General features: G+C 38.3%; 27 protein-coding genes and 2 long non-coding RNA genes across 48 annotated transcripts; 15 read left to right on the top strand and 14 right to left on the bottom strand.

The window, feature by feature from the left end:
- Window positions 1-392: 392 nt before the first annotated feature.
- On the top strand, window positions 393-7,592 carry LOC135605777 (uncharacterized). Of its 3 annotated transcripts, none has more exons than XM_065096237.1 (9): window positions 403-860; window positions 1,435-1,515; window positions 1,696-2,091; window positions 2,704-2,839; window positions 2,963-3,125; window positions 4,741-4,869; window positions 6,098-6,292; window positions 6,836-6,958; window positions 7,083-7,592. In XM_065096237.1, the coding sequence occupies exons 1-9, from the start codon at window positions 671-673 to the stop codon at window positions 7,176-7,178; spliced, it is 1,509 nt and encodes a 502-aa protein (XP_064952309.1). In that variant the 5' UTR covers window positions 403-670; the 3' UTR covers window positions 7,179-7,592. The 3 variants fall into 3 exon arrangements, with proteins under 3 accessions (XP_064952310.1, XP_064952309.1, XP_064952308.1); XM_065096236.1 differs by having other exon boundaries at window positions 1,423-1,515; XM_065096238.1 differs by lacking the exon at window positions 7,083-7,592 and having other exon boundaries at window positions 393-860; window positions 1,423-1,515; window positions 6,764-6,902.
- An 832-nt stretch (window positions 7,593-8,424) lies between these two features.
- LOC135605778 (succinate--CoA ligase [ADP-forming] subunit alpha, mitochondrial) lies at window positions 8,425-16,990 on the bottom strand. The gene is made up of 7 exons (XM_065096240.1): window positions 16,670-16,990; window positions 16,089-16,298; window positions 14,484-14,654; window positions 14,282-14,405; window positions 12,052-12,113; window positions 10,501-10,582; window positions 8,425-8,803 (listed from the first exon to the last, which is right to left on the bottom strand). The coding sequence occupies exons 1-7, from the start codon at window positions 16,904-16,906 to the stop codon at window positions 8,664-8,666; spliced, it is 1,026 nt and encodes a 341-aa protein (XP_064952312.1). The 5' UTR covers window positions 16,907-16,990; the 3' UTR covers window positions 8,425-8,663.
- A 1,575-nt stretch (window positions 16,991-18,565) lies between these two features.
- Window positions 18,566-29,698, top strand: LOC135605776 (serine/threonine-protein phosphatase PP2A catalytic subunit-like). Its single transcript, XM_065096235.1, has 11 exons — window positions 18,566-18,910; window positions 20,269-20,325; window positions 20,630-20,713; window positions 20,859-20,930; window positions 23,448-23,519; window positions 23,706-23,746; window positions 26,550-26,616; window positions 27,352-27,543; window positions 27,616-27,705; window positions 27,801-27,908; window positions 29,366-29,698. The coding sequence occupies exons 1-11, from the start codon at window positions 18,815-18,817 to the stop codon at window positions 29,429-29,431; spliced, it is 945 nt and encodes a 314-aa protein (XP_064952307.1). The 5' UTR covers window positions 18,566-18,814; the 3' UTR covers window positions 29,432-29,698.
- Window positions 29,699-31,566: 1,868 nt separating this feature from the next.
- LOC135605774 (lipid phosphate phosphatase delta-like) lies at window positions 31,567-35,083 on the bottom strand. 4 transcript variants are annotated; one of them, XM_065096231.1, is made up of 9 exons: window positions 34,829-35,065; window positions 34,442-34,748; window positions 34,158-34,253; window positions 33,978-34,052; window positions 33,719-33,849; window positions 33,426-33,529; window positions 33,112-33,240; window positions 32,897-33,012; window positions 31,567-32,280 (listed from the first exon to the last, which is right to left on the bottom strand). In XM_065096231.1, exons 1-9 carry the CDS (start codon window positions 35,050-35,052, stop codon window positions 31,873-31,875), a joined length of 1,590 nt encoding a protein of 529 aa, XP_064952303.1. In that variant the 5' UTR covers window positions 35,053-35,065; the 3' UTR covers window positions 31,567-31,872. The 4 variants fall into 4 exon arrangements, with proteins under 4 accessions (XP_064952303.1, XP_064952304.1, XP_064952305.1 ...); XM_065096232.1 differs by having other exon boundaries at window positions 34,442-34,739; XM_065096233.1 differs by having other exon boundaries at window positions 34,442-34,731.
- Window positions 35,084-36,644: 1,561 nt separating this feature from the next.
- On the bottom strand, window positions 36,645-39,818 carry LOC135605773 (uncharacterized). The gene is made up of 3 exons (XM_065096230.1): window positions 39,480-39,818; window positions 38,537-38,859; window positions 36,645-38,458 (listed from the first exon to the last, which is right to left on the bottom strand). Exons 1-3 carry the CDS (start codon window positions 39,676-39,678, stop codon window positions 37,787-37,789), a joined length of 1,194 nt encoding a protein of 397 aa, XP_064952302.1. The 5' UTR covers window positions 39,679-39,818; the 3' UTR covers window positions 36,645-37,786.
- A 4,691-nt stretch (window positions 39,819-44,509) lies between these two features.
- On the top strand, window positions 44,510-51,033 carry LOC103975721 (protein TIME FOR COFFEE). Of its 3 annotated transcripts, none has more exons than XM_018822418.2 (13): window positions 44,510-44,887; window positions 44,982-45,359; window positions 45,427-45,566; window positions 45,671-45,977; window positions 46,058-46,430; window positions 46,506-46,551; window positions 46,634-46,723; window positions 46,805-47,039; window positions 47,135-47,198; window positions 47,276-47,351; window positions 47,422-47,823; window positions 47,961-50,352; window positions 50,458-51,033. In XM_018822418.2, exons 1-13 carry the CDS (start codon window positions 44,758-44,760, stop codon window positions 50,499-50,501), a joined length of 4,677 nt encoding a protein of 1,558 aa, XP_018677963.2. In that variant the 5' UTR covers window positions 44,510-44,757; the 3' UTR covers window positions 50,502-51,033. The 3 variants fall into 3 exon arrangements, with proteins under 3 accessions (XP_018677963.2, XP_009389054.2, XP_009389053.2); XM_009390779.3 differs by having other exon boundaries at window positions 47,958-50,352; XM_009390778.3 differs by having other exon boundaries at window positions 47,925-50,352.
- A 118-nt stretch (window positions 51,034-51,151) lies between these two features.
- On the top strand, window positions 51,152-54,791 carry LOC135605771 (uncharacterized). Of its 2 annotated transcripts, XM_065096229.1 has the most exons (5): window positions 51,152-52,633; window positions 52,741-52,891; window positions 52,965-53,031; window positions 53,143-53,207; window positions 54,660-54,791. In XM_065096229.1, the coding sequence occupies exons 2-5, from the start codon at window positions 52,845-52,847 to the stop codon at window positions 54,751-54,753; spliced, it is 273 nt and encodes a 90-aa protein (XP_064952301.1). In that variant the 5' UTR covers window positions 51,152-52,633; window positions 52,741-52,844; the 3' UTR covers window positions 54,754-54,791. The 2 variants fall into 2 exon arrangements, with proteins under 2 accessions (XP_064952301.1, XP_064952300.1); XM_065096228.1 differs by having other exon boundaries at window positions 51,152-52,891.
- A 383-nt stretch (window positions 54,792-55,174) lies between these two features.
- Window positions 55,175-58,308, top strand: LOC135605772 (uncharacterized). The gene is made up of 2 exons (XR_010484544.1): window positions 55,175-56,279; window positions 56,910-58,308. It is a non-coding gene; the product is annotated as an uncharacterized LOC135605772 (long non-coding RNA).
- A 5,671-nt stretch (window positions 58,309-63,979) lies between these two features.
- Window positions 63,980-67,004, top strand: LOC135605770 (protein neprosin-like). Its single transcript, XM_065096226.1, has 7 exons — window positions 63,980-64,182; window positions 64,708-64,794; window positions 64,875-65,126; window positions 65,280-65,444; window positions 65,525-65,578; window positions 65,806-65,952; window positions 66,119-67,004. Exons 1-7 carry the CDS (start codon window positions 64,018-64,020, stop codon window positions 66,494-66,496), a joined length of 1,248 nt encoding a protein of 415 aa, XP_064952298.1. The 5' UTR covers window positions 63,980-64,017; the 3' UTR covers window positions 66,497-67,004.
- A 7,144-nt stretch (window positions 67,005-74,148) lies between these two features.
- LOC135605768 (tubulin alpha-3 chain-like) lies at window positions 74,149-77,408 on the top strand. Its single transcript, XM_065096225.1, has 5 exons — window positions 74,149-74,388; window positions 74,882-75,096; window positions 75,198-75,397; window positions 76,255-76,763; window positions 76,862-77,408. The coding sequence occupies exons 1-5, from the start codon at window positions 74,276-74,278 to the stop codon at window positions 77,175-77,177; spliced, it is 1,353 nt and encodes a 450-aa protein (XP_064952297.1). The 5' UTR covers window positions 74,149-74,275; the 3' UTR covers window positions 77,178-77,408.
- A 2,585-nt stretch (window positions 77,409-79,993) lies between these two features.
- LOC135605767 (protochlorophyllide-dependent translocon component 52, chloroplastic-like) lies at window positions 79,994-86,677 on the bottom strand. The gene is made up of 7 exons (XM_065096224.1): window positions 86,090-86,677; window positions 84,651-84,838; window positions 83,511-83,603; window positions 83,165-83,348; window positions 82,879-83,082; window positions 80,962-81,149; window positions 79,994-80,540 (listed from the first exon to the last, which is right to left on the bottom strand). Exons 1-7 carry the CDS (start codon window positions 86,585-86,587, stop codon window positions 80,285-80,287), a joined length of 1,611 nt encoding a protein of 536 aa, XP_064952296.1. The 5' UTR covers window positions 86,588-86,677; the 3' UTR covers window positions 79,994-80,284.
- A 580-nt stretch (window positions 86,678-87,257) lies between these two features.
- Window positions 87,258-101,120, top strand: LOC135605766 (uncharacterized). Of its 2 annotated transcripts, none has more exons than XM_065096223.1 (17): window positions 87,258-87,294; window positions 89,842-89,998; window positions 90,097-90,285; window positions 91,478-91,654; window positions 91,857-92,265; window positions 92,524-92,642; window positions 93,815-93,892; window positions 94,004-94,144; window positions 94,253-94,297; window positions 94,825-94,991; window positions 96,464-96,542; window positions 96,623-96,708; window positions 99,064-99,193; window positions 99,275-99,407; window positions 99,573-99,715; window positions 100,108-100,300; window positions 100,501-101,120. In XM_065096223.1, the coding sequence occupies exons 2-17, from the start codon at window positions 89,879-89,881 to the stop codon at window positions 100,704-100,706; spliced, it is 2,415 nt and encodes an 804-aa protein (XP_064952295.1). In that variant the 5' UTR covers window positions 87,258-87,294; window positions 89,842-89,878; the 3' UTR covers window positions 100,707-101,120. The 2 variants fall into 2 exon arrangements, with proteins under 2 accessions (XP_064952295.1, XP_064952294.1); XM_065096222.1 differs by lacking the exon at window positions 87,258-87,294 and adding an exon at window positions 89,098-89,399.
- Window positions 101,121-102,566: 1,446 nt separating this feature from the next.
- Window positions 102,567-110,695, top strand: LOC135605765 (phosphoglycerate mutase-like protein 1). The gene is made up of 10 exons (XM_065096221.1): window positions 102,567-102,831; window positions 103,645-103,706; window positions 103,805-103,912; window positions 106,779-106,858; window positions 107,992-108,154; window positions 108,449-108,523; window positions 108,627-108,715; window positions 110,157-110,276; window positions 110,406-110,450; window positions 110,527-110,695. The coding sequence occupies exons 1-10, from the start codon at window positions 102,621-102,623 to the stop codon at window positions 110,543-110,545; spliced, it is 972 nt and encodes a 323-aa protein (XP_064952293.1). The 5' UTR covers window positions 102,567-102,620; the 3' UTR covers window positions 110,546-110,695.
- A 2,986-nt stretch (window positions 110,696-113,681) lies between these two features.
- On the top strand, window positions 113,682-118,265 carry LOC135605764 (probable E3 ubiquitin-protein ligase LUL2). The gene is made up of 3 exons (XM_065096220.1): window positions 113,682-114,435; window positions 116,231-116,732; window positions 117,870-118,265. The coding sequence occupies exons 1-3, from the start codon at window positions 113,873-113,875 to the stop codon at window positions 118,002-118,004; spliced, it is 1,200 nt and encodes a 399-aa protein (XP_064952292.1). The 5' UTR covers window positions 113,682-113,872; the 3' UTR covers window positions 118,005-118,265.
- A 2,803-nt stretch (window positions 118,266-121,068) lies between these two features.
- On the bottom strand, window positions 121,069-124,025 carry LOC135605763 (patatin-like protein 6). 2 transcript variants are annotated; one of them, XM_065096218.1, is made up of 3 exons: window positions 123,717-124,025; window positions 122,319-123,616; window positions 121,069-121,555 (listed from the first exon to the last, which is right to left on the bottom strand). In XM_065096218.1, the coding sequence occupies exons 2-3, from the start codon at window positions 123,552-123,554 to the stop codon at window positions 121,286-121,288; spliced, it is 1,506 nt and encodes a 501-aa protein (XP_064952290.1). In that variant the 5' UTR covers window positions 123,555-123,616; window positions 123,717-124,025; the 3' UTR covers window positions 121,069-121,285. The 2 variants fall into 2 exon arrangements, with proteins under 2 accessions (XP_064952290.1, XP_064952291.1); XM_065096219.1 differs by having other exon boundaries at window positions 122,319-124,025.
- Window positions 124,026-126,977: 2,952 nt separating this feature from the next.
- On the bottom strand, window positions 126,978-128,582 carry LOC135605762 (phosphoenolpyruvate carboxylase kinase 2-like). Its single transcript, XM_065096217.1, has 2 exons — window positions 127,759-128,582; window positions 126,978-127,409 (listed from the first exon to the last, which is right to left on the bottom strand). The coding sequence occupies exons 1-2, from the start codon at window positions 128,561-128,563 to the stop codon at window positions 127,339-127,341; spliced, it is 876 nt and encodes a 291-aa protein (XP_064952289.1). The 5' UTR covers window positions 128,564-128,582; the 3' UTR covers window positions 126,978-127,338.
- Window positions 128,583-139,043: 10,461 nt separating this feature from the next.
- Window positions 139,044-141,581, top strand: LOC103975733 (protein SHI RELATED SEQUENCE 1). The gene is made up of 3 exons (XM_009390792.3): window positions 139,044-139,372; window positions 139,455-140,143; window positions 140,379-141,581. The coding sequence occupies exons 2-3, from the start codon at window positions 139,513-139,515 to the stop codon at window positions 140,765-140,767; spliced, it is 1,020 nt and encodes a 339-aa protein (XP_009389067.1). The 5' UTR covers window positions 139,044-139,372; window positions 139,455-139,512; the 3' UTR covers window positions 140,768-141,581.
- A 4,254-nt stretch (window positions 141,582-145,835) lies between these two features.
- LOC135605761 (uncharacterized) lies at window positions 145,836-149,239 on the bottom strand. 2 transcript variants are annotated; one of them, XM_065096216.1, is made up of 2 exons: window positions 146,810-149,237; window positions 146,577-146,724 (listed from the first exon to the last, which is right to left on the bottom strand). In XM_065096216.1, the coding sequence occupies exons 1-2, from the start codon at window positions 148,783-148,785 to the stop codon at window positions 146,712-146,714; spliced, it is 1,989 nt and encodes a 662-aa protein (XP_064952288.1). In that variant the 5' UTR covers window positions 148,786-149,237; the 3' UTR covers window positions 146,577-146,711. The 2 variants fall into 2 exon arrangements, with proteins under 2 accessions (XP_064952287.1, XP_064952288.1); XM_065096215.1 differs by having other exon boundaries at window positions 145,836-149,239.
- Window positions 149,240-151,252: 2,013 nt separating this feature from the next.
- LOC135605760 (protein gar2-like) lies at window positions 151,253-161,034 on the bottom strand. 3 transcript variants are annotated; one of them, XM_065096213.1, is made up of 12 exons: window positions 160,305-161,034; window positions 158,148-158,533; window positions 157,961-158,050; window positions 157,566-157,805; window positions 156,712-156,930; window positions 156,437-156,632; window positions 156,296-156,355; window positions 156,021-156,205; window positions 155,866-155,930; window positions 155,734-155,783; window positions 153,095-153,150; window positions 151,253-151,671 (listed from the first exon to the last, which is right to left on the bottom strand). In XM_065096213.1, the coding sequence occupies exons 1-12, from the start codon at window positions 160,909-160,911 to the stop codon at window positions 151,600-151,602; spliced, it is 2,226 nt and encodes a 741-aa protein (XP_064952285.1). In that variant the 5' UTR covers window positions 160,912-161,034; the 3' UTR covers window positions 151,253-151,599. The 3 variants fall into 3 exon arrangements, with proteins under 3 accessions (XP_064952285.1, XP_064952286.1, XP_064952284.1); XM_065096214.1 differs by having other exon boundaries at window positions 156,296-156,632; window positions 156,712-156,761; window positions 156,888-156,930; XM_065096212.1 differs by having other exon boundaries at window positions 156,296-156,632.
- A 369-nt stretch (window positions 161,035-161,403) lies between these two features.
- On the top strand, window positions 161,404-167,059 carry LOC135605757 (probable protein S-acyltransferase 14). Its single transcript, XM_065096209.1, has 7 exons — window positions 161,404-161,695; window positions 162,266-162,512; window positions 162,623-162,714; window positions 164,181-164,304; window positions 164,404-164,489; window positions 164,569-164,634; window positions 166,637-167,059. The coding sequence occupies exons 1-7, from the start codon at window positions 161,483-161,485 to the stop codon at window positions 166,754-166,756; spliced, it is 948 nt and encodes a 315-aa protein (XP_064952281.1). The 5' UTR covers window positions 161,404-161,482; the 3' UTR covers window positions 166,757-167,059.
- A 535-nt stretch (window positions 167,060-167,594) lies between these two features.
- Window positions 167,595-180,016, bottom strand: LOC135605755 (uncharacterized). Its single transcript, XM_065096207.1, has 13 exons — window positions 179,781-180,016; window positions 179,546-179,704; window positions 177,344-177,595; window positions 177,103-177,222; window positions 175,481-175,561; window positions 174,221-174,313; window positions 173,766-173,861; window positions 173,242-173,295; window positions 172,959-173,162; window positions 172,365-172,490; window positions 170,106-170,171; window positions 168,463-168,762; window positions 167,595-168,264 (listed from the first exon to the last, which is right to left on the bottom strand). The coding sequence occupies exons 1-13, from the start codon at window positions 179,841-179,843 to the stop codon at window positions 167,788-167,790; spliced, it is 2,091 nt and encodes a 696-aa protein (XP_064952279.1). The 5' UTR covers window positions 179,844-180,016; the 3' UTR covers window positions 167,595-167,787.
- A 2,473-nt stretch (window positions 180,017-182,489) lies between these two features.
- Window positions 182,490-184,969, bottom strand: LOC135605759 (uncharacterized). The gene is made up of 3 exons (XR_010484543.1): window positions 184,814-184,969; window positions 184,660-184,725; window positions 182,490-182,932 (listed from the first exon to the last, which is right to left on the bottom strand). It is a non-coding gene; the product is annotated as an uncharacterized LOC135605759 (long non-coding RNA).
- A 2,218-nt stretch (window positions 184,970-187,187) lies between these two features.
- LOC135605758 (protein SPA, chloroplastic-like) lies at window positions 187,188-190,769 on the bottom strand. Of its 2 annotated transcripts, XM_065096211.1 has the most exons (6): window positions 190,502-190,769; window positions 190,338-190,421; window positions 190,212-190,263; window positions 188,676-188,832; window positions 187,418-187,465; window positions 187,188-187,310 (listed from the first exon to the last, which is right to left on the bottom strand). In XM_065096211.1, exons 1-5 carry the CDS (start codon window positions 190,652-190,654, stop codon window positions 187,444-187,446), a joined length of 468 nt encoding a protein of 155 aa, XP_064952283.1. In that variant the 5' UTR covers window positions 190,655-190,769; the 3' UTR covers window positions 187,188-187,310; window positions 187,418-187,443. The 2 variants fall into 2 exon arrangements, with proteins under 2 accessions (XP_064952283.1, XP_064952282.1); XM_065096210.1 differs by having other exon boundaries at window positions 187,188-187,465.
- A 906-nt stretch (window positions 190,770-191,675) lies between these two features.
- Window positions 191,676-197,939, bottom strand: LOC135605756 (PGR5-like protein 1B, chloroplastic). Its single transcript, XM_065096208.1, has 11 exons — window positions 197,683-197,939; window positions 197,457-197,572; window positions 197,254-197,350; window positions 197,040-197,140; window positions 196,291-196,347; window positions 194,996-195,072; window positions 194,227-194,278; window positions 193,321-193,431; window positions 193,130-193,227; window positions 192,960-193,031; window positions 191,676-191,946 (listed from the first exon to the last, which is right to left on the bottom strand). Exons 1-10 carry the CDS (start codon window positions 197,864-197,866, stop codon window positions 192,962-192,964), a joined length of 963 nt encoding a protein of 320 aa, XP_064952280.1. The 5' UTR covers window positions 197,867-197,939; the 3' UTR covers window positions 191,676-191,946; window positions 192,960-192,961.
- A 1,134-nt stretch (window positions 197,940-199,073) lies between these two features.
- Window positions 199,074-210,123, top strand: LOC135605753 (calcium-dependent lipid-binding protein-like). The gene is made up of 11 exons (XM_065096203.1): window positions 199,074-199,457; window positions 200,712-200,813; window positions 201,679-201,729; window positions 202,449-202,569; window positions 203,458-203,576; window positions 203,749-203,847; window positions 205,125-205,205; window positions 205,295-205,380; window positions 206,314-206,539; window positions 208,160-208,327; window positions 209,337-210,123. The coding sequence occupies exons 1-11, from the start codon at window positions 199,353-199,355 to the stop codon at window positions 209,739-209,741; spliced, it is 1,563 nt and encodes a 520-aa protein (XP_064952275.1). The 5' UTR covers window positions 199,074-199,352; the 3' UTR covers window positions 209,742-210,123.
- A 1,590-nt stretch (window positions 210,124-211,713) lies between these two features.
- LOC135605752 (UPF0481 protein At3g47200-like) lies at window positions 211,714-213,877 on the top strand. The gene has a single exon (XM_065096202.1). The coding sequence runs from the start codon at window positions 211,963-211,965 to the stop codon at window positions 213,535-213,537; it is 1,575 nt and encodes a 524-aa protein (XP_064952274.1). The 5' UTR covers window positions 211,714-211,962; the 3' UTR covers window positions 213,538-213,877.
- Window positions 213,878-214,164: 287 nt separating this feature from the next.
- On the bottom strand, window positions 214,165-217,971 carry LOC135605754 (low-specificity L-threonine aldolase 1-like). Of its 2 annotated transcripts, none has more exons than XM_065096205.1 (10): window positions 217,831-217,971; window positions 217,109-217,590; window positions 216,194-216,305; window positions 215,804-215,854; window positions 215,563-215,634; window positions 215,363-215,495; window positions 215,122-215,180; window positions 214,908-215,008; window positions 214,533-214,599; window positions 214,165-214,437 (listed from the first exon to the last, which is right to left on the bottom strand). In XM_065096205.1, the coding sequence occupies exons 2-10, from the start codon at window positions 217,549-217,551 to the stop codon at window positions 214,396-214,398; spliced, it is 1,080 nt and encodes a 359-aa protein (XP_064952277.1). In that variant the 5' UTR covers window positions 217,552-217,590; window positions 217,831-217,971; the 3' UTR covers window positions 214,165-214,395. The 2 variants fall into 2 exon arrangements, with proteins under 2 accessions (XP_064952277.1, XP_064952278.1); XM_065096206.1 differs by having other exon boundaries at window positions 217,109-217,584; window positions 217,831-217,966.
- Window positions 217,972-222,238: 4,267 nt separating this feature from the next.
- Window positions 222,239-229,428, top strand: LOC135605751 (histone-lysine N-methyltransferase ASHH3-like). Of its 4 annotated transcripts, none has more exons than XM_065096200.1 (14): window positions 222,239-222,429; window positions 222,573-222,715; window positions 222,943-223,035; window positions 223,244-223,343; window positions 224,705-224,783; window positions 224,876-225,047; window positions 225,124-225,204; window positions 225,319-225,496; window positions 226,707-226,734; window positions 226,892-226,985; window positions 228,185-228,236; window positions 228,314-228,404; window positions 229,046-229,084; window positions 229,154-229,428. In XM_065096200.1, exons 1-12 carry the CDS (start codon window positions 222,418-222,420, stop codon window positions 228,377-228,379), a joined length of 1,098 nt encoding a protein of 365 aa, XP_064952272.1. In that variant the 5' UTR covers window positions 222,239-222,417; the 3' UTR covers window positions 228,380-228,404; window positions 229,046-229,084; window positions 229,154-229,428. The 4 variants fall into 4 exon arrangements, with proteins under 4 accessions (XP_064952272.1, XP_064952273.1, XP_064952270.1 ...); XM_065096198.1 differs by having other exon boundaries at window positions 222,242-222,429; window positions 222,573-222,720; window positions 222,924-223,035; XM_065096199.1 differs by having other exon boundaries at window positions 222,242-222,429; window positions 222,573-222,720; window positions 222,924-223,035; window positions 229,046-229,089.
- A 1,957-nt stretch (window positions 229,429-231,385) lies between these two features.
- Window positions 231,386-239,775, bottom strand: LOC135605749 (probable inactive shikimate kinase like 2, chloroplastic). 2 transcript variants are annotated; one of them, XR_010484542.1, is made up of 9 exons: window positions 239,483-239,775; window positions 237,775-237,965; window positions 237,480-237,674; window positions 235,907-235,968; window positions 234,473-234,539; window positions 234,270-234,388; window positions 233,026-233,202; window positions 232,337-232,517; window positions 231,386-231,670 (listed from the first exon to the last, which is right to left on the bottom strand). XR_010484542.1 is itself a non-coding variant. In XM_065096196.1 (8 exons), exons 1-8 carry the CDS (start codon window positions 239,732-239,734, stop codon window positions 232,414-232,416), a joined length of 1,167 nt encoding a protein of 388 aa, XP_064952268.1. In that variant the 5' UTR covers window positions 239,735-239,775; the 3' UTR covers window positions 232,211-232,413. The 2 variants fall into 2 exon arrangements, 1 of the variants encoding a protein (XP_064952268.1); XM_065096196.1 differs by lacking the exon at window positions 231,386-231,670 and having other exon boundaries at window positions 232,211-232,517.
- Between the last annotated feature and the right edge of the window lie 410 nt (window positions 239,776-240,185).

The raw sequence follows: 240,185 nt of genomic DNA, 5'->3' as shown, positions 1-240,185 counted from the left end.
CTTCCACGCGATCCAAGCGTGGGAGGCAACACCCATCACACAGAGAGAGAGAGAGAGAGAGAGGACAAGAGAGCGTGCGGATCACAGCGGCCGACACGCGGCGTCACCTGAGCGAAGCCTTCCGAGAAGTGCAAAGAATTTCCACTCGTTGGCTTCTCAGCCACGATTGCACCCGGTTGTTTTACGTGGGCCCCACCTATACGCCAATGACAAGAGAGGTGAAGGGAAGGGTATTCATCGGCCAAATCTCTGCACTATTCGGCCCAATCCCCGCCTCTCTCTCTCTCTCTCTCTCTCTCCTGGTGTTGCCGAGCGGATCATGTTTTCCCGCACTTGTTCGTTTGTTACCCGCTACCTCAGAAGGTCATTCGATGCGGACCCCAGTGATCAACCAACAACAAGAGAGGTGCACAAGGGATGCGCCAATCCTCTCTCTCGCTCTCTCTCGCTGTTGTTGAGCCGATCGATCATGTTGTTGGTTTTATAATGGAGATGTGGATACGATGGTATTGACGATGTGAGTTACGATCCCCCCAAGTCCTCCTCGGTCGGGCCGCTATTCTTCTTCCTGGATCTCGGAATCAGATTGCAGACCCCAACATTTCGATCCTAAGAGAGGAGCAGGAGAGGAGAGAGAGAGAGAGAGAGAGAGAGAGAGAGAGAGAGAGGGATGGGGTTGTGCGTCTCGAGGCCGGACAGGTGCGTGGGAGGGCGGCGGAGCTCGCCGGGAGGGACGCGGCGGCGGCGGAGGAGGGCGACCAAGTGGCGAGCGGTGACGCGGAAGGTGATGGAGAGGATCGAAGAGGCCCAGGGGTTGGACGGGGCCGATCCCATGTCTTACAGCAACCCCGCGTTCCAAGGTTATGGCTTGATTCTGTTTCTGTTTTTTATTTTTTGGGGCTTGATGCGGTTGCTTTTGGCGAAAAAGATCGGTTTTCTTGATCTGTGCATCGTTTCCTGATGTGCATTGTGCCCGGCCGGTTTTGCTTTCCAAGTTCCGATTTTGGCCCCCTGGTTCGAGGTTTCGACTGATAATTTTAAGGCCCTTAGAAGATCATGGTAAAGGGAAAGCAAACGTTTACCTCCAGTTCTTAATGGTATCAATCTATCTTAACAGAACTAATATCTTGATCAAATCGAGATGTTAGCCAGAAGAAGCTTATAGTTTATACTGCTGCAATCGTACGCAATTTGACGGAATATTGCTGACTCAGATTCTGCATTTGAAATACACAGTTTATAGCAAAAAATTTCTTTTTTGAGTGAATTCTCAAGGCTTGAAATATTTATCATCGTCCTCCTTCTTGGACGTGTCTCATACTGATTTTATCTATTTTGCAAATTGTTTGCAATGATTGGAATTATTCCTTTGAGCAATCTTTTTCTATTACTCCTAACTGTTTGGCATTGCTTAAATTGAAGTTATGGTGTCAGCCACGACCGTCGAAGAAGCATGGTTTGACACTTTCTCTGCTATAGAATCAGATGAGGAGGATTTCCATAGTGTTCAAGATGGTATGTTGCACGTATCATATTGGTACTCGATCATGGACTCTTGGTGATGATTTTTCATTTTAATTGATTTGATGAAATTAGGATGGTCATCGTTGATGCTGTCTGCGATTTTCTTTGAGCTAATTCCAGCTTCCTTGGTACTGATATGCATTGTAAATTTCTCTGTAAATGGTTGTGAAGGTGAATTCACAATGAGCCCTACATCCTATAGAGATGACAACCTTGGAGCGAACGACCCAAATGCTTTCACCAGCAATTCTATTGATGGAAAGCAGAAGGGACTAAAATTAGGGGAGCAGTTGTCAATGAACTTGGAGAATACTGCGAAAGCCTTTGTAAGTCATGAGGATGTGTCAGTCATTTCTGTGGATGAGAATGCTGGTCACAGTGATAGGGGAATTTTGAACAATTGTGGTATCCTTCCAAACAACTGTTTGCCTTGCCTTGTTGTTGCAACGTCCACAATTGAAAAGAGAAAAGCCCTAAGCACCAGTCCACCAAACTCGGCCAAAAAGGCTTCTTTGAAGCTTTCCTTCAAGCGGAAGTCAGGGGAAGCACATGCTACATCAACACTATGTTAGTAACTACCCTTTTTTATCTGGATACGGGTTTTTCCATATAATGATACCAAACTCCTCCGACTTTCGGCTTCATATGATGCTGGTTTTTGTGTGGGACAAGCTTGTTATGTTTTTTTTTTCTGAAACTAATAAGCAATTGTCATCAATCAATTGTTGATCCCCACTCTTTGCCTTCATATATCTTCTCAAGTGTCATTATTTAATTTTCTGATGTAGGTCTCCCAAGTTATAACATTGCCTCTTCGGATTTCTGTTTAATATTACTTATTCTAACTCTTGTCTAATAGATTAGTATTGTATTTATACCTTAGTGTTGAGGGGTACCTCTGGCTATCTGAGAATATTTCTTAGTCATAACTTGACCACCAGTAGATTGTTCTTTGGCTTTTCTACATTGTTTTGTTTCTGATTTATTGCAAGAGAATCTTGGACACAATTTTGGTTGAACTATGTTATTCTGAAGATTCTTCACCGATGCCATTTCGCTTTTTTCAGTTTCTTTACAATTTGAAGAGCATATCCAGCATAAGAGATCATGAAAATCTTTTGAGGATTTCTATCTGTGATCATGTAACTTACTGATTTTTTGTCTTTGCTTCGCATTAAGTTTCTACAAAGGCCTTTCTCGAAAAGCCACTAGCAGGATCTCAAGTCCAATTCTGCTTGCTGGAAAAGAAAATGCTTGATAGCTGGTCGTTCATTGAACCCAATACATTCAGAGTGCGGGGAGAACATTACCTTAGGCAGGTGTTGTCCAATTATTTTAATTTTTAGCTTCTATACAATTTAGCATGCATACTTTAACTTGGAGTTGGAGATGATCTACATGTGACTGAAATTTTACATTAGTTTGTGTCTGATTCCAGGGATAAGAAGAAAGAGTTTGCTCCAAATTATGCAGCATACTGTCCTTTTGGTGTTGATGTCTACCTGTCTCAGCAGAAAATTAATCACATTGCTCGATTTGTGGAACTTCCCATCTTCAATCCATCTGGCAAGTTCCCACCTATTCTTGTGGTTAACATTCAGGTATAATCCCGAGTGACTCTGACTGAAGTTATATATATTTCATGAATTCTATTTCCAGGATGTTTGTTCTTTATGATGTTCTAAAATAAAACTTTACTAAGTTCAGTTTTCTATTCATGCTAGTTAGTAGTTCAAATGAAACACTGCCTCGAGTTGTGGTTTTCTTTGTCTTTAAAAATAAATTCAAATTTATCGAAGGCATCCTAAGATATCTGGACAGACTTTATCTGCTTATTAAGATGGATTAGGTTTACTTTCGTTGTGGGAATAATAGAGTTTCTGAATTCCTTTCTTTCGTGCATGACATGCTGTGGCTGGCATATCAAGGGGCTATGTGACCGAACAATTTGTTAATTGTTTTGCACTTTTTGTTTCTATATGAGACATTATTGTCATGATTTACATGCTTATTTCTTATTACTTCTTTGGGATGTTTTTCCTACCCAGATGAAGTTGATTATTATTCGTCTTATATAAATCTTGAAGACAATCATATGGATAGTGATAATAGCTATTCTTTTCTTGGCATCCAAATCTACATCATCAATATTCAATAATTACAAGGATAAAAAATCTTGACTGAATCAGTCAAGGGCAACACTATTCTCCTTATTATTGAAAAGAGCCATAAAATTTAGTATTAACACATTTGCCAACAAGCAGAAATACCAAGAACATACCTTGAGTACTTTGAAAATATTAAATATATGGAGATCTGTATGATAGAAGAAATTTCACAAATATAATTTTCAGAAAGAGCAAATAGTAAATAGCAATCAGTGCTTAGTTGTCTAGCACCCATCTATGTTATTATGGGCTTCAAAACGACGACAACAACAAGACCGTAAATCCCAACTATTTAGGGAATCGACTATATAGATTCTTTGCCGCCATTGAGATCTATAAGAAGCCATATATTTAGTTAAGTCTAGAGGATTTAAATCTTTATTTATAGTTTGCATTGAAGTTTTTTAGGTCTTCCTCTACCTCTCCCACTAATATTAATCGTTTCATCTCTTCTAAATATCATATCCGGAGGTCTCCTAAGCATATGTCACATCATCTTATATAATTCTCTCTCATGTTATCCATTCTCATCTTATGCATATATATGGGCTTCAAAAGGATATAGCAAGAAAAAAAGGATATATTGACGTGTTGTTGCAACATGTAAGGAAAACAAAAAGAAGAAAAAGGATATAGTGACATGTTAATGCAACAGCTAGGAGATCAGCATTGTCAGCTGGCAGCTGGTCATTCATCCTGATATGCTGACTAACACAAAGGATACATAAGGTCTCCTTGAGTTGAAACTTGTATGTCATTTTATAAATTTGTGAAGCCAGGTTTAGATATTGAGCCAAATGGTCCACAATGGTTTCTAGAAATATAATCTTTCTCAAGTTAGCTTGAACATATAAGCATTGTACATGTTCTTGCTACCAGAATGATATTCAAAAAAGAAAAAGCATTTCACACAATGAATCCAGGATCCAGTAAAATATCGATCTAAATTGATGTTTTGAAGAATTTTCCTTATTATTTATATTATTTCAGTAGCTTTTTAAGTTTTAGGCTGTCTCCTGATCTGCCAGATTTGTCATGTCTATTACAGATTCCACTCTATCCTGCTACCATATTTCAGAGTGAAACCGATGGTGAAGGAATAAGTTTTGTGTTATATTTTAGGCTCTCTGAAGGCTATTCTAAGGAACTTCCATCGCATTTCTTGGAGAATATTCGAGTGAGATAAATTCTGCTCATCATGTTGCATTTTTGTCCATCTAATAAACCGTATGCTTTTCCAACTTCAAAGGCTTTATACATCTTAACAATGATGTAATGTGCCCTGTTGTTTTACATCAGCCAATTATTTCATCTTTAATGCTCGACCCTGTAGCTTAAACTCAGTATGTTCAATAAATTTTATCGATACAGCAATGTAATTGATTTTCTTTGTGCTTTTTTAAGTACCAAAATTGAAAGGTTTTCAAAGTTGAGGTGCTTCAAATGCACAAATTATAGTTTTTGGTACATGTGATGTCGTATGAGTGGTCAAATTGGATTTGGACTAATTTCCTTGCCCTTGTTGTGCCTTGTCATAACATTGTGGATAACCTGAGTAGTCCACTAGTCTCATACAGATCACATCACTAGTATATTTTGATCATGTTTTCGTAGAGAAGACCTAAGTGACTATTTTTTTAATACGAAAATTGAAAGGGTTGTTCAAATTTGTTATGCGACATCCACCTCAATCTATCACAAAGATTGCATTACTAAGCCTTGATTCAATAAATTTTTTTTTGGAATCTGCTTCGCAAATCACTATTCTGTATGGTTAACTGACAGTACACCATGTACCAACTTTCAGCCCTTTTCAATTCTTGGAGGACCTGTGAAGTTGCAAAATAATCATCAAAATTTAATCTCATTCCTGCCCGCTAGGAAGTGGTTTTTCGATTAGCATTTTGATGATTATTCTGAGGACTTTTTGTTGAGCTCCCAGCCCTTGTGTCTTGTTGACCTTCTATAGATTTAGAACCACCCATCTACTGTAGAAAATGACAAGATTGCAAACCTGTTCCCACATAAGACCATTGACTTCTTCTAAAACCTGTGTAAGTGAAGAGGTATTGTTGGATTTATATTTCTCTACTTCTAATCTCTCTTATATTGTTTAATATTTCATGTTCTTCTCTACTGCTATACATAAATCTGATCTTATTATTCATTTCTATGGCCCGCTATGCCATCCATCTTATGTCAATTTGGTATACCAAGACAGACAGGCAGGCCGGCTGCTGCACAATAGTATGCAGGCATCAGCAGTCTATCTTGCATTGTTGATTACCTTGCGCTTCTAATTTGTATTTCTTCAAAAATGTGCTGCTTTTGTCAGTAGGAAATATAGATATGCTGGTTTTCTTTATGCTCAATTGTTCATATATTTCTATCTTGATACTTGGTAGAGGTTAATCGATGATGAGGTAGAAAGGGTCAAAGGTTTTGCTATGGATACATCAGTTCCCTTCAGAGAAAGGTTAAAAATACTTGGTCGTGTAGCAAATTTGGAGGATCTTCCTCTAAACGCTGCTGAGAGGAAGCTTATGCATGCCTACAATGAGAAGCCAGTTCTGTCCCGTCCTCAGCATGATTTCTACTTGGTAAGTTCATCCCTCTTTGTACATTAAAGCAAAATCATATCATTTTCAGATCCACAAAATACTTAGTGATTATGCAATTATTCTTACTATATACTTTTTAATATAAAATTGATCCTTTTCATCTTTAGCTTCATAGGTCTGTGTTGTGAGATCAACCTCTCTGCCTGCATGTAAATTCATGCCTCCATTGTTTCAATTTCCTCCTACATATTAAAGCTACATTCAATTTCTGATCAGATATTGAAGACACAAATATTAGTGAAATATTATATGCTTCCAAGTAACTACTTATGTGCTATCAAAATCACAATAGTTAAAGAGTGCGCATGAGGTATGGATTACCAGAAATTTAAAAAGCAATGCTTGCTCCATGCCCGCTAAACTGTGTTCAAGTTTGCTTGCTTTGAAAGTTCACTTACATACTGTCAATAAATATTCTTCCTAAAAGTCAGGATCAATTGCTTGCTGCAGTGATGCTTATTTCAGCACTCAAATGCATCATATGGTGAGCCTAATGTTGCCGCTATGATGCAACATTTGCAGGGTAAAAATTATTTCGAGATAGATTTGGACATGCACAGATTTAGTTACATCTCAAGGAAAGGATTTGAAGCATTCCTTGACAGGCTGAAGCTGTGTGTCTTGGATTTTGGCCTAACGATACAGGTAGCTCTTTTATGTTTAGTACAACTTGAATAAGAAACATACGATGGACTACTTCCTTTAAAATTTAGCATTTACGTGATTAAAAATTGGGAACACTGAAGTAAGTAATTTCTTTCTTGTACAGGGAAACAAGGCAGAAGAATTGCCAGAGAATATACTATGTTGTGTACGGTTAAATGGGATTGATTATACCAAATACCTTCAACTTGCAGCGCATTGACATCAAGTACAAAGGTTTCCAAACATCTCAAGTGATTGTTAATAGATCAACATTTTCAAATCAACATGCACCAGTGCAACTTAAGCAGCTGTTAATAAACATGGAAGAATGACTTGCTGAAGCAGCCGTGGATGGAATGAAGAAGACTTGTGCAAATTATCTGAAGAAGCCCTATTTTGACATGGGATTCATGTCAATAATTTTGATTGTTTGGTAGATTGTCAGGAATTTTGTTGTAAAAAATATCAATCGAAGCAATTGGCAGAACAGCAACTATTTATAGGCTGCATGTAAGAGAGTCATAAGGTGAGTCATATGAATGATTAGCCTTCTTAAGATGTCACCCAAGACATCATTGCTGTAGTATATTTGATGTGTCAATCCATGAAAGAAAAAGTGATTCTTTTTTATTTATTGGGCTGCTTCAGTTACTAAGTCTGTATTTAGATCACTCTTAGAAGTGTAGTCTAAATGCACTAACACAAAAACAGAAGAGCCCATCTGACGTTGTCATCCAAATTCTTAAGTCCTTATGGAGATGAGAGATGAGGGTGTAAATCTTGAGAATGAGAATTACAGAGATAAGGGTTATATTGTTATAACAGAGATTGCAGTGCTGAAATCAACTGAAGCTAAAAAACACCCAACTTTCAAAACAACAAAAAACATTTGATAATACACAAAACATTCGACTGGCACTCGAGCACCAAACAATAACATTCGACTGGCACTCGAGCACCAAACAATAATACACGATCTTGATCTCGTGGCATTTGGCACAAGGGAAGACACTGATCATACGATGCCACTAGTAGACGAAAGCGACGAATACCAAAGGTAAAAAAATAAAGATCAAAATGGAACATTTTGTGGGAATAAAACAAAAAAAAACCACTATAAAAAATAATGAAAACTGAGACTTTCGGGAAGAATTTGCCCTGGTAACATAACTAGAGAAGTTAAAGCAGCAAATGCAAAGAAGAAAAGATGCAAGTACAAATTGTGCTTTTGCATGTGAACTTTTAAAGGCGAATTATTTAATTATAAAAAAAAGATAAGCTATAATATTGCTCCTTTACCTAAGTGCTAAGGATTTGAATTAAAAATGATATCATCGCAAACAGAAAGGTAAAACTCTCTTGAAATTGCATTTCATGCTACAAGACAAAAAGATTCACCACACAACCATCAACAAGAACATTGCGCCCCTCCAATTCAAACACAACCAAAAGATCCCCTGGACAAATGATCAAGCAAAAAGAATAGTGAGAGATTGCATTAATACACTAATCTCACACAATATATTCCTTCAGGATTTTTCTTATTGATGAGCAGGGAAGGGTGGGGGGGGGGGGAGTTAATATTTCAGAACTCTGAAAAAATCAGATGGATTGCTACAACCGTGCATGGAAAGCCCCCAGGCATCATAAGTCAAAAAAGATTTATGGTTTTGCAACATCAAAAGATCAATAGCAGGAGTGCCGTCTACTCTGCAAGCCCACGCTGCTTGAAAACCTCGAGCATAGCCACACCAATCTTGGCTGGGGACTCGACCACCGTCACGCCAGCTTCTCTGAGGGTTTTGATCTTGTCTTGTGCAGTTCCCTTCCCACCTGACACAATTGCTGCAACATACCAAACGAAAATAGTGAACACACCAAGAAGTGCTTTCATGGTATATGTCACCTAAACAAAAGTTTTAGTTGTCTAATTAATAAATCCAAAAGTGAAATACATATATGTGACTAAACAAGTAATCAACAACAGTGAACATTAACATTAATGCTCAAGTGGAGTACTAACAGTGTGATATATCATGGAAGGTAAAAAAAAATCAGTGAGTCTTGGTATAACAGAATGAAGTACCTTTATGATGATCTATCCAATTGTAAATTGACTAGAACTAGCAGTTGCATCTCTGCAGCAGGCCATGGTGAACTAGACATGATCATCATTGGAACTCACAGACAAGCACAGGAACATGTTTAAAGCAAACCTCAAAATCAACTAGGCTCCAAAAGATTTGATAAACCAAATTCCAAATTGTGCATTAATGCGACTTACCTTGTAATAAAGTGATTACATTAGTTAATACCTCTAAAACAAAGACCAAATTCTAGCCAGATTTACATTAGTTAATCAAGTGACTTACCTTGTAATAACAAGGTCAGTGAGCAAGCATAAATTTTCTTTGTTGGTAACAGTTATGCTCAGAAAACAAAAAATCCCTCAAAGATGCTTGACCTTGGAAGAGTCCAGGACAAGGGATCTTCACCACAAGGAGAAACACTCATTTCAGAGGTTGAAAGAAACCAGAAAGACTATACTTGACTTTAGATGAGACCAAGAAAAGGGGAAAGAGAAGTATACCAAAGGGAGAAATAATGCTTATCTCAGATATCAAAATAAGCCAAAAAGACTACACTCGACTTTGGAAGAGTCCAGGACAAGAGGAAACAGACCTAAGGCCACAAATGAACATCACGTAGAGGCATTAACAACAACAACAACAAGCCATAATGTCCCAACTATCTGGGATCTGCTACATGATCCTCTTGCTACCATTGAGCAGATGATAGAATACAAACCCAAAAAGATATCCAAATGCTAGTGATTCAAATAAAGCAGACTAAAGTTAAACATGCATTCTCCAATTTATAGCTGATGAGACATTCCTGTACCATGTCTAAATCAATGAATTCAAAATTGTCCACTATTTCAATCATAAGTTGACTACTAAAAGCAAGTGGGCTTTTCAACTACTACACATATTTCTCAACTTGCTTAAGTATCCTGATTTTGCTACAGCCATCTGAGCTCTAGACAAAGGGTTGCCACAAACAATTCCAGCATAAATAACAACAAATAATAGGCATAAATGCAATTACAACAATAGGATGCATTTTTTTATACATGCAAGCTGTTAAAATTTAAGATTAGTGCTATTTGTTTGAATAATCCAGGAAAACTTAATGTAATTTAGATGCACATGTAAACCCCTAATCTCTATGATTCTCTAGAGAAATTTGTTTCTCTAAAGCAAAATATAGGTAGCTCATTTATATAAAAATTTAAAAAATTCTCAATGTCGCTGCTCTATAAAATGAGTCATTCCTGAATTTGCACAATATATCGTGCTTTTATGTTGGTATATAGGTTTCAAATCTCATTGTCATGAAAAAGTTGAAGTATCGTGCCCATGCTGATCATATTTCTAAATACAACAAGTGGTCATGCATCGGCAAATGTGTTGGCATTTTTCACATGATCAGCATGTAAACTCATGGAGTATATAACTTGACCTAGAATATATTTTACATACCTCCAGCATGACCCATGCGGCGACCTGGTGGTGCAGTAAGTCCAGCTATAAATGCAACAATTGGCTTCTCAGTTCCACTTTCCTGTTTAATATAGGAAATTTGAGAAAATTAAATACATATATTCCAAAATGGAGAAAATATACAACTAAAATAATCAAAGAAACCACAGGCATTGTTATATGTCGACGATTATATTAATCTATGTGCATGGTTTAGGGAGCGTCAATGTAAGAATCATTATGCCAATCAAGAAAATCGGCTGATTTGAATCTTGATCACCTAATGTGACATAAGATGCACCCCCTTTTTTTTTTGCAACTAAACATGGATATTTATGAATTAGGTTCAGTATAAAGTGTACATTCACGCTCGACCTGCGAACATTTGTCCTACTACATCTGTGTGCCTGTGGTTCTTAAAACATTTCATCAAGAGAACTAACCTCATATCACATTATCTTGTTTGAGATATTTTCATTTTGTGAAAATCAAATTTCCCATGGAAGGCTATTCATCTTTTAAAAATGGCTATCCAAATATCAAAGTCATTTAACATCAAACTTCACTATAACACTAGGATACAGACAGGCAACCAAGAGCCTGTTCAATTACATCATCCCTGGAGCTAGTGGTAGATCCTGTATCTATCAGATCTAAGAATTTCATCAAATTAAGTTGCTCGACAGCAGCCTACCATCAGAGATACACCTAATAATGTTTGAAAAGCTGTAATGAGAGTTCTAACCAGCACAATTACATGCAAAAAACCATTCATTTTCACCATCTCAAATAAGACTGCACATCAGCATAAATTAGCGGCTACATGTCCAGTTTCACTGGTAATGGAAATTGTTTTCCCGTGTACCCCTGATAAATGATTATTAGTCATCTTTTAGCTTTTGCTTGCAGTTTTACTTTAATTAAAGGCATGATGATGTAGAAACTTCCCAGCCTTTGTACTATTGCAGGAGTACAAAATTGTCAAGTATTTATTTCCAAATTGCCAGTGACTTATCATTTTGGTTTCTCAATTTAATACATGAGCACACTTGTCCATCAAGCAGATTTTGGATATTTTCATTTATCATTCTCTAGAAGCATTTTGATACTGTTGCAAAGTGTTTCATGAAACACTTCCACTTATAGATAATCATGAGAACTGCAGGACCTTAGAGATAAATGAGTCACAATTCTATGTATAAGGATCTTTTTATAGGAAGTATTAATGTATCAAAAAGCAATATCTCAATTTCGACATGAGAAAAAAAAGATCCTTATAGAAAAGATAAAGAAAAATTTGCATGAGACTTTAAATAAGAAGCCATCCTAATGGATACTATAAGTTATGATATAAAGAAAATGTACTAATCATATTACGATAAGTTTATGAAAGATATTATATAGGACTTTGGTCAAATAACAAGTTTATATAGCACTTTATACATAAAAATGTGGTAAAATTTTCACACATTAGTCAATGAAGAAAAATAATATGTAAATACTCAAAGATGTGTCATGCAAATTATTGAATGAGATAAAAATTTCACATACAAGTATCAAAGCAGCAGCATCCTCTTCTGCAGTTCCTCCAATCTCTCCTATAAGGATAATACCTGGAATGCAATAGCAGGTAAACATCAATGGAAAAAATAGCCAACTATATCATACAGACACAAGTTCATCAACATTGAAGCCAAGTACTGGATGCATCATTTAAAAGAAGCTTAGTAACAAAGTTATCTGAATACACTAACTTGCTAAAAAATTTTATGGTTTTTTTTTTTTAAATTTATCAACAGACATACCATACATACTAGAGGTAGTGCTAATGTCAAAAACTATAAGTCTCTATCACTTGTAACAGATTTAGATAATTATAAGATTCATTGGCAATGAACTGGTCTGTCTAAATTTTATCAACAATATAGTGAACTGACAAAATAGTAGGAACAATAATCCATCTCAAGTCTTACTAAACAAAAAGGGATAGTTTTGGTCATTATTTATACATATATCTGTAAACCGACCACTAGTTTTCAGCCAATTTCTGTTAATAGAATCAACAAGGTTATGGTATAGTTACTTATTGAATGTGCCATCCAGTTTCATCAGTTGGAACCGGGTGTATCTGTAAACAAAAATAATTATCCATCTCAAGTCTTACTAAACAAAAGGGGACAGGGACAGTTTTGGCCATGGTTTAGACATATATCTGCAAAGAGAGGGCTAATTACAGAGGATCCCCTGTAATTAGACCTCCTTAGCATCCTGATCCCTAGACATAAAAAAATTACATTAAAATTCTTGTTACTATGAATGTGAAACATCTAACCCCATTTACTCTAACGCCATCGATTTTACTGACAGAAAATACAACACGTGCATGAATGACACAAAAACGATGGACAAAAAAATAATTTCAATGATAGTGGCGGACAATAGCGCTGTGGGTGGCTATTGTGATGGTGGTCGACGACAACGACGTGATGGTCAACCTTGCCAATGTCGATCCGAACATCAACGATGAGGAGGAAGAGGAGGCAGAGCGGTGAGGCATCTGCGTCGATGCCAAAGGAGGAAGAGGAGAGAGGTGAGGCATTTGCATTGGCGCCGCATCACTCGACCTTCTCTTCCTCCTCTGACGTTGCTATGCATCTGCGTCAGCGTTGGAGGAGGAAGGTGAGGTAGATGAGGCATCTATGTGGCTGCGACAAGGAGGGCGGAGGAAGAGGAGGCAGGTGAGGCAGAGCAGTGTGGCACTAATGCAGATGCCTCACCTGCTCCTCTTCCTTCTCCAGCGCCAACACAAATGTAAAGCGGTGTGATGCTGACATAGATGCCTCACCTGCCTCCTCTTTCTCCTTCGGCGTCGATATAGATGCAGAGCAACGCCGACGCAAATGCCTTATTGCTCCTCTTCCTCGTCATCGATGTTCGAATCGACATCGCCAAGGTTGATCACCATGTCATTGTTGACAACCACCACCACAATAACCACCCACGATGCCATCATCCGCCACCACCATTGAAATTACCTTTTTGTCCATCGTTTTCGTGTCATTTAGGCACGTGCTGTCTCTTTTGTTAGTAAAGCCGACGACCTTAGGATAAATAGGGTTAAATATTTTGCTTTTATAACTATATAGATTTCAATGTAAATTTTTTAAGTCTACAGGTCGGGATGTAATTAGCCCTTAAAAAAACCACTAGTTTTCACCCAATTTCTGTTAATAGAATCAATAAGCTTATGGTATATTTACTTTATTGAATGTGCCATCCAGTTTCATCGGTTGGAACTGGGTGTACAGGGCAGCAAATTTACTGCTCTTTTTAGTATCACTTTCTTTTTCATAGTTGTCTTCTTTTCTTTCTCTCCTGTTACACATTCTCTCTCTCTCTCTCATGTGTTATTTCTCTTCTTTTCCAACTCTTTTGCCTCCTCCCCACTATGTCACTTCTTCCTCATTATCACCATAAAGGTTCTCGCTAGCCCCCTCGTCTCTCTCTCCCCCACCTTCTCTCCCTCGTTCTCTCTGGTTTGAATGGTACCAACTACCGACAATACTAGTACCTTACTGGTCCAGTAGTCAGCGGGTATCAACAACAGACAGATTTTAAACCTAGGTTTTGGGAGTCCAAGAAAAAAGATGGTCTGATTAACAACTTACCTACAGTTAGAAGATCAAAAATACTGTAACATTCTTAAAGATGAAAAGTCAACACCCAAATTTTCCAGCATCACATCATTTATGCTATACACAATTATACCTAAGCAGCTTACCTTCAGTCTGAGGATCATCAAGGAACTTTGTTATGCAGTCAACAAAGTTTGTCCCATTAAAGGGGTCTCCACCAATACCGACACAGGTGGACTGTCCAAGACCAACGTTAGTTGTCTGGAAGACCTGAAATCAGAAAACAAAATTACTGATGCATAGAAGTTCCCTCAATGGTAAACATATCCTGACAAAATAAAACCATACCGCCTCATAGGTTAAGGTACCAGATCGAGATACAATCCCTACACGTCCTGGCTTGTGAATATATCCAGGCATTATTCCAATCTTACACTCTCCAGGTTTAATAATGCCTGGACAATTTGGTCCAATTAACCGAGTTTTAGATTGCTTGTTTAAAGCAGCTTTGACTCGTACCTGACATTCAAATATCACATTATAGGCCACTTATAATACACGGAAATAAGTATTTACTTTTGTGATAAAATAACTAGAGACTGGGTCATTGAAGTTACAAATATGACCAAAACACATAAAATTTTTGCAGTAAACCCCTTTAAGCAAATTTGCAGTTCACTATAGTAAGGAAACTAAGTCGAGAGCATCTAACAATATAATCAGAGTACAAGAAATTATCTACATATATAAACATCAAAAGCGAAAAAATAATTATCCTTAAGCAGAAAAGCCAGCTCCAAGTGCATACATCCTTACACATCATGTGAACAAGCAATGATATTGGTATCAGCATTAGTAGCAGAGTAATACATCAGGCTTAGCAAAACACTAAGACTCTGTGACTTGAAAAACTGAAAAGAAAAATACTGAGTTTGAAAACATAAAGAGCTGATATGTGCATCAGCATTTGTAGCAGTGTAACACATCAAGCTTAGCAAAATACTAAGATTCCATGACTTGAAAAACTGAAAGGAAAAAAATCCTAAGTTTGAAAAAAAAAAGAGCCATGTAAGCCATAATCAATGAGGTCAAGAGGCTTGTAGCTTGAAAGATTGACATCAGAATTGACTAGGGACAATATGATCAAGATCATTAATGCTAGTCAGATAAGACCAATGAGATCAAGATCATATGCAGAAAAAAGTTAATAAAGATTACATAGGCAACAAAATATTTTAAAAATGTAACATAATTTATAACAGAATGATATATATATATATATATATATATATATATAAAACCTTTATGTATCATAAAATATTTAATATTTAAAAACCAAATTATGGGTCAATTTTCCAATTCTGATTCAGCTTGTGCACAAAATTCAATCTTATTTTTTTCCTAGCAAATTCTCTTTGGTGAAGTAAACAAATGATGAGAAAACTCTAATGAAACATTTTGCCATTTTATCGAGAAATTGAAATGGAAAGAAGCATCTAGATATGCACTATTCCATGACTATCAACAAATATTAAAACAATGAAAGATAGGTGTGTTTATTATCTCTTATCAAACCGGTTGAAATAAAAAGCTGCCAGAAGGCTCCATTATCTTCACAATCTCTGAATCTCAAAGACACATTGCACGAACCTTAAATCAGAACAATCAACTTATAGTCTTAAACTTTATCCGTCTGTGTACACAAAATCAGTGGCTAAATTTCTAGATTTGGCTTACTGTGCTTGTTTATTCTTCCATCTTCTAACTTCTAGATGTTTTGTATTTTCTGCTTCAACAGTATAGATAACCAAAAAAACGGTTGAATGAAAGAGACTGTCCCCAACTTGCAGTAGCTATTACTAATCTTTGCTTCACCTAACATAAGACTAATTAAACATGAAAAAACATGAATATGAAACCAATTTAAATAAGAAAGCTAGAATTTTTTTTTACCATGTCATGTTGCGGAATTCCTTCAGTAATGCAGACAACAAGATCCAACTCCGCCTCCATAGCCTCCATAATTGCAGCAGCAGCAAAAGGCGGGGGAACATAAATAACTGATGCATTTGCTTTTGTCTCAGCCTTGGCTTCCGCTACGGTATTGAAAACTGGAAGACCAAGGTGTTCAGTTCCACCTTTCTTAGGTGTCACTCCACCTACCTACAAAGATCAAACAATAACATTTGATAGGGTGTTTAGTAAGTTCGATATCCTTAGTCGTACAGAAACAAGCAAACGAATACTTTAACCGCAGCAATATGCCCTGAACCTCACGAAGGCAGTCGGAAAATCCAAAATACAAGCAGAAAGATCAATAGAAATACCATCTAATTCAGTGCCCGTAACATATACCTGGAAGATAAAACTTCGGCCAAAAACAGATCTATAGAAAGAGAACAATATATAGATCAATAAATCGTATCCGATCAGCCGAACCATCAAGGGAAGAAGATCCAGAAAAATAACGATCTGTACCGAGACCCTCACGAGAGATTCCCTGAACGGGAAAGAGATTGATGGAGAGTGCTCACCATCTTGGTGCCGTACTCGATGGCCTGCTCGGTGTGGAAGGTGCCGTTCTTTCCGGTGATCCCTTGGCATATGACGCGGGTGTTCTTGTCCACGAAGACGGCCGGGGGCGGCGGCGGCGCAGCGGCGAAGTGGCGACTAGGGGATGAGAGAGTGGAAGATGAGGCGGCGGATGGATTCGGCCTGGAGAAGATCTTGGACGCTAGGGTTCCGATCAGCCTCGAGGCTTGGCGATTCATGGCTGATCTCTTCCTGTTCTCCTACCTTTTCCCTTTCTCTCTTGCAGTCGAGGTTTTCCTCCGTTGCTTCTTTCCTGGTATTCGGGAACAAAGAAAAGGAAACAAACAGGAAAGCGGAGCGGACCGGACCGGACGGCATGCGGCGAAATCGGCCGAACCGGATACAATTTGAAATCCAACCGGACCAGATAGGAACGGAACGAACCGCTGGCACCAACCGACCTGTTTCGATTTGATTCGATAGTCTCGTCAAAACATGACTTCGATAGTCTCATCAAAAAATGATAATAAATAATATGCAAAATTAATATAAAGATAAATGTTACAACGGATATAAATCAGTTTAATATTGGTAGAAGAATTTAGAAATAATTATATTAATTTTTTAAAAAATATACTATCTAATATTTAAGTCATGATGACTAAGTTGGGTGAATTATTTACTTTTAAAACATTATAATGGATCATTTAAATTTGGATATTTAATTTCTTATCAAAAAAAATTAGATGCAATTGCCAACACAAGACTCGAGCTTTCCTAATGGGCTCTAATGATTATATTTAAAGAAATTGATTTTACAAGAAAATGATAATTAAAACGTTCGACATGAGTTTTTGGTATTATTTTTAGGACCGACATAATATTCTCTTGGTTTTCTTCTCTTAGCGTTGAAAATTGTAATATCTTGATATGATTGATTTTGGATTTATTTATTTTAATTTTGATAGAAGTATATGCCAAAATAATAATTTAAATAAAATCCCTAAAGAGTTAGAAAAAGAATTGTTTTCTTAGAAAATATTCATATTTTAAGTATTTTATAAACTATTAACCCTTTTAGCTTTTTTTCAGACAATACATTTAATTTTAAAAGTATTCAAAATGTTGCTCTTTTTTTTCCGTTAAGATTTTTTTTTGACCTATTATAGTATCTTAGTGATCATAATCAAAATATTATAAAACCTATTTGAAAAACATGATAAATTATAAAAATAAAAATATACTTAAAATTATTTCATATATCATATTATTTTTAAAATAAAGTTTTTATAATAGTTTAGAAATAATATCACCCAAATCAAAAATAAAAATTATATACACAATAAAACCTACTCAAAAACATAATACATAATTTAAATAGACTTTTAACCTTAAATAAACTAATTATAAGCCTAAAAAATCGACATTATAATGAACTACGAGTAATGATAATAAAAAAATATGATATCACTTATAATAATTTTTAATAGTATTTATAGTACTTTTAATATCTCAATAAAAATATTTTAAATATTATTAAAAACACTATACAAGTTTAAAACTGATGAAAATTAAAAAAAGAGTATTTTAGGTATTTTAAAATTAAAAAAATATTGTTTAAAAAAAACAAAAGGCCAGATATTGGCCGAATTATATAATATTAATTTTTTTAATTACGATTAATTTCATATTTGTGGAGAAGTAGAACAAGACACATGGGTGATGCATTGACCACTTTCTTTAACACTTTCCTTCCGGACAGCGTTCTCTATAAATTAACGATTCATTGCTAAGATCATCTTTCGCGTCCCCACAGACACAGAACGTTGACGACTATCATTTTGACACGTCATCAAAAATATAAACCCTATCTCAATCAGACAGCCAGTCCCTCCCAATTCGAACGGCAAATTCTTAATTCCAGAAATTTCTCTCTCCGACGATTAAACCGGCGACAGAGGTCGAAAGGTTTCTTCTGCCCTTGCCACCCTTCTCCCCTCTAATTTTTTTTGCCCCTTCCGCCATCTCTCGCCTTCGAGGGAAAGATCTGTACGATTGAAAGAGAGGGATTTGGATCCGGCACGCTACGAAGAAACCTAGGGTTAGGGCTTTCGTTCCTCGTGGCGTTCGTGGCTTGAGAGGAGAAGATGAGCGTGAACGCGGTGCTGGCGCCCAACTCCCATGGGAACCTGGACGAGCAGATCGCGCAGCTCATGCAGTGCAAGCCGCTCTCCGAACAAGAGGTTTGCACCTCCCTGGCCTTTTTCGATTCTTGGTGCCCTTTTATGTTCGAATCCGTGTGGATCTCAGCGGATCGTGGTTGGTATGTTTGTCTTAGATCAGGAAGGATATTTGGGGCAGATCAGGAACGATTCCTGATCTGATTCGGAGTCGAGATTTCCGAAGAGCTGAAGCTTCTTTTTCTTCGGACATTTAGTTATCTAATCTGGATCAGTTTAAAGATTTTTTATAATTAGGTTGGTATAATTTTCTCTATTTACGGGCTTGACTTCATCCACAAGGTCCAGTATAGTCCAGAATCAAATCCTGTCGTACCGTGCCCTTTGGCCTTATCCATAGATAGTCTCGAGTCTGTCATCATTCTTCAATATTAGGTCGGCTCTATATCATTTATTAAGACTCGATTTGATTGGATAACTGACCTATTATTTTCGTTCATCCGGAATGCTTAAGCCTAAGTTAATAGTAGAACACCCATCAGACCAGCTAGTCTTTGTCCACTTCTGATGTGGGATTAAATTGGGGTGTTATAATTCTCTTCGATAATTTTTTTTGGCCCATATTCTTTGTGTATCATAATTTGCATCGACTGACTTTAGTTTGTCTAGATTATTCTCTGCACAGATAGTTTCTTGTAGCATTTATGTTCTAATGCAATTATATCAGTTATCTTGTCATTATATCTACCAACACAAGATTGTGGTTCAATAATTTTCTTGCATTTAAATTTTGTTAGGCTAAGCACAGTCTCTTGAACTTACTTTTTAGTCCATGCTAGTTCCAAACAACACCGACTCCTTTAGTAGGTAATTCTGCTCCAATTGCGCCATAATCCATCTCCACTGAATGGGTGTCAATTGAATATCCTTTGTGACAATCTCTTGTATTCTAGAGTCAACTCAAACAACACCTACTTCTTCTCTTTGTAATCCATCTCTCAATGGCACTTCTCTACCCTTCTTTGTGGTAACTCTTTCAGAAGTCGAGTAATGTCAATTTGGCATTGCAAAAAGCCTTGAGATTGCAGGATGGACAACCTTACCTTATACACCAAACTTTTGCTGCCTCATTTTTAAGTCTTAAAATGCTGAAATTTATTATGTTTCTTGGTTTTCGGTAGCTGTAAAATTATTGATCTGTCTGTAAAATTTTACATGTCTGCCTTTCTTGTCCTTTCCATTGCTGGTAAAAGCTTTAAGAATAATTGTATTATAATGTTGGACATATTAGATCTGTTTCATCATCGTATATTATGTATCTGTCTTTGACTTCTTGAAATTTTTTATATCTAGTTATTGGTTCGGTTGCCATTTAATTGTTAAATTATTGCTCGGCTTTTAATGTTGATATTGTGATATAGGTTAGGGTTTTGTGTGAAAAAGCCAAGGAGGTATTGATGGAAGAAAGCAATGTTCAGGTAAGGCATTATCTTATTGGTACATTATGCTAATTCCAAACTTCCTTATTCGTATATACTTTTTTTGTAACAAAGGAACCATAATACTTTGCTTTTAGTATTTTTCAACTTCTATGATTTCTTTTCACTTTAAAATAGGGTTCAAGAATGTTTAGTTGTTATGGCAGCTTAAATTTTTTTTCTTTTCTTTCAATTCTTTCTCTCTCTCAAAGTATCTTGTGATTTATGATTGGGTGCATATTCCCTGACAAATTTGATGAACTATTTTGGCAATTGTCTTTTATGCTACTTGACTTCATTTCAGCCTGTGAAGAGCCCTGTGACAATATGTGGTGACATTCATGGGCAATTTCATGATCTAGCGGAACTGTTTCGAATTGGAGGGAAGGTACTTCTTGTTTGCTACTCTGCATAAATGTCACTGGTCTTTTTTTAACATGGATCAAATTGATTTAGATTTCTGACAGTAGATTATATGTAAGCTGCCCTCCTAAGTCTAGCTATGTAGTTGATGATTTTTTTTTTGTTGCTAGTGTCCAGATACAAATTACTTATTTATGGGTGATTATGTGGACCGTGGATACTATTCTGTTGAAACTGTTACGGTAAGATAGCACCTCTCTTCTATTATGCTGTCAACAAGAATTGTAATTTTTTATTGCTATGTTGTTATGCAAGTTCATATATATTCCCTACATTTCATTGTCATTTAGAGAAAATCTGCCACTTTCTTTAAGAACGCAAGACTTGCAGTGTTTTTGGTTTCAAACTTGTAGTAGACATTGTTATTTTATCCAGATATTTCAACTAATATGATTCTACACTAGAAAAATTGCTTCATCTAAAACAATGTTTGGTTTGTAAATTATTCAATAGGTTGCAAGTCCCAAGAGACATCATGCATATGCTTTCAGTGAGTACTGGTTGCTTTGTGTTGGTTCTTTGGGATTATGTGTTTCATATGTTTTGCTTCCTATAAGCCCTCCTGATGGATTCCTTTTTAGTTTTTAACTTATTACACGGTTGCATCTCTATGCATAATATGTGAACCTTCATATGTTGAGGATTAAGCTGCTTATGTGGATGCTGATGCTAATCCTAACCATTACATTTTGGAAAGATACATTCTATAAATTCAAATCAAGAATATAAGTTATCAGTGTGTATTAGCTGCAATTTTATTATAGATATTCCCAAGTATTTCCTTCTCACATAAATGCCAATGGCTGTTAGCGCATGTGCAATTTGCACATGATATAGCATCCTTACCATGTCAACATTGGTACGTTGGTGGATAAGAAAGCAGAGAGCAAGTAAAGATAAAAAAGCAGAAAGAGGAACAATAAAGTAAGAAAAAACCTTGTTACTCCAACTAGTCTCAAGCCTAAACTCCTTTGGCAGAAAGGTTCAAAGTGCTGAGGCAAGTGCCTTGCCGTAGACCTTTCGACATAGATACCCGTCTCCTTGATTGAAACCTTGAGCCCAATGTGAATAAGTTTCTTGGGCCTGTAAAGTTCTTTACATTTGATTAGCCATTTCACGTATCTGCCCTGAGTTGGTAGTGATGTGAGTCAATTAGGAATTAGTAATACAATAAAAAGATATAGGAGAACACAAGAAAGGTTGACTAGTGATGTTTTCAACAGAGCTCAATGGAGGAAAGATTGCGTTGTCATGTGCGTGAACAGGTATGCTGTCATTATGTATATTGTATGCAGAGACAATTTTGAAAATGCAAATGAAAGATTATAACAATTTCACAAAGTACATAGTTAATTGGCATTAGACACTGAGGTCTGTTTTTAATAAAGTTTGCAGAGGGAAGGTGGTGTATTGGCCCTACTTAGATTCTGCATTGGCAGAAATCTCATGCAGTAGACTGTCTTTTTATCTTCTTTTTTTAATAAATTCTTGGTAATTTATGGAAAAACTATAAGTTCTTTTCATTATTATAATGATCATCTGATAACGAGCTAATATATTTTTAACTAATTTGTTTGATATATATTTCAAATATATCAAATTTTGACAATGTTTTTATTGATCCTACTTAGATTATGCATTGACAATGTTTTTATGCATATCTTGAGGGGTATAGATTGGCATTATATATTTGTGGATAATGAGGCATGCTATTGTTGGCAAGCTTAAAAATTGGGTTTGTATAGATTGTTTGCAATATCAGAAACTGCAGCAAGTATTTGCTTGTCTTCATGCATGCATGCCATGTTATGCTAAAATATATGTTTATTACCAACTACTGCAAAAACACTTCAATGAGAGAGCCAATATGTTATTGCTGTTTTCCATTTATTGGAACGGTATTGTCATTGGTTGTCATAAATCACTAAATGTGAACATGGTTCTTTTGGAACTAAATGGTTGGAAAATTGTTATTGTTGTTGACTTAATAGTTAATGTATGTGCTTCTCTTTTCTTGATGTAGAGTTTTTTTTTGACATGGAGGTAGATATCCTTACTGTTGGTTTTTTTTGGGTACTTGTACATGTCTGACAGACTCATGTTCACGTTTAGATGGTACCATTGTTTAACCATACTAATCCCTAGTTATGCACTTCTATATTCCAATGTGTTAGTGTACTGTGATGATAATCTTCAATTTGTGTGCAATTTCATAACCAATGTTGCTACATCTTGCATCACTTTCTTTGCATCTGTGCCTGCATATCTCAGCTTGAACAATCTGAACATTTTTCGCTTTATTTTCGAACTTGGATGTTATGACTGTTATGAATGTTATTATCACATGGTAGCATCATGTCTGAACGAGTTGGTTTTATGTTTGAGACACTTTATTAACCTCAGGCCGTGCTTATGTGCATGTGGTTTTCCGTGTTTTGCTGGAATTATTGTGGTTGATCTAGCTGAAACACAATCAAAACTCTTGTTATAGGTTATATGCATGTTGTGCCATATTTATCACATATTGTATTTTCTGACATGACTGAAAATATTATATTTGAATGAATGAATTTTTTTTTGTTTGGGTTACTATAGTGCATCTTTAGTTCTGTTAGGATATTCTGCTTGTTGAACATTTTGTAACTTTACATCTTTATTTGAATATTTGAGATAACACATTGGTGGATTCACATGAACAGCTTTTGGTGGCCCTCAAGGTTCGTTATCCTCAGCGAATTACCATTCTTAGAGGAAACCATGAGAGCCGTCAGGTACCACAGTTTATCTCTTTCTTTATCATTGCTGACAGTGTTTATGTCTAATTTTTTTGTTGCAGAATGTATGATGGATAGAAATTGACTATAATATTGGTCAATTAGACTTGTAGATTTTTGTTCAATCATTCTTAAATATATTGCAGATAGATTTTAACTGAAGATTGTTGTATCATATTGCAGATTACCCAAGTTTATGGATTTTATGATGAATGTTTAAGAAAGTAAGCTCTTGCTGCCTTTGGATTCAATTTTTCATATTTGTTATATCCCATTTGTTCTCATTCACATCAAGATTTGGCTTTGCATATTTTTTTCTCTTCTGCCAGTCCATGGAATTTCTTACTTGAAATACGTGCTACTGGTGAATCTGTGTGTTTAATATTTAGTCACGTGTGCTTGTTCTGTACTTGTGATTAAGCAGTCTTGGGTATGATTTCCATGGCATGTTGGGTGCCAAACCCTATATGCCTAGCAAAGGCTAATAGTTTGTGTGGCCGTATATGGACACCTCTAGCATGGGTTGGTGTGTGATGGTTGCTGGTAATTTTCTGGCATACTGCATCTCAGCACATACTGAACCATGGTGATAGGCATGACAAATTTGGTTGTCCTTGTACAGCTCCACGAACTATCTACTACATATTTCTACAGTTTGTCTCATACAACAGTTGTTCTTTGAAGATCCATATACATGCAGATGAAACTATAGTTGTACAAAATGACTTGTATTTTTATTATTGTAAGCCCATCATGCAAAGCTATGTTAAATTTGACATTATCACTTCAAGCATATATTAGCTCATTCTTGTTAAATCAAGACATTTCTGGGGAATTCTTCAGGGCATGTGTGCCTAAATCAGTGTTTGTCAAGAAATATAAAGGTCATATCATGGTATTGCAGAAATATAACATCCAAAAGACAATTTCATTGGTATTCTCTACCTATGTTTGTTTTCTTGGGCATCATGCAAAGCTACATTAAATTTGACATTATCACTTCACGCATATATTAGCTCAGTCTTGTTAAATCAAGACATTTCTGGGGAATTCTTCAGGGCATGTGTGCCTAAATCAGTGTTTGTTAAGAAATATAAAGGCCATATCATGGTATTGCAGAAATATAACATCCAAAAGACAATTTCATTGGTATTCTCTACCTATGTTTGTTTTCTTGGGCTTCTGCCTAGAAATTACTAGATAATCAATTTCAAGTCTCATAATAGCATGGAGCATTTCAAAATTCTCCATGTGAATTCAATGATCTGACATTACAGAAGACTAATTTCAATCTAGTGGTTTTACCCTCAGAAAGTAGGAAGCAATAGATATATATATATATATATATATATATATATATATATATATATATATATATATATATATATACCCTTGCTAAATTTTGAAACAGATAGATGTCCCTTAAGTTGGCTATTGTCTCCATTCTACTAGAAATTTGTGTAAGTCCAGTATACAAGGCTCCTATCAATGCCTATGTAGGAGTAATGTGTATGGTCTAATCGTTTCGAGGAAAGCGGTTGTTTTCATGACTTGAATCTTGGCCATCCAAATTGCAAAGGAGCAATCTTTCTATCACAATATGGCCCACCCTCTTGACTATTAGATTGTTGTTAGTATTTAGAGTAATATAGATGCCCCCTTTCATGTGCCTTCTGTTGCAATTATATAGAGTATAGACCATATGTAACTAGGGACAATTCCGTAGATTATGTTGAGTTGGGTCTTTGGTATAGTTAGGGGTTAGGGTGAACTTACATAATTCATATGTTGAGTGAACTCATGATAAAAAACAAATAAAGGAGAAAAGATTATGTTATTGTATATTTGTGGAAATATGCAACTTTTATGGATTGGTGTAATGTCTTCATGGTTGAAATAATTTGCATATTTTGTACAAAGTTGGTTTTTTACAACATTGTAGATTGGTGTTATTGTGTGGTTGCACTATATGTGGTACTATAACATACAAGGTTCGTAATTTCAATCTGTACCGATGTACCAAGCCTTGCTCGGTATGGTACATATCGAGGTGTACCACTCCCTAAGATAGCTAAAAACACTAATACATATTGTATTAGTGTTTTCAGCTATTTTAGCTAAAATAGCTAGAAGGTCGGTACCAGTCGATTTCGCCTGGTACAGGTCAGTAATGGTCAATTTTTTTATTGTTATTACTCGATATGGCGCCAAAAATTTGGTACTGCCTGGTAGCGGGGTGGTCTGCATGCCAAGAGGCTCTCGGACCGGTATATACCGCCCATACCGGGTGATACACATTGAAATTAAAAACCATGATAACACCTGGAATTTGTCTTTGGAAAACAAATTTATATGCATTTAAGTGGACCAATGATAGTCAAGCTTACTGCATATTGCAAACATGTTATTATATCCTCGTTTAATAAGTGCAGGACATACCAAGGTGGTAGTATCATTGCCTTTGCTGTGAGGTAATTATAGTTAAGAAATATATTTGTAATGGTCAGAAGTGTCAGGTGTCCCAGTTCTGAGGTGTTGTGCTGTCCTATGATTGGATGTGTTCCCCCTGCAAGGGGCAAATGGGGAAGATTGATGATTGCAGAATCATTGTCCAAGTAATTCCAGTTTATATCGCATTTCATCAACTACAATGGGAATATACATGCCTTCCCTGGACGGGCAGAATTAATTGTGGAAATGGACAAACATGTGTTACTGAGGCATGATAATAAGAGAAAAAATATTGGTTTAGGTGATACAAGTGCGGTCAAGGACTTATTCTTCGATTATAGTAAATCCAGTGCACTGGTAGTACACAAGACATCAATTCCGTGGTTGTAATCCTGCTTTCTCTTTATGTTGAGTTTTGTTGTACAAGAAAGCAAAACCAGTTACTTGTTGATTTTACAACAAAGAATATACTATGAAATCCATGGGACTTGTCAATTTCCCCTTGTTCGTGTTCCTATATTGATTTGTCCAAGTTAAGTTAACTTTTTAACATTTGCTTTCATTATGTTATGGCAGATATGGTAATGCAAATGTATGGAAGACCTTCACAGATTTATTTGATTATTTCCCATTGACAGCACTGGTTGGTACTCTGAAAATTTCTTACTGTTCTTGGTCAATGAATTTTTGTCTTGGATACTATTATCTTTCAGTTATTTTGCTAATATCAGGGTGGCATTTTTGGTTTTAATTTGCATGTGCAACTTCTGTAAGCTGATTCTGGAAGTGTTCTTGTTGAACACTAGTTGATTATGATTATTTTTGTTATTCTCATGGACTAGTGCAAGTGCAACTATGAGAGATGAAATATATAAAAGAATATCTTCTTAAGGAATGGTTTGTATAGATATAAATGATTTTGTACCAGTAAAGAGTTAATTATGTTGGAAGCTTCAGTTAGTGTATCGTAATAATAATGTTTCTTTATGATAAGAATTTATATTATTTTTTGTGACATGGGTACCTAATTGTTGGGTGAAAGACATGCATTTTATTCTGTGGCTCATATTTTCTTCTTTTGCGATTGTTTTTATAGTGCAAATTACTAAAATAGAAAGTCTTCTTTATATGACAACTAATTTCTTTATGTTCTTTTGCTAGTGTCATCGTTTCTCCCTTGTTGAAGATCAATTTGCATGCAGCTTGATTTTTTTTTTTTTTTTTGCTGTAAATGTGTTCCTCATGATTTTTCAACTTGGGTACCTGAGTGTTTATGCCTATTAATAGCCATTGCTGATGGCTGTTTCTTGATTCTCCAGACCTTGCTCTCTTGAACTTGGCTATCTGACTTGGAAAAGTTTTCATTATGTCTGTGCAGGTTGAATCTGAAATATTTTGCCTGCATGGTGGATTATCTCCATCTATTGAAACCCTTGATAGTATACGTAGCTTTGATCGTGTTCAAGAAGTTCCGCATGAGGGCCCTATGTGTGATCTTTTATGGTCTGACCCTGATGATCGATGTGGTTGGGGTATTTCTCCTCGTGGTGCTGGATATACTTTTGGCCAAGTATAATGACACACTTTCCTCTTCCTTATTGGTTTGATGGTCATCTTTTTACTAAACTTCTGGTGATTTCAGGATATATCAGAGCAGTTTAACCACACCAATAACCTTAAGCTGATAGCAAGAGCTCATCAATTAGTCATGGAAGGATACAACTGGGGACATGTAACTACCCTTTGTTGTTTGTCTTTTTAAGTGTGATTCTTCTGCATTGTCTTCTGGTAATCCAGAATTTGAATTACTTTAATTGCCTAAAACAGGACCAAAAGGTAGTGACTATATTTAGTGCACCAAATTATTGCTATCGGTGTGGTAACATGGCCTCCATCTGTGAAGTCGATGACTGTAAGGACCATACATTTATCCAGGTGGATCTCTCTCTCTCTCTCTCTCTCTCTCTCTCTCTCTCTCACACACACACACACACACACACACACACATTTACATGTGTGCAATATGCTCGAATGCATGTATTTAGCCTTCATTTATTTTTTATACCAACAGGTTCACATTTTTTCAATATTCACATTGGTGATTACATCCAATATTGACATAAAATGAAGATCATTATGAGAATCGGAACACTTCTATGAAGGGATTTGAACACTTCTTTGTGAAGGAATTAAAGAATCTGATTGAAAATGTTATCTCAAATCTGTTGTAGTCTACAACCAGACAAACACTTGTGTTTTGCTACATGACAAGAGTGGATTGACATGCCGAATAATAGTACAGTTTACTTCAAAGCACTTGAATTCATAAGCCAATTTGTTGTTTTTGATATTGATAATTCTTTCTAGAATGTCTGATCGGTTATTGGTTATCAGACATAATGGTAAAATCATATTTCACATGTATATATTGCAAGACTGGATCGGCTACTACTTTCAAGCAAATGACTCATGAATTTGTTTAGAGTGGTTGTAGCTGGTTTTTAACTTACAGTTGGTCAATTTCAATGGGATATAGTTTTGTCACTTTGTTAATATTCATATCTGCACAATCATTTGCCTGTGACAATGTTCTCAATGCTTTGGTAATTTGGATGATTCTTTTATTCTTCCGAATATATTTTTTGGATGTTTGTTGTGATGCTAACCTCCAGTAGTTTGCTAAATTGGTTTTAAGCTGTGACAAATCTTCCTCACAGGGTCTAGTTTTTTTGCCATGTTAAACTGTTAATACATCTAACTTGTGAAGTTTCTTTGTATCCTTGTTTGTGTCAACATGGTCAGACCAAGGCAAATTAAGAATCTAGTAACATAGAACCAATCACCAAACCAAATGGGTTTAAGCTGCCTTTACACCTGGCTAGACCTTGAATAATGTGTTTTCATTTGAAGTCCAATGGCTATACGTATGCCCAGGTATGAGAGGGTTCAATGTTGATTGTCCAGACATTGGCACCTATACTAACAGAAATGTTGCTTATATTACTTTTGTTATGTAAAAATGCTGAACATTAATGTCCATCAAGGTGAAGCTTTCCTACACAAAATGTGCACAACTGAAAAACTGCTCCCTCTCAAATCGGTTGAATAGCATCAAGGTGTCCTAGTAGCACAAGCTGGGTGTAGATGACATGTACACCCAGCGTGGCTCTTTTTTTTTTTGGTGAACTTAAAGATTTAGCTCAGGATGGCTCGAGGTGGATGCTACGTGATCAATTGCTTCTCACTTAAGCTACCATGTAATTTTTCGACTAACTTAGGCTGGTATTATGGGCTGAAGCACATCAGCTATCATTATTTAGCTAGATTGAATAATGATTTTTTTCCTCCCTAGAAGATAAACCTGTTGTTGATCTAGCTTTTTTGTGTTGCAGTTTGAGCCAGCCCCCAGGAGAGGAGAGCCGGATGTGTCTCGCAGAACTCCTGACTACTTCCTGTAAATCAGCTAGTGGAGGAGTTGAATTCTTGATTCCTCACAGCAAGCACTGCTTGCTAAATGGCATTGTGATTGGAGACAGTTCCCTCCCAGGATCCTACGATCAGTTTGACATTTTTATTCCAAGCTGCTTGGCTTTGGTGGTTTGGATGGAATAGATGTATATTGATGTTGAAAGCTGTACCTCTAATGGGGTTCCATTGTTGTTGGAGGTAGCAAGGCTGACAATGTAGCAGCGTGTATCATTTCCAAGGGAATTCTTTGGTATCCACCCCTTTTCCCATTTTCTGGTTATCTTTTCGTTTTTGCTGGAATCATTTTCATCCTGCAGAGGGAACTTTTAACGTATGGAGTTGCTTCGACAATATCATAGATTTAGCCCACGATTCTAGATCTGTTTCTTCCTTCCGTCTGTGTGTAAGTGACTGCTTCTCTATGTTGGAACCGTGCCTGAACCATTTCTCGCCAAGGGTTTCTTTTCTACAAGAATGCACAGAAGTTGTTTACCAAATAAGTATTTTTTCGGAGAGTAGTAGTACCGGAGCAATGTACGGAGGCAAACTCTCTAAAAATATTTAGTAGATTATTTCAGTGTCATTTAATTGAAAAATAGTTGGAATCGTAATTTGGCATGTACAACATTTGGGCTTTATAATACAAGTGTTATATAATAATAATAATAATAATAATAATAATAATAATAATAGTTACTTTATTTGTGGATGTATTGTTACTTAAATTGTACCTTCGTATTATAATGCTTCCTGCCTTTGTTATAATGTTTCCTAAGCAAAATGATATTATGCCCTTTGAAAGAGGACCAGTGTTGGTGTCACAATGTTGATTGCTCGTTTACGTGGGCTAATTATATATTATCTTTTATAGTTAGTTATTTTTATTATTTATGTTTTTATATTTAATATTGATTATATCAATAAAAATATAAAAATAAAAGATAAAAAAAATAATTTTAATGATTATTATGGATAAAGAGAAGGAGGTAAGAGTCATTATGCATCGATGTCGATGCAATTGTCTAGCAACAAAGGAATCGTATGACTTTCATCTTTTGTTACCGTTTTCTTCATCTACAATAGTCACTTGTGGCTTCTAGCAACAATATCATTCATTATCATCAATTGAAATATTAAATTTATTTATTTTTTTAATTTTATTTTCATGTTTCGATTGATAAAAATTGACGATGCAAAGATAAATAGATTTATATATTTTATTTTTATAATAATATAAATATCAATATAACTTATAAAATATAGGAATTGAAATATTAAATATAGCATATGTAAGTATTGGAACTGAAATATTAATGATAGTTAATATATAGTTAGTCTCATTTATGAGGTAAGTGATTAATGTCGGAGTCAGAATAGCTATTCTCTTTGTTTTTTATAAAAGCTGTCGCTTTATAAGACTATTTGTTTTATCGAGCTTCTTCGGACTCCCCGTCAGGTCGCCTTGCGGGCCCCACCATATTCCGACGGCCGAACAAGGCAGCCCGTGGTTTCCCTTTAATTGCTCGGCTGCGATGGACTCGGTCAAAATACGGCAGCTCGTAGTTTCCTGTAATTTCTTGGTCAATCTCAAACGCTTTCGTTGTCGCCGCATGCTACGCCAGCGTTCGCAGGAATCCCTCGCATGTGCAGAACGGGACACACCATACCTGTCCGAATGGGACGCGTCCTCGTTGTCTTTCTCAAGGGGTGCTGAGATGTACGTCGGCCGCAAACAGGTTGGCAGCGCCCCATGTAACGCTGCAAGTGCACAACTTGCCAGTTTCTTCTTCCTCACCTAAGATGGCAATCCTGTGATATATATATATACATATATTCATTCATGTAAAGCCTATTTTAATGTTTATATTCCTGTTAAGACTTGATAGATGAATTCCAGTAGAGTTGCTCATCCGAAAAGGTAAGACATTTAGTTTAGAAAGTGTAATGCTTTGTAAATTGAGTTGGATTTTAGATGATGCTTTGTACATCGAACATCAAAATCATATACAGGAGACTACTTTCTACAGTGAGTTGAATCTAATCTGTACTTGTCTTTGCAAATTCTACATGAAGCACATACAAAAGGCTACTCGGAGAACCTCAAAGTCACTGAGACCAGTCTGAATTGAGCTGATACAATAATGCCAATATATTCTCCAAAGTAGTCATTGAAACATGATGATTATATACATACATTAGCTGGGCCATGCCAGCTCATCAAGATTGTTTATACAAACCATTTGTGGCACCATACTAACACCCGATATCGAGTAAGTGATCATAACGCAAGTATTCTCATATTAGACACAAATTTATACAGCCAAATGACAAAAAAAAAAAAAAATTAATCTACAGACTCTTCGAGGCAAAATGTGAAGTTCTGAATTCCATGAAACGGAGAGAAGACTTGTGTTCATGCGAGGTAAACCTGCTACAAATTGAGATGAGAGAAGAGGGAGGGAACCAAATCGACCACCGACCACGCAAGGCCTGCATACTGGAGAAATCTAATTCCGGTGTCCACATCGTATGCCTTCTGAGGGAAGAGAGTCACCAATTTCTGAAGATAACCTGATTGCTTACCGTCAGACTTGTCCTTGCTATCAGACCCCTTCAGTGTTGGCACATAGCATGATGATACTATTGGAATACCCAAAGTGTTGCAAACAATAGGGAGCAACCATTTAGCAATAGCCTTGCTGCAGAACTTCACAATAAGTATGGTAGGAATGCCGACTAATACTCGTCCTAGGAATACTGCAACCGGTAATTGGGGGCTGAAGATCCGTGGAACATTATCATGGTGATAATGAAGATATGTTTGTTGAATTCCAGTAACCTGTATGACAAAAAGTTTTAGATATAGCATTTGTACTTGGACGTTACTGAATACATAATCAAAGAACAATAAAAGAGAAACCATTTTGTTGCCAGGCTGATAGAAAGATAATACATGATTTTTCTCTCCAAAGATATGATCATTTCGGTAGCTTATTAGGATAGCAAAGTTTGTGTTTTCCTTCATCTGACCGAGCCTTCTCAGGAGCCAAATTTGTGCAATATCATTATCCCATTATCTTTCAAAGATTCACTTACAGGATCTTCAAACAAGTAATGATCTTTCTGATTTTGCCCACTAGGAGGATAAGCTTGCAGAGATTTCTACATCCTCAGGTCATCAAGTCAATTTTTATCATTGCTAACGCAATGAGTCAACTCTGGAAGCAGTGCACAGTGGAATAAATCCTGAATCGAATGCGACATCCCAATTGACCACACATGCATATTTGTATCTAACTATGCCAGTTATATACAAATATATATTTCAGCAACAACATTTCCATTGCTATGCCACTGAATTTAGCCATTATACATATCAAATGTATGATACATGATAAAAAGCAGTAAATATTATAAAGAAGCAAGGCCAAAAAAAGAGAGATGTTTATGCTTACTATTCCAAATGCAACACCATTAAAGGCTGTGTGGTACTCAAAGCTTGGGGTTGGAAGTTCCGGATTAGGGTATGCAAAGGACAATAGAAGAGACAGGCTTGCCCAGAAATATGTAACTGAAAAACAAATGAAAAGAAGAAACAACATAAAATCAACATGGACAATTAACTCTAGAACGTTGGAAAATAAATGCTCGTTAGAGTTTTGATGCTCACCATTCTGCCCAGAGATGATGAACTCATCAACATATCCATGAACCATCAACCAAAAGGCAAAGATAACAAGCCCAAAGCTTATTCCAGCCACAACATCGATCAAGCTATGCATGCCCAAATATACCCTCCCTGAATGGATAAACAAAGAAGAACAGAAGTCATACACCTCGAAGAATGCAAAGAATCCAACTTGGAAACCAAAGATAAGATCTCTTTTTTCTTTCACAGACAAATAATATGGTTCATATCACCTACTCCAATTAGCTGTTAGTGGTATACCCAAAATAACTTTTGCGAATTGGAAGTCACCTCACCTACTCCAATTAGCATGACAAACAAGAAAACTAGCCCAAACCAAATGGCAATATCAATTCCATCTCTTTGCGGATAATGTGCCAGTACATAGTGCAACATATATCTGCAAGAACAAAAAATAGTTAATCAAAGTTATGAGATACTCCATTACATTTTACTGCAGTGTGAAAAATACCAGGCAAGCTGTTGTTGTCAACTTATGAGATCGTATAATCTTTGAACTTAGTTTTAGAAAAGAAAAGTAAATGACAAAGTGACAAATCATTGCACTAAATGAAAAAGAAGAAATTACCCTAACAGACAAACAGTGTTCAGACAGTGTGAAGACGGCAATCCATATTCCATGGCATTCTCCTTCTCATCCTCTGTGGCAGTCACTCTTCTCACAGGTGGACAACTTGGTCTAGGAGCTGATACCACATCCTAAGTGTTCATACCACAAAAGGTTCAATAAAGCAAAAAACCAGAAGTAGCATGAAAAAGAAATATATAAAGATCACTTGCCAGATTATTCCATCAGAGCAACAGCTTATAACTAATATCAAATATACCTTTATGGAATTCCCCATGTAGTCACAGAAAGCCATCAACAGGGTCATTTGTCTGGCCAATTTGCTATGCCCGCTCTAGAGGATTACCAACAATCAAGAAAATTCAGTATCTATTCTCTCATCCGAGAGGGGGGAAAGGAAAAAAAAGGAGAACAAGGATAAGACAATAACAAGACCTACCCAGAAAAGAATAGGAAGGAATCCTGTATAAAATGGCACCGATACACCGCATGACAGCACCGAGAACATGTTGTCCAAGAACCCGTGGTGGAATCTCTGTTGGGAATCAACCAAGAAACCCTCAGAATTTGGATCAAAATCCTACCTTGAGCACAATTGTATGTAAAACTTGAAAACGTCAGCTGCCCGTGTCATAAATCAAACAACAAAATTCCCCAGGAAACAAAGATCCCAAAATTTTCCCGATACAAAAACAGAAAATCCAACACATCTTTAGGATTCACCTGCACCCGAAGTATCGACGGGGTATCCGCGAGCACGCGGCGGGTGACCCAAGGCTGCGTCAAGGCTCTCACCCTCCTGGTGAGATCGAACAACGACGAGGCCACCGCCCAACCCAAGATCGAAGACAGCATCAACGCCGGCCAAAACGATACACCCCCTTCCATTTCTCTCCGATCCCTGCTTCCGACAAGAAATCTCTTCCAATCCCGCAAAAAGGTCCCAACTTTTCCCACGGGAACGCTCCCTCCGAGCTGTGCGCTATCTGGCCTTCGAAGCCTCCGAGACCGTCCTACCCAACTTGCAGCGCTATAAATGGGCGGGTTGGAATAGCGCTTCTGGAAATCAGCAGAAGGAAAAAAAAAAAAAAGCTTCTTTTGACGTCCTACCGATGCAAAGAAGTCGTTTTTGGCGGTCTCTTGGTGGATTTTGGACGTCGAAGAGATCTGAATCCAACAGACGAGAAGATTATGCAGTGGAGAAGCGGTCGTGGGGTTGAACGGAGACTTCGAACTTCGTTCTTGGGGGGCTTCTGGTGACAGAGTCTGGACGTCGACGGCCTCCTCGGGCGACCGAGATTAATGAATGGATGGGTCTTTCGTGTCACTTTCATTCACACAAAACCGGTCACCCATGTAAACGATTGGAGGGAGGCCCTACATGGGGTCCCCTCATCTGCATCCACTAGCATAACAGGTAAGCGTTTGCGGAAACGGAATCAGGGAGGACTACTAATGTCGACCGAGACTAATCGGTGGACAGAGATTAACCATCCCCACTCACCTTCATGATTGGAGCAGAGTTGGGCCCCATCGCGGGCTCCACGCGGGCGCCAAGTTTCATCTGCAATCACAAGACAGGTGTAACGACAGGGTAACGACGGAGGGCAGCACGGACAAGTCTTGCTCTTCTTCTTCTTCTTCTCTAAAAGAAATATTGTTCTTCTTGGATAATGACATTTGAGTCTTTTAAATCAAATTCTTTCTGTATGATTAAATTAAAGAAGAAAAAAAAGGAATCCTGTGTGCCAGATGTGTATCGGCCGGTTGTTTCTTGTTCGAAGGTTAATAGGCAATTGAGAGGGAAGCATCCTCAATTTCTTGCCCTACTTTATTTGGATTTACTTGGTCCAACTAAGAGGAGCTATGTGATTAGCAGATAAGTTTAATGTCTCTGGTTTTACTTGGTCCAACTAAGATCATAATCGAATAGGGATCACAATAATCCGTGTAACTCTTAAATTCTGGCAATGACAGTTGGAAATGAAGGTGGAAAGTACAGTGATGACTACTCATATTTCAAATATGAATAGTATATTTTAAATATAAATCGATATTTAATAATATTATTATTATAAATGCTTAAATGTTAATATGATAATATTAGTATTTCATTATTTATGAAATATTAATATTTTTTTAAAATTCTCAAGAGACTGTATGACATTATTTAAAATTACAAGATTATTAAGATGATCTAGTGAGAAACCAATATGATTTATATTTTTTAAGATAAAATTTTATTTATTTATTTATTTTAAAAATTATTTTACATTCATTTATATAATTATATTTTATATTTATTATGTATTTGTACCAGACCAATTTTTTTTTTGTGAAATTACAAACATTCATTCATTGATTTTATCTATTTACTTATTTATAAAATAAATATTAAAAATATTTTTAAAAATAAATTTATCATTGAATTTTTTTAAAAAAATAATTTTACCAAACAATACTTACATCAATACATATTAAAATATATTTTTTTTATCAATTACCTATCAAATATTTAAAGTATTCCATGCTACATATTCACTTAAGTCTTTTTTTTCAAATATATATTAAAATATAAATATATTTTCAAACACAGCTTTAAATCACATGAACTGTGTTCACATCTGAAATTATGTGAAGATGTCATACTTCAAATCTGTTTCAAGAAAAGAAGACTTGTGAATGGGTTGATAGACTTGAATCAGAAGTTACCTGCCAAATAAACCTGTGAAGCATATGCTTGATGCTTCTGGATTCCACAAAAAAAAAGTAAGTTGTGCAAGTTCAGAAGGCTTTGAGAAAACATGATAAAAAAAACATGAAACCATTTTTAGGAGTGTAAATTGTGACATGGTTAAAAGTAGTTCACTATCAAACAGAACATATTGAGCAGTTTCTAATGTTTTTAGCAAAATAACCCAATGCATTCTACAAAAATGGAATATCTAGTACTACAGATGTGGTAACCATATGGCAAATGATAAGATGACAAATCTGTAGCCGAGTAGAAATAGGCCAATTATGTAGGAGTTTCATCAAACTCCCTTTGAGACTAGACAAGTGTTAGGATATCACCTTCCCTCACCGGACCTTCCACAAAGGGGACGTAGTACTCGATTTTGTCACACTTGCAGTCCAAGCTAGTTTTATCTTGCAAGGCATTGATGTCAGAATCAACCAGAGTTTGTGTATCAGTTTCATGGTTTCCAGGACACAGCCCATCAGTTCCTTCGCATGGAACTTCAACTATGAATGAAGATGGTTCACTCATGTTAAGGTTGCAAGGGTCAGATGAGATGGTTGCCACATCTGAGCTACTCTTGGAAGTTTTGAACTTCCTCAAGGAAAGAACAGCTGCATGCATTGATCCTTGCAGGAACCATCATTGTTTGGCTCTGCAGTATCACCACAACTAATAAAATCATCATTTAATAACTCAGGTGCCTTACCTGAATCCATTTGAGGGGGAAGGCAAAGAAGAGACCAAGGTATCAGCAGATAGTGAAGAGTCATCTAAAGCTGCAGATCCCTTCAAAATGCACGATATATCACAACCACTATCCCAGTCAGAATTTCTGGCAATCTCAGATGCTTCAGACACTGATGAGTCACCAACAGTTATTTCCCCATTCACTTCACTTCACTCAATGTGCTGGTGGATCTGTTAGCTCCACTAGAAAGAAGTCTGACAGGAGAGGGATTCAAACCACTTTCAACACCAGCAGAAAGCTTCTAAGGCTCCATCATAATAGGGCCGGAATTTGAGCTCGGAAGTGCTCCCAATGCTGAAGCTAATGCACAATATATGGATGAGATATTTGTACCTTCACTAAAGTTCAAAACTTCAAATCAGAGGCTAAACTAGAACCATCTTTATTATACTCATTTGTCTTCATTGGCTACGGATGACAGCTTCTTATCTTCACTACAGTTTGAATCAGTAGCTAAACTAGCATCATAATTTAAATACTCATCATCTTCGACAGAGGCCATGACACCAGCAGCCAGTAACAACAGGTGCTCTGTGACATCAGCTGGTGATGATGGGTCATGAAGAACAGTATCAGCCTATGATGCAGATCTAAAGTTGAAACTGTCTTTATTTTCTGAATCAGAATCATCTGATATAAATTCTGGGGCTGATATCCTTGAACAAGCACCTTGCCGACGAGATTGGGCTCTTTCAGCATATGTATGACATAGCTCCTCCAATTGCTGAAGTCTCATCTCAATGCTATTGAATGGCTTTAGCAAGCTTTCTTCCAATCTTAAACAGAATGCTTCTATTCTTGTCACCCTTAAAACCAGTTCATCTAGAACCCTTTCGATATGATTAGCAGCTACAAATTTGTCTCGAGCATAAGATTTTGACACCTGATCAAGGTCACTTTGTCCATTATATGTCGATTGTCCACTTTTAAGCCTTGCATGGGCTTCCCGAACAGTTGCACTTGGAGATGCTTCTTTCTCTGTTATATTCTGACTGGATCCCAACTGCATGATTTCTGCTGACTTGAACAATGGCAAAGGATTGGGCATAAACATGGCCGAGTGAGAACTTCCTCCAAACTTTTTCCCCGTATGGACAGGAGTACCTGCTTCAGTGGTTACAACAGGGTCGGCATGTATGTAAATCTCTGATACATGAACATAGGTCTTAGCTTGAAGTGAGAGAAATCGAAGTGTAACAGACATAGTCGGACTAGCATCCGAAATATCAGCTGTTGCCTCATAATATATCTGCAAATTACAAGCTAAAAACTAAGAATTACCACGACAAAGTAAAGTGATGCAAGGATGATGTGCAACAACAATTACCTGAAAATCTTTCTTGGAATTTCCAGCAGCTTGCCTTGATGGAACATTTGTTTTCTGATCATGCAAGGGAGAATCAGGTACCTTTCCTTCTACCCAATCATCTTCACTTTTACAATTACTATCAGCGAGAGACATCTTGTCTTTCTTCTCTGAAGTTGCATGATTTCCACTCTCACAATCAGCAGAAGCCACATTAGTAGCAATTACTGGTGCCACTTCCTTTGCAGCAACGCGACAGTGCACGTTGCACAGGTATATCTCATATGCTTGAGCTGTACTACGCACATAGATCTTTCGTATTTTACACTTTTCATTGAAACAAACTGCGAAGCACATAATAGCTAAATTAACTTAGAAGAGGGGAAATGCTGCAATTTAGTAATGAATGAATCAAAACTCTACACAAAGTATACTAACTATAATAAGTGCATCTACCTACAATCAATAGTGATGTAGAACCAAGAAAAGCCCACAGAAGATGTAGTATTATTCTATCAATCAACAGGGCCTGAGAATAGGTTTAGGGCTCGACCGCTCACGGAGGCTGAGACGAAGTATTTGTTAAAGCTATTCTCCAAAGCAAGAGTTCACCCCTGTGTTATTCTTCATGCAAAGGAGGATGCTTTTCGACATTAAATGAAGTCTTCAGGACAGCTATTGCTTTGTCGATTCGAAAGGTAAGCAAAAGAAGCATTTATCTAAGAACCAACCTCGATGAGTTCACTAGTACAGAGATCTTCCTTATATCGGTTGTAGAAACCCATTTCTATCTAACGACTCGTTAGGGTTTAAAGGGTCCAAAGGAAGGGGACGCAAAAAGCATAAGCATCTACTAAAGCCACGACGACATCAAAGGCCCAGTCGAGGCATTCTCATTCTCGATGGGTTGCGTCATATAACCCAAGATGAAGATGAGTTCCAACATTAAGATCGGTGAACTCACTGGTGATCTCGCAGGGCAGGAGGCCGGACCGGAGGAGGAGAATAGGCGTCGAGATCGCCCGGATGGCAGGGGCGTCCTTCGCGTAGGTGTCTAAGGAGATTACGTCCCGGAGACACCCACCGGCGACGATCCAGTTCGCCACCGCCGTCCACTGACTCCCGCCGCCGCACCCTTCTTCGCCGCGCGCTTCCGTCGCCATCCAGAACCCGCTCGGCGCTCGTCCTTCTTTCCTTCCCGCTGGCGCCGTTTTAACTCCCGGCCTCGGGCGGCGTACCGCAGCTGGTTCATGTACTCGTAGCAGGTCACCGCGTGCGCTACCTGCTTGGTGATTCGTAAAATGTGGCCTCCGATCTCTGACCCATATGAAGGGACCCACACGAGTGATGGGAAAACTAAAATATAAATTCATGCGAATACCCCCGCGATTTTTTATTATATTGTTTATATTATTGAATTGTTTTAGTTTATGAAACAATGCATTTCTAATAAACAAAATATTTAATCTGTGTTTTCTTATCTTGAAAAGAGTTTAATTTTGAGAATAAATAATTAAAAATTTTATTTATTTTATATATAAATATATTTATATTTTATTACATCAAATGTCATACATATTGATTTAAATTTAAGAGATATCAATAATACAATGACATATTAATCAACTTAGATATTTCAACAAAGATCTATCATTTTTATGTAATAATATATTAATTAATATAAATATTTTATTAAAAAATATATTTCATACATTTTTAAAACTAAAAAATAATATTATATATGTATATATATATATATATATAATTAGAAATTAGAGAGGCTTGTAAGTGAAGGATGTTTGGAGCATATTCCCCAATCAACCAAAACCAAAAGCAAGAAAAGAGGCCACTTTTTCCCCTTTTTTTTATTGGGATCAAACTAAGATGGACTTTATTTTTCTAAAGATGTGGCGTGGAAAGTGACAATTGATGGCAAAAGTGCACCCAATTTGGAGATTCCAAGTGGGACACTTTTCTCGGTGGATGGTGGGGTCACCCGTGAATTTTGTTTTAGATTCCTTAAGAAAAATGTGATATTTTGGTTAAGAATTTGAATTTTAATATGATGTCGGTCTCGGTGATGAGTCATATGATATATCCATCCAAATCATTCAATATCATAATCGAAGAAAAGGACACCAAAACAAATCACACATTTCTTTAATTCTTTAAAGAATTATATATATATATAATAAGATTTCGACAATGATAGATTTTTTTATTTTTATAATTTGAATACACATATACCTATAATAAGATGACTCATCTTTTTTTTTTTGTAATTGATAGGGTAAACATCGTTAGTCATTCGTCTTATGATACATAGTTTTCGTATTATAAAAACTGTCATTCAACTGTTTGCTCACGTGGACAGGAATCCAAGATATGTAATTATAAATTATACCACTTATCATGAATAAAAAGTCAATCAGACATTGTTAAAGACATTCACGAGTTACTTCCTATTTCAATATTTTATAAAATATTTTGTCACATTACCACTAGATATCAAATCTCATATTAAACATAATGAAAAGATGATTTTTTTTTAACTACTAGCGTTCATACTTATCAACACGAGATTACTAATCGAAAAATCTATTTCGATCTCAATCTTTATACATGTGACATCCTAATAGCTTGACATTTTTACCTCAAAAGTGCCTCGAAGACTCGTGAGCTTCTTTCATGTATTAGTTGTCTTATCCGTAATATTTTTCTCGAGCCAAAATTTACCAAGAATGAATAAAATCATTAATAAAATCAAATTGTTATTTCTTTTTACCAACACAATAATAATGAACGATTATAATCAATGGAGTTTGTTCTAAACATAAATATGTAATAAATTTGAGAAAATCGAAATTAATTATATCCAACAAGTTGGGTGAGTTTAATGTAGGTTTTGAAGCCAGCATTTCGAGTTTACTTGCAGACATAAAGCACGAACTGTCAAGATAAATAAAATACTCTATTTTGACATAAATTTGTCATTAAAATTATAACATAGCATATAAAATGATTTGATTGCAATAAAGTTTATCGAGTTGACATCTTCCATGACTCCTTATTTCCCATACGTACAATAAAATATGTCTTTATCTAGTTTTTACTTGTACATCCCGTATAGGTTTGTTTAACTGTGTATCAACATAAAGGTAATGGAAACTAAGAATTACCTATGGTTATAATAAAACCATTGTGGAAGGCTTCATCTCGATCTTTACGCAAGTGATATATTATCGAAGATGTCAGCTAATTTAGTCGATAAAAATTTTAATAAATTATTATAAAATTTTGAACTTCCTCACTTATACTTTAAAAACTATAGCAACTCAAAGAATAATAACCTATACAAAGTGGTCTTGGCAACTGCCATCTTTACATATAATATTACAGTATTGGCTTAGTTTGTCACTACACTATGACTCGGTCATGCTAACATAAGATAGTAGCTGATGGATTACAATATAGTAAAAGCTTATCTTGCAAGAATATAATTCGGCAGTAGACACAGTTTTTGTATTGAACTGTTAACAGTACGTGTTTAAAGAAGCGTTCATGCTTTCTCATTAAGAAATGAGAGAGAGAAAGAGAGAGAGAGAGAGAGAGAGTTAAAATATCGTGAATGATGGATGACCTAACAATAAAGAAAGAGACCATTCATTATGGATTATAATATATTAAAAGCTTGAGCCTCTGTCATATGGCTTTCCTGCCAAGGATTTAACAGTTAAAAAACATTCTTTAAATGATAGGAAAAATATTCAATTGTATTATAATAATAATAATAAAAGAAGATAAAAAATTATTAATTGTGGATCCATCATGTTATCTATCATCGGTTAAAAAAAAATACATAAAATATTTCTCTCGATCGATAGTATGTTATCATCCGTTAAAACCTAATTAAGCTTGTTGTGCATTTTATATTAGTCATAGACTTATTTTCTATCACTAATTGATTATTATAACGAGGGTTAGAAGGAATAATTATGCTTTCTTACTAGGAAACGAGAGAGATAAGATATTGTGAATGTGGTTGATGCTTATTTGTACTTGTTAAGTGTGATGTGGCCATGAATGCTACTTGTATCTTGTTGGCCACTTAATTTTATATTAAAGGATAAGAAACAATAATTAAGCACCACTAGTCAATGTTAGAGTGCTCCATTATTAAATGTGATATTCAAATAGTTGATTATTTATTTGGAATATTAAAATCCAAAGATCAAGATATCACTAGTAAAATATTGCAATCATCTGCTCTAATATATTGTCCTACCTACCTATTGCCCTCTTGGTCCCATTCAAGGTCATGATCAATAGATATCAACCACATTATTCAAATTAAGAATACTTGGAATATCAACATGATCTTCCATCACTTCCATGCACAGCGAATAGTTGTTCTTATTCACTTCTTGTATTCTTTCTCTCTTTTCACTTTTAATAATAATATAATAATTGATATATAGGATGAATTCCTCACAAAAGTTCCATTGTTTCGTTATATTTCCACATCTCTATAAGGCCTTCATTTTTCTCCCTTTACAAAAACATATATTTCCCATTATTTTTGTATAGTTTGAGGGTATTTTTATGCTATTAAACAAGTCCCATGCTCCATAGCAAATTAAAAAGGTGCTTACTATTTAAAATTATTTTCTAATTGACAGTTCTTTTACTATTCATAATCTTTTTAAAAATTAACAAAATAATATTTAATATTTAATTTTTTTTTCTCTTTCATATCCTTTAGATCTATCTATGCATCTTACCGTTGTCGATTATCATCCTCGGTGTACACTCATTATCAATCATAGTCTCTCGTATCATGATCGCGTAGTCTATCCGATCATTCCCATAATTATTTCATATTGCATTCAAAACAGAGGAAAAAAAAAATAAAAAGAAATAATAAAAAAAGGAGGAGAGGATTATGAAGATAAGAAGGATGGATTATTTTAAAATATTAAAAAATTAAAAATAATATTATAAAATAATAATTTTATTAAAAGAAAAAGAAGTTTTTCTAAGAATATATATATATATATAATTATAATATGAAAGGGAGAGTTGATGGGGTGGTCATGTGGGAGGAACGTGAGGTGGACTTATCCAAGCGTGTGGGTCCAGATTTGTGATGCATGTGATGATGGCATGGGAGCCATCAATCGTTGTCACTTTAGTTTGGTTGGGGCTTTGAAATGTGTAAACAATGATAGCAACAATAATAATAAAGTGGACATGGATCACATCGGTTTTGGCACATGACGCCAAATCCTACTTCGCCATGGTCTATTTATCAGGCATTCTGAGCCGGATTAGGGAGTCAATTAGCACGATTTGGTCCACGTGGGCCCCTTAGATCCTTTGACACGCAACTCGACTCACCTTATTCTATCCCATCTGTTTCCTTCCCATAAAACTATTGACTTCTTTATACGAACATGCCGTTTATTTTAGTGTTCTTTTTTATTGTCATCATGTGTGTTTATTTATTTATTTTATTTATTTGCTTATTTTTATAATCCCCGAGGCGGGCAGTGCGGACGTCGTGGCCTGGTGGGTGGTGGGCCCCGACGACGACGCCAACCTCGTGCCACGTCGACGACTGCAACCAGAAAAAGGCGTCGGTAGGGGGCGGAGCGAGCCCGGCCCCACTCGAAGCATTTTTCGACCGTCCGATCGATCCGCACCGGCCGCCCGGGCCTTCCCTCTCGGTTCGGAGATCTCGGGCCGCCCTGCCAGCTTGGCCTGGGACAGCGTCACCGAGCTCGCGACGTGATCCGACGGGTGTGGTTCGTCTAGCTCGGTTGACTCCCGAAATCACGACCGTCGGATTTCTGGCACGATGTTTTACCACGCCGATCTAGGCCGTCGGATGGTATGGAGGATCCGAGGGACCGAGCGGTCTGCTTCGTTCGCTGGCGCCTCATGTGGCCCTCGAGAAGTGACAAAAACCGGGGAGAGACCGGATGGGGCTGCAGAAGGAGGCGACTGGCGACGGAAGCTGACCACAAGAGGGAGGAGATAGGGAGAGAGAGAGAGAGAGAGGAGGAGGAGGAGGAGGAGCTCTGACCGGCAAAATCCCTCGCTTTTGGCGCCCTCTCGAAGGAATCTGACGAGGTTAGGCGATCGTACCCGTGGGAAGGGACCCAAGTCTGTGTAGTTTTCGGGGGAAGGATCTGAGCAGGAGCGACGAGGGGATGAGAGGAATCTGGTGATGAAAGGGAGAGATGGAGAGGAACCGTGAAGCGAGGAGAGGGACCATGGCAGCGTCGACAGAGGCCACCAACGACGGAGGTGGTGGTAACGTGTTGTCTAGGAGGAGGCATAGGAACAGCAGCAGCGTCAGGGACTCTCCTGGTCAGGAGTCTCCGGAATCTGCGTCCTTCCTTCTCCCTTATCCTTTCTTGTTCGACGCTGATTATCATCTTTTTGGGGTAACTTCTTATTTCAGATGAGGATGGAAGAGTGGAGATGCAGGAGACGTGGAGACCACGAGATCGGGGGGCCAAGAAAACTTGGGATCGGGACAGATCCAGCCGGAGCAAGAAGAGGAGAGGGGAGAGATTGAGCAACAGAGACGAAGAGGATGAGAGCTCCGAGGAGAGCCTCGACGAGGATGAGGGGGCCGAGGACGATGACCTGTTGGTCCCCGCTCGGCTACCTCCGCCCTCGCCCCCTCCGTCAAATCCGGGTGCTGCGGCTTCCTCGTCGCCCAAGCAGAACCACCATCACTGCCACCAGCTGTTGCGAAAGAGCTTCCCACCCAAAGCGGTGAAGTGGCGAACAGATGAAACCATCGGAGTCACGGTGCCTAGAAAAGCTCGTTCAGGTAGGGACGAGGAGGAAGGGAGGACCGTTGGCAAGAGCTGTTTATTTATCTTCTCGTGGTTTTGCAGCATCCGCCAGGAGATCACATGAAGCTCCAGCCTTAGGTGGAGGAGGTGGTGGTGGTCGAGGCCGAGAGCTAATGACCCGACAAGCTTCCACAACCAGAATACCGTCGTGTTCCTCGAATGGCTCTCTGCCAAAGAAGATGGTTGGATTCACTTTGACATTACATCATATTTCTCCTTCCTGGTCTCAATTTCCAAGTGATTGATTGGCAATTTGTTGTTGTGTTTTCCCTCTTGCTGACATCAGAAGCTGATCGATGGAGAAAAGCCATCAGAAATCTCCAAATCGGCATCTTTGGTCGAAGATGAAATCGAGATTGAGGTTGCAGAGGTACTGTTTGGGATGACAAGGCAATTCGAGTGCCTTTCGAAGCACGATAGCAATAATAAGCTGGATTCAAGGGACATCGATGCCGATTCAGGCAATGAAGCGAAATCTAGAGCTTCGTCGCCAAGTTTGATGTCGCCATCTCCGGCGAGCTATCCATCAGACTGCCCATCTGCACTTACATCGTCCAATTCGTGCTCCAATCCTGCCTCGTTGCCTACTGTAGGTGCGCCAATATTTGATTCATTTCCTCATCCTTTTTACGAGTATTGTTCCGTTTCACTGATTGTTTAGTGATATCAACAGCTTCAAAGAGGAAAATGCAGATGCACGTAGAAAGCTTTGCAAATCCAGTGGGATTACATAACCTTTCGAGCTTCATTTTACCTTCTGGGGATAAAATGGATGCAAGGAACCAGATTAAGGCAGAGGCTTCATCGCCTGGATCAGAAAGGCACAATGCATCTCCTGCAACCAAGAATGGCAGTGGATTGATTGATGTTTTTGTCTCTCGGTCTGAGATCTCTGATGTACAACAGCAGAAATGGGCCAAGACTGTTCAGGAGTTGCGTCCATTGACAGGAGGGTCAGATGATAAGGAAGAAATCATTTCACCCGCAAAGGGATCTGCTTGTACTGATTTGGACACCAATATCTGTGAATTGATCGCTCAAAAGATGTATGTTGTGATGTGCTATCATTCTTTACTCACAAATTTGTGATTTATTTATCAAAACTACTTTCAATTTTACAGAGTGCCCGATATCCCTAAGGAGCAAAAGTTCAATATTGATCTGATGGTGAGCAGCATGGATTGGCCATCAGTTGAAGTTTCTTCTTTCAACAACAATTTAATTAAAGGAAGTTTTGTCCTTATTGCAGGCACCTCCTCCAGGAGAGCTGTCACCAGAGAGGGATGATTTAAATGTCTTTGACTCAGATCGCAAGCCAAAGGGCCCAGATGTTGAAATGGTATGTTCTGCTTAATGATTTGGCTGTAAGTTGGCAAGAACTATTCTGACTGGACCCTGGGCTCACTTCTATCAATTTTAGGCACTGAAAGAGGTAGAAAACCCCACAGATGGTGTACTGGTGGGAGATAAGCAACAGATCGAGAAGCCCATTCAGACAAATATTGACTTGAGAAAGCAGCTGGTGGTCAAGCAGAATCGAGACCTTTGTCTTGATTTGGAAAAGCCAAAGAGTGATGACATTGGCACTGGCAGAGTGCAAGTCCATAAGAAGCAAGTCAAAGAACCTAAAGTAGAGCCTAAACAAGAGAAGTCTGGTAATAATGATTTCCAATAGAGTTTCTTCTATGTCGTCTGATCTCTGCTATGAGGATATCTGATTTAAAGTCTGTTTCTCTTTTTCAACTTTTAGCATCAGCATCCTCACTCCATATGCCATTCAATCAAACTTGGCCTGGAAGTTTTCCTCCATACGGGTGAGTAATTGATCTTCTTTCTCTAGGAATTTAAAGTTTGTGATGACTACGGAGGATTTCATCTTCTTCATCCTCAGGTACATGGGTCAGGGTCCAACTTTGCAAGCTGTTGTTCCTATGGATGGAACTGCAGGTCCTTCCAATTCCTTGCAGGTTTCTCCTCCGCTCCCCCATTCCATATCTCACTCTCACTCTCTGGTTCTCACAATTTCTCCTGTTGCAGCCACCACCCTTTCAACAAATGCATCCTCGTCCAAAGCGTTGTGCCACACAATTCTATATCACACAGATGATATCCAATCACCAGAAATTTATGAGGATGAGTTCTTTCTGGACTGCTGCAGCTGGAGCTGCACCTTTGTATGGGGCCAACCCATATAACCTTAATGTAGTTCCGCCTTCAGATGTTCCTCTCTCTGGAAAAACAAAGGAAGGAAGTTCCCTAGGTAAGAATATGAGTACATTGCAAGACACTAAAGGGACACCAGCATATGCTATGCCATATTCAGGGCATACCTCACAGGAGAAGATGCCATCAGCCAATAATACAAACATGGAATCTGCCCAGGGAAAACAACTAATTCTGCAGCAGATGGCTCAGTCTGGATCCACAAACAAGATGCCGGTAAGGTTTCTCTGCATGTGTTGGTATTGAATCTTTTTACAATGCTGTTCTGAGATAATTTATACTCTTTTTTTGTGGATCCAATTCTATTTTCTATTTAGCACGTTCCTGCATTCATTTTCCCTATAAACCAGCAGCAAGCAACACCCACAGCCTCTGCAGCAGCTGCTAATAGAGTTGGGGTAGCAAAATCTACTACGGTTTCAGGTGCTGAGGTGCGGGTATCTGGTGCCTTGGGTTCTGCTGGGGGAAGCAGTGGAGGTGGTGGATCAGCAACTCCAGTGAATTTGAGCTTTTCTAGTTTGCCTCCTAATGAAGCTCAGTACCTGGCATTTGTTCAGAACAATGCATATCCTTTTCCTATTCCTCCCCAAATTGCTGCAGCTCCTCCATTTCCTGGAACAAGTAATGCTCAAGCAATGCCCTTCTTCTACCCTTCTCACATGCTTCATGCATCACAACAACGATCACAACAGCAGCAGTTGGCAGGGCCTCCACGACAGCATGGTAAACAAAGCCACCCCAATTTGAGCACCTTAAGTGGATCATCCTCACAGAAATATCCACAGAAATCACAATGTATGGGGGGAAATGGTGCTGGTGCTGCTAGTGATGGCGGTGCAATCTCTTATGTATTTTCAGAAACTCATCAACAGCAGGACCTACTGTCTCAGCAAGCTTGCCATAGTGAGTGCAATAAGAACATGAAAAATGACCTTCCCGCTGCTGATGGTACAAATTTTCAATCTCAGAAGGCAATCTGTTTCCAAAAAGGTTCTACTCCAATTCATCCTCAGAACTTCGTCTTGATGTCTACTGCTGCAGCTGCTATTGCAATGGGCAATAGTAAGGGTCACGGTGATAAGCAGCCAGTTTATCAGCAGCCACAAGAGAAGCACAACATGAAGGCAGAGCTTGCATTGCCTCAAGCTTTCACAATTCCCTTTGCATCCTTTGGCGGAGCTGGAACTGTACCATCAGATTTTGATTTTTCTTCCATGACACAGAATCATTCCATTTTATGGAGCCTTCCAGAACCTTCCCGGGATGGCTACCACCAGATGGCAAAAGCTGCAGTTACTACCACTACTCAAGCTGCAGAACAGAAGAAGGTCCACCAAGTAACAGAGGGAAAATCTGCAGCCTGGGAGTCAGACACAAGTATCACAGTTGAAGAGGGCAGAAATATTATAGCAGCTAGCAAAGGCCTACAGCATTTGTTTTCATTTGCAAAATCAGATAATGAACCTCCCATCCAGTCAGGTGTCAGTAACAGTGTCTTAGACCTCTCTTCCAGATCAGTGAACCTCATCCAAGCTCCGGGAAATTGTGGTATATCTGTTGACCACGCTGCTGGCACTTCTACAGCTGCAACTTCTGTTCTCACATCTACCAACAATGTTGCCAATTCCCAACAACAGAAACAGCAACTGATTCATTCTCAGAAGCATCAACTGCAACAGCTGCAGATGCAGCACCATCTTGCATCCTCTCATGCAAAGTCCTCAGGCTCAAGGAACAACACCAATATCCACCCTGAGAGTCTAACTGAGGGTTTTACCGCTAGGTTCCCTCAGTCTCTAAGTGGGCCCCCTCAGGCTCTTGTGCATGGTGGCAGCCCCATCCAGTGGCCTCAGGGCAAAACATCCAGAGTAGGAGATATTACTGCAGTTTCATCTACTCCATTACCAAAGAAAAACCTCAGAGAAGGTCACCAAATACAGATATCTTTTGGCATGAACTCAAATGAAGTGGTGGCAGTAGGGGGTCAACACCTCTCTGGAACATGTGATAGTCCATCAGTATCTTCTGTCACCATTGCTGTTGGTTCATCTTCGAAATCTGTCTCTAAGATTGCTGGTGGCAGCCCTAGGGAATGTGCCAGTATGAAGCCTGGTCCATCGACCTCTGCAATTGCGCTCACTCAACAGTCAGCTGTAAAGCAATCAGTGACAAGCTCTAGTTCAAAGCCGATATCTATGAGTAGCTTTAACATGCCATCCATTCTTGGGCGCCCTCAGAAAGTTCCTGCCCCAAGTTCTAACACTAAGCAGCAGCAACAGCCTCAGCAATTACCAGATCATCAAACCTTTTCTCAGGCTCAACTCTTCTTCTCTAATCCTCACATGCAACAGGTCCCATATTCTAAATCCAGTGCTGCTGCTCCCACTGTTGTGCAGTACTATGAGAAGCCTCGATCTGAACAACATACACGGCAGTCTCAACTGCAGCAACAACTCAGCTCAGCTCCGTCTTCTACTGGGATGCCATGTTTTTTTGCTCCCACTGCATTTACCCTAGCCGGTGTTCCCACATCTGACCCTGCAAAGGCCATGGCTGCTGCCTCTGTGGTTGCGGCCAACAGTATAAAAGGCTCTCCGCCATCTAATTTTCTGAATGCTACTCAACTAGCTTTGACTACCCAGTCTGCCTCTGGCTCTCCTCACCCTCCAATTTCTGCTACATTCCCTTTCATGTCTTCGCTGCCATTTTCCATGAAGCCCTCAGCTGAGCAGAAGCCTGTAGCTGGTAAATGCTTTCTTCTCATCATTTCTCCCTTATTCTTAAATAAAGATAAAAAATAGCTTTATCAGATTAGTCTCCTCATTGCTCTATCACAAATCATTCTATTAGGAAATGGCGGTATACAAGCTTTCTGGCAGTCTGACAAGAGGTAACGCTGGACTGAACAACAATTGCTCGCTGGTGCTATATGAGCGGATGACGCTTGGGCTCACCGACTGCATCTGATGCTTCTTTGCATAAGATTCTGAAATCTAACAAGAGGCTCTCTGCTCCCTTCCCTCTTCCCCCTGTCTCTCTGCTCAAATGTGTGCAAATTGAAGTATTGAGAAAGAGTAGAAAGAAGGGAAAAATGAGAAACAGGGAGAACAATCGCAGAGGGAAGATGGGTGGTAGGCCATAGCTTCCAGAACGGGTCGGCATTTTGGTTTCGCTCTCAGTTTCCAGTTAGCTTGATTCAGATGAGCAGAAAGCAGTCCAGGAAGATGATTATTACAAAAGGTTTCCTCTTCTCTCAACTGTCTTCGGATGCTAATGGCCATCATGAATGTTTCTTTGATTTAATTCTAACTTCATTAAGATTGGTGAGAGAATTAAATTAATGTCATCATTACATGCTTCTCCTTATCTCTACATATGTGTATCTGTTCTTTTATGGAGTAAAAAACCAAATTTATGTTGTTTTCATGCTACCATTTTTCCTTTACAATCTGGATGATTAGGATGAGTCACAGAAATAGTATTTCTTTACAAGATTAAGATGGTGTATCATAATGAGTTTATAAAGGAGTTTTAACTATCTTTTATTCCTTGGACTTATGATATATAGTGAACTCAAATTTAGATAGATAAATACTAAATCTTATATAAAAATGAATATTTTAGTGTATGTTCAATTCTCGTCTTAAATATATTTCTCTTATAAACATGGTGTATCTTTACTGGGCAAATTAAAAAAAAAAACTCAAGTTTTCACTTTTTCTCGTAAAACATGTTTTTTATTTTATTTCTACAATATTTTTTATTTTTTAGAAGATAAGATTATCTTTATCCTTCGCGCCCGATCGATTGATATTTTGATTTCGTTGTGACTATTTTTGTCTCATGGTTGCATTGTGAGGCATAGTTAATTTTGCACGATTGTCTTCGTCTTATTATGCTCTATATTACACTCCTCTTTAATTTTCAATCTTTTTTGTCTTCATGTTGTCTACTTATATTGGGAAGCCACTCTACTCGACCTCTCGAGTAGGTGGTATTCTCTTTTTCACCTCACTCTCATCACTCTTTATCTTCGGAACTCTGTTGTGGTCATCTTCGCCCAAGAAAATCCTTTGAAGAAATGGTAGGACAAAACTTTCATAGGCAAAAAAAAAAGTACTATACCAAAAAAAAAGTGAACCTTAGGCTTTCTTCCAAAATTTATCTATTTTTTATTTCTAATAAATTTATTTAAATAATTTATCTTATTATCTTAAATAGATAAATAAATAAACCTTTGTTGTCATCCCGGAAATAGACCTATATATAAATACATCGACACATGAAGCTGATGGATGAAGTCAGGCGGCATCACAGCGGACGGACGGCTTTAGCGGGACTGCCTATTGCTTGTAGTGGAGCGCTTCTCTCTCTCTCTCTGCGTTCCTCAATCTCTGCTACCGCGAGGGCGATCGGCCGTCCTGGGTTCTCGACGGAATGCAGTAAGTCAATCTCCTCACTGGTGGCGTATCTCGTGACTACGGCGCGCAGGGGCGGTGTTTGTGATAAGTCCTCCCTTGTTCTGGCCTGTATCAAGCGGGCGGGTGAAGCTCCTTCTTTCGTTGCTTTGAGGCCGCTCGATGTGTGTGATTAGTCCTTTGGAGTTCTTGGCTGGATTGGGTGGTCGAGGCTCCTCATTTCGTCGTTTCGAGGCCTCTCTGAGTGTTTGCGATAAGTCCTTCCGTGTCCTTGGCTGGGCCGGGTGCGCGAGGCTACTCATTTCTTTGTCTCGAGGCGCGCAGGAGGCTCGGGACGAGGGTCTTCCCTTCTATTTTCGGAGACAGCGGAGTTCAGGTTCGGATTCGTCATCGGCGGCGGGGATGGCGTTGGCAACTCCGTGCAGAATCTGTTGGCTTGCCTCTACCGGACTCAGCTCGGTAGCCGTTCTTGCTTCATCGGCACTACGTGGAGCAAAGTGATCGAGGGGCCAAGGGTTGAGCACGGGGATTGAGGGTTGTGACGGCCAGTGCCTCTGCAAAGTGGACATCAAACCGTGGGCTTTATCCACGAAGAAATGATCTAAGAGGTGAGAGCAGCAAAGTGGACATCTTCTGAGATTTGTCTGTTGCCAAGTTTGGGATGGGAACTCAGCCATTGGAAGGTTACTATGTCACTGTCTTCTTTGATCTCCAGATGGTCCTCCTGCTCGTCGATCTGGCCAAGGAGGCCCACAATAAAACTACAGCGTGACCCTCTGTATTCAAATGTGGTTTTGGTGGCCATGAGGGAACCCATATATGGGAAGACGGTCCGACAATGGACAAATTCATCATGTTGCAATTGGGTACGACATGATTGGGAATTGGGATAGGTATCCATTCCTTTAAATCCTTATTGATATGAAGCGGGTAATGCAGGTCAAGCTATTTGTGTGGGAATTCCATGGAAACCAGGCAATCCTGGTTGACATCCTTCCCCATAGAGGTATTTTGGAATGTTCACAACTGGCTTCTTAGAACTCCTGGTGGAAATGCAGTCTTCATGTTTCAACATTGCCTCTAAGTGGAAAAATTGTTGTTGGCATTGATATTGCAGGGTTTCAGACAATTCCAATTTCAAGGCGTTGGCTTTTCATTGATGTTACATGCTTCAATAAACAAGTAAGACGATGCAGGATAATATTTTTGCTTGCATTTTTATTTGAGTTCGAACACTAGCTAGCAAGTAATTGTTTTGACAATGTAAGTGGGGCTCCCATTTCCTTCATATCTTTTACTACTTAAAACTCTTTCCTGTTTGACTAGGTGGCAAGCTTCTAATACTTCTTTAGATTCCTCAGCATGTTTCTTCTCTCTTTGTTCAATCATGGCTTATTGTAGGAAAAATTAATGCTTGCTATTTAACCATAAATAAAATATGTTCCCTTCTCTATTCATTCAAGAATAATGGGGATACAGAATTTATTTTGTTGCTAAAGCTGAGCTGACGAGGACAAGCATGGGTCTGGTACATACTTTTTACGAATGATATCCTTTTTGATGCATGTTACTCTTATTGTGAATGCTTGTTTTCTGAGTAAGGTTTGATGATTTTATTTTCTTAGTAATTACTGTGGGGTGAAATAATTTTAACCATTATAACATGAGCTGTGAAGCCACACATAAAGCCTTTGCGATCCTGTCGTTTACTTATGTTACCATAATTCATGAAAGATTTAACTATCAGTTTTAATAATTATAAAGGTGGTCAAAATATAGAGAATGATTGGCAAAAATCATAAAAATCTTATCATGTCTAAAGATTTGGTAAAGTCTAAGCTAAGCTTGATTATTGTTACAATAGATATAGGTTACATAAAACCATGTAAATGTTTGTCTTATTTTTCTACCTAAATTCTTCTTGTTTATTTTTTATTAACATCAGCTGTCATCAGTTCCACTCTTTAAAGAATAAATGATACTGTCACTGGCCAATTTCCACAAAATTTAGGAAAAGTTTAACCATGTTTTCAGTAGTTTCCCTATATGTGAGCTTTTGTACAGTACTTTAAGCATAATCCATTAGCCAGCAAATGTCATATAAAATAATATTCACAATCTTATTGTCTTGCACTTTGGCCAACTCCTGCATCATAAGTGGATTTGAAATATTCTATAAATCTTATCCTAACCATGTCTCCATACTAAATTTGGTCACTGTTTGCAATGGAGCTAAAATGAATTAACATGACAACTAGTTATATTCTTTAAGATATTAGACAATAATTTTGGAGCTATTAATTCCCATTTGTTCATTGCTGACTTCGTCTATATGTGAGCATGGCAATTGCAAGTTAAACATCAACTTCTTGAATTAAAAGGGTCTCCTTGCAAGAGACCCTCTGCTTGTTTTGTTGAGAGTTTAAGAAATGGTAGGCCACCATTAGTTGAGAAGCAGGAAAGAGAGGAAAAAAAAGTTTAGCTGACATCATGCAGATTGTTTGAAGAGAGAGCATTGTGCCTTCTGATATCTGAGAAACTTATTGGGCAATGTTCAAGAGGTGATTTCTGAGAAGAGAGGTGGACAGTGATTGGGTACCAAGACAACATTGTGATTCATGATTTATACTGCAGGAGGATGGAAATGGACTTCCACCTGAGCCTAAAGCAGACTGAGGGTTGTTTACTCTCCTTTTCTGCTCAACCTGCATTCAACCACCACCAATGAGCCAATAATATACCCACCTTCACTTCTCCTGCAGATGGGGTGGCTCCAATCCCTCTTCTCCCCACTGAAGAAGCTGTGGATTCGCCTGCATTCTGCACATAAAAAGAGTATGTTTCACTGCTGCTGATAATGCTTCATCTTCCTTTTGCAATTCCAACATACGTTAATTTGTCAGCAAAGACTTGTCTCAACATGTGTTTTCCTTCATACTCTTTATGTCCAAAGCTGTTCTCAGTTTTTTCCATATTACATGCATGTACATGGCATATAGTGATTAAATGGCTATTCTTGTTATGTTGACAGAGAGAGGGATCTACATCCTCTATGAGGATGTCAAGTCATGCCCATATGAAGACGTGCATGTCCTCTGGTCGATCCTCATGGAATCGCATGTGCCACAGTTGCAATTGAAGCAATGAGGGTTTGTTTCCTTAGGGCCTCAGAGAAGAAGGGACTCGAAGAGATGAGCACCATGGTTTTGATGTACAGTAGAACATACAAGTATGTGTTTAACGCCTCTCCTTTGTAGTCATATAATACCTGTTTGTAAGTGTGATGAACTCTGTAGGCAATGTTTTGTACCCTTTTTGCTTGTATACTTTCTTTGCTTGTGTACACATGTATTCAAGTAGATCAACAAAGAAGAAAAAGACTGAACGAATGCCACTGGATTTGGTAGGATATGCTTATTTGTTTTCTCTCTCTCTCTCTCTCTCCCTCCAATTGTTGATTTGTCTATTGTGTAGTTGTGGAGCAGCAGGCATTTCGTTCTCAGTGGTTTCATGTCGCTATTTGAAGGTTTAGAGTTTTGTTAAGTGGTGACTCTATGATGTTATTCTCAAGTTAGCTATTTGATTTGTGCTTATGTAAATGTAAGTCGAGATTCAAGGAACTAGTGGCGATGGTTTAAGATTCGTGCAAGGATCTGGGAACCGGTACCAACGGACGAAAACTAACCGAAACGCATCACCGTAGAAATGCGTTGAGATGAAAACTAGGATCTAAACACAAATCACGATGCATCCTCGATGTCTAGTGACGATTTCTTCTTCCCCACGGTACCCTCGCTTCTTTTCCTGGCGGCGGACGGAATACCCAATTAGAAGAGAGGAAGAAGAAGGGGAGAAAGAAGGACGATGTGAGGAGGCAAAGGAGAAGAGACGGAAGAACAAAGAAGGGGAAGGGAATGGTGTTCAACGCAGGGTGGGTGGCGGCGGTGGCGAGGGAGTCGGCCGAGGCGTGCCAGTACGTGGCTTGCAACCCGGAACGGCTTAGCAGTGAGGAAGTGCTCGACCTCCTCTTCTGCCTCCCCCTCCGCCATCTCCGCGGCTTCGCCCTCTGCCTCTTCTCCTTCCTCTGCTTCCCACCCTTCCTGTCCGACGACCTCCGCCGCAACCGTCTCTATTACCTCGGATCCTCCTCCTCTTCGTCGTCCTCCTCAGACGAATATGACTCCACCGGCGGCGGCTACGACTCGCATTCCGACTGATGGATAGAATCCGGCGGATCTCTGTTCACTATGCACAGTAATTTTTCGTCCTTTCACTTCCCTTCCCTTCCGATGATTAATCGGTCGTCTTGGTTGGGATTGGCACATTTTGTTTCTCTTATGATCACGATGACTTGGAAGTCTTGTATTGACAGATAATTCATCTCTTGTATGTTGGATCTTGTAGTTTGTCGATCCCTAGCTAGTCATGTCCTCCCGTGGTAGTCATATTTGAATGCTGAAGCTTGTTCATGTTTATAGTTACATTTGGATAAATATTTTATAGGGTAATTGAACACTTTTGTTTTGCCATCGGAACAATCTGAATTCTCATTTCCATCTTGGTATATAATGGAGCTTGACTTTTGATATCATGACCAAACCAATCTTTACAGGACAACCCACTTACTAGTATAACTGGTATTGTACATGAAAGACACCATTGAACAGGTTTTGACTGTTTAATCATATTATTTGGAGCAAAAAGAAAATAAATTAAAATATTAATATTGTAATTCTAAGTTTCGTGACATGCTTAGAGCTCTTCGATAACATCTTCTGTGGGACTTCAGCGAACAATTGTCAAATTGACTTTTAAGTTTACATGTTAAGTACATTGACTTCCTAATAACTCCAAAACTTACATCCTCAATTTTTTATGTTTCAGGTTAAATTTGGCACTAAAACTGTTCCATTATCAGGATCGTTAAATTTGAGTTACAAACATTTCAGGTCTTATAGCTTCTTACATAATTGTCAGTGTTTCTTGATCTATTATCATCAGCTCTTCTTACTTGCATTCTTTAACTTGATATGAATATTCTCCTATTTAAGATCAAGTTCCATTTATTAGCTTACATTGCTTTATTTGCTAACTTCTAGGTCATTCTTTTAGTTCCTCTAGTATATATGCTTTGTTTTAGGTGCTGCATTTTTTATGGATCCTAATCTGGTTTGATTCTGTAATCATTATCGTAGGATTTTAGATAAGCAAATCACTCTCCAGATGATAAATATGCATGTGATGCCGATTGTTTGCACATCTTACGTATGATCCATCGCAGCTTGTCGTCTTTCTTTTATAAGTCCTCTGTCTGGTTTACAGCTTAAGATCTTACATGTTAGCCTTTGATGCAAGTGTTTCTTTATTGTTTGCTACTTTTTATATTTCTGAATAATAATCTGTCTTTTTTTATTGGCACTCTTTTATATGAGCATGAAACTATCAATCTGTGGAATTGCATATTGATTACAAAAAAACTTCACTTAACAGTTTGTTTGGAGGAACAATGATGCTTATTTCCACATAGTGCTTTCAGTGTTTATTATTTTGCATTGATCTGTATTGAATATCAAATTTTTAAAAGCTATTGTTCAGAACATAGTCATAATAAACCTACTGCTTCGGATCCTATTCTTTGGTTTCAGAACAATGTCCAGACATTATATATATTCAATTTAAATAAGAAACAAGAAGTTTTTAAATTTAATTTTTTTTGTTCATTTCTTTCTCATCTATATACTGTTAGAAGGCATTATTTTATTATAATCAGGAGTTTGTTTCATTTGTGAAGTTTTCTTTTTCAATACCAATTAGGAGTTTGTTCCCTGTGGAAGTATCTAGGGAAAGATGGAACTCTGTAACTATGTATACATAGAAAAAAGGATCAAACAGTCTGAAATGAACAACATATTTGAGACTTAAATGAAGTACCATAATCTTTCTAATGCCTCAAGGCTCTTATATAAATTATGTTTGTGGCATGTGTAAGAAATAATGAAATATAGGTATACCTATTGATGCAAACTTTGTTTATTTGAGGCGAGGATGGGATGTTTGACCTGCTGATGCAAGCTTTTTGAAAAGGAATCAGTGTCAAAAGTACAAAAAAAATATTTGTGTTCATTCACTTAAGCTACAATATGCATATATGTTTTAGTTATTTTCATTACCAACCATGCAGGTTGTGTAGCTTTCAGGTATAGTTATCTCACTTGAATGTACTATGTTAAGACAAATTTGTTCTTATTTGAAGTTGCTGTGGCTTTGTTTGGACAGTATTGTACTGCTCTATTTGTTAGTAGTGCTTGGTTTATGTTTAACATTTTAGATCCATTACACTGATTGTGGATCAGTGTACATGAGCATTAGATATTCCTACACACTCATTTTCAATCTATACTTCAAATTCTATTTGTTATAGATCCTCGTGGTTCTTTATTTAAGTAGTTCCAGTAATTCTCAATCCAGACATTCTAAATGCTAGCTGGTCTTATCTCTCTCTAGACCAGCATTCAACATGTCAATGGACCAGTAAAGCAGGCCTGAGCACAGTGGAACTCCTTTTTTTTTTATTCTGACATAACAGTCTTCTACTAGTAAGTCCTATCTCTCTATTTCTTGTACATTGGTATTGTGATATGACAAAGATTTCTACTAGTTAGAAGTTCTCTCTCCTGCCTATCTGTAAGAAAGAAGATAAACTAAAAAATTGCAGATGATAAAATGGGTGATAAACTACAAAATTCATGTAATTAAATGGTCTGTCTTTATGATGAAGCTGTCATACAACTGTGAGATTCTGGTGATGATGCATGCCATTGCACATGATAGACAATCAATCTAGGTGGGTGCCTACCTGATAAGACTTAGGATATCTGACTCGTAACCAGTCTTATTTTTCTTCAAATAGATTTGATTAGTTTAGAGGTTATTTTGCATATCATAAGTTGCCATGTGGCAACATACGGAATAATTCTGATATAGTTTCCTAATTTATTTGAGGAAGAATACAATTTGGAAAGAATTTAAGAAAAATCAAATTATGATTGTTATTGGAGATTCCAAATCCTGAGATGAGATTTTGTGAAGATCAATCTCTACAAGGATGGAAGCATAACAATTAAGAATATTATCCTGTTTGAAGGGAAGATCAAATCATATATTTGATTTGATTCAATTATAAATTTTCACTTATATATATATATATATATATATATATATATATATATATATATATATATATATATATATATATATATATATCTTGTACTTAGCTTATAAAAAGGGGCAAGAAAATTGGAATGCAAATCAATTAGAAATGGATTAATAAAATGAGTTCTTTTTGCACCTTTGTGTGAGTGGTGTAAGGCCACATTTGCTTTATGACATGATTCCATTGTCCACATGCAAAATGTGCCAAGACCTTCATCCAGGGAGTGTTCTTCTTGAGTTGTAGCTATCCAACTGTTTTCCTATTATCTTTTGATTACTATATTCTATTCCTCTCTTTCATGTTCCTTTATTATAAAAAAAAAAAAAAAGACTGCTCATGTCCTACATCAATACCATTCAATTCTATGGAAAACTTCATTCCTATTCCAATTCGTTTGGATTTCCTCATTAATAATCAATTCATTGTTTGCTTCATCTCGGTCATCATTGATTGATTGTCAACACCAACAGTGTCGAGTGACAACATCAACACCAGTGGGGAGAATTAGAGATTCCAATTCTTCCTATCAATAGGGGAGGATTCTTCCCCTATTGACACACTATTCACCTGTATGTGGAAGTGTATGTGGAAGCAGTGACTAATTTTTAACACTTTATCAATAATAATTTAAAGTTTGATATATGAAATCTAGCTTAAGATTTGTTATATTGATATGTACCACCTAGTACGGATAGTATGTACTGATCCGATAGAATACCGATGCACAGACCATCCTCTATCGAGCGATACCAGTTACGCCACATTGATGCACCAATGACATATACTGTATCAGCACTATGTTGTGAGATCAATTTCAGGATTGGGTTCGACAAGCATATCATATTGATATATAATTACATAGGATTGAGGACATCGATCCATCGTCCGTGGAGTCCTGTCATTCTTTTTTGTGGTAGAACTAGGTATATCCATCGATTGATTATTTAATTCATTTGAATCTTAAGACTTAAGTTGTATAAAATATAATCTAATAATTCATATAATTGTTTTGTAGATAATTCAATATTTACGGAAGGATGATTCGGAACGTACTACAAAGCTACTCCTCAAAGCCCGAAAAAGATATGTGGTACTATTCTATCCTAATTTACATTATTTTTACTAAAATTATACTAAATTTATATTTATTTATAACTTAAAAACTTAAATCTAACTTCTTCTTTTTTCTATTTTTAGGTATTTTTTAAATTTTTTTATGATTTTGGACGTATCGTCAATATGCCTCGGTACATATCGTATCGAGTAGGGCTTTGGTATATCAGTACGGATCAAAATTGCAATTCTAGATCTAGCCTCATTTTACATTTCCTATTTGGTACGATACGATACGTACCAAATAGCTAATCCTGGTATAGCTATTTATTGACCAGCTTTGGTTTAATAAACATTACTGAGATCAATTAAGTATCGCCTTCCTACTAATTGACTCCTGATTAAATCTAATTCCTGTGCTGGTTTCATTACTTTCATTGTAAACAGAGATTGCTATTTACTTGTCGACCAGCCTGTGGAGAACAATAACAAATTCATGTGTTTATACATAATTAGAAGTTGTAACGTTTTAAATATTTGTGATCGATTATATGAATTTTTTTTTCTGTCATTGAACTCTATATAAGATAGTAACTTGATAAATTCGTACTTCCAGATTATTGTCACTGATATAGCTTGATATGTGGTTATATCTATGATGTTGAATTCTTTACCCGTAGTGTGCAGGGTGAACTGTTTATGGGTACATAATTATTTTCTAGCTCAATAATTAGCCACTTGGAGCTCTTCACTTACTTTATGAAGTGAACATGAAAAAAAAAGTCAATATCTAATTTTCAGATTTAGCTGTTTCTATTGTTGAATAATGTGCAATATTAGGTAATTACTAGCTAAAATTGCTAACGTATTTTAGAAAGAAGGGTATTTAGATCTTCTGGTTTGTCAATAATCTTTACCTTTTGTTTGGTGAGAAGCTTGACTAGTAGACGACCTAACTTGAGCTTGATTCTGATAGTTGAACCCTGAGCTAGGCATAATAATCTCGTTTGAGCTCTCTTTTACACTGTGGATTCACCAGACGCATTTTTTTTTTTGTAGGCAGGAAGGAATCTGTCATCGTACCTTTACACAGTCATAGTCTTTACGCCAAACCTTTGTGTCCATGTTGATGAATCCTCTCCATCTTTCAAACTTTCTTGAGTACAGGGAGATCTGAACTTGACACTAGAATTGTTAGGTAGTCAATGTTGATGGGTCTTTCCTGCAAGCAGCCACATTTTTGCAAATTCAATGTTGCATATTTTCCAAGTTTATGTTATCGTTGGCCATGGATTTCAAACTTCGGCAGAGTCGATGGACCCAGACATCTCTTCCCACTCATAAGGTTAGTGTGACCTGACCAAAAACAAAGAAGCAGGAGTCCCAACACCTATATATCATATATAGGTTAAATAAACAATCCAGGATAATAATATAGGCTTACACTAGTGGTGATTGAGATGTAAGGATTTGAAGTTTCCAGTGCTCTGTACATTTTGGAGAGGATCCTAACATGAGTTCAGCAAATATATATATAATTTGAGTTCAGCAGGTGACTTCATCTGCCAGTGTAATAGCTTTGGGAGATTTCATAGTGGAAGAAGGCAGATAGGTTTAGATCAGCATTGGAAGGTTTCCTATGTGCATTCTTCCATGAACATTATAGTTAGTTCTTTTTTTCCTTTTTATATTGTGTTGAACATGAAATACTCATTTTCTTCTTGTTGCTTCTCAAAAGCAAGGCGAAATTTCTGAGTTTAAGGAACCCCAACCAACCACTCTCTCTCTCTCTCTCTCTCTCTCTCTCTCTCTCTCTCTCTCACTCATGTATTGGTGGTATCAAAAGAGGTGGAGCATTGCCAACTAACCATTTCTCCCTACTCATGGCAGTACCACACATGAATCCTGTTTCTGTTGTGGAGGCTAGCATTGGTCCTACCCTCTCTCCAGTCTCATGAAATATTGCCAAACTTGCATGCCTTCTTTTGTGAGCCTAAAGGACAACAGTGGTGTCTTTCTCCCACCTTTCTTCTCTTTTTTTCTTATCCTGGGGCTTATCCATGGCAACCACCCATACTTCTGGTGGATATAGATCTGCAGATGGTTCCAGGTGTTCATGGCTTGATAATATAATAGCTTTCTCCAATTTGCAGTGAACTGGCCACACACAACTGCATTTGAACATGATCAAACAGATTGTCAAAGGAATAAATAGGTAATGATTGAGCTTCCCCTGTATTTACTTGATTAATGTAGTGTCCCAGTGCCTATGCAGAATAAGAAAAGTCTTTGTCTTATGAGCAATCATTCAGGAAAACTCTAAGAAATGTTATTGATTGGCTTCATCAGTGCCCACTGTGACAATTGATAGGGCAAGGGGAATGACAGAGAGGCAGGGTACATGGTTGGTCAGCATGAGCAATCATGTGCAGTTGGCTTGGTCATGTGAACAGTAAATGCATCACACTCTCCAAGCACACAAGAGAACTACAAAATGGGGTGGGGACTGCTACTCTTTAGATCTCAATCAAGTGTTGATTGAAGAATCTTCTTAGATGCATGGTACCAATTTGGCACCATGCTGAGAAAGCAGTTGAACAAAGTGAAGATAAGGCTATCTATTGCAGCTCTCAATAAATTGAGGTACATACACTAAACACTCTGGTTTTTTTTATTCTTTGTAATCTACAGTGATCTTAAGGAAAAGAAGGTCCTTTCAAACATTTCTATATTTTGGTCAATTTTGAAAGTACATCTTGCTCATAAAAATGACCATATTCTGACTCTTGCACTGATAAATTATAAAATGTCCTTTCTAGATTTGATCTAAAGTTATTTATTTATTAAGTTGATATTTTAAGAGCATTGATTATTAGTGTGAATTTATAATACTCATGGTTTTGACAAACATTAGCAGGACAAGGGAAGTTAAGATCCCACCTAGCCCGAATCTCCACGCTATTGTCGATTCGATAGCCATCCACATCGAGATTCGTGCGAGAGACTCTCTGCATCGTGATTCGTGTCAGGGTTCGTTCCTAGCAAGATTCTTCTCCGGTAAATGGAGTCGCTCGTTCTGCACACTCCGTTCCTCAAGCCACGTTCACGCTGTTTTATAACGTAGAATAGCATAAAGCCCATATCCTCATCCAGACCGTCCGTTTGATCATCGGACGGATGGAACGGCAGCAAGACATCACGTGATACGAGATCCCGTCACCGCTCCTCCTTTTTGGTTATCTTCGCGCGTGGAAAACGGTAACGTTTCGTGCGATGAGGAAATAGAAGGCGATGAGGGTGGACTTCGAACCGGCCAGCCAACGCACGTGCCTTATCGCACATTCTCGACCAAACGCCGTTACGTGACGCATAAAATCGAAAGATATATCGGCTGTATATAACGGATATGGTTGCGCTGTCGATTGGAGTTTGGCGTAGCTTTGTGCCAAAGGGACTCGTATATCTCGCAGGATGTTCGTTACATACACTGTAACGTCCCCACCTCCTCCCCAGCCGTTATGTTTGACTCTATTTTGACCGATAAATCATCTTCTTCCTATTCTACCCTCCTAGGGATACATACACATGGGCACGGAGATCCGGGAGACAGTGGACGGGCACGAGAGAGAGAGAGAGAGAGAGAGAGAGAGAGCGCTTTTCGGTGACCAAAAAACTAGTACTGTTCGAGGTGGGGGAGATAGACGAGGAGGGCGGGGGGAAGGAGCCATGGCGGCGCATGGTAGCGTGGGCCGCAGCCTGGTGGCACTGCTGGCGCTGATGGCCTGTCTATCGTGCGCTGCGGGGGGGCGGGCCGGTGGGGTGGCGAGGCAGCGGCTGGAGCTGCGGCGGCACCTGAAGCGGCTCAACAAGACGCCTGTCAAGAGCATCAAGGTCTCTCTCTCTCTCTCTCTCTCTCTTTCTCTCGCTTTTCTTTCTGGATTTATCGGTTTTCATTTTTGGGTTGGCTTCTTATCGATTATGGGTGTGTATCAGATAATCCTACATATTTTGTCCCTGTTTTGGAGATTTTAATTTCTGTTCGTGGAAAAAAAATGGTCAATAGAAGCGTTCCATTTGTTTTTTATAATGCATGCGGTTAATAGGCCAATTATCTTCGTTTTTGTTTACGATTTTCCATCTTTTTTGTTGTATTTTGGCAAACTCGGCGTGTTCTCCGATAGATGAAAAAAAAAAAAAGTGGATTCCTTTCTTCCATTCGTTTAAAATTTTAGCATGTTGATCTCTCTATAAATAAGAGTGTCGCTTATAAAGACAATTTCTATCATCCGGTTGAGAGTTCTCCTGTCATCAAAATACTGGAGTTGTGGTCTGCACTTTTTTCCCTTCTTGTTTTCCGTACCTAAAAATCTAGCTTTTAGCATTCTAAATGCTTTCCTTCTTGATGTAAATGAGCAGAGTCCAGATGGAGATATTATAGACTGTGTGCATGTCTCTCACCAACCAGCCTTTGATCATCCTTTCCTCAAGAACCACACGATCCAGGTTTCTCTCTCTTTTCTTGCTCCAAACCTTCTGCGGTTTGTCTACTTGACAATTCACTTTTATGCCGATAATATTTTCAGATGAGGCCAGCTTATCACCCAGAAGGCTTGTTCGGCGGGAACAAGGTTGTGTCTCAGACGAAAACCCCCTCCATGGCTCAACTGTGGCATCAGAATGGTAGGTGCCCTGAGGACACCATCCCCATCCGGAGAACCACCAGGGAGGACGTGTCAAGGGCCAGCTCTGTTAAAAGATATGGGAGGAAGAAGCACAGGAGCCTTCCCAACCCCATGTCTGTTGACCCTGACCTTCTCAATGAGAGTGGCCATCAGGTTAATGCAAACATCAATATTACGCTTCGGAATCAAGTTCACTTTTTGTTAAATATTTTAGCTTGCTTTTGAATCTTGGCTTTCATCTTTTCCTTTCTCATTGGTTTTGTTTTGTTCTTTTTCCTTTGTTTGTGTGCGGATCCTTTTGAGTAGCATGCAATTGCTTATGTGGAGGGAGATAAATATTATGGAGCAAAGGCAACCATAAATGTGTGGCAGCCAAAGATTCAGCAATCCAATGAGTTCAGTCTATCTCAGATCTGGATTTTAGGGGGCTCTTTTGGGGCGGATCTTAATAGCATTGAAGCTGGTTGGCAGGTACATTTCTTATTTCTGTCCTTTGATATAATGAAAGGGACTATGCATGCATTGAATCCTCTTTGTGTGGTGAGAATCAGGTCAGCCCGGATTTGTATGGAGACAATTACACAAGGCTTTTTACTTACTGGACTGTAAGTTTTCTTGTCCTTCCAAGCTTCATCTATCCTTTTTTTCCCCCTCTAATTATACCATCCTACACTGTGTTCTATGGGTTGTTATTTATATTATAATTTTATTAGCAGAATTGTTTTGCTTGACTCTTCTTCGATTCGTTTGATGAGACGGTGGAATGGTTTCGGTAATCGTTCTTATATAATATCGGTCGGGTTTAAAATAGGTTCTTTACATGATTTTTCAGAGTGATGCATATCAAGCAACTGGCTGCTACAACCTACTTTGCTCTGGGTTCATTCAAATTAACAATGAGATTGCAATGGGTGCCAGCATCTCTCCGATCTCCAACTATGATGGCTCACAATATGATATAAGCATACTCGTTTGGAAGGTATGTAAAATAAAAAACAAAACAACAGAGAATGAATCTGATCCACCTACTCTTGTTCTTTTTCATGCACTTGCACATTGTATAATTCTGCTGCTTGGATTGTTTATTACTTTCTGCCTTATCTCTTTCAATAATGATGATAACATGGTTCTGATTAACTGTGCAGGATCCTAAGGAGGGGAACTGGTGGATGCAATTTGGGAGCGACTACGTTTTGGGCTACTGGCCTTCTTTCCTCTTCTCTTATTTGGCAGACAGTGCCACCATGATAGAATGGGGAGGGGAGGTTGTGAACTCGGAGCCGGATGGTGAGCACACCTCCACCGAGATGGGCAGTGGCCGTTTCCCTGAAGAAGGGTTTAGCAAGGCAAGTTACTTCAGGAACATTCAGATAGTTGATGGGTCTAACAATCTAAGGGCACCTGAAGGTGTTGGAGCCTTCACTGAGCAGTCAAACTGCTACGATGTGCAGAATGGGAACAGTAATGCATGGGGGCAGTACTTTTACTATGGGGGGCCTGGTAGAAACTCTAATTGTCCATAGAAATCCTAATCAAATTCCCTCCTTTTCTCTTGTACCATTCAGTGTAATACCACCCCTTTTCAACACCTTGGCAGCTGTGAAAATTGGTCTCTTCTTCAGAGGTTTTTGTCTGCCTTCTTAACTTTGTACTCTTCTTCTCTCCATATAGAGCTGGAGAGAGATAGAGGCTAGGTTTCTCAAGAGAAACAGGGCCTGTTATAGTCTCTCACATGTATTTGTTTCTTTGTCATTTGCCCCTTCTTGGGACTATTGATTCAGGTTATGCTAATGGGTGAATGGGATTCTGCGACATGTGAGCTTTAGCAATCTTGGTAGTGTGGATCTGGGGCCTTCAAAGAAACAAGCAGAGTGAGAGGGAAGTTTCTTTGTCTTTTATGATATAGGCTGTTGATGACAAGCTGGGGAGAGTCAAAGTGCTGTTGTGCATGTGAATGACCTCCATGGCTTTTTGTGCTGCATGTTTTGGACAGTTTTGGCTTCTGAGAACACTGTTTGGCTTGTTCCACTACTCCTGGTCCTTGTAGATTTCTGGCTTTTACCCTCTGCATGTTTTGGACACCTCAAATAATTCCACAGCTGGTTTTCCATAGCTCAGGAGAACAATACAAACAAGGCATGTCACATGGCACACAGAAGATTTGGTTGCATTCAAATTCCCAGTCCCTTCTGATTTTGTTGTCAGACATTTTACTGAGTTACCAGCTTTTGTGTTCTCCTGCATGTGGAACTACATGCAGCCTGCAAGTGCAAGTAAATCTTTTGCTTACCTTCTGTGCTCAATGAATCATTCCACTGTACTCTATGCATAGCATTATGTGGCATGCAGTGCACATTTTGTAATGTCTTCTGAACATGACCTTCCTGGTGGTGCTGGAAACTCCACTTTGTGTGGCTGAGAGACACATTTGACTTCAAAATATTCTTACCATGTCTGCTTCTTTGAACTACACCAGTGGATTACAGATGTGGAACTCTTTCTTGAGATTGTCAAAGATGGAACTCCATATAGCAGAAGTCAAAAATGCTACTTTACCTAACTATATGACTGCAGACGAAGCAAAGAGTTGGAACTCAGCTGGATTCAGGTTGGAACATTGCTTCTAATACCATCATCATGCTTGAATCATTAATGCATGTACATTTCTCATTGCCCAGCTATTTTCATTGGTTGCGGCAGACCTAAATTAATTATAATTAATTCTACCATTTTGGAATGATTAATGTAGAAAATGTTTTTTGTTTTTTTGCATTAACACCACAATTTTGCAAAGGTCTTAAAATCAGAAGGTCCATTTCTGGCCCTTTATCATGAATCTAAGCATGTCAATTATTTGGGATTGACTATTTGGGATTGACTATATGAAATATTTCATCTAAATCCAAGGGTTCGATTTTAAGTTCGGTTAATCGTCGTTCCATGTTGGGTCGATAATCTCGATTCGAGTTCCATGTTGGGTCGATAATCGTCGTTCCATGGTTAATCGTCGGCTTATTTATGGTTAATCGTCGTTCCATGTTGGGTCGATAATCTCGATTCGAGTTCAAAACAAGTCTTTACTAATCTTGTTTATGTCAAACTCAATCCTAACCCAAATACATCTGAACAATCCTTTTTTTTTGTTTTATGATAAACATGATATGCTATGACTAATTTACAATCTTAATGCTGGACCTATTCACATAACATTTTCTATTTGACTCTTATCATGTTTTATTATTGTCATTTGATGAATAACTAATTCATTAACATGATAAATTTGAAGTATTGATTCAAAATACTTAAGTTTAAATTAATGATAATAACGCATTTATTCCAATCTTACATGTCTGGTCTCACCTCCTTTCATTCATATTCATTGATTTCAATTCGTTCACAGCCTCTCCTCCACCTTTGACAGCTTCTTCCTTCCTAATTCTCAGGCCTTCTGCCCAACCACACAATAGACAACACATCTCCTACTTCTGTCCACCATATAAACCCCCCCACGCCACCACATGAAGGCACTCCCACCTCTCTTTTCTTCTCATTCCTCGAACACATTACCAGCCTTTCCTCCTCTCTCCCAACTATACCTTCATCATCATCATCATCATCAACAACAACAATGGAAGCTGGTCTCAAGCTCCGCTTCTTCGCCATGGCCGTCATGGCCCTCCTCATGGCCTCTTCCCTGGTGCAAAAGGCCGCTGCGGCCTCCAGCCACGCCGCTGATGCCGCAGCCAGCCCTGCCTCTGATGCGGCCGCAGCCGACCCTGCCTCTGGCGCCGCCGCCTCCGCCCCTGGCTCTGCCGCAGCCGGCCCTACCTCCGGCGCCACCACCATCGCCGCGCCTGCCGCCGCCCTCGCCTCGTTGGCCGCCGTCGTCTTCGGATGCTTCCTCGCCTAAGAAGACAACTGCAAGAGACTAAACCTTCTTTTACCGTCTCGTTTTGTTTTCTGTGATCTCTTCTTCATCATGTCGCGTTTGGTCTGACGCGTGCAGAGATAGGAATAAACGTTTACGTGTTTGATGCATGCATGCATGCATGCATGCGCTGGTGATCGACGTACGTGACGGTCTCTCGGTTAGAAAGCAGAGAACTGTCTTGTTGGAATAAAACTCAATAATATATGTTGCTTATTCATTTACTTTCTCTGTTGGAGTCATGCATACAGCAGATCTCCGATCTCCGATCATGACAATTCTAAGCTTACAGAGATCTCCGATCTCTGTTGGTCTCAACGTGGTTCTTTCTTAGGCTTAGTTTACAGGGTTCGAATCATGACAATTCTAAGCAAAAGAAACATACAAAGCATTAACATCCATTTATTAGAGTCTATGAGGGGCAAAATTGCTACCTTCAACATATATGGATTGGCATTTCAAATAATTTTTTTCAACCTTTAACAAAATTTCACACTCATAATATAAAAAAAACTTGATCTAACGTTCTTAGGATCGACCGTTTTATTAGGCTTACGATAATCTTACCGTCGTACCAAGACTCGTTCTCACAAAATTAATATTATCAAACAAATTTGTCAGCTCAAAATTCTGATACTAAAAGCCTATCTAGCAGAATTGGGTTTATGTCATTCATAACTAGGCTTTTCTCATCTTACCAAAATATGTCTAGGCTTGTCAAACTGATCCTCATAATAATAATAATTAATGGCAGAAGAAGTCATAGGAATTCTAATATGCAATGTAATAATCAATATTCCAACTATGGTTAGTGTCATGTCACAAATTACTTTGAATAAAACAACTAAGTTGGAGGAAACAACATGCAATGCACAAAGAGGAAAAAAGAAGATGATATTAGTATCAGAATAGAGGGCTTTTTTTTGGTTTTATAGCATGATTTTTCTTAGTGGACCTTTGACTCTGGTATCATATTGAGATGTTAAAATTGATAATGAGTTTGAATCAAACTAAATTAGAAATAAATTGATTGGAAAGGAGACCTCTGTTTGGTCAGCCCATTTGACACCAGTACAAGTTAAGTTCCTGGTGAGAAACAAGGCATGAAGAAGAATCATCACTCCATCTTTTTACCTTTATCCTTGGACAAGATTTCATGGAGGATAACTGCATCAACAAGGAAAGAAGCTATCATGTTTTTAAAGATTGAATTGCAAGCAAAACCTGGAACCCTTTTGACTTTTAGAAATGCTGAAGGATTCTGAGGCAGATGATCCAAGAGATGTCAATATCCACACCATGCCTTACCCAAACTTGTGGGTGCAAATCCCCATATGGATAGTGCAGCTGAACAGCACAATCACTCCTCATGAATGTTAGGTGGAAAAGGAAGCTTCATGTGAGTAGATTCCCTGCAAGGCTGCAACTGGAGCTAGAAAAACTTGCAAGCACCAATCAGTTCGCTTTCTGGTTCGAAATCAACAAGACTTCTACTCCAAGCTGGAACAGATCCCATACATGCATTAGCCTCAGAGCATGTTGTCACACATGACTCACTCCTTTGGCATAGAAGCAACCAAGAGATAGCATCTTGGAAGGGAGACAAGAATAAAAAAGAAAAAAAAAAGGAGAGAGAGATTAGTTCTCCTAAAAAGATTACTATTTTGATTGAGAAGTAGAAAAATCAAATAATGACGTATCTAATTTTATATGATTGAGTAGAAAAAATCTCTACTTGCAGCTTGGAATCCAATTTGAAGTGACAAAACTGAGTGGGGACTTACTGCAGAATGAATGATTTCTTAATGATTCAAGAACTCATAATTACAAATGATGATTTATTAATGCATAATTAAGTTATACTAAATAATTAATAGACAATATTATGTACTGGTATTGGCCATGAATTGTGATCATAAGTAAACCCCTATCAGCTGTCCATGACCTTTTGCTTAAAAGCCTAAATATAGGAACTCCCTGTAGTTTGTTTATGCAGTTGGTTCCTCATTTAAAGTTGGCTGCTAAATTGACTTCAAAAGAAAGGAGGACATAAGCTGCAAAGGTAGTAATTGCTACTCACTATCAAACTTCCCTCTATCCTGTATGTTCTATATAGATCTGCTTCTTCTTTTCTTCTTTTTTTGTTTCTATTTCAAAGTGAAGGAAAAAAACAGAACTTGCATCACTTTAGTAGTTTAATACTTCCAATGGTATATGTTCATCAACTCAAAACATCAAGTAGCTTAGGAGGTCAAACATATCTGAGATGAAAAATCAATCAGTGAACACAACAATAAGCTCCTGAAATAAAACCATGTCCAAAAAAAAAAAATGTTGATAACTAAGATATGCTTTTTTATTATCATAGAAGACAAGCTTTTGCACTTGGTTATCAAACTCAAAAATGTTGTCTGGTTTGAGTCTCTAGTTGACTAAAACCTTTCTGATTTCTCCAGAAATAACTCCACTTGAGCTATGATTGGAGTTGTTTTCTTCAACTTAATTGCAATGTTTCTTCTATGGAAGTCTTGTCAAAGTTCAGTGAAGGATGGAGATGCTGTAGTTGAATCAGCTGGTGACACCCAAACTTGCTCCATGATTGAGTTGGGTGTGCAGCATCAGTAGTTTATTTATCATTGTCTCTTGCCCAATTAAAATCATGTCGGAGGTGGGTTGCAATGAACTGGTGGACCCATGAAGCTTCAACAAATGGCAGGCAACAGCTAAGCAGTCTGTCCTCACTCACATGCTCTCCACTGCAGACTGTTTCCATCTACCCATTTTAACCTCTCTCTCTCTCTCCCTCTCTCTCTCTTCTTTCACATGCCAATACTTTTCTCTCACTATAATAATATACAAACCATCCTTGAATAAAATACAAGAGGTGATGTCAGGAAAACAAAGATAATGTTACTCAAAATACATTTCCTGTGTTGGAGTTGAATATTCTCCAACATCATTCAACATATAGCCCGACAACAAGTTTTATTTTGTGGTTGTCTAAAAACATTGCACATCAAGAAAATAATCCAATTCATGAAGGTTTTTATAAGGCAAATTCTAGTTGGAAAAGGTTCATGTTTGAGCATAACATGATAATTCCTTGGCCTTCTTATAATAATAACATGCTCTTCTAGAATTAAGTTAGCAACAAGAATACATAATTAGATGTTTGAGAGGAAAAATCCAAGAGACAATTATATTGAAATGGACAGGTACTTTGATGATCCTCACGTTATATAGAAGGTACGGAAAAAAAACATAACATAAGAGAAAAGTTGACAAGGCAAATAGCATGGTCAAAATCATTAGTTTCTTTAGGTTGAGAAAGCATGGTGGCTAATTTGTCATTTAAATTAAGGTCTTTATGACAATTACAATGAGTATTTCAACAAAGAGAGAAAAAATTATAATGGTTGTCCTAAATAAATTGAAAGTTATAATATAGTGATTTTACTTTTATTTCATCGTGTTTATGTGTTTAATTCTATTTATTTCAGAGTTCTAAGAAATTAAAATTGGGGTTATAATGCTAAGATTTATTATTAATCTTTTAAGGATATTTTTGAAGTTTCATGAAACTCATATGCATTTTCTAAAATATCCCATATATATATATATATATATATATATATATATATATATATATATATATATATATATATATATATAACACCTTATTCTTAGTTACATGTATATCAATAGGAGTGTAACGAAAAAATAAATAATCTTAAAAGTAAAATATGCTAATTTACTAAACAAATGATAGAATTTCATGTGTGCATGATAATTTTGGCACTTCTACATAATTATAATATCTAATTAAAAGAAATATATATATAAATAATATGTCTTACTTCACTATTATAGTTAACCAAATGATTTTAAATTTTCATAAACTTTTATAAAAAACTAAAAAATATATAAATTTAAATATTTATAAAATTTTAGTTTAAAATAAAATCATTTGAAGATTAAACTATTATCCTAATTCAACTATCAATACATATTATATTTTCTAAAATTGAGTTAAGGCTATCTAAATTTATAAACCTCATATATTGGGGAATAGAGGTGGTATTCAATCATTCTAAATCCCACAAAACCTTTATATATATATATATATATATATATATATATATATATATATATATATATATATATATATATATATATATAATAGAGCATAATTATATCCTTAGGAGATTAATTTAGCTCGAATTGAATCTCTTAAAAAAAAAAAAAAAGATTCTGAGCATCTAAACACACATAACTCTATGCATCATCTCAAATCAAAATCATATCAGAGGTTTTGAAACTATAAGAGATTTATACAAAATATATCAAAAAATTAAATATTAATTCGAAGTCTAGATTACTCAAAATTATATGAAAATATTATTTTATAATTTATAAAACTAAAATTCTAAGTATTGAGTATTTTTTATTTTAATTTTTCTTATAACCAAAATCATTAGGCTTCAACGTTGAATTGGTTGAATTTGAAAAAAAAAAAGAAAGTAAGGAATTTTCATGCTGGTAAAAAAGATAAGATTGAAGATAAGATTATGAGTTCAATCACGTTAGACCTCCTCTCAAGTTTATTTTTCTTAACATAATTCTGATATTACAATAATTAAATTTAAACTTAATTTGGCATGATAAGAATGACATATTTTGATCTAAATTAATTATTGAATCTCACATATGAATCTCAATATTTTTAATACAATATTTTTTTCATCTCTATTTAATTTTTTATTATTTCATTTATACCTAAGTAATTATTATTCTCTACTTTTTAATATGAATAGTACTAGATATTTCTCTTCTATCCATTCTTCTCTTTCTCAAATTGCTTCCTCTATTATATAATTTTTTTATAATATTTGACTAAGATAATCTTTTTATTATGAAGTTTCTTTTTTTTATCAAGAATTTATACCGTCCTTCTTATATGTTAATTTTTTTATCTAATTTTATTAGAATAATATGAAAAATAATCTGTAATATATCTTTTCAATATTGATATATAAAAATATATTATACTTGTAAGATTAGTCTAATAATCATATTATCAGTTAATTAAAATTTTATATGATTCGGTGCAAAGGTCCACCTCATGGTGGCATTATGGTCTTTCGGGAGGGCATCAATGAGCCCACGCCCGCGCTGTGGAGGCCCACTTACTGGTCTTCCTCCGCACTCTTCCTCCTTCGCCGACTAAATAAATATACGCCCCCGCCTGCTGTCCGCTGTCCGCCGTCCCCTGCGCCCATACAGGAGCCGTCAAAAACCCTACTCTTCCTCTTCGTCTTCCATTTCTCCGATACACATCTTCCACGGTTTCTGCTCGAGAAGAGGAAGAGGAAAGATGAGGGAGATCATCAGCATCCACATCGGCCAGGCCGGGATCCAAGTGGGGAACGCCTGCTGGGAGCTCTACTGCCTCGAGCACGGCATCCAGCCCGATGGCATCATGCCCAGGTCTCCCTAACCAAACGCTTTTCTTCTACAAATCGTCGATTCCCTACTCTTTCTTTTGTTAGATCCGGTGGTGTTTTAGTCCCATTAGTTCGTTTCCTTGTTAGATCTAGGGTTTTTTACCTTGATTTTTGAAAGGGGCTTGACGCCGAAGCGAGGACACGATGATCAAAGGTCGCTTTTTTCCCGCTTTAAAACCTACCCTAACCCAATCATTTCTGTAACTTGGCAACGTCTTAAGAAAAAGTTGGATTTCCGAACTGTTTTTGTCAAAGATCACACCTTTATTTTTTTGTTGTTATGTTTTACCCTGCATGAGTTTGCAAAATCTCACCTTGCACGTTATTTAATGGAGTCTAGCGACTTCTTGTTCCTTTCTCGTTCCGTTTAAGGAATCGGAGCAAAGGAAATGACGTTTACCTGTGAAAGTTGGAACATTTTGTACCAAGGAATAGTTTGTGTGGTTTTTGGCTTATAGATCTCTTGTCTTCAACAGTGATACTTCTGTAGGAGTGGCGTGTGATGCCTTCAATACCTTCTTCAGCGAGACTGGTTCTGGTAAGCATGTGCCGAGGGCCATCTTTGTGGACCTCGAGCCGACTGTCATCGACGAGGTCAGAACCGGGACTTATCGCCAACTCTTCCATCCGGAGCAACTCATCTCCGGTAAGGAGGATGCTGCTAACAACTTTGCGCGGGGCCACTACACAGGTAGTGACACCTTTCTTTGTACCCCATGAAAACCTATTGTTTCTGGTGGAAGAGATTCTTTTTATTCTGTTTGTAACCTTGGATTGTCTTGTGAGCTGCAGTGGGGAAGGAAATTGTGGATCTATGCCTTGATCGTGTCAGGAAACTGGCTGACAATTGCACTGGCTTGCAAGGGTTTTTGGTTTTCAATGCTGTTGGTGGTGGAACTGGATCTGGTTTGGGCTCCTTGCTTTTGGAACGATTGTCTGTGGATTATGGGAAGAAGTCGAAGCTTGGTTTTACCATATATCCTTCTCCTCAGGTATGAACAAGTTGTGCAAGCTTCCTTACTTTCAGTCAATAGTCAATGTCTGATAGATTGATTTCTGTGAATTAGGTCTCTGTTGTTGAACTCTAATGCTTTCATACATTATTCTGATTTTATTGGTCATTGATGTGAAAACTATGTTCTAGGACTCTGTAAGGCATAAGATGCTAATATATGATCTGATTGAACCCAGAAAACCTAATTATCATGTTAATATTCTTAGCAATTGGATAGTTTTGTCATTTAACAGTGGCGTTTTAAGTTGAAAAGCTTTTTTCTCCAGAGCAAGTGAAACTCTGTTGAAAATATGTTCATTTTTATGCAAATGCCTATGGTGGCAAATTGTGAGCTTATTTATACATGATGTAAGTTGGATGACTTGTTAGAAAAATGATAATGGATAACAAAGTTGCATAACAAAGTCTCATTTGGTTCTTTGTTTCATTGCAATGCTGATGAGAATTAAAATTTATCATACAATTTCTGCAAACCATAGTACATTAAGTTAACTGGAGATGAATATATAGTGATCAATTTTTGAAAGCATATCAATATTGTATCCTTGTATTGATGTATGATTTAGCATGGGCACATCTGCAAGATCCTCTATAGCACTGTTCTCTAATAGAGGAAAGCCTTTCAACACCCACCTGTCATGTGGCTGCACAAATCTCGACGGGTGTTGGATGGTCGTCCTCCTGCATTGGACCATCCTGTACAGTAGAGGATATGATTCTAGTGATAAGTATTGATTGGTGTCTGGTCTCTTTATAGCTGGGTACTTGTGGCTTAGTTGGTGTGTCATCTTTTTCTTTTGCACAAATTATTGGTCATCTGTATTTTTCTTGTAGGTTTCTACAGCAGTTGTAGAACCATATAACAGTGTCCTATCCACCCATTCCTTGCTCGAGCACACTGATGTTGCAGTTCTTTTAGACAATGAAGCCATCTATGATATCTGCAGAAGGTCTCTGGATATTGAGCGTCCAACTTATACCAACTTGAACCGGTTGATATCTCAGATCATATCTTCCTTGACTACTTCCCTAAGGTTTGATGGAGCCATCAATGTGGATATCACAGAGTTCCAGACCAATCTTGTTCCATATCCTAGAATCCATTTCATGCTCTCCTCGTACGCCCCTGTTATCTCTGCCGAGAAAGCATATCATGAGCAGCTCTCAGTCCCCGAAATCACAAACGCTGTATTTGAGCCATCCAGCATGATGGCCAAATGTGATCCAAGGCATGGAAAATACATGGCTTGTTGTCTGATGTACCGAGGAGATGTCGTGCCCAAGGATGTTAATGCTGCTGTTGCAACAATCAAGACCAAGAGAACCGTCCAATTTGTTGACTGGTGAGCTTATTGTACCAAGATCCCTCCTCTTTCTTCTCTTAATTGCAAGGTTGAGTTGCCATGCTTTGGAATTGATTGCTTTACCATCTGCCATGAAGGTGTCCTACTGGTTTTAAGTGCGGAATCAACTATCAGCCACCATCAGTGGTGCCCGGAGGAGATTTGGCCAAGGTTCAGCGTGCTGTGTGCATGATCAGTAACAATACTGCTGTCGCCGAGGTGTTTTCACGAATCGACCACAAGTTTGACCTCATGTATGCAAAGCGAGCATTTGTTCACTGGTATGTTGGTGAAGGGATGGAAGAAGGTGAGTTCTCAGAAGCACGAGAGGACTTGGCTGCCCTTGAAAAGGACTACGAGGAGGTCGGAGCAGAGGGCGGAGATGATGATGATGAAGAGGCAGAGGATTTCTAGGCTATTCATGTTTGCATTGTGGGAATTGGTCTTTATGTGGTTGTGCATTGTAGTCACGTTCTCTACCTACGACATGTCAGTGATGAACTTGCCATTGTTCTGTATGTTGTGAACATTGGGTTGTTGTGGAACTTGAGCTAGGATTGTTATCGTTTTCGGTTATTTCAGATTAAATTAGGTCCTTGTGACAATTGTCATCATCTCCAAGAAGAAATCGTCATTTGGATGGTATTTTTTTTGTCTCACCTACAAATTTTGTGAGAAAAGTCAACCATGCATGTGTTTTCTTATTCAAGTGTAGTATCTAATGGAATTATGTGTTATGAGGTATGGTAAATGCAGGTTAAAAGTGATAACTAATGTCCCTGGTATAATATCTAATATTAGCTGCATCAGGAAATCATCTGAAAAGTGATAATAGGATGTTCAAAAGAAATCTAATGCGATGTTTCATTGATCATGTGAATTGAGCCATGAATTATACATGTTTTCTTCCAAAGATACTAGACCAGCATACTGGAACAATTGCTTAACAATCTGTCACTGGCAAGTTGCTGAAAGTATTGGCTCTACGACACTTTCGGATCTTACACAGCTTTAGCAAACAAAGTGGCTATCCAGATGTCCAGATTCTACACGCTTGACACTTTTTTTTTTTTCTTGTTCTTGTGATGGATGAAGGATCAACTTCTTGACAAACATTACATGTTAAAAATCTAAAAAATAAAAAGTAGCAGTAAAATAAAAAACACCTGAAACTGGAAGACCAGAAGAGATTGGAAGAGTTTGATGCTTCCATGTCAATTAATCCATAATGGGAAGGAAGACATTGTAGCCAAGGTTAGATTGGCCAAATAATAGCATGAGGAACTCCAAATCCATCTACATATACATAACTCTTTTAAGGCCACAAACATGTTCAGCACAAACTCAAACAATCTCAACATCAACTTGAACACCTCAAAGTCTAAATAAAAGTGACCGAGAAAACCATGACAAGCAATCTACCACCTTGGTCATCCCTGTGCTATATATCTCCTTCCTTGTCTGCAGCCCGCCATCTCACATCCATGGAGCTCCAGTTCAAACCCCAAAGGAATCCAATGCCAAATCCCAACTCGAAACCTGGCCTCAAATACAAGGTTAGGAGCAAGAACAGCACCCGCAAGTTTGTGGGTGTCAGGTAAACGCCTTCAGTACAGTGGGTGGTGGAGATCAAGGACACCACGCAAAAGATCATGATGTGGCTGGGTACCTTCCAGACTGCAGAGGCTACCGCCCGGGGCTACAACAAGGCCGCTTTTGCCTCCTCTGAGGCTCCAACACCAGCACAAACTTCATCGCCCACGTCAAACGTTACCGCCAGCTCCTCCTCTCTTGCGACCACCAGCTTGACATGCCATCCTTCTCTGACCACAATGGAACCTGAGAGCTGCAGTAGTAAGAACAGAGTTAGCCACATGGATATTGATGATGTTGAAGTGTACAGGCCATGTAGTGGTGACAGCTGCAAGTAGCTCGATGCTCTACACCATGAATGGAGTCCAGAAGTGCTTCAGCATCGTGCACGAGCCTATGGATACTCCGAGGGATCTCCCTCCGTGATGCCATTTGTCTTGCAGGACTTACAATCTTTACTACCGTGTGTTGTCTTCGATCTCTTTCTGTATCTTATCCTAGAACAGTGATTGAAAAAGGTGCTCGGGCGAGGCGAGGCGAGGCCCGAGCGCCTCGCTAATCTCCCAGGCGGCGCGCTTCAAACAGGCGCCGCCTGGGCACTCGCCCGAGCCCAGGCGCTTCGGGTGAGCGCCTGGGTAAACCAAGGCGACCGAACCAGGATTTTAGGTCTGGTTCGGTCTTGGTTCGGTTGGTTAGTTGGTTCAATCGAACCAACTAAACCGATATAACCCTTACCTAACCCTAACCCTAACCCGCTGCCGCTGCCACTCCCGATCCCGATCCCGATCCCGATCCCGATCTCGCTGCTCGCCGCTGTCACTGCTCGCAAACGCTGCCTCTGTCGCCGCTCGCGCCTCCCGCTGCTCGCCGCTCCTGCTCCCGCTGCCGCTACTCGCAAACGCTGCCTCTGTCGCCGCTCGCGCCTCTCACTGCTCGCCGCTCCTGCTCCCGCTACCGCTGCTCGCAAACGCTGTCGCTGTCGCCGCTCGCGCCTCCCGCTGCTTGTCGCTCCCGCTCCCTTTCTCGCTGCCGCTGTCGCTGTCGCCGCTGCCGCCGCTCGTCGCTGCTTCCTCGTTTCTCAGTCAGCAGGCTCAGTATACAGTATACTGTTAATATTAAGTTTATTTGAAATGATTAATTTTCAATACTGTTAATAGATTTTCTTAATTTAATAGCATATTTTTATTTAAAATTTTAAATAATTATATTTATTAATTATATTATATATTTTTACATTTTAGCGCCTCGGGCGAGCGCCTCGGGCGAGCGCCTCGGGCGTTTTTGGACCTTGGCACCTAGCGCTTTTTAAATCACTGTCCTAGAATCAACTGGATCTGGTTTGAAATTTTCAATCATACTGAGCTTGAGAACATCACAGAAATCTTGGCCTCCAAGAGATCTCAAATTAATGTTGGTCAAGCAGAACTGACCAAGCTCAAAGGTAAGTAGTGACAAGAGCTGCATCTTTAATCACTCCCGTCTCAGTGCAGTCTCATGCAAATTTTCATATACTGATCCAACAAACATAAAAGCAATTTATTACTTTGTCATTTAACTATGCACACATACATGTTAATAATCTCATGATGCCTGGATAAGAGCTCAAGAATATGGCAAGCACAGTGAGGAGCACTGAGTGAATGGAAACATTGTTTTACAATTATAATGAAAATTGTATGTATCCAGAAACTGCAAATAATCCTGATCAATACTGTAAAATTTCTCTAGTTGACCCAAATAGTTTGGACTTACTGCTATTTTGCATCTGCGGAATGGAAGAACTGCATAGCGAATCATATGATATGTGATCTTGTATGTCTGTTCATAGCCATTGACCTTTTTTACATAAATCTCAGAAGAAAGGATATTGACAAACAAACCAGACGCAAGTTGATTTATTCACACTGAGAAAAGCAGATCCCTATTCCTCATCTGAAAGCATGATCATAATCATGATAATAGAAGTTCTTGTAGATGAAAACAGAGAGCCACTTGGAAGCAAGGAAGCATATAACTGCCGTCGAGACAATCACAGTCCTTGTAATGGTCGATATCATGCTCTGATTAAGGGCTGCGACAATTCCTACAGAAGCTATTGAGATAATCTGCAGAGATAACTTAAGGGCCTTCAGAACTTTTAAAGCATCACGACAGCTACTGCATTGGACGACATGAGACCAATATCTGAAAGTAGTGAAACAGACAATGTTTTAGTTTTAGTACTTCATTTTTAAGCAAGCTACACTTACAGTACAGAAGGGGAAGCATATAAAAAAATAAATGCATGTTGCTGAAGTTCAAAGTTATCAATCTCAGTACGAGAGAAACAAACACATGAAATGTCCAATTGCATCATAAGATTAAATATCTTGCTTATCACTTGAGGACAGTCTGACAGAATTAGATTCCCACGTGAGTGAGACTGCCTCTGCAGAGCTGAAGTCCTTCTGACATATACTATGCATTTTCTTATTAGAATCTCGTATATTTTTATAGATCAGTGGACATCATTATTGTACTATGTTTCCTACAATAGAATACACAATTGCACATATGCATTTAATAATAATTTACATAGGAATGAATAGACCACCATAGTTTTTACCTGTCCATAAGTTGCTCTCTTGGAGGAGTAGGCGGAAGTTGTTCACTAGATGTGGTTCCCCAATTGATCTGATTGTTTGAATATTTCCTTAACCAATTTCTGAAGGCAACAACCATAGCATCTGACTTTGTTGGTACAAAACAGACCTTTGGCCAATTAGAATAACCAGCTTTGGCAAACTTCCGCTCCTGTGAAGAAAGATATATTAACGAAGAGCCAAACAGACAAGCCTTAAACTTTGGTAATACTACAATAGTTGCTTCGAGCCTTCCGCATATTAACATTGCTGGTCTTGTCTTTAACGAGCAAATCATCATTCAAAAATTAAAATAAGGAACATCATAGCAGTGTGACATAAATTAACAAAATAATTAAGAGACTTAGCATATCGGCAAGGAATATCTTCCACATTACCTTAACTTCTGTGATAGCCTAATATAGCAATTAGAACCATGCTTTTGGAAGATTTGGCAACATTAACAAAATAAGTGGATATGCTGCTGCTTTGCAACAATTAAAAATAAAAGATTATTAGGCCGGAGCACTTCCTGTTTTCCTTTTGTTGCTTATCAGAGTTGATCTCCAACATGACAAGAGTTCTTATCTAGTTGCAAGAAGACACATATTTATGAGATAATGCCATGAAAGACAAATATGTACCTAAATTTCCAAAATCTTATGTCATAGAAATGTCAAACACTCAGCTTTAAATTTCAAAAGATGATGTGGAGAAAGAACAGAAAAGATAAATGGCTCAATTTTTGTTTGTGGATATGGATGCAAACATCTGGGTGCAGGTGCATGTCCAAGCATATGATCTTTTGAATCCTAAATCATAATGCAAGCTTCAATCCTGCAATTATGCCATTTTGGTCAACACAGGTCCAAGCCCAGATGTTATCAATAAATAATAGCAAGAATAGAATACAAATTGCCATAACACAACGTTGAAAGTGAAGTTTCCATCTTGCCATCAAGAACCAACAAAGTGAGCAGACTGATCAATTAATGTAACGCAGTGCTACTTAACTTATTTCCTGCATTTCAGATGTTCCTTGGAGGGTGCCGAAAAGGAGAAGTGCAAATTTGATAAAATAGTACGTGGTCCCCAAGAGGAAAAGACTGGGGAAATAAGCATGATTAATGCTTCATTGATGAGGAGGTTATTATGGAGATTGGATATTAGGAAGCAGTAAGTTCATTTGATTTTTAGAAGATGTGCTAGAAAACCAAAGGGATTTTTAAGTCCCAGAGCTTCCAAATTGAGTTTCTCTGCAGAACCTATATAGTTACCGACAGGTCAAGACTCAATCACTAGAAAAAGAGGAATTAGCTTATTTCAGACATAGTTGAGATGATTAGCTCTCTGACTGCTTAGCTTGCAAGGTGTTTTAAACATTGCTCAGAGTAGAAATTAGCAATCTAGTGTGCAGAAGCAGCTGGTTGTGAAGATCAATCCCAGTCAATTCATGTGCCTGATAATTCTTTGATCACGCCCATGATCCCCGGGTAAAACATGCAATTGGGGTGCATAATGGATACATACACAACCACAAACGCAAACAAGCTCCACTAGTAGAAGGGTGAAAGAAGGTATAAGCAGGATATTTATTGACTATCTATTATCTGTTTAATTTTAGCCTGCTAATGTTTGGTTTATTGCATAATGATATGAATATTACCTCATATGAAATATAAAGATTTTTTTTCCCATAAAGATATCCCCAGGACATAGGGAGGAAAAAGATGAGGGTGAAATTAAGTAGCTTAAAGAAAGACAGAGGAACTAAATATGTCTTGCAGAATTACGGTGAAGACATCTTTGTCCTTTAAGATTTAGTAACTCATTTTAGTTTAAGTTCATAAATTAGTCAAAATAAATATATCAGGAAGAAACAAAGAAGAAAGTAATCGTACCTCTACATGAAGAAGATAGAGGTCGGAATCAAGAATAAGATTCTGGCCTACGTGAAATATCCATCGTGGAACAACTTGATCAACCCAAACTGCAAAGTTTCTTGGGAAGACATAAATCAATCTGCTTCTTCCTGGACTAACTGGAATACACATAAAAATTAGAAGAAATCTACGTTGCTTCTGGAGTGTCTTCAGTGCAGAACCCTGAACCCACAGTAGGTTATATATCTTAGAACAGAGTGGACACTCTCCAATTGTCATAGGAAATGAATTAACAAAACATTACCCCTTGGACATCCGATGATGAAGCAGATCCATTCCCTGACATTAGACGATGAGGTGCAGAATAAAATACACATGGTGCTATAAATTTGTTATAGCCAATATCCCGCTGTGAAAGTAAACCATTTATGTTTGATGTCTCGATTCTTATATCAATAGGGCTGCCTCCTTCCCTGTCACCATTAACTGTGAAAGAGTCTCTCTAGTTAGTGAAATAAAAAAAGGATAACTTGCACAATACAAGTGCTTAGTTTTCTGTTGACTTGCAATTCAAGGATTAAATGTTAGTAGAACACAAGCTCAAGTGCTTCAGTCAGCTAATTTGAGACAAGTTTTCAAGAAGTACATATCTGCTAGTCAGACTTTTTGGGATTCTCATTATTCCATGGTGTGCATATGGAACGTGAGCCGGGTCCATGAGGTTCTCTATCAGAACTTCATACCTGAAATGTCGGGCAGGTACTTAGTGATGACTTCATATTCCAAGAAAAGCTGAACAATAAATCAGGATAATCTAGGCCTAGAAGAAGAAAATGCAGATAACATGGAAATTTAAAATAGTGTATTAATTGTCATCACCTAGAAACATCTGTCTAAACATAAATATGAGTGGCAAATGGTTAACTGGTGGCAGAAGAATCACATCCACGGGCAAGCATTGCCTTTTGCAGCATGAATGACAAATCAGAAAGTTAAATGCCAAAAACCTAAACAATCTTTTCTATAAAGCAAACACATTGATCAAGGTTGCCTAGAAGACAGATCGAGTATAAAATGCAAGAAATTTAGCAAAATCCAATAGACTTGCCATCACATAATGCCATACTGGTGTTATGCATTTCCTTCACCTTTTTTCCTTATTTACATGTTCTTGCAGTGATTTTATATCATTTCATTATTTTTTGAAGAAATCAAGACATCTGAGAGAGTAAGCACTGGCTGCTACTTGTAATTTCTATGCGATGATGCCTACACTAATGAACAAGAATATAAAAGGGCAAGTTATGACATTAGTCAAGAGGCACCAACACGAACAAGCCCAAAGTTCTGTACACAATTTTAGAAACTGATGAATCCCTCTATGTTCAAGCTCATGTTCTTCTTTTTAAAAAGGTTCTCAAACTGAACTCCATAATTATTACTAAATGACATACTGAAAACTTAAATTTAAACTCCACTATTGGAGTCACCGGTTTTTTCCACTTGCCTTGGAAGAGGAATGTTTTTGCACACAATTTAGCTAACTACAGTAGACTTAGCTAACTTGTACGTGGGGAGTTGAAGCTTCCACCCTATTCAGAGTTTTATGATAGCCTTCCTATGGAAGCATAATGAAAGTTCTTCATTTTCTTGAAAAAAAACTCAAATTTAAGATCATAACAGGTAATTTGACCAAGAATGGTCAGTTTATAAATGTTGGGATTGAAAATTTCATAGTTGGGATTGTAAATGTTTGATGATAGGAAATTAATCCAGAGAAAAGAACCTACCCATATGGAAGATCTCTCATTCCCATTGTAGAAGTGTATGATGGATCATCTAACTCTTCAATGTATGGAGGCTTTGCTTTCACTGCGATGTCTTTGCACTGAGGATCTGTGCTTGGCCAGAACCACAAAATCTTATTCTGTTCAAAACTTGGATAAACAGAAGCACAAGCCTTCCTGAATGTATGAACCTGTAGGGTTGGATGATCAATCAATAGTTTATGTTTAACTTTATTTAAACAAAAGGTTAACATATCACACAATCACATAATGCCACACATACACATTATATGATAGCTATTGCTTATTCATAGAAGTTTCCATTTATATCATTACTTCCTAGTGGAAAGGCCCTTGACTTCCAACCCAAAACTTACTTCCTCCCCAGTTTGAATAAATTAAAAACAAAGAGTATCTACCTGCATACTCTCATACTTGTTTTCCTCTAGGTGGTTTGTTTAATTTGGGCTAGGTCAATGTGGAATAAAATTGATCCACTAATTGGACAAAAGTAAATTTAGTTTAGTGCACTAGCTATACAGTCAACATATGATGACTTGTGTCTCAAACAACATGTTAGTTATTTAATACTTGTAATGAATAAAACATTTGATAGGCTACCACCCAATACAAGTCAATCAGGTGGAATCATTACGATCGACATGAAAAATAGAATCCAACAGCCAGTCTTATTGAAATTGATATCAGATGGTCACTATATGGCCTATTTTGCACATTGTTATGAATAGCTTAGATCTCTGTCGAATTGACTTGAATTAAATCCAACAAAATCAAGTCCCACTCTGGCCAAAACAGATTGATTTGGTTCCTGTTTAGCCCTATTCTAGTTTAAACCATTCAATTACATCTAACCAAATCAAGAATTATACCATTTCACCTGTTGTTCTATTATAGTTCCAACAATTTTGGTATTTGGAAAGCAAATTCACATGATTTCCTATATTCCAATGCTCAATTTTAGCTCGACTGTCACGATGTGATTCTCAGTCATGTGTGTTTGTTTCTCATTGACCAGCACTAGAGTCGTGAGTTGTTTCCTTGAGTTGCAATCACTATTCTGATCTACTAATATGTGTCTAACCATGGTCATGATCAAGGAACATGTATCGTTTTAACCACATTTAGAGCGAGGAAGAAATTATCTATTCGTCATGTAAACAAAAAAGAACTTATCTACTCAATTGTAACACACCTAAATCAAAAGCCACCATACAAAGTAGATTATGCAAAAGCAAGAGCTTCGATAATTGTTCAGCGGGTTACAGTTGGCCACCTCAGGCGGCAAATTCGTCGGACTCAGCTCCACAAGGTGAATCCATGTATACAATCCACACTATATATACTCTAAGAAAAGCATCAACCAACAAACTTATTTCAACAGCAGAACACAATAAGATGGTCGGACAAGCAAAGTTACTCACCGGAGGCCCATCGTCCGGCGCCTGGGGGATGTACTTGCAGCTGCCGCTGCCGTCGAAGCACCAGCCATGGTACACGCACTGCAGGCGGCCCGACGGGTCGATGCGGCCCTCTGAAAGCGGGGCCAATCGGTGGGGGCAGCGGTCGTCGAACACCTGCCATCGCCCCTTCGTCCGGTCCCACCACACGACGAGGTCCAGTCCCATCACAGTCTTCGCGTGCGGCCGCCGCTTGTCGAGGTCGCAGATGGGGGCGACGGGGTACCAGTGGGCGAACCAGTCGAACTTCTCCCCCTCACCGGTGGCATCTGGTTCCGCTTCGGTCACCACCGCCGCGGCCGAGGAGGAGGCGGAGGCATGGCAGTGGAGTCTAGCGTTCTTGATCGAGGAGGAGAGACGGAGTACCGAATATTGGAATGACGGGGAAAGAGGAGATGGGAAAGAGCGAGGGGTTTTGGATGGGAGGGAGTGTGGAGCGAGGAGAGAATTGAGAGCGGCCATGAGGCGATGGGTTCGGAAAGGGCATCGAGGCAAACGAGAGGTGCTAAAGGAGGAACACGACGGCGCGTGGAGCGAACATGTGGTGCTATGAGATGGCTGCACAAAGCAATCGATTTAAACCACACTATTTGACCATTTCCGACCGTTAAACTATTTGGATAATGGGCAACATCAAATGTGAAATACATAAGCATATATATATATATATATATATATGTATATATATATATGTATATATATATATGTATGTATATATATATGTATATATATATATGTATGTATATATATATGTATATATATATATGTATGTATATATATATGTATATATATATATGTATGTATATATATATGTATATATATATATGTATGTATATATATATGTATATATATATATGTATGTATATATATATGTATATATATATATGTATGTATATATATATATGTATGTATATATATATATGTATATATATATATATATACGTACATGGGTGATTGACTGACTCGTATGGGTCCATTGCGGTCCGGTTTGGTCTATTTCGGGCCGGCCCATTAACTGACTCGTTTCGTCGAGCCGTTGCCGCTCCACTACGGTCCGGTTAATGCCCTGGGTGGTTCCCTATAAATACCAACCACCATGAGGGTTCCGTTGTTTTCTCTTGCTGTCGCTTTCGCTGCTTCCGGCTCCTTGTGGAATTGATCTCGGCAAGGTTCGAAATCGAAGAACGCCTCTTCCTCTTTCTTGTTTTTCCTTCGTTCTCTTTGCAATGGATTTTTTTGGTGTCGTTGTATGCTGGGTTATATAATGTTACGCTATTGTTCTTGACGTTTGTTCTTGTTCTTTTAAACAGTAGTGTATGACATATGTCGTTTATGCTAGTTGAGACGATCCACTACAGAAGATGAAATTTTTTTGCGTTGTGGGAACGATTAGGATGTTTAATTGCTTATAGTGATTTTGGTCGAAGATAAGTTCTAAAAAAGGTTTTCTTGAGATCGATTTATGATGTTTCTTGATAGGGATCGGTAATTCTGGTCATGCATCTTCTAGATGGATGCGATCTCCTTAGCTCCAGTAAGTTGGCAAACTGAAAATTGGTTCTGTTTGCCATAGTGAGCATTCCGTTACAGAAACTTTCTCTATCTTCCGCGAGTAGAAAGCATCACAGTTTCCTAGAGGCACCTATTTGTCCAACCTATACAATATGTATAGGAAATTGGCCGTCATAGCCGGAAGTTCGTCTTTTGATTGTTGTTATTTGAACTTGAAATTGGCAGTTCTGTGAAGGAAATTGACAGGCATCTTATGAAAGGTCTAATTACTGGTTACTGCATGTATGCTGTCCGATTCTCTCTAGTGGTGTGTGCGATTACTATAATGTAGCAATTTTTTTAGATGCATAAAGTATTATCATTTGCATTGTTTGAAGAGCCCTAGATGCTATCAGGATTCTTGTTGTTAACCCTGGCAGCTTTAGTAAAGACTGAGGGTTCAAGTTTAAGTCTAATTAGAATCAATATGTTCTAGTTTGTACTCAAGATAACAGATGTATTATCTGTAGTTATGATGGAAATTGAAGCACTTTTGGGTCTACTAGGCATGTAAGGAGGAAGGGCAAACCCGAATCCCTTCAGACTGTTGATGAATTTGGATTTGGGTTCAATTGACATGTTCCAAATCGAGTCTAGTTTTTTTTTGGGAATAGTTTTAGTGCCATGGAAGGATTCTTTTATAAGAATTATAAGTTGTTACATGGCAATGTTTCCTACATCCTATCTTTATTTCCTGGATTGCTCAAGGCCGTGGATAGGAAGTTAATGAAAAAAAGGAGGGAAGAAATTAAAGATTTAATCTTGAAAAATAAGTGTAATCTAACTGCAAAGATGGAAGTGTTTCTACTTTCCATAATAATTCTCAGTGACATTGTTTATAAGAGCTGCTATAAAAACATCATTTATGCTAGATATGCCTGCCCTTAGACAGATGATGCCTTACCTTTTCATTAGGTGGATCATACCACAAATTTGCTGGGATGTTCATACCACAAGGGAAAACAATGCCAACAACGAAATGAACTCTTGTTGAACCTATAAATTGACAAGGGGGGAAGAGAGAGACGCTCGGTATTAGAGAGTTGCTGCAGCTGCATGATCCTTGTAATCAGGCAGACCAGTGTTTAAGAAGTTGCCAAGGTGGGAAGAGGTTGGGCTTTGTTTACATTTTTTGCTGTTCTTTCAGCTGCTGTTTGATTGTGGAAATACATGCTCTCTGCCATAATGCATCCACCATCGAGCGGCCGCTGTTGTCAGAGCAACTGCTAGAGACACAGGTTTCTATTTTGTCTACAGTCTATATGCACTGTTCATGATGTCTAGATCCACCATTGAGCGTCCGGTTTAAATAGTTGAACCGAATCAGACTTTTAAGTCTGGTTCGATTGGCTAGTTGATTCGATTGAATCAACTAACCACTTTCTTACCTACAAAAGCCACCATTGAGCGATCAACCCTAGCGAGCGTTCCTCCCCTCGCGGCCGACGCTTTCTGCCGCTGCCTCCACCGCAGACGCAGCGGACCGAGGCCTCCTCTGTCACCGACGGACGGGTCCGACGGCTTAGCCTTCGTCCGTAGCTTCCTTCCGCCGCCGTTGGCAGTTCCTTATACCGTCGAGGGAGAGGACCGCAGCTTCCTCCACGACTGACGTACACTTCGGAAGCTTCGTCCGTCCACGACGTCGCCGTCCGCCGCTGTCGCAACTGCCGTCCGCAGCTTCCTCCGTCACCGCTGCCTTCTCCTTCCCTACTGTCAACCATCGGTGACACTTTTCTCTTTTTTTTTTCTCCCCCTCTGCTACTGTTAACGGTTTTTTTCCCCCTCTAACTACTGTTTAACAGTAGATTGTTAAATCTCTAATATTTATTGTTTTGAAATTATATGTTAGATTTTAGAATTAATGACAAGTGTACAAAGCAGTTTAATTCTAATATAGGTCTTCGTAAACATGTTTAGCATATTTCTATTTAGTTGTATATTCTTTTAATTATAATATTCGAGAGCATCTCGTTTCGCTCGGGCGAGAGCCTCGGCGTTGTGGGACTTTGGCGTCATTTGGCTGTCAATATCATCACTAACCACACTGTCGATATATCTGCTTTATGGATGCAACAATGCACATCATGCATACCATGTATTTCTCTATAATCTGGTTTAATGATCGAACTGATCTTCATGTTCTTCATTTGCTTTTACCTCTGCAGCCATCGAAACCCTAGGGTTGGAACGACATCGGGCACCATGATCCCGGGAGGTCAGAGCTTAGTTTCGTCACCTCCTGTCTTCTCTCATGATGGCAAGAAGCTCCTGGTGTGCACTGGTTGCACTGTCTCCATCTTCAGCACCTCTACCGGCATGAAGGTTATTCGTCTGCCTCGAACTTTGATTTCGAGATAGGGAGATAGAGAGTGTCGGAAGAGTTTAAGTTTGATGATCAAAATCCAATATTGATGTGTCAGATTACGGAATTGGAGGGTGGTCACACTGACCGTGTCACGTCAGTTGTCGTTGTTCCAGTAGCCGCGCCCTCGAGTAAGTTCATCAGCTACTGCTGGACATCATCGATAGATGGGACCATCTGTTACTGGGATTTCTCTGTGCCTGAGTTGATAAAGAAGGTGAAGGTCCAGCTTCCAATCCATTCGATGGTAAGTATTGTCATTCCACCTCTTTGTGATTTTTGTTATTCTGCAAGCTTGCTGCATTTGACTAACTAACTAGTTAATGATTACCTCTCTGCTTCTTTCTTTTCATTTTTTTGTTAAGTTTTCCTTCTTTATACGGAGAGTTAGAGTTTAAGTGATATTGAGGTAGACATGTACGAACAATAGTGGTTTAAGTCATGATTTTAGCTTGTTGCAAGAACTACTTGGTCGTTCCATATCAGAAAAGTGTTATCTTGGACTTGTCGGTCATAAAAAAATGGCCTCTAAATTTAAACCAAAATGTAGCATGGATTGCATTTGGGTTTCCTATTGTCTGAAGAACATTGACCAAGACATGAAATCGGTAGCCTATTTTATAACTACTTCAATCATCTCAAATCACCTTCCATGGTTCCTGATTCACCCAGTTGGTTGACTATTATCCAAGGTGAGTAACAATTTTAGTTTCACGTTTGCTACTTTGCTAAGAAGACAAGCTTTGGGACTTTGTTATCACATAAAGATTGCTCTCATATGGCCTGACTGACTGGGTTTGAAGTTATAGAAGTAGTTTCTTTGTTTTCAAGTATAAGACTGTATGTATATATTGACTATCCCTAGACCTTGCATTAGTGTTTCCGTTTTTCACTTGAAAATTAAAATTTGTCCAAAATCAATGTTATATGTGGATCAGAAAAATATTATATGTTATTTGTTAGATCTAGATTTCCTAGATCTTTCACTCTATGAAACTTCAGTTTGGTGGAACTACAGTTCTACACTCAAAATGGAACTTGTGAAACATTGAAAATGCTTCTAATTTTTGTAATTAAATATTTTAGATGTATTTTCGGTTGGTTTCCTAGTTAGGATAGGCATAGATTGGGATCTTTTTTTCTTGTGGTTTTTGGATAAAAGGTTCATCATTAGTTTTCCAAGTTATCTCATTACTATAAGTCGCTTTAATTCTTATGATCATGCTTGTATCTTTTGTAGTTTTTCTGTTATCTGTTTGAAGTTTTATATTGTGTGATATACAGATTATAATCCATTTTTGTTATTGTGAAATCTTTTTTGCTTGGCTATCTATTTTTTTCAACATGTCTTTATGTTTGAGGTCTATTTCTTTGTATCGTTTTGTTATCTTCATGGGTTTTTTTTGTTAAATTTTTAATATGGTATCATTTTCTTGTAGGTCATTCCGAATATTTCATGCACACCCATTGGAAGCAGTGAGAAGACATCTAATCATTATGCATTTATATCAGTTGAAGATCCAACCATATCAGCTGATGAAAATAAGGCATTTCGTGGGCAGATCCAGATTTACAATTTAACAAAGTCACGTCGTGTTAGAGGATTGTTGGCTGAGGTATGACCATGAAAGTATTCACTCTGCAGTCATTCTTAGGATTGATTGTTTAAACAGTTCCTGTTAAATTGATGTGACATATAATCCTATTAGAACATTAAGCAAAGATTTATTTTTATTTATTTGCTGAACTCACAACTTGTAATTCTAGTTAATGACTCAAGAGCAGACTGTGACATGATATTGAATCTGATTTCTGCAGACCAGAAAACCAGAGTTATTATCTGTGAGTAAAAATGGGGAATTCTTAGGTATAACGAACAAAAGAAAACTTGACATTTGGAAGATTCCTTCAAATGATTTTAGGATTGAAGAAATAAAAAAGATCAAGCTGCATCACACAAAGAAGTTGACTGCTTTAGCATTTCATCCAAAACTGAGAATGGTGGCTGGAGGTGATGTAACAGGAAGGATCTTGATGTGGATTGGTTTTGGGAGAAGAAAATTCTCAGGAGATTCACAAGCAACCAATAAGAAAAAGAATTTAACTGATGAAGAAAAGCCTGGGGTGAGGAACAATGATGATGCTGATTCCTGCTCGACATGGCATTGGCACCCTAGTGAGATTAAGTTTCTTTCCTTCTCTTCTGATGGAGCTTATTTGTACTCAGGTAGTGCATGTTTGACTATGACATAATTGATTAGAGCTTATTATGATCTTTTAGATGTTACAATGTAATGCCTTATCATGTTGGCATTAGTTCATTGGCAGTTGATTGACTATAGTCAAAATACATCTGATCATAGAAAGGATAAAAAAGACCTTCATTACTTCTTTGAAGCTTCCTGATTTTCAAATTTTTCTATAACATATAGTTTAAGTGTTGCATCCTTGTTCTTATCAGTAAGCTTTCATTGGATTGTATCAGGTGGAAAGGAAGGAGTCATTGTGGTTTGGCAGATCGACACTGGAAAGAAAAAATTCAAGCCACGTTTAGGATCACCACTTTTATACTTTACTGAATCTCCAGATCCTTCTCTTTCTTGTGTAAGACTTCTGATAGAAAATTGCTTTATCTCCCCTTGTATGATCTAATTGAATATTGATGATTCATCTGATGCGATGCACTTACTGGATGGAAAATTTTTTTAGTTTCTTGCTGTTCTCTTTAGTTTATTGTTCAGATTAAGTCACTTGGAAGATGCAGTAACTATGTAGTGGCTTCTAGAAATCTGGTATGGGTTGCTTGCTTGGTCCTGACTGCAAAACATGTAATCTTGTTATGAACCTGTACGAGGGATGCTAGGTGACGGCTATATTTTTCAGTCAAATAAATTTGTGCATGAAGGACATGGATCTCAAATCAGCATTTTGGTTTGGCCATTTCAAGACTGTCCTGCTTACATCTCAATGTTATATCAGATGACAGCTAAAAGTTCACCTGGAATCTAGACATTTCCTTTCTAAAACTCTGATGGTCTCTTGATGTTATTGTTTATAGCTTAGTATATATTTTAGGCATCATAGTTTTTGGGTGACATTATATTAAAATACAAATCAAAGTCTAGCTATGTTGCATTGATATGACAGAATTACTTGGCTCTCTTTCATGAGAAAGCAAAACCAGCTAGAGTTGTAATTCAACTAAGTCATGCAGTCATCACCAAAATTCCTTAAATATTCTTTTTGAAATAGTATGTTCCTAGTTATAAAATAGCTAATATCCGGGTTTAAGTAGAAATTTTAACAAAATTTTATTTGCTTATATTTTTGGGGCAGTTCAATGCCTAATCCTCTCTATATCAATCTGGATTGAATTGTTTTAGGACATTGGTGTCAGAAAGCAATCATTATCCTGCATTCTTATGAGGCTAAAAGATATCTGAAGCAACAACATTATCTGCACTTATCACCTTCAAAATAATGATATTTTTTTATTGGCATGTATCTGGCAGTGGAACTCAACCGGACATTTGTAAAAATATTGCACTAGTTTTTTGTTAAGTGTGTGCATATATATATGTATGTATGTAAGCAGCATTTTTCATTCTTACATGGATTCTTGTGTACACCTTATCCAAGAATTAAACATACAATGTATGAGTTTGTTGTCCTTCTTTTTTCCTTCTCTTTTACTGTACTTCGTCGTTCCTTCATGGGTATGATACATATGTGAGTTTTCTAGAGTAGTTGATGTTAATTCATATTTGTCATTTCAGGTAACTTGTGCAGATAATCACATCCATCTGTTAAAAATGCCTACAATGGAGATCACAAAGTCTATTGCTGGAATCAAGGTTTGTCAGATGGTTAATACACTAATCCCCTGTGGGCTTATTTCAGACTTAAACAGTGATACATCCTTGCATAAGCTACCTTCAATTAATATATACTTATATGATCATTAGCTTCCTTTCTCATATCCTGTTGGACATAAAGGCTTGTGCACACAAGTTGCATATGATGAGACAGCTGGGTTAATTGCTGTGCTGACTGAAGATTATTGTGTACAGTTCTTTAGTTTGTTTGATAACCATGAGGTTTCACAGGTGAGCAATCTTCCTCTGCCTCCTTTTTATGATCTGAAGTTGTCTGTTTATTGTTCTATTGTTTTTTTAGAGAAATATATTTATTGTGAACATTCTGATATTTTCTAGGTGCAAGTGTGCAAAAGAAATTTCCAACCCGTGGATGATGTCACGGTAAGGAACAAACTTATTCTAGATACACGTATCTTGCTGTAAGGTTCATCGTATGATGACATATTGTTTGGTACGGGCGATATTTACCAATCTAACAAGGGATCGATATGGGTGATAGATACCAGTCCGTTGGTACACTCTACCATATCTTGTGTCGGTATGTTAGTACATATCATACCGACGGTCAGTACATTGGTACGGACCGGTAAGGTGAACCATGTCTTGCTATATTATCTTGTTTGTAATAATTAAGTCCTCTTCGACTCCAATTCTTGGTGTATGCCCCTTTTTTTGTACTCTAACTTGTTTGCTGGCTGTTCATTCATGCAGAAAGTTGTAGGCATGTTAATTTTGACACAGTTCTTTATATCATGGAATGTTGCTAATTTAGAAGAATAATTAATTTTGTCACCATCCTGTAGATATGAAAAAAAAAAATATATATATATATATATATATAATATTATATATTAAATTTTTACTGATGCTTTGTGGAATGGTATTGTTTGTACTTTTGATGGTTGCAGCTATATGTGGCTCTAGTCTCTGTTTCCCTTGATGGCTCCCTAATGGGCACAGTTGATGTTAAGATTCCTGAAGATGGATTAGGTGGACTTGTAAGTCTGAAATTTTGGATGCGTGGCTCTCGGATTGCAGAGTACTCATTGTCAACTGTCATTTATGAGCCTCACAGGTAAAAATACTTACATAGCTTCATCCAGAGTTCAATATCTTTACCTCTGTTAATTTTACAATGGTTACTTGATCTCGTATTTCCAAGTTGGTCTAAATGAGCTCATATCTCTGTTCCAAGCTGCTGCTTCTTGTCCAAGTTGCAAGTTATATCCAAAATATTTTTTGGGATTTATTGTGTGATGTAATGAGCAATATACTTGTCATCAATAAGAAGGAAAAACCTTCTAGGTTTTTCTGTAAATCCTTCATAACTTTGCAACAAAGTCGAATGTTAAATCTTCGATTTTCCATGCTACTAAATTTTATATATCTCGAACTACTAGTCAGGGTGCAAAGTGGAAATACATCATTGCACAACCTAAAATTGTGCATGTTGTAGCACTCGCCTGATCACTAAAAATAGTGAAAAGATTATTGCCTTCTTAAACTTATTGCAATATTGAGACTGTATTCACATGAAAAACCTTCTAGGTTTTTCTGTAAATCCTTCATAACTTTGCAACAAAGTCGAATGTTAAATCTTCAATTTTCCATGCTACTAAATTTTATATATCTCAAACTACTAGTCAGGGTGCAAAGTGGAAATACATCATTGCACAACCTAAAATTGTGCATGTGGTAGCACTCGCCTGATCACTAAAAGTAGTGAAAAGATTATTGCCTTCTTAAACTTATTGCAATATTGAGACTGTATTCACATGATATCTTCCTGTGAGGTGGATATGCTTAAGTATCACAAATACTTGAAGCAAAAGTAATGTGATTTGAGATGACCCAGTGGCAGGAATTAATACATATGATAAGAAAGACCAGAAAACATGTTCTTTTCCATACTTTTATTATTTTCTTTTGCTTCTTACACGATGCTTCTTTCCATAATTTTAAATTCCAGATGCTCTATATTGATCTTTTGTCATTTAGATCTAAAGATACGGCCTTCTGAATTCTATACTTTTATTTGTTTTGATGCCTTACATGTGGATCTCATATTTTTATGCAAGGTTACAAATGTTTGGTTGAAGGGGGTGTTATAATTACTCAGAAATATTTAATACATTGAATCACTGATGTTCGGAAGGTGCATTGACTGAGATACCGTGATGTGTGGGTGGAAAAATGGTCAATTAAAGTTGAAGTAGTTTCAATTTGTCAGAAAACAGAGTCTGAATTTTACTATGGAATCTACTATTGTGAACAACAGTCAAACACTTCAAGTATAGAAGGAGGAAACATATATTTTATATGAACAAGGTTATGAAGCTATTAGTTTTTAGGATATCTAAACATTTGACAATTGTCCGATTCACTTTTCTTTTTCCTATTCAACTTGGTTCCAGCTTGACGGTTGTGATCCCTCTTTTTAAAATGGATATTTGGAATTTGTTTCTAAAGTTGTTTTGTGGTTGTTGAAGATCCTTGGTTCTGAAAATATGGATATCTTTTTTGTAATTGCTATTCTTTCTTATGCAGTGATGCTGAAATTTCTTCTCTTGCATTCCGTCCTGGACATTGCATGGCCGTCACATCTTCTTTTGGTGGTGATTTTAAGGTAATACATATTATTTACTCTTCCTTGTGTTACTCTTTCTGTGTTATGTTTGTTGAATATCAATTTTTTTGACTTTGTAGATTTGGATTCATAATTTGGGCATCAAGTTAAATGATCAGTTGCACCAGAAAACTGGTTGGCGATGCCAATCTGTTGGTTCATACAAGTAATAAATCTTTATTGTTCATGTTTTTTTTAATATTCTGATCAGATTTTTTTTTCATGTACTAAATGCCTTGTCTTTGCAACTCTCCTTTTCACATGGCAAAACTTTAGTGTTGAATGAAATTGAAATTATTTCTAGAGGCTGCAATCTGTTGAATCAAACTATTGGAAGCATTCTATTGGTTGATGCTGTTTGTAATCTCAAATAAGTAAAAAAAATATTGAATGCTTGATTTGCTGATTTAATCCTCATAGACAAATTGAGGATACTCGCAATGATCACATTACGTCTACCTGAAACCAAAAAACTACATTCAAGGAAAAACTGCGGAGTCTCGTCAGTCATTATGATATGAACATCCAGAGATACTTGGTAAAAAATAACCATGTGGATTTTCAAGTTTGCATATGAATAACCAAGACAAGTTTGCTAATGTTAATTTTGATAGGAAACTAGTGGCCATGGTCTATGTAAAATATGATGGATTAAGCAAGTTCAACACCTAGAGTTAGTTAAGGATGTTGCTTGGTATCACAAATGAGTGGTCATGATTCTAAACATTGACTTGGCTGAAAAGTCATGTTGAGTTGTGATGCATATTGACAGGGTTTGGTCATGAGTTGCTGCTGCAGATTCACGAGATTTGGGCATCAGTTGACTAGGGATGGAAATCATGGTAACTTATCAGTGTAGATTCTAAGATGTACAGACTACCAATTTTGTGTATAAAACGATGGCAGAAGGGTAACCTAGCAGGAATTGAAGAGTGCTGCTTCCTTCGCTTGGCAATGTTATTTTATAAAGGATCTGCACCTTTTGCTAGGAACTAGTGGATGCTATTACTATGAATATTGGAAAATGTGCAATTTTATATGCAAACTTATTATGTTACTAGCAAGGTGCAGCACCGATGGCCATGCTGTTTTGTTTTTGATGAAAAATATGTTGTCATGCTATCTTGGTACAATAGCTGCTATTCTTAAGTAGTACTTGTCTTAGGTTTTTAATTCTTTGATGGCATGGCTAGTTGAGGGATTATCAGTGATTTAAAAAGTGCTAAGCGTCAAAAGGCGTCAAGGTTCAAAAATGCCCGAGGCGCTAGGCGCTCGCCCGAGCGAAGCGAGGCGCTAAAATATAAAAATATATAATATAATTAATAAATATAATTATTTTAAATTTTAAATAAAAATATGCTATTAAATTAAGAAAATCTAAGATACAAAATCACAATGTTACATTAACAAAAAGTTTCAAAATTCAAAACAATAAAATTTTACATCAAAGTCATTTATGTTAAAACCTAGCAATAATTTCAAATAAATAAAAATTAACAACATTAAAATCAAAATAATATATTATTAATCTATTAACAGTATTGAAAATTAATCATTTCAAAATTCAAATAAACTTAATATTAAGATTATACTGTATACTGAGCCTAACGGAGAAACGAGGAAGCAGCGGCTAGTGGCGGCAGCGGTAGCGGGAAAGGGAAAGGGAGCGGGAGGTGCGAGCAGCGGGACAGCTCGCGGGAGTCGCGAGCAGCGGGAAGGCTCGCGGGAGGCGCGAGCAGCGACAGCGGCGAGCAGCGGCAACGAGAGCAGGAGCGACGAGCAGCGAGATCGGGATCGGGAGCGGCAGCTGGTTAGGGATGGGTAAGGGTTATATCGGTTTAGTTGGTTCGATTGAACCAACTAACAACCGAACCAGGACCGAACCAGACCTAAAATCCTGGTTCGGTCACTTGGTTTACCCAGGCGCTCGCCCGAAGCGCCCAGGTGGCGCCTGTTTGAAGCGCGCTGCCTGGGACATTAGCGAGGCGCTCGGGCCTCGCCTCGCCTCGCCCGAGCGCCTAGGCGAGCGCCTTTTTCAATCACTGGGGATTATATGCAACTTCTAAACCTGGTCTCAGTTAACAATGGTTTTTGGACCTGTGATGATATCTGTGATTTTATCAAATTCAAGGCTTCTCTCAGATGAAATGGAGCCACATTACTGGCATGATGTTTCTAGTTGATATTTCACATATATTGGCGTTGTGTGCTCTTTAGTAGGGGGTTATCCAGCATATGTATTCCATACTGCTGTTTGCCTTGTTGAATCATTTGCTTTACGTTACTAGAAAACCAGTGTTGAAAACATATGATTGATATGCACATATCATTGTAGAAAAACAGTATAATTCAGTTTCTTTTGCAATAATACCCGGACATTTAGATTGATTTAATGGTGATATACTTGAACTATATGTATGTGTTCATCTTTTTTTCAATCTTATTGAAATCATTTATCTATCTATCCCTTTGAATGATCAATGAATTATACTTGGTGACTAATTTTACAAATTGATGACAGGGGTAGACCTATGACAGCTGCAGCTTTTTCTGCTGATGGATCTGTTCTAGCTATTGCAGCAGAGTCTGTAGTTACATTATGGGACCCTGATAGCAATGTACTTGTGGCTGTAATTGGAGATACACATTCGGTGATTATCATCTTACCTGTATTGCTTTTATTCGCAAGCCCAAATCGGGTGACAATGTTCTGATCTTGATGTGCTTTGCAGCCAATCACGTCGTTGTCATTTATCGGGAATTCAGAGTATCTGGTGTCACTTACAGGTGGTTCAACACCACAGTTAGCTGTTTTGACTACTTCAAAATTAAGATTGTCTTGGTCATACAAGCTTGTTGCAGAGGGTATGTATTTTGTTTACTGTTAAATGCTCATGTTTTGACTACTGCCTTAGGACTCACACATTGTGTGAAAATTAAAACATCATATGCATTTTTCTCTTTGAACACTCAGTAGGTTACTTGATGGTCTTAGATCTTTGAACTAATTGGTTTTTCATTTTTCTACAGCCTTAAGCAGTTCTCGTGATACATCTCAATTTTCTGTACTAGTGCTTCTCAATTCACAATGTGGAATTGAGAAAGAAAATGGAGTAATATTATTGTTCGATGTGGAAGATCCAGTTCCTGTGGCAACTTGGATGGTGAAGAAGGTAGATTCTCTACATATCTAGTTGTACTTTAGTGACTATTTTAGATGCAGGTTTGCCTATTGTACTTGTCTCCTTATTTTCCATTTGGCAGACTTTGCGCTTTGAAACTTGTCTGAGCATTTACAGACCACACTTCAGGATTAATTTAACCTTTATTGAAGATCTATCTGTATATCATTGTGCCTCACTTGGCTTCTGTGTTACCTTGATGATCTTTCATGACGAAGAGTCATTTTTTCTAATGTCTTTGGTTCAGTGTTTTGTCTAGTTTCATGATAGCTTTGCCTTCTAGATTTATTAATTACTGGAATTAAATTCAGTCACAAAGGATCAAATATATAGTAGTTTTCTAGTTCAGTATGCCAATCTGATTGCTCATTTGCTGATTCCAGGCAAAGGGTGGTAGCCTTGCTTTTGTACCTGCTAATCCATCTTTTGATGAAATCAAAGCTATGGATGGAGAAAAACCTTCTTTGCTGGTATATGTGAATGGCGATCATGAGTACATCATCTTTGATCCACACAACATGGACAATAGAATTGGCAAGAGTTCTCGAACAAGTCAAATTGCTTTGGAAGAAGCTGGTAAGAGTCATGATGGCATATCTCGACAGCATCATGTTCTATAGATTCTGTGGGACGTTCCACATGACTGGTCCACCCACATGACATAAAGCTCTCCTTGCAAGCAGTTTGCTTATTTTGTTTACTTGCACAATGCTTGAATGTAGCAATTACTAATTTTGGTTGCTTTTATTTTGTATCTTCCTTTGTGGGGTTTGCAGGCATGTTCGGGTATGCGTCAATTTATGGGGATCTCTCTAACCTAAATCCAAAGCAAGACCAAGTTCCAGAAATCACATTTGCCCCCTCAGAAAGACCTTGGGAAACCATATTCAATGGATCTTCCCATGCTCTTCCACCACTAACCAAACTTTGCTCCACATTTTTGGCATCCTTGATCGAGAAGAAGCCAAGTATGAATGAATGATACCTTTAAGATCTTTGGACTCTAATATGCAGTCACCACTATGCAGTCTCCATGTCTGACACATGAAGAGTTTACAGAAAGCGATAAAGGCCTTCAATCATCAAAATGGTGGTATTCAGTCTTTTTTTGACCGCTAAAAAAGATTCTATGTTTGTGGCAGCCAGAGGAGCAAAAATCAATCTGCTTGCAGAAAGTGGCCATTGATTTATAACGTGTAGAAATCTCAGGAGGGTGCTCATGAGCTCAGCTGGGTTCTGAAAATTTTGTAATTTAGCTAATGTGCGTTGTAAATTGGGATTCCGAATTTCCTACTTCTAACTGGCAATTGTTTTCTTTAATTTTTGAAACTCTTGATTCCCAAATGCATTGAGTTGAGATTGATTTCGATAATATATTTATACATTTATTTTTGAAGGTTTCCCAGGGACGTATTTTCATGTTTTGAACAAGTGGTTCTTCCACTGGTGTTGTGCTCCCTGCTTCCTGTGACCTTGCATCCGCCGAGTCCCTATGAGCTTTGAGTTTCCGAGGTGGATCAAGATGAACAGGACTGATCAACGGTCGCACGTGACCTTTACCAGACAATGTGAATGGCTGCAGCGATGGGGCCCATATGGAGCCATGGTGTGGCGGCTTTTCCCACCGGCTCTTCTAGTTGGGTCCGCGATTTGTTTTTGCCTATTTTGATTCTTGGCCGAATTCTAAAAATATATATTTATCCTTTGAAAATTATCAAATAGTATTTTTCTTATCAAAATAATCATTTTATCTTTGTCGACCATCCCGTTTTGCCCGATTGATCATCCTCCCTTGATTGTTTGTGTCTTTACAAAATAGTGTTTTTTCATATAGTATTTTATTTTCTTATCAAAATAGTATTTTTTCACGCGTGGGCTGGCCTCTCTTGCTTGGTTGCCCATGCTTTTGTGTGTAGGTTGGCCCCGTTGGTCAAACTCCATTTGTGCAAGGGTTGATTTCATCGGTCACACTTGTGCTTGTAAGTGCAAGTTGGTCTTATCGATTGCCCCCCTTTATGTATGCGACACTCTTGGGGTTGAGGAGGGTGGCTAGGGCTGACATGAGATACTCACACTCGTGCCCACAACGCTCCTGGGTTTGATGAGAATGCGAAGGTGCCCACAACGCTCCTGGGTTTGATGAGAATGCAAAGATGGTGACAAACATAGTGTAGGGAGAAAGAAAAGACGATGGGTTTAACAAAGATAGAGGCATATTGGTTTGTATCAGTATACTATGATCAGCTATCTGTACGGTACATATTGAAATGTATCGAATGTACCGACACATAATATACGAAACTGTATCAATGTATCATATATATCGATCCTCTATCAAATCGATACGTATCGATTATACCGAATGATACGTTTCGGTACGTCAAACCTTGATACGGATAAAATAATCTTTTCATTAGTTTAAGGATGTTTTATGAAAAAAATTAAAATTAAAATGTCATGCTGAAAATTTTCAAGCGTAAGACTTTTTCTGGAAATTCGCTCATGATTTTTTATTTTTATTTTTTTTTCAGTTTACGTGCCCGATGTCTACCAGCCACATGAATGGCGTCATTGGTGGGGCCCGAAGCAGAGCCGCGGTGTTACTTACTCTTCACGCCATTTGTTTTCACGTAGGAAAGGGGTTTTCTGTTTGTTTTTCTTTTGCTGTTTTCTTTTTACGTGTCCACTGTCTACTAGCCACGTGAATAACCTAGTGATGGGCCCACGTTAAGCAGTGTGTGCGGTCTGCACGCATTTGCACGTGGTGTTTCTGTTGGGCAGGCGCTTTTGTTTGTTTTTGTCCTACGTGGATGCATCGATGCGAGTTCCCTGAAAAGTGGGGCACGATTCCCCCCGTCTCGCCCCAAACCGCACGAATTGAAGCCCGCACTTGGATATGACCCATTCCGTCTTCGCCTCGCCCTCATCGTCCTCCTCTGTCTTCATCGCCACAACCAACCATCGCTGCTATCACCGCCGCAAAACCCATCTTCCGATTACCTCCCTCCCACCATTTCTTCGTCGCCCGCCGCCTCCTTCCCCTTCCTTGTCTTGGCCACGCCGGCTTGCCGCTTCGGCTCCCGTCCGCTGCACATCCGGCTTGTCAGGTAAACTAAGACGCCCTCCTTCCTGGTCTCGTGTTCTTTATGCCTCTTTGCTTGCTTGCCTGTTTACTTCTTTGCGATTGCGCTTCTTGAATTTGCGTTTCTTTAACTGGCCCGAATTGGGAATCTTGTAGTTGTGCGTTAGGGCAATCCGCTAATTGCGTGCTGTTAGATCGGTCTGTTGGACGATTTTGTGTACATCACTTTTAGATCTTGATCTGTTTCTTTTTCAAGATTTGCACATATCTACGTGAAATCTTGAATGACGACTAAGGCAGACCTGAATCTTGAAAAAGGTCATTAGGGATGTCAGGCTTGGCTTCGATCACTGGTAACGCATGCGTGCTTGTAGATGAGAGCAAGGTACAGGGTCTACAATGGGAAGTGAGTAGACGTTGTGCCTATTTAAGGTAGCAAGGGTCAAACTACATGCTACTTGCCATATTAAATTTAAATTGTCCGACATCCCATGCCAACTACACGGAAAAATGCTAATCTTTCACCACCCTATTTCACTTGCACATTTTCTTACATGTCGGTGGGAAGGAATCTATTTGATATGCCTGGTTGTTGGAACCGAACTTCTACTTCTATTTATGTTAGTATCTTCAGAGCATTTTTTCAAAATATGTCGGTAAAAGGAATAAACCAATTATGATCGGAATGGCCAATATGAACCTATGGTGATAGGAACTTTGTCTTACATGACTTTCATGAAATTCGTAATTCGTGAAGATTCCATATGATATAACATGAGACATGTTGCTCATGTTTTTTTTCCCTGAATTTGTTTCAAGTTTCTCAATTTGGCTGCAGAGATGGATGATGTCACTGGTTCAAGCTTGTTTCCTTTGCAGCGTTGCAAAACTGTGCACGTGGTTTGTTATAACTAAATATTTTATCCATAAATCTCTTGTTTCAAAGCAAACTCTCAGGCCTGAAAGTTTAATCTATAATATCCAAAATTTGTGTGTAGGTTAGGCATGCACAGGGCATTCATAATGTGGAAGGCGAGAAGGACTACAAAGCATACTTATCTCCAGAACTTTTTGATGCACATCTTACTCCATTGGGATGGGATCAGGTGCAGTCGATGTTTTTTTGGTTTTATTATATCACAATTAGAGCAAATACACTGTTTCTCTTTATTTCCTGCACATCACTTGTTTGAGTAGTCTATCTCTTATTGATTCCAATACGAAGTCAAAGAATTTTTGGTGCACTGGTGCACAGCTTTTTTTGTCATAATTTTTGTGTGTGCATTTGATGTGGGCTTCTGCAATTAATATACCCTATTTGATTTAACAAATAATTTATGAGATACAAAATGGTATCTTGACATTACTGCTTGCGGAAAATTGTGTGAAAAATATATTACTGATAAAAGCTGTTAATCACTTGCAGTTTTCTTGATGTTAATGCAGCATTTATGTGTAAGTTCCAGCAGTTTCACAAATGTAGATTCTTGCAACTAAATATGAATTGAGACGAAAGCTTTATTTTATGCTCTCATGATAATATCTGCAGCTCTCTATGGTATATTCTATTGATAAATTTCTGTAACTTCTTTTGGTGGGTACCCTTTAGTCTAGTTTGGGATGGGTGAAAGTAGGAAAGTAGGCACTTGATTCAGAGATGGGTCCAGGCTCTCTCTGTGGCTCAAGTGCCTAGATAGTCAGATTTGGGTTTATGTTTGGGCACCCTACATTGTCTTTCTTAATATGAGGTGGGGATGACAATGGTTGAGCTTTTTGGGTACTTAGGTGACTGGGTCCATCTGATCAAGCTCAAATTGGATTCAATTACCTTTTAAATGAGTTTGGGTAGAAAGTACGTAACCAAATCGGGTTTGGATTTGACTTCAGGGGCCTAGGTTACTAGATAGTCAGTTTCTGGTGAAATTCATTAGTACCTAACACAATGCCATCTCTAACAGCCACTCATGTTGCAGATTAGTAGAGACGAACTGCTATAACACCTGGCTAGGTTTGGCGGTGTTAAAAGGTTTGACACAGTTTAACACAAGGAATAACATAGGACTAGTTTGCAAAATGTTCAGGATACTTGTGGTCCTGACACTGAAATTACACATTGAAGTTATTCTGTTGCCAATGTTAGTGTGCCTTGCATTTGATGATGCCATTGGACCAAGAAAAAGATGACTAGAACTCTATAATCAATTTCCACACATTAAGAGTGATTTCCTAAGAAAAAAATGACAAATCTATCTTTTGTCAATATTTGGTGAGATTATGAATGGATTCTTAACTTAAACCCTTTGGGTAAGTGCAAATTGACCTAGACCATACCCATTTAAGATGACCCATTGGGTTCATGTCTTTGGTCTGGGTCAACAGTTATTAACCACTGGTGGGATGGGATGGGTTAAATTTTGGTCAGGCATATGTTACCTTGATAGTATGGTTTAACCCTATATGCTAGTTATATGTTTTAAATCTGGATCAAGAATATTTGGCTTATTGGCAGGTCAGGTTAGGCTCGGATTAGCATCAAGTGAACTCAACCTAATCTGGCCATTTCCTACCTCTAGTTGAGATCTCATTTTTTCAATTCTTCATATTTGTATATATATTTTCAACAAGATTTGGAATGCTTATATGATCCAAACTCAACACATACTTTACAAATTTGATAATGACACAACTTGACCTATTTATAAGAGCCATACATTTATTTGACACACTAAGCTGTAAAGACTGTTTAACAATTTTGACATAATTATTAATTAAATCTGTTTGGGTCAATCATGTCAATTCTTTAAATTCAAATCCAATTCATTTAATAATTGGGTTGTCAACCATTTTATGACCCCAAACATATAAACCAAACACAAACCTACTAATGCCATGTCGGCTTTTGTTGCATTGACTTGTCGGGTCATGAATTACCACCCTACATGTAATGCTGTAAAATAACCAAACTGGTGAGAGATGAACTACTTGGGTTGTGATACGTATTGAAAAGAGATAAAAGTACAGACTTGTACCTTTGAAATTGAAAGGCTATGAGAGGATCGAAACTAGTGGAATATGCAAGGTCACTTCTGATGCTTTAAAAACATTAATGATTCAGTGCGAGTGATACCTTATCAAGCAATAGGGTACCATGGATTGCAACAGTAGCAGTCTTCTTGTCATGCCCTACAAATTCTTCAATAGCTAGTGGAATATTCAGTTGCACATGGCTAACATTAATGATTCAAATCGTGGAGATTGTGATATCCCAAAATGGCCCCACGTGGAGAAGAAATAAAATTGTGTGGTGTATATGAACTTGAGTGGATGCTAATAGGGAGGTACATTTAGGCCACAGATTCCAAGACACAAAGCAGTATTGGACTTGGTACATGTCATGGCAAAGTTTGAACTTTGGAAGAATGTTTAAGATGTGGCAAGAAATGAATAATTCCACCAAAGAAAGATAATGCAACATTTACTTAATAATGTGAGGAATGGGTGTGAAATGCAATTTGGAGGGTCTTGAACCATATGGGGAAATTAGAATTGCGGCTATAGGGTGTTAGATCACTGCATGATTTCATTCATGGATGTAAATGTGGTAGAGATTGATATATGACTGGAATGTGGCTTGAATACGTTGTGAGAGGCCAGGAAAAAGTTGTAAATACAAAATCTATCCAAACCAACATAAAAGATGGTTGAGCATTATTTGGAAAAGTAATCCCATTGTTTGGTTTATGTTTAGCAATTTTGTGTATGGTAACTTAGATGCCTGTTCAACTTATTCAGACATCTTTGTTCTGATTCTAACCTATGCATATTCTGCATGTTATTGTAAAACTGATTCCACAATAAAAAAAAGGGGCGTACCAAGGCTCCACCAATGCAGGGTCTGGGTACAGTCAATATATGCAGTCTTATCTCCAAGTATTGAAACTGATTCACAATGATTTACACTATTTTTTCCAGGTTGATAGTCTCCGTAAACACATTAAAGCTTGTGGCCTATCTAAGAAAATTGAATTGGTTATTACATCTCCTTTGTTAAGGTACATGTCTTGACATAAGTATTTTATTGATATGAAATATGAAATATTGTCCCTTTTTTCATTTGTAAATTCCTACTGCACTTTAAGAACCAAGATGTACAAGGAGGACATGTTTAGTCCTCATATTTCACTTCTTTATGTGCTGAAAATATTGGTAGAATTATTGGGCTTAGTACAATTTATATCTACAAGTATTATGAAGGGGACACCCTATCATGTTGAAGCATTCGGATTCTTTAGAACATCAATGAAGAAACTGTTATACAATATCATGAAATTTTGCCATGGGTTCGGTGTATATGATGCATAGTTGCATACAATGTGTTGGCATAGATCGATTTATAAATGTACATATAGCTAACGAGGACTTTTCTACTGTTTATTGGCATGAACCAATGTAGTGTATGAGAATTTCTTTCAGTCGTCAAACCTCTTGAACTCATAGATTGGTGTTTCTAAAGTACTTCTGTCATGGAAAGTCAATTCCACATTTCATGCTTTACAAAGGTTATGCCAATACAATTTGAAATTGAGAAGATATAGAGGTTTGACGGAAATTGTTTGGTTTGTCTTTTGGTTTATAATTTTATGTGATTCTCCTTGTTTATTACCACTGTTATTGCTTTATAAGAATATCAACTCATTCTAAGAATATCATCCACATTCTTTCTAGTTACATTGGATTGTTATGTGATGTTGAATTGATCCACATAGGCAGGGAAACCTATCAATGCCAAAGGAACTAAATTTTTTCATGAGGGGACAAGTGTAAGGCACACATTTTGAAATGAGATGTTGAGATGAGCCCAAATTTCTTACTAGAAATGAGATTGCAAATTATCTTTACTAATTATGAATTATCGTACTAAAAATTTCATAAGGATTATCGATACTCATTATGAATGTTATTCACAACAGTATTACAAATTCCAATAGCAAAATGCTCTGTTAGGAATATGAATGAATTAAAATCTTTGAATCATCTTTTTGTTTCTGCAAGGATGAGTTGATTATGGTGTAGTTAGTTTCATTTTCTTCGGTATCATAGTTTATATTTTGTCAGTGCATCTGGAAAATGTAGTTAAATTGTGGCTCCATTGTAGTCTCTTATAATGACAAAAAATATATTGCAGGACAATGCAAACTGCGGTTGGGGTGTTTGGAGGTGACAGCCAAAGCGATGTAAATAACACACCAGCCTTAATGGTTGAAAATGCTGGGAAGAGTCGACGGCCCGCAATTTCCAGTTTGAACTGCCCACCATTTATAGCAGTTGAATATTGCCGAGAGCACTTGGTATGCCTTGCCTTTCTATGAGTTGATGATTTATTCAGTCTTTTATTCGTTACATTTGAAAGCTCAATTTACAAGAGTACTTCTATTGTCTAATTCATCATAGTTCCCTTTGTTGAGTCTACTTGTTGATTATGAAGTTAAGATCCAGTTTGGAGTCTGTCCTCATTCAGTGAATATTAATATATAACATGAATAATTTATTTATATGAAACATATATCGAGTTCTATTAACTGTCATTCTTTAATAAAGTTGATAGTTGACTTTCTTATGTAGAAGATGTACACTGATTGCAGGGAGTTCACCCTTGTGATAAGAGGAGCAGTATAAGCGAGTATCGGCAGCTTTTTCCAGCTATTGATTTTTCTTTGGCAAGTACTTAATCCTGTTGATGGTTCATTTGATGATTGGATAAAGTTTTGTGGAAATTCATCTTTGTTGGCACATTATATTAAATTGGGGCTCTCTTTTCAGATAGAAAATGATGAAGACATCTTGTGGAAAGCAGACATCAGAGAGGCCAATGAGGAGGTTGCAGCTAGAGGAGTGAAATTTATTAACTGGTATTATTTAGGGCTCAAAAGTTTTCATGAACAACAATTGACTGTCATTTTTTGGTTCTGTCCACACAGAAGATTAATTTTAAGTTTCAATTGCCTCTTTTCTTCTGAATATCATTACCAATTTTAATGAACTAATCTACTGATCGCCTTTGCCTCTGTTCTTCCTGCCCTTGTAATTACATACTTATTGTTGCCCAATTATTTTTATGTTTTTTAATTATGGTTCATTCATATATAAATTATAAATTTGTTTTTATGGAAGTTCTCTACCATTCTTGTATCTTGAACATTTTCTTTTACTATTGATGTGAAAGATTAATAACAACAACAACAAAGACGAAAGTCTCAATAATTTAGGATCGGCTATTTGGATCTTTTGTCGTCATTAGGATATATAAAAAATCATATGTTTAGTTAAGTTTAGAATATTGAAATTTTTATTTATAGTTTTTATAATTTTATTAAGGTCCTTTTAGGTCTTTCTTTGCCTTTCTTCTTGCCACTAACATTAATCATTTCACTTCTTCTAATGACCGTATACATAGGTTTCACTTCTTCTATACCATCTTAAACTATTATTTATCATCTTCTCAAGATTAATATTCTTTACATTTCCATGTTAATAGTTGTTCCTTTGCTTTGTACATGTGAATTTGTGTTGTTATATTACATTTCTTGAGAGCTATTCATTAGGAGAGTGATATACTGACTCTTTGTTTATCTTGTGACATATGATCACCTTTTATTCACTTTGATTTTTAAGGTCTCTTTTTCTTATGAAGATGCTAATTTTAAATTATCCAGATCATTTTAGTTTATAATCACACATCAAACTGTAGTATTTTAAGATTTTACCGAAGAATAAATTAACTTTGGGGGAACAAAGGAACTTCCAATAAAATGTTCATTGTATTTTGTTTAATTTCCAACATGGCATAAACCAAAAAGCTTACAAGCTGAACCATATTGAAGTTTTGATGAGACAATACTTTATTGATAAATTATTATTATTTTCTTGTTACTGGTCAATCTTCACTTCTTAAGAACAGCTTAATTAAGAAAAAGAAAAACTAAAAAGGATATTGTGTTTTGTAGAAGTTAATATAGTGAAAAAAATGGAGTCGTTCTGTAATATCCATAAAAAATGGCATTCTTTAGCATTTTGAGTTTACAGTGACCTTGTAGTTATAACATAAATTGGTTTATTAGAAACCTGTCTTAGCAAAACTTTATTCTCTTCAAGATGTCAAACTGTCAGAGGTGTATATTATTCTGTGCTCTCTCAAGGTCTCAGATCTTCATCCGTTATATTCCCTGACAAAATTGAACTTTATCTGAACGAAGTTCTTGGTTGCGGTAGAAATGGACTTGTAGCATAAAATGTCTCTTAACAGAGGAAAGAATGAAACTAGATGCAACTTACTTTCCTCGTTGACTTCAGGTTGTGGACACGTAAAGAGAAGGAGATTGCTATTGTTAGCCATAGTGGATTCTTGTTTCATACCTTACAAATGTTTGGTGGCGACTGTCATCCTATTGTTAAGGAGGAAATTGGCAAACAGTAAGTGTTAATGGAATCATTTTGTTGGTATCTTCTAATCAAGGGCTAAGATTTTTATTGGGACAAGCTACGGTGTTTAGTTGTGATGGAAAATCTGACTTCTTCTATTGTTCACTTATTGTTTCACAGCTTTGCGAACTGTGAGCTGCGATCCATGGTATTGGTTGACAGAAGGTGAGAAATTCTCCTGTTGTTCATTGTTTTCTGAGTCAGTTATCGGCTAATCATGCATCAGGATTTTATTTTACAGTATGCTTGGTTCAGATTGATCCTTGAATATTTTCATATCACAAATGATGTGATCTATTAGTTGGGTTGTCTCGCAGTCTGGATCTTTGGGCTTGTATGGAAGCATTATGTTGTGGATTCTCATACGAAAGAAATTTTTAATCTCAAAGTTTTGCAAGAACTTTAGTCAACTCGTACAATTCTGTCTCTTATAGAGAGATGAGATATAAATACTTTTTGCCCTCCTAGTAAAATAGGGTATTAGGTATGAGCGGTTTTGTTTTGGTCACCTAAAGTAGTTAGATTTGGATATTAGGTATGACCCAACTAACCTATCCAAATCTGCTGTCGCTCTTCAATAGTTGCACTGTACCCACGTATTCCTTTGCGACAACATATGCCTCAAACGTTAACTTCATCCATTGCGCCGAAGACCGATGTTTCCTCCTCTAGAGCGCATGACGTGTCCAAAGTATTCCATTCCCTCCACGGTAGTATATATATATATATATATATATATATATATATATATATATATATATATATATATATATATATATATATATATATATATATATATATATATATATATATATAAGGTATTCAACACGACTAGTAGCCTCTTTCCACATAAAAAAAAGAAAATTAACGTATTCAATTGGATCAAGGTGACCCATTTATGTGTATTTGTTTAGAACATAAAAATAAATAAACCGAAGTGTTTATTTATATGCTTAACATAAAAAAAAAATATGTTACTAGATCATATATGTTTAACATGCATGATGCCACAAAAGTCTCTCCCAGCATGTTATACGTTTGTCTAGCTAAAAATTCTTGAAGCACTCGATGTAACTAAGGTGTTTTATGATGCATCCGTCCATAATAAAAAAATATAAATAGTATCGAAAAAGAATCAAAGTATTTCGTTGTATAAGGCTAATTATATATTATCTTGTATATTTGATCCTATTAGTATTATGATTCTTATAATTTAAAAAATTATATTAAAATCTTTATAATTCTAAAAGTGAAATAAATAATTTTATTTGTTCTAACATTATCAGTTGTATTGATGAAAAATAGATACCATATACTACATCTACACGAAAGTGATAAGCAAAAAGTTAATAAATTTTAGCATTCCTTCCATTTTCGATTTCACGAAATTATCTTTTTGTTGATCAAATAATTAGAAACAAAAGGAATATTAAAATTATTCTTTTGTCTATTACTTTTGTGTCAATCCAGCACATAGTGTCATATGTTATATTTTCCTTCAATATAATTAACGATATTAAGATAAATAAGATAATTTATTTTATTTTTAAAATTATAAAAATATATAATTAACCCATTTACATGTGATGTGTCCACCCGATATAAGACACCAGATATTTGACGTGTCCACCAGAAGTTTTGGATGCAACCAATATATTCCTTTGCATATAGTGGATTCACTTAGAATAAGAAAGCATCGAGACACCATTTAAGATATACAAATAATTATTGAGGTCTCAAGATGGACATTATGCATAAGAACAGGTTAACCTTTAACCCCAAACACAATGGAAGGTTAATGATGTAATAATTGTATTTGATCCATTAGGACTCGTCATGCTGAATTAAGTTAACATCGACTTAGACATGTCACATTAACAAGACGTTCAAAGAAAAAGTTCTATTAAATCCACGATTACAACACCAATAATATAAAAGCAACCTCTCCAACACGTTTCTATTGGAAGCATTCTAAACTCTTAAGCTATTTAAGATCTTTTATTTTTTCATCAACAACTATCGGCCCAACTAATTTGAAAGTTGAGGGGTTTTACCGTATAAACTTACGATACAATCTTTTACGAGAATAGAGAAAGCAAGATATTAGATGATACACGGCTAGGTTCGACTTCAGATGCGCAAGGTTGTTCGGTCTAACGTTCGGGTAGCAAAGATGGACGTCGGTCTTCCCGTGTCTGGCATCTCATCGTGTGATAGTCGGATCCCTGCACGCAGGTCGAGATCGAGAGGTTTCTCGACCTAACCCCTTCGAATATTAAGTTAGCCTTCTGTCTTCGAGTTTTTCCCCCCTTTACACTTACTAGGGGGTGAGTTTTTATACATGCGTACAGAGTCGATCGTACTCGATCGATTAATGACCGTCGACCGTTGGGGCGGTTGACTCGTACTTACCATGTAGGCGTCGGATGCCCACACAAATCGGTGCCAAATGGCATCGCCCCAGGCTTTCAAGGGGGCCATGTACCTTGCGACATCGTCCTGAGCTTTCCGAAATAATATCCTATGAGTCAACGGCGAGCGACACCACCTCAGACTTTTCGAGATAACATCATACCGCTCAGTGTACCACGCATGACATCGATCTGAATCCGACATGTTCTATCACCTTGGCTCTATAGGACCCCCGATGATGATGTGGCTGTGGATCACTACCTGACGGCGTGTGTCGCTAGTGTATGCCCTATCACTGGATATAGATGTTTTTCTTTCTCGAATTAAATGAAACAAGATACCAACATTATTTTTTAAGCTCGAATCGGAGATATAAAATAGGATCATTTTCTATCATTTAAGTGACAATCTATACTAAAACTTCTTTCTCTCTTAAATCAATTTGATTAAATCAGATTGATGATCAAAATCTGACGACATCATTGCTCATCTCATGTTAGTATTGGCGAGTTAGATTTTATGATTCTGATTTTGACTTGAAGTCAGACAGAGCTCTTATTGTTGACGAACAAGTGGATCAAATTATAATTATTTAGGAATAATAATAGATAGAATATTCTTAACTTTCATCGAATCTATCAATCCAAGCAGATGTTTTTTGCATCAAAACCATAGACACCATCATTTTGTTGCAAAATACATGGGCTCCATCTCCTCGACATCCGCTCCACCGGACGACGCGTCCCTCAGCTACTCATTTCGGGAATCTTGCATGGAGGCCCCTCTCTCTCTCTCTCTCTCTCTCGGTAACGCCCGCCCCCGCCCAGAGAGGGACCTCTTTGGAAATTATAATCTTCTAGGGGACTCACACATAGAACCTTTAGAAGCCGAAAGGGAAAGGGCTTTGTTTGATAATTTCTGAAATTATTAGGACCCATTTGTAAAAATGTTGTGGATTTGGGAAAGTTTTGTGCTGGCTTCCATCCTGGCGTTCCTCCTCTTCTTTCCTCCTTTCCCCCACCCCCGTTTGGATTGTGAGGAATCGCCTAAATTGGATATCAAATCGCTGCAAGAACGGATCTTTGTATAATTTTACTGTTCTTCTCCTTGATCCCTGAAAGCCGTCAGATTTTGCCGAGGCGAGAAGCTGATCCCGATCGGTATTTCGTTGCCCAATGGGGAACGCCGGGAGCAGCGGCAACGGCGGAGGCGGCGACGGCGCCGGGGTTGGTAGTGTTCGGCGGAGGAACTCCGGCCGTCACCATCATCACCACCACCATCCGCTCCCTTTCGGCCCTTCGCCTGCTCCACAACCGCCGCAGCCGCAGCAGCCGCCGGAGGCGTCCGCCAACCGCTACGTGTTCGCCGCCGTGACGCCTTACCCGCCGCAGTACCCCGGCCCTAACCCCCCTCAGTACTACCAGTACGGGTACTATCCACCGCCGCCACCGGCGATGCCGGTGCCCCCTTTTGCGTCATTCGATCACCACCACCGCGGCGGCGGAGGCGTCGGGCCCAATGGAGAGTATCCGACCCACCACCCGGGGTGGGTGGGCGGCGGGAGGTATCCGCCATACGGCCCCCCTCCTCCTCCGCTTACGTACGTTGAGCACCAGAAGGCCGTCACCATCAGGAACGACATTAATATCAAGAAGGAGACTCTCAGGGTCGAGCCCGATGAGCAGAACGCTGGTCGATTCCTTGTGGCCTTCACGTTCGATGCCACCGTTGCAGGAAGGTGGTGTTCCTCCTTTCCACCTTTCTTGTGCCTATAGAAAATAATTGCTCGTACATATATATATGTTTGACGCCCTTCTCTTCATATCCTTCAAAAAAAATTTTGGACTTTGCTGGTGAGATTAATCCAACATTTCTAACGAAGTATGGCCATATGAGTTGAACTTGGCGTGCTCAAAAAAGAATTGTATTTTGGCAACCTCTCCTTTGTTGTGAGGTACTGTTAGATGACATAGTTTTAGATTCTTGTAAAGCTGACAAGAGTTTTCTTCATGCTTTAACCTTGCTGATAATCTTAATGATAAATAATTCATTACATGCGTTCAACACTATTTCCTGAAAACAAAATGTCTTCAACTGTACTACAAGAACGGCAACAACAACAACAATACCGTAAATCATAACTATTTTTGATTGATTACATGAATCTTTTTCCGTCATTGAGATCGGTAAGAAGCCATATGTTTAATTAAGTTCAGAGTACTTAAATATTTATTTATAGATTCTATTAATTTTTTTTTAAATCTTACTCTACCTCTCCTCGTACCAAAGGATATAGAAAATTACAGTTGAAGGCAATTCCTTTGCCTTCAACTGTAATTTTCTATATACCAAAGGATGGTCCGGTCAACTATAAACTGCTTTTAGTTGAGAATCAAGCAAGATGGGATCATATTTATTGTGAATATGACCTAATCTTCCCAATTTTCCATTAGAATTGACTTTTCTCTTTCATAAATAACTTCTTTTTTAAGTTCAGAAGTTGATGTAGAATGGACTTCTCTCTCTTCCTTCCCTATTGATGCTCTCAATAAAGAGCTGCCTCAAAACATGAATACCATTCTACACCTATATAAACCATTAGATGTATGCATATTCATGTGTGTGCTACTAGCTCGCTTAACTGACATGTGGAAGTGTAACATACAAATCTCAGCTTCTATGAATCTTGGAAATGAATACAAAGTTCAGTCTCCTTATATTAGAATTTCTCAATCTCAAGTTTGCTAATATCAGATTTTTGAATGAGGATAGAAGTTGCGACTTGACATGGCACGCCAGTACGTTGAATAGTTCATGTTGGTTTCTATGCTGCACTGACACCACATAACCTGGCACGCTATAAGCATGACAAAAGAAAAAAGCAAATATATAAGTATCACCTGTATCATTGTAACTTAAATCATAACATTAAGCTTTGAGTGAGTAGATTAATAGATTTAACCATTCTGTAGGAAAATGGAGATACATTTTACAGCAGTCAAACAAGAATTTCTTGGTAAAAAATGAATACAATTGTACATGAATCTCAGCACTTGTTGTCTCTACCAATGCTAGTGTCCAAGGCTGATGTGGCCTCTGGAAAAAGTCAAGGAAAAGGGGCCGAGCTCATGGAGGACCAAATGCCAGGTTTGAGTGTCTTATGGAGTGTCGAACTCCTTCTCACACTCCTCTTGCATGGTTCTAGTTTTACTTCAATGCCTGCTTTCAGATCCACATTCTTTAGGCCATGTCCTGTCCTATATGATCCATGACATTGACTCGCTAGCACCACTTTCCCGGTGATTCCATCTTGTCCTAGATTTTTGTTGAAGATAGAATAGGATCTTTGACCCTGTGCTATTGGATCAGGAATGATCAATTTAAAAGATAATAACCTAATACATACCGCTATTAGTACATGACCTCTTTATACTTCATACTGTATCTCCTATTTGTAACTTATTTTAATATGCAATGATACCTTAGAATAGTTTATCTAAACATTGTGTTGTTTATAAAATTTCTGTAAACAGCATCACTGTGTTCTTCTTTGCAAAAGAAGGTACAGATTGTGACGTGACTGCAACAAAGGAGGACTTGCTTGCACCGGTCACAGTATCTTTCAAGGAAGGTTTGGGTCAGAGGTTCAGGCAACCATCTGGGACAGGAATTGACTTCTCAATTTTTGATGAGGCCGAGTTGATGAAAGGGGGAGAACTGGGTATGTATCCCCTTGCTGTAAAAGCAGAAGCTTCTCTGTCTAGTAATCAAGGGCCAGTTGGTGAGAACCAGAAATTAGAAATTCCGAACTCACAAATTACCCAGGCTGTGTTTGAGAAGAAAGAGAACTGTGAGTATAATGTTCGTGTGGTGAAGCAGATCTTGTGGGTGAACCAAACCAGGTATGAACTGCAGGAGATTTATGGCATAGGGAACTCGGTTGATAATGACACTGATGGGAATGACCCAGGAAAAGAATGTGTGATTTGTCTTTCGGAACCACGTGATACCACTGTCCTCCCTTGCAGACACATGGTAAGTCAAAGTTTTCACTCTGTAAATAGTCCTTGTTTATGCTAGTTTTTATAGCCAACATTTTCCAGAAATCTAACAACAGTAGTGTTCAGAAGGTAATTTTGGTTCATAGAGAGATTGGATGCTAGTTGTTAGTCATGTTAGAAAGGAATGCATTAATAGTTAATGGTGACTTTGACCGTCGTAAAAATTTAATTCACCTTGTATGCTTCTAAATTCTGCAATATCATGGATATTGGCAGCATAATCATTATTTCTTCTGTGTGTATGTTTTGATGGCAAAAATCAGAGTCATCCTGCTGCTTCCTTTTGGTCTTAGGTTCATTTGTTATCGTTTAACATTGCTCCATGGTAGTACATGGTATTTAAAAAGTAGTTTCGGTCAAATGGGAAGGTGAACTATATAAATCAGCATGTTAGCTAGGAAAACTTTTGTACTTGCTTTTGTATCTGTTAAACTTTTGATATGCATTTCCCACCCCTATATCATGAATGTTGCCAATAAGCTTCTGTGAAGGTACATTAAATCAAATTGCATTCAAAATTTTTGTAATATCTTGACATTCAAATTTGATTAGTTTGAGTTGTAAACCAAGGTATTTGCGTAATTAATTTCTTCTCTCCACTTTTGAATTGTTTTCATTCATGCCATTCAGAGAGCTGGTTTTCATTATGTAGCTTATGCATTTTGAAATTCAAGTTGACTTAGCTGAAGCTAAGTTTTTGGATTCGCACCACACCAAATTTTTACTGAAAAAATTTCAATCCACTTACCTTTTCTACTTGTGGATTTGAACCATCTCATAAAGATGCATTAGATATCTGTAGCTAATAAAAAGTTGGCTTTTAATTACTTCTTATAGGTTAGCACATCATAAGTTTATACTTTTTGCTGTATCTGCTCATGTTACACTCGGGGAATCAGTCACTTCAAGTTATTCTGCTGCATGTTTGGCATGCTTATCGTCCATCACAACACTGGCAGCTTGTAATATCTGAATTTTAAGGATTAAGCCTAGGAAGCTGAAACCACTGTGACCTTGCTAACTATAATCATAAAAAATGTAAAGCATGCCATCTTGGACAATCTTAATTTTGCTAGCATGAACTAATTTTCCTTTGTTGGCTTTTTTGCAGTGCATGTGCAGCAACTGCGCAAAGGTTCTCAGGTTCCAGACAAACCGATGCCCGATATGCAGGCAGCCGGTAGAGCGGCTACTGGAGATCAAGGTTAACAACACAGCGGAGCAGCAACAAGAGCCACAATGCTGATCTAGTCAATGTGTGATGATGCCCCGTGGAAGTTGAATCAGTAGATGGTGTGGCCATTTAGTTGGATGCATGGTTTTGTGAGTATAAAAAGGACTGTAAGGATTGACAATAATATGTTGTTGTTTGGAAGAGCAAACCAGATGTATATTCTTGATATCTGCTAGCTTGATTGTGGTGCCTCTGTTAGAACACCATGTGTCAGACTCAAGTACATATTTGTTCCAATCTATTCTTCTATAGTAGCTTGCATGTTTTGGTGCACTTGACCTTAAAATGCAACCAATATGTTTGGTATAAAGGTTCTATTTGCTTCCAAGTGATGGCAACACTGTTTTATATAACTTGTGATCACAGAATATGTTTGTAATTGTCATCAAGCATGAATAATAGCACTTGCTAAAGGAGTTCTTTGCAACACCAAGAGGAACATAACACATGTTTAGAAACATTAGTCATGGTAAAGAATATAATCCAAATGTATGTGTAAGAATTGTGGACTAAACTATCTTAGTAGATAAGAATTTTTTGATGTTATACTAGATTTTGCAGGGTTTATATGTTGTTTTTGGAATTTACATGTGTAGAAATAACAGACTTTTATTATATAATATTAAAATGATTTCTCTCTTTTTTGACATAATTGAAGTTTAGATAATAGATTGTCCTAGATTTTGCCAAATTTAGATTATAAAAAATGTAACTTCACCATATATATATATATATATATATATAACCTGCAAAATGCTGGTTAAATATGTATTTAATATATTAGATGGGACAAATATATTGATCAAACTATTATCAAACATAGTCACACATGCATAGTTATACTCATTTGTAACCATAGCCAGTGATGCTAGTCCAGCATCCAACTCAACCTGCACTGTGTTCCGAGGAAAATTACTTCCTATAACTTCATTGTCGACAAGGGAGAGAAAAAACAATGAATGGTTAGCTTTGAGAGAGAGAGAGGTAGGTGAGCTCCCAATGATTCCTCCACTCAAAATGATGCAGTAACAGGGCAAAGAGTACATATTCTCACTCAGCAAGAGCAGAGTTCTTCAGCAAGAAGTCCCCCCATCAGTCCCACAAACCCTGGTGAGCTCCCAATGAGAGATCTGTGGCGACAAGAAGTGGCCATTCCTCCACCGGAGGAAGATGCAGTAACAAGACAGTAAAACTCCCCCTGACAGCAGTACAAAAGTCCCTCGGTGGTCCTCCAAGCATGACTCTCAAAGATCAATCAAACCACCACATTGCACTCATGGGGTGGTGGGCTCTCCGAACTCTTCCTTTCAGAAAGAGGAACCTCCACACACACACACACACACACACAAACTACCCCACACACTCTTTTGTCCCTGTCCTGTGAGATCCACCATCACTGCCCACAAAAGGCTTCTTGTGGGGTTTCCATGGTCCTCTCCCAAATATGTTCTCGAAGCAGGTACCATGTATTTCTGAAACAAATGAGGGAAGCTAATTAAGCATAGGTTGATGAAGATTGATGTTGGGAGTTTGGGAAGAGTGTTAGTGCATCATCTTCAGACTCCCAATGCAGTAGCCTTTTGCCACAGCCTTTCTCTAACACCAACCTATGACCTCTTTCTCATCTTTCATTCTCAGATTAGATTATGTAGAGGACATGCCACTGGCAGAGAAGACACATGCATATGAGTATGGAAGTTTAATACCATATGAATCAATTTGCATATATTTTGAGTTGGAAATAGAAGCATTAAGGAGAACATTATGCTGATCTCCTTGGGAAATTCTACCTGTTTTCAATTCAAAATCCACACATTCTGCTCTATTTTCCTATATAACTTGACCCTCTTTCAAGAGGCATTGCATCTAATAGATAGTAAACAAAAATAAAGAAGATTCAGAAAACACTCTACAGTTCTTTTTCAGATATTATTATTATTATTATTATTAAAACTCATGCAATCTCATCTAATCACAGAGTAATTATTTGTTAATTTCTTGGTTTAATATTGTTTCAATTATTCAACAGATGGTTAAAAGAAAAAAATTTTGATTACCCAAGAGCAGTCTGGTAAAACATTCAAAACATAGTATTCCAATATGAGCTTCAAGGACAATGCTCAGAGACATCAGACAAGTTGCAGAGGAAAGTGACACAGTCACTAAGCAGTTGATACCATTCATTGTTCAGTACAAGCATGTTCCTACAAAGATTTGGATTTGACTGAATGTTGAGCTACAGGCTCCATGAGATCTCACAACTTCATGGAAACATTACTGGAGTAAAAATGTCTACTTGAGTTCAAATCTCACTCACTACTGCTGAAAAAGATAGAACCACCAGGCACAGTTTATCATTCAGTGAATACCATGAGCTTCTGATGGAAGTCATTTAACCTTTTCTCTGCTAAAGAGGAATCAATTTCTGGGTGATGAGCAGAATCAGGGATGATGTTGAGGTGACAGGAAACACAGAATTTTCTGAAAGAAAAAGACAAAGACACTCATCTTGTGATGTTGAATTCATTGATTACTTGTGGCAAAATGTGTTCAAGTTACTTGAACAGATGAACCAGGTGGAAGACACAAAAAAAATCCTCAAGAATGCATGAATTCTGGAAGCTCTGTTGGTAGCTCATGGACCACTTCACTGCAGATAAGTAAAAGAAAGGTGGATTTGGCTAGCTCTTACCTTCAAAAAGGATAGGTTAAGAACAAAAAGATTCCTGAAAATGCAACTAAAAAAGGGCTAATTTTGATGCCACAATGGATTTGATAAAGAAAGAAGCCGCGGGAAAGTGTGTCAGATTGGAAGAGAATACTTAGGGATGATAAAGAGATTGATAGGAGGACATAATTGCATGAACATTCATGCTCCATATCGATCTATTCCACAGAATGTCAGCTATAAGATTCTACTTGACCTACCACGAAGAATGAAAACCAAGATGAATATAGTATCACGATGCATATTTGATAGCATATGACAAGCTATTAGACCATAGAGAGAGATTTTGATTTATTTGTTCACAAGAACTTGAATGTAGAAAAGCCCAGAAGGCAATGTCCGAGAAACTGAAACAAATGCAATCTCTTCACAAACATCATGAAATGAGACAACAAAGGTGTTCCATAGTAATGAAACATTCGACAATTTCTTTTCACCGTCTTGAATTCCTATGGAGATCAATGCTATTCTGCTATGCAAAAACCAGCAGGATCCAGCAAATGACAGGAGTGAAAAAGAAAAGGAAAGAAAGATTAGCTTTTTACTCGCAGGCCAATCAAAAACTCTAGTTGGACTTGGAAGTTGCTTGCTTGAACGCAACCGTGGGAGCAATCCGGCAGCGCCGCTGCTGGTGCTCCAGCACCAGCTCCCCTGCAAACCAATCCAATTTCTCCATATTTGTTTCCTCTCCGATCCTTCTCCCGCTGAATAGCACCGACTCCACATTCTTCTGCTTCAGCATTTCTTCAGCTGCCCCCAACAGTACCTCCACATTTGCAGGGCTTGCGTCGCAATCCATGTCCACTCCACACCTCCCCATGGTTGAAGGGTTTGCCTGTGATCAAAACCAAGATGCATCAAATAAGAAGAATCGGCTAAGACCATAAACAGAGATGGTATCCGGTGTGTTCATCTAGGGACAAGTAGGCAATTGATAGATGCATCCATAACAGGTTGGATTTTGTCCACCAATGCCATCTTTCCTACCAATGAACTAAGCATAACATGCAGTTCATGATCTGTAGAACAAAATATAATGGATGAAAAGAAGCCTACAACCAAGTTTTTCCTGCACTTTTAGCAACAAGTTATGTTTTGCCAAGAAAAGAACCGTGAAAAGGCTGAGCAGGGGCCTGAGACAGGGACCCAAATCCCCTGTTCTGAGAGGGGGGAAAGGCCATGGTGATGCCATTGCCTTGTCAACATGTGATCTCACAGTGATCTCGTATCAGGGAGCGCTGCTCTGCCCACCACCATTACCACCAGCGGCGCCGCCGGGCAAAGGAAGCCACCAGAACATAGACAGTTCACCACCATTGCCTCATCCTCTTCCTTTCCCACCCACGAAAGACAACGCACACGGAATGTAGAGGGAGAATGCACGTTTCCTTCTCCAAAAAGATCACATCTTTGGTCCAATTTGGGGCAGAAGAAGGCATCCCCACAGCCATTGAATGATACAGCGGACCCGAGGGCACCTAAGGCTCACGTTAACACCTGGGTGGTCCTCCTCCGCCTCCTCCTCCTCCTTCCGCCCCCAGCAGGCGTACGTTAGGTTTATGGTCTCATGTTAGCGTCTGAGGGTGTGAGAGGAGTACCTGAATTCGGACGTAGTTGGAGCTCCGGTACGGGCCGAAGGCCAGCGCCACGGATTGGTCCACCAGGTCCGCGGCGCCGTCGGCGGCGATCCGCGAGATGGGCCGGACCCACTCCCTGGCACCCCACCGCCGTAGCCTGCGCTGGTCCGTCTCCGGCACGACGGTGGTGCCGCTGCCCGTGCCGCAGCCGAGGGAGAGGACCATAAGGTCTTCGACGCCGCGGACGAAGGGGAACTCCTGCTTGTTGTGGAGGACGTGGGTGATGGCCGCCGCGGCCGGGTTGCTCATCGTCAGCCCGCCGTCGACACCGACACAGGTCGTGGAGCGGTCCACCGACCGTATCTCCGCCGGTTCGAACCTGCCTGGTTCCGCCCACGTGGCCCTGCATACCTCCCACAGCCGGAAGTCGAAGCTCTCGCTCTCCAGGGCGTCGGCGCGCGAGAAGACGAGCGGGGCGGAGCTTTGCAGGTCGTAACACGGGATCAGCACCGGCTTCACTGTATTGCGCAGCGTCAGTCTATCCCCGAAAGCCTCCTTCATGACCCTCTCCATGGCCGTCGTCGCGGTCCCTCCGCCGCCCCCGCCTTGGAACACTCCGCACAAGAACCCATGAGACGGCGTGGGGGAGGTCGGAGAAGAAGTAGACGCCTTTCGGAAGAGGCGCTTGCCGTGATCGGCGAGGAAGCGCCAGGTGTCGTCAGCGCGGAAGAGTGGGCGGGCGCCATCGCGAGTGGCGAAAAGCATGACGGCGAAGACGCCCCCGACGCCGGTGCCAGCAACAACGTCGAAGTAGTCGGAGATCCTGGCGTCGGGGTCGCCGGACTTGGACCTAAGGGCATGCTCGAGGTACGCGAGGGCCTTTCCCGGGAGTATCCCTCGCATCGCGCCGCCACCGCCTCCATCGATGCAGAGCACGCAGACCTTGCCCCTCTGGCTCCTGACCGGGGACGGCACAGCCGCGCCGGTGTCAGGCGCCACCGTCATGTCGGCGTCGGATGCGTGTAAAGGAGACGCTTTTGGGACCCAGAGCTGGTGGTCATCGTAGCCGAAGAGGAACTTGCTTTCCAGGATGGAAAAAATGTCGCAGTTAAGCTTGTCGGCATGGATGCTGGGCTCCTCCTCCTCCTCCTCCTCCTTCTTCTCTCCTCCACCCTTCTTCCCCTGGCGCACGGCCACCAGCATCTCCTCCGCAGCCGCCATCCCCTCTCGCTCGCTCTCTCCTCCGCTCCTCTCCATCACCTCCTCTCTCCCTACCCCTCCCGTCTCCTCGTCGGCATGTCGGGAAGACAGCGCAGGGCCTGCGAGCGGAAGGAGCCTATATATATATGACTGGATGAAGAGGAGGCAACAACACAGTGTAATTATAGGAAGTAGCTAAAACAGGGGATGCTCTCCAACTTGAGGGTGGGAATTGCCGCAACGACCAAACCGGATTGCTCCGCCTGCCTATCTAAGAAAGAGAGGGGCAGATGAGCTGCCTTCTTCCTCTCTTTGAACTCGGTCGGTCGGTCTGCTCTCTCTTTCCTTGTCTGCTTGTTGCGGATGTAGTTGATTAAGGTTGGCTTCTTGGCAGAGAGCACGCGAGTAAAGGAAGGAACGAGGAAAGTTGGAAGAGTGGGAATGGAGTTGCAGGGGAGGTGAGGGAACACAAAGGACGAAGATAGATTCAGAGCATGTCTTGTTCTACTTGCCCTGTAACTCATGCTTTTATTGCTTCTCTCACTCTCTCTCTCTCTCTCTTCCCAAATTAATAGTTTCTCCTCCTCTCTTTATAATAATAATAATAATAATAATATTATTATTATTATTATTATTATTATTATTATATAATTTCAAAATACTTTCACTATACAAAATTATATATTAAAAATGCTAAAAAAATAATTATATGAGATTATCTGAAGAAAAAAATTACTTTTTTATCGTCTGAGTTATTCAAGCTGGTCAAAAGAAAAAATATATATATTAATATTCAAGACTAACATTTCATATATTTTGTTGTTATTATTACTTTCAAGAAAGATAGATCTTTATGTCACAATAAGATTACGTAATTGGAATCAAGAGAAAGCCGATAGGATTCCACACGCATTTGGATCGCTCTCATATTTGGATATCCAAAATTAGGAACGATCGAAACAACTCCAAAGGGTTTTTAACTCACAAAACAATATTTTAAGAGGATAATATATTATCTTAAATAAAACACCAATTTCAATAAGGTTTTCCTAAAAAAAAAATATCTTTAAAGAGTGATGTTGTTGGCAGATCTTGATGGATCTATTGACCTTTTTATTTTTAGGTGTGTGATGACATTCCAAAAGATTATAGTGAAGCTATTGTCCAAAAGATCATATTTTTCTTTTTATACAAGATATTTGTCATCTTCAAATTAAATTATTTGAATATTTTACTATTTCAACTATTTGTCATCTTCAAGAATTTATCGGATGAAATTTGTAGTCGTCTGATGATTACTCATATTATTTTCATAATAGACAAAAATATCAAGAATAATTTTTTTAATGTAAAATGATAACATATATTAATTCCACCCATACTCATATTTAACGTTGACAATTGAAAATGTGTTACTTTCCGATAGATAGTTTGACTTATGACAGTAAGATCTTGGATTTAAATTCCGATAGATAGCTGACTTATAACTTATGACAGTAAGATCTTGAATTTGGCTATGTCAGATGCTTTTCTCCCCAACACATTCGAGAGTACTTTAAGGATATTCAAATCATTACGATCCATTGAATCTTAATTCGTTTGTAATATATAGACAAACTATAAATAAAAATTTATAGAAAAAGTCTATGTAAAATTCAAATAATTAAAATTATATCACTTGTTATTATTCCTGTAGAGATTAAGTTTTATAACTTTGGAAAATAAATGTGGATGAAGTCTATTCAAACAAAAACTATGTTTTTAGAGAGACATATACATATACATATATATACATGTATATATATATATATATATATATATATATATATATATATATATATATATATATATATATAATATGTATTATGCATCCATATTCTCGATGCCCTTTCTTCTGCTTTAGTTGATTAGATCAAGAAGAATACATGTAATTTAATCTTATTACACTTATTAAAATATATGTATATATGTTATTTTTTTATATTTGTAAATGGTATGGTTATGAAGGAGACGTTGGATCAACTACGTTGCTCACCACCTCATGTGGGTCTAATATAATGCATTACAGTGAACGTTACCTTCTCCAAACCCCTTCTCTTCGACGTTGTGTCTTCCTCACATTTCTTATTCGCAAGTAGCTCCCCATATCAAGGATGTATGGACAAAGAGTTTGTGGTCCAACGACGAGTATAGCTCATGACTTCCAACCCTATCAAACAATAGAAAGAACAAAAAGAAGAAAGAAGAATAATATCACGTACGTCGATACAAGAAGAGACATATTGCATCCCCTCTTGTTGAAGAAAAGTATAACATCATCATCCATCCTAATCCTCCCTTTTTCTTTTCATCCCGCTTTAATGATAGATTACGAGCTTTCAGCTAACGTTTGGGCCACACAACTTGTTCTCTCTCTCTCTCTCTCTCTCTCTCTCTCGTTCTCTCTCCCTATATAATATACATGGAGAGAGAGAGAGAGAGAGAGAGAGGATAAATGGGCCTGATCTGAGCGACTACAACAGTAGTCTGGTCTGGGTTGGGCCTTGGTGGGCCATGGACTTTTACGTGGACATCTCTTTTCTTATGCAAGTATTATAGTAATACGAGGAGTATCCCTTTTCCTGGTGTCATTTGAGAGTTATAACTTTACATCTTTGGATTACATTCTCAATCATTGATAACACACCATAATGCTGGTGATTAAAGCATCTCACCCTAATAGAAAATCCTAATTTTAGTTACATTATGTTCAGAAAATCCACTTTTAGATTACAAATTTTTGGCAAACATGAACTCAGGCATGGAGGACAGGGCTTGCCCCAATCAGTGATGCCTCCTCCAATTCATTGTTTCAAAACCTCCTTGCCAACTTAGGATGAGAATGGTCCCTACTCCCATCACCACATGATGGCAAGGAGACATCACCATGTTCTTGTTTAAGGCTTTGTCTTGTCAATTTTGAGGTTTATCAATCACTATGGAGAATTGATTTTTGTTTTAAGCAATGGTGTCCCAGTGCAAGTTCACTTGAAAGCATTTCACTGTTCAAGCTAAACTTGAGGTTATTGGATCACAATCTCAATACCAAGTAGCATGAAAACTGAAGCAAATTCCCATCTGAACTCCAGTGATGGAGTTGCAAATGTTATGCATCATCCACCAGTTGAATCATGTAATTGGGAATCAAATGAAAGGGCTTGGAATGCAAGTCTTTTTCTTCATCAGAAAAGCAATTGGAAGACCAGATCTAAAGAATGGAGAATGCCATTCACATTATCTGATCTAGAAATGCCAAAGGTGAGGCACTGTCCTCTATGAATCCATGTGGATGTCTTGTTAGGTATATATCATCTGCATTTGTCTCAAAATCAATGCTATGTGAAGGTCTCTGAAGAGACATGTCAATGTTTGGCACATTGTTTGTATATATGTGGCTAATGGACAAGATCATGTATGTGCATGAGTCATCATCACAAGAGATGCACTGAATGACTTTCTCACGGAAAAGATTGATTGCGAAGGTGGGTGTAGATATTGAGTAGACAAATTTTAGAACGTCTCATCAATCAGTTCCATAATGGACTAAAATCAAAATCGAGGAAGCTACAACAACAAAGAAGTGAAGGGGAAAGAAGAAGAGGGAAGAATAAGGGACACTGAAGCTTTACATGTGTAGAAACAGAGGATGCCATCTCTCTTTCTCCTGCACACACAGCTCAAGCTCAGAGTGCGTGTTATGGTTCTGCAGAGCACTCTTCATGGAGCCACAAGGAGAAGCCAAGGAGAAGGACGTACAGAGCTAGCCACTGCAGAATCCAAGAACCAAGGCTTCGTCGTGCCGTTACATGGAGAGTGATGGATCTCCCTCTGCTGGCCTCATCATCCCTCCTCTGTTTGTAATCCATCGATGCCCTGTAAAAATTACATATAGATTAGATCGAAAGATCAAGTTTTTTTTTTTTTTCTTTCTTGCTCCCCAAACTAGTAATTTGAACAGTAACACAATTCCCAAACAAATCAGACGAAAAAGGTTCCATTTTTTTATTGATATGACAAAATCATTGGAATCGACGGGCTAAATCTTTGAATTTGAAGGAATAGAATCGCATTTCTTTTCGTTGGGGAAATCCCAGAATCCGATGAAACAGAGCAAGTAAAAAGGGTTTATAGAACCCTAGAAATCGGTGTTTTTGAAATGAGCCAATAGAAAACCCTCTCAAGAATACGATCGAAGAGAGATGGAAGTTTGATCGGTACTAACTGAGAACTTGCTCGGCGGAGAATCTTCTGGAGACGTCCTTGCAGAGAATCCGCCGCATCAGGTCCTTGGCCGCCGGCGACACCGAGCGGAATACCCTCGGCGGGAACCTGAGGTTGGCCCTCGCCACCGCATCGAAGATCTCCACCGCTGTTTCCCCATAGAACGGGGGCAGCCCCCCGGCCAGCATCATGTACATCACCACCCCCACGCTCCACACGTCTACCTTCTCCCCGTAATCCCTCCCGGCCACCACCTCCGGCGCCACGTACCACGGCGTCCCCACGATCCCCTTCATCGGCACCCGGCCCCCGTCAGCGCCCACGAAGCACTCCGCCGACCCGAAGTCGGCCAGCTTGAGCAGCCCCCTCGCATCGAAGAGTACGTTGTCCGGTTTCACGTCCCGGTGCACCACCCCCCTCCGGTGGCACGCGGCCACGGCCTCCGCCAGCGCGGCCACCACAGCCGCCGCCTCCGGCTCCGCGAACGGCGTCCCCTGGCGAGCAGCGATTCGGTCGCAGAGGTCGGGCCCGTCGAGGAGCTCCAGCACCAGATGCACCCACTTGTCGTCCTCGTATGCGGCGTGGATCTGCACCGCGTGGGGATTCCCGGCGGCCGCAAGGTAGTGGATCTTAACCTCCCGTTCCGCGCACTCGCGGTCGACGTCGTCAGCAAGGAGGCGCTTCTCGATCGACTTCAAGGCGAACTCCTCCCCGGTCACGGCCGAAATGCAACGCCGAACCAACCCGAACCGGCCCCGCCCGATCTCCGCCCCGATCTCGTAGTCCCTCACCAATCCCTCGCTCATAGCGCTTCGTTCCGTTCTCGGTATCCTCTTCTGCAACTCGATTCCATGGCCGCTTGGCATACTTATAAACAGAGAAGATTCTGGTCACCCGCTGGGAATATTCCCACCCATCTTTGACCACGTGGACGGTTCTATCAAAAGAGTCTCTGAATCAGACGGACACAATAGCCACGAATATTAGCTTTCCACGGTCTTTAAAGTGAGGCCCATTGTTGTATTATCCCCCAGTTGCCCATCGTGGATCCATGACCGTCAGATGGGATGGGGCAGCAAACTTAGAGACATGGACGGTGGCAATAGCGAGGAAACGGGTGTCCCCGATTTTGACGGCTTTTTCCGGGAAGTAATTGGACGTTGCGGAAAGGGTCCCACGAGAGCGTTCCGCGCGAAAAGCCGACGCGAGGGGGACCCACGCGAGAAGTGGGCGTTGATTGGGACGGGACACGTGGGTGGTGCCGGGGAGTTTCGGTATGGTTTGCGTCGGGGACAAGGCGTGAAAAGTAGGGAGCTCTTCGCCATAAGCTATCGTCGTGGAATCGATAAGCTGGTTGCGTTTGACCGTCGCGATCGCGTGTCGCGGCCGTGGCTGAAGGAAGCATACGGCCTTCTGCTTATCGCGTGGAAAATATCGTGCTTTGAATGTCGCGCAAAGGTGGATGCCGATGGAGGACTTGAACGAGCGAGCCTGGAGTTACACGTGGTGTTGAAGCGAAGGCTGCGACGTTCTCTAGAAGATGGCAGGAGTCAACACCACCCACACTAAGATTAAGCTTAATTAGTGCCATCAATTTAACACCAAAATTACATGCGTAGCCAAGAACAATCGACATAAGCTACTCAAGTAACTTAGTTCTAATTACGTCACGAATCGTACCGTTCGAAAGATTCGGGCTCTCCGGTAAGCTGTAAGTCCAGTGGCAGGTCACGTCAAAGGGCACATCAACGAATGAAATGAAGGAACGGGTGGCCAGCTGCCATACTAAGCACTCTGGGGTTTATTATTATGTGTTTCAATCAAATTTGATAAGATATATTAAGAATATAATTAAATTTTGATGATGATTATTGGTCAATAAAATAAAAATAAAATTAATGATATTAATTCTCAAAATTATTTATCTTAGATTTTTTTGCTATCTGATCTTTTAATAACCTAAAATCATATAAAATATATAATAATTAAATATATAAATATGTAAATACGTGAGTATACGAATTCATCGATCATAAGAATTCTGTGAATAATAGAAAAAGAAAAAAAGACGAGTGTAGTTATCTTTACAAATCCACGTCGTTACAAATTTCAAATTCATTATGCCTATAAATCAGATAAACTTTTTTTTTAAAATATTTTATAATATTTAAATATATATTATTATTATTTGATTTTAAATTTTAATATTAAAATTCGTTCGTTTAATAATAATATATTATGATTTTTATGCTTATATTTGACTCTTATTTTGGCATGTGGCTCTCACCGGGGCTGGAAAAACCAGGGCGGTCAGCTTATGGTGTGGAATGGAATTGGATCAGTCGTTCTGTACACTTGAAGACACTGTTGTAAGGTAGTATATTAAACGTGGGCTTCCGTTTTGGGGCTTCGGAATTGGTCAGAAGATGTGCACATTTCTCAGTCCTTTGAAGAAATGTTTGTAAATAATTCCTCCTGAGAACATGAGTCAATGATATGTTGACTCGGAAAATAATCTCTAAAGAAATCTGATTAATAGATACCCAAAGGCAGTTAAAAGAGGTAAGACACACGAATACTAAAAAAAATTAATCCACTTCCATCCAAGCTAAAATTTGTAATATGTTGATTTAATTCCACATCTGAAGTGGAAGGAGACTTGAATTTAACTTAAATTATTACTTTTAATTTAAATTTAAATATTTTAAATCAGTGATTTATAATCAATAAAGTACCAGATCAATTATCACATTGGTTTCGGACATAATAAAATTTACTACAGTAAACCAAAGCTAGCAATAACTTAAATTGACTACTGATAGAGAATCTGTGCAACACAGCTAGTCGGGAGGCATCATATGATCATTGAGAACACATATTCCAGCATCAGTTAGCTAGACACATTTCAGGATTTTATGCCCAAATATCTAATATTATTATCAATCTTCAGAAAAGTTTTAACATTGAAGCATTTCTGAACCTGAATCAGTCTCTGATAATTACAAACAATCACAAAAATGGTCACTTGGCTAATTTCTGAGTTCGACATGTTGCATTCCCATAGTCTTTGTGTTCAAGTGATTAAGCAAAGAAACAATTTAACTCGTGCTTCTATTCCCTAAATAATGCAACACCACCATCCATGATCAGAGAACACACTCACATGTTTCTGGTTCATTGTTGCATTGGCAATCTGGAAAAATCAAAATAAAAAACATAAATAGATTCTGTTAAAATCAAGACCAACTACTTGATAAATCTCGGCATAAAACTGGATTTATGGTGACATCCCTGCCTGCAGTAACTTGAACAATAAAAGTGTTGGCCCAAGTATTCTAAAATGCTCACTTGATCTAGATGCAATAGAAATGAATGCCATGAAATAAACAATTTGGGATTTAATATCTTTCTGTGTGGAGCCATGGGTACAGCAATAACGAAGTGAATGCCGACGCCAAGTTGCCTGCGGAGAACAACCTTGGAAAGCTATGAAGCTGTTCTAGGGTAGCTTTGACCTAGCATCAGAAGAGTCACAACACTCATTTGGGCAGCTAATAAATGTATGAATCAGAAACGGTAAGTCTAAGCAGATGCAACTATAGTATGGAGAAATACTACATCAAGTTTAATGTCCATCAATTCTGTACATCCCTTACCAGAATGTTGGCACTTGCAGAATAAGCCTCCCCTGTGGAAATCTAATGTATTTCTAGATTAGTAACAAAGAGAAAGCTTTTATTCCATGATCTTAAAAGTACTCGATGTTTTGCAACTTGCTTGAAGACTAGTTAGCTACATAAGCTATTTTTATCCTGCCTATATCAACCTCACTTTATCCACGAAATGTTTGTCCCGCTATATATTTGCACCAATATTGTAGTAACAAAGGCTGTTCGATTTCATACCTTTACCAAACTCCATAACACGCCAAGCAAATACTTCCTGAACCCATTGATATCCTAATCATGTGTTAAAGGGATTAAAAAGTTTTCCAATGGTTGATTTGAAAATTCTAGCAATTTAAAAGCAACTTTTTTGGAATATATTCTTTAAGATGTCTTAAGTCACCATAATTGAAGCATTATTTTGATGAGCTTTTATGGCTAGAGATCTTAGGTCACCAAAGAAATGAACACCTTTTATGGTTAGAGATCTTGCCCTACAAAGCATGTTATTTAGTCAAAATAATTGGCAATAGCAAGGATTACAAATTGGCAATCTTCAATTCCATTAAACTACAACTTGATATGATATTGTCTCTGTTATCTATGATCTTGTTTCTTCAAGGCAAGAAGGTATCCTCCTAGAGATATTAGCAAGAAAAGATGTTCAAAAGAGATATGGAAGGAACAAGAGAAGATAGAAGAGGAGAGAAGAGAAAAGAGGGTTAGAAAGGAACTGAGAAGGAGATAATATTTATAACTTTAATTCAGATATAATCTAATGCCTTTAAGGCTTACCATGGCTCCTAAACATAGCAAGACTTAATCGGACTTGAGTAAAGGACTTAATTGTTGTCTTATTCCATATGTTACAATAATCCATTAAATAACTAGCCTAACTATACTACAGCCGCATTAAGGTTTATGGACAACATATCAACTCTAAGTAGAACTTTAAAAACCATCCAAAATCAACTTAGAAAATAAGGATGAAAATACAACAATATTCCTAATCCAAGTGTGCCTAGGACTCTTCTGAGACAAAATACCGAGTTGGAACTCAATAGGATCAGGCTAAGGAGCCACTCCAGAAACTTATGGTGCAATCTGATGCATAAAAAATTATTAACTGGTTGAAAGGGATGAGTGGAGTTCCGTGGGACCACAGATCAATGGTGGCAGATATTTTGGAGTTGGCACAGTAACTCATTGTGGTACAGTTTCATTTTGTCAACAAAAGTGTGACAATTATGGCACATAATCTTGCTAACTTGGGTAGAACAGGAAGATCAACACTAACCTGGAGAGTTGAGGATGCTAACAATTTTGTAAATGGACACTCACTGAGGGGTGATATGACTCAAAGTTGAATGAACAGTTTTTCTTTTAAAAAAACACTCGATAGGATCTTAATTCAGATATTTACTTGAACCTTAACTTGGGATTTAATTTGAATGCCAATTTGAACTAATCATCTTCTACGGTTCTACCTTGATGCAGAGATTGACACCATCAGTGGACCCACCCAAGTGCTATAGAGTCTAATAAAGATCTCTATAGTCTATTTTAGGCACTAGCTTCTATGGAGTTTTCTAAGTTGATGAAAGTGAATTACTTGTTAGTATTTAGCATAGCAACAAGATCCAGTGTTCTTATCATACATAAATCAACCCATAATGTTGTCATCACTTATCGATGGATAACTCCATGTGAGAGGGAATATTTTGATACCAATCGCTATTCGCCAACTGGCAACCACCAAGGAGCTGATGTGGAAGACAGTGGGACATCTACATGACATAGAAGATGATTGGGCTGGCAGCCGACACCCCCTCGGTCGTCCTCTGCTAGCGCAGTGCTGCAGGGGGGTGTATGGCTCGACGCCGCACCACGGATGGTCGTACCAGTCGATCCGCACCTCAGGAGATCGTACAAATCGACCTGTGTCTCGGGAGATCATACCAGCCGACCTACGCCGCAGGGGGTCGTACCGGACGACTGTCCACATGAATGTGCCACGAAAAGATGTATAGGTAGTCCCTAGCGACCGTAGCCCCATCCCAAAGGCTTTGTAGGTATAAAAATCAATCACCGATACTTGAACAGGGATCAGATTCTGAACCTCAAAAAGGCTACAGTCCCCACTCAAAACTAAACCAAGTGTCAGAGGGGTCGAGTCGAAAACCCCCACCTAACACTGACCTGTTGTGCAGGGCGCCGAAGAGATCGAGCTCACTCAAGCACCATCTTGGGACAACCCCTATAACTCCTGTCTCCCATCTCGCCCTCGGGAGGACCTTCCAGGATGACCTTACACCTTCGAGACAGGACCGACTCGTACCGACTCCCCGTCCACGGCATCAAGTTGTTAACACCACGAAAAAGGATTGTTGTCCTAAAGAGTAGCAACAAATTCGTTCCATATAAATTTTTTGAAGAGTTAATTATTCCATACCTTAAGGTTCCAACATTATTGTTCTATGCTTTCGAACTCAAGTTCCTCCTTAATAAGATAATAGAAGTACGAGTATCCTCTATGATTCAAATTTTTTGTATGAGAAAATATTCATCACTTTGCTTTCCTTAAGATGCATGAAACCTTTTCTTAAGTTTGTGCTCTGTTAACTTCTTCACTTCATTGGCACCTTCGAGATAACTTCTTTTGCAAATTTGCCGTTTACTGTTTCTTCTAAACTTGTTTCTTGTTTAAGATTTTGCAAGTTGCATGAACTTAAAACTATTGAAAAAATATCAGCCTTCCTACCAAACAACTTGGCTTGGTAGGCTTTAGGTAATCTCTCTCCTGTTTAGGCATCCAGTAGTGTAATAGGCATCCTGGTGACATAAGTAATAAGAATGAAAGAAGGAAAGAATAGCAGCTTACAACAGCTTGTTTTCAAAAGGGGGGATGAAGTGATTCATGCCAAACATCTCTTCCGTTCCAGGTATCTTAACCATCTTCCTCCATAGACAACCTGATATATTCTCTATTCTCTATGTGCAAAGCCGTCCCACTCTGTCAAAGTAGAATTTTTCATATTCCTGCATGAATCAATATTGAAAAGGAAAGGATCACGAGTTTTGAATTCCAGAAATTTATCAAGATTGAAAAGGATAATAAAGATATTTCATGAAAGTTTGGAGCCTTTTAAATTGCAGTGTAAAAAAGCCCTCATTCTGTACATGTGACAATTGTCAGGAGCAAAGTTAAGAAAAACCAAATAAAAATAACAGGAAAAAAAAATACCTATGCGACTTTGAGAATACATTTACACCAGAAACTATCTAACTATTAGAATATAAAGAATTTTTTTAAACTTGCAAAAATATCATCAAATCTAAACCAAATATAAACAACAATAATGGTCAACTCATAGTTGATCACTCTACCATTCCTCTATAATTCTCTATGTTAATACAATATAATTCCCACTAATTTTTATTTTATTATAAAATTCATATATCAAATAAGAGATTTATGGGTATAGTGAGTAACTGAAATTATTTATTGATCTTATTTTGCAAACTTCAAACTTAAAAAACAACAACAACAACAACAACAAAACCATAAGTTCCAATTATTTGGGGTTGGCTATATGAATCTTTTGCTGTCATTTAGTTAAGTTTAATTAAACTTCAAAAATATTATAGTAATTTCTGTTTTATTCCAAATGAAAAGACTACCATCACTGAATTCAATTTGAATTAACTAGAATCAATTAGTTTATTGTAACTTATTAAAATAAGATCAATCTAATTAAATAATTGTTTTCAGCCAAAAACCAACAAGCCCGTTAAGATTAAACTAACGCTAATATATTGACATACATTTCAACGTAGGATACTATACATCTAAAGAGCATGGAGGTCCAGTTTTGCAAACTGTTGTTTCAAAAATAGAGGTGCCTAACTTCTTACAATGATATACTTAAATTTTACCTAAACACATCAAGAATGAGTGTACGAAATGAACTTATGCCCATTCATCAAAGAAGATGCTAGGTCGTCATAATTGCAATGTAAAATGAAATGATTCAATATGCACATAACCATTCATCAGTTGGCAAACAATTTGATCAAGAACAAGTTCCAAAACAATCAACATTCATACAAAAGATACATGAAAGAACGAAGTACCAGTTTGCTGGTTTCTAGTAGTGAAAGCCACTGGCAGAACAGTTCGTCGGCTGATTTAGGGTTGTCACTCGGAGCCAACTGAGACATTTCCGAGAGCTACAAAAGATCAGGGACGAGCAATGCCACGTCTCGTACTATGGCCACATCCATCCCAACCATTTTCTGCGTCTCTCGTACAACAAAGGACGAAGCAAGCACCGCTAGAACCCCAACCACCTTCAAAGAAAAGATTCCGAAATCCCAAGTTTAGTCTAACCGATTGCAGCAAAACAACCCTAGACATCCCAAGAGCAATTCGGGCCGCTCCCTCGTTCGCCACTGCAATCCAGGCATCCAACACTCGTAGCCGAATTCAAAGAAAGAACCCTAAAATTAAAGCTGGAGAACGGAAGAAAAATCAGATCGTCTCGCCTCGCGAAAATCGTCCTCTTTTCCGGCTTCGTGGCTTCACGGAATCGATCGAGCTCGAGATCACTCGCTCGATTGAAGGAGACCGAGGGAACGCGAGGAGGCCGAGGGATTTTATGGGAACTCGGATGCGATTTAGATCCCGAGCTCGCCTTACTTAAGAACGAAAGGAGAGGGGAAAGAGGAGATTTAAAACGAACACAACACGAGACCAAAGAACGTGGAGGGGCGAAGAGTGAGCGGTTCAAATCACCAAATACGTATGTATACGTATATGATTCATTTCGATCCCAAATAACATCTAGCTCAGCTTCTGCCACGAGTTAGGCCACGATCTAATTAGCTAGCGGAAGCAAACAGGAAACATGCGTTTCCTCCAGCAATCGCAACCACGCGGCTTCCTAACTCGTAGGTTAGATCTGTCGTGTCTAATAGGACCTGTAGTCCACCACTAGATGTGTGTATTCGTACAGGAGTTCTACAATGGCAAACTCGTAAATTACAGCCAAAGAGAGGAAGATTAGTTTTAGAAGATTAGTTTAAGATATTAGACTGTAAAAAATCATAATATATTGAAAGTAAAAAAAATAAACAGAAATAAAAAGAACAAACACAATGCACAACACTCTCATGTATATGGGAGGGTTATATAGGCAGTCTAATAAGATCTTTTCGAATAATGATCCCTTAATCTTAATGACGAGTCACCAGAATTTTTTGATTTATTTTCGTTGTTTTCTAAACGATTCGTTTTTCTACGAAAAAATTGATTAAAAAGTATTTTCTGGTTTTTGTTTCTGTTTATTGCTTTATTTTCTGAGATATCATATTTGTTGTTTTGCAGTTTAGTCCAGTTTATGTTTTGTTTTCTATTTTATAATCCTTCTCTTCAGATTTGTCAGCTTAATAGGGAAATACTTCTAATCGGTGCAACAAAACTCGACCTTTCCGACTACACTACATAGATTTCCTTCAATAAAGTCAAAGAAACAAAACTCGATCTTTTGCATATAGTCCTTTTCTGATCTCCTCTTCTGTGCAGTAAAGATCTGTAGAGTTAGATGAGGTTTGGCTTTGGGTTACTCGTTTAACACTGAACAGGTTTCGTTGCTCCCTGCAGTTTTCAACGTCGATCGATGAAAGCATCTCTTGTTCTTTATCTTATATTTGGTTGCATGAACTTAGACTTCTAACCTGACTGCTCATTCAGGAGTGATCCCATGGCGTGCTGAAAGGGTCATTACATACATTCTGTGCTATTCTCTGATTACATGACCATATACTTCTCTGATAAACAACACCATGACCATGTACATTCTGTGCTGAGCACGGCATGCATGCATGGTTCAGGGTGTGTCCTATCACGTGAGAGAAGTCTCGGCCCGGTGTCAACACAAAACACCGACGCTGTTGGGACGAAGGATACTCCCTTCGTAGCACATGGATGCTATGTTGGCTCCGGGATTTGTGATCTGCCTTCCATTCCCCCACCCTCTCTTTCTCCGCGTATTCGATTCTTTAAGGGTATCAAGCTGGCTCCGCGTCCGACAATGCCAGGAGAGATGAGATGCGAAGAAGAAGAAGGAGGAGAAGGAGAAGACGGGAAAGCAGGAGAGCGATCGAGGGTGACTGCTGCAGATGAGGGAAAAGAGGAGAGTCAACTCCCGGGAGGCCGCGCAGGGCTCGAGGAGTGGGGAGAAGAGACAACAGCAGCACCTTCATCGGGAGCTCCCCGCGTCATTCTCCCGGCAAATCAGCTCTACGGAGACGTCCTTTTAATACATTCTATATCCATACTAACATGGTAACAGTTGGTAGATGTGAACAGTGGTACCATTTTCTTCCTCTGGCTTCTCCCCCATGAAACCTTAATCACGTTCTTTTTCTGCTTTAGGTATGCATCTTCTTCTTGCATGTGTGCTCACTGGGTCGATGAATATTTGGACTTGTGGGAAAAAGTCCAAGTGGACTTCCCCAATGTGACTTAAGAAGTTAAATCAATGATGAGAGACAAACAAAGGGAGGGAAAAGTCAAATGGTGCATGTTATGTAGTAAAAGATAAGCAAGCATATTACTGCATCCGTGTCAGAAGCATGTAGAGGAGTATATTTATGATCGGTGGCTTCTCGTAGTCACCCATGCATGTAGTACATACGCTGGAGCGTATTGAAGAGTTTTGTCGGGAATGGCACGCGTCCCGAGTCGAGTAGCCATATTCGGCGCGACTCCGGACCGGCGGAGCAATGAATGCATCACAATAGAATACTCATGCACAGTACTGCACGTAAAAAGCTGCAGTTTATACGCTTATAATATGAGGAGATCAACAATGCACCGGAAAAATAACATCTCCTTGCTAATATTATGCTAATAAGCTTGGTCCAAAAGAGGTCACAGGATAAACTATGGTCAGCTTCCTGTCATCACCTACTCATTCTGTGAACTGCAGCACTGATATTGAGGTACATATTAACCTTTACTTGTCTATATGGGATCTTTGGTTGCACTTCAATTGGTGTGGACATCAAGTGTTGCACACTGAAGACAGTGGCAGGGGTGTTCAAATGGGATGGGTTCAATGGGGGCAGACTTTTGGCGAGGTTTACTTGGGTCTCTTGTTGGTGTTGGTGTTGGTGGTGTTGTGCTGCCTCTAACTTTTGAGCAGGTGCAGTAAAGTAGAGAGAGAGAGAGAGAGAGAGAGAGAGAGAGAGAGAGAGAGAGAGAGAGAGAGGGCTGGGAAAGTACCGGGTTTTGCGCGTCGAGAGGGTGGCCGAGCAACAGCTGGCTGTCAGACACGTGGAGCTATCTCCTCCCTCCGATCGTGCGGAAACATGGTCCAGAATCTAGCGGTAGCTCATGATGGATCAGTAGGCAACGAGAAGCAAGCAAAGGGAAAATTGGGCTGATTCATGTTTTCTTTGATCCTTTTTATTTCCCTTTTTGCGACCACAATTCGTTGATGATTACCAGCAGCAACCTCGTTCTTCAGACTTTTCATCTGATCTTAAATCCGATATGCGAGTTTGCTTGTTTTTAGTGGGAGAGATGATGGGAGGAGAGAGGGGGGGCGAGGAGGGGGTGTAATAAATGGAATTGAGGTTGTGGCAGTGGCAGCGAGTGATTGCAGTCTCCATGGCGGCGTTGCAGTGGCTCTAATTCCGTGTCTTAAATATACTCCCCAAAGCGAGTGAGGGCAGAGAAACAGAAAGACAAGTGAAGGGAAGGGAAGGGAAGGGAATTCAAGGAGGGATCGAGGATGAGGTAGCAGTGTTGCTACAGCCGCTGCTGCGGCCTCCCTCTCCATCTTAGTGTTAGGGATTGGAGGAGGCGAAAAATTAGCAGGGAAAGCGAGCATAACAAGAACGACATCTTTGCTACTCAGTAGGAATACAAGGAAATCTCTCGAGGTACAGCCACCTATTTATTCTCTCTCAGAAATTCTACTGCCTTGTAGATTTATCATGATGCAGTTTGTGCTTCTTTTAGCAGAGGGGAGAGGAGGAGCGATCGATCTTGCTATGGATTTGAAGCTTGGTGGGTAGGAAGCATGGCAGGGTTCTCTCTAGGTGGGGGAAACAGGCAGGGCGGAGGTGACGAAGGGATCCCACCAGAGAGCTTATTCCTCTACGGCAGCGGAAGCGGCGTGGGCGGCAATAGAACCGAAGAGATCGGCTACGGGAGAGGCTTCGAGCTATGGCAGCAGCACCAGCAGCAAATCCATCGGCAACAACCTCAGCAACAGCAGCAGCAACTCTACATTTCCTCCACCGCCGGGCTCCTCTCTTTCTCCGATGAGCCGCTCCAACCTGGCGGATCGATCGAGCGCACCGTCAGCTTGAGGGACAGCGGAGGAGGGGGGATGAGCTGCCAGGACTGCGGCAACCAGGCAAAGAAGGACTGCTCCCACATGCGATGCCGGACCTGCTGCAAGAGCCGGGGCTTCCAATGCTCCACGCACGTCAAGAGCACCTGGGTCCCCGCCGCCAAGCGGCGCGAGCGCCAGCAGCATCTCGCCGCCGCCGCCTCCTCCCTGCAGCAGCAGTCTCAGCAGCTCCGAATCGGAGGCTCGACGAGCGGCGGAGGAGGAGATGTTGGTGGCAGTGGAGGCGGGGAGCCCTCCAAAAGGCCACGGGAGATGACCACCCATCTATCCACCGTCATCACCACCGCATCATCAGGTAGCAGCAGCACATGCAGTACAAATCATTCTACTATTTCGTGAATCCACTCCACTATTCACTCGAATCATTTGCGTGTGCTCCGTTCCATCACTCCCACTCGCTCCCGTCTTTCACTGTCTTCCTCTTTCTCCTGCACCCATCGCCTACTAATCCAACAAGAGACGAGTGTAACACCTCCTTGCACGCTTCTTATGTTACTTGATGGCCATTAACTGGAACCACACTCTGGCAGGAGGGGAGGTGAGTTTCCCGGCCGAGGTGAGCTCCCCGGCAGTGTTCCGGTGCGTTCGGGTGAGCCCGTTGGACGACACCGAGGACGAGTTCGCATACCAGACCGCGGTCAGCATCGGTGGGCATGTGTTCAAGGGCATCCTCTACGACCACGGCCCGGACGTGCCGACCCCGTCGACTCCTCTCGCGCTGCACGGGGAATCCTCGTCTTCCGCTGCCGCCGCTTCTATCTCGACCGCAGCCGCTCTTGCCACCGGCCTGGCTGCACCTTCTAGCTCAGCTACCGCGGCGGCTTCCACCGGATCGATGGATCCTTCCGCCCTCTATCCGACGCCACTAAGCGCCTTCATGGCCGGAACCCAGTTCTTCCCTCACCATCCCAGACCTTAGAGAGCTAACGAGCAAGGCTATATAGCATGGTAGACACTTCAGCTAGAGCTAATATTTTTACCTGCTTCTTTTAGAATTTGGAGCAATTGTTGGGTCTTATTCTTGTTTCGAGTTTCCTACCTTGACAATGCAGCGTCGGGAGTCAAATCCTACTCCATTCTAACAAAAGTTGCAGTCATGCATGGCTTAGCTTTTCTTCCTACTCCTTTCATTCTGAGCCTTTGTCTTCTTGGGATTGCTATTAGAGAAAGAGCTAGGCTATCGCATGCCCTCTAGGTCTGCCGGCTTGGGAGTGGGACGACCCCAACAGCATCGACGAGTAGCTTGGCTACCGGAAGACCTGCAAGCGAGCTGGAAGCATGGATTCCTTTGTTCTTGATGGCTTTGCTTGGGTCTTGGATTCTTTAGCTCAAGAAACGTCGGCATTATTTAGCTTGAGGGTCATGTCAATGGCCCGGACTGCACAAGGTCGCGGCCACGCATGGCATGGGTGTATACGGAACTCGAGGAGGGGAAAGCTCATCTTCTGCACCACCCATCTATTCTGTCGCTGGTGTTCCTTGCATGCATTACTTCTTTATGCGAGTTGCGTATGATTTTTCCGCCTCTTTTAATGGCATTGATGGATGGATGTGACCTTCGTCTGTTTCTTTCCAATGGCCTCAATATAAGGAAGAATGATATGAAAGGATAATAGAAGCAGAAACTGAGAGAAAGAACATAACTTTATTAGGTATCGCAATGATTTGTAATCTCTTATCAACCCACCTTTTTTGCTACAAATTGAATACTGAGTACTGGGATTTGCCTGCTAGAGATGATTAATTGTATTAGGTTTTACTTGCGTCTCTCGTGAAACTTATGTTTGTTGATGTTGCTTCATATGACAAGAATCTATGTTGAGGTTTGGTGGAGATTTTTCTTGGCTTAGCTTCTGTGTTTCCAAGTTAAGCTTCCGAAACTACTCTCTAATCTGGTTAATGACATCTTGGATTACAAAAGCATGTTCTTTATGTTATTTACTTGTAAGGAAAAGTTGTTCATCAAATATTTAGGGTTTATCTATACCACCCAAATATGAACAAACAAACATGATGACCTCCTTTTTGAACAAAACTAGATTCGTTTGGATTAATCCATCTCAGTTTGGATTGTGTTATTTTAATTAGAACAGTTACTTTGTTTCGACTTAGTGATATATCTTCTTAAGAATGCCGTATTCAAGTGGTAAATGCCTCTTCTTTATAGGGTCATGATTATTTCTGTGCTAATCATGGTCATACGTTCTTGTTCAAATCGAGTTACTATCATAACATGATATCCTTGACATGCAAAGATTGGGCAGTCCCCAAGTAAAGGTTGGGGTGAGTGACAGGTGACAATAATGATGATTATTAGCACACATAGTTGAATGGAGTTCGAAGTAAATTTCGTCTTCGGAACGAAAACCCACACCTACGAATAAAAGTGAATCATCGCTCCTTTTCGTTTCTCCCTCCATTCATGATCGATCTTGAGAATTGAGTTCCATAATGTTTCTCTTGACTCGTGATATCGACCATTAGAGAGATATATGTACTCTTTCTCAGATGTACCTTTGTGGAATCTGGTTTGACATGTCTCGACCATCCCTTTGTCGCCTCTTATAGGCCTTTTTTATCTTCTCAGACGTCAGGTTATTTTTCTGACTCGCTTGATCCGTGAAGAACTCAATTTCATCGTGATGCTAAAGCAACACGAGTATGGAGAACAAGTGGGCTGTTGTTTTGTAGTTAATACAAGCTGTCTCCCTCCTTATCAAGGCTTGATAAGACTCCAACGCGCCCACGCATCCTCTCGTCGCCGATCCAAATGGTGGGAAGCCGAAGCTGTTTCCGCTATGGTCATCTCTCTGGAGCGCCGCCGCTTCCTCGACGTTCCATAGAACAGGAAGCGCGATGCCAGCGACGAGGGAGGGAGGGCGGCAGTGAGTTCTGCTGCTTCGTTATCGGTGCGAGGCGTTTCCTTCTCAGGTCATGTATTGCTGCTCTGTGCTGAGTTCTGCGTGCATGCGTCCATAAGCTCGGGAAGAGCATGAGAGGCGGAACAGGCTGTGATAACCGGTCCAGTTATGATCTATAGGATCTCGACCGGTCTCGATTTGACACGAACCGATTCGAACCTCGAGTCGATCATGATCTTCTCATAATTGGGTCGTTTAATGGGCCGAAGCCCGCGGCCCAACACGCGCAGGGATTTCGGGTCGGGTTTGACCCGCATTGACCAGTCCACCCCCTTCCCCTTTTTATCAAAAGAAACTCTGATAATTTTATATACGTAATATTATATTCATGATTTTTGCTGATAATAAAAATCAGCAAATGTTCACCGGGTTCTCTCGCTCGAGGACTCGAGACACGCGGCGTCTCCTGGTCGAAAGATCCGCCGCCGCGGCGGTGGTTCGGAAAAGATTCGCTGGTGGCCACCCATCGTTGTCAGATATGATACGGTGGAGGGCGGCGTTACGTCAGCAAGTAGGTCCCACTTTGACGGGATTGTTTGACCGGGTCAAAATAAAATGCCGCAATTTTTTTTTTCAGCAAAATTAAAAATAGTTTTTTTTCTGAGCTGGCGATTTTTATACTTAATTCTGTAATATTTAAGTCTACTAATTTGCATTTATCGGAGGAAATATATGCGAAAGATGGATTAAAATTAAATGAGATAGGAAGTTGTAGTTACATTTAAGTACAAACATTTACGAATTTGTGCCCCCTCGATTATTTCTTTTTTTTTTAACTGATAATATTTTCGTAGAATCAAAAGTAAAATGTTGGAAATTATTTGATTATCCATGTAAGAAATCTTTGATGTCAAAATATATTTTTAAATTATTATAATAGAAACATAATAAAAATTAATATAGAAATAAAATAACGTACCTCCAACTTTAAGAATTTCTACGATAGTTTCTTCTTAAACTTTAGTACTTTTCGGTTCACAACTCTCATTTTAGATGGTGTAGAAAGTTCTTTTGACTACAAAGATGTTGAGTCCACGGACCAAAATCCTCATTTATATAGATGTTCTCCCATCAAAAATATTTATTAAGAATTTTAATGATATTAAATATTTAATTTAATAATAAAATAAAAAATTAAAATTATTTTAATTATAATAAATAAAAAAATTTATAATAATAAATTATAAAATAGAATGGTTATATTATTATTAAATAAGATAATTAATAAGAACGGTTACAATAAAATCACTCGAGTAAAGCAAGCTAAGGATTCCTTCCAATATACTTGAAAACCGTCACCAGATTCGTCGTCGACGATGGCCCCCCCGCGCAACACCGAATCACCGATCAAATTTGTATTCCGAGGAAGTGAGGAAGGCAAAAGGAAGGGCGAAGGAGGAGGAAGAAGAGGGGAGGGGAGGGGTAGAGGAAGTGGTTGGGATTCTCGTGGAAAGCGGCCACCTTCGTCCTCACTGCTTTTGTTCGACATCATCGCTCTCCCTCTCTACTCACCAAAAGCGCAAAAAAAGATCGATCCAGTTGGTGAGGCATCAGCATTCCCCGCCACCCCCGCCGACACACCCTCCACCGCCTCGTGTCTCTCGATTCATGCCCGACATCTCGCGTCGACTCGGACATTAATCCTTTTCCGCTTCTCATTTACGCTTACTATCATGGGTAAGTCGAGTCTTTGGCGAAATGGATTTCCGGAATCCTTTGCATCCGATCTTTAGACGCCCAAATGACTTAGCAAACTCGTTTGCACTTTTTTTTGGACATAATATAGTTATTTTTAAAAGAAATATAGTAAAAACATTTATTTAATTTTTAGAATTATTATACCAATGAATTCACAATACCTTTTCTTATATTAAATCGATTGATAAGTCTTTATTGAGATATTTGATTGATTAGTACATCATTATACGAGTAATAAGTCTATTTTTTTTATTTTTTTTATAAATAAAAATAAAAATAATATAGGCATTTTTTATTATTTTTAATTCATTCTCGGCATTTTATTGAATGAAGGATGAGGGGACTTCTCCCCTCGTACTAGAGAGAGAGAGAGAGTAGATGGTGGCTGCAGTGCCGCTGCTTTCCAAAACACTGCATCTACTGCCTACTAAATCTTCATCCCCCCAACCCTATACCAAAAGCTTCTACCTTTTCCCATGTTTATAATATCCCATACAACCATCCGACGCAAGAAAAGATTCCCAACGCAGACGTCGTAGATTTAATAGTATTTGATCTCGATCCCGTAGCTGTAGCATCATATAATTAGTCCACACATGCCGGTATTCTGCAACTATAATAATCTTAATTGGTGCTCTCCTTATGGCCACATCACATACATTATCGAGCAGCATCCCTGTGACGTTGATGTCTCATCTTCTGTCCTGGGGAGGAGAAAAGTGAGTCACGATGTGTAGAAGACAAGTCATGGAAGGACTGGCTTTAGCATGGACACGAGGATTCCTTGGGAGGTCTCCCGCTGTACCTCGGGCTCTCCTAGGTTGGGTTTCTGATGCAACACATTCCTAGGTTGAGAACGAGATGCCCAGCTTGTGTGACAGACTGAGATCGAAGAAGATGAAAGAGGGGTGACACTTCCTGCGACGCCTCTGTCTGCTACGGCACCAGAGTGTGTTTAGCTACGGTGATCGATTCAGAGTCTCCTCCGCCTAGAGCTAGATTCAGAGTCTCCTCCTCCTCCGCCTAGAGCTAGATTCAGAGTCTCCTCCTCCTAGAGCTAGAGATGCTCGATTCAGGCTTGTGAAGCTCCACGATGAAAATCAAATTCTTCACGGGATTAGGATAGCGATTGCGATACGATTATTCGGTTCTTGTGATGAGTACAGGTGCCACGCTTCGTTGAAACAAAGCAGAATAGAGTACAGGTGACACGCTTCGTCGAAACAAAGCAGAATTAATTAAGCGTATCGATCACAACAAAACCTTTCTGAATGGATCAAGTGTGTAACGTGCCATAGTGTGAGGTGCAGGAAACACATTATGTCATACTTAAGAAACAGCAAGTGAAGACTTTGATAGAAGTATTCATGATGTAACTCGAAGATCAAATTGCTGAAGATGAGCTGCATGCTAACATCCTAAAAGAACAAGAAGCAAGCATGCATTCACAATCACTTCATTTGCAGGACTAGATCAGTGAATCAAGCAACAAAAAGAGCGATACAAATCGCCTCAAGGCGAACAAAGCCCGACCCCATATACATATATTATTCCTCAAAAAAAGAAGAAGCAATTGTTACATGGTTCTTCTTGTTTCCCACCTCTGCAATGATCCTCTCCTGTAAACAAGAAGACTCCCAGTTTCTTACTGCAGGCTCATTTGTCCCCAAGAATCATAATGCCCATGCAGGAAAAGCTGGAGTTTTAGCATGTCAATTAGGTCTCTCTCATGCCCCACACTCCCCTACCAAACCCGCCTCCCCCCAACCCACCCAAAATCTCAATGGGCAAATCGAAATATTTAGACTTTGAAGGAAAAAATTCCTGAGAATTCCTACTAATCCAATTCTACAAAAGGCACAATTGAAGCAATTAAAGACATGAGATCTCACACCGAAGAGGCTTCGGCAAAAGCTGTATCGTTTAGACCATCATCTTCCCCATTCATCAATGTGGAATCTTTCTCTTCCTCGCTCGAAAAATCTCTTCTTTCTAGCTTTGCATGAGCTGCCACGAACACTAACTTGTGCATTCGGTCGATGCTGGTCCTCGAGCGATCACGTGCACACACCCACCGCAGTATGGATGGATTGTGCTTGAAACCACACGCGGTGGCGTGCAGGAAGATTATCCTCACAGCCACTTTGCCAAGGGATTTGAACTCATTCAGGCATGTTTCCCACACCAGCCTGCTGCTCTGCGGGTTTGCGATCCTCAGCTTCCCTGTCACTGGGTCTTGCTGCTTCACCTGCACGGCCTGCGCGTACAATGGATCCAATCCTTCAGTCCTCCACTTCATCAGCTCCATCAGAGCAATGTGGGCTTCTTCACGAGAAACCAACCTGGTGATCAGCTTGTCCACATCCTTCTCCTGATCAGCCGTCAAACACTTAAAGGGTGGAAGGTACTTCCCGCTCACATCCTTCACCAAGTACAGTGGATCCAATATGAACGCTGCCGACCAAGCTGGGTGGTAGTTCTTCTTAAACCTTTTCTCGACCACCTTCTCCACAGGCCCATCCTTGACACCATACTTAGAGCACCAGTTCTTCACCTTGGACCTCAGCTCCTCCCACATTGGCAGGCATTGCCCGACGAGTGGCCTCTCTGCCTTTATTTCTTGAAGCATATCGTCGAACAGCTTGACGAGGAAGTGGCCTGCCTCCAATTCGTTCCAGAAGCCAGTGTCGTCGATCATGTCGGCGCACTCTCTTGCGGTAGGATCATCATGGCAGGCCAGCTCGTAGGACTCATGGTGGATGACCGACCGCAGAGCCTGAGCAGAGCTCAAGATGTCCTCCATCATCATGAAGAGGGACGAGGCGCTGCAGCCTCCTACCAGTGGGTCATACGAGGGCGGGACTCGGAGGAGGCATGCATGGTCGAGCTCTTGAAGCTGGTACTTGTGGAAAACGCTTCGGACCTGGGAGTGGGTGTTGAAGAAGGTGGCGAGTTTGTGACACTTGGCCGCGACGGTCTGGAAGAGCGGCAGCTCGCGGGCGAAGTCCTTGATGAGGCTGCGGAATCCCTGGAGCTGGCAGGAGAGGTTCACCAGCCACTGGTTCTGGTTCTCCAGGCTTAGGAGGGCCTTGGACTTGAACTTGTCGGCGACGATTCCGACGCACCGCCGGGTGGCGCCTTCGCCGGAGATGTCCGCAATGGTGTGCGACAGCACCACCTCCGCGAACTGGGACGGGGACCGGGCGGGAGTAAGCACGGACCTGTGGAAGACGGTGGTGCCGTTGGGGAGGTTCACGGTTAAACTCACGATTGAGTCGCCACCGGAGGACGAGTCGTGGGGCTTCCAGCCATCGGCCGCTAGCTGGAAGAAGAGTGCGTCGTGTGTGCGGGCATCGGCTTCCGCACGGGCCTCATCGTAGCGAACGTCCAGGCGACGGCCGACGATGTCACGGCGGGAGATGGGCGGGAGGCCGACCTGGCCAAGGAAGGCGCGGAATTTGGGATGCTCTATGGAGGACAAGGAGACGGCGCCGGTTCCGGCCGACTCTTGGAACCAGTCGGAGAGGAGGGAGAGGGCGGAGTCAGCCTGGGCCTTGGAGAGAGTCGGTCCAGGGGAGGCCTTGGGGCTCTTGAGCTTCCTGACCCTGTCCTCCAACATCGCGAGCGGGCCGACGTCCTCCCTCCCCCCGGAAAGGACCAGCTGAGGCTGCGGCGCGGGGAGCGGCAGAGGGGGCGGGGTGGAGAAGACGACTTCGCTGGCACCGGCAGCAGGGGTAGTTGGTGACGAGGAGAAGCGGGAGTGGTCCGCGATCGCGAGGCGAGGGGCGTGGAAGTGGGCGGACGAAGGGTTCGCGCCGACAGAGGTGGAGGAGCGCTTACGGCTGTTCGGGTGGTGGTGGTGGTGGGAAGCGGTAGAGGAGGAGGAGCAAGGGGCGATGGAGGAGATGGGCTTGAGGGCGGCGAGGGTGGCGGCGGAGGAGGAGGAGGGGGAGCCGAAATTGGGGCAGGTGCCGCGCTTGAGGTGCTCGGAGGCGGTGCGGGAGGGGTTGGAGGCGGAGAAGACGGTGTCGCAGAGGACGCAGCGTAGCTTGACGGCCTTGGGGAGGCCCGTGTCGGCGCTCTGCACCATCACAGGCTCCAGGTGCGCCCAGTACCACGCCCCCTTCCCCTTGATCGCCTTGATCCTCACCGTCGTCAGCGCCTCGTACCTCTTGTGCACCGCCTTCGCCGCCACGTCCTCCGCAACCGCCCCCGCCCCTGCCGTCACCGTCGCCGTCGCCGTCACCGCCGCCGCCGCCGAATCATCCATCGTCGCAGTGGACACCGCCGTCGTCGTCAACGCGTTCGCCGTCGCCATCGGACGCCCCCTGAAACCAGCAGCAGTTTCCTCCCTCTTCAATCCCCCCAAAAGCAACACTAGTTTCGAGTGACGCCGCAGCAGCTACTTCGCTTCCACCGCCGAGGCATCAGCGAAGACTTCATCAGAGTCACCGACTCCCTTTGCATTCAACTGGAGCGATCCAAAGGAGACGGCATGGGTCGGAGGGTCGCGTCGAACACCTCGACTGCGCTGATCATGGTGACGAGGAGGAGGAGGACGGGTTTTGGGTTTTGGAGAGCAAGAGAGGGGGAGAGGAGAGCAGCAGCAGCACTCGAGGAGACATGGGAGAAGGGGATTGCTGTTTTGGTGGGTTTCGCTTTCTGCAGCTCGTACTATTTCTTGGCATCTCTCCTTTCTCTTTCTCTCTCTACGTCGTCGTCCTGCGTCTCCTTTTTCTTCGTCTACTACTACGACGCTCGAGCACAAACCCTTTTGTTTGTTGTGTGCGGTGGATGGGTGGGGGTGAGGCGACGGGGGGCCGAAATAATTCTGGCTTTTGGGCGGCTTGTTGTTCCATGTGACTTATTATGGTGGGCCGAAGGAGGCCAGCACATGGTGGGCTCCGCTCTCCCCGGACCCATCCCGACCTTACCATCCACGCCGTCAATTTTCTTTAGAGCATCCGAGTTTTGCTTTGCGCGGCGTGCGATCTTATGATTAAGCATTTCTGTTTCAAAAAACGAAGCATATATATATATATATATATATATATATATATATATTGATTGCATTAAGACGTAAATCCCATCTTACACACACATATATATGTCATGGTTTATTCTTAATTATTATGACATAATGATATCATTATAGAAATATACCCATGTAATGAATGCTTGTGTCGGGAGCTATGGGGGCCTTCTTTTCGGATTCTCGGTCAGGGTTGACCGGTCTTGGAAATAATATTGTTTTATTTGATATTTTTGTCCAATTGTATTGAAATCATAAAAATTACCATGTCATATGTGTATGTATTATATTAAAATCATAACCTTACTTAATCAAAACTTTTGCATGTGTATGCATTTTAATTATTAAGGTGCTCCACCCAACGGCGAGAGAATTGAGTCGGGATTGATGGACAAGGGAACGCCATGAAACGGACGACCAAAAGTCCGCGTTTGTTTGGGCGTGGAGGAACGCGGAGGGCGACGAGAGAGAGAGAGATCGAGGTAGCGCCACAAGGAATCACATCTCCTCCTATGCCAAGATATCGAGATCATCTTCGCAGCTAAAAGCTGTTGCCTGAGAAAGTCGCATCCACTTTTCTCTCTCTCTCTCTCTCTCACTCTGCGTGTGTGCCGTTCCCCCTTGCAGCAACGAAGCAGCAGCAGCAGCAGCAGGAGGAGGAGGAGGCGGAGGAGGAAAAGACTCGTCAACTTCCTTCACCAAAGCTGTGACCTGACAACCAACCACAAACATGTCGTGATACGGAGAGCAAAGAGACAAGGGGGGGCAATAAAGAAGAAGGAATGCGTGGGAGCTCCCAATCCCCTGAGGAACACAGCCATGGTGACCGGGGACCATCTTCTTCTCCGCCTTGCTACACCAAAGCCGGGTGCATCCTTCAAGGCTAAACAGGGATTCCCAGTACAATTATACGTGAGCAAATGATGGCGCTTTGACAAAAGCCACGGCCACCTCTGCGATAAATCCTGCAAAAGGGAACAAAAAGAGGAGGTCTGCCATCAGAAAAAGCGATGAGGAGGGGGGTGAGCTGAGGAGGAGGGTACACACCTCCAACCTGGCCTCGAGCACACAGATTGGCTGCCTCATTAACCCTTTGAGCACTCCACCATCAGGAATGATGAGGGGCGTATCCTCTGGTCACTGCAGAACCAGCCCCAGGTGGTGGTCGATGCAGTCGCCATTGATTCATACTTGTCCACCTGCAGCCTTTTCTCAACCCATCACTTTTGCTTCTCTCCTTTCCCAACAGCACCACCCGCTGCTGCACCTCTCTCTCTCTCTCTCTGGCACTGAGCTCGACGAATTGGCATCTCCGCAGCGCACAGGCTACGCCAAGAAACGTGTTCTTTTCTTCATTCATCTTCATCACATTCTTGATCTGAAACTACTACTCCAACTTATCTTGCTTTCTTCTCACCTGACTAATTGTACTGATACAAACAAAACAGTTGCCATGAACCTTGTAAACACTTCTCTTTCGATGATGTTATATTATCCACATACGAGATCCACAAATTGATCGCTACATTTCATGTTTTGTTCTAGAGAAAGAAAAAGATTGTTGGATCGGCTGGAACAATTTTATAAGAATAAGAAGAGGTGAAAACGAACCTGCTCCTGAAGCCACACGATCGTCATCCAAGCTTAGCTACGGGCCACTTATCTCCAAAAAATGATTTTGTGTAAAAACTATCAAAGCATCCCATGTTGACAACTTTAAACCCTTTGAACTTGGAAATTTTGTGTCGCAATGTAGAGTAACTATAGCAGCATACTGCAACCAGATTCCATACATAAAACCCAGATATCATGTTCCCTATACAACAACTGTGTTTCATGAAGCCACAAGCATTTTAGTCCCAGCACAAGCACAGATGGCAATAAACAAAAAACTCAATGGCTTGTTTGCACTGGTAAATCTTGAGAGTGACCATTAATCGAGACAAATGGAAGCTTTCAGCCCCTTTAAGATGATACACTATCAAGGTGAAACAAAAAGATCTTATGGAGTAGCTATCACCTTTTAGAAATCTTAATCATTCAGTGTCTGCCAACAGGCCACCTTCAGAACAATCAATGACCAGATGCAGACTATGTGCGTCAGTAATAGCCGCGAGGTGCATGGTTAACGCGACCAGGATACGCTCCGATACTAGGATAAGCATAACCACCCTGCCAGCAGCCAAGATATCAGATAATGTCCTACATAGTTAATCATGATAAAATGTCTACAAGATTGACAACTCAAATTTGGAAATAAATTGGAAAATATCGTAAATTCTCCCACCATAACAATGCCTGCATAAATCAACATTCAGAATTATTCAGTAATAGCATTGTTTTCATGTAATTTTTTCAGGTAGTCATGTTAACCATAGTAAAAATGCTCTAAAAAGTTATTGAAAAACACTTGAATCGATCAACGGATGAAATAATTCTCCAAATAAATCTCTGTAACCAAACTAATTTTCTAGATATATGTATATATTGATAATTCACAGTATATGATATTTTTCCAATTATCTTTTCCTATTTTTCATATTAATGATTCTTTAGTTTTTTAGATTAGTTTCTGATTATAGAGCATGACATGACAGTAGGGAGTAGGGACCCCACCACAGTGAATTTTTCGTAAGTAGGTCACAACATAACATTGAATCAGCAGATGATATGTATAACTTGAATAAAATATAATCATTATATATAATTTATAAGAAGTATGCTAACTATTCATCTGAGTTGCAAAAGTCACAAAACTACTTCAAACACGTATACAAAACATGCAGTAAATCAACACTCAAATTTGCATGCCAAATTTGTAGTTTTGAAACCTCATATAGAATAAAAAACATCTTGCATTAACATAAATGTGTCAATCATACAAAAGCAGATAATATGTTCTGAAGTACCCAGGATGTGTTGGTAGGTATTAGACAAGTGTCATGTCCAAAACAAAAATGACATGGATGTGACATCCAATTCAGCATTTCTGATGGATCAGTAAACTTGACGTACCAATAGCATCCAGCAAAAGAACAAAGGAAAAAAAAACCCAAGAAAAAACAAAGGTAGAACCAGCATAAAAAATGATAAATTATAATAGTAGAAGTCTAAGCATGATGTTGATTGCAGGATCTTCTTCCTTGCCGCTCACTACATCACGATTTATGGCTCAAAGCATTGAAATATCGGCAATGGACCAGTTAAATTCTAATTACTCCCATAAATATCATATCCCTCAACTGATCCCAAATCACTTCACTTGATATAAATGAACCAGGTTTATCTGAATAAAGATATTGATCTGTTTGGTTAATATTCCTCAGACCACTCAACAGCAGGGTATATTATTTAATATCGAGCAGTTCAGTTGGTACAAGGAATAACCATCAGGTTTAGGTTGGTCCACGTACCAGTGGCACCTATGGATGGCACATCTGGTACCATTGGTATATTATTTTATGCCATGAACAACATTATCAAACAATGATTTTTTTATCAAACAGACCTTACCATTATCCATTCTTGTGTGACAATATCATTAAGGTAAAGCTAAATAGTTTTTCATAATGATAAATTAACTAAGACTTAATACCTGGTAACCAGTTGAGCTCGAATACACGGGGAAGGATGTTTGAGTTGCTGATAGTCCTGAAACAGAACAAAAAGGAAAACTTTTAGATGTAAAATGTAAATAAGCAGTAAATATGCTAAAGAGGAAATAAGAACCAAGGACATTTTAGAAGAATAGCCAACATTAAAACACTTGATTAATAGTCAATGAATTTATTAAAAAACGAGAAGTATTAGTTTTATTTGATTTAAAGCATGGATATAGGTTCACTGTATAATTTCACAGCCTTTGTCTCCCCAACTCAAAATGTTCTTCAGCGATTTGTTATGACTTGATAAAGTAATATCTTAATTAGGATTTTCAAAGAACAAAAATTGTCAGTTGCTATAGTCAAAGATAATCCCAGGCTAAATGTGTATCAATTGTTCAGATGCAATCTAAACTTTGAGTGCATCAACTTGGATAGTCCATTATGCAGCTTTTTAGAACATTCTAAGAAGATTAAGTTACTTAACTAACATGTACATAGAAGCATTAACAATTTACAAAATTAATTTTATGCAAAATTAATTTTATGCAAGCCAGTCAGAGGTAACTCTACTTGTGCTCCAAGTGCCTATTCAAGTACCATGAGGTCTACCATGCACACAGAATGTGGGTCTAAAATGCCATAGCAATGTCAGTAAATTTCTAGTGGAAGACATGATATGCAGCAATCTCATTCCATTACTGGCAGAGCCCATATCTTTGTTGATGTACACAGACAATCAAGGCTGTCAGTTTTTAAATTAGCTGCACATCCATCCTTTGACGCTACCATCCAGTAGGGATGATGTTTTTACACACCATATCAGAACAAGCGTCAAAGCCAGGTTTCAAAAGTTACCTAAATCTCTAAGACATTTCCTTGTCATCAATCTTCGAATCCAAGAAAAAGATCAGTATCCTAAGAATTAGAATTGTAAATGCAACAGTTCAAAGTTCAAACAACAGAAAAAAATTCAAGCGTACATGATGTTCCCCAAGTAATTATAATTCCAGTTAGAAACTATATAAACTTGCCCATGGTCTGAAAAATTGCCCAATCCATATCTGGTTTAGGATTACCATGTTCTGATGCTGCAGCAGAAAAGAAATTGAAATCCTTGATCCTAGGTCCCATCCGACTTTATTTAAGCCAACATAGAAGAAAGAGAAATGGAGGAGAACAAAAAGGAGAAATATGTTGCTTGTTGGCAGAATGAGGAAAAAGAAGAGGAGAAAGAAAAAGGAGAGTAGGAGACTGAAGACTTGCAGTTGTAGCTAGGTTGCACCTTTGCAACCTGGGTAAGCAGGGTTTCCAACCATAATTGGAAACAGCCCCAAACTATTTAACTGACTGGAAGAGAATCCTTCCAACCAGTTCATTTAGCTTGAAATCTGTAGTCTTCCAACAAGAAGATTGCAACCATTCAATGGCACCAATCTTTTCAAGCATGAATGGTTCAACAAAAGATTAACAATTAGAGATGTTCACCAGCTGAAAATAATCCAAACTGAGGAATAAACAAAGAAGAGCATTAAATAATAAATAGAAGATACTGCACATAACACAAAATTACAAAAAATTATAGAATTAAGACAAATAAAGAAAAATTGTCATTAATATCATTATATAACAATGTTGTACAAAAATATCAAAATGATTGAAAACTATTCATAACATCAAAATAGTAACTAGAAAATGTATATGGTTAGCTTTCAACTATAATTAATAATTAATAATGACAACAATGTTGATTTAAAATTATAAAAAAAATTCAATATTTTGAATTTAAATATTATAATTAATAAAAATGGTAAATTTTCATAAAACGTAAATATCTAACACATAATTTTCAAATATTATATTAAAACAATAATATAATAAAAAACTATATAATCGTTAAACTTTTAAGTGTTTATTGGAATACAGAGTTATCAATATTGTTTCACCATTATTTTAATAGATATCACACCAACAATAGATAAAAACTCGCTATAAGAACATTATTAGAAGGATCAAACGTGGAGTATAGAAAATATTAATGTACCGATTTGACTTTACAAGCAGACAAATTGTTTTTGAACCTTGGTCACTTAGGTTAAGGAACAATTTTAGTTGAAGTGGCATCAACACTAGTCCTCTTAGAAAAGAACATAAATCATGTAAATGTAATTTACAAAATTTCATGATAAAGACTACTATCTCAGTGCACATTCTTGGGCAAATATCAAGTACTAAAACTTCATATAAATATGTATAAATAGGACAACAATCACATTAAGATGGGAAAGAGAATTGAAACACAAGCAGTGTTGTTAATCTCATCTACTCAGTTGATCAAGTACAATACCAACAACAAGCCATAGTATCCAAACTAATTTTGGGATCGGCTACATGCATATTTTCCTATCATAAGCATGCAAACATACATAGAGAGAAAAAACTACAAATTAAAATCAAAAGCTGCATTAGCATAACACTAAGAAAAAGCAATGCTGCATGCCCAGCTGGTGATGGAAAACCAATAAATGAGTTAGGGGAGAACACTCTTTTGATTCAGAAGCACATCCATATTTGAAGCATTAAAAGAGCTAGCCATAAATTATATGTACAACACATTCTTGTAAGTAATTACCTCCGGTGAATTCAGAACCTCTATTTGGTTGGACATCATAAGGAGCAACTCTGAAACACAAAATAAATAAGACACATTGAGGAACAACATATTTTGGAAGGTTTACAAGACATACGGATACCAAGAAGAAACCTTTGCTCATATCCATAAGGGTATTGGCGATGTTGTGAAGCAGGAAGATATCCAGCATGAGGCTCCTGAAAATTAACACAAGCTACACATTAAAGACATCTTTGAAATTGAAACTCAGAAGTGACCAGATGGAGGAATATGACAGAAGTGCTTACTAGATCAGGATGGTGAATTTTAGATCCAGAAGCTCCAGCATAAGCATAACCCTGGTAGTTAGTTGCTGGCAGTGCATATCTTGGGGTATGACTAACAGTCTGCAATACGTAACTGTCTCTCGGATTTTCTGAATAAGCATCCATTTGGTGATCAAAGACAGTGGAAGGTCTACCACGCGAATTACCTATATGTTCAGAAAAATAAATATAGGATTAGTATCAAAAATAGAAAATCATGAAATGTACAAATTACTATATATTATGCTTTCACATACCATAGTAATAATCTCTGCGTGCTTTTTTTGATAATCGTTCATTAATGACAATTCCCCTGTCTCCACCACGTTTTTGTGCTTTGTCAGATTTTTCTGATTTATGGTACTTCTTACGCATATCACATTTACCTCGAGACTTACTACTTGATTCATCTTTTTTCAGTTTGCTTTTGGCATTTCCCTGGACAAAAACCTCTTTTGATTTGGCTCTTTTCTTCTTTTTGGACTGGGCAACTTGTTTTGTAACTTCTCCATCCTTGTTAATTTTGAATCCACCTCGAGCACCTCGCTTGGCAAGCCGTCCTTTGCTAGGAGGCCTTGCAAGGTTTACTTTAATCTGAACTTGGAACATAATTAGGGAACTTAATTTACAGTTTACTGATACAAACATTAGACAATTCAGATGTATGCAATACCTTGACCTCTCCTTCCCCATTCTGGGCACTATTTACCCCCTCCATGCAAGCTACAGCACTCTCTCGAGATGTAAATTCAACAAAAGCAAAATTTTTCTTTTTAGTTGTGGATTTCTTAAATAGTTGTACTTTCTCTACTTCACCATAATGTTGGCAAATTTCTTTGATTTTCTTACCATCCCAAAAATCGGGAATACTCTCAATATAAACAGTTTTGACCTGCAGACAGGCATCCATTATTAGTTGAGCAAAAAAGTGCCAATCTAAACTGGTAAACAGACTACAAGTTAATCCACTTCTTAAGTAAGCAAATTAAGAGAAGACAGTAGAGAGCAACTGAAAAAAATGCTGCACATGGCAAAAGATCCATCACTAAGAAATATTGAATAAACAGGACAGTATAAGAGAAAGATGACAAAAAATGAAAAGCAACAGAGAGAAGCAATATGGAAATTCAAAGTGAAAATCTAATTTAATACAGAACTAACAGAAATAATGAATGAAAGTGACGACAATATGTAGGTTTAGACCCCGTCATAATCAGATCCCCTCATCATTTGAACTGATTTTTCCCAGCCTAAAGAAGTCTAAAAAGATGTTAGCTGACAAGTTTCAAGATTGTCATGTTGGGAAAGATGTGCCAAACTAACTTGATGACTTTGAGTTGGGTGGGATTAAGGATAGGATTCTGTTAGATATTGACCAAGTAATAAGCTACAAAAAATACATGGTCAAGCTTTGTCCAACTAGCAACGAATGAGATTGAATTAGACAAGATTCATACAGCGAAAAGAAAGATAAGGAGACTTAAAAAAAGGAATAAAGAAAATGAGGTAACAAGAAGTATATTAAACCTGTAATGTTACTTCTTCACTTGGATGCATCGAGTTTTCTGCAAAAGAAACTTTAGCACTTCTATCACGACCAAATAAAGCATCTGGTTTCCTTAAGCGTTGAAATGCTGCCATCGCATCTGAATGCGAGTTAAACTCTAGAAAAGCAAAACCTTTGGTTTTGCCTTCATTTTTAGGATCATCTGGCAAGATTATGTCCTCAAGTTGTTCAATTCCATACCCTTTAAGTGTCTCGATCACCTATAACCATCCAAATGCTAGTTAGAACATCCTAAGACAGTAAGCAGGAAGAACCAAATAAAACAAAAGCATGCAAAGATAATGGCCAAGAAAGCTTGTGGGCATATGCAGAAAAAATGGCGATGAGGTAAACATTAGAATGAGTAATCGCATACTTGTTCTTTTGTCCAAGTCTTGCATATATTTCCAAGGTAAAGGGTGTCATTATCCTGACTAGCAGATATTCCTACTTGTTTGCCTCTCACCTGGACAAAGTAAAATATAAAACAAAGTTACACAATTTGTTTGACTTCTTTAAAAAAAGAATAAAACTAAGGAGGCATTAAAGGTCTAAAGCAAAACCTCTGTCCCATCCTTTAGCTCAGTAAGAGCCTTCTTTGCATGATCGATATTAGCATAATGAATGAAAGCATATCCCTTACTCTTCTGTGTTACTGGATTTCTAACTATCCTTACAGATTTAATCTCCCCAAACACACCAAAGACTTCAATTAGATCTTTCTCAACAGCACTTTTATCCAACCCTCCAACGAATACTCCAAATTTCTTGTGCTTTTTTCTCACTTCCATTTGGGCTTGCATATACAGAGCAGCAGCATCTTCATCATTCTCTTCATTATCTGCATTATCATCAGTTCTATTTCCATCACCATCATTTGATTCCTCTACACCTTCATCATCATTTCCATCGCTGACTTCAGCTTCATTCTTGACTTCTTGTTCTGTACCTGATAAAATGAATTTAATTGTATTTTAAGTAACATCTAGACCTACAGCATCAGAAAACAGACAAGATTTTTTTTGTACATTTTTTAGCTGGATCAGTTTTGAAGAGGAACACAAATCTGTATAAGGGAAGAACATGCTAATCCAACATCGGTCCACGTAAACAATATTTTTTCAAGAAAATGTTCACATAAAACCTCATAATATTTCTCTTAAATATCTATTTATTAATACAAATCAAGAGATCACAGGATAATTCAAATAGTAAATTTATTCTACAAAGTTTGTCACTTCCATGACTGTATGACACACAACACTGACGTTACTTAATCTCTCTTACACTACATATTTCTGTTAAATTATTTGCATACAAGAGAAAGAGAAGAATTCATCCAAAACAGCTATAGAAATGTAATGTTGAAAATGTCAAATGATAGCTGCACATTCCTCTTAGTGACTCCACAATGAATCAGACCGCAAAATCCATTCCCATTGATAATTTATAATTAAAGTGGAAGCACATTCTGTCCAATCAAATTGATCACTCCCAATAGGCATCATTCTGCACATTCTGTACTCAGTGATTCCTTTTCCACTATCCTTTACTAAAACCAAAGAATGAAGACCCAGAGATATGGAGCATATCCACTTCCACTTCCTCATTCCAACTAAATTAACCATCAAAAGTGCCTAACTTTACAACTCTACCAATGTCCGACAATAATGACCTAGACAGATTCTGTGAAAAAAAAAAGTCCATTGGTTCTCTCCATCAACTAGGCCAAGAGTCTGGTTAGAAGGAAGCCATCATCAAGCTAAATCTATTACTTCAAATGCAAAACACCACCAACCAATGACACACCTCATTTCGAATGTCCAACCATATCCATCTCATGACTGGTATTTTGTTTGTGCTTCTCTGGAGACATCTTTGATGTTAACTTTTGAGTTTTTAAATAATCCAAACAATTAGAAGGCTGATATCATTGATTCACATAAGATTAATGGGTTCTGTCACTGCTTTTTTAGGTTTTTCTATATCCCTAAGAATTTGTCTATTACTTTTCATGGTTATGATCCTCTCAATGATACTTTAACTTACTAATTAAGCATAACCAGGCCTAACTGGTAAAAGTCAGGATTCGTCATCATCCTCCCATCAGTGTTGGGACTAACCTTTTACGAAAACTATTGAACCGAGGCCCAAGCTAAAGGTTCGTAGAACAAAAGAGCAACCTAATGGTCAGAAACAGTTCATGCTGCAATGGTAGACTGGGCAAATGGATACAGTTTGTGTTGAAACTGTGGATGCGGCAAAAATGGTTGATCATAAGGGTGAAAAAGTGGTGGGTGATTTTAGAGATGAAATAAAAAAAATGCCTTTAATGGAAGCAAGACAGAATAACTAGTAGGTATGTGAAGCACAGCAGTATTCAGTGTCAGTGGATATTTTCTCATCAATTAGGAAAGTGGGATCTGATAATCCTTCCAATTATGTGATTTTATTTTCTCTCAAAGCTACAGGCCAGCACACTGAGAAATTATAGAATTTTACAAGAGAGACAAGATAATTCCTAAGCAATATTGAGTTCTTCTACATGCCACCAAAATGCAAGATAACATATTTCCCCTTTCTGTGTGAGAAGCAAATCGATGCTGAAACATATTTGCCTAGTTCATTCAAATTTATGATCGAAAATTACGTACACATTTTCATACTATGAAGAGTCAGATGCCAATGGTTCAGTCAGAACGAAGCTGCATAATACATACCTTCATCAACATCAGTCTCATTCGCAGAATCATCTGCATCCTTTGGAGCTTCCACGCTTTCTGAAGGAAGAACAGTTGAATCACCACCTTTCTCCGAAGCTGTCTCACCGCCACCATTAACTTCAGCGGCAAATTCTTCTCCAATCTTCTCGACGATCGCTGCTCCCTCAGCCTTCTCCTCAGATTTCATTTCCTGCATCGCCATAGCCTCATCCTCAACTTCCCGCATCGCGATAGCATCTCCAATAGACACTTCCTGAGTCGTAATAGCCTCTCCAATCTTCTCGACGATCACAGCTCCTTCAACCTTCTCCTCAGATTCCGTTTCCCGCATTGCCATAGCCTCAACCTCTGCTTCCTCAGTCTTAACCTCTACGAGCACTTCTCCCCTGCTCTCCAATGCTAGAGTATTCCCCTCCTCCGGCGCCTCCACCGCATGCGGGGCGGCGAGAACCTCCTCTTCCGCCGGCTCCTCCTTCACAGCGGCCACCTCGGAGGGCGACTCTTCGACGGCAGGGGGAAGGGTTGTCGCCGACTGCGGCGAGGGTTTCTTCGCCCTCGACGGCATCTTCCTAGCGGCGCTTTTCCTCGCCGACCGCGGAGGCATCTTCCCCACGCTTTACTGCGATCGTGAGGGGCAGAGGCGGAGCGTAGTGGCTAGGGTTCGAAGGACGAAGAGGGAGAGAGAGACGATAGGGATGAAGACGAAGGGAAGGGCTTGCGATCGAAAGAGCGGACGAAGGCTCGAGGGTTACCCCTAGATCGCCCCATTCGGATGCGGATCCAGAAACGCGAACCGGGTTCACCCTTTGCTTGGATCCGCCACGTTGCTCGCCCAATTACTAAATTCATTGTAAATTTATATTAATTAATGATTAATGAAATGAACATAAAAATTGATTGTTTAGCTATTTAATCAAAATGATTAAACTATTTGACTTTTGGATCAAATTGGTCGAACCCGATCCAATCAGGTCCGGTTTGGGTCGAGATCAGTTGGGGATGAAGCGATCCCTCTTCTCGTTTTCCTGTGAATTATAAGATTTGACCGAGGCAAGCGTACGAAATGGATATCATGGTTGATGGTCGCGGTAAAACCCGAGAAGTGGAAGGAAAAAGAGGAGAGAAAGGGATCTTTTTGACCCGTTCCCTTTTTTTAGAGGGGCGGACGGGGGGCGATGAGATCGGGGGCGGTGGTCATGGCGTGGAACGTGTTCAGGTTCTGCACCGCGCTGCGGGGCCTCGGCTCCCTTATGATCCTCATCGTCCTCGGCATCGTTGGTGTCAGCTACTACGCCGTCGTCGTCGCCATTTACGGCCCCGCCCTTCTCACCGCCGGCTGGCTCGATTCGCTCCTGGCCGTCGGTGTCTTGGTCCCCTTCCATCTCCTGGTACTCGATTCACCTCCCCGATCCGCCTTTCCCGCTTCGATTTGCGGTCTTCAGCTGTGTAAATCGTCGCTAATCCCTCCTTATCTGTGCCTGGTTCTCTCCGATGTTTGAAAATTTAGATTTTTCAGTTGCTCCTGCTCTTAAATTTTGTTGATCTTGATGTTCCAGCGTTATCTATGCAGTCGTCCTTTTATGTTAAGCAAGATTGTGTTTGACATCATTTGATACTTCAACTTCCGATTTGGCGATCAAGAAAAGATTTGTTAGTCTTCCGGGAAAGTCAATCAACCATCCATGATAAGAAAATAAAGTGTTTGTTACAGATTTTAAACTTAGGCCTTCAAATTATTGTACTCCAATTCAAGAAAGTGAGCTGATTTTATAGATGGTACATTAGATTTTAAATCCAATTATTGCAAACTTAGGCCTTCAAATCATTGTACTGGATTTTCTTCCTAATTATGAGAAAAAAAAGTTACTGATGCAGAATGGAGGTTGAAGGGGAAACAAAATGAGTTTGTATGCTTATATTGTATTATATCTACCTAATTAATGTATTTGGTTACCCAGCTAGGATTGCTTCTATGGGCCTATTTCTCTGTTGTCATCACGGACCCTGGCAGTGTTCCACCACATTGGAAGCCTGTCATTGATGAGGAGGAAGGAGAAACTGCTCCACTAGCCAACTCGGAGTTCACTAGTCATATTCTGAATTTGCAACAACCAGGACCCGTTGCGGACACAGGTAGCCCAAGGATAAGATACTGCAGGAAGTGCAACCAGTTGAAGCCACCTCGTTGCCATCATTGTTCTGTTTGTAAGTCCATGCATCTTAAATTATATATAGTTGAAAGATTATGTTAAAATTTGTCCATGATACACTCTCTTCTATTGGCCTCTTTTGTTTGATCTGTAATCCTTATTTAGGTGGGAGATGTGTACTAAAGATGGATCACCACTGTGTGTGGGTTGTAAATTGCGTGGGAGCTTTAAATTATAAGTTCTTTCTTCTTTTTCTGGTAAGTAGCTTAGTTCCAATTTCCTACAGCATTATGGTGATATGCTTCTGTCATTACTGCTGGTAGACTGGCAATTTTCCGAAAGGCTGCCTCTTCTGATGCTCTTGGATTATTATTTTTTTATTCTATTCTATCAAGTTGCAATGTCCACATGCAAATTAAATAGTTCAGTTACTGCCTATATATTTATGGAAGAAGCTAACCTGCATATATTTGCTCCATAACTGGTTTTTCAGAATTGCCTGTCATTGCAATAGGATATTATTATATTTCTTTGAATTTGATTTTTGAGTTTATTTTGAGCATACAAAAAATAGTTATCTTGATGACCTTGATCAATTTGTTAACTTGCTTTTAGTTCTTTGTTACTTTTTTCCATTTGAGTAGCAAAGAGGAATCACAACAGCTTCTTGTTTGATCCAGAATTACAACAGCAGATTACAAGCAATAAAGAGAAATTAGTTGCAGCAAGATCAACCATGTGCTATTCCGATTCAGTTATCATTGGTTGATCCTGTGAACTATGATGGTTGGGATCTAACATAATGCAGTCTGGTTAAATATAATCGATCCATAAAATGATTGATTTTTTTTTCTTGACCAAAACTAATTTACATAGAACATGATTAATTGCTCTGACCTCAACTTGCAAACCATGACCAATTCTTCATATAGGCTATTTAAAAAAGCAATGTCCAATTCAGGTGGTCTTAATAGAAATAAGGGGAAAACTTTTATGCAGTATAAATAATTAGTATTCATTTGGGTTGAAATGGTTGGTTCATGAAGGTAAATAAAGTTTCCTTTTCGTCATGCCAAAGTAAGTAAAAAAGGAGAAATCCATTTCCTTTCTTTCCTTAATTTTATAATTCAAGGTGCTAGATGACTATTTAGATTGATTCCAAATGGAGAAACCAATCAAGACAGTATTTGTAGAATCCTTGTTTGTAGGATGCTAAAATCTTAAAAGATCCCAATCTCAAGGGTGGAAACATATGTGCAGTTTCTCTCATTTTCTTTTTCCGAGTTATGCAGCCTACCCCAATAAGCATAGACTTATTTAGGGTTCCCTTTTGAGTGTTTGGGCCTTTCCCCATAGAAAGTGGTAACAGGAATAGGTTAGAATTGTGGCTGGGGCTTCACCTTTGTGAAGCAGGTTCTCAAGATGTCTCAGTTTAGTATATTGTGAATCATAAAACTGTATTTAACTGTTCAGGCAGAACCTGATGTCATATACCTTGATACTTGGCATTATTGGTTCTATCATTGAATACTTGTGACATTTTAATTAACTATTCGATGATATTTGTCAAATTTAACTATCTTCATTTTGATTATATTGTACAAATGCAAGTAATTTATTAAAAGTTTTAATTTAAATTTTCAGCTGTACCGTTGTTTTGTCTGTTTTGTTGCATTTTAGCCATTGATCCTTGATACCGATCTTTTCTTTCTTATGGGTGCAGTTTTACACATTTCTTGAGACGACTCTTGTTACTGTTTCACTATTTCCCCATTTTATTGCTTTCTTTAAAGATGTGGAGATCCCTGGAACACCAGGAACACTTGCAGCTACGTTTATTACATTTGGTATGTATTCTTTCCTTTTTACTTAAACAGTAGCTTATGTTTTCAGACAACTTTGTTTTCTCTACTTTTGGGTATTTGACAGTTATTCTTATTTTCTAGTGTTGAATCTGGCTTTTGCATTAAGTGTTCTTGGGTTTCTTGTCATGCACATATCTTTAGTGATGAAGAATACTACAACCATTGAGGTTAGTTTTCTTTTGTTTTGCTATAATATTGTCTCACCTGATATGAATAAATATGAAGGCAAACATTTCCAATAATTAGGCATATGAGAAGAAAACAACTCCAAAATGGAAGTACGATCTCGGTCGAAAGAAGAACTTTGAACAGGTTAGTTCATCTTTTCAATGCCTCACCAGGTCTACTATAATGCTTGAGCAATCTATTCTTTGTGTCATTCCATTATTGGTCGACTTTGTTGACTAAGTTCAGATAGATCAGAGGGGTTTTGAAATTAGAATCGTTGAGTCTTTGGCCTTTGTTAGCAATTATGCATGGAAGTATTGATGACGGTTGATTGGCTGGTAGATTCTGGTCTTATGCCTACCTAATTGAAATCAACTGGTAGTTTATAAGCTCCCCCTAGAGTATAGAGGGGTTTTCCATTCGAGGACTATGGTCGAACTAAGGGAGAGTAGATTGGAAGATGATGGTCTAAGAAGCACGGACAAAGACATGGGACTCGTACACGACAGGGACATGACGAAATGCCATTTTTAAAAAATTAAGACATGGACACGAAGAGAACATGTGTATTTTTAACATATATATACATATATATTATTCCATTAACATTAGTCTTATGGTCAATTAAATTTTATAAACTAAATAAATACAATTAATATGATATTCTCTTTTTGTGTTATGAAGCTTTGTAAAATAATTAAATTCATAAAAATACATTGCTTTAAAAGCAATAAGAGATTTATCTAAAAAGAAACACTGAAATAGAAGGCAGAAGCTAACGAGATACAGAAATGAAGTAAGTTGGTTTCTGACTTCGTTCCATTGATCAATTCCAAAATGAAGTAATAGAAAGCAGAAGCTAACCGGTGTCGGAATTGATACTGAAGTGGTAGGGGCCCTTCAAGCTTCTCCTCCCCTCCTCGGCGTGTCACCCTCCACTTGACCTCCCCTTCAACGAGGGCGATTGGATTCCCATGAGGAGATTGGATTTGACACAACGAGATAGGATTCCCACAATGTTGGTTTAAGGATGGGACGGTGGCTTCATCAGTGAGGTCACTGAGGGCGCGTGATGGGTCAAGGTTGGCTCGGCTGCTTGGGGCAAATGTACACCCAACGTTGGTGGTGCAGCTAATCAGTGTTAGAAGCCAAAAGCGAGCAAGGGTGGTGGCTTCGTCAGTGAGGTCGCCAAGGGCGCATGACAAGTCTTGGACGCAGGTGGGCTCGGGGAAGATGTATAGCCAACGTCGTCGACGCAACTAATCAGTGTCGTAAGCGTAAGGGAGGGGGGGCCCTTCGAATGCCGACGTGTCGCTCTCCGCTCGGCCTTCCCTTCAACAAGGGCGATCGGATTATTGCGACAAGATTAATTCCCGTGATGTAGGTTTGGGGGTGGGATGTTGGCTTCTCTAGTGAGGTCACCAAGGGTGCATGGGTTGTGGGCTCCGAGCTTAGGGCCACACAAGATTTCATATAAGATTTTCATGTTCGCAACGATTCTAGTAAGAAATCCTCTAAGAATTATGAGATTTCACGCCTTAAGTAAGCAGATGGCCCTCACGTGAGGGCCACGTGAGCTCCATGCAACGAAGCTTGTGGGAGCATGCGGGAGCAGTGCCATGTCCAAAAAAAGAAAACAAAAAATAAATAAAAAAGACGAGTAGACACATGTCTAACACGTGTCCGTGACATATTAGTGTCCGACATGGGTACGCCCACGAAATGCATGTGTTCGTGCTTCATAGATGATGGTACAACCACTAGACAAGATGCCTTGCCAGTAGAGTTGCAACCATGTGTATATCTCAGGAGTAATCTTTAGGCAAACAAGTACTGACTTGATAGGCAAACAAGTACTGACTTGAAAAAGATTACGAGGTGAGGTTTGTACTCATGCCAGAGCAAGAACCATCAACCTGAATTAAAATACTGAATGATCCATTCAAACCTATCTATCTCAGCTTGTGAACTCGACTGCTTGATAGGTAGGGAAAATTGGATCCAAACAAAAATTTGGTCAGACCCATGGTTGAGTAAATTTGGCATGTTTGTAAATCCATGGGTTCATCATCTCTTGATCATATTATTTGTTCAGTATACTTGTTGTGAAAAATGTAATAGTATGGTTAATTTGTTTGTGGAACAGGTGTTTGGAACGGATAAGAAATACTGGTTCATCCCTGCATATTCCGAGGAAGATTTGAGAAGAATGCCAGCCCTGCAAGGACTCAAGTATCCCACAAAGCCGAATCTGGATGTACAGTAGCTCTAAAAGGTTGATGTGGAAATGGAAATCTCCTCTTCCTCTTCTGCAACAGACGTAGGCCCGAGAAATAGCTTTGTACATGCAGACCACTGATCTTTCGCGGCTGTTCAGCAAGCACATCTCCTATCACAATCTCTTCCAAAATTTAACATCAAATGTGTAAGCAAGATAGTTGAGAAATAAAAAAAAAAAAAAAACAATGTGTTACTCCAAATTTGTCAAAGTTTGATGGCATTCCGACAAGATGTTCACGGTATATATACTTTGTTCATACAGCTGTTGTAAAGAGCAGGGTTTATACTATGCTCGGTGTGTGTATAGTGTTGTTCTCATAACAGGAGTCGATGATCTGACAATATTTTCATGTGATGATACCATGACAAACGAAAAAGCACCAACAGGCGGTGGATAAATTAGAAAATGATTAAGTATCTGAGAAACCATGCTCTCTGCTTGATATTGATAACCAAAAAGCACGTGAGGGAATAGGCTTATTCTGCAAGGATGCTGGGAGAGAAATGGCTTCATCTGCATTGCTGTGTCAAAGAAAGGGAACTCTTCATGGAAGATGATTGCATGAGCTCAATAGATTCTCCAACCAAAGAAGGAAGATAACAAATTGTGTATTTTCTTTACATGAACTTACTGCAGTTTAGATTTTTCATCCAGTGAAAGATTAGGCTGCAAGCATAGGTACTGAAGCATCACCATATAATAAAATACCAGAAAAGATATTTGAACGAGTCGATGACTACTAAACCCACATAAGTAAACATTCATGTCCACATAGCTTCACAACATTTGTGACGCATGGATCAAATTCATGGGAACAGTTCAATTAGGGTGCAATAAGCAAAACTTAGCTGTATAAGGAGTGCATGGTAATGTTAGTACAACAACATTTTCGACTGAAGGTGATAATATATATATCTCTGACGTGCTGTTATGTTACTCATTTGCGATGTCTATATAGCCTATTTGATCCCAACTAAGGAGAAGAGGGGAAACCTTCACTCGGAAGCCACTAGAGTTCACCTGTGATCACTTGAAGCTCTTGGTTTCCCCTTGCTTATGGAATTCAGGTGTTGGGAGACGAAAATGACTACAATAACAACGATCAAGCAACCTACAAGGGTGCTGAAAAAGAGCGCTCCAGGCTGCCTGGTCTGTACATATCCATAAACCCCACCAGAAGTTACCAGAATAATGTCAGTGAGGCCGTCATTGGAGAAGTCTTCTAACACCAAGGCGTGTGTCGGCAGTCCAGGTAGCTCGATGGATGCTAACATGCTGCCTCCATGAGATATCACCACCGCCTCATGCTCACCAGCTGCAACTATCACCTCCTTGTTACTGTGAGCATGCAAAGGGAAAGATTTCAGTGTGGGCACAATGACGTCTTCCATCATGCGAAACGGGGATGGGACATTTGACCAAGTAGCACCAGTTGAGATTTGCCATCTCCAAACAGCATCATGGCCATGCAATCCCGGGGAGTATGAGGTGACCTAAAATTTATCAAATGGAAGTATTACTTCGAAGCAAGGTGTCTAATATATGTAATCTCTAAGGAGAAAAAAATGAACAACCAAATTAGCAATAAGCAAGTGCCAAATATATTTAAGCTCATGCATACTGACCATGTCCCGAAATATCTTTTCAGTTCAACCTTTAAAAAAATGCAATTTAAACACACTATGACATACCTCCCCGCGGTTTGTCAAAAATACAACATCCCCATGGCTTCCCTTCCGATGCTTATGGCCGTCATCTCTGCTTACCAGGATAGGAGTTGCCACCTCTAAACTACCTACATCATAGTTCCTTCCAAAACTTCTTGCAAAGTCTCCATGTTGAAATAAATTGAAAGGAGAATGATGACAGATAGAAACGTTGAAAAGCTGCTCTCGTACAGGTACCCCAGAGGTAGCAACAGCCCAACAAGGTTTTAACACCTCCATAGAACCACTAACAACAGTTTGTTCGGCACCGTTAGCCCCAACAACCTATAAACAAACAGAAATCACCCGACTTTGGATCCACAATTATTATTATAATAAGTTTCTAAATTTAAATGAATAGATACATATGCCAAATTCAGCAAAAGATTTCTGATTAAGTTAATGGAAGAAAGACACATCAACCAAAAAATGAATAGAACATATGTTATGGTATACCATCCATTTCGCCTGCAAGTACTGGCCCAAGTAACAATATACCAATACTGTAGTACAGTAACCAAACACCTGCACTATATTTTTATTTTTTAATTTGGATGTAACCATTACTACAATACCATAGTGGCCAATCAATGCCAAAGTCTAAAAGAGTTTAGGTGTCAATATCAGACCAGTATCCTGAATTATCCTATAAAAATATGCTCTGTTTAAGATGACATTAATAAGTGCATCATGTTTGACAAAGAGTTATTTATTATCTGATGAGTTTGAGCTCATTGAAACCTGAATGTCAAGATAGAATTACACATTCAAATAGTAAAATAGAACAAAGATACAATTACACGGAGTCCACTTGATTTCTGATCACATAATATATTTCAACCTCTGGATATGGACTGCAATCAGTTTTCTACAAAATCTGGAGGAACAGTGCCTCATACAATCCACGGCCTATAGTTGAAATAAAATGTAAAAGACCTCGATCTGAATTTTTTTTCTCAAGTGATGTTGCTCATCTCGTTTTGCTTTACCATAACTCTCTTAAAAAGTTTAATTTGTTTGCCTATAAGCAATTTAATCAAATAATTGGTATGTGCACCTGATATTTATGCTTCCATGTAATGTTGCACTTGTATCCATTAAAGCAGTTTTCAGCACTATCCATTCATTTTTATCAGTACCCAAGAATAATAAGTCAAATTTAAACATGCATCCAACCCTATTCTAGATTTAATCAACCAAGTGTGCAAATGATCGGCAGCATCAAACAATAACGTAGACATAAAAGAAGATTGTGAATAGATAATTTAGATTCAAGGACAGATACAAAGGAAGATTCAAATAGAATCTGAGTTTAGTTATCAGTAAGTAACAGAGAGTCCTGAATAAGGACCTTTTTAACAATAAAGAGTAGGGTTATCACTGAACAGCCAGAGAACAGAAAAGAAATTGGTAGCAGTACAATAGAAGATAAAAAAACCAGAAAGGAATTGACATTTTGTTTCTAGCCTTCTTTTTATCACTTATAAAAAACTCTTTCTACAGATCATTTCAATGATAACTAGAGATGATACTTTCTGGTTATCCACACCACAAATCAAAATGAAAAATTAAAATCAACAAATAACAAAAGAAAAAGTCAATATAAAAACAAATAAATAATTTTGCACCTGAACATGATCTAGGACACCGTCCCCATTAATATCAGCATGAAGACCTCCTTCAGGCAAATGTAGCTGAAAACAAAAGAACAAATAAAACTCATTGGTGTCTAGTGAAAAAAGTTATGGAAGTCCTGAGACAGATAAGGGTCATTTTGTTGTCAGTTAACTAAAGGTCTAGAAGACAGAAGCAATTAAAATCACATTACCGAGCAGGATTTGTTGACACAGCTCTACAATTCACATGAATTACCTAGAGCAAATAAGTAACCACAACAAAGGTAAAGTAATTGACATATGACTCTTTACACCATTGACAATCCGTGTAAAGCGTAATCAAATTTTGAATACAACTCCTAGTATCAAAGTGAAAAATGTCATGCTGCAAGAAGTTCAGGCTATGAATAGCAAAATCATGAATATCCACATTATCTTTCAATGCAATCAAATTACTCTTCCATGATTTTCAGAACAAAAGGTTTATATTGGGATAAAAACACTACTTAAGTTACATAGCTCTATTTGAATTCACTCTTAAACCAAATATGTAATAATCAGCTTTAGAGAAAAAATGTTTCATATTTCAAAATGATCATATGTAAGGAAATAAAAAGTGACTTAAAATGGAGAAAATTTCACGGCAAATTGTACAAGTATAGGAGATATTAAATAATTAGAAAGATTTCCATTTTATAATGATTTCACTACACGAGATTATCAATCAAGGATTAGAGAGATTTGGTGTCAGTGAGTCACATGGAACATAGTTACTAAAAAATTAATTCGCTAATGAAGGGACATGACCACCCACAAACAAATTCTACAAGCTAAATCTCATCAGCTAACCTGACATTTGGCATCAAATAGGACTATAGTTTGAGAAAGGAGGATTTGCCAAAACATTAAGATTTCTAGAAGGCTATAGTAATCGTATTTTCTAAAACTTATATAACCACATTTGATGATTCGAACTGAGCTCAGCAACAGAATCACAGTTTTCAGTTATTTCTATAGGCTTAAAGGTGATCAAATATAAAAAAAATTCTGAATGCACAATAATTCTTCAAATTTTATAAATTATGAGTTGAAGCAGTGGTTCATTTTATAGGTTCAGACATTACTAAAGCTCAGATAAACCTAATGAACCAAAATATGGTTAATCCTTTAACCCACGTATGATTGGGCTGAAAATCAGTTTGACAATCATTATATCTACATTGGAGAGTTAGAAGTGACGCGTCCAGTTTTAGCATACTTGTAAAGCCAACAAAAATAGACAATTTTTTAAGCACAATTCAGTATAGTAAATATTTGATGTCTTTAACCAGATTTAATTATCAAGGATCACTATATCATACCGCACCTACCTGAACTATTCTGATAGGCTACAAATTGTGAGATTAAGTGGTTCAGGTTAAAGAGAAGGGGAGGTCAAATATGAAAAAGCAACCGGCTGAGTCGATGAGAATAGATTTATCAAGAAATTAGATTTGATTGATGTGTTCAGGTTAAACACAGAAGTCCAGGATTTAAGTGGTTCGTGTCCCAGTCAACAGTCAGATAGATAAATACCAGCCAAATCATATGGAACTGTGAAAAATTAAAAACCTTGATGTATCTCAATTCAAGTATACTATATATTAAACTTATAAACATAATTTCTCTCTCCCAATTACTAACTTTGAGCTAAGTGGGTGAGGCTTGAAACATTTGCATGCTGAGTCAAGGACAAATAACTCATTTTATTGAAAATAATATAAATAATAATATTACGGACAACACAAGAGGCAGATACCACATTCGGTGTAATTAATCAACAAACAAACAAAAAAATAGTTTCCCAACTTACTGCAACATCAATCTTGATCAGCTAAAACATTCTTGATCTTACCAAAGGCTGATTAACTGCATGCCAGCTGCTTCTATCCACCAATTTGATAGTGACTTCAACTTCATAGCATTTACTAGTGATTTCTCTAACAAGTCACTACCAATCACTGCTAACTAGGACATGGATGTGCTACAATTTGATGATATATCATATTTGTTATATCGTTGGAGTAAACACCCAAAACAATAATACAGGGGATAAGAAATATAAAATATTTTTCTTATTACAATCTGATGTATAATGTCTTTATCAAAATCACAACAGATAATCAAGAATAAACCTCAAAAGCAAAGACTAAACTTGAAAGAGAATTGACATTAAAGGTACCTACAGTATAAGAAAAAAAAAAGTTTAATAGACACAATAATCAGGTATACCTGGCAAATTGTCCGCCCTGAAGCCAAATGCACAGCTTCTATTCCTTCCTTCTGATGCGCAACAACTACATTTGGGACCCACCAAACTTGAGTGTGATTTGTTATGGTAGGAATATAGAGCGACCTCTGTAGACATTAAAAAAGTTTAAAAAACATTATATTCAACATGAAAAAAAAAAACATAAAATAGCAGTGCCATAATATTATCCACTAAGTTGCATATAAGAATATTTATGACAATACTATTGATTCTATTTTAAAATGATTTTAAATATAAACAACAAAGCAGGAAGGAGATTAAAAAACATACAAAAGAGCCGTGTAATTTTATTTAACTATGAACTGAACAAAATACTTGCAGCAAAGTACTACAATCTTCCTTTCTTTATCAGATCAACTAAAAACCCTGGATAGAGAGAATATCACTATTTGCAGCAAACACATGTTTAAGACCTTTTAATTGTCAATCACATGTCTAAAAAAAGATCTGCCATTTAAAACTTAAGATACTCATATTATTTGATGGGAAAATAGTATGAAAAATTAATATAAACTTTAACTAAGTACCAGTAGCCAAATATCCATAAGCTCTACCTTCTTGGTTTTCGCTGAACCAGCATAATCTGCAGCTTTTCCAATCACCCTCGCAATTTTATTTGATGAATCTTTCCCGGGTGGATTGTGATCGATAGGCTTATGGAAAGGACTAGTAGTACCTTTCCCAGGTGTTTTCTTAAGCGACTTTCTTTTATGCCTCCGGAAGTTTGATAGTTGCAAAGATGTATCTTCCCTCCTATCCTGACGAGAAAGATTATTGCACCATGAGCTTTAACAATTCTTCACTTAATAGATAGTAGAAAACAAAGTTTATGATTACCCAATGATGAGGCATCACTCCAAGAATTGATTCTCTGAATTCTCTACATTCAAACTGCGAATGAATGTAAAGCAATTATTTCTCAGTTGGAAGTTGAAAATAATCTCGACTTTTTCTCATCATTAAAAGATAAAAAGTAGCAAAACTTCTCCACATATATTTTGACAACAAAATTGCTAGTTAGATCAAAACATGTGCAATCTTCTAAATAATAGATATGATGATAAGTATTGTTCTAGTCACCAAAGAAGCATATTATATTCTCAATACAAACTCCATATTTATGCTTAGGATATTGTCCTGCAGCACAAAAATAGTGACAAACATATTAAATAACAGTAATTGTTAACTATGTCTACATAAGTAGCAAAGTACATGCAACAAACCAACTACTAAAATTGATATTTAGTGGCATAGTTCTCCCCTGACAAATTTTTTATTGTTTACAACACCAATGAATTCATTCTTTCAAAATAGAGAAACAACTAAATGTCAAGTATTTTGTGGTTGTTGCAGAAGCATACCTCTCCAGGGTGACGAGCATTCAGAGCATGAACATCAAGCTTGTAGTTATGTTGTGGAATCAGCTGTGACGAATCAGAGGATTGTACCTGGATATTCTACGATGTCCATTTTATAAAATAAGTATATTCAGAAAAAAGAATAGATATTTATCTACCTTGAATGAAATTCCACAAGATCATCCTACGCAAACTTTTGAGAGGAATCATCAAAGGCATTAAGCAGAACGATGAAACAAAACATAAACAAAAGGAACACTGTCTAAAGACTAGGGTCTAAATCACAGAATCATGTTATTTTAACATATAAAGTTATAAACTATTGACCTGATGCTCTGCATATATATATATATATATATATATATATATATATATATATGAGCATACATGTCTGCAGTTTTAAGTCACTATAATATAGAACTCCCCATGAGATGGACCGTATGAGGAAAAAAACATACGTCATTCTTTCTGCTCCATCTTAGTGTGCCAGTCCGACCAGCAAAAGCATAAAAGGCAAAATGGCGTAGATCCACATTGCCACTTCCAGAGTTCTGCATTTTAAGAACAACTAACATTAATAAAGTATGAGCAATAAATTTGTTTCATCACATGTGTTGTGCATTGATGAAGGTATCCCTTTACATGTATGCAAAATCCAGGAATTAAAATTGAACACATCCTCTGGATCCACTCATTTGTAATTTATAGCTGAAGTAGTTAAGCTAGTAGAGGAGTGACAAAAGCATGCCAATCATCAATAATCACTCAACACAAATCTATCCATGACTTAATTGGGTATTTATTTAGTCCCCACTTTGACTTCAGTAACTATATCTTTGATAATTGCAACCCAGTTTATCAGGGTTAGTGGAGTCTGCTTGCAGTCAATTAGCTAACTATAAACAAACTAGAAGTTAGAAAAGACATAATTGATACAAGATCAAATCCTATCATAAGTATACAGTTAAAGGTACTTTTTCAATAAAGACGAGGATCTTAAAGCTTTGTAGGAAAAGGAATCCAGAGCACACTCCAGTGTGTGATCATCATAACAGTGAGAAAATCAGCATTCTTTATGTTTATAGTAGTCATAATCCACGAAAATTTCTGAATCTTTTGAGGTAGCAAGATAAACAAAAGTCTAGCATTAAAGAAGAGAAAGGTTAGGCAGGTAGAAGACAGTCAATTGGAAAAAGGTCTAAGTAGGAAGAATCATGCAAGAGAAACAAAAGGTTTCTGATGTTATCAAGTCAGTCTCAAGATCAAAACTCACCACATTATTTGCATTTTCAAATATATGGTTCAGAAAACTAAATCCATTGAAATACAGAGGATGATTGACAAGTAAATTTCAGTTTTCCATATTAACTAAACTTATAGCATGTTAAAATTCTAGGTGAATATGATGAATATTATTTTCATATAGCAAGTCAATTCACATAGGAACAGCTTAGCCATGTTAGCTTAGAGGCTTCTAGTGAGGTAAAGAAACACCAAACAAGTCTTAGTTTAAAAGAAAACAATGGTCTTCGAATCATACAAGAAACTTGACCATAATTAAATCCACTGGCAGAGAATTCTCATTAATTAGTTCATAACACATGTCGTGTTCAAGTGTACAAAGACAATATCATAGTTTAATAGGATATCTCTTTTAGTGAACTTACTAACAGAGAGTTGAACAGCATATGCAAGAGACCAACTGTAAAGCAGGATACCTCTTTTTCATTAGTGTTTCTCCGATGCAGCTCACCACCTTCATCTGCTATCATAGTTTCCTCAAATAGATCCATAGAGCTCTATAATAATAATTATTTGGTGAAACTCATTGAAGCACTAAGAGGATAAAAAGGAGAAAGACTAAAATATGATCCATAATCTAATCAATAGCATAAATAGTGCAATCAACGTCCCTGTACAGATCCCTATACAATTATAACGATGACACAGAAGCCATATCAAATCAACAAAAATTCTATAAGCACACAAAATATCAAAACAAGTAAAACATTCAACATACACGACTCAAATGGAAAAAAGGGTATAATAAACACAAATTCTTACAGCATCAGATACATCAAAAACAAACCAAGGGAAAATATCCCAGGTGAAAAATGAAATAAACTGTCTAATGCAACTATCAGCTAGCTTTGGTTGACAAGACGCTTCTTGTGATTATGTTAAGTCATACAGAAGTTTCCACCATTACCAATACATGCTACTTGAAAGCGACCATCACATTCCCCACCAGTTGAAATTAAAAGAAAAAGGCCATGTATGCACTCAGGATCTAGAGTGCAATACTTATAATGTTAAAGATTTTGGTTTATCACACAGCTGAGAGGACAGAGTACGCTGCCTAGCTTGGAATGGAATAAGGGGTAGCATTAGTCGTCTGTTGTTTTGGGTTTGGAATCACTATAGTCTCTTGCTATATAAATGTATCATTCATCTGATTGGTCCAGTAACAATGGCAGTAGAAGACCTAGAAGCCATAACTGAATATTTTCTATTTTGTGTTTAGTTGTTTAGAGCAGGGATCGTGGACTGATACAAAATGGGTGGCACATACCAATCAGAGCACTGACCGGTAGCGCCGCTGCATAAAAGAAGTGGGAAACCCTAATTCCCACTTCTCACACGAGCGTCGCCTCCGATGCTGTGATCGACGCTTCTCATGCAGGCAGCTACCGGACCGGGGTGTGATCGTGACCTCACTGCACAATGCCACATCTCAGGTAAGGCTTTCTCCTCTTCCTCCTTCCTACTTCCTCATCCTACGTCGCTTCCTCATCTTCCCTCTTTCTTCCTCCTTCATCTTCCCTTCCTCTTCTCCCCTTTTTTTCATCCTCTCCAAAACATCGATACTTATTGGTGCATCTTCTGTCGGTACAGACGAGTACGTACCAGCCTGATGAATCTCCGAGTTAGGTCCAGTACCTGGTTTGGCAAACCCTGGTTTAGAGTTATTCCAAAAAGATCCTAGAAAATTAATGAGTACAGATTTAAATTGTGTTTCATTAGTCTATATTTGCAAAATTGTTTGGTATTGATGAGATTAGATTATCAAAAGGCATTGTTATTTAAGATGATGAACCTAGTTTGTTGTTCCAAAAGCGATAGTGGGATCCAGGTAGCAAGCTTTGAAGAATAATAGTTGTCAAAACTTCTCATCATTATACTAGTTCAAGTTTAAGACAAATCATCTAAGCAAGATGACCAAAAGAGTTCTAACAGCTCATGAATATGTTCTAGACTTGATTTTCAAGTACAAAAGCCTAAACCCGTCATCAACATTCATAACACAATCAGGCATGCGAGATAAAACAAAGTGATATACTTGATGATGCATTTCCATCCTCCCTCCCACTATAATCAATCCTGCATCACCATGCTTCAATGTGTAATTGCTTATTGATATTGCTATCTCCCTGTGGTGAGCACCATGAGGAAAATCATCCTGCACAAACCATAAGTCTAGTGCATTCAAAGCTTTATCTTTACACATTAACATTATAGAGATCAACAGTCAAAATTAGGATATTTGAAATGGCCATACATTAAACAGAATATACTATTACCTGTAAATTGGTTTCCCATAGCTTTTTAAGGTTGTGATCAAAACACATTACCAACCAACCTGATGTGACAACAACCACAACCTGCTTCCTCATTTCTCCATGTTTATATGACCGATCAACCACACCTGCAGCAAGAGCAACAGGACGCCTTCCAGATGATATGCGGATCTTATCAGGCAGCAATGAAACCTCAGCCAATACTCGCGCTTCAGCAAATCCTTCGTCAACACGTCTCCTATGAGGCTCCAAGACCTAAGAATAAAATAAGAGTTCTAATGTAAAATTTTAAATGTCTGCTTTGATGTTAATAAGCTGGTTGATAACCTGGGAGGCATCATAAAAACCACATGCAGCCAGAGACAGTTCTGCAGTCTTAGATCTATGTTCATATGACACAAACTATGGAAGAGACGAATACTTCGATCCACAAATTCTATCATGATAATCGACCAAAGAATTGAACAAAAGGTTCGAGAAGTTAAAAAGATGACATCTTTACATCAAAACATGTAAAAGTAATGAACTACTGGTGTTCCTTAACCAGATGGAAAAATGCAACCATTCAGAACATTGACATTGATGACAAATTTGACAAATTACTTTCCTGTAAAATACAAAACCTGTCTGCACTTCCCAAGAAGATAACCACAATTTATCCTCATTAATATTTCCTAGACCAAATATCTGCATGTGCACAAAAAAGGACTGATGGATACAATCTTGAAGCTTCCTCTATGCTTCCAAATGTGAAGCTTTTATAGACTAAGTATTAGTAATAAAAGAGAAATGGATCAGGAAATTCAGAATTATTTAGATATAGCGAGTGGTATCAAATTACCAACTTCAAATTTATTTCAGGTGTGACCTATACCACAAAGTTGGTCATGTATATCAAATACATATTAGATTCTATTAAGCATGAACCTGACCAGCAATAAACAGGGTATAAACACCACCAATTACCAACTTCAAAGTTATTTCAGGTGTGACCTATACCATAAAGTTGGTCGTGTATATCAAATACATATTAGATTCTATTGAGCATGAACCTGAACAGCAATAAATAGGGTATAAACACCACCAACGGGACATAATTGACACCGGTTGAATAAATCCTTTTAGTATATTCTTCTAGGTAGCAGAAAAAATCCAGCTTCAAATAAATGCAACATTTAAAGGGTCCATAGAATGTACAAAATAGTACATAATGCCTTAAGTGGATAATGTATGTACAAAAAACCTTAAGCGCAATGTATAAAAAGCCTTAGTGCAGTATCACCAGGGACATCAGTATAGGATTCTCTAAAAAGTTACTTATCCTGGTAAAGCAATGTCCCTCGTTATATATGACTTTTCAAATGAAAAACACTCTTTGATATGATAGCATCAAGGACAACACATACTCAAGAAATAAAGGGGGAAAAGAAGTAATATAACTATCAGGGAATAAACAAAAAGAAACATTAGAGAGATAAGGAAAAGAAAGGCCCCTGTCTCAAAACATCTTACCATTCTTTGTCAGAATATACACGTGTTTACATAACGATGACCGACCCGTGATCAATAAAAGAGAACTATGAGTGAAAACTGTGAAATTAAGTTAGTTAACTATTCCTCGCAACTATAGCAGTATACTCCTCACATATCTTATATCTTTTTAAAGATACATTGAAGATGACAAAAGTGATTTGGAATGAGACCATAAAGAACATTTACAACTATCTAATTACTAGGAATCCTATTATGATTCTATCAACTGGCATTACTTCTCCTTATAATAAATTGCGATGACCCGATTATACAGTCATAACAGAGACAATGCATTCAAATGGATCCAAATCTATGAGTAATTTGGGATTTTTTTTCCTAAATAACTTAATCAAACCTAGACAAAGATATAGTGCAAGTACTACCACCATAAAGTGGAAGACTAGTACCACCAAAGCTAATTAACTAACTACGGATGAAATCAAAATAAAGAAACATCGGAACTTGATATTGGTAGTTTTATGGGAAAGCAAACAATGTCTCATTAAACCCCTTGAATAAAGATATTTGTGTCTTACCGCAAAATTTAATAGTTTTTCGATGTAAGGATCAAACATCGGCACCGACCAAGAAAGTTCAGAACCTTTTTTTCCAACAAGAGTAAGATCTCTATCCCAGCAAAGCGATAAAAGAACACACAAGCGATAATCTCACCTGAATCTTAGCGTCATGGGTGGCGACGAGGATTTCGCTCTTTCCGTCGCCGTTCAGATCGACCACGACGGGCGGAGGGAGACGTTCGGCTTCAAATTTAATAGGATACTCGTCGGAGAGATGGTACCACGCCTCTTTGAAGGAGAAATCGCCTTCATGCTGGAGAAAATACCCGACTCAGTGCCAGAACAGATCAAGAATCAAAATCAAGAAAAAGAGGGATCAGCGCCCGTACCTGGAGGGAGAAGAAGATGGCGAAGGCGGCGAGGAGGAGGATGCCGAGATCCCGCTTCCTCATCTCTTTCTGCTCTCACGGCGGGCGATCGCCGGGTTCCACCGCTTGTTGACGACTGAGAGGACGAAGGGATCGGCCAGAATCAAGGAGAAGTTCCGAAAAATTCACGTTGGGGTTGCGTTGTAGCGCCGCCCTATAGAGGGAGGAGACCTCTCGATCGTTCGGAAACGTTTTTGTTTTGTGTTTTTTGTTCTGTGTTTCTCGGTTTTGTAAAACAAAAAGATTAAAACATAACACAAAAGCATATGTTCTTTTACATATTTATCCTTTCGGAGAGTGAAAATATCACATTTACCCATGTAAATCTTGGTACAGCACATATATACTTCCATCACTGACAAGCTCGGATGGACTATGACAAGTTATAGTGTTTGTCATACTCCGTGTTTTTGCTCTGCGTTTCTTAGTTTTACGAAGCAAAGACATTAAAAAGGAAGACAAAAGTGTATGTATTTTACATATCTATCCACTGAAAGAATATATCAAATTTACCTTATAAATCTTAGTATGGCATATATATCGTATGGGGTTTATATATCTATCTATCCACCGAAAGAAAATATAAAATTTACCTTACGTATCTTAGTAGTACTAATTTTATATTACTATGATCTTTTTGTATTCTTATAAAATATTTAATTTTATTTACTTTAGCATCGTTGATTTTATTGACGAAAGATACAACACGTGGTAGTATGTGCATAAATAGCACGAAAATAATGAACAAAAGAATATTTTCAATAATGGTGACAGATGATGGCACCGTGGGTGATTATTGTAGTAGTGATCGACGACAACGATGCGATGATCGACCTTGCTAACGTCGATCCAAATATTAACGAGGAGGAGAAAGATGAGATAGAGTAGTAAGGTATCTGCGTTAAAGGATGAAGAGGATGGAGGTGAGGCATCTACGTCGATGTCACACTACTCTACCCCTTTTTTCTTCTCCGATGTCGCTCTGCATCTATGTCAGTGTCGAAAGAGGAAGAAGAGGTAGGTGAGGCATCTACATTAACACAGCATTGCTTTGCCTCACCTGCTTCTTCTTCCTCCTCCAACGCCAATGCAAATACAAAATAATGCTGGAGGAGCAAGAGGAGGCAGAGCAGTACGACGTCAACACAGATGCTTTTTTTCTTCCTCCTTCAGCGTCGACACAGATATAGAGACACATATGCCTCACCACTCTACCTTCTCGTCGTCGATGTTCAAATAGATATTGACAAAGTCGACCACCACCACAACAATCATCTGTTATAATCGTTGAAATTATCTTTTTGCTCATCCTTTTCGTGTCACTTATGCATATGTTATTACGTATTGTATCTTCCGTTGATAAAATCGATGACATTAGGATAAATATATTAAATATTTTACTTTCATAACTATAGGGATCTTAATATATATTTTTTAATTTAAGAATCGAGATACTAAGGGGATTTAAAGAGATTGAGATAATATGTAATTAGCCCATCTTAGTATGGCACATTTATTATTAAGACTCGTAGGATATATCATTCCATCAACATCGATAAACTCAGATTAACCACGACTAATTGTAGTAAATATTAATCAGTTTGAATAAAAGGATATATATAACTGCATAGATCTCCCCGGTGTTCTTTGTCATAGAGTATTAGTATCATTTAAATTTTCAAATAAAATCAAATAATGTCATATATGAACAAGGTTTTAAATATTGTAATATACATACACTAAACACAAATTTGGAGGGACAGATATGAAACAAACTTATCTGGATATATATATATATATATATATATATATATATATATATGTAATTGCACTAAAATATTAGGATCATAATTTTAGATCCGTTTTTACCGATGGGGTCCCAATTTTTTGGCGAGTTTATTAATAATAAGCCATCCTTCCAAAACATTTCTCTCTCTCTCTCTCTCTCTCTCTTCCTTTTTTTTGTTTTTGTTTTTTTGTGATATAAGTTGACGATTAGAGTCGTTTAAGCTGAAAGGAGAACCAGTGACAGTGTTAACTACCCACCCTCGTAAGCTGAGTTATCTACATTTAATAATTAAAATTGCTTTAAAATAACTTCGTATCGCACCAACTATGTTTTAAAGCTTCAACTTCAAACTTTTTTGATGATAAGACAGTAAGGACGTGAGATCTGATGTTGCTATCGCAATCAAAAGTAAAAGTGTAACTCAAGAGTCGAAGTTTACCGTACTTCTCCAACCTTGTAATCCTTCAATTAAATATAACCCAAAGGTGAAGTCAATTTGTCACCATCACACGCCCTAAGACAAACAATCAAATTTTCGTTATCAAGCTTCAAAAACCAAAGAGTAAAAAAAGAGTTTAAGCCTCAACATAGAATATTTAAACCTAAATCTGCGACGAACTTTAGTAGTAAATCCAGTCGAGTATGATATCAGGTGGCATTAGCAGAATCGAAATGAGAATATACATCAAAAAAGTATATTACTGAAATTTTCAATTGATGCAAAAAAACTATTATTAAAACAGCCCTTAAAGTGACTCAGCCAATCAATAAATGCGCGGCGTTGACGAGTGACCAGAAGCAGCAAAACTTGAACCTAGATTTTATTAATAAGCACCATTAGCATATGGGACATTGCAGGAAAATATTGAAGGAAATACAACTATCCAATTTTTGTAATACTTTATTGATAAGCACCATTAGCATACAAAGGCATTACACGAAAATATTGAAGAAAACACAATTGTCCAGTTTTCACAGCAATACCTATCACAAGGAACCTAAATTTTATTGATAAGCGCCATTAGCATATGAAGACATTGTAGAAAAAATATCGAAGGAAATACAACTATCCAGTTTTCAGCTAACATCATTTGGAACAGTTATTGGAAGTAGAACTAAGTGTCAAAAATCTTCTTGTTGATCCTGGTGAAAAGTGCTCCAGGAACCCAACAGGTATAATCAGCCATGGAGGCAGAAGTACACCAAACAGTAGAAATTGATGACAACTAAATTCAATCATGCAGTTAAAGAATCACCACACACCACATTCTGTTCCTCAGTGGTGGCCTTTTGCCTCTTCCTTCTTGTGATACTTTGCCTTGACCTGGAGAGGATGTGCAAGAAACATTAAGTTAGCCACCACCATGGAGCTTATAATAACCAAAGTTGTTTAACTTGTATCTTCAATAACAATTTTTGAACACTGGATCAAATAGTGCATCAGAAAAAAAATGACATGTTATAAACCAGGATTAAGCGAGAGGTTGAATCACGATCACAAAATAAATAAAATTCCAAGTGAAAAACGGTAACGTGGAGGAAAAAGGAGACGACACCACAAGTTGAAATTCAAATTCCACATCCACATATGACCCTGCAATAGAGCTCCACAAATTTTCATATCACAAGTAACAGGTTTCACATAAATCAGACATAATTCTGTAATTATTTGAAAGAATAATGTGAGGAAACACAAACAAAGTGCACAAAGGCTTTTGTCAATGCATGGTATGAGGAGGACCGATGTATCTTCTAGCAAGTAAAGAAGTTGTTTCCGTTACTTGAACCATCATCACCCATGTCATTAAGATGCGCTCTTACCTTGAACCAAGCTTGCCCTCAATGAACCTTACAGAAACAATAAAGAAAATTATTGCTTCACAGAATCCTATGCCAACAAAATCAAAATTTGCAGTAAAACTGTGCACCATAGCAATCAATGATGCACAAACTACCGAAATGGTCCCCTTGGTTGACCAGACAACCAAGAAGAACATTACCGAGCATAAAGCCTTCAGCACTTCGAAGGAAGATGCCTATTGATGCAGCTTTGAGTTTTTGTGAGTGAAGATTTATTTGGTGGACCTAAGGAAACAAGTAATTGGGCTTAGTACAACTTTTTCCACTTGGTTAAGCAATGTGGTGGCAATTTTTTGGCTGCCAGCAAACAAGAGCCCTAAGAAAATGATAGGAATGGCATTACAGCAGAGAAATTCCAACAAGAGCCCTAAGAAATTGGTAAGAACAGCATTACAGCAGAGATACTTGGCACATCATTAAGTGTTCAACTATTATAGCCTTGAAACTAAATTGAATAGGACCAATCAATTTTCAGTGATCCTGATTCCCTTGGCAGTTCACTAGCTTGACCTTTGTTCCAAGTGGGCTTTTGTTAGGGTTTTAATCTTACCAGCCTATAATGGATTAAATTAGCCTTATAGCCGGTCCCAAGTTAATGCAATGATAACAAATTCCAATCTATTTATCTATTTTTCATGAAAATTGACCTTCCCACAAACTGGCACAAAGATTTCTCATCAAAGAACAGTAACACGGATAGCATAGCATGACCATGGATAAAAGAGAAAAAGATGGCATTTGTAACAATCTCGTTCAGCAAACATTTATTTTATCATTCATTTGAATCGTGAAAAACAAAAACCAATCACTATGCTTATCTGCAAAGATAAAGTGCCCATATGTTCAAAGATAAAAGTGTCTACAAACTATGAAGCATCAATATGTGACTTCAGGTTCAACTATCAGTCTCGTCATTCTTTCAGGTTTGCTGAGGAAAACCAGCTTAATTTCTGAATCAGCCACGATGGTTATAGAATTTCAAAATACTAACTTGGTGTTAATCTCATCAACCATTTGTGTGCAAGTACATACAATCATACCTCAACAAGTCACAGATACTAACTGGAATACTCAAAGAACAACCATAAATTACATCATAGCTTAACAACATACAATACAACTGAGGCAGTTAATGTCCAAGGAAGCACAGAAAAGTCGTCGGTCCGACGACAGAGAGCAAGAATTTAGTACCTGGAGATACGATAGCTTGACGCTTCCATAGACGACACCGAACGCGAACGCCGAAGCACGAGCAACCTATTTAAGACGACCGCCGTCATTGGAAGTCATGGATTGATCGAAAGTGAAAGAGAAATAGAGAGGGAGGGAGGAAAAAGGTACGTACGAACGCGAGGGTGCTGACGCCAGAGTAAGGGCCGGGTATCGCCATGGAAGGAGCGGTAGAGGGAAAATGAGGAAAGGGGAAGAGGGTTGACGATGAAAACCCTAATGGCAGTAACGCGCCGCAAGCCGCCCTGTGTGTCGAACCATTGACTTCAATAAAGAAACTCTTGGGCGTTTCTTTAACTGCTTTTACAAATCTGCCACTTCACAATTTTATATTTGCCCCGTCAGAATTTACCACAGCATATAATATATTCTATGGTATATGTATTTGTGAATTTTTGAAGAAAACTCAATGTGCTGATACCACCGATGTATCTATAAAATAACTCAATGTCCTGAAAAAGGAGCCACTGTGACGATGGTCCTCGTAGGGAAGGGTTCAGCGAAGTTCACATAAACAGTGATAGTCTTCATACGATTAAAGAAGGGGACAATGTAACAGTGACTCTCATATGAGGAAATAGATAATGTGGCGATTGTGACTTTGTCATCCTCGCTTATAACTCTCACGCATAAGGAAAGGCCAACACGAGGTCACCATTGTTGCTCGTTGCATAAAGGCAAAGATCATAGCAAGTTCAATAAAAATCAAGGGTAAAATGATTATTTATAAGAACGACTAAGAAAATTAAAAAAAACATGAGGATGGGAATTTCTCAAAGATAAAGGTATTTTTTTTAAAAAAATTCACCCTATATTTTAAAAATTTAAAGGTAATTTATAAAAAATCTCCTTTTATTATAAAATGTTTTTATATTATAAAATTACCATATGGCACTCATTATTACGTATATACATTATCATTTTGGTTTGAGTTTTTTTTTTTTTTTGTTAAATCAAATCGATTCGGTTCGAGTTAATGAATCGGTTTTGATCCACTAGCTCCTCCTCATCTGCTTTCTTTCACCTTCTCCTCCACCTCCACTTTATTAGCTTTTGTTGTCAATCGGAGTATTTGGAAGAGAAGAGAATCAAGGATCCGATCAAGAAGCATTGCGAGTTCATTAGCAATCCGATCTACTTGTTGATTGAGAAAACCACAAATAAGGAAATCAACGATGGTGAAGATGAAGAATCAAAAAAAGGAAGGCGAAGGGGATGTCAAAGATATTGATGAAGATTTTGATTGAAATAGATTCATTCAAACAGTTTGACCCAAATTAGAGCTAAGTCCAAATTTGATTGGATAGGGTGATTCTAGAGTACGTAGTACATAAGATTTTGAGTTGGTACAATTAGATTCTGGTTGAATTTGAGTATATTTGACCAACGAAACTAGGGTTCAAACCAATTAAAAGTTAATTATAGTATAATTTTTTATATTGATATTGTTTAATAATTTCTAAATTGATGGATATATGTGGTAGCACCATTCCTAATGATATGAGTTTAATATAATATGAGGATTTGGATGATTACTATCAATTATAGAAAGATCATGTAGAATAGTAGTAATTGTTTTGGCCTTACCAACTTATACCGAAGTGATTAAGAGATCCTAGCACTTGAAAGGCACGATAATGACATGCATAGATCATGATCAGAAACGATCCTTCAGCTCTGCATCTTTTGCAAAAGGAGGATCATCCGTCGAGTCTGCAAGGAAAGGCAGAAACTAACAGTAGCAGGAAGCTTCGACCAGTAAAGTAATTATGATGTGTTATTTCTACGGAAAGATTGATCACATATTTGCATCTTGCCTTGACTGCTGACTATAAAAACACACTCACTGGCTAATGGGGCAAGATACAAGATTGGTTTTTCCGTAGAAATAACACACCACAATTATTTGATTGATCAGAGCTCCCTGATTGGTTTCTTTTTTTCTTTTTTCTTTTTTTTTAATTTTCCTTACAGGCCCAAAGGATGATCTTCCCTTTGCATATGGTGAAAAGCTAAAAGGTCATTTCTGATCCTTGATTTGCTACATGCTATTATCATATCTTTCAACTGTTAGGGCTTTGTTACCCACTGGTCTTCTGAGGGGGGGATAAAGACCCCCTCAAGGTGACAAGCCCTCTGCTGCTCCATATGCTGGGCTTCACAAAAAAAATCTATCATATTTCATCATAGTATCGAATAGTAAAAAATTTTCTTTGCGAATTATCTCAGGGACATACCGATCATAAAAGGCTTTTCTAAACTGTTGCCAAGTTATGAGTGACCAAATGCAGTCATGCAGAGCATCTGCTTCCCTAACAGTCAACTCCCAAATCTTGTTCCAAGATATCTTCTGATGCAACTCTTCATTTTCTCTGTTAATTATTGCCTTCCAAATTACACCTTTAAACAATTTAGATTAGGAAAAGGATGATTTGATTGAGTGATATTGGAAAATAAAGAATCCATGTCAAGAATTATAATTAAAAAAATGATTAAAGATATCCCATGATTAAAGATTAAAAAAATGTAGATGTTATTTGGCATACGAATAATCTGATTAGAGAATACAATATACATAGATAAAAAGAACCAGAGGACTATTACATCCGATCCTGCACGGATAGAAATGAAATGTATTAGTCGTTGCATGAAAAGACTAACACAATGAGCATTCCTTGCAATTTTAGAGTTGAACTTAAAAGGTAAAACATCTCCTCACTCTCTCATCACTTGGAGAGAAAGGTTTCAGTCATCATCCTTGAACTCCCTGATGAACAGGAATAAGCATGTCAGAAGTCTTTACGCATGCAATTAGCAGAATCTTTAACATATGCATCATGTAGATCGAGAAAGTTGCATTACTATCATTCCTCAAGCACGAATTTTAACTCATTTAGCATTTATAATCGAGAAAACTTAGAATTATTTTTTGCATCTAAATTTTCCAGAAAGACATGCAAGTTTAGAGGAATAGCTCTTCGACAACAGTTAATTCATGATTCCTTATGCTGCAATATGCATCAACCATTAATACTATTTCATTAGAAATGGTAATCTTGTATAGAAACTCTTGAACTGATGATGCACTTAATCACAGTGTCAAGTTTCTAAATAGTTGGGAAAAATTGGGACAAACAAATATATCAAGAAAAGGCAAAATAATATTGAGAAAATACTCTCTCTCATTAATGTAGGAATTGTGTTCACAATCATAGCATAACTTATCAAGCCTAAATCACTAATAATAATTGTGCACATCAGACCTTTATAAGTCAACTTAATTTTTTTTGCACATTTCAGATGTGGAGCTAAACATGGTGTTACAATTGTAGTCTAACTTTTCTACCAGAATGATCATATGATCATAATTTATATGTTGTGATCAACATGCTAATGTTTTTCTCTGCTACCTAGTATGCAAATTTGATTTGTTTGCTGAAGAAATTCTAAATGTAGCTAAGCATACAACTAAAAGCTCTTCGATGAAACTATCTATGTGTGTCCAACACAAGAAGATACTGTTCCAGCACAGGTCCATGCTGAGACAATCCTGGTGCAGGGCAAGGGAGTGCCAACCGGCACAACCAGCATGTGCAAGCTTAAGTCCAAGTTAATTTTAAGCATCCTAAATCTCTTGGACTGATAAATCATGCCTCATAGTTTTAGCCATGTAGTTTTACATAAATCCAACTCTCCCATCAAGCAATATAAAATGAGTTTTATCTAGTTTTAACCATTCATTCTGAAGTTCTAATCCATTACTACTTCTTTTCATTGACATTCGTCTCTGTTGGCATGCAAAGGACATGGTATTATACATGTCCCTATATAAATTTCATGAGGTCTTGGTGCTCTGTTGACAGCATGCTGTTCTTAGTGGAGTCATTTGCATAGTAATAACATAAAGTGACACAAAAAGTCTTAAGAAATTGTTTTTCATCTTTGATTGATTGCAATTTTATTGGATGATTTATTACCTTCGATCTAGATATCGTGGTTGGATTCCAGAGCCTTGGCATGTAGTGCATGTTAATTTACCAACACCGTCACAGTTGATGCACTGTGAGACATCTGTATCACCACCTCCAAGCACTACAGTGATCTTACCACTTCCTGTGCAAAATCTGCATTGCTCTGAAAAAGCACCAATTCCATTAAATTTCTAATTCACTCGAAAAATATGAATAAAATACCAACAATTTGGACATTTTGAGAAATTAATAATCTATGTGTGCATCTCTTTATTAAATAAATATGTTGAGTTGCATTGTCAGCTAAACAGTTTTGCCTATGAACATTAATGAAAAATGATTTATTAACACATTTTTCACCTTATTCATTGCTGGTGTAAGAGATCAATGCAAGAATAAATATGAACAGCATATGACAGAGAACTTGCTCATGTTAGAGCAGCTGCATTGATCGAACACATTGATTTTTCAAACTTCTGTTTAAGAAGAAAGAAAATTGAAAGTTCACTAGAACATTTTGATCAATGAGTTATCAAACATTAATCCTCAGCTGCCACACATATAACAGACAGACAATCCAGCGATTGAGAAGAGAGAAAACACTGTGATTAAGGAGATTAGTCACCCCAACATCTATATGAAGAGGATGGACGAGTCTCAAGCCTGTAAGTGTCTCAGTTTGATGAAACCAATACTTCTATTGCGACAAAACATCTCTTTGGTTATCTATCCTACATCTCCCACTCAGCCCGGTGGGAATGAACTAAACTTATATCAGTACTATCATTAATTGAAGGTAGGTGATCAAGGAAACCATATATTCTACATTGCCTTGGCAAGTAACTATAATCAATATAGAATTTATCTGATGTACTATTGGTTTTGCTTGGATTTCAACATGGGAAGCAAGAATATCCCTTGGTGGAAGTCAATATAAGAACATACTATATTGTATCAAAAACATCAATAATTGAACCAGTTGAAGAAAACCTTTAACAAGTTAGAGATTTACATGTTCTTTTAAGGGGAAAAACTACAGACTTGTAGTGACTATAAGCAATTAAATGGAAGGAACTTTTAGAAGTCACTTGCTGGCATCATGGAAAGTAATATGCCAGAAACTTGCATTAAATCCTATTATTAGGTATCACTTTGCTTTACTAATTAATGCTACTTGGAAAGTATTCATGAATGATGAACCTTTACAAATTGGATGCTAGCCTTCCGCAGAGCCTTCCAAAATCGCAAGTTATACAGGTTCAATTGAGCATTTTATTATCAAACAAAATTCATAATCAGAAGTGTAACTTCCTTAGAGTCGACTATCATTCAATCCCCTAATGCAAGCATGACAAAATTGACTTGACAATCTTCAAATTGTCTCCTGAGCTTAACAAAATTCCCTTCAATTTTTTCATTTGTTTTCCATATGATTAGCAAAAGCACAAACAGAAAAGGCAACTGATGAAGATTAAATCTAGACACTAAGTCATCTCTACGCATAACTTCATCAATTTCTAAGCTCAGGATATGAGGCCTTACGAGCACCGGATCCGTTACACGGGAAGCAAGGCTGCGAATTCTCCCGCTTAGCCTGCATATGCAACAGAAAAGCTTCAGCACAACAGCATGCCGCCCACTCCACCAGATATCTGTAACGGAACTTACAGCATTGTCGATCTGAGTCTCGTAGAACACGGGGATACCGATGCCGACCGCAACGCTTACGACCCCCACGGAGATGGCGACAAGCTGAAACATAGAAACCGCTGTGTCAAAAGCCACCGGCCATCGTGCAGCCCTAGACGAAGCGGAGGAGGAGAAGAACGCACCGTGTTCTGGTCCAGGTCGAGTGCTCGGACGCGAGGGTACGAGGCGGGCAGGCGACGGCTTACCGGGAGTTTGCTGGAGAGGGAGAGCTTGGGATGGCGAGGAGAGGAGAGGAAGGAGGAGCGGAGGGTGGAAGCAGCGGGCGCCACGGCCATGGAGTCGTCGATGGAGAGCGAAAGGGTTCGGAGACGCAACCGCAGTGGCCTTGGTGGTCGTCTTGGATTTGTGGCCCTCGGCTTGGAGAAATGGATTCGAGCCACATGTTTTAGATGAGGATTTGGGCGCGCGCGTTGCATCACCAGAATCGAGGCCGTTAGAGTCAAAATTGGACCGCTTATGATCTAGTCCAAATATGACTGGCTTGATCGTAAACTTGGAGTATTGCACTTCCTGAAGTGACGCGTGGACGTTAATTACCGTGCTCCGTGTGATGACTACTATCCCTAAGTTGTACAGGTTTAAATAGACTTGTGGTTTATGAATCCCTTCGGAGATATATATATCTCCTCAAAATTATCACTATATTTTATTGTAGCGTATGTTCCACTAAACATGTATGATTGTTTGACACACACACACACACACACTTTTCTTTGGTACGAACTTTTCTGCTCTTGTTCAGCACATGTAAAGATCTCTTTTCTTCGATATTTGAGTCCGAATCAAACTGTGAAGATTTATCAGAGTTGGAAATTAGATGTTACCATATGTTAAATAGTAAGATAAACCCAAAAAAAATCCATTAATATTCTCTACAAATTCTCTGTTTTTACCATTCACAGTACAATTGCTTTGAAAAGAAAAAAGAAAAAGTACAGCCGAACACAATGTCCAACTCATTTATCCTAAAAGTTTCAAAAATAGATGTCAAATTTTCTCGCAAAGACGGGAAAAAAAAAATACTGCTTCTATCCGATTGATAAGAGATTAAAATTACATTAAATTGGGAGGGCTGCTGACGATCATCAAGCGTATGCAGAGATTAATAAAATAAAACAAAAGACAAATCATGTGGCTACATATTGCTTAATCAGGAAAGCAAACTCTAGCCCTTTTCTAAGCATGGTTCATAATCTTATTGCACAACTCAGTAATTTCAGATACCTGCACTACTGAGCCTCCAATAGCCAAACTATTGATGGTCCAAAGGTTCAGAAAAGAGAGGAAGCATTGGTGTAGGCAGACAGTAAGCTTTTCTTCTTTTCATCCTATTATATGATAAAGATCATCAGTAAATTTGCCGAATTTACACCTGATCTGTCTACCGAAGCAACTACAGTACTGAAGATAGATTATGACAGCGTTGATACATATACAATTATTCTTACACTGAACAACCTTCCATTCATTAGCAATACATCAATCTCACCAAGACTGTACATATGGGAAATTGGAGTTCAACATGCTTTTACTCTGAAGTTGCTTATCAGCAAGGCTGTTCTTGAAGCTGCAAAATAATTTTTGTATAAACAATAGATACACCTAGCAGATAATGCCATCAAGTTATTTAACTGCAAAGTTACTCTTGAAACTGCAAAAGAATCGTGCTAAAAATAGTATATACACCAAAAGATCAGTAAGACAGAAGAATCAAGGTTCTGATATGGCAATCGTGCTAGTTTCCGACAACACCACTGGTGTGAAACTGCTAAAAGATAATATGCTGAAGGACACTTGATGGAAGCATTAAGTTTTTCTTTAGACCATTGAAAAAAAATGCGTCACAAATGCAGGGGTATATAGTTTAATAGGAATGAAGGAGAAGTGTCTCATTCTCATTCCTCTAGGACAAGTTGCCAAAGTATATATATAAGAGGGAAAACTCAAAATTCCTGTTGCTGCCACCTCTAAACTAAAGCCCGTGCAACATCTTTTATCTCATTGGGTTCTTTAACTGCCAAACGTGAAAGGGACTGGTTGATTCTTGATTTAATATGCATCTCTTTCACTTCAGTCTGTTGGGAGCTTGGGAAGAAAATTGGCCTCGAATGTTAGTCAAGGAACACACACACATGTTGAGGCAAATTTGGGTCGAGTAAAGGGTGTGGTCATGGGCATGAACCATTGGCCATAAATCATGGAGCTATGCAACATTTAGGTTTCTAGGATTGTTTTGATTTACATCCTTTCTTCTTCTTCTCCACTGCTGTAGTTTTTGTTTTTCAAATTTCTATCGCAACAGTGATGAGTCACCATCTCCCTCCCACTATATTATGTTCGCCTCAGAGAGAATGCTTGGTAATGTTCTTGAGGTGGGATGTACTATGATACTTGCAAGAGGGACATGAAGAGATCATCTTCTGGATATATTGGATCCAGTTTTCTAGTATTATTTTCTGTTACACAAGTATATAGTATTAACATAATGTTCTACTTTAGAAATGGCAGCAGCAAGTTACCTATCCTAAATCTTGATGCCTTCTTAATGAGATATTAAAATCAGAAAGCTTTAAGGTTTACCTTCATGCTTCACTTGGCTCTGGGAGTGTAATCAATCGTGAATTTGAATCATACACCAATGCTGTGCCACAGCTGATACATAAAATCAGTGTTATTAATAAAATCAAGTAAATGAGAAAACCTCCTAGTGTCAGACATAAGTTCTGGACAAAACTACAAGTTAAACTCACTTTGAGCATTTGACTGTGTTTGTGGAACCACCACTAGGCACTGATAATAGAGTCCCAAAGAAAGAAACGTTTTCTGTACCACAGTTTGGGCAAGCACCCTATGTATAGAATTATAGAGTTTAGTTTCATGATAGAATTGATAATTATTCAAAACTCTTAAAAACTGACGAGCATAGTGATGATAGATGTACCTTCAAGATGAGAAAATCTTTCACGATGGCATTTGTGATTGCTTGTGATAACACAAATATTAGTGGTAAAGCAGCAAACCACGTAAAGATGAAACCATAGGGCTCTGGCAACTGCATCAGGACAATAAGAAAAAGGACAAAAAGCTGCTAAGACTTTATCTAATGTTTGCTCAAAATAATTAATGGTTTAAGTGAAGATTCTCCAGGATGATTACATGGTGTCCGAGTGACTTATGATTGTGCATGGACCAGTATTATAAATTACTAAAGCCATTTGAGAGCACAGCAGAAAATATATATTTTTTATGATCAATCAAGATGAATAGAAGCTCAAAAATAATAACTCAAGCAATCAAAATCAAAAGAAAGATTAATTGTGCCAGTTTTGAGATGATTCAATTAATTTAAATGTTAAAATCCATGTAATTGTTTTGAAGTGATATTGTCTTAAAAATGAGATACACATATAACAACACTATATTTATATCAAAAAGTCCAAAATAATTATAATTATATGGAATTTAATAAAAAAGACTAGAGGGCCATTATATATATGTGTGTGTGTCCAAACAAAAGATGTTGGGATCAACGAGGGCTCAAGTGCTTGACTAAGAGTGTATAGCAACTTATTGTATAATCATAGTGGTATCATAGACTAGGCCACCTTTTTTCTTCAGCAATTTGTCACCACACACGATGATGATGTGCTCTGGGATACCAAAGAGTCTCCAGTCTCACCATTTTTATATTAGCAGTTCTAAAATCTTTGGACAGAGTTCGCAAGTATGGCATGCTATTTAGATCAGTTCGCAAAATAGACATTAAGTCACATCAGCAGGTTGTCTTCCTAAGCTTGTGTGTAATGTTCCACCAAAAAGACACATCGAAGGCATGGAGGATATTTACCTCTAAAAGATATGTGATTTCAAAGCCTGTCAAATCATCTAAAAAGAAAAACCTGTTTGAACAAAAGTAGACAAGTTAGAAGTACCATTGCAGGCACCTGGTAAGTAAAGTATTACTACTGGTTCTTGATAATTATAAATTTGTGTCAGGTTTATGTTTGAAACAATGATATATCATGCTGTATTTGTTAAATCTTATACATTTCAGGTTGAAATGCAACATAAATCAGAGGATGTATTTTTCCACAAGCAACACAAGCCAATATTGATTCTGTTCTTTTTACATGTGTTCCTGTTTGAAACATATGCTAAGATCTCTTTTCTATTTTTTTCTTCTTTATGATAGTAAGGTATTAAAGATGCCTTAAAATGTCCTAAAACTCTTGCTATCATCTCAAAGTTTTGAAAGTGTAGCAATGTCAATTAAAAGTTCAACATCTCTACTCTAACAATCAAGTTAAAGTCAATTGATGGCGATTATCTACGAGTGCATATATGTACTTTTTATGTATGCAAAGATATAAGCTAAAGTTAAACTTAGAAGGATAAATATGAAATAACAAACTTTAAAGGAATTATATTCAATTTTTGTCTTTAAAGAAATAATTGCAATGCAAAAGTTTGATTAAGTTAAAATAATAAATGCATGAAAGATAACAGAATACAAATTATGACAATCATATAAAAATAATATCTTCAAGCACTTTCGAGATATGGGTACACTCGGTTATTATAAACTGACATACACTATGTGGACAGTTATCACTCACAGTGTAAGAGCAATAACAGCTGCAGGAACATTCAGCAGGAACATCTTGAAGTAGTCAACACTCAAGTCACTATAAACCTGCACAAATAACAAGATATATCCTTCATGAAATTTATTCACTGCTAGTTAACAGTGAAGATCACAAACCACTATAAATCTAGCTGATCTCAACATTTCTGAGCCCAACACCATTTCTCTAGGTTGTCCATTGCATATTGTACAAGAATTTAGATATTAGCAGTAAAAATCTTATTTGTTATCTTCTTATTATATCTTATTTGATAGTTCAATGGAGGACCAAAAGCTGTCTTCCTCAACTATTTGATGGTCCTCGAAAGGCTAGATGCAAGAAAAGAGAATTCTGTAGCAAGGATAAAATTACTTCCACCACTAATTCTCTTTTCCACCAAATTAATTTCAAGGCAGCATATATAACCAATTAACCACAACTACTTTATAAATGCTAACTGCATATGATCATTAAAATTGATGTATTTCAACTTAATAGCAATCATCGATGTCTAAGGTTGTTCTTCTTAATTATAACCCATTAGAACTCCAGTTTTCCCTTGAATGAAATCATAAGCAAAATAGCTATTCTTTTATACAATTTCTTTAAAAGATGTTGCAGCTACACAATCCTTTATAGAACAAACTACCACCTCTGGTGGATTGTTAATCAACATTGAATGCATGGTTCAGAATCTCACTGTGACTTTGTATATACCAAGTGGTACTGGCATATGAGCCAGTGCTTTTCACCTAGTCTGGTCCAGTTTGTAGGTTACTACTCAATAACTGCAGAAACTAGGTGATAAACCCACACATTGTTCTAGTTCTTTTTCATAATTTGACAGCTATTGCTGTCTTCTTAGCTTTTAATACCTCTATCTCTCGTGCCACTTGCTGCTTGCTGCTGCTCGTACCAATCCAGCCAGGTACCAATACCAAAATTTAAACCATGGTTGAATGTATAGGATTCTTAAGATTATGATCTCACCAACATATGTGGAAGAAAAAAGAAGAAAATAAGAAATTAAGATGAAATGAAATTTGTGGGATCCACTTAAGGAGCCATATCAGTGACACTATTCATTATTGTTTAAAGAAATAACTGAACACTCAACGCTTACTGTATATCAAGCTTATGATGAAACATGATAGGACCTGCAACAATCTACACATTCAAAATAAAAGAAACCAGGGAACAAATTGTTTTCTATAACAACTAAAAATATACAGGATTTGGTGATTAACAAAACTATTATCTGATTACAAAGGAAAAACTGAATATACCTTTCTGCTACGAAGACTGCATCGTGGACCCTCTTGTACAATATCACTTCCTTCTTTCTATAAGATATGAGAAAATAATTACGAAGTATAAGAAACAAGAGAAGAGGGAGACAAATTTCTGTACAACAAAGATATTTTTTTGTTGTAAAATTCATAGAGTGAATTCAAAACATAAAAATATGGTATGCATAACTGCAGTTGACTCGGTTGATATATTAGAGCTCTTTTATTTCTTTGAAATAGCTGTTATCATAATTTTATAAAAAAAAAAAATTCAATTCATGATTTTGAGTATCAAGGCATACTGACCACAATGACTGTACAATGCCAATCCAACAGCATACTAGACCATCTTACATATGTGTCAGTATCAACATATCATTTTCATTGGTGGAACAAAGTGTAGCATACAATATAGCTAGGTAGATACTGATCATGTAAGATTCTGATACAAGTACCACTACTAAAATTAAAATAATCAGTGTCTTCTAAAGTTTTTCTTAAGTTATGACAGTTAGAGTACACTAACTATGAATGAGAACACATTTAGCGAAGTGTAAAAATGTAAAGAAGTCGAGTTGAGCAATTTTTTTCCAAAACACAAGCAAAGAGTTCAAACAATTGCATTAGTGAGAGGTTCATGTGTTGGGAAGCCCTTTAATATCTTGATGTTATTTAAAAATTTAATTTTCCATTTGTTAGTTCTATTGCATCTAAAATGGATAGAACATAAGATTATGCAAGTGAACCTTCAATCGCAGCTTCAACTCATCGAATTCAGCATCTGTCATTATGGGGTTTCCAGACACGTAAGCCATCGAAGCTTCCAAAAGCTTCTGTTCATCTGGACCTGTTAACAATCATTAAAGCAAAAGCCACCGCATTCTTCAAGCCGAACAGAGATAACCAGCAACCAAAAGAGTGAAAAGACTTGCAGAACGAGATAGAAGACGAATGACATACTCAGCATGACCACACTGCTTCCTTCCCACATTAGCTCTTCCTTAAGATTATCGAATTCCTCATTTGACATGATCGCCTTCTTATCATAGTAGAATGACTGTGTCCAGGAGAAGGAAAAGGTTACCAAAATAAAACTAGTCGATGCACAACAATTACAGAAGTTGATCGATCGTATGATGATGTGTATAACGATGTAGAAGTACTTGTAGAGCTTGCAGGAATTCTTGTTCAAGCTCTCCTAGTGTCTTCTTGTCTTTCTTGTCTATGCTGCAGTACTGTAGGATTTTGCCGTCAACGATCTCATCATCCTGAACCTGACCTGTAACCAGATCTGAATGTGAGAAATCACGGAACCTATTCATCAACTTATTGTATAAAAAAATCAAGAAATGGTGATATCCACTTCTTTATCCACTCAAGAGCACTAACCTTGCTGGTCGGCTGTCGCCCTAAATCTCAGCGAGAGCCTTTCGAGGCCGCGATTGCAGCGGGACCGAAGCGGGGGCGCGAAGGCACGACGGCCGCGAGCGGAGCAGAGGGGAGGAGAGGAGGATGGGAGAACAGGGCGGCGAGGGGAGAGGAGCGACGACAGGCAGGCCATCTCGGTCGCCATCTCGGCTCGAGCGATCTCGGGTGCTTTGTGGGCGATGCGACGATGAGGGCGTCCATCTTGGCGTCGAGGGGATTACCGGGAGAGATAAGGAGTGTGGGGTGGACGCAACCTGTGGAGGACGAGAGGCGCACTGATACCGTATTTGGTTGCGAATCTGCTGTTGTTTTGACGCTCTCTTCCCGCGCACCTCCAACCGTCCATCCATGTCATCTTTCAATCTCGACCGTCGATATTTTTAATAAAATTATATATCGAAAATTAATTTGATCATATTAAGGTAGGCTAATTATAGATTAGCCCTTTAGCATCTCAGTCTTATGCATATTTAAAAGTTAGGATATATATACTTATAAAAGTAAAATATTTAATCTTATTTTTTATTCTAGGAATCGAAATGTTAAAGATAACTAATTATAAAAATAATCTATAATTATTCTTATTAAAACTGATTTTAAACTCATCCTCTCAATTTGCTCTTTAGATATGGATATGATGCTGGCGACGAGCATTATGGTGTTCCGTAAAGCTTAGTTCTTATAAATATATTAAGAATATATAGTAAAAAGTTTAAAATATTAAAAATCATAATATCAAAAAATATTATAAATATAAAAAAATTATCCATGTTAAATAACACATGATAAAATTTCGATAGTAATTATAATCACCCAATTCAAAATCAATTTTTTGATGATATATAAGAGATGGTTTATTCAACATGATTGTCATCCCTTACTTTTATATATTTATAAAAGTAAAATATTTAATCATATTTAAAAGTTAGGATATATATCTAAGTGATGGATTAAGGACATCCGTTGCCTCTTTTGCAGACATTGACCCAATTTCATCGGAGGAGCCCATCTTTGGCACCTTCTCATTGGCTGATGCAAGCGATCTATTCCTTTAGTAAGATCTTATATATGATTTTTGTATTTATCTGTCTAAATTTGAGTTATATATATATATTTAAATACAATTAAATATATAATTACGGATATTTAAAAATATTTAACAACTTTAAATTAGCGCTTCCGTTGTTAATATTGACTAATAGTTTTAATTGATTAATTGATACAAATTAACCACATTAATGTGCGTGTATATATATGTAAGTTTTTTACTTGTAGAAGGAAATATGTGATAATAAATACAAAATTCGATTAATTTGGAAGGATAATAGCTTGAGTGCGTGACCTCTCGTTTTCTGAGGTGGGTCCCGTACAACTCACACACAGTCGTCTCGTCTCCCTCGTTCTTGTGACCCTCTCGGATTTCTTGCTTCTTTTCTTCTTCTTCTTCTCCGTCACTCTCTCTTTGCTTGGGTCGATTTGTAACCTCCGATTCCGTTCGGTTTCTTCTTAGCGCGGGATCGGATGCGCCAGTAGTGCTGAATGGAATCCTTTCTCGTTTGAGAGGCAGCTTTCTTGCGACCGGGATCAGTGTTGCAGGAGAAGAGAGGAGCGGAAAGAGGGCCGGAGGCGACATGGGGCTGATCTCTGGTTTGGTCATGGGGGCGCTGGTGGGGATTGCGTTGATGGCCGGTTGGAGTCGGATGATGAGACGCCGCAGCACTAAACGCATCCTTAAGGTGCGAGATTTCTTTTATTTTTGACATTTACTTTTCTTGGTCGGTTCTTGTTTGCCCATTTTCTTGACCTAATGTTTGCATGGGAAGTTGCCATACTACTGTTGGGATGCTTGATTTGCGCGATGTTCTGATCAGGCTCTTTCGGATCTAGTTTAGATGGTTGCCAATTGAACTAAGATTGACACTGGAATTAGGGCTTGCAGGTTGACTAGGATTATAACTTGGAACTTTTTTGACTGAACGAGTGTGCGTTTGACCTGAATTGTTTTCTGGCAACAATCCAACTGTACATAAGTCAAATGAAATTAAAGGTTACGATTTTTTATTATGATCTTTTGGTTGTGACTCTTTGCAGCTTATTTCTGTAAATTCCATGCAATTCAAGTGTGGTATAATTTAGAATGAAAGGAGCATAGAAATGGTTTAATAGCACCCTAACAATAACATCGAACTTTTATTTTGATTGCAATTTCTGGTTAAATTTGTTTTTTGTTTAACACAAATAAAGTTTTATTACTGGCAACAATCTGGAATTAGGGCTTGCAGGTTGACTAGGATTATAACTTGGAACTTTTTTGACTGAACGAGTGTGCGTTTGACCTGAATTGTTTTCTGGCAACAATCCAACTGTACATAAGTCAAATGAAATTAAAGGTTACGATTTTTTATTATGATCTTTTGGTTGTGACTCTTTGCAGCTTATTTCTGTAAATTCGATGCAATTCAAGTGTGGTATAATTTAGAATGAAAGGAGCTTAGAAATGGTTTAATATCAACCTAACAATAACATCGAACTTTTATTTTGATTGCAATTTCTGGTTAAATTTGTTTTTTTGTTTAACACAAATAAAGTTTTATTACTGACCATACCCTAATTTGACAAAATCCTCTTGATCAAACATTCTATTTCTTCACCTAGTTCTTTGGGTCACTTAGATGCCACAACTTGGTTATGGAAAGCAGCCTAACTTTTACCCCTGGTTTGCACCCATAGGTGTCTATGTTATGTCTCCATCTGGGTATGAATATTTGATATATTGGTATAGATTTATATTTGCGCTCATAGGTGTGTCTATGTTATGTCTACATTGGAATATGACTATATGGTATCTTGATATAGATTTGTATACATATTGTAGCTCTGTATCGGTGTTATGATCGTTTACATAAAGACCATTATGCTTCTTAACATAAAATAGTCTAGGAATTGAAAAGGTTGGCTATATGCTGTTTCTTACATTTCCTTCTCTTCAGGCTGCTGATATAAAGCTTCTAGGGTCTTTGAGCAGAGATGATCTGAAGAAACTTTGTGGTGACAATTATCCTGAATGGGTTTCATTCCCTTTATACGAACAGGTTAGTGCAATGTGATCCTCACTCTGTATTTCGCTGATTTTTTTATGTGGCATGGATAGTTTTAGTCATTTTAGGTATCTAAGGATAGGTTTGTAATAGTATTCTGAAATAGTCAAGCAATCTATTCATAAAAGGTTTGAATGGTCTCTGGAATATATAATGTTTGCAGATTATAAGGGTAAAACAGATGAAATTGAAAACTAGAGTATACATGGGATGCTAAATTACAACAACAGTGAGAAGTAGCTCACAGAATAAGTATAGACAAAAGAATTTTTTTTTGTAATTTTGATCGTAAAGGATGGATTTAACTTTTTGATGCCACAATATAATTAGATAGATTGATATTTTAAATTCTCTTGACACGGGCTAACTCAAAACAATGGCTGTTATATGTACACGTTGTATCTCATTCATCAGCTTGAAGGGAGGTTGGACTATTTGATACAGTAGGCATGAATTTTTTTTAAAAAAAATTATCTGTATCAAAAGAAGATGCCAGTGAATTCTCCCTTCTGAAAACTAGGATCTGTGTAAAGAATTGACCGACCTTTGAGGATTTTGGCATTCCTTGCATCTGTCTTTGCCACATCAGGATTGTCTGCTTTTCTATTCCTATATCCTTTTCTTCCTCCCCTATTTTTCACTTGTTATTTTTCTTCTTACTTGCAATTATTTCATTATTTGAATAAAATAAACTGGTATTTCTAGCCTTGCCTTGAAAAGGGGGCTACTTATTGCAGAAAAGAGTCCTTGTAAAGTATGTGTATTTTCTCACACATCATCCCATTGTACATATTATCTGGTTTTTTTTTTTCGTTTATTGACTTTGATAATGACTTTTTCTTGTTTATGGCTCCTACAGGTGAAATGGCTAAACAAGATGTTGGCTAAACTGTGGCCTTTTATTGCAGATGTAAGCTAAGCTACATTTCCTAGTTATTATTGTACCTCTGTTGTAAGCTCTGAATTCATCAACCTATTTTGCTTTCTATTTATGAGAGGTTATTTGGAGGTTAGCTACCTCCATTCTCATTCTTTCTATATGCACTTATTATCTAATTATTTACTTTTTTTTCTGAGGGCTGAAACAAGAAAATTTTGTATGTGAAATCGAAACTTGCTCTCTGTATGTTGGCACTTGTATATGTATATGCCTGATGACTATTGACTTAAAATCCGGGAATTTGGAAACATGGAAATAGATATGAAAGAGAAACACATTAATGAGTTCATGTCCATATTATAGTGCCAGTTAAATTGTTGTGTGAGCAAATAAATTTTTAAATGGTATTGCCAAGGGAGTATATGTTCACAAAGAAACAAATATAAGTGCATAGAACCAACCACAAACATGCAGTATTTAAACTCTTACAGCTTTCATTCTTTAACTTCATTATATTGTTATCCTTGGTGCTAAACAAGGTTCAAAATTTTGGAGTTAATGTGAACTTAGTCTAATTGCTCTTTAGGTGTGGATCAGTTTATGATAGGTTTGAGGCAGTTTCTTCATGCCAGTAAGCTATAAGAGATGCGGTCTTTGCACATTTATCCTTATTTTTGAGCCAATAGTAAGTTAAATTGATCTAACAATTCTGCTTGCAAGCTAACTTTGTAAATTTTATATGGTCTTAGGCAGCAACAATGGTAATCAAGGATACAGTCGAACCATTACTGGATGACTATCGACCACCAGGAATATCTTCGCTAAAGTTCAGCAAGCTATCACTTGGAAATGTGCCACCAAAAATTGAAGGTTCGTATAGGAAGCAGTACCGAGTATGCAGTCCTTGACTGGTGTAACTTCAACGAATTGTGCCTGTGATTGTTCACTGATATAACTTTGCTGGTGCTTAATAGGTTAAAATGATCTTATTGTATTGTGTCTTTGTCTGATTACTCAAAATATGATGTTCATATTGTTATTTTTGTTGACTTCTGCAATGAAATATTATATATTGTTTATGTTTTGGCAAACCGTTAAGATTCTTCTCTTCACAAAGAAGTGATATGAAATAATGTCATAGGTTAAAAATGGTTTTATGCATGCTTGAAAGGGTATATATGACTGTTTTCTAGGCTTCAAGAGCACATGTTGAAAATTGCAACCCTTGCAGGAGTGTAGCAATCTGTCCATTTAAGCTTGGTTCCTAGCATATGTATGGCTATTGCTAATACATTAATTCAGCTTTAGTAGAATGCTCTTATCTTAAATTACTATCTCCCACTGGCTTATAATGTTTGTGATTTATGCTTCTTGTTTTAGTTTTTTCTTATGGAAGATCCGAGATTTATGGGATATGCTTTTACTGTTTTTAAGCTTCTTGGTTCAGCTAACTAGCTACAGAGTCAGTGTCTTTTGCCTATCTGCCTCTTCTTGGTGCAGGGAATCAGTATCTTTTGCCTGTTTGTTACTTCTTGGTTTGCATTTAGTGACATCAATTATAATGTTGTTGTTTCATTGAATTAGTTCGGAGTTCTAGAATATGTATTCTCTTTTTTTCTCACATGTAACTACTGTGATGTTTTCTGTTTTAATTATGAATGAGAAAACTATGATTCTGTCATGACTATAGTTTTTATAGAATAGCTGGTTTGCCTATCATATTTTACGGTGTATTTGATGTATTTATATTTTCCAAAGGCATCCGAGTTCAAAGCCTCAAGAAAGGACAAATTATAATGGATATTGATTTCCGATGGGGTGGAGATCTGAGCATAATTCTTGCAGTTGAAGCACTTGTTGCTTCCCTGCCTATTCAGGTTAGTTTGTTTGGTTGTAATATAGAAGCAAAAACCTAGAATTGTATTATGTTTTGGTTTTATTGAATTTCCATTACTTGATATTCATGTGTTCTAGTAGAAATTGTGTTGTGCTTGATTGACAGTTTGGTGCAGATGAGATTTACATTCTACTTAATTTTTATGGTTGTAGTTGAAGGATCTTCAGGTCTTTACTGTAATACGTGTCATTTTTCAACTTTCTGAAGAGATACCCTGCATTTCTGCTGTTGTTGTAGCACTTCTTGCTGAGGTATGTTTAGAATTATTGGCTTTTAGTTATTCAAATTTTTACTGATATCGACTTATATGTTTTCCCTTATTTTTTTATAAACTTCTTATGAATGAAGAAAACCAAGTTTTTATGAAAGTTTGGTATATGCTCAATTGCTCAAAGCTTTTAATATGCATCAATCGATAAGGGATACATTCACATATAATGTGAGTATCAAACAAAATTTTCTTTTAAATTCTTCAGTTCATTGTGATTTCATTAGTTGATTAGAATGAGTTAAGCAAAGAGGAGACAGAATTTTTTGTCTGGTAAATCTTGTTCTGTGCAAAGGAGTCATAATACCAATTCACTGCTGTAATTTGAAAATTTGAAATTTAATCATTAACTATGGAATCAAACTATACCATCTTGAAGCCACTAAAATGCCATTCAATTTCTACTTTTGCTTATCTGCTATTCAGATGAATCATTAATACATCTATTGATTGTTGATGTCATAGCTTAAAGTCGCATAGTTTTTCCCAATACATGTTGTGACATACCAAGAAAAGCTGTGCAATCATGATGTTTTGAATCAGCTATAGTTTTTGGCCACTTTTAAATGATCTTTGTTATCTTTGTAGGTTGCAAAACATTTTTAGTACCTCCAGTGCTAGTATCTATGTAAACATTGAAAAAGTTGCAGACAGTGACTATACTATTTATTAGCATTTAGACGATGTCCCATTTCAGAAATCCATGTTACTTTATTGAAAATTGAAATGGTCATTTGTCCCCCTAAATTTCATTCTTAAACTTAAAATTTACATCAGGAATGCTAATACTGTTAATGCTAATTGTGTAATTAAAGATATTCCACTGCATGAGGCTCCTACTGACCTGTGGCCTAGGGAAGTTCAATATATGTTGTCAGGGCTGATCTTATACGATGAAGAAATTAGTGTAGAAGTAGGTTCAATGCGTGATGTTAGAGTTGGTCTTACGCAAGAAAGAAATTGGTAGATTATTGATGTTAGGTAGATGACTGGACATATGCAAAAGATATTCGGCTATAATAGGTGGTCATTGTTACAAAAGGATCGTCATATTTTAAGCCCTTTCTCATCATAGATGACTAACTAATGTTTCAGAATAACTTATATGCTCAACTAGCAGGTTTCGATCTTTGTCTCTGGCATCTGCAATAAGTTTACATAAATTTTCAATTGTTTGTCTGGAAACTTTTCTGGAAAGCAATGATGCTTCGAGCTTTTTGGCCTTCAATACCTACAACAACTACAATCTTTTCCTTTCAGCCAAAGCCCAGAATAGATTATACATTGAAGGCTGTGGGAGGGAGTCTTACTGCTATTCCGGGGCTTTCAGACATGATTGATGTAAGTTTAAACTGATCATAGCTGTAAAAGTTTCATTTGCAAGTTTGTGTTCAATGACTATCTAAATTACTTTGAACCTTGTTATGTAGGATACTGTGAACTCAATAGTTTCCGACATGCTTGAATGGCCCCACAGAATTGTTGTTCCACTCGGTGGTGTAGATGTCAATACTAGGTAACTATTTATGTTCTTCCTACTTTAATCATGCTATTTCAGTTTGAATACAGTGAATGGTTTATATGTTTCAAACATCATTTAAGCTGATCTTACAAAGTTTTTCTTACCATCTTCAAATGTCTTCTGTCTTTCAGAGTATATTATTTCCTTTGGAGGGACTATTTAGGGTTATTTGGTTGCTATGAACTCAAGAGACTGGAATTACTATGATATTAAATGATTTTTGGGGTACATTTTAAAGCTTATTTCATGCTACCTTCCAGGCTTTTATCAAGATTCTTCTTTGGAGGCACACAACTAATCGGATTTTGTTAAACTGAACTTTCAACAATTGCTTGTCGAATTTTCTTTTGTAAATTCAGTTTAATATATGAATGTTCTATTTATGGTATTATCAGTCAAATTTATTATCTTGTGAAATTTATTAAAGATTGAAACAATTGTGTTGCTGGAATTTTGGTTTGCTAATTGTATCAATATCTATAAAGTTTGAGTATGAGAGTTACTGTCTATCGACCATCTATAACATGTATTTATAGAATGATGAATCAAGTATATAATTTGGTATTTTGCTTTAAAAGTTTTATTTTTTTTTTCATTTTGCTAACATTTACTAGCTAAGCTAAATCACTAATCATATCACGTGTGGCGGTATTATTGACTCTTTAACCTCTACTTAGGCAAATATTACTCCTTGAAGTGATTCTTTTTAAATTCTCATCCTTTAGACCCTTTATACCTAAGGGATCTCCACATGGTTGCTTGTTTTTTTTTTATAAGACAACCTACATATAAATGGCACATTTTCTAAGTTTGTACAGAGAACTGGGCTATCCTTTTGTTTTGCTATGTTTTTACCTCTTTTAACATTTTATGCTTATTAAGCTCCCTGTTGGAATGATCTTGTAATTTGCTTGCTCTGTTGTGCAGTGAACTAGAGCTTAAACCACAGGGAAAGCTCACAGTGACCGTAGTGAAAGCAAATAATCTAAAGAATCTGGAATTAGTTGGAAAATCTGATCCATATGTGGTTTTATATGTCCGCCCCATGTTCAAGGTTAAAACAAAGGTTGTTGATGACAATCTTAATCCTGTATGGAATGAAACTGTTGAACTGATTGCTGAAGACAAGGAAACACAATCTATTATCTTTGAGGTACATTGTTGAATCTCTCGTTTCTTTAATTTTAAGATTTTAGCTCATTGCAAAGTACAGAAGAGAGCATTTGATACAGATGCACATCTGAGCTCCAATTCCTCAAGGAGGTGAAAAGGAGAAATGGACATGTTTAGTAGAAAAAATAATAATTTCTGGTAGATAGTATAGAATACATTATGCAGCAATTTGTGACAACATGAATAACAGAAGATGTGTTCAAAAGCTTCAATAAAGAAAAGGTTCACTTTTAATGTTCACATTGTAAGTCGCCCTTATTGTGGAAATTTGAATGCTACTTAATATTCAAAACCTATGGTCAAAAGTTCCAAATCATCCAGTTTATGGATATGTACCTACTACATGGATAAATATCCTATCACAGATTGTAGGGTTGGATGCTGTATTGAGGTGATGATAATCTTTCTTCTGTTTTAGCTATTATATGTCATCATTTTATAGCAGAAGTCTTTCATTTTTTTAATGGTCAAGAAAATTTTGGAGATTTTTTTGAATAAGCCTTCATAATTGATTCTTTTTGGAGATCGTTTTCCTTTTCCTTTTTTTTTTGTTCTAAACATGAATGATTTGATTAATAATGTTGTTTCAATTTTTTAAAAATATGTCAAAGTGGTTTTGCATAGTAATGAATGTTGTTGTTTTGTTAATATGATCTATAATAGAAAAATATATAAATAAAATTTGAAAGTAAATCCTTACTATTTATTTGGACTTTTGAACCCATGACTGATGCATCTTGAATATATTAAAATTAGATTTTTTTTTTCCTATAGGGCAAAACAGTTTAATTTTGACTTAAAAGAAACAACTAAAATGATATACATTTTGAAGTATCCAACATGTCCTTTGGTGTTCTGTGGAATGTTTTTGTAAACTCGGCTTATTGCTTCACATTGGCATTCATCCCACTTGACAATTTCATGATATCTTTCTAATCCTCAAATGCATTTATCATTAGAATTATCCACTAGTGTGAGACAGTTTGTTACCTCTCATCTCTGGCTTTAATCTTATTGTTGTCCTACCCTCTGTTGCAGTATGTATAATTGTATTTGAAAAGGAAAAGGATCAGTTTCTTGGTTGATTTGTGTGGTAGCTGCATTATTTTTACACTGAAAATTACTTAGCATTAGTGGACCTCAGTTTTTTCAATATAAAATGACTCTTTGAATTGATATGACTCAGTTGACAACCATGGATTAATCTTGGTGCTGCTAGTTCAAATGTAATATTTTTGGCTCAGTTTGGGTTGTAGGTCAATCCTCCCCATCCTGACCTGCTGCCCAAGATGTGATGTACCAACTACCAACATCCTTAGCCCCAAGCCACTAGTTCTGGTTAGGATGTGATGGTCAAGTTCTGGAACAGCCAAATCAAGTTACAACTGTACAATCATCAATCTTAGAAAAGTCAAAGCGAACAAGAGTAATTAATCTTCCATAATGCCTATAAATGGACCTTATCGGCTTTTCCAATTTGCTTTAATTTAGCTATTCTTGATAATCCTTCATGATTCAGCACTTTCTTGTACTAAAAGAAACACTTTCCTCTTTGTAGTAGAAACCAATTTAGATTAATGGTTACTGGATCATTTTACAGGTTTATGATGAAGACAAGATTCAGCAGGATAAGAAAATGGGCATTGCAAAGTTATCTTTGAATGAATTGGAACCTGAAATCTCAAAGGAAATTGAGCTAAGTTTGCTTGCATCACTAGATACACTAAAGGTTAAGGATAAGAAGGACAGAGGGTCCCTTACAATAAAGGTCTGTGAATTTTTAGATGCTTTTCCACTTGTTGCTCTCTTCAATTATGACAATCAATGTCATGATATTATATTCTTCATATCATAAGCGTTTGTTACCATGTTAGAAAAGAGTTTTCAGTATTATGTGTTGTCCAGGAAACTTCAGGCTAAACAAGTCCAATTGAAGAATGGATTTATGAATTGTATGTCGTTATGCAATGGCTTTTGGGATTCAGGATTTTCATTTCATGGTAGGGAGTATGCTGATGCCTTTTTGGCATGCACACGGTGGTGGTTGGTATGATTCTGTGCTGCACTTGTTGATGCAATTCATGCTGTGCCTGTGGGCATGCCCTTGTGCACATACGCCGAAATTTAGCTGAAGCATATGTTGGCACCTCCATCATGGTTAAGTGTGGTGTGCATGGACAACTTGGTGACATGATATATTTCAACCATGCCACCACAATTTTTGCTTCCATAACATGAACGCAGTACGGTACACGGGGAGAACAGCATAGTTTAGTGTTTGTATATTGCTTATGTTGGGTGAGCATATTTGTATCATTTATATCCGTCAGTTGCAGGATTATGACATTCAGGTAAAAGAGTTGGGTCTTTATGGTGAACCTCAAATAGGTTGGTTGGATCAAAGGATGAGAATTTTACTGGACTGCCATAAGCACTAGTTTCTGTAACATGCATTTTTCAACTCTTCTTTTCGAACAAATTATAACCTAACCATACTGTTCTATATCCCTTGTAGGTCAAAAAGAAATTACAAAAAAGAACTTTACAATTTTATTAAAATCTGAAACAAACAGTTATAATTATATCATGTGCAGAATTTTGTGCCATCTGTAGTATTACTGGTTTGTTTTAATATCTTCCTTTGTCTGATCATACATACTATGTTCATTAGTCTTTTGAAGAAAAAAATAATTATGCTACATAAAGCATTCTAATAATCTCCTTGTACTTGTTTGTGACCCTGGGTCATCTGTGATGATGTTTCTGATGATCCTCAGGTACTATACCATCCATTCACCGAAGAGGAACAGCAAGCAGCACTGGAAGCAGAGAAGAGGATTTTGGAGGAGAGGAGGAAGATGAAGGAAGCTGGGCTTATTGGGAGCACAATGGACGCGCTTGGTGGGGCGGCCTCCTTGGTTGGCTCAGGGGTTGGGTTGGTCGGTACAGGCCTTGGAGCAGGTGTGGGCTTGGTCGGCACGGGCATTGGAGCAGGCGTCGGTCTAGTTGGATCAGGGCTCGGCGCTGGTGTTGGGTTGGTAGGAAGTGGCCTTGGTGCTGTTGGCGGTGGTCTGAGCAAAGCTGGGAAGTTCATGGGTAAAAGTGTGACAAGCCAGTTCAGTAGCTCGAAGAAGAACGGTAGCAGCTCTCCCGTCGTGCCAGGTGACGGAAATGCAAGCTAGCCTGAGCAGCTGTAAGCTTAAATAGCTCATAGTGTGCATTTGCATGGTTTGCATCATCGCATATAATTAATTGTTCGAGCTTGTGAGAGTGTTAAGTATGTCATCTACTTCAGTTTGTTACGTCTATCCTTGAGATGGAACTCATAAGAAGAATGTATCATTGTGTGCTCTGTGGTGCCATTCCATGAGAATGTTACTCCACAGAAAAGATCAGAATCAGACCATGTTAAAGTGTCTTGATATCATTGAAAAAGAGCAGGTAATTATTGTGTGCTCTGTGGTGCCATTCCATGAGAATGTTACTCCACAGAAAAGACCAGAATCAGACCATGTTAAAGTGTCTTGATATCATTGAAAAAGAGCAAGTAATTATTGTGTGCTACATATTTGCCAATAGTTTACTATTTCTGGAGTTGTACTACTTCTTTTTTAGAATAATTTACTATTTATAGAGTTGTATTACTTTTATTACTAATGTTACTCTCATATGTAGGTCATGAGAAACCAAATAAGTTCAAGCGATGCTGCCTCACTAAATGGATGAGGGTTTCTTAAGGTACGAATCCTGCTCTATATTATATATCACTCGATGTAGGATTTCATGCCAAATCATTAATTTGCGTAGTATAAAGATTTTTTCCTCACCATAAATGATACTATCCTAAAAGATTATACTGAAGCTAGAGCCCAATAATTAGATTGGGTCAACCCTAATTCTTAGTAGACCCCATATTTGTTGGATAGGCACACAGTTTTTGAGTCCTCGTGAATCACGAGACTTCACATTGGAAATCTTGACCTTCCAACTGCACATACAATATCTTAATCACCTGACTGCCTTCTCTTAAAACATAATGCTTGCCCATGTGGAACTTGTTATCATATATAATTAGAGAAAGAGGGAGGGTTTTCTAGCAGATATTATATATAGTGGTTCAAATGCTTTGTGTCGAACGAAGAGGTGGGAATGTGGATAGGAAGAGGCTGTTCAACCACCACCAAATGGCACCGAGCGTCTTGTTTTAGTCGTTCATATTTATCTAAATGTGAGTTCAATCCCACATGCCACAAACAGGGTAATATATAAAATAGACGACGATTGCCCCACCTACATGAGGATTTCAATAATGTTGTAGTGACCGTCCTTTTGTGTCTTCAATGATGTTGCGTTTGTGTATCCATCTTAAAATTATTGCTGCTTGCCTTGGTGTGATAGTTGGGAAATTGCACTGCATCATATCATGTATACTTTGATTGATCGACAACAATAATTCACTTCTTCCCTTGTATTTTAAATGTATACAAGGGGGTAAAATTAAAATAACAATATTTGACTAGGAAAACCAATCCGATAGTTTTGGAACTAATTCACTTCTTCACTGTTACCTGCAAATATTTAGGAAAAGGAAAGGTTTCACACTACATGCTATAAGTCTCCTTCCAGCTGTGTGAACGTTCCAACTCATCATCACAAGCAGCTGTATCACACTTTATTGTTCCCGATGGTTGCCCCTAAAATTACCACACCAAGTTTGTGTCAGCCCCACAAATGCTCAGCCGGTGGGTCCCACATGGACCCCACACATCGGTTTTGTGATGCCTCTTCATTGAGTAGACGACAAGCAAACGATTATAATTGACTCAAACATTTTCCATGTCAAATGAGACTTTTAATTATTGTTCCGTGAAATCTTTTTGTTACAAAAATATCAATTAATGAAAAATACGAATGTGTTCGTAGTCAAATTACTGAATTAATTAATAGAACCATTTGGTTGGTCTGATAGGACTGTTCTGAAACCCAATTTGGTACAAACTGTATTAAAATAGCAGTCAACATAGAAAGGTTTTACGAAAGCAATTTGATCCAAATTGAAAGAGCGATGGAAATGCCCAATCATCGTCCTCTATCAATTACCATTGAACATTGAGCTTTGGCACCTAACATTCCTAATTTGATACCTTCGGAACATGATCTACGACACCAGCAGTCAATTACTCCTGTAACAATCAATCTGAATCCAAAGTCCAAAAGATTTGAGCTGGTGTTGCAGCCACAAGCAGGTCATCACCCTCCATGATCTTAGATCACACTGTAATCTAATAGCACTTGCAGGCCATCATCTTCTTGTACTAGTAGCAGTAGCATTAAGAAAGCAAGCTAAGGAGACCAAAGAGAGCCTTTTGAGAGAGAGAGAGATCACCGTCGGCGTCGTCATCCATGGTTGCAGTCTTCAACAAAGAGTTGCTGGGTTGGTATCTGGTGACCCTCAAGCTCAACGAGACTGTGCAGGCCAACCTTCCCAGATCGCAGCCCAGCACCCCCGGCACGCCGTCCAGGCCTCCGCCGCTTCTCCTCACACGGGGTGAGCCCATCCAGGAGGAGGATGAGGCCGCCACCGCGGACGCCGCTCCGCCGGAATCGGAGTGGGTGATCTCCATCCGGGAGAAGCTGAAGCAGGCCTGGAACGACGAGGCGGGCGTGCCGTGGATGAGGTACTCCATCTACCGCGTGCCCAAGTCGCTGCGCGAGGGGGACGAGAAGGCGTACATGCCCCAGGTGGTGTCCATCGGCCCCTACCACCACGGCAAGCGCCGCCTGCGCGACATGGAGCGACACAAGTGGCGCGCCCTCCACCGAATGCTCCGCCGCACCGGCGGTGACGTCCGGGTGTACCTCGACGCCGTGGGCGCCCTCGAGGAGCGCGCCCGCGCCTGCTACGAGGGCCCCGTCGCCTTCAACGACAACGAGTTCGTGGAGATGATGGTCCTCGATGGCACCTTCGTCCTCGAGCTCTTCCGGGGGGTGGGCGCCGCCGGGAAGGGGTTCAAGGAGCTGGGCTACGCCCGCAACGATCCCGTGTTCGCCATGCGCGGCACGATGCACGGCATCCAGCGCGACATGATCATGCTCGAGAACCAGATCCCCCTCTTCGTCCTCGATCGCCTCCTCGGTCTCCAGATCGGCCAGCCGGAGCAGCACGGCCTCGTCGCCCGCCTAGCCATCTGCTTCTTCGACCCCCTCATGCCCACCGACGAGCCCCTCCGCAAGAACCACCGCGCCATGTCCGAGTCTTCCTCCACCACGCGCGCCGACGCCTTCGACCCGCTCACCGAGACCGGCCTCCACTGCCTCGACGTGTTCCGGCGCAGCCTCCTCCGCATCGGCCCCAAGCCCACGCCCGGCCTCTGGATCAAGCGCTGGTCGAACGCTCGCCGCGTGGCCGACCGCCGCCGGCTGCAGCTGATCCACTGCGTCACGGAGCTGCGGGAGGCCGGCATCAAGTTCCGCCACCGCAGGACGGACCGTTTCTGGGACATCGAGTTCAAGGACGGGGTGCTCAAGATCCCCCGCTTGCTGATCCACGACGGCACCAAGTCTCTCTTCCTCAACCTCATCGCCTTCGAGCAGTGCCACTCCGACTGCACCAAGGACATCACCTCCTACGTCATCTTCATGGACAACCTGATCAACTCGGAGGAGGACGTCAGCTACCTCCACTACCGCGGCATCATCGAGCACTGGCTGGGAAACGACGGCGAGGTCGCCGACCTCTTCAACAAGCTCTGCCTGGAAGTGGTCTTCGACTTCGACGACAGCTACTTGTCGGGATTGTCGGAGAGGGTGAACAAGTACTACAACCACCGGTGGAACACCTGGGGGGCAAGCTTGAAGCACAGGTACTTCGGCAATCCCTGGGCTATCATCTCCTTGGTCGCCGCCGTCGTCCTGCTGGTGTTGACCTGTGCGCAGACCTTCTACTCTGTCTACGCCTATTACTGGCCGCCTCAATGAGGCCGCAGCAGAGTCGCAGATCGACTCAATTTGCAGCAGTCATTCCCATCATCTTTCTCGGTTCGCAAGTGATCGTTTTTACTGTGTTAAGATTGTCGAGTGAAGGAGAAGGAACTATAGCACATCTTTTTTTATGTATCTCATTCCTGAGAACATGGCATTACTCTGTTCATCTGAGAATTGTCAGGAAACAGAGGGAGTGGTCAGTGCATTTCCAATACAGAATATGTTTGATTGGACATCTTGGTCGTTTGAGGCTGCACCTTTGGTACATTCTCTTTGGCCTTCATCACGAACAAACTAATAGTCTTGAGGATAATTTACACAAGTTGATGTTGCTTCTTCTTGTCCAAGGAATCCTCTTTGTAGCTTCTGTGACAGATTTCTAACGCTTTTCCCGAGCATATTAGACATCTGACTTAACTGTTATATCTCTTCTCCTTGCAACTCTTGATGGAAACTTCAATTTAGTTTTGTCACACACGAAAAGTTGGCCCTACATGAACGTTTGACCTAATCTAATACCCAATCTGATACTAACAATGGATGGCGGAGGCCATATGGTTTCAGCAGCATAATTTTACCTACAACACTTTATCTGCACAACTTTATTTAGGGGAAAGAAACTCGATTTTAATTTGGATGAAATATCATTACCAATATTATGTATCCTTCATCAAATTAGAAGACTCCACAAAAATCAGACCACAAGATTTCTTTGGTCACAGTCATAGAATACCTTTTCAATAATTAACACACAAAGATGTTTCAATAGAAAGGACAGCCGTTGGACAGAGCTACAAGTTTCAGCTGCTTTTCATTTAAGAACAGGTAAAATGATGAATTACTGCTCCGTCCTCATTTTGTGGTTCCAACAGCTAGTATTTCTTGAATAGCTTGCTGGACAAAAGCAAAAGCAAGTAAAACTAGTTTTAGATAACAAAGGAAATCAAAAGACATTTCAGGCCTTCAAGAAGTAAAAGTGATAGTGCGACCTTGATAGAGGTTAGTGCATAATGGACATCGCTCTCCGAAATCTGGTAATGGATGACTACCCTGACGCTGAGAAAAATGCAAGAGAATGTGACACGAGTATCAGATTAATGCAACTAACCCTGACAATGGGTGTTCCTGATTTTGATTAATCAGAGCAGTCAAACCATTTTTTCTACTTGATTATCATCATAACATATGTCAGTCTTAAAAATTATGCACACCATCATAGGACTGAAAAAATCCACTTTAATTCCAATGTTTCAACAAATCCACATTAAATCAACTAAAATTATCAAGATTTCCAGACTGAAAAAGCAGAATGAAGGATAACAAATAAATAAAGCATAGCAACCAGAAGAAGAATCAGGTTGCACCTGGTTGAACTAGCTGGCATTGCAAGGACACCAAACTTTTCCAGAGCTTCACATAGACTTATAGGTGATATCATTGAACTTTCGTTTATATTGAAAAAGACCTGATCACAAAGAGAAAATTGAGAACCTAAAAATGTTAGTTCTCTAAAGAATTAATAAGTAAAGGTATACAAGTTTGAAATAATATGCTTATTGGATAGGAAGTTGTATCAACCATGTTAGTCTCCACTGAACTTGCATCCACCCTTAATTGTTTGATTTCTTTCAGCCCATCTGAAAATATTGGACAGATTGTTTAAGAAAAAAGGGTGAATGTTCCTGTTGGAGTCCATTAAGGAATAAAGTATGCAACTTATTTTGAGTATATATATCATGAAGCAGGAATATTTTTCAAATGAACTGTATACTGATAATACAATTAGCCGGTATTAAAAGAAGAGGGACATAAAAAAGACCTGCAAAGATTTTAGCTTTTCTGTGATCATCCTCTAGCTTTACCACATTATCCTGCAAAGCAACATAAGCTGCTGCACAAAGGACTCCAATTTGTCTCATCCCACCACCCAAGGTTTTCCTAAGACGTCTTGCCTGAGAAAAAAACATTTATTATATGCGACTCTGGAAACATGTTAGTTTGCATTTCTTTTATAATAACCTTTGTAATGAAATCCTTGGTTCCGACAATGACAGATCCAACTGGAGCACCCAAACCTTTTGACAGGCAGACCTGAAGCATCCATAACCAAATCCTCAATGAAAAGTAATGCAAGCAGAAAGTTTATTTCGATTGCAATTAGATAAACTAACAGTAGGATACCCAGAATAAGCAGGGATCAGACTAGCATAGAGTTACTGAAATACCCAGAACTAGAAGGAATTGAACTAACTAAACATACCGAAACAGAATCAGCAGCTCGTACGAGTCTATGAACAGGAACACCCAGAGCCTGCAATATTATACTAGTAAGTTCAGAGAATTGTGTTTGCAGTCCACAGAGGTTACAATAATGCATAGTACAATGGTGCAAGTTAAAATACCACTGATCTAAAACTCTCTAGGACAAATCTTAGATGCTATCCATCAGTGCGACCAGGGGTTTTAAAAGCGCATTATAGCTTTATAAAAGTGCTAAAATGGAACGGAAAAGATAAGATAACGTGTTTGATATGCGTATATGAACAACTGAATACATACATACTCGCTAGATATGCTTTTACAGATTTACTAGCAATATTGCATAACATATAATATGATATTTAGCAGTAAAAAGGTAAGTGATACTTACTGCAGAAGCATTAAAAATGCGTGCTCCATCAATATGAAGCTTCAGACCATGCTTCCGAGCCAGCTCCCCCACCCTATCTGTGTATTCTGCAGATATGCATCTTCCACCACAACTGTAGAAAATGCGATGCAGTTTTAACTCAGTAGACTGAGAAATGAAACAGGTTACATAGTTTAGGTTGATATATCAAACAAGTGATGTAGTTTAAATTTAAACAGAAACTACGTGTGCTTATGTTTAATCATCCTACAGGTAACAGGATTGCACATAAAGACAAGTCAAAACAAGTCAAGATTTTGGAGATGGCATAGTAATTATGATTCTAAGACAACTGCTTCCATTATATGCAGCAGAAACAGATTTATAAAACAAGACTCAAATACAAGTAATTAATACACAAAATAGTACATGAGAATAACCTGCTCTTGTGATCTGAGAAATCAGTGATAAATAAAAATTCTGATTTATTCACTTCAGAAAAAGATCAACCCATGAGGTTAATGATTCAATTACCTGAAGACTTAACAGTAATATCTGTTTTCATCAACAGAGGCACTCAAGATCTGCTTTTGATTCATAAATTGATTCCTATTCCCCATAAGCAGCCAGTGATAACAGTTTATTTGGTAAATCTCCAGTGAGGACGTCTCATCGAGAATGATGATGATCTAAGTCCATCTTGGGCGTATGACATAATAATCAGATAAGGAAAGACTGAGGACATAAGAATACTAATATAAAACTAAACGGTTATCAACAGCAGCCATCACAAATAAATACCCACAAAAATATCCGCTAATTATTATAAAAAAAATAAGAACAGTGGATCAAGGCCGGCAAGTATTCAGGATAATGCATGATGAACATAGAACAAGAATCCAAGTGGAAACAGAGAGAGTGAGAGGGGTAGCTAACTTCGCATGTGTGTTCTCCAGGCAAATCAGCCTGGTGGTCGGGTAGTAGAGCGCTCCGTCGGGGTGCCTAATAGCTGCTTCGATCCGATCGATATCCATGGTGCCATCAGGATTGTTCTTCACCGTCCTGGGGTGCACGCCTCCGATGGACGAGATGCCTCCGTTCTCGTAGATGTGTATGTGGGAGTTGTCCCCCAGGATGACCTCGCTGCCGCGGACCTCGCAATGGACGAGAACCGAGATAAGGTTGCCCATGGTGCCCGAGGGAACGAAAACCGCCGCTTCCTTCCCCATAATCCTCGCGACCTCCTCCTCGAACCGCTGCGCCGTGGGGTCTCCGCTCAGGACGTCGTCGTCCACGTCGGCGCTGGCCATGGCGGCTCGCATTGCCTCGGTCGGCTTCGTGACCGTGTCGGAACGCAGGTCTACTGTCCTCGTCACCATCTCTTCACCTCCTCCGTCTTCCTGATCTTCCTCCTGCGTCTAAAAATCAAGATGTCACACCCAATCATCATCGCTAAACTAACAACGTCGATTTCTCCGTCATCGGTGAAATCGACACCGTTCGGGACTGAAAACCCACGATCGACCCCATTTTGCCTCAACAAAACGATCGAATCTCGTCAAATTCATGCCGACCTTCTCGTCTTCGAGAACGTTGCAATTCCACATCAATCCGGCAAACGAAAAATTCAACACCAAATCAAGAATCTCGACGCTTACCCCGCGCTCGGATATCCAACCCCAGGACTCGGCCGAACCACTCTCTCAGCCACAGAAGCGCAAAGCCAGCAATCCTCTGCTATTTTTCGGGAGCATTTGGACACAGGCAAAGGGCTACGGCAAGTGGTTTTTGTACTGCGTAAAGCGAATCACCTTAGCACGAGGTGCACCCGCCTCAAGGATCCTCAGGCGGCCACGTCACCGATCAGATTCCTTCGCGAGGATTCCTTTTTGGCTCGATTCATCGCGGCTGCTCGCGGTTTTCGAAAAGCCGCCAGAAACAGAAACAAAACGAATCAAGAAATCGATTCTCTATCGCGGGTGTCGATTGGAAACGAAACGTTTCACTAAGAAACGCCACCGGATTAGTCCTTTTTTTGTTTTCTAAGATATAGAATATATCGTTTATTATCATTTTAAATTAGTAAAAATCAATCGAGTCACTCATTACAGTCTAATTCAATCGCGAAATTGCTTTTTACTGTTGTTTATAAGGGAAACGCGAACAAGAAACGCCTTTGGAGGGAGCTGTCTGCTGCCGACACATGAGACGAAAAGTGTTGCGGAAACCTCAAATCGCTGGCGACAGTCGTCTCCTCCAAAAAGTGTGGGTAGGTATTTACAGAAACACGTGAAGTTGGGTGCTTTTACTTATCTATCCTTGTAAATTTAAAATGACTTATTTATCCCTGTAAATAAATATACCACGTAAAAAATGCAAAAAATATTTATCTAGAAAGTAAAATGCCACAAAAATAGCAGAAATTTTTAGATTTGTAGAGATATAAATGAGAAAATCACTGACTTTAATCGAGTGTGTCTGATTAGGACTAGAAATGACTTATCTCTATCCAAATACACTGCATCTGATTCCATCAAATCCAATTTGATCAGCTTTAATCATACCATCCTCTCTGTCTCATCTTCAAAAAAAGAAATAATTATTTGTACTAATTATTTTATTTCTTCTAATTGTATCATATGCAGGTCTTAATTTAACTAGATATAAATTATATATTATATTGCCACTTATATTAAGAGATAAGTAATTAAAGAGAGACCAAGTCGGAGGCAAAGTCAACAAAAGTCTGCTCTCCAGCCATAATAGCCATGCGGGCAAGTTTGAAACGGAGTCAACGAAGCTTCCCTGCCACCTCGTCGCCACATCAGCGATGGAAGGCTGGTCGTCCTCGAGAGTGCAACTGAGACGTGTTCTATCGACACACGACTGTGGCGAGACCTCGCCATCGTCACTCGCGTGTTGTGCACTCATTGCTTTTAAGAACTTGCACCATTGTTTCCATGCTTTCGATCTGTTGGTTCCCACCACAGGCATGGATATGGATGAACACGAAGTGGGAGGAGCGGAAGGGGCCAACGCCGGTCCACTCTGGTGATCTTATCGATCGGTGTCATCCTCATCCCACCGTCCCAATGACAGGGAGTTGATGTTTCCACAGTAGGGGAAAGAGGGCTCACCGTTGCTCATAAAGACAACTAAACTTTGATCTTTACCTAAATAAAAGTTCCTACGATGTCCGTGGAGGCACTTTGATCCGATTAAGAACACCCTTAAATGACAACCGTAACTAAACTTTATAAAAAGAGTTCCTTTGATTCTTGATTTTGAAGATAATTTGGTTTGTGATGATATATTTAATACAACAATTATAGTTCGGATGCCACCAAATTTCTCATTCAATTAAATACCTTTCATGTTAGTATAAATTTTGATTATTCAAATCGGAGAGATGATTCGGATAATCGAGATTCGTTCCAAGTCTATCTCATGTTTTACGATACATCGAACTTATAAAAACTAAGTCAATGGCGTTCTTAATAAATGCTCCCTCCTTTTGACGATCAAGAAAATTTTTAGGGGTTCGGATTGATCAAACTAGTCGAATTTATCGATTAGAGTTGATGATGAAAATTCTATTAGAAGAGCGTACTTAAGGTCCTTTTTATAGGTGACTCAACAAACAGTTATACTCGGAATTGTCGATGATCGCCTCATCTAATCTTTCTCATATTGACGGACTATCTTAATCATGAGATTCAAATGGTTGATCGTTTGGTTATGTATTACTCGTAGTGATTACGTGTTTTCATGTCTGGCCATCACATGTTAGTCACGTACGACCAACATGATCTTCCGATAGTCAATTTGTGTAGCCATGTATTATCATGCAACGATCATATGCCTATCATATCATTTCTTATATATATATTTTTATTATTATTAATAAAAATTATTTATATGATATCAATTTTTAATTTTTCATATTAGTTTTCTAAGTCTCTACCTCGATTTTCATATGTTGGTATCATCTTGAGGATCACATCGGTCAATACATGTTATTCGTATGTTAGACATGATATGCCATAGTGCTCGATAAAATTGAATTCACACTTTTTTAATCTACATGATTTCAAAGTATGATTGACAACGCTAGATGGGATTGACTATCATTTTTCTATCGTAAGTTCACTCTATCATCACAATTGCTTCAAGTAAAAAAAAAAGTATGAGTTGCATTAGTCCTATGATCATACGTCCATAATTTGCTTCGTACCTCAAACACTTGTGATGTTGTATAGGGTGAGCAAAAAGAAATGATACAGTGAAAGTTACTAAAAGTCGAAAAGTTAACGCATCTTTTTAATTATGACTTGATTAATTTTTTTAATTAATTTAAATAATAATTTGATAAATATAAATAAGTATCAAATAATTAGGTAAAGAAAAACAAAAAAGGTTAGAGGCTCATTTTGAACCAAAGAGTCAAACATGAAGTATGTAAGAATTAGTTCTAAACAAGATATAATTGAAGGGTTGGATCAATCATATTTTTTGAATTAATACACTTTGAGAGTAAGAAACATTCCTCCTGCAAATAGTTCTTAATATAATAGAAATTTTTTTTCTGTTGATATTAGTGGGGGTAATATTGTTGTGATAGTGATAATTGAAGATGAAATAGAAAGACTATGGTGGGAAGATTGATTGGGAAATAATACTTAGGATATGACCTTTCATTTTATCCTTAAGAACACTCTTCTCGATTAGGTACTACAGACTCTCAATTTTTCATTCATGCAAAATGTGAGATTTATAATATTTTTATGATGATGACCCATATAAATTGAAGTTCAAAATTCAATACACATATGTCATAATTTAATTGGAAAATAAACAATATATAAGATGAGTTCTTAATGATCATTTAGACTATATAGCTTCGAGATAATCATTCAAAAATCTTTGTGCCTTCTTGAATAACCATAATAGCTATTATAGTGCTTCCATCCTGTCATCTTATCTCCTTTTTAAAGGAGTTAAATACGATGAAAAGGAGAGAAATAAAGACAGAGTGAAGTCATTAGAAGATATGAAAGACCATTGTACATTCTCTACATTCTTTGTTGAGCATCCTCCCATCCTTTGACTTGACCTTTGAATGAGACTCACACTTATTTCTGTCTTACAAGCCCTGAGGTGCACACTCCGAGACCCAAACCCAACCTCCATCAGACTCTCGACTGCTATGAAATCCTTCTTCTTATGTTATCATATATCAATGATGGTAAAAAACGATCCACCGTTAACAAACGTGATGCACACATTGATTTTTGAGAATAGTAGTGCACTAAAAAGATAGAGATTGACATTCTCGAGGAAGAGCGACAATGCATCATTTTAAATGATAAATCCTTTTTAGCATTGCCGTGAGAAAATATTTCTTCAATTTCCTTTCAAACACAAGTGATGTTATGTCCAAGCATAATTTCGTAATTTTTTATGTCATAATTGAAATCAAATAATTAGATTTGATTTAATGATTCATACCTTTATTCGATCTACAAAGTTACCGTCTATAATTCAAGATTGCAATCAATAAGACTAGATCATTCTCATCCCTTCTTATCTTTTTATATGATCTAGATTGATTGTTAAGGAAAAGAGTTAAAGGAAAATATTATAATCCTTCAATTGAGATAATCTCTCTATTTCTTCTTATGTTCGGGTCTTGTTTATTTATATACAAGAGCAAATGATATATGATAAGTAATTAAAAAAGTTCATTCCAGCAAGATTATCTCATAAAGAATCATAATGAATTTCTTTTCTATTGACCAATATATTTCATCATAATCTAGTTAATTATATTATATATATTTTATCTAACTATAAATGATCACAAAATGTAAGACGATGTACGTGTTATACACATAATTATTTGATCAGCATATTATTATTTTACTGTAATATATATATATATATATATATATATATGATGTAATATTTAAATAGAAATATTAAATAATTAAAGAAATTTATGCGGTGAAAAGGTTAAGCCCATTGGGCTTCAATCGTATTCGATCCACATATGGAGTCCTCGTTGTTTCGGAACGGAACGAGTGATCATCACCGAAGTGGAACGGGCGTGCAACGCAAAGGTGATCCGAACGACTTCGCCGTGGCGTCTCTCTTCGATCCCACACTCTCCATTTCTACCGCAGCAATGGCGTCGGCTTCGATTCCCTTGAGCACACGCCCTTAACTGCGATCTGATCATCTCGGTCATGAAGAACAAGGTATTTTGTCCTCCGAATGCGATCTTCTTCGTCGATGGGCGAATCGTTTCATCTTTCCTTTCCTGGTGTGTTTGTTTTGCCTGAGATTGACGAATTCATGTATATTCTTGATCCTTCTTACTCCTTCTTGCGCGAGAGGGCAGATCTTTTGCGGCGGCGGCGGCGGCGGCAGTGGCGGAACGGTATTCCAACAGCTGATGCAACAGCTCGGAGACGAGGAGCCCGTGGATTTCCAGCTGCCGGACTGGTCGAAGAAGCAGAAATCAGCGCCCTACAACTTCATAAGGCGCAGTATCCTTCCCATACCCGAATCCCCCTCGCTGATCCCTTTTCCCCTTGCCATGCACCAGTTTAAATGTTTATGCATGTCCTGTATGGCATCGAATCCGAGTGATAGAAACAATAAGCTAAGAGAAGTCAGGAGGGAAAAGATTAAGAATGGAGATATTTATCTTGTATTGATGGACAAATGTTTCTTCTCTTGACTAAAGTAGATGTTTATCTCACTAAAAGGATAAAAAGGCGTGCGGCAGATGATGGCATCTTCTGCTCCTGCAGCCCATCACCGGGAAATTCGGTTGTTTGCGGCAGAGATTGCCTCTGTGGGTAAGTTTTATGGTGGAGCATATGTCAACTTGGATGCTTTTTTGAATTGGGCTGCATATATACTCCATTCTCTCCTTTTCCATGTACTTACCAATCTTCTTCAACTTAGCCATATGGTAATGAGTTTGCATTCGTGTGCGTTTTATTTTTATCATTTTCCATTACTAGCTTTAGATTCACTCAGAAGAAGCTCTCTTTGGTTCCACAGGATGCTTTTGTCTTGTTGTTCTCAAAGTTGCAAGTGTGGAAATCTATGTGTGAACAAACCGTTCCAGTATCGGCCAGTGAAGAAAATGAAGTTAATTGAGGTACAAATCTCGATCAGATGGAATTGTTCTCCCCTTTTGCTTGATATTCTCTTTGGAGGATTCATCTCTATGGCATTTTGTGACTAATAGGGAATTATTGTGTATGATGTGTGCTCTTCCATAGTTCACACGGGAAATGGTTGGGCAAGAAAACCAGTGGCTGGATCTGTTTCCTGTCCATCCTTTCTAATACCATTTTCTATCCATCTCTACTGTTACCCTTATTCCAAATTTGTTCAATGATTGCTTGGATTACGTGGATCCTCCAACTGTTCAAGTATGGTAATTATGATTCACTCAGACATTTCAACTTCAAATGTGATCATGCTATTCTTTCTGCCTTTGTCTTACTTCCAATGAGATCAAACAATTGAACTTCTTGTACCAAGCATCCGTCATTCTTCTCTAAGTTATATTAACTTTTGGTTTTTTATAAACATTGAGTATGTCAACTAGAAAGCATAGTTCCTTCTGTAGTTAACAAAAATTTTCTTTGGAATATATATTTAATGGTTGAGCAACACACCTGATATGCATTCTAATTTGTTTATTATTCTTAAGGATATTCACTTCATCTTTATTTCTTGACCACTTATTTCAATTTTCCTTGGTTACTGGTAACTTGGTATCGAAGTTACATTTCTTGTCTGTCATCTCAATTCCTACTTATTCTAGGTCTTGGCTTGCAAACTGATCTCCCTAAATCTTATCAATAACGAAACTGTAATTTACATTTGTAAATTAAAATGATATTTTTAGCAAACAATATATGGAGTATACTGTCCGTTTATATCTAAGACTTAAAGCTGGCTGTTAGTGTATGCGAATTATAGGTAGGAGTTCACTTGTCCACGACATGTAGGTTTTTCAGCAAATTCTATCCTCTCATATATTTGCCATAGCATATGTGTTCAATAGCCCTTTCTTTAAAAGGATAAAGTTGTTGTAGGGTTCTCCTCTCCTCCTTGGCCTTCTTCTATTACTAATGTAAAATAACATGCTTTGGTCATGTCCTTAGTATTACAACAAATCTCACTCCCGCATTGTTTAACTCAATCTCAAGGTTCTTTGCTAGGACATGTAACTTAAGTTTTATGATACTTCATGCAACCTTTTCTTTGCTTAGCTTGGAAGTACTAATTACCTCTAAATCCTAAATATTATCTGCATCTATATTAGAGTTGAGAAAATCAGAATTCTTTGTTTTATGATTTTATCTTTTCTTTTAATTGAAAGAACAAATAATGAGCTTGACAATTGCAGCTTCTCTCAATTTGTCATTTCTTTCGTTCTTTTGAAGTAATCTCTTCAGATTAAATATATAAATATTGTACTATATTAATCTGATCTATAATTTATAGACAGAAAAATGTGGATCTGGGGTAGTAACCGAGGAGGATATAAGACAAGGAGACTTTGTGATAGAATATGTTGGTGAAGGTAAATACATGACAAGGATCACTATATTATCAAATTAGAGATATTCATAGTTCTATAATTTAAATGTTCTTTCCTTTTCTAAATCTTCTCAGTAATTGATGACAAAACTTGTGAAGAAAGGCTGTGGAAAATGAAGCATTGTGGTGAGACGAATTTTTACCTGTGTGAGATCAACAGGGACATGGTCATTGATGCTACATACAAGGGAAACAAGTCTAGATTTATAAATCATAGCTGCCAGCCGAATACTGAGATGCAGAAATGGTTATCTTCTATACTTCTCTCATGCAGTCAGTTGAACTAAAAATAAAAAAACTGTCTCATATTATTCCTTTTATAGGACAATTGATGGTGAAATACGCATTGGTATATTTGCAACTCGTGATATAAAGAAGGGAGAGGAGTTAACATATGATTATCAGTATGCTCTTTTACATACTGTGTTTGTCATGGTTTTTGTCACAAAAACATTTTATAGATAATGCTTATGCCTGGTGTTTTCTGAATAAAATAACCAGTGCGATTAGATTTGCAGGTTTGTACAATTTGGAGCAGATCAAGATTGCTACTGTGGTTCTGTAGGTTGCAGGAAGAAATTGGGAAACAAGCCTAGCAAGCTGAAATTTTCTTCTTCAGACACTGCTTTGCAACTAGTTCTTTGTGAGATTGCAGCTTCCTCTCCCAATTCAAAAGCACTTCTGTATGGAAAAGCCGTAAGTTTCTTATGCTACAATTTCATTTGTCAAGCTCCAAATTATCATTGGTTTAAAGATCTAAAGATAACATTATCAAGCATGGAGACCAATGTTTTTCTCTTAACCAAAAACTTGATGCTCTTATTACTCATGGGTTGCAAATGGTATTCTAATCTAAAGAGATGCTTACTATCATACATGGAAAACTCCATCATGAGCAAGAAAATATCCAACGGGTTATGTATTTTTTAAACAGGCGGAACTTACGAATGTTCAGATAAAAAAATGAAAGGCTTTCAACACTGACTGAGTTAATTCCTTAATCAGAGAACAATTCCATGCTTTAGAGATCATGACTATGTACTTTCTTTTTGATTGCTGGAAGCATATTTTTGATGTTTATAGTCAAAGAGACATTGCCGGGTAATATAAATCAGTCTATCATTACTGTTACTTGGTACTACTTCATTTTAGAAGCTATTCCTTAATAATGTAAATCTTTGTTGATATTGTTTTGATTAATGAGGGTAAAGTGGGATAACCCTGAGACAGAATATTGGAAATGGATGTTAAAGTTAAGAGCATTGGCATAAGCGGGATTAGGATGAAATAAATGGTGTAACACCAGACCAAGATACGAAGACTTAAAAGAATAATCACGTAAACTCGCTATATCAAAAAAGTCTCAGCTACTATGTACCAGCCTCATTAATTGCCAAGGCAACCTGAGGTCATGTGAAGAGAAATCTACACTTTATCATTTCAGAGTTGGCCTTAAGTTTGATCCTAACTGGAATAGGGCTTATGGTTGACTGATCAATCTATGATATTGGATGGGAGCTGAACTTAAGATCTTTATAATGGGTTAGGTCCTTAGCATGCAAGAAAGGTTTTCCCGACCAAATTGTGTGCCTTGCTTGTGTCTATATCTTACCTAGATGCCACTGTTGATATTTTTCTTATATTATGTTCAAACACCGTTGTTGATCTATATAAATAGAAATTTGCCTTTATTTGTTTCTTACTCAGTTTATGTTCTGTGTGATTTGTCACATTTTTATTAATAAATTTTGCAAGTTCTAATCTAGGGTATCACTGTGATTTTTTTAACATCTTAATTGTGATCATTATAAGTTGGTACAACTGCATTTTTATTGTTCAGTTTTCATGCTAGTTTGTCTATACTATGATGATTAAATAATTAACTTTCAGAAATGCTGTTTGACAGAATCTGGAAAGTGGGAGATTAAATATGGGTAAGGAAGAATCCAGTTCATTAAATCATGCTTTTGATCAATGTAGTTTTATCTACATAAAATCATAGCATTTTAGGATTAAGAAAGTTGTGTATGTACTGTGTTTCGTGTGTATGCTTTACTCATATGATCGATGCATTCTTTCTTGTTCAACCAGAAGGATCACCATCTTTTGTTGCTCGCAAAAGAAAGAGTGAGTTCCATAATTGCATCTGTGAAGTTGTACGAATCTGGTCTCCTCAGTATAAAAGGTACCAAATGTCTCTTTCTAACTACATGCTTTCAGACATCATCTTTTGATAACCTGTATGAGGTAAAGCTGCAAACTGTATATACTTTTTACTGGTTTTTCTCATTTCTTTTTATGGAATTTAGGGATGACTAACCATAACAAAATATGAATGCTCCATATGTTGGTTGGGCTCCAATTACTTCACAGCTTGTGGTGCTTGTCATGTCACATGTCACAGATAAGAAGTTAGCATTATTAATAGTTGGAAAAAATTTTAGTCCAAATTCACCGGTTACATATCCCCATTTGTTAAAATTTGACGAGATAATGAATGGTGAGTGGTAATGGAAAAATGAGTGGTGACAGATGAAAAATAGGATTATATGACTAGGACCCTATGGAAGTTATTTGGGAGTTTATGGGGGTTTTGACTAGAGTCATGAGGTCTAAAATGATTCTTAATGATCAGATAAATGAATAAAATCGGTCTTGTTCTCCGTCCTTTTATCTTCTTTTGCTTGATAATTCTTGGCTGTGAGAGTCCATCCTAGATCCCTTTATGATTGACGCTAGAGCTTCAAATGTTTCTTGCATCAAATATGTGTATGGCACCAATTTATCTGTCTTCATATTTGAAATTCAGTTCATTTTTATACATGTAGACTCGTGAGAGCCTGGCCACATGATCTTGTCTGGACTAATTGTTATTTGACAACCAATTCCTATGAAGTATTGAAGATGATGAACGGTGTCAACAATGAGATCATCTAAGAACGAAAAAAAGATACTGTGCCGTATATATGAAAATGTCCAAGACATATACTAACTTATGTCGAACTGGGTTTGGTTGCTTGATCATGATGTCCTAGGTCTGTATCCCGAATGGCCAAATTAAGCAGAACAAATCTATAGGCCTCCTAGCTATAGTAATAATTGAGGTAGTGAAGCTCAATGCGATGTGTGGCTGACATTGGGCTTGTGCTAACCTTTGCCAGTAAGCATACACTATTGAACATTGACATCCGAGGGACATGCAGTATATCGAAAAACTTGCACCACTATGTTAGAAGTCATTGGATCCAAGTAGAGCCTTATAGAGCCAGTTATTCTGGTTGTGTTCTATGGTATCACATTTGTGCTCATTTTCAAATATTCATTTTCCTTGAAGTTTTTTTATTTTTTTGTTAATGTACAAAGGTCAAGTATCAAGTATTGCAGGTATTATGGAGGAGTTATACTGGAATTTGATTGCTATTCTAGAAAACACACTGTAAGGAATCCTGTTCATAGATTATTTCTAATAATATGAGATGTTCTTGTATAGTTGACCCTATATCTTTTCACCAGATAATCACAGAGGATGAGAGGGTTGAAAACGTTGATCTGTCAAAGGAAGATTGGGATTTTTTATGATCTCTGGGTTTCATCTCATCTGAAGGTACTCTGAAATCTGAATAGTTTTGAGGTGGACTCGAGCATCTATTTTCTACTTGATATGATTGTCATGTTATATAAACCCTTTAATAAGTGCATAATCAGAATGCTAGGCTCAATTTTGCTCTTGAAGTTTCTTTTTTCTAGTGAACACATTACAGTAGAACAATACCACTACCTTGTTGAACAGTAGAAGTTTGCGATCTTGAAACTGTATAAAGGTGTTCGGTTGCATTATCATGCTCTTGAACACTAATGAAAGGTTACCGTTGGCTGGGTATGATGTTGAAATGTTACTGAGGATCTGCAGGTAAAATCTTTTGTGTAAATCAAGATTCATGCTCACATGGTATGCAGAAGCTATCCGAATGACTCTGTTGTGAACTGCATCAGATTGCTGATCAATACACAAAACCTGTTGCCTTCCTTCTTCCCGCTGCACTTAACTGACCTCGAGTGTCTTCAATTTTTAAGTCCATCTATGTGTATTATTATCATCAAGAACTGACACTCTACCATAACCTTATTAAACTGTGCTTATATACTCAACAAAGTTAGCCAAGCATTTTTAAAGTACTTACAGTTCTCAATCTGTATCCAGATGCAAGTCTTATGTATGGCTTACTAGTATAATGCTTTGTTCAGGAAATGGATTGAGGCATGGCTAGGCATAACATGTGGCAGGTATGGTAAGGTTCTTTCTCCTGAATGAACAAGATCAGATGTATTCTGAGTACATATAGTGATCCACAGGTCTGGAAATCCATGGATTTGAAGTGATGTAAACATTCCAAGGCTTGATGATCATGTCGATGGCATGCTCATGAATTCACCTTTCAAAGCAGATATTGTTCAGGCACTTTTCAATGTGGACCAGAAGAGATGCCTTGTCCTAATGTTAATGTACATATGAAACCGGAAAGCATGCATGACTCTTCTAGCTACTGGATCTGAGGTATGTGATTAAATAAAAAATATAACATAACCTTAATTATGCTTTTATCAGACCTCAACTGCATTTTTCATCACTTTTGCATGTTGGAGAATCCATGTCATGATCTTAAATGTGCAGCATGTGGATTACAAGTAAAACAGTCTTATGTAGTTGTCACCTTCAAATGGAATGTTAGTTGATGGAGATTAACCATAATGGTAGAATTATCATTTTATACAAAATATATATTTATTTAATTTTGTATTTTTTTTAAAGAATAGTAATGTAAATTGACCCAAAAAATAGAGAGTTAGAAATGGCGTCCTTTACGTATTTATTAAGTAGGACACGGTTGGGATGATATGTTTTATGTAATAACAGTCATGTCAACCCAATCTGACTCCAACCCACCCAACTCGGGCCGACTCAATTGCCTTTTGGAAATTAGAATCTCTCACGAAGCTAGTAGCGTCTATATAGCTCGCAGCTTTGAGATGCTTGTGGGACAACCCCTGATTGTATCTGGACAGTTGAATCTCAATCGGATGGTACAGTTATTCTTTATGATTATAGTACAATAATTATCAGAAATTATATAAGCAGATTATGGGTTAATTATAGTTTACCTTATATTATGGCTATGTTGTTGTGGGGAAGCCACCAAGGGCGTGGAATATGCCAAGTGTGAACTTGCGACACTTGTCATACTCCCATGCCATGTCAGGCAGGTCGATCCACGACATCAACCATCATGTCGTAGGCTAGAGTGGATCGTAGCACGTTTTTTCTCTGGTTGTGCCCACCAACCTCAACCCAATGCATGTAAAGGAGGATTATGGCAAGCTAGAGATGGGGGCCCCATGGTGTCGTACTCATGACACCACATCATAGACATGAACATCCTCGACAAAGGCCCAGGAGTAGCGGCCCAATTCGTCGACCATCACAAGCTCTCTCCTGTTGATGGCCAATTGGCAATAGAGCAGAACATCATGGGAGCGATCGAAGATCAATGGTACGGAGGTATAGGCATCGATGGCCAATTGGAAGAGCGAGAGATAGAAAAGGTTATTATCGGAGAAAGATGAACTGGGACTGGACAAGGGCGACAACGAGATATGCGAGGCCAATAGACTTTCTAAGGCAGTGGAACCAAGATGACTCAAGGTGGTGCTATCATTAGTAAAATCGATAATACATGAGATGATCATTTTGCTAATGATAAAATCGATAATGACAAAAATCTATAATTCTTTATGTTGTGATATGTTATATCTTTCATCGATAAAATCGATAATAGTAAGATAAATGATATTAAATATTTTATTTTTTATAATTATAATAATATTAATATAAATTTTGTAAGTCTAAAAATGCATAAGATCTAACTACAAGCGAGTACTATGTCACTAGTCCGTTGGATCGCCACCTTCATTTCGTATTCGTCGAAGGCAACACCTAAGGACACGAAGCCAAGGAGGCCGAAGTCCAGGGTTTAGGATTTTGGCAGAGTCGCATCGATCTCTTCTCTCGGAGAGGGCGGTTGATCCATCCATGAATGGATGGGGGCTCTTGAGTACGTGGAATCGCAGCGATTGGTACAGCGCCTTGGCGGATCTGTACCAGCAGTAGCTGTGGCACCTGCTCACTTTCAAGCTCGAACAGTTCGTTTGCTTGGCTTCTTAATAAAAGAAAATTCTAGTGGCATTTTGTTCGTAGTGCAATATGCAAATAATCCTCGCATGGTCCTGAAGAAAAAGGGACACCAGTTAAAAATGCACTGACTAATTATTCATGGACGTGATTTGTTTAGATTGAGCCTATCTATCATCATCCGTCTCGGACTAGCTTTTCTCGAATGCGGTTTGTGGTTTCAGACACAATCTGATGTGTGCCTGAGAACAACATTCCATTTCGGCGAAATGTAGTCGGTTGGTAAATTCATAGATCTCGACCTATGCTATCTGATATTTCTTCTTTGGTTGTAACTCTTTGAAGTGGGGACAATGGGCTACTACAGGTTCATCTCATCGAGGGCATAGTCGATCAAGTGGAGGGCACAGTCCACGTCTCGTGGGTATCATCCCTCAAATAAAATTGTCTCCCTCCCTCCCTGGGTGGGAAAGGTGCGAAACACCATCAAGCACAAGCCGAGACACTGCTTGATGGCCGCAATTCTACAATCTTTGTGTATAAATAAGCATGGAAGAATGAGAAAAAGATAAAAAGTTGCCACAACCCTTTGTGGTTTCCACTCACCCGACCACTAAGGCGATGACAGCATAATAATGCTGGCTGAGTGTCTATTCTTCTTGTATTTACTTCTGGGGAACAATCTGAAACATAGGCACAAACTACTTTGGGTTATGATCAAAATAATCAAAAAAGTAAGTAAGCATCTTATGTAGAAATAATCAAAATTCTTTTTATTTGTGATTTTATGCAGAAACTGCTATAAGGTTGTGTTCCTAGAAATCGACTTAATAATAGTCATTGTCAATTCACTCAACCCTCAGTTTGCTGGGTTATGATCCTTTGTGACATTCTAGCATTTGTAAAGGGTACGATAGAAAAAGACATTCTTCAACATTATTTACCTAGGAATCTGATTTTAGCACAGCTAGAGACCTGATTTCCCAGTTCGGACCTCCTTTTAGATGTTCTAGTAATGGAATCATGCTCTATTTTTCCTCCTTGTAAAAAATACATCTTTAATCATAACACTGTAAACAGGTCTACAATGCATAGAAGCAGGTCTACAATACATGATCAGAGAGATATGATTGGTTCATGTGACTGGGGGCATATGATTAGAAATCAACTTCATGTTATAAATACGTGACAAACAAATATGAATCTGTACATGGGCGAAGTCAGGAGAGAATAAAACATTTTAATTATTGAAATATCTGCTGCGTAAATCCATATAAACACGTAATAATAATAATAATAATAATGACAGATAAACACACATGAAAAAGGACAGTTCAAGGCAAACAAACCTCTCAATGCATGTTCTCGTTGGAACTTCGACTTTTCTCTTAACGAGAAGAGATCACAAGATCCCGTGATTGCTTTTTTAGGACTCAGGAGGGTGTACTCCACTTGATGGATCCCATCCTGGGGGCTTGATGTCTGGCCAATCTCCACGACACCCTAATCTGACGTAAAGACTCTTCTTACCTGTGAGACGTATCCAGTTACAACCTGATTAAAAATCAGCAACACTAGGACCACAGTACCACACAACTCAAGTGTGTACCACTATTGAGTGGTTTTAATACAGATAAAAACTAATTTGGATTAACAATGTTCTAATTCTTAAGGATGCTAAGATGCAGCATTATGTTGTACTTCCACCATTATATATAACATAATTTGGTTTCGATACAACGAAATGCATGCTCAAGCTCGTGATGAAGTGCAAAAGTTAGAAAAAGTAACAGCAGTCCTTTTCAGATCAGCTATTCTATTTTAATTAATGCTACAGCTTCAAGTTACACGATCCATATGTGCATCTTAACGATTGCTAGTTCTGGAAGCTCATTGGAGCATCTTAACCATATGTGCATCAATGAAATTCTATCTTGAACATGGTTGGCAACTTGGCATAAAAGAATTTGCTTTACGGCAGATCCCAATTTGTATAACTTCGAACATAATAACAACCGACAAAGTGATATCTCCATACCTGTAAGCTGCCTGTCTGACAGGGTTAATTGTTTCAGTGCACTTAAACAAGCCTGAGCAACAACTCGCGACTGATCTGGTTCCCATCCACCAAGCTTCATAACTATATCAGCATTTGAATAAGCAAGCCTTCCGTCTTGTACATGCCTTCTGGCCTCCTCCTTAGCAGAAGCTTCATCTGCATCAGCAAACCAACATCGATCATCATGAAATAAATTTTCTCAATATGATAGTGACTAGGTTAGCAGTTAGCACTCTAAATTGAAAATAGATACCGCTTACTTCTTTCCATTCAGTGTCCAAATGTATCATGGATTGCAGCAGTTGATATGAAAAAATAATGTCTCATGCATGAGAACAGAAATGGTACTTAATGTCTCTAGTATTGTAGCAATGCTACATGTAACAAAGTTTGCCCTGATCAGGTCAGCTACATCGAGCAGTCTTGACCTGATCAATAAAACAGTAGACACCATATACTATCCTTTCCACCTGGAACCAATCAAATGAAACGAGAAATGCCTGTTATAGGTAGGCCAGACCCATGCCAATGTTTTGTTGGCTGGCCCATTATAACCTTCAGTCAATTAATGGCTTTGATATTGCAAATTTGAAAGTTGTTTGTTCTTGGGTCCAATGCCTAAACATCCCTCCAATATAGCTTATTAATTCATAATTTTTTTTATAATTGTTTCTAGCTTACTATTTGCTTAAATATTAAACCAAACAAGAAATTACCTCTGTCAAATTAGATTAAAGTGGTCCTGAAATTTTAGATACAATGCATCATCATCTTTCAACCATGACATCCACCAAAAGGACAAAGGAAGATGTTTAAACAGAGAAAAGAGATGAAAATCTTCCATCCATATTATGTACATGTATCCTAATCCCATGATCAAGACTAACTGCACTTTCAAAGAGAAAACTAAACAACTGAGATGCTACATGTCAATCAAGAAACTTGTTTTCTCAACTATTATTTTGCTTTTCCTTGGATGAAACTATAAGGATCCTTAAATTCCATAGTCAACAATCTGAACCCAGGATACAGTAATGGTATAATATAAGAAACATCATACAAATTATCTGTTCTACTCAAAACGAAGACCCTTCTAGATTCACTTGTTATAAAACTGAGATCGTATCAGGATTCAGAAATTTCAAGATAAATTGTTAGTTACAGAATGAAAAATGCAATGTTTATGAGCATAACAAACATATAATGGTAAAAGAAGGCGTTGCCTGCTGCTTCAGATATGGACAACCAAACAGTGAATCCTGCATGAAGGTACCGCCACTTATCATGTGTTCTAGCAGCTCCATGCTCTCCTCCTAGAGTTGCAACAACGCTTCGGGCATGGCTAAAAGCATACTGAACTTGGATTGATCTTTCACTCTCCACAATGTAGTCAAAACTACTAAAAGAACAAAATTATAAAGTGTACCTACTAAGACTTTGCAATATAGAACCTTCAGCTTCAGCAACAGAATCTACTCCATCTGAAACAACCCCTGAAATGCGTAACATTAAAAAGTGAAGACTTTGGAGCACCAAAGGGTCTCCAATCTTGCATTTATGAATGATTCAGAGATATAAACTTCATAACACTTAGTTGCTGCATGAAGAAGTTCTAGCATAACTAAACTGGAAGAGTTGATAGATATTTTACAAAGCTAAGACTAATGTATTTCATGAACTATCATGATCTAACTTTCATATTCATCATGTGCTTTGTTTTTTGTGCATCTTAATGGAACAAAAAAAAGAAAATCCAAAGAAGTCGATGTGGGACTTGAAGAATAAAGCAAATGTGTAGAGCTGCTCTTCGCCCACTATAAGATTTGTAGAACATATTTAAACTTTGGGACCCATTATCACCAGATCATGCAATTGGATGTCAGCCTTACACTTGCAAAGAAGTATGAACATGAATAACATAAACAGCTCAGGTATTATTCATGCTTCACGATCAAACCTAGAATCAAATCAAACCTGTTTATACATTAACTTACTTTATTACTCCTATCGACTGAACATATCAATGGCGGCTTGGATCCATAAGCATACGTTTGCCACATTCATGCGCTCTTTTCATTGTTTATTTATACCAACAAGTTCTATCGATTTCTTGTTTTAGAAATTCTTATCCATAATTTATATCATATATTTGTATCATGAAACCATTTATCAACAAATACGAAAACAAAAAGTTTTGCAAGCAATGTTTCAAATACCAGCCTGATTGGTACATATCTACCAGTATTTACTGTTTAGCAAAGACAAAGCGGACCACAAAGGTTGGAACTGATTGGTATCCAATTTTTTTTTTATTTTTTTTATGACACCATGCAGCATAGGTTGGTATACCAGTATTGTACAAGTCCCACCAGTTGCGAAATCAGTATTGAGATTACAAGTTCCAAACAAGCATGACAATTATCTTTCCGAAAGTGACCTAACGTGGTGTACTTATTGAAGTAGATTACCCACAGTGACAAAGTAAACAAAATCTAGTCAATTAAAACCTTTATGATATGATCTCCTAACTGTAAAGCCATTTCATTTTTATGTCCAGAAACAAGTGCAAGATAATACAACACTTGCTAGCCAAGTATATAACATGATTATTAGATATTTCTTAGATATTAATATCAATAGACAATCAAGTCAGTCATAGATTTTCTCTGCCTAGAATAATATTCCTTTATCCAAATTTATATAGGCTTTATCCTTTATTCAACATGAGAACTTCCATGGAGAAGGAAGCAATATATACGATAAAGAACTAGAAATTCCGGAAATAATGTTCATGATCTATGTATGCCTTCTAACTACTTTAGCATGAATGAGTATTTGATAATTACTAAAGAAAACTTACATGACTCAATAGATTGTTGAGCATATCTCTCCAGCAAGTCACTTGTACTAAATGGAATGTATCTGCAAAATCATGATAATATTGACCTTGAGGACCTTAAAATGTAAGAGACCATTTCCAATCAACTCTTTTTGTCACATCAGAGCATACAAGTAAATATATCATATGCATTTACTGGATAACTTGCAGGATGCAAACTAGGCAAAATACATTGGTTACTGGATACCTTGCAGCATATCCAATAAAAGAAAGTAAATAGTATAAATATCTAGTACCGAAATGTGAATTAATCTAATGAAAAGATATCTAAATTTGTAAAAATAAGAAAGTTAAGAAAATCAAGCCAAATTAGTGTAAAGATTAGTGGCATAGTTTATGCTAGTCTTTGAATAGTGGAAACCAACATAGGATACAGATACAACACAATACGGGAATGCCAATTTGTCAAATCTTGAAAATTTAGGATACCATATGGTGTGGATACTGCAAAAACCAATGCATTAGGTATGAAAGCACTTGATATTCAATTACAGCATCTGAATATATAGTCATATCTTGAAATCATATAGAGAAGCTGAGAGGAACTTATGATAAATGTGTAAATATCATTTAGATTTCATAAATCACAATGTGACTTCAAACACAAACAACAGATAACTGTCTCATCTGTGATCGAATGATCAACATTGAAAATAAAACATTCTCTCAAGAAGTATCGATTAAGTATTATCCAAGTATTCTTAATTATTCAATCATTTTAATAATAACAAATAATTGAATAATTGAAGTATCAAGCAGTTGTGTAGTCATAGAGAGGATTTCGGTGTGAGTACTGAAGTTTAAGGGCTTCCTGTATATTCCTTGGTAATGTTTCTGGAACAGCTTCTAATAAAAAATAAAAATTTATTTACTTGCCAGAAAAGCATTCATCATTGATGAATGTGCTAAGCTTAAAGATGAAGTCCAAGGTACTGAACTTATTGTTCTTATAAGCAGATTGTTCACATTCATTTACAGTCTTTTATTTTTGTTACATGGACACACTAGTTTTTAGGTCCTGAGTAGATGGTATAGACGAAAATCAAAATACATGGAATGTTTTGCTTATCATGCAGTTTCAAAGATTGCTATCTCAGTTCATTATTGTTTCTATCTCAATTTCATCAAAACTTTCCATGTGCATATCGCAGCTCCATGGCTACCAAACAAGGACACTAATGATGCAACAGAAGAACAGCAAGGAAAATCGTTGAAATTTGGAAGGACATAAATGTCTCTCGAAGATAAGCATGAGATGCCAATGGGAGAGGAACTTCCAGCCTTCTATCTTCTTATCACATACATGAAAAATAAATGGCTTTTTGTAAATGTATATATTCGCCTGAATTAATCGACTGATGCAGGAACGATACGACTTAGTCGTCAACAGCACAGTTTCACTTAGCACCCAGCAGGAAACAAATTAAAGAACTAATTCAGTGCTTCAGCAACACGTCGATTACCATGAGGTAATTTTATATATGGATAGCTGACTTGTATGGAACAGAAGAAAATCAAAATAGAAGAACCATACCCAATTCCAGTTGCAAGTTCACTGCCAACGTTTTCATTTATCTCTGTGGAATCTCCAACAATGTAGATTGAAGTTCCTTTCAGTAATTGCAGGATTCCTTTTGTAAGAGACTCCCAGGATTCCATCACATCAGGCCACTTTAAATCTCTGTCACACTTTTTCAGGTTAACTACTAGCTGATCCTCATCTATATACCTGATAGGAAAAGTGAGTTTCATAAAGTGGTATCTAAGAACAAAGGTGCATTTATATTGTAAGAATTTCCTATACTTTCAGCATTTCCATCTGTACCAACCATATAGTTTCAGAAGGCTTTATCCTCTCAAACAAACAATTTGTTTCCATAAGAGTTATGAGAGTCCCAGAAGCTTTTACTCTAACTAATAACGAAGTCTCATCCATGTCCACAAAAATATCACTGGGGCTCATGATATCTAATTTACTAATATCAAGTCTCAGTTCTACGTCTGCATCACCATCGGAGAACTGCACAAAATATCACATATAGGATGTGAGTCAATGAGCCACAGCGACATAACATAACTTTCTCAGATACTATAAAGTGCATGCATAAAGTTGCATTTAACAGCTAAAACGAACATTGACAAGATTGTTTTGTGACATTTAACCATAGGACCATCAGAAAGAGAAATCATCCATGACGTTAGACACAACAAAAGTAATAACATACAATTTTCTTTTACACAACTGACAACCAATTTGATGACACTTCAAGAATAGATGACAGTCTATCATGCTCGAAAACAAAATGTTCTAAAAAATGTAACATTGAGGTATGAATTAAATATAAAATTAGCAACTCAGCGATGAGTGATTCTCCTCATAAAAATTAAGTGAAACTTAAATTCTATTACACCCTATATTGTTGTTTTAATCTAAATAATAACTCTTAGACCACTCCACACTAGGTCCAAAAACTTATGTTATGCCAGTTTCCCTCCCTAAAATGTGGCATTACAATTCTCTCAGTATTATGATAACCCCTAGTTCGAGATGATAGCTCCCAAAAACAAAAATCTATAAAAGATATAACCAAAACGTGTTTTGTTAGATTGTTTATGTACCCACACTTCCACTTTAGCCATGTATTTCCGTGGAGCTAATTACATATTACCCCCTGTAGTTAGATCTCTTTAGCATCCCGGTCCCTAGACTTAAAAAATTTACATTCGAATCCTTATAGTTATGACAGTGAAACATCTAGCTCCATTTATCCTAACGCTATAGGAAGAAGAGAATGATGTAGATGTCGACTCTTTGCATCTGCATCAGTGACGCTTGACAACTACGTCAGCACCGACATATATACATAGCGACGAAATGGTCACTCGACATCTGTATCGACACCGACAACGACACAGATGCAGAGCGACACCACCCTTCCCCGCATCGTTATCGGCACCGACATAGTTGCCAAGAGGTGTCAATGCAGATGCAAAGCATCGACATCTACGTCGTTCTCTTCCTCCTCGTCTTTTGTCTCACCTTTTATCGCTGCTCTTCCTTTTCATCCACAACAATGACCTGCGGACTTCATCGGCAATATCGTCCACCACCACAAAAAACGTAATTGAAACATTGAAATTATCCTTTTGCCCATCATTTTGGTGCTTCTATTGGTAAAATCGACGACATTAGGATAAATGGAGTTACATGTTTCAATTTCATTAGGGATTTCAATATAAATTTTTTAAGTCTAAAAACTGAGATGCTAAAAAGGTCTAATTACAAGGTAATATATAATTAGCCATATTTCCATATGATCGTCCAATTGCAGAAATTATAATGACCGTACCAAAGAACGAAAGCAAAAGGTTATGTGTTCCTATGTAATGAACTAGTTATCCTCCAAGTCTCATCCATGAATCAAACGAAAATCTCTTCCGCGCATCAAATGTTAGGATCGTGATGATCCGCAGATCAAGGTACTCCGACAAAAGAACAACGAATTCGATTTGGAAAAGTAGAATCATATTCCAGACCTCATAGTTTTTCGATTCAACAGGAATCGCGGAAACATGGCCGCCAGAAACTGATTGCAGCCGGTTCAAGACGCCATTTCTTTTAGAGAGGATAAGAGATGAGAAGGAGAACGGCGACGATAGCAGTTTTCTGCGATCAAAGAGGGAAAAGCGAGGGTTGAGAAGAGGGAAATCTTGCCGAGGAATCCCTAGTGTTTTCTTGGGATTTTGCGTAGAGATTGAGAGCGGGGAGTTAAGGAGAGCAGCGGCCATCGGCGCGTCGAGTAAAGGAAGAGAACCAAACAAGTGACGTAAGAGGATAAGAAGCCGTTAGATAAGAGGGAGACAAGTCCGATTACGTATCTACCCTTTATACTTTACAGAATTACGTGAAACGAGGGAAGCAAACCCTCAGATAACCAAAAAAAAAAATCTCATCTACGTAATTGAACTTTGTAAGAAATAAGAGGGAGACAAGTCCGATTACGTATCTACCCTTTATAATTTACAGAATTACGTGAAACGAGGGAAGCAAACCCTCAGATAACCAAAAAAAAAAAATCTCATCTACGTAATTGAAATTTGTAAGAAATATAAACTGCATTTCTTTTACATTATCTCTTGCCATTTAATTCCCCAAAACACCGAATCCATTTGACTCGAGAATTCAAATATCGTATTCGAGTCCACACACATAATTCCCCAAAACACACACACACACATT

Source organism: Musa acuminata, chromosome BXJ2-2, assembly GCF_036884655.1.
Source record: "Musa acuminata AAA Group cultivar baxijiao chromosome BXJ2-2, Cavendish_Baxijiao_AAA, whole genome shotgun sequence".
NCBI classification, from domain to species: Eukaryota; Viridiplantae; Streptophyta; class Magnoliopsida; order Zingiberales; family Musaceae; genus Musa; species Musa acuminata.
Note: the sequence above shows the minus strand (reverse complement) of the source record. Positions and strands in the feature narration are given on the sequence as shown.

Bases quoted from the DNA above. Each gene is read 5' to 3' on its own strand.
- LOC135605777 (XM_065096236.1), top strand. From the start codon at position 671: ATGGGGTTGTGCGTCTCGAGGCCGGACAGGTGCGTGGGAGGGCGGCGG. The intron at 861-1,422 runs GTTATGGCTTGA...CTTAAATTGAAG, and splicing joins CAGCAACCCCGCGTTCCAAG to TTATGGTGTCAGCCACGACC. The intron at 2,840-2,962 runs GCAGGTGTTGTC...GTCTGATTCCAG, and splicing joins CGGGGAGAACATTACCTTAG to GGATAAGAAGAAAGAGTTTG.
- LOC135605778 (XM_065096240.1), bottom strand. From the start codon at position 16,906: ATGAATCGCCAAGCCTCGAGGCTGATCGGAACCCTAGCGTCCAAGATC. The intron at 14,406-14,483 runs GTATGGTTTTAT...TTCTGATTTCAG, and splicing joins GTACCTTAACCTATGAGGCG to GTCTTCCAGACAACTAACGT. The intron at 12,114-14,281 runs GTAAGCTGCTTA...ATTGCATTCCAG, and splicing joins TGATGATCCTCAGACTGAAG to GTATTATCCTTATAGGAGAG.
- LOC135605776 (XM_065096235.1), top strand. From the start codon at position 18,815: ATGAGCGTGAACGCGGTGCTGGCGCCCAACTCCCATGGGAACCTGGAC. The intron at 18,911-20,268 runs GTTTGCACCTCC...ATTGTGATATAG, and splicing joins AGCCGCTCTCCGAACAAGAG to GTTAGGGTTTTGTGTGAAAA. The intron at 26,617-27,351 runs GTTGGTACTCTG...ATGTCTGTGCAG, and splicing joins ATTTCCCATTGACAGCACTG to GTTGAATCTGAAATATTTTG.
- LOC135605774 (XM_065096231.1), bottom strand. From the start codon at position 35,052: ATGAAAGTGACACGAAAGACCCATCCATTCATTAATCTCGGTCGCCCG. The intron at 34,254-34,441 runs GTGAATCCTAAA...GATTCCCAACAG, and splicing joins CGTCGATACTTCGGGTGCAG to AGATTCCACCACGGGTTCTT. The intron at 32,281-32,896 runs GTAAGCATAAAC...TTTGTCATACAG, and splicing joins ATGGTGTTGCATTTGGAATA to GTTACTGGAATTCAACAAAC.
- LOC135605773 (XM_065096230.1), bottom strand. From the start codon at position 39,678: ATGGCGACGGAAGCGCGCGGCGAAGAAGGGTGCGGCGGCGGGAGTCAG. The intron at 38,860-39,479 runs GTGAGTTCACCG...TGTGCTTCGCAG, and splicing joins CCTGCCCTGCGAGATCACCA to TTTGTTTCAATGAAAAGTGT. The intron at 38,459-38,536 runs GTAATTGTTGTT...TGTAATTTGCAG, and splicing joins ATTCCAAGAAAGATTTTCAG to ATATATTATGAGGCAACAGC.
- LOC103975721 (XM_009390778.3), top strand. From the start codon at position 44,758: ATGGAGAGGAACCGTGAAGCGAGGAGAGGGACCATGGCAGCGTCGACA. The intron at 45,978-46,057 runs GTGCGCCAATAT...TGATATCAACAG, and splicing joins TGCCTCGTTGCCTACTGTAG to CTTCAAAGAGGAAAATGCAG. The intron at 47,199-47,275 runs GTGAGTAATTGA...CTTCATCCTCAG, and splicing joins GGAAGTTTTCCTCCATACGG to GTACATGGGTCAGGGTCCAA.
- LOC135605771 (XM_065096228.1), top strand. From the start codon at position 52,715: ATGTCACTGTCTTCTTTGATCTCCAGATGGTCCTCCTGCTCGTCGATC. The intron at 52,892-52,964 runs GTACGACATGAT...CGGGTAATGCAG, and splicing joins ATTCATCATGTTGCAATTGG to GTCAAGCTATTTGTGTGGGA. The intron at 53,208-54,659 runs GTAAGACGATGC...TTTATACTGCAG, and splicing joins TTACATGCTTCAATAAACAA to GAGGATGGAAATGGACTTCC.
- LOC135605770 (XM_065096226.1), top strand. From the start codon at position 64,018: ATGGCGGCGCATGGTAGCGTGGGCCGCAGCCTGGTGGCACTGCTGGCG. The intron at 65,127-65,279 runs GTTAATGCAAAC...CCTTTTGAGTAG, and splicing joins TCAATGAGAGTGGCCATCAG to CATGCAATTGCTTATGTGGA. The intron at 65,953-66,118 runs GTATGTAAAATA...TTAACTGTGCAG, and splicing joins TAAGCATACTCGTTTGGAAG to GATCCTAAGGAGGGGAACTG.
- LOC135605768 (XM_065096225.1), top strand. From the start codon at position 74,276: ATGAGGGAGATCATCAGCATCCACATCGGCCAGGCCGGGATCCAAGTG. The intron at 75,097-75,197 runs GTAGTGACACCT...TGTGAGCTGCAG, and splicing joins TGCGCGGGGCCACTACACAG to TGGGGAAGGAAATTGTGGAT. The intron at 75,398-76,254 runs GTATGAACAAGT...TTTTTCTTGTAG, and splicing joins CCATATATCCTTCTCCTCAG to GTTTCTACAGCAGTTGTAGA.
- LOC135605767 (XM_065096224.1), bottom strand. From the start codon at position 86,587: ATGGCCGCTCTCAATTCTCTCCTCGCTCCACACTCCCTCCCATCCAAA. The intron at 83,083-83,164 runs GTAATGTTTTGT...CTGTGGGTTCAG, and splicing joins CATCATCGGATGTCCAAGGG to GGTTCTGCACTGAAGACACT. The intron at 81,150-82,878 runs GTACGATTACTT...CTTTCTTCACAG, and splicing joins TCTATCTTCTTCATGTAGAG to GAGCGGAAGTTTGCCAAAGC.
- LOC135605766 (XM_065096223.1), top strand. From the start codon at position 89,879: ATGATCCCGGGAGGTCAGAGCTTAGTTTCGTCACCTCCTGTCTTCTCT. The intron at 89,999-90,096 runs GTTATTCGTCTG...TTGATGTGTCAG, and splicing joins GCACCTCTACCGGCATGAAG to ATTACGGAATTGGAGGGTGG. The intron at 96,709-99,063 runs GTAATAAATCTT...AATTGATGACAG, and splicing joins CAATCTGTTGGTTCATACAA to GGGTAGACCTATGACAGCTG.
- LOC135605765 (XM_065096221.1), top strand. From the start codon at position 102,621: ATGACCCATTCCGTCTTCGCCTCGCCCTCATCGTCCTCCTCTGTCTTC. The intron at 106,859-107,991 runs GTACATGTCTTG...AATATATTGCAG, and splicing joins ATTACATCTCCTTTGTTAAG to GACAATGCAAACTGCGGTTG. The intron at 110,277-110,405 runs GTAAGTGTTAAT...ATTGTTTCACAG, and splicing joins AAGGAGGAAATTGGCAAACA to CTTTGCGAACTGTGAGCTGC.
- LOC135605764 (XM_065096220.1), top strand. From the start codon at position 113,873: ATGGGGAACGCCGGGAGCAGCGGCAACGGCGGAGGCGGCGACGGCGCC. The intron at 114,436-116,230 runs GTGGTGTTCCTC...TTCTGTAAACAG, and splicing joins GATGCCACCGTTGCAGGAAG to CATCACTGTGTTCTTCTTTG. The intron at 116,733-117,869 runs GTAAGTCAAAGT...GCTTTTTTGCAG, and splicing joins TCCTCCCTTGCAGACACATG to TGCATGTGCAGCAACTGCGC.
- LOC135605763 (XM_065096219.1), bottom strand. From the start codon at position 123,554: ATGGAGAGGAGCGGAGGAGAGAGCGAGCGAGAGGGGATGGCGGCTGCG. The intron at 121,556-122,318 runs GTACTCCTCTCA...TTTTGATCACAG, and splicing joins CCAACTACGTCCGAATTCAG to GCAAACCCTTCAACCATGGG.
- LOC135605762 (XM_065096217.1), bottom strand. From the start codon at position 128,563: ATGAGCGAGGGATTGGTGAGGGACTACGAGATCGGGGCGGAGATCGGG. The intron at 127,410-127,758 runs GTTAGTACCGAT...TAATTTTTACAG, and splicing joins CTCCGCCGAGCAAGTTCTCA to GGCATCGATGGATTACAAAC.
- LOC103975733 (XM_009390792.3), top strand. From the start codon at position 139,513: ATGGCAGGGTTCTCTCTAGGTGGGGGAAACAGGCAGGGCGGAGGTGAC. The intron at 140,144-140,378 runs GTAGCAGCAGCA...ACACTCTGGCAG, and splicing joins CATCACCACCGCATCATCAG to GAGGGGAGGTGAGTTTCCCG.
- LOC135605761 (XM_065096215.1), bottom strand. From the start codon at position 148,785: ATGGCGACGGCGAACGCGTTGACGACGACGGCGGTGTCCACTGCGACG.
- LOC135605760 (XM_065096212.1), bottom strand. From the start codon at position 160,911: ATGCCTCCGCGGTCGGCGAGGAAAAGCGCCGCTAGGAAGATGCCGTCG. The intron at 156,206-156,295 runs GTATGTGAAAGC...CTGAACATATAG, and splicing joins ACGCAGAGATTATTACTATG to GTAATTCGCGTGGTAGACCT. The intron at 151,672-153,094 runs GTATTAAGTCTT...GGCTGCTGGCAG, and splicing joins CGAGCTCAACTGGTTACCAG to GGTGGTTATGCTTATCCTAG.
- LOC135605757 (XM_065096209.1), top strand. From the start codon at position 161,483: ATGAGATCGGGGGCGGTGGTCATGGCGTGGAACGTGTTCAGGTTCTGC. The intron at 164,305-164,403 runs GTATGTATTCTT...CTTATTTTCTAG, and splicing joins AGCTACGTTTATTACATTTG to TGTTGAATCTGGCTTTTGCA. The intron at 164,490-164,568 runs GTTAGTTTTCTT...TCCAATAATTAG, and splicing joins AGAATACTACAACCATTGAG to GCATATGAGAAGAAAACAAC.
- LOC135605755 (XM_065096207.1), bottom strand. From the start codon at position 179,843: ATGAGGAAGCGGGATCTCGGCATCCTCCTCCTCGCCGCCTTCGCCATC. The intron at 174,314-175,480 runs GTATCCTGCTTT...CTTAAAATGCAG, and splicing joins GAAACACTAATGAAAAAGAG to AACTCTGGAAGTGGCAATGT. The intron at 168,763-170,105 runs GTGCAAAATTAT...GTTTGTTTATAG, and splicing joins GTGTCCTAGATCATGTTCAG to GTTGTTGGGGCTAACGGTGC.
- LOC135605758 (XM_065096210.1), bottom strand. From the start codon at position 190,654: ATGGCCGTGGCGCCCGCTGCTTCCACCCTCCGCTCCTCCTTCCTCTCC. The intron at 190,264-190,337 runs GTAAGTTCCGTT...TTGCATATGCAG, and splicing joins AGACTCAGATCGACAATGCT to GCTAAGCGGGAGAATTCGCA. The intron at 187,466-188,675 runs GTAATAAATCAT...CCTGTTCATCAG, and splicing joins CCACGATATCTAGATCGAAG to GGAGTTCAAGGATGATGACT.
- LOC135605756 (XM_065096208.1), bottom strand. From the start codon at position 197,866: ATGGCGACCGAGATGGCCTGCCTGTCGTCGCTCCTCTCCCCTCGCCGC. The intron at 197,573-197,682 runs GTTAGTGCTCTT...ATCTGGTTACAG, and splicing joins GGCGACAGCCGACCAGCAAG to GTCAGGTTCAGGATGATGAG. The intron at 193,032-193,129 runs GTGAGTTTAACT...TTTATGTATCAG, and splicing joins AACACAGTCAAATGCTCAAA to CTGTGGCACAGCATTGGTGT.
- LOC135605753 (XM_065096203.1), top strand. From the start codon at position 199,353: ATGGGGCTGATCTCTGGTTTGGTCATGGGGGCGCTGGTGGGGATTGCG. The intron at 202,570-203,457 runs GTTCGTATAGGA...TATTTTCCAAAG, and splicing joins TGTGCCACCAAAAATTGAAG to GCATCCGAGTTCAAAGCCTC. The intron at 208,328-209,336 runs GTCTGTGAATTT...GATGATCCTCAG, and splicing joins GAGGGTCCCTTACAATAAAG to GTACTATACCATCCATTCAC.
- LOC135605752 (XM_065096202.1), top strand. From the start codon at position 211,963: ATGGTTGCAGTCTTCAACAAAGAGTTGCTGGGTTGGTATCTGGTGACC.
- LOC135605754 (XM_065096205.1), bottom strand. From the start codon at position 217,551: ATGGTGACGAGGACAGTAGACCTGCGTTCCGACACGGTCACGAAGCCG. The intron at 215,009-215,121 runs GTTGATACAACT...CTTTGTGATCAG, and splicing joins GTTCAGTGGAGACTAACATG to GTCTTTTTCAATATAAACGA. The intron at 214,438-214,532 runs GTCGCACTATCA...GCTTTTGTCCAG, and splicing joins ATGCACTAACCTCTATCAAG to CAAGCTATTCAAGAAATACT.
- LOC135605751 (XM_065096198.1), top strand. The intron at 223,036-223,243 runs GTAAGTTTTATG...TTGGTTCCACAG, and splicing joins GGCAGAGATTGCCTCTGTGG to GATGCTTTTGTCTTGTTGTT. The intron at 224,784-224,875 runs GTAAATACATGA...AAATCTTCTCAG, and splicing joins GATAGAATATGTTGGTGAAG to TAATTGATGACAAAACTTGT.
- LOC135605749 (XM_065096196.1), bottom strand. From the start codon at position 239,734: ATGGCCGCTGCTCTCCTTAACTCCCCGCTCTCAATCTCTACGCAAAAT. The intron at 237,966-239,482 runs GTCTGGAATATG...TATTTTGTGCAG, and splicing joins TTGAATCGAAAAACTATGAG to TTCTCCGATGGTGATGCAGA. The intron at 233,203-234,269 runs GCAACGCCTTCT...TTGCTGATGCAG, and splicing joins GTCCATATCTGAAGCAGCAG to ATGAAGCTTCTGCTAAGGAG.